Source organism: Crinia signifera, chromosome 3 (genome assembly GCF_055691185.1).
Source record: "Crinia signifera chromosome 3, ASM5569118v1, whole genome shotgun sequence".
Taxonomy (NCBI): domain Eukaryota; kingdom Metazoa; phylum Chordata; class Amphibia; order Anura; family Myobatrachidae; genus Crinia; species Crinia signifera.
The window spans coordinates 246,961,520-247,249,877 of record NC_139219.1 but is presented as its reverse complement, the minus strand read 5'-3'; the positions used below and the strand labels follow the sequence as shown (position 1 = coordinate 247,249,877).

The window sequence follows — 288,358 nt, the reverse complement described above, 5'->3', positions numbered from 1 at the left end:
TAAAGTAAAAGAGCAAGTAACCATGCACCTTGGTAATAAAGTGTTGTTTCACAGGTGGAGCAGATTTCAAATATGAATGGCCATACGCCTAAAGATTTATTGTCCAATCTGGCTGGTTGGAACAAAATCCGGTAACATGCAGTATGGGATCAAATGACAATTGAAAATTTTAACCCCAGCACTTAAAAACAGAAACAAAGGGGGAAATTTACCAATATGAAAAACCTAGTTTTTCGTATTGGTATTTCCCCTACGGCTGCATACGACTGTTTAAGTCGTATGCAAAGTCGTGTTCCGGAGGGGAAATTACAAAGCAGTCATGTACGACTGCTTTGTAACCCTCCGATGGTGTAACAATTCGTATTAGCGGCCATATATACGGCTGCTAATACGAATTATTTCTAGCAGTCTGCACGGATCAGTCAGATCCGTGCAGGCTGCAGAGTGTAAAAAAAAATAGAAAAAAAATATTTAAAAAAAAAACGGCGTGGGGTCCCCCCACAGCCGAAACCAGCACCAGGCTGACGGAGCCTGGAGCCGGTAATTAAAAATCAGGGAACCCGACAAATAGGGGTTCCCCGATTTTTAACAACCAGCCCCAGGCTCCAGGTCCGGGGCTGGTTCCCAAAATACGGGGGACAAAATGACTAGGGGTCCCCCGTATTTCAAGAACCAGTCCCAGGCACAACCAGCCAGCAGGGTAATGTCACAGCCGGGGGGAGACTTTTTATACAAGTCCCCCCGGCCAAAACATTAACCCCCTGACCGGTCAGCCAGTCCCAGCCTGCTGGGCATTAAAGGGCCCGCTGGCACTTGTAGTTCCACAGTTAAAAAAATAGTACACAAAACACACTGACACACTTTTAAAATAAAACTTTAATACATACATTACCCATATTTGTCGGGTTCCCTGATTTTTAATTACCGGCCCCGGCTCCTTCAGCCTGGTGCTGAATACAGCTGTGGGGGGACCCCATGCTGGTTTTTTTATTTATTTATTTAATTTTTCTATTTTTTTTACACTGAAGCCTGCACGGATCTGACTGATCCGTGCAGGCTAAAACGCAAATAGAACAGGAAAATGGTGTTCTATTTTCCTGTCGTATTTGCGTGGGTGTTTCACACCACTTAGCAGCCGTATTATCAGTATTAGTTCTTTTGAATGGTGATTTCTGTCGTATCCTATCGATGGTGTAGGACATTCGTATTTGTAAATACAAATACGAATGTTCCATCTTTAGGACTACGAATTGTTGTATTTTTAGGATTGTAAATCCCGAAAATACAAATTCGTTAAAAAAAGGTGTATTTCTCCCTACGAATACACCTTTTTTCTACGAATCCATTTTGGTAAATGTCCCCCAAATTGTCAGTCAGACAAATTGGTTAAATCCGTTTGATTTACCCAATTTATCCGAATTACCTATTTTGACAGTTTTTCGGCATTTCTGAGCAAATGGTCAACTGTCATTTGCTCCCATACATTACCAGATTTTTGTTACAACCAGCCAGATTGGACAATAAGAGGTACATTTACTAAGATGGGAGTTCTATTGAAGACGGGATGTTGCCCATAGCAACTAATCAGATTCTAGTTCTTAAGCTGTGTACGCATGGTGCGCTTTTGTCTTTGGATGATTTTTACTATGTAATTTCCCTTGAACTCATCAGAGCCCAGAACCATACAATCTTTATCTTCACTTGAGATTTTGACTATATGCTATTTGACCTATGGCCAAATACTGTCATGCCTGTGGTAAGATCCTGGCTAAGATCCTGGCTTGAGATAACCACAGGCTAGAACCAAGGAGCTTTAATGAGGGTATTGTGCATGCAGTGGTGGAACTACTGGCGGTGCAGTGCACTGTGGCCCAAACCAGTTCATGGGGCCCGCTGCCATCTGCACCGCACACTGCTGTTTCCATACTTTTTTTTTTTTAAACATAAAGTTTGGCGGCGGGGAAGGGGGGGACGCGGGTAGTGGGGATGTTGCTCGGCGGGGAGGTGATGGATGGAAACCGCAGCACTGCTCCTCCAGCTCAGTCACAGCCGCCGGCATTGCAGATTTAGTGCGGACTGTGACGGCTAACCTCTGAGCTATTTGATTGTGCAGTAGCACTACTAGTGGTACTTGTTTCCTAGCACGGCGCCCACGATATTAAGTTGTATGGCATCGCATTGCATGCCATATGCCCGCATGCCATATGCCCGCATGCTATGCGATTTTAAATTGTATAAACCCCTATACGATTTTTAATTGTATAAGCACCCTAATGGGTGCTTACAATGTTAAATGCACCCCCACGACACACCCACTATCAATGCCAACCTGAAGCGTGGCGAGCGCAGCGAGCCCGTGAGGGGTGGCGGTATGCGTCCTCCGACCTTTTCATACCCCCACTATCCACGTCGGCATGGAGTTGATCTTATATAGTGTGGCGAGCGCAGCGAGCCACCGAGCCCGAAGCGTGGCGAGGGGATGCGTATTACTTTACATGTATTCCGCGTCCCCATGCGGGGCTCGCTGCGCTCACCACGTTTCGGGCTCGGTGGCTCGCTGCGCTCGCCACACTATCTAAATTCAACTCCACGCCAACGTGGATAGTGGGGGTATGAAAAAGTCAGAGGACGCGTACCGCCGCCCCTTGTGGGCTCGCTGCGCTCGCCACGCTTCGGGTTGGCGTTGAAAGTGGGGTGGTGTGAGGGTGCTTTTAACATTGTAAGCACCCATTACGGTGCTTATACAATTAATTATCTTATAGGGGGCACATTTAACATTGAAAAACCCATTAGGGTGCTTATACCATTTTAAATCGTATACCATTGTATATGGCATACAATGGCATACAATGCGATGGTATACAATTTAAAATTGTATAACATCGGCTGCCATTGCGTAACATCGCATCGCATACCATCGTATGCCTTATGGTATGCGATGCGATGCGATGGGCGCCGTGCTAGGAAACAAGTACCGTACTAGTTCCCATCTGCCACACCTAGGACCCTGCAGCTGACTTCCCATTTGCCAAATCGACCCCGCCGCACACTGCCCATTCACCTAACAGACCCCACTGCCTCCCCAGCATGGACAACACTGCCTCCCCACCACTGCCCGGATCCCCGCACGCTGCCAAGTACAAGGGGAGGGGGGACGGGGAATGTGCTGCCTAGTACCAGGGGAGGGGGGAGTGGGGGATGCGCTGCCTAGTACCAGGGGATGGGGTAGCAGGGGTACCCTCTGCCTAATACTAGGGGAGGGGAGAGCAGGGGTACCCGCTGCCTAGTACCAGGGAGTGGGGGAGCGCGGGCAAGGGGGACACCGGTGTGGGATCCAATATACCGGTTCAGACCCGTTCACACTGCACAAATAACGGGTCTGCACCGTGTAGGATCCTTCTTTTTACCCATTTTGAATTACCGGTTTTCTTGAATCGGTTATTTAAAACTAGCGCTTTCACACTGCCGCTATAACCGTTTTGAAACGGTTAAAAATCAGCAAATTACTGGGTTATACAGTAGCTGCAGTGTGAAGGGGGTTTATTAGTTACCAACCTCTTAAATCTAGGTGGTGAGAATAACATTAGCCAGTACAGTATTCATGTCAGACAATACTCAAATGCCCAAACAAAGGGGCCAAATCAGCATCATTTGTAGTGATCCAAATTCGGTCCCATCCCCGATTGCCGAATTTGCGCATTTCTGTACATGTGCAAACCCCAGCAGCGAATGGCTTTGTTGAGTTACACAATCTTTGGGCCGTTTGCTACAGGAGGGAGGCTGGGCGCGGGCATGCAGGGGTCAATAACAAGGGAACACCCAGCATTTTATGGGTGTCCCCATAAAAATGCTAGACGTTCCACCTGGAAACACAGGTAGGTCGATGGCTGCAGTTTAGACTGACTTTTATTTCCGAAGGGGAGAAAAATCATTCACTTGTCGGCGGCCATCAAATGATTTCTCTCCCCTATGGCTGCATGTGAGGGGATGTGTTCACATACACATCCCCTCACATGTTACCTAGGGAATTCGGCACGCAGGGGGGGGGGCATTCGGTCGGGCAGCAGGCAGCGTTAAGTTGCTCGCTAAGCAGTGAATGACTGCTGCTTAGTGAGTGGTCCTGAATCAGCATCAAAGTCCTCTAGTTGGTGCTCTCCCCCCCAGGTCCTGCGTATGCAAGTTCAAATTACAACCAGGTCCATCATACACCGCCCCACTCATCAGAGTAGGCCGTCTGCAACGTTGCCCAGAAAGGATGTAGGGCCTCAAGAGGAGGGTCAGAAATTTGGACAGAGGGGGCATGGTTGAGCACCATGACTCTTACTTGTCATTTCAGGATCTTGCCCAGAGCTTCCCTAGCAATTGGGCAGCCTCTGACTCCCCTCCTTGCACTGATAGATGCTGTACATGTAGTCAGTGATCACGGACTGCATTACAGAGCAGCAGTGATCATTGGCTTCTCCTAACTGGACAACCCCACCACCACCCTGTCCATGGGACACTGTGACAGCAGGACAATGTAGCTGTAACTTGGACAGTTGGGAAGTATGCATAGAATGGATAAGAGATAATAGGGGCATACACACGGGGCGATTTTAGACCCTTTTCTAAGCGATCTGACTAGACCACTTAGAAATGGAGCACAGATAGCTCTGTGTGTTTGCCCTGCAGCAATGGCGATGCGCGGTCCTTGCATCGCTATAGCCCACAAGGAAAGCCAGTGCAAGCCTTTCCTAGATTGCTGGGCTTTGACTATTAAAAATAGGCATATCACAGCTCAGCATGATCGATCAGCACACAGCATTGCGTTGTGCATTGTGGGTTCACCGTGATATGTGTGCTGAGCGATTGCGCTGAAGAACGTCGCTCAGACAAAAAGTGTATACGAGGCTTATGTTGTATTTTTACCAGCATACAAATGTAACAGAAAGAGCTGGATTTGTTGAGTTGGTTTCATATAAATGTGTAATAATACTACAGTGCATCACATTGACAGGAGTCTTTTATCAATACCCTGTACAGTATGTTGCAGTTTGTGAAAACTGATCTTCATTAGCAACATCTGTATCCATGGAAACAAACTGTGTGTCACTGCCTATTTCATTGGTTCCTGTTGTTGCTAAGGAAAATCAGTTCTACCCAACCTGTCAAATGATAACAAGAGGCTTGTCTTCAACAGTCAATTTCAGGCAAATATTTATTTTTCAAGTTTTGAGAACAAATTTGTACTGCGATCAGATCTGAATAAGGGCCTTTGTTTCTGTGCAGGGAAAATTCTGACCTCTTTATTTCTATACTGCAATATAAATCTCACTTTGAAGTAAAGCCCCACCCAAATCTAATTATGTTTGCACAAGTTACATCTGCCCCACGTGCAGTGCACATGGTTTTGTCCATTTGAGAAGAAATTTGCCTTTGCGAGTGAACCAGAATAATGGCCACTTTTACTGTGTTACCGCCAGCACATGCACGTGCAGATAAGTCACTTATTTATTCAGCCTTAATATATCACGGGAGATACCTGGTGTGAATGCGCTGCCAGGTCCAAAAATGCGCAATGCGACTGATATATGACATATGACATTCGGGTAAAAAAAAAACCCATGTCAACCTTTTGACTGTCGACCTTCCCCTAATGCTTGTGTCGACCTAATGACCCTGTCTACCTAACCCATGTCGACCTTCAGTCATGTCAACTTTACTGCATGTTGACCTTCAGTCATGTCGACCTTCATGCATGTCCCCTTTCAGTGGTCGAACTAATGCTTGTAGACCTAATGCTGCCCATACACACTGCTATGCGTGCTGTTTCGATGTGTGCTTTGAGGTGCGCGCTCCCGCGGCACCTCATCGCACAATACAAAAAGTATGTGCTTGCACATACTTTTTGTACTTCGGTTTCATCACATTGCATCGCATTGCATGCACATCGTGTGCACAGGCAATGCAATGCTAGTACAGCACGGAAAGCACGCCCTCATAGCAGCATGTATGGGCTGCGTAATGTCTGTCTATCCTATGATCTATACCAGGGGTGGCCAACCGGTCAGAGGTAAAGAGCCGAAAAACATCAGTTGTCAAGCCAAAGAGCCAACGTCAAAAAGGGACGTGATCAGGGGAGTGGTCAGGGGCGTGGTCATATGACACAAGGAGAATGGCCACATGACAAAACTTTATGCCCCCAGTGCCAGATATGCCCACCACAGTGCCAAACATCATATGCCCCCCACAGTGCCAAACATCATATGCCCCCCACAGTGCCAAACATCACATGCCCCCCACAGTGCCAAACATCACATGCCCCTCAAAGTGCCAAACATCACATGCCCCTCAAAGTGCCAAACATCACATGCCCCCCCACAGTGCCAAACATCACATGCCCCTCAAAGTGCCAAACATATGCCCCCCCCACAGTGCCAAACATCATATGACCCCACAGTTAGGAAGCTGGGCCCTCCAGCACAGGTGTTGCCCACAGTGCAACACCTATGCTGGAGGGCCCAGCTTCCTAACTAAAGGGCCCACCTAGAGGGCCAGGAGGGCCCAACAAATAAATGAGCCACGGGCCAAGAGGGCCCGACTAATGCGCACACAGGCCAGAAGGGCCTGAATTTGCCCACGGGCATAGTGCCCGACACCCGGTGGTCTAGGGTGGATGGAGGGTAGGAGGCCAAAGGCCCCTACCTGGTGTTGAGAGAGGCCGCTGGGGGGAGCTTCGTCAGCTCTTTTGCTTCCCACCCCCGCTGGCCTCTCCGGGAGCCATCTTCTTTTTTCTTGCAGAAGGCGCCGGAGATCTTCTGTCTTGATCCCGGCGTCTTCTGGCCTCTTCAGCGGCGCCGGAACTCTTCTCCCCGCCGCCGTCTTCTGCGCCATCCTCCGGCGGCTTCTCGCGTCTTCAGGAGCACTCCTGCGCTCCGCCGGCGTGGAGAAGACTTTTCGCCCTCCCGCTGGCGTCTGATGTCAGACGCCGGGGGGCAGGGCGGAAACGGCGCGGCGAGCGCTGATGGCTCGCCGCGGTCGTTTCCTATTGGCCGCCGATGCGGCGTTTTGAATTTGCCAGCCGAATTGGCGCCAAATTCAAAACCCCGCTTTGCAGACGGGAGGCTGGAGCCGCAGTTTACAGCTCGGCGAGCCGCATGCGGCTCGCGAGCCGCGGGTTGGCCACCGCTGATCTATACCCTTCTCCTGTGATCTGCTGTGCTGAGAGGAGCTGCTTTGCATGTCTGCAGTAAAGTTGTATGAGGAGGACACATCTGTGTCTTCTACAAACGCACAAACGCTTTAGCATGTAGGGGAATGAACATTTGCATAGAAGCCCCCTCATGTTGTCAATAGCCGCTGAACTTCTGTATACTAAGAGAATGTTAAAAACTTCTAGTGTTGTGGTATAAAAAGATGTAGTTATGTGAGTTATTTGCAGGCAAATGACTAATAATACATCTACCCAACAGAGCAGAGGTCAGATGCACTATTTGTATTTACAAACAGTAGAACATGGATTCAGGGTGGGATGTAATAAAGCAGACAGGGGATTTTACCGCATTTCCAAATGTACTAATGCCCCAGTGCTCTGGCTTTGATGCGGAAGGTAACACAAGCTATAGCTATGACTTCTTTCTGCAATGTGCTGTGTAAGGAATCCTATCTTATCCCTCTCAGGATGCCCTCCAGACACCCGCATCACTGTGCTTATGTAGAGTGACTCCTGAGTCACATACCCAGAAAAACAGGGACTGGAGCACATTTATTATTTATTTATTACCAGTTTCTTATATAGCGCACACAGATTCCGCAGCGCTTGGGAGTCCTGTGGTACCACATACAGGCCGCATTGTCCTATGGGCTGGGGGAAGGTTGGAGTGACACTCTGAGTGGATGACATACAGAGGCGTAAGTCACCTGGAGGCAAGTTGGAGTCTGGTTCCCCTTAACCTGATGGGTCCTATATCACAGTGCACAGACAATGGCTGGTGCACTGTTGCTTGCAGCAGCACAGGCTGAGCGGTACAAGAAGGGAGCCCTCCTGTCCCCTATTCCATGTGTAAGCAGTGCTTCTGGGACAGAGCCAATTAACTCTACAGCAATAACAGGTACACCCCAGAGCTCCATTGGAAGAGCAGTGGCCACACTTGGATCCCATTGTGAACCACACAAGAGCTGCTATTTATTCAGGTGCTCCTTCAGTGCTTGGAGCCCGGAGGCAGGTGACTCCATTGCCTCTGGAAGTTATGTCCCTGGACATATGCATGCTCATTTCATCCATACACACTGTGCTAGTTATGGAAGAGTTTGGGAAATGGCCATCAGCCCAGGGGGCTCATGCCTGACATATCAGTGAGCGCCCAGAGAGAGTAGGTTGTGTAGGTACGGGCCCCACAGCACTGCTTTGCCAGGGCTGTTAAGATGGCCCTGCAGTACACTGCACAAGGCACACTAAACCTGTCAGCTGACCTCTTGTTTTATAGACAACAAATGCTGGTTATATTGAGCCAATTCTTGTCTTTCCCTGGTCTTTTTTTTTTTGCTATAACTATTGCCATAACCAGAGCAGAATGGAATCGCACCTAAAGTGCAGAGTTTGCCATATACAATAACCAAGTGTATCAGCACTTTTTTTTTTTTTAAATACAGAGAATTAAAGTACAATTGCACCAAACAGAATTAATTTATTTGTACGGCAAATATTTTCTATCACAATTATCAATAAAATCCCTAATCATGAGTACTTTTCCAATTTACAGAACATTATACACAAGAGACATATTTGTCAGTGCCTGTGCCAGCTACTGTAGCATTGCAATTTGTGAATAATATTTGCAACATGATGGATACTGGAGATGGCAGAAATTAGCGCCCAAGGCCATTATTAAGGAGTCGGGACAGTGAAGAAGTATCTGCATTTCCCCCTATACTTAGGAAAACTGGTTTGAGCCAATTGAAAATCAATAGATGGTTTCACTAAACTGACACATAATGGCTTCTAGGCATAGTACTCTGACAATATCATCTTAGTGGATGGGAATATAAGGAAAACGAAACTTAATTTGAACTGCACAATGCTTTTACAGGAACAGTGACGCATCATTGAGACACACTCAATATAAAAGCAACCATTTCATAATACAATATGTTAATGTGATTTAACCTTCCGCAGAGTATATATTGGATGGCAGAATGATCAGTTCTATTTCCTGAGAGGCGTGTGTCTGTTATGGGGTAAAAAAAAGCATTCATCTTGATATATGAATGAATTTGGCCTCAGGCAGCAGCTGCTTCGGATGAACTAAACAGTGCGAGTTACTAAATTTGGAAATGGAATACAAGTACCTCAATAAACAGAAAGACAAATAAAGGAAGCATAAACAACATATACATTTCCACAATTAAAATGATAGAATATAGAGAGGAATATACAGTAGACACAAAAAAGTTCTTAAACAGAAGCCGTATGAAATCACTTGCACTTTGCCAAGAATAGCAAGCTTTCATTTAGAAACTTCATTAAACTTGATGTATAAAATCATTCTAAGGGAAATTGAATGTGCATTGCAAAAGAAAGATAAGGTTAGTCCAAGTCTTTTCTCGTACAGTTTAATGTATTATGCTGTGAGATAGTCATCCTTCTCCACTTATATTTTACCTTTGTAATGAACTAAATTTGTATGTATTAGGAAGGCTGCAATAATGTATTTCCCTACCTACTGTGTCGCTATCCGCATTTAGAAAGAAAAAAATGTTCCTGAAGGTAAATTGCACAACACTCCAGTAAACTATTTTCAGCAGGATTGAAGAAATATATATTTACATTAAGTCATAGTATTTCCATTTCTGAAATGCATTTAATTCTTCATTGCATATCAATTGGCCAAGTGCTTATGTCTGTATTTTGGGGGGTATGGGTCATTAGGTTGCCCCATATTAGGCCCACATGCATTGGGTCGACTACTGAAGTCAACATGGCTTACGTCGAACCATGAAATATGCTGATATGGCGAAGGTCGACAGGGTTGGAAGGTAAACACAAGCATTAGGTCAACAATGGGAAGGTCGACAGTCAAAAGGTTGATGTGAGCGCTTCACCTTTTTTATGTCCCAAATGTCGACATAATCGACAAGGACACTGTCAAAGTGTACTGCGTCCCCTAGCATGGCTTGCGTGGCTTACCATGCTTTTGGCCCGGAGCCTCAATGCGCTCAGCACACTATTCTATTCTCCCTCCACACCCTAGTGGATGGTACGGCATGAGCTACCACCTGTCAGCACATGTCGGCACAAAAAAACTTGAAAAACTCATGTCAACCTTTTGACTTTCAACCTTCCCATTGTCGACCTAATGCTTGAGTCGACATTCCAGCCCTGTTGACCTTAGTCACGTTGACCTTCAGTGAACGACCCAATGCATGTCGACCTTAATACCATCTTGTGTCCTGGTTCAGAGCTGAGCGTTACTGTATGTCACTGCGCATGTTCTTCAATGGGGCCACAGTGACTAATTATTCTCAATGTGACTGACAGTAAGAGAGAGCTTGCGGGAAGTAACGGGGGAGTGGGGACTAAAAGCAGATGCATTGCAACCATTTCATAGGCATGTTGAGTTTGCAACTGCAATACTATACGCACTTACAATTGTTTGGCATCTTACTGCTACGTAACCCCAGGGTTGATGATTGCATTTTTGTATGCAACAGGAGGCTCAGAGACACCACCTGTCAACATGTCAATAAAAGTCCTGATGACTGCAACATTTACATATTTGCATAAAGCTGCTGTGTACACATCCGCAGCTGAAAAAGATTTGCCTACATCTCGGAATATCCTTAATTTTTTCGAAGCTTTGTAACAGAAAATGAAAGAAAAATTAAGAGTTGCCCCAAAGCAAACACCCAAATAAACACAGGGCCGGCTCTACCACTAGGCAGCTTTAGGCAGCTGCCTAGGGCGCCAGGATCTAGGGGGGCGCCACCAAGTCTGCCCATTAAAAAATAAAGGATGTCTGTGAGGATCCTTGTTGTACTTAATGCAGGCGGTTGCTGTGGAACCTCTACGACCTCACCCCCATACTTTCTCTTGAGGCATACTTCCCTATTTTGCTTCCCTCTCTTCCTGTACTCTGTTGTGGGTGGTAAAGGGGAGGATGCTGGGGGCCTCCAGAGAAAGCAGTCTTGCCCACCTACCTGGGGGGCTGGGAGGACCACTCAATTTTGGGAGGCTCCCTGCTATTCCAGAATGTTAATCAAGTATGCATTAATGGGTTGGAAAATGGTTATTGGTGGCAGTTGGGGGGGGGGGCAGTAGGCTGGAGTTTTGCCTAGGGTGCTGAGAAGCCTTACACCGGCCCTGAATAAACAGTGATGAATTGGGCACCAGTGAGGCCGATGCACCTGTAAGGCCAACTGTCAGCCAGTGACTTTTTGTTTTTTAAGCTGTGGTCCTGCCCAGAATAGTATAGTAGTGGCCCTGTCGCCATCCTATCTCCCACACAAACAACCTTTAGCAGTTCACAGAGCTTAATATCCTAATGCTGCAAATACTTTGGGTGCCCATCTGTATCCATTGTGACATCTGTTAAATGGACAGGAGTTGGTGTTATCTGGGGGGTGTAATCATTTCTAGGGTGTTTCTGGGCTCATCTAGAGGGCATTTGTGATATTCGGGTGATTATGATAATTTCTTATCAATTTATTATGCTGTTTGTGACCATAATAAATATTTTACCTCAGCAGTCATTTCGCTAATTTATCAGGACCCCTGGCATGGTACTGTGCATGTGTGGCCTGTAGACATTGCTTGGCAGGGTTTCTCTCTGCAAATCTTGCAACCTTATAATTAATATTGATAAAAAATAAATTAATATTGTCTGATATATACAGGCCCCTCTAGATTTATATCCATCTCCCACAAGCCTCTCTGCTCCCACTCTGGGCTCATTCCGGGGGTACTCCACTCTTTACAGCTGGCACAGGCTAATTCTAGCAGCTTCCCTGGCATAAAGATTGGTTGCTAGAAAGTTCTTTGCTCTTTTGCACATATCCTATGAATTTTCATTGATTTTATACTAATATAATTACTGCCTACCTGGGGTAAACCCATTCCTTCCTTTCTATTACAGTCGTACTATATATATATATATTATATATATATATATATAGTATACAGCAGGGTGACAGGCAGCGGCACTCATGGGATTTTTCAAAGTGCTTTTATTGTGTCTCCAATGTTTCGGGGTTCCTAGACCCCGTTTTCAAGGTAAAAAACAACAGTCAACAGTAAAAAACTGTTGTTTTTTACCTTGAAAACGGGGTCTAGGAACCCCGAAACGTTGGAGACACAATAAAAGCACTTTGAAAAATCCTGTGAGTGCCTCTGCCTGTCACCCTGCTGTATACTACAGATTTCCTCTGGAGGGCACCCGGGTTGCTGCTATTTTTCTATAAGTGAGTGCCGGGCTGAAGACACAAAGTATATATATATATATCCGGGACATGGGACGACACTCACAAATCATATCCAATATTGCTGGGGTGCACACTCATAATATCCTTTTGTTTAGAAGGGATATCCAATACAAGTGGGTACAGAAGGAGGTCACTCGCCAGACTGAAGATAAAGGTTTCAAAAAAGTGCTTTTTATTTGTTTACGCTGCCATGTGACTGGTCAACGTTTCGGCTCTAGTGTGAGCCTTTGTCAAGACTTGATGACAGCAACCAATGTTTACAACAAGTGTGAGGACACCTTACGGCGTCTAACTCCGCACTCCACCATATTGCACGTGCAATATGGTGGAGTGCGGAGTTAGACGCCGTAAGGTGTCCTCACACTTGTTGTAAACATTGGTTGCTGTCATCAAGTCTTGACAAAGGCTCACACTAGAGCCGAAACGTTGACCAGTCACATGGCAGCGTAAACAAATAAAAAGCACTTTTTTGAAACCTTTATCTTCAGTCTGGCGAGTGACCTCCTTCTGTACCCACTTATAATATATATATATATATATATATAATATATATATATATATATATATATATATATACCATCTGTAGCTCTGGCACTCAATCGACACCACTGTTACTTATTCTGTTGCCTTCCTCCGATACGGGACTCCATGTATAATGGCTCCCACACAAACCAGCTGATGGACGGCGGCACTCAGAAATAACGACACATACACATGCCAGTGTCACATACACTGGCATGTCTATGTGTCGTTATCTCTGAGCCGCTGTCCATTAGCTGGTATATATATATATATATATATATATATATATATATATATATATATATATATATATATATATAAATATATATATATATATATATATATTCATGTAGTATATAACAGAATTCACACTAAATGCTTATGACTCTTTGATATATTCACAAGTGGAGGAGGATAAAGCATCAGGGCCAGATGTATCAAGCTTCAAAAAGTGATAAACAACCAGCCAATCAGCTGTCACCTGTCATTTTTCAAACCCAGCCGGTAACGTGGCAGTTAGGAGCTGACTGGCTGGCTGTTTATCACTCTCCATTTTATCACTCTGAAGCTTGATACATCTGTGAGTTGGCAATTTCTTAAACACTAAAACCTATATCAGTTTGCATCAATAATTCACAAGGAGAGGCGACAGAAAGCCATGGGAGCATCTGCCTGATGACACGGAATTACTTAAACGTTTTATCTCCGTGTCATTCTGGTTCCTTTCATCACAAGCAGATTATCTCATCAAGAAGAGACATTTGAAAGTATATCTTGTATTTTCTGTACTAAATGATGTCATGATTGTGAAGAAACAATGAAAGGTTATATATACAGCACGTGGTAGTGGAAAGCTGTTATTACTGAGGGCATGGGAAATGGTGTCGTTTCCATTATAGAGACTGCATTATTATTATTACAGATATTGATAGTAATCTCCGGCATGGGTTTGCTTTCCTGCCAGTGACTCATGGTAATCTGACATTTGTGAACATATGATCAAACTATACAGTGTGGGAGATATAAATAGAAACAGGAAATCTAATTATCTCCTGCTTGGCTCGGCTTCTGATGTAATACCATGCATTCGGAATTTCATGGAAAACACAAAAATATTTGTTCCGCAAACAAGTCAATAACAATATTTGTGTATCAATGACAAAATGCCCCAACATAACCAGTGAATATTAATGTTAGCCGGCACTGAGCATGAATGCACGGGATAGATAAGAAAAGACCTACGATACAGTATACTGCAGTTTTACAATTTTCCATTGCAGCCGCAGTGCTTCTCCGTTCTAACTGCTCCCTATTGTAATATGAAGTAGAGAAGATAACAGAGTACTTTGCTTTGTTTCAGAAGAACCTAATAAAATTTATGTTCCTGACAGTTACAAATGAAATGACATATAGAGGGTAAAGAGAAAGAAAGAAGGGTCAAAGTACAATACAAAAAAGTTTAAGTAGAAGCTCCTTTAGTTGTTTTAAAGTTCTGAAAATGAATACGTTTCTATAATAGATGGAGAGTAGTAGAAATGCATGTCAGTGTCTGGACCTTGTTCGGCCTTAGTAATCAATTTTAGAAGCATTTGCCTAGTCTAAAATTAGACAATTGAGAAAGAATGGTCCATCGTATCAGCTCGGGGTTATTTTAATTCCATGTTATAAGAAAGGAATGGTCCTGTAAGATTAAAGCCGGGAACACACTGTCCAATACGCGGCACGGCAATTTTGGCGTTGCCACTGAAGAAATGATATAGCACTTAAAAACAAAATAATATAATTAACAATATTATTCATTAACATCGCCGGAATCCACACCGAACATGAGGATATAGTAAGATTTGACCACGTGTTTAGACGTCAGGGGGAAACAGTAACGATCCACGGGAGTGCCCATTGTTCAAAATGTATTGAATAAACAATATGCAAAAAATATTAATAATTCAGGACATCATTATTGGGCTTATCCTTGGCTAAAATCACATAGTGTGTACCCAGCTTAAAACTTGTGATCAACAATCTATTAGCTTTTTCCCAACATAGCAAATTATACTGCTTTTAGATAAAACAAAAAACTTTTCCCTACTTACACATCACAGCTCCTGAGTCCCAGAGCTCAATATAAAACAGAGTTTCCCATATGCACACAAGCAAATCATTGTATCTCTATTGTACACACCAATGCTCATTCTCTAGTACATGGGTGGTGTTGGGTAGAGAGGGTGAAGGCTTAATGGGTTAATTAATCTTAAACCTCTCCTAATTGTTTATTTTCCATTATCTGGTTAGCTTGCTGGGTACAAGATAATGAGTTCAATGTTATGTTTTCTGGGCAGTAAATGTGCTGTGTAATATAATACTTCCTGATCTTAGGTTTATCCAGAATAAATGTTTAAACGTTTTCTTTAAAATTGTGTCTGTTTTTAGTTTAGAAATATAAATCACAAGGGGCGAGATTCTCTAATATTCGCCGCTCAGCTCCGCCCCCCTTCGCCTCTCTTCGCATACATCCCAGCGGCTCCCCCTTCCCTCCCACACCCGGCGCTGCTGCGCCGGGCTCTCCTCCTCCCTGCATCCGGAAGAGGATGAGGATCAGTGCAGGGAGGAGGTCACAGGTCCGGGCAGCACAGCTCTGTGCTGCCCGGACACAGGTGAGAGGGGGGGGGGGCGATGCGGGGCGGCGGTGGGTTCGCGTTAGAAGCCCATTGGCTTCTATGGGGCATCGCCAGATTTTTAGGGTAACCGCCAGCGGGGGGATGCTTAGAGCATTCCGAAATGCGGTAAAAACCCTGATAACGGGGTTTTTACCGCATTTTTACCTTAGAGAATCTCCCCCAAGGAGAGGAAAGAGTTAGAAATAATTGTTAACAATTTGAAACTAGTCGTCCAGTGGAACCTTTCTGGAACCTTTCTTTGATAGACCTTTTGTTCATTAGGATATTATTCTTCAGAGGATTCATGCCAAAAAAAGCACGGGGGATAGCGGACAATCGGCCTGATTCAGACATGATCCTTAATCTAAGAATTCACAGTGTCCTGCCGCCCTGACAGAAAGAGAAGATGCCCCTTGCTAAATTGCAAGAGAATTGCAAATTGATGACTAAACGCTAACCACTTGCAAATAATGTTGCAATTGCTGGAACATCGAACAGTTTTTGCTGTCTGTGCAATTGTGAGTAAGTCTAACCCTGCCACAAATCTGTGACTGAGACAGGGTGTAAGTGGTCATCGCTGATGTCACAGACCCTCCTCAAAAACACCTGTGTTTTTTTACTCCACACCCCCCGGCTTCCTGTCAATCAAACTGCGACTATTGCGTTCAAACTGCAAATACATAGCAGTCAGGAATGTTGTCACTATTAATGCAGTTGTTCAATGATCGAATTGTAAATTTGCTGATTAGTGATCAACTCTGACAAGTGTAGTAATGTCAAGTTGGTAGTTGTTATCAAAAATAAAAGCAACGAGAACCAGAATGGGTTTCTTAAGGGAATAATAAACTCAACCCTTTGTGTCACAAATGTTGGTATGAGGTGCATACTTTGGTACTTGTTTCCTAGAACGGCCACAATCTTGTCCATCGTGTACCTTAAAGTTAAGGTACACGATGGACGCGATGGACCCGATTTCCTTTGAAATCAGGTCCATTTTGCCGGCAAAGGCAAAATCGGGAGCATTGCGTCGGTCGCGGGCATTAACATGGCCCGCAACGCGACCGACGCGATGGACGCGATTTTGCCATAGGCTTCAATGTTAAAATATTTTTAACATTGAAATCGGAAGCATCGCGTCGGTCTTGTGCCATTATAATGGCACAAGATGAGATGGACTTGATTAAGTCCATTTTACATAGCAAACAATGTGAAATGGGCCAATATGACCCATTTCACATTGTATATGGCCCCGTCATGGTTAAAAAGTTAACCAACCCCATTGGTAGCGTCACGCCACGATTGACGCCAACCCAAAGCGTGGTGAGCGCAGCAAGCCTGCGAGGGGCGGCGGTGCGCGTCCTCGGACCTTTTCATACCCCTACTATCCACGTCGCTGTGGAGTTGAGAAAATAAAGTGTGGCGAGCGCAGCGAGCCCGAAGCGTGGCGAGCGCAGTGAGCTCCGCAAGGGGACGCGTATACCTGTGAAGTTATACACGTCCCCTCGCGGGGCTCGCTGTGCTCCCCACGCTTCGGGCTCGGTGGCTCGCTACGCTCGCCACACTTTATATTCTCAACTCCATGCCGACGTGGATAGTAGGGGTATGAAAAGGTTGGAGGACGCGTACTGCCACCCCTCGCGGGCTCGCTGCGCTCGCCACGCTTCGGGTTGGCGTCAATCGTGGGGTGGCATTGAGGGGGTAAAATTGTGGGTCTGGGGACTACTTAACATTGAATCCAATGTAAAATAGGGTCCCAGGGGCCCTATTCACATTTGATTCAATGTAAAAATCGGGTTGATCGCGTAGATCGCATGCGATTTGGCCGCATGCGATGCGACCGACGCAATTTTTCTGACACAATCACCCCGATACAAATCGGTGTGGCCGTGCTAGGAAACAAGTACCCATACTTCAACTCACAATTTAAAGTGGCAATAGGAAGCACATCAAGGTATCTATACTGTGGCAATGAATCTATACTGTGGCAACTCACAGTAAAATGGTCTTAAACAAGCATCTCAAGGTATCTTTCAACATCACTCTTAAAGATGTGACAGTAAAGATGATAAAAATGGGGAGAGCGTACCCAAACCCACAATATAATAAATGGCAATTTAGGTATCTTTCAAATCCTTTAAAAGTAAAAGCAGAGTTGGTGTACCAGTATTTAAAAGCAGTGGTGATGGATCATGCATGTAACTGTTCTGTCTCCTAACTGTATGGAATACCTATTCTTACCCCCCAAAGGGGCCATACTTGATGCAAAATTGACCAGAATTTATCAACATATACGGCTATGATACACAATTGATAAAAGATAAATAATAAAAGGTATAAAAAGTGTGATGCTGGGAATAAGATCTGACTGGTCCCACCACAACTAAAATGCAAAATCTCATAATCCAGATAAAGTTAAAGTTATGTAAATGTGTGGAACTCACCCTTCTCCATGGATGGAATTTGGAAACACACTGCTATAGAGCCAACATGATTCGAATCCCCTAACATTACTTTAGGGCATGTATGCAATGTAAATATTGTGACTTTAAATAGGCTGAAATGTGTTTACAATATGTACCTTTTAAAGGCCTCTTAATTATAATGAATGGTTCCCACTTCATATTTTTAAGTTATGCAAATACCAAGCTAATGTTCACCATGGTGGGCACTAGCTGCTAGGAAATAAAGTACCAAAGTAGTTTCTTCAATACCCCAAAACTGTCAAACAATACAAGAACTGTAATTGGACAGTCCATTACCATCTGGTAATTATCCTCAGACCTTCCCTTTTGCACTCGCCACTTTAGATTGTTTTTTACTGTGTATGTGCTTTTTTGTGACAAAACCTTCATCCCATTTGGCAATCTTTTATATGTCTGTTTTAATGTCATATTTTTAACTTAAGTGAAAAGGAGAAATTATAAGAGGCTGCTATCCTTTGCTGGTATATTCCTTTCCAGTAGGCCTGATGACTGGAAGTCACAGAGCCTTCAATCAGAAGTGGTGAGGATGTCACGTTGCCGGGGTCATTGGGAATTTTAGCTTCTTTCACAGAAAGAAGGAAACAGTATTCCCAATTCGGGGCACTCACTGGACTAATATATTTATTCTTTCTCCTATATAGAGTATCCACCGACAAATATCATCCGTTTAAAATATAACTTTTATTATTATATTTAAAATGACTAAAAGCCAACGAAGTATGAATTAACAAATATGGTGCAGAAATATAGAAATAAGAGTAATTAAAATGAGATGCACTGTGTCTGTATTTGTATTTAGAATTGTAGCTCCTGCCAGAAGCCAGAAGTTGTAAGTCTACAGCCGGAATTCATCTCTTTGTTAGTTCCCAAACAGGATTTTGGGAACTGTAATTTTAATTGAGAGGGGAGAATTCTCTAACGTGTTGTTATTAGAAGGTTTTTAATTTTAGTTTGCAGTGGTTTGATGATGATGATGATGATGATGATGATGATGATGATGATGATGATGATAAAAAAAACAAAGACTTGAAAGAGGTTTTCATTACATTTCCATTGTCAAGTGTGTGCTAAAAAATAAAAACACATAATGAGTGTATTAATAAGGTTAGAAATATAAGAACATGTTAAGAAGGGAAACACAGTATAACAATACATGGAAAAAATATATAGAAATATAGATTTATAAATGTAATGAGGTGATAGACGAGTGCCAACCCAAGATTGGACATTTAACTCTCTAAGTACAAAGTAGCAAACTGATTTTTATATAAAAAGTTCAGACTGGGTTAGAGATATTGGATTCCTTCTGGTATATGAAAGTTGTGTTAAAGATCCATAGGAATGATTTGAAGGTTGATGTTACAGTATATACTAAAAAAAAACAAAAAAAAACATTTAAGTTTGAAGTACTGGTTAAAACTCTAGATGCTCAAGTCTGAGATTGTGAATACATTTAATTTCAGACATGGCAAGAATGCCTGTGACTCTTTATGTGTTGGACTGAACCATTATGATGTTTCTTGAAATTATTTGATTTGATTTGATGTAAAGTCAAGCCTTACTTCATGCAGTATTTCTAATCTATTTGGCTATACGAATTTTAAGGGTCTAGGTCAGGCATGTACAAACAATGGCCCTCCAGCTGTTGTGAAACTACAAGTCCCATCATGCCTTGCAACAGATTTGCTATAAGGGGATACTAAAACTATGGCAAGGCATGCTGGGATGTGTAGTTTTACAACAGCTGGAGGGCCACAGTTTGGACATGCCTGGTCTAGGCACACCACATGTGTAAAATATTTTAAATTTTTATAAGAACATTAGTTTGGCATAGTTAGATGTATTGCTATTGATCTGTCTACAGCCTATGCATGTACCACACCTACGGAACCTTAGTACGTATAGAATTACATCTCTTTTGTGGCAATGCACTCTGTACAGGATAGTGTACCTTTAAGATTTGGTGATTTCCAATAGTTGAAAATTCTTAATACATTAAAATATGCTTTCCTGAATGATTAGGTGTAGGGTACTAGAATGAACACTAAAGGGTACTAGAATGAACACTAATGTGTAGCATTATGTCTATAAAAACTCTGATAATGCGTAGCATAATGTCTTTAAGGGCCCTGATAATGTGTATCATGAGGTCTGTTTTAAAAAAATGGTTGCAATAACAGTTAAAGAAAAGTTAATCCAAGTACAAAAATGTTCTGAGTAAAATAAAGGTTTTTACTCCAGTGTAACAGGGAAAGGCTTAATCCAAAGAGCACAGCCGCATAATACAGCCTTGTGGCGAAAATTATTAAGACACAAAAATCCAGTAAGAGCTTGGGCCTTCAGAGACCTCTTTTGTCAACATTCACCATGCTGGATACAGGCCCACCCAAATGAATGCATTAATCTTTATTTCATACATTTTCTATTTATTTTTAACTAACATTTCTATCTACATAGTATTCTATAACTTTAAAATGAAACAATCTATCATAATATAAATCACTATACATTTATATAACTTACTAAGGATAAAATCATGTCAGCAGAAACACACATATGAACATATACAGTATATAAACATAACATACACTTAACCCCTCCCAATGTCTTCCGACCATCATGGACCGCCGGGTGCACTTCCGGGTTTGGCAGCCGCTACGGCTGAAGCCGGAAGTTCAGCCACTGACAACATCATGCTCTCATCATGCACATTGCCTTTGTTGTCCTTGACATCATTCCCAGATTCTTTCCACGGTTCCAGTCCCACTATTTTCTCACTCAGGATTTTACCAAAACCATTAATCTTTGTCTCATTATGTCACACAATGACTCCTACTCTTATCTGTCCTTTTTATCACCAATCTGTACCTGGGGCACAAATCTTTTATTCTCATCATTTCACATCTGCTACACTCCCCTGCAAATCTCTACACTGGCTCCTCATAACCTCCAGAATCCAATTTAATCTACTCACCCTCACTTTTATTTATTTATTTATTTATTATTTATTTACAGTTTCTTATATAGCGCAACAGATTCCGTTGCGCTTTACAATGGTAGACAGTGATAAAACAAACTTAGTTTTCTTGGCCTTTAATAGGATTAACTGAGAAAGACTAGTCACACTAATCCCTTTGCTGTACTAATCCCCTTGCTCTCTATTGTATTGTGGCTAAAAAAAACAATAGATGAAAGGAAGCATTTTCTGTGCCTAGGTGCAGAAACTTAGTCAGGAACCTGGTTCTATCTGTTGGTAGAAGGGGGTAAGAGGAACACAGGGTGAAAGGGGGTTAGCAGAGCATATGAAGATGGGGGTGTCAGGTGGAATATATGGGGAGGTACACATGGGGAAAGGCGTGCTTGAGGGATGTTAAAGTAGTGATCAGATCATGGAGGCAGTGTTCAGTGGGAAATTCGTAGGTACATATGGGAAGGAGAGATGATAGGTCCACATAGGTAGCAAGACTATGTGTTCATGGGGAAGGGGAATCATAGGGATGTTTGGTGATGCAGTGGTAAATATTTGTAGGGGAGATGATACAGTAGAGGCATGAGGAGAGGTAGGAATCAGAGGCACACTTGGGGAGGCAGGGGCCAGAGACACTTATGGAAAGACTTGCCAACAACAGATGACTGAGGAGCATTAAGGAGAGATGGGGCAGGGCATACTGTATGTGAAGGATGAGCTGTGATTATTTCTTGAAGCCTATTATGAGAGCACAGCTACTGCAGTACCACTCTTGGTCCCTGTGTGCATTGTAGAGCACTACCATTCTTCTCTTACTGAAATGGTCACTCCTCAGCTACCTTTTGTCTTAGATTAATATTTTACAACTAAACTTCAACAAATTGACAAATGCTCTAAAAAATTGTAAAAACCATATCAAAATCTATTCAGCAGTTTTTGAGACATGACTTAATGGACAGACAGACAGACAGATAAATGCTTACCGGAAATTATATTGTATATACTGTAGAGAGATACTGCTATTGCATGCATGATAATGCACCAGACAATAACAATGTACTGTTATGGTTGCCGCCTGGGCGCTGAGTGGAACTACAGGAGGCAGAGAATTGGAAGTCAGGCGTGAGCTCGTAGCTGAGAATGCTGGTTATGACGGCCATAGTGAACCCTACTCTGACTCTATTGAGTACCCCGGGCAGATGACAAACCCCTGCGGGAACTGGGCTTCACCTGTGGCCGCCGCGTTCGAAGGAGCAAGTTAGGCCTGCTCCAACCTCGATGCAACCAGGTCTTATGGATGGACAAAGGGTGAGCGATCGTCAGGGGTAACTCAAGAAGATGATCTTACTAACGGGCCTGACTGCAAGATACCCCTGTCTGCTGGCACCGGGCCAATGACGGGAATGCGACCCAGTCGCAGGCACAAGAGACAGAGTTTGGGGAATCTCCACACAACAAAATGACAAGGCTAGGAGGCAAATCCCCAAAACAAAACCACGACAGAAAGGGGAGGCCCTGCCTATTAACTGAAAGTATAAAGGTCAGGCAGAAAAAGGAAATAACGTGGATTACTGGCAAATACCAGAGATGGGAAAATGAGCTAAGCCCACGGCGGGGCGACGTCCTGAACCCCAGAAAGAACTAAACAACGGGCTGGACAGCCTAATAACAAAAAGAGCTAGGCAGCTCTCCAAAAGAACAAATGGAAGATAACCAGGCTCCACAGGAGCACTTACGTGACCCAAGATGGAATACACCAGTGGAACTGGGCTGGGGCACGGAAGCTGAACACTGCAAGCTGACTCCCACCAGGAGACGAGAACTGGATGCCAGAACCTGAGACAGGAAAAAAATCCGGGGGCTGGGTGCAGACGCTGAGCCAGGGACCGGGACTTAGCTGTAAGAAAGCTATAACCAGCGTCTGTGCCCAGCAGACGCCGGCTCTTTATTCAAAACCCCCGCCGCCTGGCTAATGTCAGTCAGTGACGCAGGGAGCCGCCGGGCGGAAGTTTGGGGACGTTGCCGGGCAACGCCCTGACGCCCGGCGTCAGAAAGAGGCTTGGCACGTTGCCCGGCAACGTCCCTCAAGCTCCGGCGCTGCGTGAAATCCGCCGACCGTTCGGGATACCCGGCACCCGGACGGTAGCGTGCAACATGTACTGCCTTCAAGCAATGGGTGCAAACAATTTGTGTCCCCTGTAGCCCTGTGTGTCAGTCCAACTCTGCACACAGATATTTTAGACCAGATGGCTGGACAAATTTGTTCTCAAAATGGCAAAAACCATGTGCACTGCAGGTAGAGCAAATGTAGCATGTGCAGAGAGTTAGTTTTGGGTGAGTTATTTGTTTCTGTGTAGGGTAAATACTGGCTGCTTTATTTTTATACTGCAATTTAGAGTTCATTTTGAATACACCCCACACAAATCTCACTCTCTCTGCACATGTTACATTTGCCCGACCTGCATTGCACATGGTTTTGTCCATTTTGAAAACAAATTTGACCTGCGATAAAGTCTGAATTAGGCCCATTGTTAGGTGACAGTATAGATCTAAAAAAGAGTGATGAACATGCAGCCAATGATTGTTGGATAGCAAGATAATTGTTGCCTTTGTGAAACGCAAAACCAGCCAGCAGTAGTAGGAGTCCTTAGGGTTAGCTTTCTGGCTGTAAGGGCACAGACAACTCACAGTTACATCCTGAGTACCAGTAAAAGTACATTTTTGCAGTGCCCTTCTAAATGCACTTTCACCCTTGACTCATTTAAATATGTAATGTCATCACCCGTGCAAGCCAAAGTCCTGATTAGAATTTCTCTTTATTGGGGAGGCATTTTTCTAAACTGAATGAGAAATAGAAAAATCAAATGTCAATGAATAATTATTTAAATCATTTTACTATATCATATACCCTTTGAGAACAGTTATTTCGAAAACAGACACTTCCCCATTAATTGCGGTTCTGGAAATCCAAATCCATTGTGTTGCATATAATGTCTCTTTAAATTAACTGTGCAATGTTCCAAGCAGCAGAAACAGATTGTTCTCTGTAAGTGACACGAACTGCTTAAAATCTACCCTGTGCAAAAAAAAAAAGGTTTACAATCAAAGTAGACCTCAGTCTTCAAAGATAAGTTCTATATTGAGGCAAACTATTCATTCTTAATATGCTCCTGTTGCCTCTCCACCCTCTGATCTTCTGTCGCATACTTCCAGCACATAGATCCCTGGTAGAAATCTAAAAATGTCACATCAATAACTCTTCACAAAAGCAAAAAAATTTCACTGGGCCTTCTTTCTAGAAGTGATCCTTTTATGTTTCTTTGCTTTATGTTACTCAGAGAAATGCCACTGTCCTGGGTCATTTTTATACTGTTGCTCTGATTTACTGACAAAATGTGTTAAGAAGTATTATTGTAAGCCACAAATATAATTGCAACCTTCCAGCCAAAAGTAAAGTGTATATCGTGCAGCATTCCAATATTCCAATATTGCAGATCACATGGCAAGCAAATTCACTAAATAATATTATATCATAATATATATATATATATATATATATATATATATATATATATATATGTTATCTTATTCTATTTGATTTTGTTGCTTCTAGTTTAATCAAGGGGTGAATATATATTGTAATAGATATGGGAATTGGTATTTGTTTCAGCCAGATGAGTTGACCCAACTGACATTCAAGTTGGTCTTGTGAGCCGCTTCAATTCACCTTCCAAAATCTGATCTGATATAAAACTGTTATTAAAAGTTCTACAGCTTAAAAGCAACTTCAGCCTGTGGAAATTTACATTTTTATAATTCTGACCTATACCATTGGGCCACTTTTGCAGGTTCTATGCCAATTTCGGTGGAAAAGCAAAGACCTACACTGCTTTAATAGATGCAGATTTATGTGGCCAGTCATTCTCAAGTAAAATTTAAAGGTCATGTTACAGAAATGAACCGGTATTCACCCCATGCTCCCTTTGTTACCTCTTCATTGTTTTGCAGGTTCATATATTAGTCACACGGTTCCAATTTTTCCCTTTTCTTGGCACTCCTGCCATTTATACTTGAGGATGTTTTGTGCATTTTGATAATTTATTTTTTGGCAATGTCCTATAATATTTCATAAAACGCCTTATAATAAAAAAAGTGTCATAAATTAAACCAGATGTAATTTGCTGATATAGGCTGTTACTATATAATATGTTGCTAAAGATAGTAAACTGGAAACAGTATATTGCATTAAACTTTAATTAATATTATGGTATTAAAATCCATAATTACATGCACAATGGCTGGTCAAAGGTAAATATAATTGGTTTGTATGGACTACGGCACAGCACCGTTTCTGCGCCATTTAGGCCCACGCAAAACAAAACCAGGAGATTAGTGAGTATCCTTTTGATGAATAGGAACTCAGCTCTGGAAACAGGATCACTGGAATATATCTATGCTTATACCCCTATCCTTAGATACAGGTCGAGTATCCCGTATCCGAATATCCGTTATCCGAATTATTCCGAAAACCAGACATTCCAGAAAGTGAAAAAAAAATATTTTTTTTGCTAAAAACTTACTGGGGACATTTGTAACAGCATCACTGGGGACATGATATGTAACTGGCACTATATATGTGCAAGACAAAACCTTGTTTTTTGAACAAATAAAATATATTTGTGTGTATTTTATGTGGTAATAAAATATATTTGTGTGTATTTTATGTGGTAATAAAATATATTTGTGTGTATATTATGTGTTTATACAGCATAAATGCAAGATACTTCAAAATACATCATTGAAATATTAAAATATTCCGAGATACGGAATAATCCGTTATCCAAAATTCTCCTGGTCCCGAGCATTTTGGATAAGGGATACTCAACCTGTATAGATATTCTGAAGCCAAATGGATTACGTAAGATGTCTATTTAACAAATATCAATTCACTAAAAAGAAACAGAAATAAAAACACTAGGCAGTATCTGCAAAACAGGGACTTAATTGACAACCATTTCCCAAATCTCCAGGAAATCACAGATTACCTGGATCCTCAAAATTCCCCGCCCCCAACTACTCTACAATTATTAATACTTGGGGCAACTATTACTGCATACCATAAGACAATGTTGTATTCGGGTATGACTCATAGGGTTGACAAGAGGAACGTTGCCATACATTGGGTCTACCACTGAAGGTCGACATGCATCAAGATCAACACATCTGAAGGTTGACATGGGGTTAGGTCGACATGTCGACATAGTCGAAAAAGAGACTAAAAAAGTGCACCGCACACTATTTTATTCTCCGACCACATGTCAGGCTTTTGACTGTCGACCTAGCCCACGTCGACCTAATGCATGTGTCGACCTAATGACCATGTCAACCTTACACCATATCGACCTTCAGGTGTGTTCACTTTGATGATTTTTGACCCCCCAAGTAATAAACTTAATAAACTCTAAATAATTCAAAATGTTCACAATAGATGACCATAGAGGGTCTCCTGACTGATGAGACTTTAAAAAATATGATGACCCCCTCAACAAGCAACAGGCAATAAATAATGGCTGTTAATGGCAGCAAATATTTCCGAATACCCTTCCCATTGAGAATATTGAGGGAACAGCAAACCAGTGACAGGAGTAGCGCAGTCCTCCAGGGTGGAAATACAAGTCTCAGTCACTGTAATTGTATGCTTGAATTGCTGCAGAACTTGATATATAAAGCAAAACTCAGCATGCAATCCACCGCTCAATCTACCAGTCAGTAATGGTTTGAAAAAAGTCATTTGATGGTACTCGCAGATAATACAGCCACAGCAGGAGGGAAAGGCCAAGCTAAGGTAAATATCATCCACTAAATATGTCTTGAGCAGGCGTAGGCAACCTGTGGCTCTCCATCTGTTGTGAAACTACAAGTCCCAGCATGCATTTCCACCGTTTTGCTATTAGGTAGTGCCTGTGACATGGAATACTGGAACTTGTAGTTTCACAACAGCTGAAGAGCCGCAGGTTGTCGAGTGTAATAGGAAGCTCCACAAGATATGTGACAGTAAATATAATGTAAGCCACCAAAATACAAATTCAGAGTGTAGCACTGAACAGAAACAGAGTACCAGGTAACCAACCTACAGGAGTTCTCCTTGGAGAAAAACAAAACAAGACCAGCAAATCACTGGTGCAATATTATAACAACATTCACAGATTCTCACAAACAAGGACAATTGGCAAAGAGATGAATGACAGGGTCCCTCCCCTGTAGATATTACAGCAGTAGCAAACACAGGGTTTTTAGAGGGGGGTTTCCAAATGTAATCCAAAATCTTCCACTCTGCAGTGCAATAGAGTAAGTACGGGAGTCTGGGGGAGTAGTAACAGCCATGAAAATTGGTCTTTTTATACACTGGATACTGCATGGTATACAGTAATAATATTAAACAGTAAAGATGGTCTATACTTAGTATAGGCTGTTTCAAACATTTAAAGTGGTCAGGATATGTTTACACATATAGAAAATAAATGCACTAACATAATAAAACCAGTACTGTACTTTCTAAGCTCACAATCTCCTACTTCATAGTAAGGCTCCTGTCTCTTCCTCCTGGCAGCTGCTCTCTGGTCCCTTGCGATGTTTGAGGGCTGAGATCCACATATACAGTAAATGTGGTAGAAGAAGCTGGTAAACTAGGCATGTGCAGCAGCTCTGCTCTGTCCTTTATACTGTAAACAAAGAATATTTGTACAATTGCGCAGAAAAAAGACAAGTTACACCACAACTTGAAAACATATAGACAAAGAAAAGATATCAGTGTCCTGGGCGCTATGGTTGGAGAGATGTAAGTTGGTAGCACTTACACTTTTTCGTGAATCATATAGAGAACAGAGTACCCTCTCTTGTTTTAGGAGATAATCTGTATCTCAATAGTCCAATAGTTTGTATGCTCCTGATGAAGGACCCAAAGGTCTGAAATGCATTGAGCAGCTGTACCCATGGCTGGAGGACAGTATCGTTTTATTTGGGAGGACCATCCATACCGCTATAATTATTGAATAAATTGTTCCCCCTGTTGCACTATTTCTTTTCTTTTTTAGAAAGTACCTAAAGAAAAGAGTGAATTATACAAACTATTGGACATGTGAAATTGAAGTGATAGTAAAAGGGATAGGGGAAATTATATGTGATAAGACTTACCTAGGTAAGAGGTAATAATAAATGTGGAGGGCGCTACATATATACTAAACAAACTACCTAGGTAAGAGGTAATAATAAATGTGGACCTAGGTAAGAGGCTAATAACCTCCAATGCAATATAGCAAAGATATTAAAAGGTCTAGCATTTATATTTAGTGTGCACCTGCAAACTCCTCCTCCTGCTTGCTGCACTACAGGTCTCAGCAGGTAGCACCTCATATGTCCAGGGTGTGCAGTTTAGGGCCCCTTCGCCCATGTACGGTATATTACTCCCATGTGTATTAACTTTACAAGATCCCTGCATCTGGACCAAAAATGCCAAAGGCCAATACTTGCCAACCAAGGTTGTGAGCCATTATTTTCGAAAAGCCTAGAACATTAGTCTCTCCCCTGCAATCTAAGTAGTCTGCACTGCTAGCTCCTCATTGCTTTTATCCAACTTTCCACCCAATTATAATCCCTTCCTCAAGACCAGATGACATATGTTCAGCCCTTGACCAGTTGTCCAAATTCCTTTTGGGCAATTGCAGCAATAATTTTCATGAAATTGTTTGGATAAAAAAAAAGATCTTTCAGGGAATTACACAGACATCAAACTTACAAACTAGATTCACAAACTGTTCCGCATACCCTGCCTTAATGGTTTGTTTTTTCTCTTTTCCCCTCTTTTATTGCAGACACCGAACCATTAAACTCCCGCAGCATGGAACACTTTAGTAATAACTCAGATGATATTAGAAGTGCCACAGTGTCATCATATAAAGTGTGAAAACTTTGACCATAAATTTAGAGATGAGCAGTAAAATCAGAAGCTTGAAAACAAATGTCCTTAAAATAATTTACCGTGGATTTACGATTCAAACAACAGAATATATTGTGCTTTCTGAAAAAGCAATACAGGATTTTAAATGTTATTGAATTCAGATTCTCAGGACCAGAAATAATCTTTGCACTCAGTCTCGTAAAGTTGATGTTATAGGAATAAAATGCTGCCTCTTGCTAATTGCTTGTGTTTTGGTCTCATTTGCTCGGAGGCAATAAACCAGAAGAGCAAAGAGATCATTTCTCACGAAAACAATGTGAAAAAATATCATGCACAATCACACTGTGTTAGGGGTACGAAACAGTTGCTATTTTTGCTTTATTTTATACTACTGTATAAGCAATTATAATGGAAATATATCCTAGTGAGACCACAAAGTATATGTAATCCGCATACATTCTAGCAATCAAATCTGTTTCTATTGATTCTCCCAGGTGTCTGAAATATTCTAATGTATTTCAATATGCTAACTTATTACATTTTCTTTGTTCATTCATAAGCAATGGCGAAGATTTATCCAGATGAAAATACTGTAGGTTTCTTGCATGCAGTTTACTGTTTTGGGAGGTTAGAGACTGAAACAACTGAAGTGACAGTGCAAGCAAATAAAGGGAACTATGTTGTAGGGATCCATGTACATAGATTTGGGGAAATGTAATAGGGTCTGAGTTTGCAGAGGTTCAGGATTTTGTCTGACAAAGCCCTTATTTTTAAAGCGGCAATCATCAACAAGGCTAAACCAGATTGATTTTTTGCCTTGCAAATGATTACCATTTTAAAAATGCAGGTATTCTTAGACAAAATCCCAGACCTCCTTAACCCCTTCCTGACAGAGCCAGTTTTTGCGTTCCTGACAAAGCCATTTTTTTCAAATCTGACATGTTTCACTTAAGTGGGGATAACTTTTTTTTGCTTTTACTTATCCCAGTGATTTTGAGATTGTTTACTCGTGACACATTGTACTTCAAGTTAGTGGTAAATTTGGGTCGATACAGTCTGTGTTTTTTTGTGAAAAATACCAAAATGTCGTGAAAAAATGGAAAATTTTGCAATTTGCAAAATGTCACATTTTCTGCTTGTGAGACAAATAAACATACCACTCAAAATAGTTAATAACTAACAAAGACCATATGTCTACTTTATGTTGCAATCATTATTTCAACCTCCTTTTCATTTTTTTGGACACTAGGAGGCTTCAAATATGAATAGCAAATTCTCAAATTTTCAAGAAAATTTCAAACTCTGATTTTTTTAGGGACCAGGTCAGTTATGATGTGACTTTGAGTGACTTGTATGTGAGACACCCCCATAAATGATGCCATTTCAAAAACTGCACCCCTCACAGTATTCAAAACAGCATTTTGGAAGTTTGTTAACCCTTTAGGTGTTTCACAGGAATTAAAAGAAAGTGTAGGTGAAATTTCAAAATTTCATTTTTTTTGCAGATTTGCAATTTTAATACATTTTTCTAAGGAACACAGTAGATTTTACTAGAGAAATGTGACTAAAAATTGATTCCCCCAATTCTTTGGTTTTCATAAATATCCTATATGTGGCCCTAGTGTGCACGGTGACCAAACCACAGGCTTCATAATAGAAGGAGCACCTACTTGATTTTGGAGCCTCCTTTTTATGAGATTATTTTTTAGGCACAATGTAGGTTTCTAGGCACCATAAGATGCTAAAAGTTAGGTACCCCCCCACAAGTGACCCCATTTTGCAAACTACACCCTTCAGGGAATTCATCTAGGGGTATAGTGTACATTTCAAACCCCCAGGGGTTTCACCAATTGTGGTACAACTGGGCAGTGAAAATGAAAAAAATTAATTTTTCATTTTCACAGCTCAGTTGTATCAAAATTGGTGAAACCCTGGGGGGTTTGAAATGTACACTATACCCCTTGATGAATTCCCTGAAGGGTGTAGTTTGCAAAATGGGGTCACTTGTGGGGGGGTTCCACTGGGGTCATTCAACCAGAATCTGTGCTGCAAAATCCAAAAATCACTCCTTCCCTTCTGAGTCCTGCCATGCACCCAACTGGTATTTTTTGGTCACACATGAGGCATTGCCGTACTCGGGAGAAATTGGGGCACAGATTTTGGGGTGCTTTGTCTCCTTCATTCCTTGTGAAAATGAAAAATTTTGAGCCAGATCTGCATTTTTGTGTAAAAAAATGTAATTTTTTACAGAAAAATGCAGTTCTGGCTCAAAATTTTTTATTTTCACAAGGAATGAAGGAGACAAAGCACCCCAAAATCTGTGCCCCAATTTCTCCCGAGTACGGCAATGCCTCACGTGTGACCAAAAAATACCATTTGGGTGCATGGCAGGACTCAGAAGGGAAGGAGTGATTTTTGGTGGTGGAATGAATGGTGGGTGCTATGTCGCATTAGCAAGACCCCCGAAGCACCAATACAGTGGAACCCCCCCACAAGTGACCCCATTTTAGTCACCAGCTTTGGGAGGGGGGCTGGCGCTGCGGCTGGCGGGGGGTGGGAGGGGTGCTGGCGCTGCGGCAGCCGGGTGGGTGGGAGGGAGGGGGGCTGCCGGGTGGGAGGGGGGGGGGCTGGCGATCGGTGGTAATCGGTGCGGTATATACACACACACACACACACACACATATATATATATGTGTGTATATATATATATATATATATATATATACATATATATACACACACATATATATATATATATATATATATATGTGTGTGTATATATATATATATATATATATATATATATAAATATATTTTTTCAGTGCATATATTTAATTTTTAACTTTTTCTGCAGCTTGATGCTGCTGCTGCTGCTGCGGGGGGGAGGGGGGAGGAGGGCAGCGCTGCGTGCGCTCCAGACGCTCCGGGGGAGCCGGGGGAGCTGCTGCTGCTGCCGGGTGAGTGCCCGGCGGGTTCGAGGGGGGGCTGCACATCGGTGGTGATCGGTGCTGTACTTGACAGCACCGATCACCACCGATCCCTGTGTTACCGAGCGGCTTAGCCGCCGGTAACACAGGAAACGCTGTGAATGGCTGTTCAGATTTGGGCGGCGAGGGGGGATGTCTGCTGTCAGGGACAGCAGACATCACCTAACTGTCACTGCGTCTCTAGACGCAGTGACAGTTAGAAGTCATGACGTACATGTACGTCAAATGTCGGGAAGAACTTCCCGACCATGACGTACATGTACGTCAAATGTCGGGAAGGGGTTAAAGTCGGACCCTATTACACTTCCTGATTCAGTAGCGCACGCAGGGGGGATTTCTGAGTACCCAGAAACCCCCCAAGGAATATAAGGGATCCAGTCTGAAAGCTGAGGGTCCCCTCTTTCCATGGGTACAAGAATTTTAAAAATCGGCCCTAGGGAACCGGAGATAACTAACTTAAAAGCAGTGGTCCCCATCCAAGACTGTTAATTACACTCCCAGTCAGATATTTCAGTTTCTGTCTGACTTAGAGTTTTTCTGAGGGTATATTCCAAAAGCTGTGACTCTCCCTCTTTGATGGACACTAGTAGCTTGTCTCTACTGTTCCCAGAACCAGAGATATCAGCCTTCCAGCAGCTGGTTACTGCTCCAGCTCCACACACCTGGTATGTAGTTTTATATACTGATTGGCAGATTGCTCTGCCTCCTGAACTCTGATCCCCTAGTCCCCAATTTGGTAAGTGGGATTCTCTAGTTTTTAATTCCATTAAAATCTAAGAAATCTATTTCCGGGAACTGGAGATATCTGCAGTCGAGCAAGCTGTCCTCCCACCAGAAAATTATGAATAATAAGCCCACTCCACTATACACCCCTCCTCTGCATATTAAACATCCTCTACCACCCTGGAAGTTATGTATCAGGGCCCCTTCATTCATCCCAATGCCCCCTTCTCCCACCATCTGTGCAGTAAAGGGGTAATTAGTGGAAATTACTGATCCAGGCCCTACATGCTGAGCGGTTGATATAATACTCCTTACCACCCGCAGGACATCAAAGCTTCCGCTCATAGCACCCCCCTCCCCTACCACTGGAGGATAGGTAGGTGCCCAATACAGTGCTATGCCCAGGGGTCTACTCTGCTGTTATGTATATATATTTATATAATTATTATTATTTATATACATTTGGTCTATCTATAATACTTTAACTGACCGGCATATACTGGGTCACCTAAGTGTCCATCTCCATGCTTTGCTCTACCCCTCTCTGGAAACCCCCTTCTGAAAATCCTGCATTTGCCCCTGCTGATTGTGTCTTACCACAGTATCACAATTCATTCTATGCAGCAAGAGCTTACTTTACTTACTTGATATGATAAGTCTATGGGCGGTATTCAATGTGAATACCGGCGATGTGCAGCGAATCCTGTTTAGGATTCGCTGCACATTTGCCACTGGTCGCCGCGTTCCGGAGCCTCGCCGGCTCCGGTATTCAACGAGTCAGGGGCTCGCTGCCCCTGACCGGCGAATCTGAGCACCTGCGGCGAAAGCCGCAGGGAGCCTGAAGACGGTGGCAGGCAGGGAGATGGAAGTCTCACTGCCTGCCCCAGAGCGTATGTGGGGGGGAGGTGGGCTCCCCGGGTGCCAGGCAGCACAGGCTGCCCCCCGGGGTGCCAGCAGGGGACCGGGTATATTCACTACACCCGATCATGCATATGTAACGATCGGGTGCAGTGAATATATGAATATCTAATGAGAGGCTCGGCTCCGGCGCCCCCTGCTGGCTGGTCAGTGTAAAAAAAAATATATATATATTTTTTTAAATTAAATATATATTCATGTGCTTACAGCACATGAATAAAAATAGCATGCCCCTCCTCAGAATAAAATTCCTGATTTTTTTACACCAAATGTAAAAAACAAAACACTTTATTTTAAAAGTTCACATTCCACTTCACCATAAAAAGATAGCGTTTGCTACTCGGTGAATCATGGCGAAAAAAACCTTGAAATGTATTCGCCATCTGGTCATTGAATAGGGTGATTCACCGTTTTTGTCAAAAATTCGCCTTACAGCACAAAATCGCCATAAAAACCTGGCGAATCAGCCTCATTGAATACCGCCCTATGATGTAACCTGTGATGTTCTTGTCCTCTAGTGTGTGCCATAGGCACAATGAGACCTTTATAGGGATCTGAGTGTTTAAAAGTAGGAATCATGTATTGGGGAGTGTCACATTTGGTCTATACACAGTGAATTGTTGCTCTTAATGTTGGGCTGTTAAAAAGAGAACAGTCGTTCAGATGCAATGTGTCTGCATCTTAGAGAATGGTTTTACGGAGGTCAAAATGGAGAGCTCTAGAGGGATAAGATGGAGTGTGAGGTCAGAGATGGATTTTGTAACATGGGGGGAAATTTAATAGGATGACATATAAAGAAAGTGAGATTTGGTAAGAAATCTCCAGTTTTTTTTAAAGCGGTAATCATTTACACTGCAAAACCAGTTTGATTTTGCCAAGTAAAAGCCCCTGATGGACACTCTAACAGCCTGGGCCCACAGTACACACTAACTGAAACAGCACTTAGATGTACACTACTACACACTGACTGACACAGCCCCTTAGATCTACACTATAGTACACAGTACACACTAACTGATACAGACCTTGGATTGATATACACACTGACTGACAGCCCCTGATAGACACTATGATAGCACGGGCCTTTTAAAGGACTCCTACTGACAGTGCAACACAGCGAGCACCACACACATCAGAAGCATGCTGTAAAATGTTGCAGAGTCCCAGCCGTGGCCCCTTATATGTAAACCTACTTTAGGTTATACATGTATAGATATGAAATTGTAGTGTTAATATATTTATTGAAGTGATGTATATGTATTTACGTATATAGAATATATTTAATGGTGTACATGTATTATATGTATGGTATACTGGCATGCTGGCTTAAAAACTTGTAGAGCAATGAGCACAGCACTGGAAATTTCCAGAGCCCCATGAGACTCTTTAGGCTGTCAATCAGTGAGAACAAGGACTGCCCTTGAGCCAGTCAGTTGATCAGGCAGTTGACCAGTCAGCTGACTCTGTAAAGGGCTGCCAGAAACGCTGCTGGTTTTAGACTGACAGTCTCCCTTATCCAGCGCTTACCTTCTCTGATGCTGCATAGCTGTAAACATTGAGAGCTGTAGATATTTAGGCGCTATACTATGTGGCTGGGGAAGTGAGCCAGGAAGGAGTTACTACTTAGCAGAGCACCCCGCTCCCTGTCCAACTAAAACGCAAGCTGAACCATCTATCATCCGGTGCAGGCAGGAGGACTGTGGCCTAGTGCTACGAGTTGGGGAAGACAGAGGACGCGGAGACGTGACTGACAGTATTGCTCTGCCAAAGCCCGGAGGGAGTATCAGGTCACCGAGCCTCTGCTGAGCCACTAATGCAGGAGGTACTCACATCATCACAGCAGCAGCACCGCCCAGCCAGCAAAGGAGGAGCCGCTGAGCCGCAAATATAAAACATCATCATATCCCACTCAAGTGCAGCAGAGAAAGAGTTAAGGAGCCAGCAGACATAGGGTGAGATAAGACTAATTCACACTTCACAAAAAAGACAGCTTGTCTTACCCTCACATTTCACTCAAAGTCTGGACAGACAGCCAGATTTAAGTAACTGGAAACATTGTATATAAAAGAACTCTCAGAGACAGAGAAAAGGTTTGATTAGATTGGATACATCCATTAGTATCCAATACTAATACTTTTCAACTACTACATTCAGATAAATACACTTTCATTAGTTCAAAGCAAGACTGAACTGTATGCTTACATTTGGGCCCCAACATGCGCATATAATATTCTTTTAATGCTGGCCAGCTAAGGTGTTTTTTGTAATGCATGCAAGTATTTCTGTATAGGATTTGGGAGGATTAGAGGGTACTGTATTGTAGTGTATTAAGAGCATGAAAATGTATTGTATGTTATTATTGATATGTTCCTGTATGCTTATGTATTGATAAATAGAAATTGTTTTAAACTTACGGGTTAGCCAAGTTCATTAGGGAGTAACATTATAGGATAGGCAGATACTTAATAAGATGAGTGTTTCCCAGACGACACTAACTAAATAAAGTTTGTGTGGAGGCACTTAGTTACTTAGTTGTACCCTTTACATAGTAAAAGATTAAAGGGGTTACATATATATATTCGCTAAGTCCCACAAGAATCTGACACATCACAATGACGTTCGGCAGAGCCTGGCAGCAACTTCTCAAGCCAGGCTCGGATGGGGCTCGGATATGGTATGTTCAGAGCCGTTCGGATTCCGGGAAATCCGGTCCTCTCATCAGTAATTAAAATCTTCTACCATTTACAATCTTTTGTGTACCTTAAGAGGCCATGTAGTATTTGATGATTGCCTGCTTGTTTGTGTAACATATGAAAGTCCATGTTCCAAACTTGTCCATCTTACTTTTGTGACTCCTTACAACCAGTGATGTGTAATGGAGGAGAGGGAAGTTTGTATCTGTTTGGGAGGGGGAGCAGGTGTTTTGTGACGCTAGTCAGCTAGTCAGCTGATGCAATGAGAAGCAACGATTAAGTAGCCACTTTTGATTTGTGAGGTCACCTCTTCAGCAGAATTCATTAGTGTGGCTTACAAGAAGAATTTTATTTACATTACAACACTGACAGATCTACAGCACTTGGACAGGAAATTATTTTTTTAAGGGAAATTAATGTTCGCATCCAAATAAAGTTGACCTGATTGATTAAAATCAATACATTTGATTCTTTGAAGTAACTTGTGTTTACATTTAATTCGGTACTTCTGTATTATCACGGCGCCCGTGAAATCAGCCGAAAATTGGCCGCAAATCGCATGCAAAAATCGGATGCGATTTAGCGGACAATTTTCTGCAGATTTTCTGCCGATTTGAATGCTATTCCATCCTTGCACACCCGCACTATCCAAGTCAGCCCAAAGCGTGGCAAGCGGACGCGGCACACGTCCTCCAGACCTATTCATACCCCTACTATCCACGTCGGCGTGGAGTTGATTTTATAAAGCATGGCGAGCCACCGAGCCCGTAGCGTGGCGAGTGCAGCGAGGGGACGCATAAAACGATCCCGAATAGTGGTGAGTGCAGCGAGCCCCGCGAGGGGACACGGATTACTTGACGTGTATTCTGCGTCCGCTCGCCATGCTTCGGGATCGTTTTTCGTGGCCGCTCGCCATGCTTCGGGCTCGGTGGCTCGCTGTGCTCGCCTTTATAAAATCAACTTTATAAAATCAACTCCACGCCGACTTGGATAGTGGGGGTATGAACAGGTCGGGAGGACGCGTCAGTGGCTTGCGTCCTCTCGCCACGCTTCGGCTCACTTGGATAGTGGGGGTGTGCAAGGATGGAATAGCATACAAATTGGCAGGAAATCGCTGAAGATCGTCCGAAAATCAGCCGCAAATTGGCCGTTAAATCGCATCGCGGATCAAATCAGCCGCAAATCGGCCGATTTAGATTAAATCGGGCGCCGTGATAATACGCAAGTACCTTTAATTCTATTTTATATCATAAATATGATATAAAACCTGACCTGACGTAAGCCTGGCACATAGTATAGGGGAAAATTTACTAAGATGGGTTTAAGTTCTACTAAGCTGAGATTTTTTCCCATAGCAACCAATTTCTTATTTATCTACTTCTTATTTATTTAGCACCTTCTAGACGATAATAGTTAGAATCTGATTGGTTGCTGTGGGCAACATCCCATCTTCAATAGAACTCCCACCTTAGTAAATTTACCCCTGTGAGATGTCTCTGAGAACATACTGTATGCACATAAATGTGCTTCCCTGATAATGTTCTGTACGTTAATGCTCCCAACTGTACAGAGGCCCCTAGTCTGTTATAACCTGATTTACTTTTGAAATATTCTACATTACTTTTATTTCCATAATGCATTTTCAGTCCCTTCTAGTTTTAACAATTTTAATGCAATCTCTTTTTTCCCATTATAACATCCAATTCTTTCTTATTTAACTAAACTGAATACACTTTTCTGGTCTACAAGATGCAGTGCTTTTCTGAGCCGATACATCTTTGCCTTTCTAAAATGTATATATTTTTTTCAGTTCCTGAAAATGTATTATTGAATCTGAAGTCATCTGTTATAATGTAGTGATCAGTAGTCCCTAAATAACCTCATTGCCTGTACATTATACAGTACATAATAATAGGGTTCATTTACAGTAGATAACTGATAAGCAACATGTTTGTACTGTTAGCTTCTTATGTAACCAGCTCAACAAATCTAGAACAAAGTTTATACCATGTTTGCATCAGGAGTAACTAGTGGGTATACTGGGGCAATATCATGAACATAGGAATGGCAATTTGGAATGGGGGGGGGGTGTCTGAGAGGGGGTGCTTACTAAAGACCTAGGACAGGTAGGAAGAGCCCAGATTAGCTGCCCCCCCCCCCTTTTGTGGTGCCGAGAAAACATTTCCATTTTATTTTTGAAGGGCATGTCCATGCTTCCCCTGATTTTGCCATTACCCCTCCTCCCTCATCAATATCTGAGACTGTAATAGCTCACGGCAGCCCTGGTTGGGAAGCCACCAGTTGAAAGCCTTTGAAAGAGCCAGAGTGCATTCAGTCTTAGGTCCTTTTTCTGGTTCACTCACAAAGGCAAATTCCTTCTCAAATGGGCAAAACCATGTGCACTGCAGGTGGGGCAGATGTAGCAAATGCAGAGAGAATTAGATTTGGGTGGGGTTTTACTTCAAAGTGAGATCTATATTGCAGTGTAAAAATAAAGCAGCCAGTATTTACCCTGCACCGAAACAAAATAACTCACCTAAATCTAATTCTCTCTGCACATGTTACATCTGCCCCCCCCCCCCCCCCTGTAGTGCACATGGTTTTGTCCATTTGAGAAGGAATTTGCTTTTGCGAGTGAACCAGAATAAGGACCTTATTTAGAAAAATTGTGCTGTTGGTCACTGAGAATTTTTCTAAACTTTTTGAGAGCATTATCATTTATTATTTGTATGGTTAAATCTGTTCCCCTACAATGTGGATTCTCTATGTAGTATTAAGGATCATTTAGAGGTGGAAATGTTCAAAAAAAAGTAATAGTTTAGATAAGCTAATGAATATATAGACAGATTGGTCTTAAAAGCAAAGATTAATATTATAATAACCAATACATAGCAATCTGTTGTCATTGACCATATGACTGATTCATTGCTCCCAAAGCAATGAGGAAAGTGATGCATCAGATGTATGGATCACATCTACTCTGAAAGGCAGCGCAGTAAAAGAAGCCACGCTGGGATTAAAATTGAAAATATGTCACATTAATTTCCAAATAAAAGATCATATCATATTTATTATTTAAATCAGATTATCCAAAACTCTCAACATATTGCTTTAGACATAGATCATACAAAAGATCTGTCTCTTATAAATTAATAAGAAATTACATATCAATCTGTATATCAAGGAACAGAGCTATCATATATTTTAATTGTATAATAAAATCCTAGTCATATAGACTGTGATAAATGACTGTATAATCAGAAGACTGGAAATAGACTCTGTCCCATCACATATGCTAAGGATATGTCACCATTTCAAAGGCTTTTCATCATAAAAGAGATGAGTCTCAGTGCAACCTAAAATGCCCTTGGAGTAACATTTCGGGTACAGGTTTCATTAAGGTTGCATTGAATATACATGGCATATTTTAGATCCGATGAATGGCTACTTAAGGAAGTTATTTATGAACATTGCCTGGTTTCAGCTACCATTTATAATTTTACATGCATGCATATTCAGCTGCTTATGCAGGAAATAACTTTTTTTTAGTACTAAGGAGATTATTTAATGTGCTTTTTCTGTTTTCACCAGTGGAGGTTTTTACCTATGGGCTGCCGTGCCCCCCCCCCTCCTTTCAACCTGTGTTTGCTGTGGCCTGCAGGTTGCATGTCCCCCATTGATGTAATGGGGGTCATTGGATGACCCGGTATACCCATTTACACCGCCCTCTACCCAGGTCCTAGCCGTGTTCTACCCAGGTCAGGATCTGGGTAGAAGTCCCATGTAAAGGGACATGGCGTGTCCCATTTACACCGCCGCTGACCCGGGTCTGACCCGCCGAAGACCCGGTTTTGCGGCGGTGTAAAAGGGGTATGAGTGATCCGTGCTTCATTTCTAAGCAATCTAGTCAGAAAGCTTAAGCTGTACACACGGTGCAATAAATTGCTCAGTGTCCCTTTTTCATCAGTGACCACAGATGGTCGTTGATGAAAAAGAGACTCTGCTGGGGGAACCGGAGGGGGAAATAGCTGGTCACAGGAGCATGCTCCTGCGACCACGACAATTAGGTACTGAACATGGGAGCGCACAGCTGGCGATTTATCGCCCACAGCACATACAAATCACTGGCAATATGGTCGCTCAGCAACCATATTGCCAGCGATACAGTATGTGCTACAATTGCACCGTGTCTTATAGCTTTAGAAATGGTGGATCACCTCTGTGATAACAGATTTCACAGTAATAAAGCAATAGATATGCTGCATACCTGCCAGTATGGCAAAGGAAAAAGGATGCCAGTCAACAAGGTCAGAGTAAGTATGCTAAAACCATGGATAGGGATGTAATGGATGAATAGGTTTTTGAATATGGTTTGCCTAGGAATAATTACTCTTTCAGAAATGTATACTCATCCTCAAAGAGGCCATGTTCTTTGCTACTGACCTAGGGCCTCAAAGAGCTGAATGGGTACTTTTCTGGGGGGTGAAACATCTAATCACAGGAGGCTTAGCTTTCCCTCCTGGATTTGCAAATCTAGAGGAAAGCGCACTGGCAGAGGAGACTGCTGCTGGTGGTAGCAGCTTCCCTGTCTCCACTGGAGCCTTGCACACAGGTGGGGAAAGAGGTTGATGACAGACAGGTAAGAGGGGGCAGTAGACCCAAGCCCGTCCAACAAGCCAAGTTCACGTAATTAGTCTCTGCCCAGCTCCCTTCCACTCTCAGTGGCCCTGGTTACAATTGCTTTTTTAAATTGTACATTAAAACATAATGCCAGCAGTCACTGTTTTGAAGTATTTTTTCCCGGTCAAGGTGCCCATATACCTAATGATTTATTGTCCAATCTGACTGGTTGGAACACAAATTTGGTAAGTTATGGGAGCAAATGACAGTTGACATTTACTTCGAAATCCTGGAAAACTGACAAAAAACACTCATTTAGAGATTACCAGATTTTTGGTCCAACCAGCCAGATTGGATAGAAATCTTTTGGTGTATGGCCATCTTAACTTTCAGAACAGCAATAGGCTTAGTTACAGTCCATTTTCCAAGTGAATGATTGGCTAGTTTGAGCCCTGCTTTATAACATATGCTAATGAAAGCCCAAAGTTTATGCGGAGCAATGAAAGGTACACACTAGGATGATGGATTGGCCTTCTGGGTGATCCGCCGGCCTATCTACCTGTCAGCTGTGACATCAGGCACCATACATCAGATTGATGATTTGTAAGTGAGTATGCATTTACCAATCATCGGTAAAATGTATTGCATCCGATGTCACAGCTGGGTAGGCATTTCTATGTACCCACCGAGTTGTAATGTCAGTCACCTCTGCAGCAAGTGTACAGGTGCTGGAATATTTGCAAATTGGTCAATGGCTGTGTTGCACAATCGTTGCAATATATCTGTGAATTACTTTATTCACAGAAATAGTAACATAGTAATATAATAACATATTAATTAAGGCTGAAAAAAGATGTTAGTCCATCAAGTTCAACCTATCTAACTTGTAACTACTGACTTCAGTAAGTCATATCTAAAGGATTCCCTTAGTGGTCAAAAATGCATCCAGTTTTGATTCAAATTCATTAACAGTATTTACTGTCACCACCCCCACTGGCAATGAGTTCTAGAATTTGACTGCTCTAATGGTGTTAGAATCTTCTTCTTAATTCAGAACGGAATTTATTTTCTTCAAGCCTCAGTACATGCCCATGTGTCCTAAGTATAGGCCTGTTAGTGAATACATCATCTCCCAGTTCCGTATGATTCCCAATCCTGTATTTAAACATACGGTACTTGTTTCCTAGCACGGCCACAATCGGGGGTAATCGTGTACCTTAACTTAAGGTACACGATTACCCCCGATGGACCCGATTTCCTTTGAAATCAGGTCCATTTAGCCGGCTAGGCACAATATCGGGGGCATCGCGTCGGTCGGGACCATTAACAATGGTTCCGACGCGACCGAAGCGATGCCCCCGATTTCCCCATAGGCTTCAATGTTAAAAAATATTTTAACATTGAAATCGTGTCGGGAAAGGTAAAATATCGGGGGCATCGCGTCGGTCGGGACCATTAACAATGGTCCCGACGCGATGCCCCCGATTTCCCCATAGGCTTCAATGTTAAAAAATATTTTAACATTGAAATCGTGTCGGGAAAGGTAAAATATCGGGGGCATCGCGTCGGTCGGGATGCGTATACCTGTGAAGTTATACGTGTCCCCTCGCGGGGCTCGCTGCGCTCGCCACGCTTCGGGCTCGGTGGCTCGCTGCGCTCGCCACACTATTCTATTCTCAACTCCACGCCGACGTGGATAGTAGGGGAATGAAAAGGTCGGAGGACGCGCACCGCCGCCCCTCGCGGGCTCGCTGCGCTCGCCACGCTTCGGGTTGGCGTCTATCGTGGGGTGGGGTGTACGCCGGGACATTTGGGGGGGTTGGGAATATTTTACATTGAATTCAATATAAAATCGGGTCCCAGGGACCCGATTTACATTTCATTAAAAAAAAAAATTGGGTCCAAAATCAGTCGGTCGCGTCGATCGCATCGCATGCGACCAAATCGCATGCGATGCGATCGACCCGATTTTTCCGACACGACCACCCCGATGTAAATCGGTGTGGCCGTGCTAGGAAACAAGTACCAAACATACTAATCATATCACCTCTCAACCTCCATTTCTCCAGTGAAAACATATTCAGCCTGGTTAGCCTAACTATGTATACTAGTGATTCAAGACATTTTACTAGCTTAGTCGCCTTTCTATCTACCTGTTCCAATATATATATACATATTGCTGAAAAACAACCACCGATGTGCCAACGATATATTGGCCCCAGTCACTTGAATGGCCAAAATATCAGTAATGTATGTTGTATCAGATTGTTGCCTATTAATAAACATGTATGATTTGTTATTAATCCACAGCCGTGCAAGGTTTTTCACAGATCCCTGCTATGCTGCAACATGGTAGCAAGGGTGTATGAGGAATACTGTTATAATGGACAGACATACATTTACCTTTGCTGTGCAGAGCCCCTCTGAGAGTGTCCAGTCAATTATCTCATGCACTGAGACTGTGCTACAATATGTGCTCCCTGGCTATAAAGAACAGAGTTATAGCAGTGTTGCATTGTCTGACAAACTTTGGCATTACTGCTGTAGGGATAGAAGTCACCATGTGGGAGTCAGCTTTGTGTGCTGTAGTAAAAACAGATGATTCAGCACACATCTGCATTGATTAGGTGCACTTGTATCAAGTTGTAGAACGAATAATAGCTGATACTCAAAATGCAAAGATATTTACCACTCTGAATGCTAAAAGTGGAGTTTGCTACTGTATGTCTCATTGGAGAAGGAGTCATCCATGCTGACCATGCTCATGACACCAGTGGACAAGTATGGCTTCCTTTGAATGTATTACAACATATGCACTGGCATAATTCCAACGCTGCATTGACGACAACCTTGTGAGATCATTGAGGATGACATTCTTCCTGTTTGGTGTTCTGGAAAAACACAACATACATCACTGCAAGGTTCTCCAAAGAATCTGAGAAATCAACAAGCAGTTATCCAGTGTCCAGAATCTTTCAGGTAGTGTTTAGCGTCAATGAGGTCCCATATGCTTCCCATCTTCTATTTTCAGAGGTTTGTTAAGATGGATCCTGCAAAAATACGGGCTATTCAATACATACCTACCGCCACAGATAAGTTGAGTTTACAGTACTGTTTGCTTATGACCAATTACTATTCAAAATGTCTGCCACATTACACTGAGGTTACCGCCCCACTCTATACGTTTTTGCACAACTACATTGAATGGTGTTGGTTGGGCACTCTTGATGCTATTACTTACCTCAATGCTATGCTCACTTCCAGCCTGCTGCTACAATTTCTTGATGTGCATGATCCTATTGTGATCTTTGCCAATTCCTGCTAGCATGGTCCTGGTGCTATCTGTAGTGTAACAAACCCTTTAGTTTTGATTCCGGAGCCATTACTGAGACTTAATTGCTTTACAATCTTAATTTTTTTTTCATCAAAAGTTTCATGAGTTCATCTGACAATACTTGCAGTTCATATGTTGTTAGATCCAGATGTTCACCAGTGAGTGGGACATCTCATACTGTATGTCACCAGCAGTCTTTACTATACACAGTCCAATGTACTACCTGAAAAGGCAGTACGTTCTGCAAACCATCTGTTCAACAGATGTTATAATGATGGTTCTGACATTTTATTACACTCCTCATTTTGACAACTACTCATAGAGATGGACTTCATTGTCCTGCTCAATGTCTTCTGTCCATGTACACCGGCACCATCATTACCACTACCAAAGTTTAAACTTAGACTACAAGTTTAGAGTAATGTACAAGATACTCTGCAGAACTCCAGGTTGTAGAATAAAGCCACTCACAGTAAAAATCCCATCGCTTAAGACTGTTGTACCCTAAGCAGATCATCTGCATCCAGATCCCTGTCAGGTATGACAAAGTCGTGTCTGTACCGAGATCTTCCAACAGGACCAACAACTATGTAGTACATTACTACATTCTGACTGTATTTTTTTTATATACATTTTGTTGGTAAGATGACAGGAACATAAACGAAACCATATAAAGACCTACGCAGGGGTCTCAGTATGCTGCACAGAAAACTTTTGGAACAAGAAAAATTCAGAACAACATTACAATGCATATGTAATTCATTTGTTCAGGAAAAAATAACATTAAAATAACTATTTGCATAAGAAAACTCCATTGTGTCATCTAATTTTATTTATTTTTTGTTAAAGGGAAAATAATAAATGTTTACAGGGCATAAAGCCACAAACTAAGGATAGCTAAGCTAAAACAAAGACTAAAAGAAGAAAGAGAAATAATTAGCAGGTAAAAAAGAAGATAGTAGGAGGAAGAAAAGAAAATTAGAAGTAATAGTAGGAGAAAGGGGGGGGGGGGGAGTAGACAGGTCAACCCAACTGGCCTGCCCAAAATGCAAAGATAGGAATTCAAGTTGGGCAAGACCACCATATATGTAAAATGTGTTATCCACATTTCTACATCTCCAACACAAGGGAGAGATCTCAGAATTAATTTTGTTAAGTCTAACTGGGACATAATACCACCTATAGAACAATTTAAAAGCATTTTCTTTCAGTCTAACAAGAATAGAATTAGAGGCACCTTCGAGTGTTTCCCCCGTCAGATTTCCATGACTTTTCATGAGAGTCTTCGGTTTCTGTGGAGTGAGAAAATAGCAATGCGTATAGAGTAGATATGAGCCCTTTAGTGGAAGCTTTACTAAAAAAACTCATTTTCTGCCGAAGAGAGGGGAGTGGGAGTGGGAAAAAGATCACATGGAAGTCAGTCTTTTACCCAGCTGTGGGGAGGAGTCTAGGCAGCTTTTGTGTCCATGACCAAACAAACTCAGTGATATTAAGCAAGGGGTCCACAAAGCCAGTATTGGTGGAAGCCGTCCCTCGCAGTGTGGGAATAAAGGGTACCTGGAAACTTTCCTTAATAGCTGGTCTGGAACTATGATGGAATTGTATCCTTGGTGTGCAGTATTAAAGGTCCAATCAGAATATAGGCTCAAGTTAAAAAACATTCTCAGGCAAGCTCCTGTGTGAGATCATTAAGCAAACTGATGCTGCCATTCTGCCAGCAATTAAAAGTAGTGGGAAAACACCCAGGTCGAAAGCGAGGGTTGTCGATTAGTGTAATCAGAGGGCTGGGATGTGGGGCTAATTTAGATTGCCTGTTGGCTGAGTCCCAGACATCCACACAGTTCGATAATTAGCAACCGAATTAGGGTGGGTAGATCTAGGTAACCACAGCAAAGAGGATAATCTAGGTAACAAGTGGATCTGACAGTATTTATTATGAGCGCAACACCCATGCTCATGAACAATAAGTCAACTGAAGTAGCAACTATTGGACTACTGTACAGTCCCATGCCCTTTCCTAATAGTGAAATTGTGAACCTATTCAAACACTGCACTCACCACTAGCCTTTCTTCTTTGTTACCAGCAGTGAGAGTATATCAAGCTCTTGAAAATTCCAGGCCTATGCTAGAATTTTTGTTGTAAAAAAAGAAAGACACTTCTATGCGGCGCTCGATAACACATACACAGTACAATTACTCCCAGGGATTATATGAGACAATAGCATAAAAATAATAGCATAAAAATAATATATTAACTTAAAACGCAAAGAAAGTGCACACTCAGTAGCTGCTTATGTAAAAATCTCACCGAGAGTAAAACTCCTCATACGCTCCCAAAGATTAGTTGAGCAGAAAATAATTTATAGGAGAACCATATAATTCATATGGGGTAATTTATATAAAGTGGAAGTTGCATTCACTGGGCTATTTTTAGCCAAGCACATTCGGCTGTCTCCAGACTCCCAGTGTCCCACTAATAATGTGCATTAAATGCCTCTGCCGCTGCATATGACCATAATTAGTGGAGCGGCTTTCCCGGCTTACTGGATAGTATGCTTGGTCGCACTAAGTCCCGTTGTGCAGGGGATATCTGGAGTTTCACCTTGGCTGGTCCATGCAGTGGACTCCCCCACTCATCTGCTATTTAGATCGTCCTCTGGCCAGTGCTGTGATAACTTTAGCACAGCTGTGTTCTCAGTCAGCGCACGGCCATAATGAGTGGTTAAGCTGGCGGGCATCAGTAAAAAGGCTCCACGATGTCTGATCTCACATCATCTGCAATTTAACGCATTTCACTGCTCACATGATGGCTTTTTTTTTTTTAAAAAGCAGAATATGCTAGAATTTGTGTTGTTGTGCATCAAATACTAGTCACACTGCCCAGAACCACACACCTGTTTATTGTGCTTTGTTAAAAAAGCCTTGTGGAGATTTACACACAGACCACTTTCCTTCATAAGTGCATCAGAAGAAAGGGGCACACAGTCTCTGCCTGTCTCCAAAGAAACACAGGGCACAGCCTACAATAACCAGACACACAAGGCTACCAGCTCTGAAATTCTGGAGGTTTCTACTCATTTTGCAACATCTAGCACCTATAGGTATACAGTTTTTTTTTGCCACTGGGAGTTAAACCACTGGGGGATGGGATGATTTGGGCTTTCTCTTTATTGGCCACATGTACAAAGCTTGAAAAGTGATAACATGGAAAGTGATAATGCACCAGCTACCTACATGTTATTTTTCAAACACAGCCTGTGACATGACAGTTAGGAGCTGATTGGCTGGTGGTTTATCATTCTACATTTTATCACTTTTCAAGGCTTAGTACATTGTCCCTCTCTGACAAAACACTATTGTCTGTCTCCCAAAATAAGCACAGTATTAAGTAAAATAGTATGGAAGCCTGTTCTTGTCCTTGAAGTATGATAGCTAGTGCAAACTTCTAAGCTAACATGATCCCTATTGGGGTCTTAAACAAAATATGACCATTTGGAGCTTTAATATGTTTTTGCTCCAGGCTTATAAGGTCTTTAATTCTGCAATAATAATGTTCTAACTTTTACATCATTTACTTTTACACCCGTGCAACTGTATTTTTTAATTATAATCTATTGTAGTAAAAACACAATGTACATAATTAAACTAAATTAAACCAATACAGAAACACTCATGTAGCGCATCTGCCAAGGAGAACAAGAGCTAATTATCAGTAAAACTCGATTTGTGACTTTCTTCTCAAACTCAGCTGAAGTGTAGCCCTAATAAAATATTAGGTCAGTCGTTAACTCTGTCTTCAGACATTATCGTTATGAGCATTAAAATGTTACATATCACAAACTACTTCCTGCATTCCCCTGGGTATAATACAGTGTAGACATTATTATGTATTGCATCTTAATTTCATTATCTTAATAAAACTGGTAATGCAATCACATCATCAACCTCGACTGAACATAGACATGTACTGTAAGCGATGAAAGATTTCTTCCTCCAGTCCTTTACAGCTCCCCACCTCTCCACATTGTCTTTGATTAAGCAGCATGGACAATTTATCATTATAAGAAAAGATTTTAAAAGGGAAATTTGAACTACAAGCCTTTTTCCTTGTATAATACATCTTTTAGAAGAATAAAGTAATAATATACTTAACCCAGTTATTGTGCTGTCAAAAATTTACAAAAAATTAGCTTAACCTTTTGCCTGGTGGTACGGTTTTGTCAAGAAATAAGTTGATATAAATTACATGCCTTAGAATATGGACAAAGCAAATAATTCAAGTCATTACAGTGTAGATATGCATTTGTTTGAAGCCAGAATGTACAGATGGAGCACCTCTCAGCCAGCGCTGGGGATCGCTAGAATGTCCCCGCTGGCGATCGCCGGCGGAGAGGCGCTCCATCTGATTGGGATGCATGAGCGTCTCACACGCACACGCGTCACAGTTTTCATGCAGTGGGGGACGCGAACCCTGCCCGTCTCCACTTCAGGTAGACGGGCAGGGGTAGGGGGGTGGGGGAGGCAGTGGGGACCGGCGAACAGCGACAGGGAGGCAGCGGATGGCAGCAGAGAGCTCCATTGGAATGGGGCAAGAGAGCATCTCGTGCGCGCGTGCCCCCTTCTGACAGATGGCTGTGCCTGGTGGCTGGCGATGGCTGGCAATTCTATTGTCAGCCCTTGCAACAGTGAAAGGGGCTCCATCTGTATATGGGATGCATTGTTTAGATATATGAGAACAACCAACTTACTGCAAGACAATAAGGTTACAAAAATTCACATTTACTTACGCATGTCGAAGGCTGCACTGGGCAGGCGGCTGATATCACATGATGTCAGCACCCTTCCCGATTTCGGCCATATCCAAGGCAAATATAAATCAGCCACGACTGTGTTTTATTTGCGAACGGGTAAACAAATTATTCAATAGCCGGTGATCATGAAATGATTTTTCATCCGTATGTCCGCATGCGAATGGGTGTCAGCATACGCATCAATTTGCATGCAAGAGCGGAAATTCTCTCAGCGGCAGGGGGTGGGCAATCACTTATCTGGTAGGTGGCATTTACCCACTCGCTAAGTAGCGAAAGAACGCTGTTTGGCAATATGTACAGGGATTTTCTTTGTCTTTTTCATTTTGCACCCTTATTTCCATGTGGCTGCTATGTTGACAGATGCAGTTCAGGAAAAAATCTTGCAGTCATGTAAGTTCATATATTGTCCAGCAGACAGGAGAATAGACAGAGATTTGTAGGCCTCATAGCAACATTTTGAAGGGGCCCCTGTCTCAGTGCTTCTAGAGAGACAGCTATGCCTCATAATACTACTCTTTCGAGGAGCACTAAGCTGAAGAGCAGCTGGACTATGACCATGATAATGACTGTGTGTTTCCAAGTTTTTTATTTTAATTTTTAGTGACACTGCAACTGGAAGCCTAAAATGCAGCTTCCTGTGCAGCGCTGATTATTCTCAAAATTTTAGTGCCCAGCTGCTGTCACAGCTTGCCGAAAGGGTTGAGGATGAAGTGCATTGAATGGACTGGATGACCAATGGGCAAGACCTCTAGTGGCCCATGGAGGAGCTTTAGGTAGCCATAAAGTGTGGGTTGGGTTTAAGTTAGCCAGTGGAGCATTTAGAGAATGGATGATGTTTCGGTAGCAAGAAGAAGAAGAGGGGAAAGGCCTCAGAATGCGGTTCATGGGTTCAGGTACAGTCACATTTGGGCCTATTTTCATGGGAGGCCTAGACCTGCAGCTCCATCCATTCCATTGTTAATACGGCCTTTCCAACTATAGGCTGAAAAATAGCATACTGTACAAAAACAAGTAAAAAATTTACCTTAGCGTGTAAGTGTGTGTGTGCGTGCATGTAAATATGTGTTTAGGGCTGAGTAGATGGGCCAAGCGGCTCTTGTCTGCCATTAACTGCTATGTTTCTATGTGACCATATAACATAGAATGTATTTAATCACAAATGGAAAAAAATACTACCCAGTCACTTGAAAAAGGTGGCAAAATGTTCTTTAGTTATTTGGGATATTAAAAAAAAACACAAGCAAAAGTAGATGGCTGAGAGCTAAAGAGAGATGTTGTGAGAAACAATGGCATGACCTTTCATCGGATCAGATTTCTCATGCTGATACATTGTAATTGGGAGATATCGGGCCAAAGTTGCATAGTGAATGGGGGCCTTAAGACATACAATTTTTTTTATTTTCGTATGTATATATATTTTGAGCAGCATGTTAATTTAGGTTTAAAACAAACTTTTTTTTACCAATTTTTTTACTGACAATCTGTCATTTTTTTTTTATTTTTTAAATTGGAGGATTGTTGGAGGCTTCTTTAGCATTCACCCAAGTCAACTCTTTGGTTTTATTTGAGTTGGTACAGGACACTATTTTATTCTTTGAATTATTAAACCAAGTATGTCTAGAAGTGAAATCAATTAACAAAGTGGCAGTTCATCGCGTGGTAAACATAAGAACAGAAGATGTGTGCCTTTTCTCCTCCCTGTTTTACCTGCTGACATTGTGTGTGTCATGTTGCCAACAACTTGGCTAAAGTTCTAACCCTTCACTGTGAGGATTACCGGACAACAATATTCACAGTTAATAACCAGTTAATGACTGTCTTCATTCTAAAAATTCCTCTGATCCTAAAGACTACCACTTCCAGTTCAAGCAGCTGCAGTTACAAGTGAACACTTGCAATGCTATGATCATTAACAAAGTCCATGGGCAGAGGTCGAAAGTGGCCTAACAAATTACTGCTTTTCCTATAGCCAGTTGAATGTTGCCTGTTTTAGAGTCAGCTCCTCTGAAAGCCACAGCCTGGCCATTCTTCAGCCTGAGACTTGGGGTTGGAGTCAGTCGCAAGATTACGTGTTATTAGAATCATATCATTTGTAGGAGGCCCCCTATTACTTCATAGTAACAGAAACACATTATTAAATATATTTAGGAATGTGCAACCACATATGAAAGAAATAGTTTGGCCTACATAATGGTACCACGCAGCATCCGGTAACCCATCTCCACAATTCTTGTGACGAGGACAGATGCGTGCTAGTCTGCTTCTATAATTGGGAGACCGATAGACTCACCCTGCACAGCCGCTAACATCACAGAGAGCAATGCGGTGCAGATAGAAAAATAATCAACTATTTAGCCATTGTTTGATTGCTTTCCTTATAAACATTGCTAAAATTAAGTCATATCATAAATCCACTACATAATATCTCTCCCGTCCTCACCATTGTTAGAAAGTAGAAATGGGGCTTTAAGTGAGTCACCTTATCTGAGACCAAGGGATACACCATATACGGCAAGTTAAAAAGACTGCCCATACTTAATTGGTATATTCCCAACAGAGGGATATACATATTATCTATCTAAAGATTCTGCTGTTAACAACAAGTAACTTTGTTGCACAACATGAGATACTGTATGACTGCATTTATGACACATAACTCTGTTCAGTGGCGTAGCTACATATGTGGCAGACCCAGTGAAGTAACTATAATTTATGCACCCCCGCCGAACATTTAGCAGCGCACCTCCCACCCCCAGTAAAGTTAGCAACTCTCCCCCTAGGCCACCCATGCCCCCTCATGCCTCCTTACCCCTCCACTCGGCAGGGACCCGCAGATCTTCTCTGCGGTGCGGTCCCAGCTCCCCTCCTGCTTCTGCTAAGAAAATGGTCTATCACCACTGTCTGCTGTTTGGGGGGCGGACATTTTATGATTGTCCATTTCCAAAGCAGCAGTAGCCAAGAGGGGAGCCAGGACCGCATGGCAGAGAAGATCTGCGGGTCCCTGCTGCTGAGTGGAGGGGTAAGGCACGGGGGCATTGGCGGCAGGGGGAGGGCGCTGCCAACGCTTTCAAAGCAGGTCCTGGCCACAGCACAGACGTCTGTGCAGCTGCAGCAGCATTACAATAGCCCTGCAGACCCCCGGCACCCACACTTAAACAGTGCCTCCCCACAACCGCTTGGGGGAACGGCGCCAGCTGGGTCTGTGGTGGGTGCCACTGGCTGAACTGATAGGTGACCCTGGCAGCAGTGTGCTGATCTGGTCCCGCCTTGTACATATCTAATAAGCGGGGATCCAGTGCAGTGCATATTGAATGAGTGGGTCCCCACCTATGCATATGTAAGAGTGGGTCCCGCTCGGGACCAGCTCAGTGCACTGCTGCCGGGGTCGCCTGTCAGCTAGGCCAGCGGCACCCATAGTCCATCAACTCGCCCCTTCTTGGGGGGGGAGGGGGGCGCTGACAATTTTTTTGCCAGGGGGAGAACATTTTCTGGCTTCGCCACTGACTGAAAAAACACAAACAACTATCCATTGCAATACATGTTTAATAAGGCCACGATCATTTCATGACTGAACCTTATCAATAAAAGGAGAATAATAAAACACACAATCGCCTCGCACGTGCTATGTTTTAACACACGTCGCTATCACACTGTTTGTCTCATTTATGTGGGTTTTTTTTATATTTCGCTTTTTTTAATAAACTTATTAAAGGTTATATTTTATTGTGACATAATATCTCTCTTTTTTCTCTTTGGTGCACCACGATCAGACAAATTCTTTCTGTCCACCCAAACCATTCTTCAGCCTAAAAGATCGACTAAAAAATTATTTAACCAGGAAGTCCTTCAAAATTAAAGTTACATGCATTTCTTAAAAATTCTGGGTATTTAGCTAATATATCTATTTATCTATCTATCTATCTATCTATCTATCTATCTATCTATCTATCTATCTATCTGTCTATATGCCAAATAGTGTCTGGTACTCGTAGCTAAATGATGATATCAATGAATGAAGAGACCCACAACAGCAGGTAATGCCAACATTTCAGGTTCTGGACCCTTTATCAAGACATGTCTTGATAAAGGGTCAGAACCCAAAATGTTGGCATTACCTGCTGTTGTGGGTCTCTTCATTCGTTGATATCATCATTCAGCTACGAGTCCCAGACACTATTTGGTATCTATTATTTCCCAGTGGGGAGCATGAGCACCGTACAAGTTGGTTTCTATAAGTTTAGAGCTTGGTATCTGTGCATCTATAGGTATATATATGGATATATATAGATATAAAAAACACATACACATTCTACAGAATTATGTATAGAAAAGTATTACTACTTTATAGAAAATGTGTAACAGATGTAGCCAAGTTCAGCTTTGCCACCTTGCAACATGCAGCAATATGTATGTTTACAGTATGCATTTACATGTCTTCAAAGATGAGTATGACTACACATGTACTTGTACTCTCAACATTCAAAAGAGATAAATTGATGATTAAATCTGGTAAACATCCAATAAAATTAAAAGTTTTACTTTTTGCAGAATCACTAGTCAAACTACTGACATTTGGAAATGTGACTAGTAAATACAGCTAGTGTCTCATGTTAAAAGAAGATGAATTAATTAAATCACCTAAAAAAAAGCAAATGCTCACCTTTAAAAATATAATTTCAACTATACATATTTGGTATTTCATCCGCACCTGTGGCGATGTGGTCATTCAAGATGATGTATCCACACCCCATTCAGCAAGTGATGAAAATTTAAAGAGGGCACCAGTAATTCCCTCTTATGTTGCCCACTGGTACCAGGACCCTATAGATCACCTGATGGCCATGAGTAGGATGATGCATTTACCATTCCACTTTACAGGCTTTTCAGTCAATTAACTTGATCACTTTCTTGTTGTTTTTTTTTCTTCACTAGCCAATATACAAGCCGAAGAATGATCTGTAATCAATGTACCATCCTTCATGCACAATTGCCTCCCATGGATGTTTAAGTTTAAGACCTCTTCTACCTCTTAATGCACATAAATCAATCCACAGTATGACACCCTTAACTAATTGCACAACTGCGTACCTTTAGCTTCCATTATAGTGATACCTGTAAATCTGGGATCACTGGTCAGTCGTAAGGTGCCATTGATAAGTGATTTCAAAATAGAATCTCTTCTCTACTTAGTTACACAAGGGTATAACTACCATAGGTGCAGGGGGTGCCGCTGCTATGGGGCCCAGAGTTGCTGTCTAAGTAATAAGTTTTACATACATTTATCACCATCAGTTGCTAAATAGAGGGCACTTACAAACTTTTGCTATGGAGCCCACTAAAATCTAGGTACGCCTCTGAAAGTACAGTTCTTATCTTCAGTGAAAAGATCTTCCTTCTGCAGGTAAACAAATGTGAAGTGGCGCTTAGAAAATTATCAATAAAAATTTTAATAAACATACCAAATAATTAATAATAATAAAAACAGGTGTATAATGTAAACAATGATGATAGACAAAAATATGGAGTTGGCCAGGACTAGTTTTACTATGCGATGAAAAAGTCCCGTTCCTATTTTGCCGCCTTAGGGAAACAACACAGTACCAGATATGTGTTTGGTACTCAAAAGAAAAAGGGGGGTAGCAGCGCTGGCTAAAATAAATATGATTAATTTAAAATAACATAAAAACAGTGAGGATTGGACTGATTGTACAGTTTAAAAGAAATACAATTTATTAAATGTTGAGACCAAAATAATGCTGGTAAAACACAAGGGGTAAATCCTGGGGAATAAATAGCAGTAAGGGACTGTCCGTTCCTATTATGCCTGGTACTGTATACTGGATTTCAAGAGGTAGGGGCAGATTTATTAAGCTTGGAGAAGAGATAAACTGGAGATAAAGCGGAGAAAAGGTAAAAGGAGATAAAGCACCAGCCAATCAGCTGTGTTTGAAAAAGACAGTTGGGAGTTGATTGGCTGGTGCTTTATCTCCTTTTACCTTTTCTCCGCTTTATCTCCAGTTTATCTCTTCTCCAAGCTTAATAAATCTGCCCCGGAGAGTGGTAATAGTTACCAAATGACCGCTGGAGGCTTGTATAGGATGGCATGTGCAGCAGATGTCCTCACTAGGTGCGGTATAGGAGCCAAGGCTAGGTTACAATTGTAATCCAAAGTTGGAGTGGATGAGGTTGGCTGGTTCGGGTAAAGCAACAGTCAATGTTGGGGATAATAGTGTCCTGTCCACTCTCTCCTGTCTGATGCATTTCGCTGTCTAGGGTACAGCTTTATCAAAGGTATAAAGGAGACTGTCCATGAGGGTTCTTTTATACCATATACCGATGACAGAATACTTGCACCTGTGCATTTTATCATTTCATTTTTGTTAATAAAGGCTAAAAACTAAATCAACAGAAGACAAAGACAATATATCATAAAGAAGTTCACATAGGCATAAGTAAATATCTAAAACAAAATAAATAACTTAAATAGTTTATTATAAAACATGATTGTGGTGTGGCTGTAGACCAATCAAATAAAAGTGGGTGGAATGGTAAGCAGAGGTTTTCCGCAAACATAATGTGAATTGCTATGGTAACAAACCCACACCCAATCGGTGTGAAGGAAATTCCCAATCATGTGTTAATCTCGTGATTGAGTGTTCGGTGTGCACTCTCTCTAACTTATATGATGCTTTTGCTGGACTCTGGTGATGCTGTCCACATGAGCACTGATGCCATGCACTTTACTCCTCCTGTCTAAATATACTTGGTATATACATAAATAGGTACTTATGTATTATCTGGACTCCCATGTTAAATGCATCCCATTTTTTCATACCCCTACTATCCAACTACGCATGGAGTTGACTCTATATAGTGTGGCGAGCGCAGCGAGCCACCGTGCCCGAAGCGTGGCGACCGCAGCGAGCCCCGTGAGGGGACACGGTCTCATAAGAAAACCGGGAGCCCAGATATTACATAAGTACCCATAAATATAATTGGTTATTAGATAACTGAATATTTTTTTATCTGGATGTTCACATCAGGAAGGAGAGATATTTGACTAATAGTATAGTATGTTTTAAGTCTTATAGCAGAATAAAGGGAAGAAACTATCCTTAATAGTCAATTGAATATATATTCCACAGTCCACAGAGGTAACACTGGGGACATATCACATGATAGAGATATACTAGCAGATATATTAGATAATACTATTAAGCACAGCGGCTTCAGTAAGACCCCTGGGAAACAAGGAGTCCATTTGGTACATCCAGTGCACCTCTTCTGCAGGCATTCTTGTTTCCCAAAAAAATATAGAGGGTCAGTAAGAAATTCACGGAGGAGCCGCTTCCATAAGACAGTTGCTTGGTTGAATAAGACAATTAATAGAAGAGAGTGTAGTACAGCGGGAATCTTTTTTGGGGATCCACCAAATGAGATTTTGAGGTCATCCCTCCATATATAAGTAAAATGGTGCATTTCACAATATCTGTAACATTTGCATGAAGTTCTTTAATACAGCAAATTCAATTTCAACAGTTAAATACAAATGATTGCCAAATCATTAACCTTATGACCTTATCCTGGAATACTTTGAATATTGCTTGTTTTATTCTAGCAGCTCCTTTTAAACTCAGGCAAAGTTATTAGGGCTGTTTTACACCATTTATTGTCTGCTGAAGCAGAAATTTAAAATCACTGAAGATAAAGTTGGTTTTCTTCAGACTCGGCCAACCAGAACTCTCAAATTCCTGATTAGGTTTTCATCATGCCGTCTAATAATAGAACTTTATTATCCTTCGTTATTGATACAAATTTTTTTTTTCAGGATGAAAGCCAACTCTTCTGTATGGTTTTGACTTCAAATGCCAAGCTTGAAATGCCAAGAGTAGGAAAAGGACTGACAGCATCTGTGCCAGTTTTAATGATGATCACACTGTGATCCCTTTCATTTTAAAACGTGTTGATAGCCTTTTTATGTATCTGCTCAGAGTAAAAGGGCAATAACCACCCAAAACTTTTATTGCCAACACTTATATTTCACAAAATGTACCAGACCTGGTGATAAAAATGCTGTCTTCATTGCAGATTATGCAAACACATTTTAGTGCATAATATGTATGATCAGGAATAACAGCCTCTCATAGTCAGGTTAATTCTCTAAGCAGATTAAATTATTACTGCAGAAACTGATTTTTTTTCCCTACTGCTAGTTTAATCGCGGTCTCTTATAAATGCAAACAAAATAAGACAAGTCGGCCTTTTATCAAAACTTTACCTAACATACATGTAAAGGACACAGAGGCAATTAGGAGTCTTGAAACTTCACTAATACCATGTTCTCATTGCCACCCCTGCAAAAACCCCAGTTTTTGATCCCGGGTTTTTGCCAGGGCACAGAAAATCTCAGCTCACAGATCCCCTTCACATTGCACTTTGGACCTGGGAAATTCCTGCGTCTGCCCAGTTTACACTGGTTCCTGGGTCTGCCCTGACAACAATTGTCAGGGCAGACTGTTGAAAGGCTGTTGAAAGGCTGTAGGCTATTGAAAGAGCCGCTTTGATTGAGTTTTCCTGTAAACTCAGTTCTCCAGCACTCCTAGCACCCACGAGAAATATATCTCCAAGAAAACGTTACCAATTTCGATTCTACTTAGTGCAACCATCTTGTCCCAGCGTCCAACTATTCATTGGATTTAATTATCCTGAAAAAATCAAACCAAAATATCATGTCTCAGTTTAGTCTCACTAGAGATCTGGCAGAGAGAAGAGACAAATTAAAAAATGACATTGATTCATTGTTTTCCAATAGAGAAGATATAACGGATACCGCCTCAGGAGGGTGGTTCGATGATCTGTTTGCCCTAAAAACAGCCCTCATGAGGCAAAGTAAGACCTCTTGGAATCGAAGTACTTTCGATAGTTATTTAAAAAACAATCTTATCCCCAGAGGTCTTAGACCCAAAGTGTTCCCCGCCTTTGAATTGGCGAATGGGGAATTGAAGAAGGAATGGGAGGCAGTACTATCCAACTGTTCAAAAAACCTGATACAAATCCTCATGAAACATGATGATATTGTTTTATCACAACTAAATCAGGAGATTACACAGTTGGGAGACAAGCTCAAAAACTTCGAAAGTAATGAAGCCTTCTTAAAGAGATACGAAAAGTATAGGAAGGAAATTGAGACTTTTGAACAGGAGATAATTGAAAGAAAACGGAGAAAATTCCAAAGGGATAAGACAGATTACTCCCTTAACCAGGTTTTTAGATGGAACACTAAACCTCGTCAATTCAGAAATAACACCAATATGCCTAACATCAGCAGCTCTGAAATAGAAACGTCAGATGGGGATTTGTCAGATAACCAATCTTCCCAATGGGATCACAGGAGGGTTTTTTTAGGGCAAAACCAGGCCAGACAAGAATTTGGAGAAAGATCAGGAGGGGGAAGAGGAGGTCGAAGACGAAAAAGAGACACTTTGGACTGGAAAGGGGATCCAAGGGAGAGGAGGAGATACCAGAATTAAACATAACAGCTGAAGTGGTAGGAGGAGAGGATGTAGACTCCCTACGAATTATTAACCTGACGGATAGAACACTAACTAAAGATCAGGAGAAAATTCTAAGTAAAGGCCTCTCCTTCTCCCCAGCTTCTGATTTCGACCGGTTCGAATGCGAAAAGGACCTCCAACTTTTTATGAGAAAAATCCTACTGAGGAAATTCTTTAGTAGAAAAACCTCATTTGAAAATAATGGCGAAAGAGAAGCAACAGGACAACCCCCATTCACGGAACAAGATCTTTTAGCCATTCAAATGTTGGAGGACCTTGAAAATGAGATCGAATCGGAGACTCCCCTCAACCCAACTCCAATCAATAACAAGATAAAAAAGAAATCCACTTTTTTTCCTGACAGTAAAATCTGTCCGGCTGTACAGGTTTACCAAGAAATGGTATCCCAGGACTTGGATGACCTCATGAAGAAAAAAAGAGGTTTAAGAGATAACATCAGTAAGCAAGAAAGATCTGCTCTGTCTGAAATAGCTAAATGGAGTGATGTAATTGTGAAAGCATCAGACAAGGGTGGTAATATAGTCCTCTGGCCAAGACCCATGTATTTAGAAGAACTGGACAAACACATAAAGGACACCACCTGCTACAAACGATTAATTTTTAATCCAAGTAATCTCTTTACCTCACAATATAATAAGATCATACAAACAGCCTACACTAATAACATCATTTCCAAAAACGACTTCGAATTCCTGAAAATGGAAAAACCTAAGACCCCCACCCTGTATTTGCTCCCCAAAATACATAAAAATGAAAAGAAACCTCCGGGAAGACCTATTCTGTCGGGTATGGGGAGCCTGACAGAAAAGGCCAGCATTTACGTGGACCAACATTTGAGGGAACACGTAACTGCACTACCGTCATATGTGAAAGACACTACAGACGTGTTAAATAGACTGCAGAACATCTCAGTCAATCCCGGAGTGTGGCTGGTGTCCTGTGATGTGGAAAGCCTGTACACCAGTATCAACCATGATCTGGGTGTACAGGCTGCCCGATATTTCCTAAATATGGGAACCCGCTCTGACTTCAACGAATTCATTCTTGAGCTGTTGGAATTTATACTTACCCGGAATTTTTTTGTATGCCAAGAATCCCACTACCTCCAGGTTAGGGGGACGGCAATGGGGACGGCGTGTGCCCCCACATATGCTAACCTCTACCTGGGGTGGTGGGAGAAGGAAATAGTATTTCATGAGGCTATGGAGGAATACACTGATAACATTCTCATGTACTTCAGGTACATCGATGATGTCCTCTTCCTCTGGGAAGGTGACTTGGGGCACCTAAAGGAATTCATAGCCACCCTCAACAACAATAATTTAAATTTGAAACTCACCTCTGAAATGAGCCAAAAGGAGATCAGTTTTTTGGATCTGAAAATCCGGATCAACGATGAAGGTATCATTTCGACCGATCTTTATCGCAAAAAAACTGCCACAAACAGTATTCTTCATTCCGAGAGCTCCCATTTGCCCGCTACCATTAGAGCCATCCCCAAAGGGGAACTGATGAGAATAAAGCGTAATGTCTCAGACCCAGAAGTCTTTCAAATACGGGAACGAGAGTTACAAGATCGCTTTAAAAGAAGAGGGTACAGTAACAGACTGGTGAAGAAGGCAACTAGGCAGGTTGAAGCCCTTCCCCGTGAAACCCTCTTGAAGCCGAGAAGAAAAGACAACACTGACTCGATTCGCTTTGTAGGCACCTTCAACGTGCATTGGAAAGAAATCAATTCCATTCTCCAGAAACACTGGGATATCTTAAAGGTAGATAAGGATCTTAATGCCATTCTACCTCCCAGAATACAAACGTGCTGGAGAAGATCACGTAACATCAAGGATCACTTGGTCCAGAGTCATCTATCTAAAATATGCGAACCAAGATCCAGCAGAAAAGGCTCTAAAAGTTGTGGCCACTGCAAAGCGTGTAAATTCATGGTCCCTAAAGAAGACTTCAGCGATAAAAACTCTAAAATTTGGAAAATACAGAGTTTAATAACCTGCACCACTGTGGGCACCGTATACCACCTGGAGTGCCCATGTGGAAAGGTATACGTGGGCAAAACATCGAGGCCTCTGAAAACGCGTATTCTGGAGCATGTAGGGAGTATAAGGAATGCTCGTGCAGACTCTCAGAAATTCAAAAACCTCACCTCCGTCGCCAGGCACTTCCTACGTGAACACAATGGAGATCCCAAGGGCCTTATGGCTTTCGGAATGAGGCACATTCAATTGGGCATACGAGGCGGTGACTTGGACAAACAGCTTCTACGTTTCGAGACCAAAATGATTTATCTTCTGGACAGTCTTTTTCCGAAGGGACTTAATGAGGCAAATAGTTATGTGCCCTTTCTCTGATGAGATGATCTGAGGCATGACAGATCATACCAACACTAATCTTCTACTCCCTGTAGATTATTTCTACAAAGGAAGTAATCGTATCCTAAACACCTTGAGGGTAACAAATACAAAGAATATAATAACACAAAAAAACTTTTTCCCTCTTTCCCCCTCCCCCCCTTTTCTCTTGTACGACCCCCACCATATCTGCATGAGCAAACAGCAAAAATTATCCCCATCTGAATAATTTATTATTATTTTTATGGTACATTACACATATGTACTGCACAAGAATCTCACATCACCAATAGAGCACATATTCATATATAAAGCCACTTCAGACCCACATCACAATATGCCAATTACCCTTCATTATTATTCTAATATGATTACTGTACCACTCAGGAGATACAATATACTCTCAATGTAGAGTTATGGATAAACAATAAAATCGACCACCTAATTAGTTATAAAACTCCTAAGGACCATAATGAAAAATCAATGTGCACATTGCTTGTGAGAATATGGAGAGAAGGGACCACTGTACCAACGGCGCTTATTAAAAAAGGAAGGTTTAATAACCTTATCCATACAGTAGGGCATACCCCATGCTGGTTCCAGGGCTGGGGCTATGAACAAAAATCTCAGCATCACTTCCGGGTACGGAACGATAACCCACATGATTGGTCAAACAAGACCACATGTGAGACCAAGTGAGGGCGCACATGACGCGGACGCCAGTAAGACGTCCGACCTCATAGATCACGTGCTACGGGACGCAGATCACCTGGTGCGGCGACGCCGACCAGGTGACACGTTCACCCGACCACGTGACCCAACAGGGAAGTGAGATTAAGATGTACGTCACCCGAGGGAGGCGGGTCAATGTCATAAGTACAGAGCGGCGGTTGGCTCACGCTTGCACGTGACACCAACGCAGACACCACATTGGGGGGAGAGATAAATAAATACCGATCAGCTGGGACAAACTGGTTGGCCTTGAGAAAGCTGAAACCAGCGAAACGCTTGCGTTGGCTAAACACCTACCATCTGATATGCTTGTTAGCCTAAAAATGTTAAATGTATGATGTTAATGTATTGGGGCGCCACTAGCTCACCCAGGTGTCAATAGATAACACCAGAGGTGAAGCAGGGTACAGACCACCTTACAGGTGTGTTTGGGCTATTGCCTGGAGCAAACAAGGGGTAATTCAAACCCCAGTTTATAATTTAATCTATCCATCTGGGCGCTCCTAAAATACACTGAGTAATCCCAAACATTACTGTTCTTACAAGATCTTTGAAATTGGTTCTGCTGCTATAAAAGGAGATACAATAGTAACATTTCTGTTTTGCAAAAATCCTCTTGTGACCCCCTATAAAAATCCTATTTATCTCTGTTCAAACTACCACTAGGTGGCACCAAAGGATAAATACTGAGAAGTTTACAGCTAAACACTACACTATCTGTCCTCCAATAAAGGTGCAAGACAGAATGCAAGGGTTGGTCGACAGGAGGGAGAGCATAAGAAACTCCCACATTTAAGAGCAGCTGAGACCCATTCAATAAGGGTATAAAACTCTCATGTGTAAAACATTACATCAGTGGCTACAATCCAACAAGTCATTATCAGATAGGATTCAAGTGTAATTTTAAAACACACATTTTCCTATCTTTGAGCACATAGTGTGTATATGTCTTGTATGTTTGATTTTAACCTCTATCTTTTCGCTGTATTCCCAAATAAATACATTGTGGTATTATTAATGTTTAAGAATTAAAAGCTACGTTTTATGATTCTATTTTTTCAGTGCGTTCCCCTTAAGAGCAGTCCTTTTTCCTCGTCCTGTTTAAAATCAGGGCAGACTGTTGAAAGGCTGTTGAAAGGCTGTAGGCTATTGAAAGAGCCGCTTTGATTGGCTGTTTAAAGAGCAGCTTTGATTATCCGTATGGGCACCACCACTCTTCCTCCGGTTGAGATCATGCACCTTGGAGAACTGCTAATGAAGTGCTTTAAGTTTGTTCACAACCTGTTGCTGGGTTTTATGGATGCCATGGGCAGACAGTATTTTCGGCATATTGTAGTAAACTGTAAAATCCTCGACAGTGCCAATCACTTGCTTCTTTATTTCCTCCTCTCCTCTTAAAGCCATCAGTTCCAGCACCTCCTCATCCCTCCACATGTCACAAGATCTCATTCCCCAGTCAGCTTGCTTTTTCACGTCCTGTGCGAAATATCCAGGTTGTGCCTGTTCACACTGGTGGACACCCATGTAATTCCCAGGAATAACCCTGTAAAAAAAACATGTGTTATTCCCAGGGCATTACACTCGGGAATTTCACTCACACCCATTCACACTGAGACATGACACAGGAAATTACCACTTGCCCTGGCAAAAACCTGGGTTTTTTGCGGAAATGAGAACGAAGACTAAGTAAAACATGGCTATTCACATTTCTGTGAGATGCTTCATTTAAATGTTGTTATTATTTGGAAAGACTGAAAAAGGATCCGCATAACACAAATTTATTTATTTATTTATTTATTGCATTATTTGTATTATTAGAGAAAGTTTCCTGTGCCATTTTTGGAGATATGTCCTCATTCATAATTAGTAGTCAACCAGTAAAGTTGTGATGCATGGAGAGTAATGCCACTTACATTTTTTGTATTGAAGGAAATACTGGCTGCTGTATAGAATACACATCAAGGAGGCTTTATTTTAACATGTGAATTAGAGATGAGCTAGTGTCTGGATGGACTTTCTTTTGGTGAATTTACTTAGATGGGAGTTCTATTGAAGATTTGATATTGCCCATAGCAATCAATCAGATTGTATTATTTTTAGGATATGCTAAATTAATAAGAAGTAGAATTTGATTGGTTACTGTGGGCAACATCCCATCTTCAATAGAAGCCCATCTTAGTAAATGTACCCCTCTGAGTTTGCCCCTACAGTGCAAAATGATATTGCCAAGGTTTAAAACTGTAGTTTCTAAGTGTATTTTAAATATAAACAAGACACGGACTTCCGCTTCACCGCTGCTCTGTGCCGTGACCGCTCATCTGCTTAGTGGAGATCGCTCAATGTCTCCCAACAGCGCTGACAACCGCCACTAGCACCACGCTACATATGGAGACGTTCTTCTCCCCCCCGGCACCGCATAGAAACAGCCTCCAGCATGAAACAAAATGTGCAGGGTGGATCCCAATATGATGCCCGATGCTGAATCTGATCCCCTATCCCCAGCATCAAAGAAGACCGCAGCAGCTCAAGGGGACAATGACATACCACAGGTGCACAGAGACCCTGATTCTCCAGTTACATATGTGGATATAGTGGACACCATTAAGGCCACTATGATGCCCTGTTGTCTAAAGCTGTGAATGAGATCTCTCAGCAGCTGCAGCAGCCCACTCCAATAGTTTCAGACAATAGGATAGAAAATAGGATAGGGGCGCTGTGTCATGATAGGCACCTTGCACAAACTGATGCTATTAAACTCCAAGAGGAGAATTATCAGCTATGGAATAGGCTGGATGACATGGAGAACCGCTCGAGATGGAATGATTTGAGAGTGGTCAGGCTCCCAGAATGCGTTAAAGGGCCAGCGTTACCTCCCCCCAAGGCAGTCCTCCCCAAACCGGGAAGAGATGTACAGTATCGTCCAATATCACTACTAAATTGTGACTATAAATTAATGACAAAAATATTAGCTGATATTACCCTTCCCCATGTAATCCATCAGGACCAGACCAGATTTATCACCTTAGACATTCTGGCCCTTATGCAGATGTGATTGCAGTATAAATTTGTTCTAAAAATGGGCAAAACAATGTGCACTGCAGGTGGGGCAGCTGTAACATGTGCAGAGAGAGTTAAATTTGGGTGGGGTGTGTTGAAACTGAAATTTAAACTGCAGTGTAAAAATAATGCAGCCCGTATTTACCCTGCACAGAAACAAAATAACTCACACAAATCTATCTCTCTCTATACATGTTACATCTGTCCCACATGCAGTGTACATGGTTTTGCCCTTTTTGAGAACAAATTTGTCTTGCGATCAGATCTGAATAAGGGCCTCTGTACGTAATGTCAGGAAAGTCTTAGCAATTACACAAGCTCTATTTTCCCAGGTAAACCCAAACACCCCAAATTTGATCTTGGCAATAGATGCAGAGAAAGCCTTTCATTTAGTACTCTAGCCCCATTATTCCATACTATAATATAGTCCTCACCCACCCCCCCAAATCGCATGTAATGGCTACCTATCCCCCCCATTAAAGAGGGACTTCACAGGGATGTCCTCTATCTCCTCTCCTGTTCGCTATAGCTATTGAACTCCTGACAATTGCATGAGCTACATCAGAATTCACAGGAATTATTATAAGAAACACAGAACTTAAAATAAATCTTTTCGTTAACGACATTATATTATTTGTCTCCAAATTCTTGTCGTTCATCCTAGTCATTATGGGTATAATCAATTAATTCTGACCCATCTCAGAATACAAGATAAATGTAAATAAAACAGAAGTCCTCCAGCTTAACCCACTATCATCACAGTATCGCTACACACCCCACCATATCCCAACTGACCATACAATCAACACATATCAAATATTTAGGAAGCTCCATAACTAAAAACCCACACAAAATATATAAAGCAAACTTTGCACCCATAATAAATAACCTTTCTTCACAGCTTGATAGCTGGAAGAAACTTTCCATATCTCTCTTAGGTAGGACCACCGTTCTGAAAAGTATAATATTCAAAACATTTTTATTGCCTACAAATGTTGCCCTGCATCCTCCTTAATATTGATATACTATGGCCCTTATTCTGGTTGACAAGTTTGGATGCGTATTCGGACGGACGGATGATGGTTTGCGTATACGCATGCGCAGAGTCTCTTCTGTGCATGTCTGTACGCAGAGACCATCCGAACTTGGCTAGAATTCTGCTCGGTAATTGCACGCTCATGGCCATCCAAGCAGGGGGTGGAGAGGGGCATGAAAGCCTATTTAGGCTCATTAACATATGCATACGCCCTGCGTTTAATGGGCGTTCCCATGAAAATGCTGGGCGTGTGTGAAAATGCAGTCGTGACGTGTGTGCTTGAGGCATACAGCTGACATTGCCGGATGTCAGCTGCCCTCTTATATCCTTGCTTGTACTCGGACACATGTATGAGTGGTTTAGAGCACTCATGCCTGAGTGAGCGCTTGGGCCATCACTCGATGGTCGCCGATCATCGGAGGATGGGGGTGGATCCCAGAGGCCAACAAGTGTATGTCCACATGAAACATCCATTCGCTGGCCATTCACTCTGCGCCCCAGCGTATTCGGTGAGCAAATGGGCAGTGCGAGTGATCCGTACGCTAGGCGGGGTTTGGAATGTTCACTGCCCATCCGAATATGCATCCAAACAAGTCAATCAGAATAAGACCCTTTATCTGAATATACTTATGTCCAAGTTTTTGTGGTGTGGCCAAAGACCAAGACTGTCACTTTTTAAACTTATGTGCCCAAAACTACAGGTGGATCTGAACATCCCTAACTTTCAATTATATGCTTGGTCTATTAATTTCCATTATATACATTATATATGTAGCTGACTGGCTGTATAATAAATCTACATACACTCAGTAACTATAGAGGGTTCAGGGGATGCAGTTGCTATGGGGCCCTGCAGGTTGGGGGACCCCAAGGCAATCCCCTGCACCGTCTACACTATAGTGAGAACAGCATGTCACTTACTGGATGAGAGGATGGAGGTGAAGCAGCTTCATGTACAGACTCTGGAACTACAGTAGCTGTGGCGCCGGCTGTGCACAGCTGACAGACGTGTGTGGAAGTGTTGGAACAGGCCGCTAGCCATGCACAGCCGGCACTGCAGCTATTGTAGTTCCGGAGTCTGCACATGAAGCTGCTTCACCTCCATCCTCTCACCCAGTAAGTTACATGCTCAATCATACTGAAAGCCAGGGCTCACAACCTGGATTTGGCAGAGGCAGCTACAATAAAAACTATGGGGAGGAAGGATCAGAAAGGTGGCGAAATATTGGAAAAACTGCGGAATTGGCATAATAAAGGATACAGTATACTGGGGAGGGGAAGAGGGTGGCACAACAATGGCTATGCACTGGAGGACAAGGGGAACAATTAGATCTATGCGGGGAGAGGGTGGCATAATAATGGATATACAGGGAAGCGGTGATGGGCCAAACTGGCCTGCGGTTAAAGATAAACAATAGAAAACAAACTTTGAAGGGTGCAGTTGGATTGCCTTGGGGCCACCACAAGTCATTGGGACCCATAAAAATTGCATCCCCTGCACTTTATGTAGATGGAGGGTCCAGCCTGCCTCTCCGGCTATGCCCCATCAATCCGTCCAGTAATGCCACCTCTCATTTGTCCGTCGATCTCTCCGACCATTCCCCCTCTTCCTCTGGCCAGGGTGGGGCTTTCAAGATGTTGTTATGGGGCCTGCAAAGTTCTAGTTATGCCCCTGCATACACTGACTTTGGACAAAACCTTATACTACCCCCATTCTCCAAGTCATTACTCTGCTCCCCAATGTCTCTTATCCCCCAGAACATCCTTAATCATATCCTCTTCAAAGGCACATATGTCACATGGGTTTAACTCAATAAAAACTACATAGAGCCCCTAAATGTACACCCTTTCTCCCCATTTGGGGAAACCCCCATTTCCCTCCCTCTCTACTCAACTCCACTTACACTGATTGGTGTCATAAGGGCTTAGAACTAGCCCATAAACTATTCAACCCAGGCAGCTTCATATTCCCTTTTACAACACTCCAAGCATAATATGAAATACCACATAACCAGTTTTTTATGTACAGTACCTCACAGTTTTTTATGCACTGTATAACCCCTCTAATCTCACTTACTCAACCGGACCCCCTAGCTTTACCATTCATGATCCTCTATCACCACAGATATAAAAAAAAAATTACATATATGACATTTAACTTACTTCAACAGATACTCCTCTCCATTCCCTGTGTCAATCCTGGTGAGTAGATATTCCTGATATCTCATCCACACAAATCTTATTCTCAAATTATATTAAAACTTTGAAAATACTACAATCCTCTTACTTACAAGAGGTACACTTTAAGACTATTCACTGTCTTTATATAGCACAGGCACAGAGTAAATATATGTCCCCTGAGGCTACCAGAGAATGTTGCGATCGTAAAATGATGAACAAAAAATTTCCACTGTTTTGCCTTTATCTATAGATACTATACCGACCAAATCTTATGGATATGTCTCATTGTAAGTGATAAAGTGTAAGTATGTTCATGAATAGTTCATCTTAGTAGTATTACTTATCTTCCTATATATTAACACCTAATTGTTGAGTAATTTAGTCTTTACAGAATACCTCATTAGGTTTACTATTAAAAATCCCTATATGATGCAGTGTATATTGTACAACCAATGCATAGACTGTCATAATAGAATGAATTGCATGTACTCTTAATACCCCTTTATAGGTGTTTTCCCCAGCTCCTCCTGTTTTATGTCACCCCCAGTCTGAATGTTTAATATATTTCTCACCTATTAGGCATTTTGCACTATATGTTTGTTTATTTGTGAAAATGTCTCTTCATATTGCATAATGTATTGTCTCCTACTATTATGTATCTATATACTTATATACAAAATGTTGATGTAAGACTACAGAGACCATCTGATACTATACTACCCTCACTCTTGCTTGTATTACTATTCCAACTGTAAAGTATACTTAAATAAATAAAAAATAATATAAACATTTTCAAATCAAATATAAACAAGACACATATTTTAAGGTCTGGAAAAATATAGAAAACGTTGGTACAGTATGCATGTTATTGATAACATTTGATATTTTTTTGGGGTTTTAATATTGGGAAAGACTTCCTGTTTTTATCACAAAATATTTATTGCTTGCCCAGCCTACTACAATAGAATTATGCAAAATATAAACATTTGTGGCCCCCACCATAAAGTGTAGGGAATTTCATATAAAAGACAACTATCTACTCATAGTATGGTACACAGGACCAGTATTATTAGATTGTAAGCTCCTCCGAGCAGGGCCTCTTCCCTCCTGTTGTCAAAGCCCACTTCTCTTCACATTTCACTCACAGCTCTCCTATGCTCAAACACTCAGTGACCATTTTCGTCCGCATTCTCATCTCCATCATTGGCCTCAAGCCTCTAGTTGTATGTTAATTGAGTCCTCACTACTTATATTTAAGCTATAATGTGTATTGAACTGTGGCGCTCTTTATTTGTACTCTATTTTTGTTATTTATTCAATGTAATGCCAAGTTATGTCTCCCTGTACTGTTCCTTTGTACAGCGCTGCGAAACACTTGTGGCGGCCTTATAAATAAAATGATAATAATGATAATAATTATTTATCGCTCTTCTAAATCTTATTACAAAATTTGGAGCACTTGGTTAGCCTATAAATATGCCTGTTCACCTTTTACCCTGCAATAAGCACTTTTATATAGTCATTTAAGTTCCTATTCCCAGGAACCACCCCAGCGGTTCCGTTCTTTCCTCTTTTCATATTTCCTTCTTTGCTTTTTCTTTCCCTTATTCAGTTTCTTTCTCTCCTATACAACCTCATATTTTTTCATATATATTCGAGCTTGCTTTACCTTGCATATAATAACAAAAATTGATTGCAAAAAAGGTCTGTTTTTATATATATACTCTTTGAAAAAGCCAACCTTGTTAGGGGTGAAACGCGTTAGTGAAAGCCCCAGCCAGTGACACCTTGCATCTCCATATCTTTCTGCAAAAATCCAACATCCAGGAAAAGTCGACACACCTGCGGCTGTCAATCCTTTTCCTCCAGTGCCAGTATCTCCAGCGGGACTTGAGAACTCCGATAACGTACGGGTGGCTTCAGCATCAGTGATATAGATGCCCCCAGCCCTTCTCACTCAGTGGTGCAAGCCAGGAGAATAGGAGTAAGGACCGGACACCCACACCACAGGTCCGCTTCTCCCGTGCACTTTCACTGAACTTTGCAGCCCTTGTGAGAGACACGCCGCTGCTCACCATCCCATAGTTAGATCTACGACCGACCCACCATCCATCAAGGTCAGCTCCCCCCCGCACACCCGTACCGGAGGGACACTCAACTCCACCAACACCACCCGGAACATCAGCGCACGGAGGCGCAGGTGAACAATGCTACCCTTTGGCGTCTATGACTCAAACAGATTGTGTATAGTCAACTAGCATTACAGCCGCTATATTGGCTGCAGAAAGAATATATGGTATAGTCAATAAAGACATTTAAATTGATCGACTGAAAACCAATTATCCAAGGTGCAGACTTATTATCTTAAAGTGAACCAGTTTTATGATATATTGTAAAAAATATTTTTCACTGTGTATAACACTGTTTTTCATATAGGTGGCCACCTAAATACATTTTAATATTTACTTTATTTAATAAAATTTGATGATATACAAAACCATCATTTAAAAACAACTTTGTGTGAAAGTGTATTCTTACATGGTGCCAGATTATTAGCGTAGTCCTTCCCATCCCTTTTTGTTCTGTTTTTATATATAGGCTTGATACTTATTTTGACTATGATTTGTTTTTTTCAAATGTCATGGTTTCTGATGTTTACTGTGATCAACTTAAAAAAATGTTTTAAGAAAGTTGCACACAGGCATCTCTAACAGGGGCTATTCTCCTTTATGGGGGTTCACGACCCCCATAGAGGGATAATAGAGGCTGTGGTAAATGCGGGGAGCCCACAAGGGGCTTTTTAACATTTCCTCCATCGTCATATGCACAGCAGTGATTCTAATGTCGGTATACGTACCGTCGGGATCCCAACCATCAACAAACCAGACTACAGTACTTGGTGGAATTTCAACCAAGCACAGAGAATATACAATCTACACACAGCTAGGAATTGAACCCAAGATCTTAATGATGTAAGACAGTGAAGCTAACCATTAAACCTTCTGTACTGTATCCTGTATTAATACATAGCATTAATACATGCTGCAAACACTACAACATTTTCAACATTTTCTACAATATTTAATATTATAGAAGCTTATTAAACGTAGTTTCCTAATTCATTTTAATTAGTTCTTCAAAATTCAATTTATAAATCCACTTGATTTAGTTTAGTGTGAGGCACTTATCAATGTCTTCAATAAGCACCTCTTACAATGCTAAACCAAATGAATAATGTTAATGTAATAATGGTGTCAGGAGTATTCTCGTAGCTTATTTGCGGACCCTTATTATTTTCATCTACAGACTTGCGCAGTGAGATAAATATATACAGTATACTGTCTTTATTTCAAAGTACCTCAGTCCAGGATTGTGGTCTTTGCTAGCTTTAAGCCTCAATATCTGCCTTTTGTATTTTATCACTCATTGTTGTAGCCACTGGGGAATTTTGCTAAGAAATATTTTATTACATGATTTTATTTATTTGTGCACTACAATTTCTATTTTTAAATCCCATGTGAATAATTAATACACTGTTAATAATGCAATCACATTCGCCTACATATATATTTTTATGCTCCGGTGCTATGTTTATACCTCACATTTTAATCTTAATTTTATTTTTTTATGTTTGTTTGCAGGCATTTTTTGAAAAAGAAAAATATTATTTCAGATTTATCTCACACAAAGGGAAATAAACATTTATTTTCAATGTATTCCTTAATATAAATAAACCATGCATTTAAAGTTTAAATTGAAGATTTCATACTGTTTTTGTTTTTTCTTACATTCGTGTTTCAAAGATGTTCCGGTAATTATCTGGAATGAGCATTTACAATGTAGAAAAACTTTCTGTTATCTGAATGTTTAAGGGTCAAGATTGGAAAAGTGTTGTGTAATTGTTCATGTCAATATTTCAAGTAATTTCCCTAACATTCAGTAATTACTGTATATTTCACAGTTTATGAGGAGTTACTGTCTACAATATTACATATTTATTAGTGATGTTCAAGCAAAACAAAATTATCTAAATAGAAGACAATTTACTGTGTGACACAGTCTGTTAATTAGCTTGGGTGATCTCTGCTTGAAAAGAAGTGTCCTTTTTCTACTTAATTTCCCCCTAGATGTGATGTTATTTCACTGTCACTAATGAAGAAAATTTTCGCTCCATCTATTCAATTTACATATTTTAAATTATATCTTCAACATTTAAGAAAATGTAGTTTCAATCACAAAAACAGTATTTCTCTAGTACCTTAGATGACTGATATATTAATCTTTACAAAACAAAGGTATTTTTATTGATAGCAGTTCAAACCCAATGAATATTAATAGGACAGAGAGTGAAGTAGACACTTTTTTATTTAATTTATTTTTTTATTTGAAAACGTAACTTCTCAATGTCATACTTCATCACAATGTCCTTATTTCGAATTTGAGTCTGTTTTGAACAATAACTTTCATCTAAGATAGAAATGTAAAATGTAATGTGTAATCCAATCTTTAGAAATAACTTGAAATTTACTTTATGAAACAAAAAAATATGTAGACACTCAATAAAATCGCTCCAAATCAAAATTCCGCTCCAGATAAATCCCCCAAACCTATAAAAATCTCCAAAAATCTTAAAATGAAATGATACAACAAAAAAGGTAAACCTTGAAAAACGAAAGGGCCCAGAAATTTGGGAATTTTAGGGGGGTATGCAATCTGCTGCCGCTATTTCCAACGTGGGAAATAGCGGCAACTCCCTATTCAATGCTGTCATTAATGACAGCATTGATGAGGGATAACGGCAGAATGAGCTTGACTTCAGAAGCTGTCAGGCCCATTCTGCTGATAATGGCCGTGGATTGTCGTTATCCAAGCCGCAGATCGACAATCCATGGCCATTTTGGGAGGCGGGACATTCGATCTGACCGCAAACGGGCCTGGATCATGGCTTTCGGCGGGGATCGACAGCCGTGATCCCACATTGCATACCCCCCCATAAGGGTAAAATTATATCATCAACCACTTTTAATATAATTTAAGAATAATTAATAAGTTCTCCAAAGTAGTTTTCCAAAAAACAATATCCAAATCAATGTCTCTTCAATCCTTAGTCATGATGGTTAACAGCTATATATACACAAAAACATTGAAGTCAAAGTTCTTGAATGTGTTTGCATGTGTTGGTAACATGAGATGTACTGTAATTTACAGTATGTTTGTTTTTTTCAAACAATTTTGGTTGGAAATGAACCAAATATACCTTAAAAAAACCATTGAGTACCTGTAAAGTACCGATAATTTTGGCACCTGTTGTTGCTCCCCCAATGTTAAGCGGTAGCTGCTATCTTCCCAAACTGTCCTCTTTTAATGGGACAGAAACTAAAAAAAGTTAAAAGTGGGTATCAGGAAGGAAATACCTATTTGGACTTAATAGATCCTACGGGATATAGTATACTGATATATATATATATATATATATATATATATATATATATATATATATATATATATATATGGTTGCGACTTGCAAAGAAGTAATGCTTGGTGCCTTCCGTAAGTAACCTGCTGCAAAGGCAGGCTGTTTACATGGGTTGGTGGATAACGGCGGCACTCTCAGTCTCCATACAATAAAAAACAGATGCCAAGAATTTTGCTTTCAACGTTTCAGTGCCCGTGCACTTTTATCAAGAACGGCAGAAAATTTCACGGGCACTGAAACGTTGAAAGCAAAATTGTTGGCATCTGTTGTTTATTGTATGGAGACTGAGAGTGCCGCCGTTATCCACCAACCTCTATATATATATATATGTACACACTACCTAAAACAGATAGAGGGGGCGCTTCATGGTGTATTAACGTTTATTAAAAACGTGGAAATCACTTTTAAAATCTCTCCCACGGAGAAAGTAATGCCCGTACCGAAATAATAAAATATGCCCATTGATGGAGCGAGGAGCCAAAATCTTTTATAATTCGGAGAAAACTGAACATCATAATATTAAAAGTTTGATTAATTGCAATGCTTCGTTTGTTGAATATATGTTGGAATGTCCGTGTGGACTCCAGTATGTCGGAAAAACTAAAAGAACCTTAAAAATCCGAATACTGGAGCACACACGGAACATAAAAAATAAAGTCCAAAATCACAGCATCCCGTGGCATTTTGCCCAGTGCCACAATGGAGATGCTTCACTTTTGAAGTTCAGGGCTATTGAACATATCCAGATTGACAAAAGGGGAGGGGACAGAGAAAATAGGTTTTCCAGGATGGAAACCTACTGGATAATAACTCTCAATACAGTTATGCCCCGAGGTCTCAATGAGAACTATGAGATAACACCCTTTATACAATAATAATGATCACTTGAGAGTACCTTTGTTGAAACGTTCTTGTTCTCTTGCATCCTCCGTAATTGACTGAGATCTGGTAAATGTGTTTCCTATGCTTTTCTTTATTTATGTTTTGAGGTCATATACCCTCTGACTGTCTTTCTCAAATAACTACATTGGGGGCATGTTGCCAAAATCCCAATTGCCGTTTATGTGAAGAGGTTGTTGTGTCCCTTCTGAATTGCTGTGGTCAAATATCCTTTAATTGTCCTGTTCAAATAAGTATACCTATTGGTATGTTACCAAACACAGAAAAGTTCTAATCGATTGGTTTGTGAAGAGGCTTAAAACATTTGCAAAGGACAACAGAATAACTGCCAACTTTCATATTTTATGAATATAGCATAAGTATTAAGTCATTATGTCCTTTTAATGATATGTGGACTGTCTATGTATGGTTTTATGTGTAAAGAGAATCCCAGTTTCTTAAAATACGGGAGATAATTGTGAAGGTAAAGTCCCTTTAAGAAAATTCATTATTATTCATCGGAAGAAATTTTGAGACCAATTATGTCCATCTAATAAGTATTTAAAAATATTTAAAAAAAATTCTCTAGATAAATTTTAAAATAATGTTTTTTATATATGTCTATAACTGTTTAGGAATATTCCACAAAGAATTATAGTTAAAAGACCTCTAATAATATATGAACTGTCTATTACACAGTTTGCTACAATGTATGTTGGATGGCCAATTTTTATATAAATAAAAAACCCCTCCCCCCCCCTCCCTTCCCCCTTTTTCCCTTTTTTTTAAGGTATCTAGCGTTTACTTACTCACTCACTCCGTTCACTATAAATAAATTACAATATTTAATATATTATTTTTTAAAGAACATGTTTTTCTATTAAAATACCGCTGGTGGCCACTGCGATTGCCGATCAGAGTAATAGAATAAGAATCGCAAATATATGCCCCATATATGAGAAACAGGGAAGCTCTAATGATGAACACCTGTATAACAGTATAAATACGTGATGCGGCGTCACACAGACCACCCCACTGACGAAGTCCATTGACGAAACACGTAGGGGCGTGGTCTGTGTGACGCATCTCTGAAGCCGCTGGTCTCGAGCCTGTGTGGAAACCCGTTGTATAGACGCTGAGGCGCTGCTGGTTGTGGAACGATCGTGCCTGCTGGATTTCTCCTACCGGTATCGTGAGTTACACACCGCATCTTCTGGGCATGCAGTTGTTGAGCCAGTGGATTATATAACAAATCTTGTGGTATTTAAGCCCACACCGGATGATTATTTCGGTACGGGCATTACTTTCTCCGTGGGAGAGATTTTAAAAGTGATTTCCACGTTTTTAATAAACGTTAATACACCATGAAGCGCCCCCTCTATCTGTTTTAGGTGGTGTGTACATTCAAGGTCCCGTGGGAATCGGGTCATTTGGAGGGGAGCTGCACCTACTAACAGCATTTGGATTGGTGTGGAGTTTCAAAGGACTTTTTGTTCCTTGAAGGGAACGGACTTTAAGTAGTGTCAGCGCACCTATATATTTGCATTGCATATATATATATATACATATATATATATATATATATATATATATATATATATATACACAGACCGAAAAGACGGCGGCACATGCAGACTTGTGTACAAGAAAATCCGGTACTTCTTGACTTTCACGGCGCCACTCTAGATAGGACAGATAGGATACTAGATAGGATACGATTTGTATGCGATTTGACATAAGATATCGCATAAGATATAGGATAGGACAGATAGGATACTAGATAGGATACGATTTGTATGCGATTTGACATAAGATATCGCATAAGATATAGGATAAGATTTACTATCCATTTCATTACCCCACTATCCACTAGGGCGTGGAGTTGATTATATATAGTGTGGCGAGCGCAGCGAGCCACCGAGCCCGAAGCGTGGCGAGCGCAGCGAGCCCCGCGAGGGGACACGGATGTTGTTTCAAAGCAAGTCCCCAATATCGCATGCCATTTGCATGCAATTCCATAAAATACATTCCGTGTCCCCTCGCGGGGCTCGCTGCGCTTGCCACGCTTCGGGCTCGGTGGCTCGCTGCGCTCGCCACACTATATATAATCAACTCCACGCCCTAGTGGATAGTGGGGTAATGAAATGGATAGTAAATCTTATCCTATATCTTATGCGATATCTTATGTCAAATCGCATACAAATCGTATCCTATCCTATCTGTCCTATCTGTCCTATCTGTCCTATCTAGTGGCGCCGTGAAAGTAAAGAAGTACCGAAAATCCTTTTTCTCTTTCAATGGTCCTGGTGACACAGCTCAACACTGGGATGTAGGAGGGTCCGAAGGAGCCAGGCACCTATCCTAAAGCTTTTAGAGGGTAGGCTCCTCCCCTACTGCATCCCGGACTCTTCAGTTCATGTTAGGTGCCCACTGGAGTGGGTGCTATTCTAAAGGGCTGCAGGAGCAGCCGAAGAATTAGAGTAGTTAGGGAATTTTTATTATTTTATTAACTTTCACCCTAGCTAGGTAGGCACAGAGTGAGGATTCTCATTAGTGAATCCTCACTCTGCTAGCGCAGCAGGAGCTGACAGAAGCGTGTCCTGTCAGCTCACTGTGCACAGGGGAGACGCTGTCTGGCCTCCCTGTGCAGCGCTTACAGCTTCTTTTAAGAAGCTGCCTGGGCTCCGGAGCGCTCTGAAACTGGCTTCACGCAGGTGGGGATCATGGGGGACAGGCGCTCTGTGATGGCGGCGGCCATTTTCTGCGGAGGTTACACACTGAGCTCCTGTTATGAGAGGACAGCAGTGTGTTACAGGCATGTTCCAAGTGGTACCCAGTCGAGGGGGAGATACTGGAACTAGGAGATCCTACTAAGGGAGCGGCTGACTGGGGGTGGTTGGCGCCAAAAAGTCACGGACCCCGCAGCAGCAGGGACTTGGTCTCTTCCCTCACTCTGTTTTGGCGCCTTTCAGAACGCTTGCAGCGGAGCTGAGCTGGCTTACAGATCCTGACAGAGTGTTTGGATTTCCTGGGCATCGTTTCCCCGCATCTGAAACCGACAGACAGATAAGTGGCTGGGTGCATTGACTCTGTATATGCGCTGTTGTACATTGTATGCACTGTGTGGTTACTTTACATCATGTCTGAGCAACAAGCTGTAGTTTTGGGGGAGGGAGCCCTTAATACTATGAGCGCTTGTAATGTGTGCACACAAAAATTTGTACCTGAGCAGATGGCCAAGGGGGGTTTGTGTATTGCTTGCGCTGCTGTGAGACCCATGGGGAGTGAACCCCAGAGGGCAGAGCAAATTGAACCCGCGTGGGCTAGTGCCCTGGGCAGGTCTGTTAACGCTTTAGTGCAATTGCTGGACAGACAGAGTGATGCCTTGGTAGAATCTCAGAGACCTATGTCATCATCTCAGCAGTCCTCTGGCTCCTTGCCTCTTATCCAGGCAGATCCTGCCTTCATACAGGTGATGCAGGATACTGCAATGGGGATCAACAGGTTTAGTGATTTACTAGACAAAATTGATGTTGATGCTGTAGGGACCCCTAAAAGGTCTTACTCAGTGCCTTTATTGGTAGATGAAGAGGAGGGAGCATATGCAGACATTCCCTGGGAGCAGGGTGATGATTCTGAAGATTCCTCAGCCGCAGGGGTGGAGGATTTGATTATAGCTGTTAAACAGGTTTTAAAACTTTCAGTGGAGGATAAAACTCCTGCTAAAGGTGTATTTAAGCGGCAGCGTAAGGAAGCTATTACATTTCCTTCAGATGAAGGTTTACAAGAATTGTTGAATGGAGCTTGGAAAACTCCTGATAAAAGGCTGCAGATGCCAAAGAGATTCTTAAGTTTGTACCCCATGCCGGAGTCTCATGCGGAGCTCTGGGAAAAAGTGCCAGTAGTTGATGCTTCTGTGGCACGTCTGTCAAAAGCTACTGTATTACCAGTGCAAGGGGGCGCAGCTTTTAAGGATCCTGTGGACAAAAAGCTGGAGGGTAATCTCAAAGCTATATTTGAAGGGGTGGGATTCACCCTACGTCCCCTTATTGCTTCAGCCTGGGTCTCTAAGGCCATGATTGAGTGGGCCAATGATTTATGCACCATTTTACATGCTGATCCTGGTGTGTTGTTGCTAGCGGAGAAGCTTAAGGCAGCTGCAGAATATGTGTTGGAAGCCGAAGAGGAAGCTCTCAAAATGGCGACCAGAGTTTCCACAGTGTCTATCAATGCCAGGAGAGTACTCTGGCTTAAGGCCTGGGAGGCAGATAATGAGTCTAAGAAGGCCTTAGAAACATTAGCTTTCAAAGGAAAGTTATTATTTGGATCTGAATTAGAAGAGATTATTAAGCAGGCCACGGGTGGCAAGAGTACCTTCCTGCCTGCCCCCGCAGCAAAGCAGACATCAAGATTTTCTGCTTTTAGGCCGTCCTTTCGGCCCTCCCCTAGAGGTGGTGCGTCCTTTCGAGGACAGTCATTTAGGGGAAAGTTTCAGTCCTCCAGGGGTAAGGCCCCAAAGTCAAAATTTGGTTCTTTCCACAAGAAACCTGTCACCAAAGGAGAGGAAAAACCCTCCGCATGACTGTCAGGGGATTTGCCCGGCAGTGGTAAAGGTGGGGGGTCGTCTATCACTGTTCAAGGATGCCTGGGCATTACTAGACCAGGATTCCTGGGTGTTTAACATTATAGCCCAGGGATACAGAATTCCCTTCAAAGGTCTTCCTCCGAGAAGATTCATTCCCACAGTTTTACCAAAGGAAGCTCGGCTCCGTACAGCTCTCTTAAGAGCAGCTCACTCTCTGTTAGAGAAGGAGGTGGTAATTCCGGTTCCCAGGGCAGAATGGAAGAAAGGCGTTTTTTTCCACTCTGTTTCTGGTACCCAAACCAGACAGGTCTTTCAGACCAATACTGAATTTAAAGTCACTAAATGTCCATTTGTGGGTAGACCATTTCAAAATGGAGTCTCTACGGTCAGTGCTGCTAAGCCTGGACCAGGGAGAATTTTTGGCGTCCATGGATGTCCAGGACGCGTATCTTCATGTCCCCATACACCCAGAACATCAGGCCCTGTTGAGGTTTGCGATAGGAGACCTGCACTTACAGTTCCAGGCGTTGCCCTTTGGTCTGGCCACAGCACCAAGGGTTTTCACCAAAATAATGTCTGTAATGGCGGCTGTGCTCCGACTGAGGGGAATCACAGTGATACCTTATTTGGACGACCTGCTGTTCAAAGCAGAGTCAGCAGACAGGTTGCAGAGTCATTTGGCAGAAGCCATCAGTTTTTTGCAGGCTCACGGCTGGCTATTAAACTTGCAAAAGTCTCAGTTGGTGCCGTCACAGAGACTCCAATTCTTGGGGGTCATTCTGGATACCCATCTACATCGGGTATTTTTACCGGAGGCAAAGGCCAGGGATCTGGTTGCCTTAGTCCAGGAGATTCTCAGCTCTCGGAGCACATCAGTGTGGAGGTGCCTCAAGCTGCTGGGGAAGATGGTGGCGTCTTTCGAGACGCTGCAATTTGCCAGGTTCCACTCTCGGGGGTTCCAGTGGAACATTTTGACAGCTTGGTCAGGAAACACACAGACCATGAAGTCAGAACAGATTGTGCTGTCTTCGGAAACTCGAGCCTCCCTGAAATGGTGGACAGATGTGGATTCCCTTCAGTGGGGTCGGTCACTGCAGTCCTGGAGCTGGCTGGTAGTCACTACAGACGCCAGTCTCAGGGGCTGGGGGGCAGTAGTCTTGGACCTGCGTCTGCAGGGCTTTTGGACTCCAGAGGAATCTGCCTCACCGATCAACATCTTGGAACTGAGAGCTGTGTGGAAAGTGATTTCTCTGGCGGGAGACAGGTTACAGAGGCTGCCATGACTATCCCCTGGGAGGGGAATCTTCTTTATGTTTTTCCGCCAGTCCCAATGCTGGCGAGAGTGTTGAAGAGAATACAGGCCCAAGAAATCCTAGTGATTTTAGTGGCCCCGGATTGGCCAAGGAGGTCCTGGTACTCGAGGCTTCAGAAATTGTCTGTGGACTCGTGGCGTCTACGTCTGAGGTCAGATCTTCTAAGACAAGGGCCGTTCAATCATCTGGATTCAGCTCGATTAATTTTGACAGCCTGGCTGTTGAAACCGCCATTTTAAGGAATAAGGGATTCTCAGAGGCAGTGGTTAACACCATGATAAAAGCCAGAAAGTCAGTGTCTTCGGCAAATTATTATAGGGTCTGGAAGACCTAAATTCGTTGGTGTGAGAGACAGAAGTCTCATACATCACGCTTTAAATTGACGAAAATGTTGGAATTCTTGCAGGATGGTTTTTCCTCTGGGTTAAGCCTTCAGTCTCTAAAGGTGCAGATCTCGGCCTTGTCCATTTACTTCCAGAAAAGGATTGCATTATTGCCGGAAGTACAGACCTTCCTACAGGGGGTGTCTCGGTTGAAACCTCCCTACAAACAACCAGTAGCACCATGGGACTTATCGCTGGTTTTGGAGTGCCTTCAGAAGGCACCTTTTGAACCATTAAGGTCGGCTGACCTTAAATTCCTTACATGGAAGCTGGTATTTTTGTTGGCAGTGGCGTCAGCAAAAAGAGTATCAGAGTTGGGAGCTTTGTCCTGCAAGTCTCCCTTCCTGATATTTCATGATGATAGGGCTGTTCTTCGGACAGTACCCCAATTTTTACCGAAAGTAGTCTCTGCATTTCATATAAATCAGGAGATAGTTCTGCCTGTGTTTCAACCCCCAGAGGGTTCACGGAAAAGGGAAAAATTTAGGAGTTTGGATGTTGTGCGTGCCTTATGCATTTATGTGGACAGAGTTAAGAGTGTCAGAAAGACTGATACCTTGTTAGTGTTGTATGACATACACAAAATTGGATGGCCTGCTTCTAAGCAGACCATTGCTAGGTGGTTGCGCTCTGTTATAGAGTTTGCATATACAAAAGTTGGTAGGCCTGTTCCGGCCAGGATTAATGCGCATACCACCAGGTCGGTTGCCACCTCTTGGGCGGTTCGACATGGGGCAACAGCTGAGCAGGTTTGCAGGGCTGCCACTTGGTCATCTGTTCATACATTTGCCAAATTCTATAGGTTCCATGAGTTCGCGTCGGAGGACGCATCATTCGGGCATGCAGTAATGAGAACTGCAGACCTGAGCGTACCCACCCAAAGGACCGGCTCTGGAACGTCCCAGTGTTGAGCTGTGTCACCAGGACCATTGAAAGAGAAAAAGGGATTTTTGTAAGAACTTACCGTTCGAATCCCTTTCTCTGATATGGTCCTGGTGACACAGCGATCCCTCCCTTACGCTCAGTAAGTATGCCAGGTTCATGATGTTTCATGTTATTTGGTTAAAAGTTATTGTTGAAAAATGTGCATATAATATGTGCAGGCGTTTGTACTGAGTTAATGTATTCCAGTGGCTTTGAAAGATTGAACTGAAGAGTCCGGGATGCAGTAGGGGAGGAGCCTACCCTCTAAAAGTTAAGCTGACCTATCAGTTTAAAGGGGGCACCGGAGCAACTACACCCTGAGTGAAGTGAGTGCCAGGAATATATATATATAAAATGGAAGAGCGCAAGTCCTTTCGAAAGTCCAATAAAAGGTACAGTATAATAAAATCCCAAGTTCTTTATAACCAGCACTGAAGTCTGTTGATTTAGACCGGCCGCTCCCTCTTAATGCACCTGGATTCACAGGTAAAAGTTCTCTAGAAAAAGAAAAAGGGGTGCTCCATTGTGCATTATCAAAAGTATAACAATTTTATTCAAGGATATTTTCCAGCAATAAAAGCAATGGGTCACGTACCCTTAAAAGCGGTTAACACAACCGCAATGTATGTCAGCATAAAATACTGTAGACCTCATCGGTAATGGAGCTGTAATTGCTCCTTCAGGCCCTGTGGCCTAACGTGGGCATTGCTGAAGGAGCATTTACTAGGAGGAGCAAAAAGGAACATGATTACCTCAACCCCACAAACCCCGTAATCCCGGTATTTTATCAATTGCCCAAAATTCATAAAGACACATGCAACCCACCAGGGAGACCCATAATATCGGGCATAGATTCCATTTCATCTAATCTCTCCCGATACATTGATCATTTCCTACAGAAACACGTGAGCGCCCAAAAATCATTCCTCAAAGACACCACCGACACACTAAGAACACTGTCAGGCATCCAATGGAGGGAGGGCATGTGGCTAGTCACCAGCGACGTGACCTCCCTCTACACAGTCATAGATCACAAACAAGGGATAGATGCAGCCAAACACTTTCTTGAATCAGACCCCAGCATACCACAGACCCAGACCAACTTCATCATAGACTCCATCAAGTACATACTGGAACACAATTATACCTGGTTCAACAATCAATACTACTTACAGACCACGGGAACTGCTATGGGGACGAGTTTTGCCCCGAGTTATGCTAACCTGTTCATGAGCAAGTGGGAGGAAGAGAGCATATGGCAGGGGCATGACTTCGGAGCAAACCTCGTCCTCTGGCGCAGATATATAGATGACGTCCTGATAATATGGGATGGACCAGAAACCACACTGCAAGACTTCACCAAACACATAAACAGAAACATATACAACCTGAACTTCACAACACAATACAGCCAGTCAAAAGTAGAATTCCTAGATTTAGAGATCTATATAGAAAATGGACACATAGCAACCAGAACATTTCACAAACCAGTCGACGTTAACAGCTACATTTTATCCATAAGCACTCATCACCCAAATTGGCTTAACAGTATCCCCACAGGACAATTCACTAGAATAAGACGCAACTGCTCCACCATGGAAGAATATCACAACCAAGGGAAAGAACTCAAACAAAAACTGAAAGAGAAAAATTATAACACCAAAACAATAGATGAGGCATATGAAAAACTACGATCAACAGATAGAAACACACTCCTAACCAATAAACCATCAAACACTAACACAAAAAACACAGACAAGGGCCCTTACTTCATCACCCAATACAACGACTCCGCTACTCAGATGAAGAACATTATCAAAAGGCACTGGCACATCCTACTACAAGACGAAACACTAGGTGAAGTCCTGACAGACAAACCCCAAATAATATACAGGAAGGCCCCTGACCTTAGGACCCAACTGGTACGCAACCACATACCACCATCCAACACCATACAGACCAAACTAGACGGAACCACAAAAACTCCAGGCTTTCATTACTGCGGCACACGTGTGGGCTGCAAAACCACAAATAGACAAGGAAAGAAGAAAATCACAGAAATAACATCACACATGACTGGGCACACTTACAAAATCAAAGAAGAAATCACATGTCACACTAAAGGGGTAGTCTATGTCATATCATGCCCATGTGGAAAACAGTACGTGGGGAGAACCACCAGGCCAGTTAAGATCAGAATGTATGAACACATACGCAACATTAGGATAGGACTAGAAATACACAGCCTATCCAAACATTTCAAAGAATCACACGGGAGCAACCCGGCACTCATGTCATTTACAGCTATCACCCAAGTTCAGCCCAATTGGAGAGGGGGGGACTACAACAAAAAAATAAACAAGGAAGAGCTGAAATGGATACATTCCCCATGTAAAAGAACACTTATGCTGACAGCCCCACAGATGTCATAAGGTACTGAGGGGGACCATCCCCATACTGTTACAGGCATCTCCACGGACTTATAGAGTCAAGAATGCTTACACCAGTGCATGGTCGACACAACAGAGTGTCAACACTCACAGCATACATTCACTATGAGGTGCCAATGTAAACTGATCACACATGATACTGTTACAAGCATCTCCACTGACTTAAGGAGCCAAAAACACCTATACGAGGACATGGTCGACACAACAGTGTGTCAACAACCACAGCGTATATCACTATGAGGTGCCATAGAAGATCCTATCAGACTCACTACACAGCTGAGCCGGACGATCACATGCCCCAAATCATCCATATCAGGACAACCAATACGGTAGCACTGCTACAAAGACCACTCCCCCGATGACGTCACCTAACCAATACAAGGCGGCCATAAAAGGAGGCCTGCACATACAGATATGCAAATCCTTGAGAAAGGCACGTGGTGCCGAAACGCGTAGGTCTTCAGGACGCCAGTCCTGCACCCACCCAGCACTACACAAGTCTCCTCCAGGAAGAGTCGAGCGCACGCCGCTCCAGCTGCCCTAACACCCCGGGTGACGCAAGCCAGCCGAACCCGGAAATGGAAGGAATGACTGTAGCAGCGGTGTGGACATGCTGCCGGCAGCACCGTGGGAAGTGCGGACGCCGGTGAAGACTGAAGAGGACGCGAGGCAGAGATCACCTTCGCCGCAGCAACTGCCGGGTATCGGGGAGGTGTCCAGGTGCACCACCGGAGGGTTAGGGACGCCAGCCCCCGGTACCACCCAGCACTTTCCTTGACCACCAGGAACTTGTACACCTGCACGGACTGAGACTCAAGCCGGTGAACCCCCAGTTCAAGCGCCCCACCCCACACCCACAAGTGTTCATCACAGACTTACCCCTACCCCCCACCAGCAGGACCCTGGTGCCCACACCCGCACGGAGTCCCCACTGGTCCCCCAGCCCACCCAGGTCGACACAGGAAGGCCGACACACATACCAGAGCCTGTGGAAGACACAACAGTGAGATCCACAGTGCACCTCTGGCCCCAGTGACGCCCACCCCCAGGTTGACCACCCCCATTTCACCCTTCATTGAGAGACATTTTATCATAAATGTACCAGTGATAATAAAGAATATTTGTTTCACTACATCAGTCTCACAGTACATTTATACTCTTTTACAAACGATAACCACACACATCAGAAGCCACAGAGTGCGCATTTCTACCCCCAATACAATATCCATGTTACCAGGTCTTTGGACAAGACCCAGATTTGCTGCACCAATACACAACCCCTAGGGTAGAGCGCAATACTAAAACCAAAACTACCAGATTACGGCACACATGGCGGCAGGCATGGAATTATACGGCAGACAGGGTGACACTCTATAAATCTATAGACAGAATCAGAGGGGTTTTAGCAGGATAGCAAAAGAAAGAAAGAAACTTTTTTGTGTGTGGGGGGGGGAGGGGGTGCCCTCTTATTTAAACATTGAACAATTTAAAATTGAAAAATGTACTTTTACTATAACATATATAGTATTTAAGCAACAAACAAACATGCACTCACTCTGGTATTTATGTAATATACAGTAAATAGAGAGATAAAACAAAACATACAGTAAATTAAATAGCAATAAATCCAAACTTTAAGGTTAGGTGGTACCACAGCTGTACACTGGTATGGACAAAGAAAGAAATAGCGTGCAGAGCCTCATACCCGCGGGTTCTGCCATAACATTGGGTGCGGTTGCAGTGAACAGTGCTACACGGGAAAGGAGTAGAGTTAGGGAGGCAGAACCGAGCCTGCATTCTATATTGCTTTAATTAGTGGCACAGAGACCTGCCACTAGACTCAGAGACCTGCCACTGCTTTCTTGCTGCCATATTTTTTATGTATGGTATAACAAATGTTAATTTTTATATAAACAATTTATCCATTAATTCATGTTTATGTAAGAGTGCATCCCATAGGATTATCTTCTTTCATTTACTGTCTTGCAAAAACATCTCTGATTCTTTTGAAGACATGCTCATGATTCTCAACATAATGTGGTGTTCACTGTCATGCTCACTACCACATTGTCACACACATATGAACATACTTCCTACATCAGCTCTCATCCTTTTACCCTCTTGTGCTATTTGTGCTCACAGCATGCCTGCATTAATGATGTCATCATGGGGGCATTGTTTAGATATCCATTCACTCCTGGAATGTTTTTAAACTCTTTCTTAATTGAGACTGCTAAGGTCACAAATTGTGGCAATAGTTTCCTAGATGTGTGAGGTAAATTTTGCCGACATACTTTGATGTCAGCATTTATGGGTCAACTGTAATGTCAACATTGATCATGTTGGATTCATCATAAATTGTTGGCAAAATGTCCTTGATAGCCTACTGGTGACTTACATGGTAAAGAGGTCTCTGGGCTCCAGTGGTGTCTTACTAGTCCTGATGGCAGGTCTGACGGCTCCAGGTGGTAACGTCCTGATAACTTAGAGGGGATATTAGAGAACTGACAGATGTGAGTCATATTTCTAACCCCTATCTCTACTCCCTAACGCTAATCTTTCCCCAAGTGCCTAACCCCAACCTTCCCCTCCAATCTTGGATGGAATAAGGTCTGTGGGGGCCCTGGGTGACAAAATTGTGGGGGCCCCACAGACACCCCCCCCCCCGGTGAGGCTGGTACCTGGGCAGCGCAGGTGGACAGGGGGTCCCTGCAGTGGTGCCAGGGTCCATGCAGCATATGAGAAGTCAGCGGCGTGGTCTCTGCAGCAGATGGGAACTAGTAGAGGTATTGGCTGCTAGTTCCCATCCGCCGCAGGGACCGCGCCACTGATTTCCCATTCGCGGCAGGGACCCGGCACTGACTGCCCAGCCTGCTGCAGGGACCACCTGCCCACCTGCTCTGCGCCACCCGCCTGCACTGCCCGACCCGGCTGCCCGAGTATGGGGCAACAGTGCTTATGTGTGGGGCCCCGGGGCGACCACCCCTGTCGCCCCATGCTTAATCCGCCTCTGCCTCCAATAACAAACCTAACTCTCTGCGGCCAAAGCCTAATCCTAACCCTCTGCTCCCTGCAGAATTTTGACATTTCATGTCAACATAGTGAACATGAGACTTCGTGATGCCATCCTTCTTACAGAGATCTTTTAATAAAAATATGGAAGCTTTCACTCACCAATAATAATGTTACTTAGAAGTATCAAACATTCCCAATCTAGAGCAGAAAGTTTATACACCGAAGCTATGCTCTCATTCCTTAAATCTAAAATAAAATGTACTTTTTGAGCTACAGTTTTTTTTACCAAGTACATAGAGCTACAGTTGAACACAATATTTTAATAAATAAATATATACTTTTTAAAGCACATCACATTTCAATTATAGATATAGTTAAGAAGATGTGAAGCACTCCAGCAAAATAAGATTTTTTGTCTTCCAAAATACTAAACCTATATTCAAATATGAAATATTGACCACTCATATTGTTAATAACTAAGATGCCAAATTAATTTTCTAAGCAGAAAGTAAAAGGTCATACTTAATATTTTATCATTTCTATAATTAAGAAAGAGCTATGAATAATTAAAATCTGCTTTGGAGCTTTTCTTTTAGAATTCAGCAGGAAACCTTTGCTCTAACCTTAAAGTATGTCATTTGATTTGTAAATGTCATTTTAGTCACAAAATAATAATAATACAAACAATAATGCCAGGAAATAGCGTAAAACTCTGTTTTAATCTCTGAAGTCATTTAGATTTTCTTGTTATTCATCAACAGCAGGCAAATGATTTCACATAAATTATCACAGAGTGGATTGATCCACTGGTACTTTGCATACGGGAGAATAGAGTCTGACTGGTGTGACACAGCGTGCAATGATTAGAGCACTCTAAGGCCTAAATTACATTTTGGAATGATGTATAACTTCTGTTACGGCAAGATCATAGTTCTTTACAAAAACTGAGAATGGAATAGGGTCGTAATCATTTGTAGCAGCTAAAAGTCTAATTTAAGGCTGGATAAATCCCAGTCGCCAGATAGTCTTATCAGCTACATATATATTGGCAGTTAACTTTATGGAGTACTTTCTATAGAATTCCCTTGGTGTCCTGGTTCCTTATAAATAAAAAACGACCCCTTAGATTTCTTTAAAAGCCGGTAGCTCCTCTTTGATTTTATTGACTCCTAACTGTCTAATGACCATGCATCATTATTGCACTTATTCTTTTAACTTGCGGACAATAGATTTGCATTATTGTACCTGTATTTCATTTTCCTAAATAATGTTTCTTTAAATCTCAGTGCCCGCAGTAGAAATTGTAATTTGTAACTCTTTCAGCTGCAGCAGTTTAAATTACATAGTATTTGCGAAGTTAGCCCATGTTATGACTGACAGAAAGTATTTCGCAGCTATAATTCTTTTCACTTCTCTCAAGTGATTTGCATTTTCCCAGCAAGAACAATGCTTAAAAGCCTTTGGGCAAAACATTGTTATAGATTCAATCAAGCAAAACTGTTCCATACCGGAGTTATTTTCTGTTGTTTTTTGTTTTGTTCTGTTTTTTTTTTTTTTTTTGTAACATTTTTAGCATTTCAATATTTGACTTTTAAAACAGGAAATTTGATAAAAACCATTATTTATTTTAGTTTTGTAATACTTATTAAAATATAGACTGAGTCCTGGATGATCACGTACTGCCGTGTTATACTGTATGCTGACGTTTACTGTTATTGCTAGGTCATTAACCTTTTCCGTTCAGGTGCAGGTGTTCATTTGGCTACAAAAAACAAACATTCGCAGGTTTTAATCATTCTTTATGTGTTTTACATTTCTCAGCTCTCCATGTCACAGCAGTATTGTAACTCAGCAGGGCAAACATAATCTTGTGCTCATTGGGGCTTTTTAAAAACACTGTATCTTGGCAAACATGTCAGCTTTGGGCATATGTTGTGGATCTGCTAACCTATAATAAAGTCTCTTGATAAGAAGCTTCATGATAATGTTACTTTCTAAGATAATTCATCACGGACACCTACTAAACTGCATCCTGTGGAGTGAATACATACAGCTGGGGATGCCAGCGGTTCAGATATGGAGGGAATGGATGGAATCCGGGGTCTGGAAAGTATACATACTGCAGCCTAACCATCACCCCCCCCACACACACACACACACACACACACACACACACACACACACACCTGCAGCCTAACCCTCACCCCCAACCACACCTGCAACCTAACCCTCACCCCCCCACCCCCACACCTGCAACCTAACCCTCCCCCCCCACACCTGCAGCCGAACCCTCCCCCACCCCACTGGTGTCTAACCCTAACCTTCCTACACGGCAGCCTAAACCTAACCCATTCACCCCACAGCCTAACCCTAACCCCTCTTCTTATTGTCTAACCCTTCCTCCACGCAGCTTAAACCTAACCTCCCCTCACACAGCCTAAACCTAAGGGACCCATTTATTAACATTATTTTTATGAATATAATGTGAAAAGGAGTGTTTTCACACCCGTTTCACATTATTTTAGGTTTAAGTGAATGTATTAACGGATTTTTGGAGCAGATTTCATTAAAAAAAAAACAGCTCCAAACCCTTTAATTTGCATTTTTTCAGTAAGCAGAATCACAATGCACCCTGTGATAATAAGACCAGCTTCAGCTGGAGAATCACAGGGCTCAGATGCAAATCAAGGCTTCTGCACAGCTTTCTCATATTCACCATCCCTAGGGGCCAGGGGCGGATCCAGGATAAAATGACAGGGGGAGCACCATGATAATAGAGGGTTTAGGTGGGGGAGGGGCGGTGTTAGTAATGCCAGTGTACATGCTAAGAGAGCGGCAGAGAGAGGGTGGGAATGGGATTAAAAATAGGCCCTGGCATTTAAAGTACGCAGGCTCACCATGGCGACAAAAGTGAAGGATGCAGTTGTGCACACGCCGAAGGCGCGCTCTGGAAAATGGGGTGTGGCCACTCAACAAGGGGCATGTCCTTGAGTGAAGTGTACAAAACCATATACAACTTCTACACATTATGCAACAAAATACTAGACCCCATTATACTTGCCCCTTACACATGATGCCAAATGGAATGAGACAAAATTCACATAATGCTACATGGGTTTTGTCAAAATTCACATAATGCCACATGGATTGAGCCAAAATTCACATAATGCCAAATGAATTGATCCAAAATTCACATAATGCTACATGGATTGTGTCAAAATTCACATAATGCCACACGGATTGAGCCAAATTCATATAATGCCACATGGATTGAGCCAAAATTCACATAATGCCATATGGATTGAGCCAAAATTCACATAATGCCACACAGATTGAGACAAAATTCACATAATGCCACACGGATTGGGCTAAAATTCACATGATGCCACATGGATTGAGCCAAAATTCACATAATGCAACACGGATTGAGCCAGAATTCACATAATGCCACATGGATTGTGCCAAAATTCACAATACGCTTCATAAACAGGGACATTGTCCACCAAAGGTGCGCATTAAACATTTACACCGTAATGTCCATTACACGTTAAGTTACACGCCATTATGTCCATTGTGTATTATGCCAAACACCATAATGCCTATTAAAAATTATGCTAAATAAGTGCTGCTTATCTACATGCTCATTGCCAAGGGTTCCATGTTCATTGCCAGAGGTTCCATGCTCGTTGCCATGTGGGATTAAATGCTCATTGCCAAGGGGGAATACATGCTCGCGGTAAATGGGGGACAGCCGCTGCCAGGCAGAAGTGATAGCCACTGACAGTGGCAGAGCCTGGCTGTATTCAGAGCACTGCAGGTCCAGGCTATTTGAAATAATACTCCTTTCACACCAGAAAATGCATTCCCAGGTTGGCCCCTTTTACACCAACCTAGTTCTGGTGTGAGGGGGAGAGAAGACCACCCCTCCCCCTCTTTAACCAGTTATCTCATTTAACCGGCTATATCTTCGGAACCAACTGACCCATTTACATGAGACAAGTATCACATTGAAGAACTTTTGAGAGGGCTTTGAATGATTTTGGTCCAGTGAAACTGGAACGTTTGGTTCCAGAGTAATCTGCCCTCAAAGAACATGAACAGCCATGAAATTACATTTCAAAAATAAAAAAATTGGTTTACACGCAATATCTCTGGAACCGATTGCCCTATATGGACCAGCCTGGTATCATATTGAAGGCCCAGCGATTTGGAATTGAATGAGATCAACAAGCTTCTGTGATGCCAGGGAGGGAACTGGTAGCCGTCAGAACCGGGTGGGGGTCGGAATTGCCGGGTCCCATATTATCCTATGGGGAAAAAATGTTACAGCTTTGCCAGGCGATATCTCCGGTTCCCGGGGGGGGGGGGGGGCTAGAGACACGGGGCTGGGCTCGTTGGAAAGCCCTGGTCCTCAGCTACAAAATGAAATGACAGGGGGGGCACGTGCCCAGGTGCCCCCCCCCCCCTGAATCCGCCACTGCTAGGGGCCAGCGATTGCTGCTTCCGTTATGGTGTGTACACACGGTGACATTCCCTTGCTATTCGACATAAGATTCGATTGCTATGCAATCTTTGCTAACTCTGTACTATTTACATACAATTCATGCAATCTACATTCAATTTGCACTATATAGTCATTGCTGCCCTGTCTATCTGGGTTTTGATTTTTGCTGTCACGGGAGCGCGCATCGGGATCGCAAGGTAAAAAACCTGTGCGATCTGCATGTGCTTTTGACTATATAGTCAAAATCTAATGTCAAATCTCATCGTGTGTACACAGCATTAGGGATGCTGGTCTCCGATGCAGTAAAGTAATGCTGCAAAGCAGCAGATCACTTTACAGCACCCGGGTTCACATGAGAGAGAGGCCTCGAAGACCGGCAGAGCTGCAGGAGCCGATCTCTGGGGGTTGGTGAGTATAAATCAGCAGAGGGTGGGTCATGGCTTGTGGGGGGAAGTCACAACAAGGAAGGGTGTGCCAACAGCAGCACATGTGCAGTACATAATTGGAGTATTTTTTGTGAAAAATATTCTGATGCTGCTGCGGAGACCCATCACAGGGACAGTGCTATAAGGCAAGCTCTGTCCCTACATGTGATGATTGAAACATCTGTGCGATGTACGCAATTCTCGCATTGCAAGTTTGGCCGATATTATCGCAATGGGCCCCTAAGTCCCTCACTAGTACTGCTTAAATGAGTAATTTGGGAAATATACACCAAAATGTCTTTCTGCATTAATTTTTTAATGAATATTAGCTTTAACCCACATGTGCAGCAAGCAAATAATGTAGGCACAGTACAAATGTCGCACATCTTGGCTAAGGCGTTAGTCCTGATCACCGATTCGCAGCATGCCTGGGTTCAAGATGGCGCATCAAGTTGTTGAGAGCTTAGCATGGAAAATGGCGTTACCTGTGAGTGAAACACCAGCGATCAACCAGCTGTTTAAAATCACAATTGCGCATGTGTGAATTCTCCATTGAAATACACTATAGAGCAAGAACTACTTTACTGCATGTTAAACAGACATTTTTGGCAGAAGATACTATTCCATAGGTTTATGTATGTACTGTACTGTCTATGGGCACTTCTGTATGTGCATCTCATTACACTAATTAAAGCAGGGTCTAAGGGGATAAGCAAGCATACATTATGGCAATGTGTATAGCAGGCCAGACTCCAGCACTGAGTGGGTTAACAAAATGGCTACTGAGTGTGCACCAGGGCATCTTGGAAGTCCACATGTATAGAGCGAGTGACGGCATAGGTTTTACATGTCTAAAGGCAATGCTGCCCATGCATCTCATTACGTTAGTTAGAACTTGGGCAATTGAGATAAGCGAGTTAAACTATGAGCAATGTATGTAGCAGGCCAGACTCAAGCACTGAGGTGTTTCACAAAATGGTTGCCGCTTATGAACCAGCATCGTGTGGAAGTCTATATATGGAGCGAGCAACGACATAGGTTTAAAATGTCTAAGGGCAATGCTGTACCTGCGTCTCATTATGCTAGTTAAAACGCACAGAGACTATGGGGATAAACGATCTACAGTATAAGCAATGTACGTAGCAGGTCAGACTTGAGCATCGAGCAGGTTCACAAAATGGTTGCTGTGCATGAACCAGGGCTACGTGGAAGCCTACATTGATGGAGCAAAGGACAGCATAGGTTTTTCCTGTATCAGAGCAATCTGTACGTGCGTCTCATTACACTAGTTCGGGCATCAGAATCAGCTTTATTGGCCAGGTATACTTGCGTATACTTGGATTTTTTTGCGGTAACAGTGCAGCATCAAGCAGGGAACACATGGGGGGGGGGCATAACATCGGAGAGATAGGAGGGGCATAACATACATTTCTCGTAAATAGAAATAGCAACTCAGGTGGTTCAGCACCATACGTTCAAAAACTTTCATGGCCACTGATGTTAGTGCAATTGGCCTGTAGTCATTGAGGTCTTTCGTGGTTGAGCTCCTGGAGACCGGGACGATGATTGAGTTTTTGAAGTAGGAGGGTACCTTGCACATTTCTAGTGAGGTGTTGAAAATCCTGGTAAAGATAGGGGCAAGCTGTGATCTTAAGAGCAGATGGAGACACTCCATCTTGGCCTACGGCTTTCCTGGGATTGACCCTCTTGAACATACCTTCTACCTCTGTTTGGTCCACACAGAGAGTCTGGGGGTGGCCCTCCAGCTGTTGTGAAACCACACATCCCAGCATGCTTTGCCATAGTTTCAGCATTCCTTTATAGCAAAACTGTGACAAGACATGATGGGACTTGTAGTTTCACAACAGCTGGAGGGCCATAGTTTGAACATGCCTGCACTAGTTATTGCTTCTTTAACTAAGCATATGGATCTCCTAATTGATGCTATGAATGTTCAAACTTCTTTTATGAATATGTCAGTCTGTGTATGACACAAAGCATCCCTCTTGTGAGAGAATAAACACACAATTGATTGCCCTTATCAATTGGTTTGCTGCCATACTTGCATAATGCTGCTAATTATAGTGGTCCTATATGATTATAAGGGGTGCAGTGCCCAATAAGAACAGACCTCCAATACATTCTGAACCTACAATATATCTGCATCTCTGTAGCAGTGAAAACAGCTAGCAACCAGTTAAATCATAGGGCTCTGTCATGTATCAAAGGCTCAATCAGGTGCATCCTTAGTGTTCTCAGCTACAGTAGCTAGCAGCTAATTCTCTTAGTTAATGCTGCTAATCTACACGATCGTGCAACATACTGTATGAACATAATTGGAAGTACACTGAACTGTGGTTTCAGCTCATAATGTTGCCACAGTCCCTTTGTGATAGGTACTGCGGCAGCCAATGCGCATTTCGCTTAATGCGTCATCAGGACATAGCTGCATGGAATAATCTTCATGCTTAAAATAATGCAGCTATCCCCTATGTTTTAGTGATACCACATTTTGCTTATTGATTGATAGAATATTGAGAACTTATCAATTAGCAAGAAATTATTACTGAATTTCCCCAGTTATATTTCTGAATGGATAATTACATCACATGAATACTGTCAGTACTGATAAATCCAAGCAGATGTTAGCCCTGTGGCCTGAAAAATAGCAGCAGTGGGTGATTAAATAGGACATATGTATCCCACTGATAATGTGTCCAAACGTTTTCTACATCATATCAATATTATGTATGATCATGACATTGCAAGCAGTGAACTACGGTAGGTCTCACAAAAACCCTTATTGTCTATTAAGCTAACACTGGGAGAGAGAACTCCTACAGTATTGCAACAGTATCAATTTGTTTCTTTTGCAAAGTCAACATCATATAGACATTGATACAGTACATTTTGACACTAAAGGCCCATACACACCGGTCCAAGAGTCCAGGCCTGGTTTCAGAAATACGGGGGACACCTACGCTTTTTGTCCCCCATATTTTTGGAACCAGGTCCGGCTCCATGAGCCAGGGGATGGTTGTGCTCAGGAGGGGGATCCCACGCCATTTTTTTTTTATTTGAACTTTTACACATTTTTAAAGACAGAACCATGCACAGATCTCAATGATCTGTGCATGGTTCTGTCAAATTCGCCTGTCAGAACCTGGTCTAATTTTTTTGCGCTTTTTGGTAACGTTTACCAAACATCGCACCCTATTACATGTGCGATTTGTATACTTTATAATGGGAAAACATCTGGATGCGAATTGAAATGTGACTAAAAAACATGCATTTTTGCAATTTTTTAACGCGAATCGCACCCTATTACATGTGCGATTTTTGGAAAACGTGTGATTTCGGACATTTTTGTCCAAAAATCGCACATGTATAAAAAAATCAACCTCTATTACATTTCGCCCATGGTTTCTATTAGTGCTGTGTGTGCTCAGCCCGCAGTGTGCAAGTTCAGCAGTCTTCCCATGCCCCATTACCCGCGGCTGTACTCCGCTCCCTGCCTATCATCCCTGATGTTCAGCTACAGCCTTCTGTGGCTTCAATGTCGCCGCCATTACTGTAGGCCTCAGACCATGTGCCAAACACACAGGCTTACTGCATTCCCAGACATGGGTGCAGCCCAGTTCCCTGTAACATGTCTATTTCCAGCCTATCCTGGGAGTTCCCCAGTCTGGCTAATTACTCAGCCAATCCGCTTCCACTCCTCACTATATCTATGCTGGGTAAGTAAGGCCAGTTGCCAGTGCTACTGATCTCATCCTGAGTGTATTATCTGCATGGTGTCCTAATCTGCTTTCCAGGTTTCCTGTTCTTGAGGATTCCGCTCCTTCCAGGTCCTGTGTAATCTCCAGCAAGAAACTGCCATAGATACTACTCCATCGGTGCTCCGCCATCAATACTACTCCATTGGTGCTACGCCATCGTTACAACTCCATAGGTGCTCTGCCATCGGTACTACTCATCATCGGTGTTCTGCCATTGATATTTCAACTCCATCAGTGTGCCTTTCATCAACTGTCATCACTTCATCGATATCCACCACCATCGTTATCTCGTCTCTCCATCGCTACTAATCACCAAAGGTGCATTCTTCATCGATACTTACCGCAATCGGTGTTCTCCATCTATACTCTTCATTCTCGTTGAAGCATCCTCTTCATTGGTGATTCTCTGGTCAATTTTTCTCATCATCGGTGCTCCAATATTGTGACCCAGCCTCTGCAGCATTCTGCAGGTCCACAGCAGTCAGTATTTCATTGCTGACAATCCATCTGCATTATTGTGTTTATTCTGTTACTACACTGCCCCGGTTACCCTTCAGTGTTATATATGCTCTGGACTTCATCAGTGTTACTACACTGCACCAGCTTTCCTTTACCATCTATGCTATATATATTATTGGACTTCTTCAATGTTCCTACACTGCAGCTATTACAATCTTGCTATTACCAATAATGCATAACTTTTATTTCTTGGCTTGACACCAACATTTGAAAGGCTGAAGTCTGGGCCTGCCACGCCGAAGACATTGCCATCCCCTAAAAGTGCCAGAGCTACAGGGATGGTGGGTGTGGCTTCGGGTAGAGGGGCATGGCCTAGCGCCAAGACCCCCTTTTTTCGTGGGACGTGCCCAGCGCTCCCCTATACACTCACTCTATACTCCCTGCACTGAAGAGATGCCGTGCACCTACGCACTGCATCTCAGCGCTGATCTTCCACTCCCCCACCCATGGGACAGTCACAGAAGGGACAGCAGAACAGTCTCCAAGGTACTTGTGTACTAGCACGGCGCCCATCAAATCGCAGACCATATCGCATGCGATGCGATGCGACACGATATCGGCTGATGTTCTACAATGGCATACAATTTTAAAATTGTATGGCATTGTATATGGCATACAATGTCATACAATGCGATGGGATGCGATTGTAAATTGTATAAGCACCTTTACAATGCTTAAATGCACCCCCACGCCACCCCCCAAGTATAAACATGAACCCGAAGCGTGGCGAGCTCAGCGAGCCCGCGAGGGGCGGCGGTACGCGTCCTATGACCTTTTCATACCCCCACTATCCAGGTCGGCGTGGAGCTTATTTTATAAAGTGTGGCGAGCGCAGCGAGCCACCGAGCCCGAAGTGTGGCGAGCGCAGCGAGCCCCGTGTGGGGACGCGGATACCTTCACAGGTATCCGCGTCTCCTCCCGGGCTTCACAGGTATCCGCGTCCGCTTGCCACACTTCGGGCTCGGTGGCTCGCTGCGCTCGTCGCACTTTATAAAATCAACTCAGCGCAGATGTGGATAGTGGGGGTATGAAAAGGTCGTAGGACTCGTACCGCCGCCCCTCGCAGGCTCGCTGCGCTCGCCACGCTTCGGGTTCACGTTTATACTTGGGGGGGTGGCATGGGGGTGCATTAAAGCATTGCAAGCACCCATTAGGGTGCTTAAAAGAACCCATTAGGGTGCTTATACAATTTAATATCGTATATGGGTCAAAATCGCATCGCATGCCATCGGGTGTATGGCATGCGATGCGATAAAAAATCGGGCGACTAATTATCATGGGCGCCGTGCTAGTACACAAGTACCGTTTCCAAATAGTGCTACTGTCAGGCTGTAATTGGGACAGTTGGGAGGTATGGTTTTAGTAATTGTAACACTGGCTAAAAAACTTAAATTATATTTCAGATTAAAAGGCACTCAAATTAGAGGTACATATTATAAACTCTGTTTACAAAGACATTCTGCTTTTATGACGAGTCTTGAGACCTCATTACCAGATCTCTATATTGCAAGATTATGCTGCAGCCTCATTTTATAAAATAACTACAGTATTACCAAATCAGAAGCATGACCTTTTAAAATCGCACCAGGGACACATAAGAAAGTAAATATAAAACAAAATCCCTGAACTATCTTGGAATCCATATACCTGCAAAAATCAAAGGCCCTAAGTTAGAGGTGTATGAAAACCTGATGGTTACCGTACATCTCAGAATGTGAGATATGCACATGTACAGTTCTCATTCTGCAATAATGCACAAGGGAGTTCATTCCCAGCTCATTGTGTAATCCCAAAATTCTCATTCCTGTGAGTCTCAGGATCCAAGGAGTGAATAGTACTTACAAGTCACAGAGAGGAAGAGTATAGGGAGCAGTGTTGGTGTAGAGAGCAGGGAGAGTCGGTGTGGAGAGCAGTAAGGAAGGGTGTAGGGAGCAGTGAGAAAGGGTGGGTGTAAGGAACAGTGAGGAAGGGTGGGTGTAGGTTAGGGTTACCAACTCATCCCTTTAATCCGGGACACATATTAATTACGCAGGGTCTGTGGCTGATTAAAACCAGGTGAAATGGAGGGTCTGTGGCTGATTAAAACCATGTAAAATGGAGTCTTGAAGTCAGCCAGCCGCAGTGTGGCCTGTGTAATTAATATGTGTCCCGAATTAAAGGGATGAGTTGGTAACCCTAGTGTAGGTAGTAGTGGGGAGCGTGGGTGTAGGTAGTAGTGGGGGAGGTGGTTGTAGGTAGTAGTGGGGGAGGTGGTGTAGGGAACAGTGAAGGAGGGTGAGTGAAGGTAGTAATGAGGTAGGGTGGGTGTAGGTAGTAGTGAGGTAGGGTTGGTGTAGGTCAGGCATGTCCAAACTATGGCCCTCCAGCTGTTGTGAAACTACAAGTCCCATCATGCCTTGCCAAAACGATGGGAATGCATGCTGGGATGTGTCGTTTCACAACAGCTGGAGGGCCACAGTTTGGACATGCCTGGTGTAATTAGTAGTGAGGTAGGGTTGGTGTAGATAGTAGTGAGGTAGTGTTGGTGTAAGGAAGGGTGGATGTAAGGAGCAGTAGGAGTACCACAGTCGGTGCTGACTTAGAGCTCAGTAAAACTCTAAGGAACATATCGTACATTTTGTGTGCTTCATAAAGTATGTGTTTATTATGATAACATGTAAAGTCATGATAACACCATGACTATGGTCAGGCCCGGCAAAAGGGGGGTCCAAGGGGATATCTGTACTGGGCCCCATAGATCTGAGGGGCCCCGGGATCTAGGGCAGAACATATGGCTCTGCAGTAACCTATTCCGGCAAGCCTGAGACAAGGGTCACATTCAGCCCAGAGAGTGTAACAGAGTGTGCGGCCCACTCTGACCTCTTGAACTGCTCCTGAAACCCACCTGTAAGTCCTTGGCTACCCTTTTCTTACTATCGTCAGCATGCACAGCTCCTACTGCCTGACTGAATCATTCCTGGAGTCTACTGCCTCAGCCTGTAGCCCCTCCGCTGTGTGCTGCTGTGGTGATGATGAGTTTCTGGGGTACCCTCCCTCACCACTAATCACTATGTGGGGTCCGCAGGTATATATGTGTGTGGAAAACAATCTGTTTTAATGTATGTGTGTACTATGTATATATGAGTATATATAAATAAATATATATACAACGGGCATCAGGTCGGCACTCCATACATATCAAATTCCGGTGCCAGGTCCATAAAGGGAACGTATACAGCACTTACCCCCCACACACAAGGTGAAGAAGAGTCCAGACCGGCACTCAGCGTAGATGAAGAAAGAGGAAAGTTTATTCCATAACGTGCAGTAAATACATACAGCAGCTGCACCCGACAGCCGTTTCAATTGGACTCAGGGGTGACAACACACAGCAAAGCCAGCACTATTTAAGTGCATAAATTGCGCCAACACAATTCAAAATCCGACCAGCTGACAGCGGTCTCCTTCCGGCCATCTGACAGGTGGGCGGGTGTTCGGCGCGTCACGGGGATTCCCGGGGTGGGTCTGAGCGCGTCATGCGGAGAAGCCGCCGGCTTCCCGATAGCGCTGCGTACCTCCGTGGCTGTGTGACAGAGCAAGCTGTACTGTAGACAGCTAGAGGGGAGCAACCTCAATGTGGGCGGTGATAGTGACAAGGGGTGAAACTCCGTGTTGCTGTAGAGCTACGTAAGTTGCTGCCGCATATGGAGATCCTGTACGGTATCCACATGTGGCTGATCTTACATTAGCCAGAGCGGGGAATGTCATGTATAAGCCAGAAGGATTACTGATCAGTTGTCCAGAACAAATAGAACTAATAAGTATATAGTAATGTCCTGGCACACGGCGGTGCCAAGGGATAACATAGTATCACTTAATGTGAGCGGGTCATGAAACACAGCATACAGTTCAAGACAGTCGACACTCGGCGGTGTCAACTCTTTCCGGACAATTAGCTGAAACGATGCACACGGCGCTGCCCTTATATATCCAACAGGGTGTACATGCAAAGCACATACTATGGCAATAAACAGAGACATATGCATGCTCGGCGGCGTAATAAACTGGTATACACAGTAATCAGTGGATGTCAAATCCGATACTGAGTGTAGACCAGTAAAGTGCAACATTTAAACGTCCAAAGCAGCAACGACAAGGGGACAATTCAAGTCAAATGGGAGTGAAATAATGGGTATGCTATAAGAAGCAGCTCATTTTAAAATCTTCGTTTAAACCTCCAGGTGCCAGTGTGTTTAGTCGGTAGATCCACTGAAGCTCTCTCTGCAGGAGCATCTTATCCCTGTCTCCCCCTCTTTTGAGGGGTGGGATATGGTCCACAATGGCACATCTGAGTTGGTTCACTGTATGTGAGTTATCACGAAAGTGTTTAGCCACAGGTAGGTTCTTCAGTTCACTGTCAGTGCTAAGACATGAATTGCCTTTTTTGATGGATGACCTGTGCTGGCTTAATCTCTCTTTTAGCATTCTTGCTGTTTTGCCTACATATAGCAAATTACATGGACATTGTAGAACGTAGACAACAAACTTGCTGTTACAGTCAAGGTGGAATCTGTTGGTATATTTGATGCCACTTCTTGGGTCAGTGAAGATGGAGCCTGTCATTAAAAATGGGCAATTGGAGCATCCTCCACACTTGTGGGTACCTTTCTTGCGGTGAAGCCAGCTGGTTACTCCTGTTTTCTTTTGTGTGGATCCCGTATCAACCAGTAGGTCCTTAAGATTGGGGCCACGTCTATATGCGAACCTCGGGGGATGTTTTATTTCAGCCGAAAGAGTTGGGTCAGTCGCAAGTAGATGCCAGTGCTCTTTGACTTTCTGTCTAATGTGATTAAAGGCAACAGTATAGGTACTGCATAGATTGAGCCTGGTGTTCTCAGTGTCAACTGGCCTAATGCGGGACTGTAGTAATGTACTGTGGTCGAGGGCAGACACCCTCTGCAGTACTGTCTTTACATCCCTCTTGTCATAGCCTCTCTCAAGGAATTTTTTCTGCATGTTCTCAAGTGCCGCTGGTCTCTCATCTGGATTGGATGTGGTACGTACCACTCTCAGCAGTTGAGAATAGGGTAGGCCCTTCTTGAGGGGCTCTGGATGATAGCTCTCTGCATGTAACAATGTGTTTTTATCTAAATCCTTGGTGTATATCTTGGTGGAAAGTTCAGTTCCATTGAGGGTGAGGGTTGTGTCCAGGAAGTTAATTGTATTGTTGCTGAACGTGATCGTGAACCGGATGGTTCCTGGGAGCTTATTTAGATGGTCTACAAAGTCCAGAAGTCTCTTCTCACCCCCTGACCAGAGGAAGAACAGGTCATCTATATATCGGACGTACATCTCTATATATTGACCAAAAATTTTGTTCCCTGTGATGTGCTTGTACTCGTAGTCGGCCATAAAGATGTTGGCGTAGGATGGGGCCATATTGGACCCCATCGCCGTCCCCTGTTTCTGTAAGTAAAATCTATTTTCAAACAGAAAGTAGTTTTTTGTCAGGATTGTCTCCATCAACAGTAGGAGGTATTCAATTGGTGGGCCCGAGTAGTCATCACTGCAGGACAATTTCTCCCGACAGGCCTGGATCCCTTGTGCATGCGGTATATTTGTATACAAGCTTGAGACATCTAATGTAACCATCAGTGTCCCAGGTTGTATGTGTCCAATTCCCTTAATTTTTCTTAGAAAATCTGGGGTATCCGCGATGAAGCTAGCCAGTTTCTTGACCACCGGCTGTAGGTGTAGATCCACATACTGCGAGAGGGGCTGGCATAGCGATCCTCTTGCCGATATGATCGGTCTTCCCGGTGGGGCAATCAGGGATTTGTGGATCTTAGGGAGTGTGTACAGTATTGGGATCTTTGGGTGATGCTGGATGAGAAATTCTGCTGTCTCTTTGAGTATGTAGTTGTTGTTCCGACCCAATATAATGATTTGGTCAATGGCTTTCTTGTATTGCCAGGTTGGATCAAAGTCCAATTTTTCATAGCAGGCAGTGTTGGAGAGTTGTTATAGTGCTTCGGAGGTATAGTATTCACGATCTAGGAGTACAATGCCACCTCCCTTGTCCGCTGCTCTGATGATTAATTCACTGTCATTGACCAGGCTTTTGATTGCCTCTTTCTCTTCCCTGGAGATGTTGTGATGGGAGATCTTCTGGTCCTGGACAAACGGGTTTGTGTCCCTTTTGAGTACCCTCAGGAATGTATTTATAGAAGGATTCAGTGTGGGGGGATCGAAAGTGCTTTTACGTTTGAGTGCTTTTGCTTGTCCATTTATGACAGACATCGTCGCTGGTGGTTGTGGGTTTTTAATGAAGTAATCTCTCAGGCGTAGCTGGCGTCCTAGTCTGAACATGTCCACTTGCCACTTAAAAGGGTCTTGCTTCAGGGTGGGGACAAAAGACAACCCTCGGTTGAGGAGAGAACTTTCAGCCAACGTTAGGGGATGCTTTGAAAGGTTGAACACAACTGACCCTATGTGGGTTTTTGTGCCTTTCTTTTTGTTTTTTCTCCCACCTCTGCGGGTGGGTATAAGGGTTTTTTTGGCGGTTTTCTATTACGGTCTGACCGTGCCAAATAGCCTGTTTCACCCGTGCTTGTTGTTGGGGCGTCAGAGTCGCTTGCCGAGGTATGACTGTCGAGGTCTGTGAACTGTGCAGGTTGTCGTCTCCCTGGACCACGGCGGAATTGTGGTCGTGCTCTTCTGGTCTCTATTCTTGAGAACCAGGGATAGACACGGTTGTCTTTGTAGTCGAGGCGTACCTGTTTGTACTTGTTCTTTTTGAATTTGAGAAGATTCTCTTTGAACTTCTCTATTTCTTTGTTCAATTTGGCTAGCTGGCCCTTAGAGGGATCCTCGATTTCCTTATATGGTTCAGTCTCCTCAAGGTCTGCAATCTCTGCCTTAATGATTTCCAAGTCGGCACCTGTCTGCTCAACAACCAGCAGCATCAAGTCCTGAGAGCATTTATTCAGAATACTGATATATCGGACGATCGGTCCGAAATCGGACAATCGGACAAAAAATCGTTCTAGTGTGTGGGGGCCTTATGACCCAGGTTGACCCTTTCATACAGAAAAAGGACACATGCTCTTCAGCAAATTACCGGTTAGAGCTGCTTCACCCAGTAATTTGGTTTTCTGTGTGAAAGGGGTATGAGTAATTAGTGCAGGGGACCACAACCTGAATACCGAGCACATCAAAATACAAACATTATTCCAGGGGGTCTTTGGGAAAACCCGCTGCGCTATCAGGAAATTCATACAATGCAGTTGAATTATCACAACAGAATATTTATATAACTAGCAGATTCAATAGTTCACATAGGAGGCAGCTGTGTGTGTGATAGACTTTAAGGCCCCCATACACCAGGGCAATTCGCATGCAATTTGGGCTCTTTTCATGCGATTGCGGCGTTCATCTGCATGAGGCATCCAAATTGCATGTGATTGATAGTAGGTGCAATGCACAGCCCCAAGCTGGGCAGGGTTGGCTGGGATCGCATGCGATATTGTTGCATGCTAAAGGACCACATGTGATACATAATGCATACAATCCTGCCACCCGGGAAGGTCCCTGAGGAAGGTTCCAAGAGGAAAAGTCGCCCTAGTATATGCCCACCTGTAGTCTGCACAGTAGATAACTTTACCAAGTGTTTACAAGGATGATGCAGGAGGTGTGTAAAACAGGTTCTTATTGCTGTGTAAAGGGGCCAATGTGGGATTGCTCGAAGCGATCCAGATTCGGCCCCAAATTTAAATTATGACTTTTAATTTAAGTGAAAACACTACAAGCCTTATGTTACAGAAAAAATAGGTTACAAGATATATTGTTAAAAGTCACACGTAAAGACAATTTCACCACCATTCATTCGGATACGGTCATTGGGTCACCAGAATTTAGGTCGACAAGCATTTAGGTCGACATGACTTAAGGTCAACATGCAGAAAGGTCGACATGACTTAAAGTTGACATGGGTAATTAGGTTGACATGGGTAAAGTCGACAGGGTCATTAGTTCGACATGGTTTTTTTTATTGTTTTTTGAGCCAAAATGTGCCAACAGGCGGTATTTCATGCCCTACCATCCACTAGGGAATAATGGGAGAATGAAATAGTGTGCTGTGCGTAGCGAGGCACCGTGGCCGAAACATGGCGAGCGCAGGGAGCCATGCGTGAGGACGCGGTGCTCCATTTTGGTGTCCATGTCGGCACAACATGTGCCGACAGGCGGTATTTCATGCCCTACCATCCACTCGGTCGTGGTGGGAGAATAAAATAGTGTGCCGAGAGTAGCAAGGCACCGTGCCTGAAGCATGGAGAGCATAACGAGCCATGCGAGGGGACAAGGTTCTACGTTTTAGTGTTTATGGTGACTGTTTTGACATTCCGGTTAAAAAAAAGTAAAAAAAAAAAAAACATGTAGACTTTTTCAATGTCGACATTACCCAAGTCGACCTAATGACCATGTTGACCATACCCATGTCAACCTAATGACCCTGTCGGCCTAAAGTCACGTCGACCTTCCTTCATGTCTACCTTAACTCATGTCGACCTAAATGCATGTCAACCTAATGGTGTCGATCTAAGGCTTGTCGACCATAATGCTGGTGACCTAATGATCCATAACCCATTCATTATGTTTTCTACTATGGAACTTGTGGTTCCTCATTCACTAATTTACTTCTTCATGTAATACAGTAAATACAAGACTCCATCTTTATACCATTGCTCTATATTCTGTAAATCATTATGGGTCATTTGCGACTTCTGGGAATACCTTAGAGCCAGGAAACCATCAATAAAACAGCAGATGATGTTAATGACTCTTCCTCTTCTGCTTTTATATAGAAAGCTCCTATACTGTATACTTTATGACAGTGTGGACAAACTCTGCTTACTGTATTATAGCAGAGACCTATTGATTTGCAGGCGCATTGATTGGTAAAGCAAAAACTGCTTTCAAGAAATCAACGGTGGACTTTCAAAGTTATATTAAAAATGTCATTAGTGAATATCATGCAGAAGTGTATAAATAATACCAATACTTCTACTGTCTAATAATAATAATAATAATAATAACAATAATAATAATCAATAATAACAACACATCAAATATTTTAAGTTGCATTTCAAAACTATATACAAAAAGGTCTACAGTGTCTAGGTAAACAGTCAATAGTTCAAAACCAAACAGTTGACGACATGCAATAGGTAGACAGACAAAATGTTGACACGTCATATGTCAACATTGACCAAATGTTGACACAGGAAAAATGGTGACATGCGATTGATCAACACATGAAGAGGTCGACATGCATTTTTCAAAATGTATTTTTACATGTTTGGCCTTTTTTATACTTTACCATGCACATGGACTACAATCAGAGGCGTAGGGAGTGCGGAGCCACCGGAGCTCATGCTCCGGGCACCGATTGGTCGGATGGCGCCGCCGGCCCGCCCCCCCTTCGCAAAAATCATCCCTGCACGAGAAAGATCATCTGTACTAACGGGCAGCGTGCGACGGCGGCTGCCCTGCCCGGCACCTGCCTCCTGCCACCTGCCCGGTCCGTGACGCTTGGGCGGCTGACTCACTCCAATGTAAATTGGTGCTGCTGCTCGGACCGGCTTCCGGGCAGCGCAGCGCAGCAGCACTCAGACTCCCAGAGTCGCCTGCCTCTCACTACCTCCTCCGTCATCAGCCACAGCCATCCCAAGCGCTGGTGAGGAGAGTTTCTGCTGCCACCCGTGCCGCCCTGCTATCATTATTCAAGGTGGATTTCTTTTCTTTTTTTTTACAGCTATTTAATGATGTAATAAGCATAATAATAAACTTGGGGTTTGGGGGATTCGTGGGTCCTGGGGGAGGGGAGGAGGAGGGGAGGGGGGGGGAGTGAATCTCTCTGGCATCTGCTGCTGCCCTGCTGTGCTGTATATATATTTATTTATTTACAGCTGTCAGCATGTATATATATATATTATATAGTGCAGCAGATTCCGTTACAGCGTCTTATATAGCGCAGCAGATTCCGTTACACTGTCTTTTATAGCGCAGCAGATTCTGTTACAGTGTCTTATATAGCGCAGCAGATTCCGTTACAGTGTCTTATATAGCGCAGCAGATTTTGTTACGGCACCTTATATAGCGCAGCAGATTCCGTTACAGCGTCTTATATAGCGCAGCAGATACCGTTACAGCGTCTTATATAGTTCAGCAGATTCCGTTAAAGCGTCTTATATAGCGCAGCAGATTCCCTTACAGTTTCTTATACAGGGCAGCAGATTCCATTACAGCATCTTATATAGCGCAGCAGATTCCGTTACAGCAAAACTACACATCCCAGCATGCCTTGCTATAGTTTTAGCATTCTCTAATAGCAAAACGGTGGCAAGGCATGATGGGACTTGTAGTTTCACAACAGCTGGAGAGCCATAGTTTGGACTTGCCTGCTGTAGACCTTTCAATCCACACTCAGGTGTAGAAAATTTCCAATAAACAGGGCCGGTGCAAGCTCCCCGTCCGCCCCAGGCAAAACCCCCCGCGCCGCCCGCCGGGGGGATGGTGCGGACGATACTGCGGAGCGGGGGTGCGATACTGCGATGCGGCACGAGGGGGTGTGTTCGGGCGATACTGCCGCACTGAAATCCCCCCAGCGGGCGGCGGGCGGCGCGCGGGGGTGGGGGGGGTGGGCAGCGTTAATTAACGGGTGGGATGGGGGGAGGGGAGAGGGAGGAGGATTACAAACTCACCTGCTCCCCGCTCCCTGCTTTCTGGTACCTCGGCAGCTCAGTACCGCCCTCCAGTGGCCGGCGCCCAAGGCAAATGCCTAGTCCTGCCTAGTGGTGGCGCCGGCCCTGCCAATAAACCTGTACATTATAAAGACTGCATTAAGAGGGTGATTCCGGTTGGTTTGCAAAAGCATACTCCTTTAGTGGACAAATCCATGTGCACTGCAGGTGGGGCAGATGTAAGATGTGCAGAGAGAGTTACATTTGGGTGGGGTGTGTTCAAAATTAAACCTAAAATACAGTGTAAGAATAAAGCAGCCAGTATTACCCTGCACAGAAACAAAATAGCTCACACAAATGTAACTCCTGCAGTGAACATGGTTTTGTCCATTAAAGGAGTTTGCTTTCGCAAACCAACCAGAATCACCCCAAAATATAAAGCTTTAATGTCAGTAGACAGCTGTTTCATGTTGCTTTGCCCAATATTCACTCTTAAAGGAAGTGAAAATAGTTTATTTTATGATATCAAACTAGCTGACACTAGCCACTGTCAGACGTGACATACAATCACAGGATTGCTGTATACTTTTTTGAATTTGTTGACTTAAAGTCAAAATGTAATTTGCAGTTTGATTCAAATAAAAAGAATCACAGGATATGAAGTACAATAGCAAAGTGGTTTTATCTATGCAACTATAATTTCAGCTGAATGGAAGTTTTCATTTTCAGTTTAACATGTTACAAAAGGAATCACTGACCTCATAGATCAACCCAACCATTTACACATGCTGTATCACAGTGACTGCCAGTGAGACTTTATGCAATAAGTACATCTAACATTTTAAATTGCATTCATCTGTATTATGCTATCATAATCTTAATAAGGATATAATGACATAGGTCCAGCAAGTTCACATATTCATAAATTCAAGTCCAAATATTCATAATTCAGGGGAGGGCAAAACAAATGTTCTGGCCTGATAGTTGCCAATTTATTGGCTTAGGGCAGGGGTTCTCAAACTCAGTCCTTGGGACCCCACACAGTTCATATTTTCCAGGTCACCCGGCCGGTGCACAGGTGCATTCATTACTCATTGACACGTTTTAAGATCCACAAAAGCTAATTAATTCACTTGTGATTCTGTGAGGAGAACTGCAAAACATGTATTATGTGGGGTCCTAAGACAGAGTATGCTTTGCAGCACACATGCGGAAACCAATACAATGTTGCCTACCCTCCCGCATTTAGCGGGAGGCTCCCGGTTTTTCACTCATCCTCCCGCTCCCCCGCAAGCCCCTCGGTTCCTCCCGGTTTTCTGTCCCCTTATTTAAAAAAAGAAACCTGACTGCGCATGCGTGAACCCAAAGTCCGGGGGCGGGGCCTGCATGCGCGACATCATGGTGTCAGTCAGGATATTTCATTGCCGGCCACTGCGGGGCTGTATGGGTAGCGCTGGCCGCAAAGAGGGAGTGCTGGACTTTCGACAGCAGGAGCGACAGCAGCAGCGGCTGCATGAGCGCCAGTAGTAGGATAGGCAGCGGTGGGCCGTAGACACAACAGGAGAACAGGTGCGGCAGCGGGATCATCGGCAGCAGAAATGAGAGCGGGACCAGAGTCAGGCAGCACGAGCATCACCAGAATAAAGAGCGCAGTAAGTTAAAAAAAAAGTGACTGCGCAAGCGCCCCGGGGCAGACGCCACAGCTGTCCGGCTGCCGGATGGTGATCTGTTGGCAGTGGCTACAGTGGCAGCGCAGCAGGCAGCCATGAGTGTGGGAACAGCAGAGGGAGTGGCACAAGCAGCAGAAGGCAGCGCCGCAGATGAGATGGTAAGATAGCGGCTATCTGCTTTGTGCTTCCCTCCTGCTTCTCTCCCTCTGCTCCCCACTATTTTTTCTTTAATATGGTTCCTTCGTTCCTTTAGTGCACCGGTACTCTCTCAAAATATCATTCGGATAGCTCCGCCCATGACCACGCCCCATTTGTGTGCCGTAATCCAAATCAAATTCCTAGTATATGCAAGTATACCTGGCCAATAAAGCTGATTCTGATTTATAAAGTATTCTTTAAAATATTTTAAAATGCCAACGTTGTTAAAGGGTAACACAATAATATGCAATCAGTGAACTTATCTTTCATTATACAATTTCCTTCATACAGTAATTCATTGTTTTTTTCAGTGAAAAAAAGTCACAAAGTTGTATTCTATGTACAGTAGCTAGAACTATTTTTGGCACTCTGAATCACAACATCCAACAAAGGATGACAGCAAGCTACCGACACATTTAATAAAGTCCATAGGGGACTGTCATTTCTGCTGAAGCCCTGTAATGATGTTAGGATACGTACAACTTTTGTTTTTAAATGAGGTGTCAGAGAAGTAACTACAATAATGGTGCCAACATACTATGCAATCCAATTGTTTGGCCGGGCCACTGAATGATCGCATCTGAGAGGAAATATGTACCACATGGCATGAAAGGGCCAAATAGCACAAATCTAGTTGTCTAACAGCAAACTGATCATCCAGAAGGCATCTAGTGTGTGGTCAGTATGTCAGCCCGAACCCTGTGTGTCTAGACTCATAATGAGTTTCCTTAGCTTCCTACACCATTAACACCCTGCACTATTTTATCAGTTTAAAAGGAAATAATCAGACATATATTTAACCCTTTGAGTGCCAACATCTCTGTGAGATGTTGGGGGAAAAAAATACTTCCTATATAAGGTAACATTACAGGTCAAAATGATGAATAAAACTGTTTGATTGGCAATTTTCAGACCTATATTCACAAATTCACTTGGCACTCAAAGGGTTAAATAAGAAGACATAAAATAGAATAATGTTATCAAATCCTTTTTTATAATAATTGATCATAAAACACATTATTAGAACTATATACTGACTGGTGAATTCCTGGTTAGGAGATCCCTGGCCTTGCTTTTAATGTACTTCCTAACTTTGGGCCTTATTTTGGTTCACTCTTTCTGACAAAATCCTTCTTAGATGGACAAAACCATGTGCACTGCAGGTGGGGCAGATGTTACTTGTGCAGAGAGAATTAGATTTGGGTGGGGTTTTACTTCAAAGTGAGATATATATTGCAGTGTAAAAATAAAGCAGTCAGTATTTACCCTGCAAGGAAACAAAATAACTCACCCAAATCTAATTCTCTCTGCACATTTTCCATCTGCCCCCCTGCAGTGCACATGGTTTTGTCCATCTAAGAAGGATTTTGTCAGAAAGAGTAAACCAAAATAAGGCCCTTTATTGGGCCTGAGATCGGGACCTGGTGCGAACACCCCAAAAAGGGTTTGAGGCTAACAGTGATGTGGGTGTGGCCTTAGTTTGGGGGATGGGCTAACGCAGCGACCCCTGTTTTTGTCATTTTAGGGGGGAGTACCCAGCACTCCCCGAGCAGCCTCCGGCTCTCCTCCCAGCACTGAATAGAAGCTGTGTGCAAAGGCGAATCTAGGGGGTGGTCTGGGGGTGCAACGGACCACCCATTAGACTGCCTGTCTGATCAAGTCCAATGCTAGAACCCGTGGCACTGCTCTCCCAGTGGCAGCGTCACAGCCACTGGCACTGATGAGCCGTGCAGGGCTGTGATGGTTGACTCCTATACTGAAGCTGCACCAGCCTGCGCGGGAGTGGCTGGTGCACAGGCTGTATTGACAAGAGACAGGGATGCAGCCCAGCCGTGGCTGCAGTGCGGGACTTCACCACCCTTATCTGCTGTATGCTGCCTGCCACCAGCCCAACCCATCATCCGTCCGCCTGTTGCCTGCTGCCCTCCCCTTCGCCAGGCCGCCTGCTGCTCTCCCCATCGCCAGGCCTCCTGCTACCTGCCGTCCTCCCCCCATCACCAGGGTGCCTGCTACCTGTCACCCTCCTGAACCTCCCCGTCGCCCACCTGTCAGGTAAAGTGGCACAAATTTTGTGCAGTATTTTTTTAAGTTTTATATGTGGACATACTGTAGGTAAATGGATACAGGGAGACGGAGAGGTGCAGGGGAGATGGGTTAACAGAGAGGTGAAAGGGGGAAGGAAAGGTGCATGGGGGACAGATGTTCAGGGGGGACAGACTGATGGAGAATTGCAAGAGGGATGGAAAGGTGCAGGGGAGACAGGCGTAATGAAGATGGGGCATACACATATATAACAATTAATCTGGGGACATATAGAGCAGCTCACAGAACCCTGGGCATGCCCTCACAGCATGTTACTCCGCTAAGCCACGCCTCTTCACATGAGCCCACGCCCCTTTTCTTGGGGCATACTGTGTTTCAATCAGGGACCACCCATTACCATTTTTCTAGATTCGCCTATGGCTGTGTGCATATGCAGAGCAGAGCAGCAGGGATCTCTGGCTCCCACAACTGTCCTTGTGGGACACTGTGACCCACGGAGAGGGCAGGGGACAGTCTCCAATTAGCAGGACTGCCCCCCCCCCCAGTAATTGGGACAGTTGGGAGGTATGTTATAGTGATTGGTGGCTTAATTATTTTGTGGAAAACAACAGCAACAATGGCTGTCTCAAGGTGCTCTACCTGCCAAAACATAGGGTTAGGCTGATTTTACCTTAATGGGGTCTGCTACACCTTTAATCTCAGTGGTCCTTTTTGAGTGTCATTGGCAAGGGAGTTTTCATACCTTCAGTAGATTGCGATGAGTTCTAGACTTGTTGGTCTTAAATCCTTGGTGATGGGCTGGCAGCTGCCAACCATCTAATCACAGAGTTGTTGGGAATGGGATGGTGGTTAATCACATCTAAAGATATCTTAGCAGTAATGTAAGCCCAGAGAAAATCACAGGCTTGCAGGGCAGTAGAGATTGTGTGTGACTCACAATCAGAACTGCATTATCTACCTGTCTCCCAAGAAGCTCCAGAGGCAGAAGTCCTGCTCAAAGGCCAGTAGACTTGCGGGACCCAGTGTGCCAATATTTTAAGATGGCCCTGACTGGATTATTTTAAGGCCCCCTTACACTTGTCCAAGTTATTGTCCAACAAGTTGGACCTCTTTGACTCGAGATTTATCCTATGTGCAGAAGGATCAATCTCTTGGTTATACCCAATGGCACGGGATTGTGCATTGGGTCCTACACATCAGGCACATAATATTTTTTCAGACAGGCATATCAGATTTTGTCAGATAAATTGACCCAATCCACCTGAATTGGGTCAAATCTGACAAAATCGCAGTGTGAAGAGGCCCTTTAGACTGAGCTCCATATCACACAGGGAACACATACCCAGTAGCAGTACCTTAAGCAGTGTACTGAGGGGGAGACAGATGGATCATGAGACTAACCACCTCAGACCGCATGAGAGCCAGGAATGGTTGTCCAAGCATCATACATTTTGCTGTCCTATTAGATGTTCTGTACCATAAATGGGCTAGTCTATCACACACACACACACATTCCATGTCAGCCAATCAGTTAAATTCCTGGGTGAAAAAAAAAGATAATTTATATATATATATTTCTTTTTTATTTAAACGTGCTCATTTTCTTTAAACAGGTTAGAAAATGCATGGATTTGTTGGGGATTGTTGGTGCCAATTACAGTACAGAGGGATAATTTATACTGCTTGGGATAAAAGCCAAGAAAAGTACAACATTAAGGATTTGAAGATAGCTTGACAGACTGCATGGGCTTTAAATAATCAAATGTTCCCTTTCTGTTACAGCTGTAAGATAATTTGCTCACTCATAGTGATTTGCGATATTGCAGTGACCTAAAAAGCTTTTTTGTAGTTATACACTTTAAAGAGCTTCCTGTTAACTAAGCTACCTGTACTGATCTACTGTACCACTAATCTGAATGTACAGTATTTTCAATATTAAATGCCCACTAAAACACAATGAATTCTTCTAGGCATGGGTTCTGCTAACTGTGTCTGCGTTGTGGACAATAGTATCCCAGATTATTATTATTATTATTATAATTTTATTTATAAGGCGCCACAAGTGTTTCGCAGCGCCGTACAAAGGAACAATACAGGGAGACAAAAACTTGGCATAACATTGAATAAATAACAAAAATACAGTACAAATAAAGAGCACCACAGTTCAATACACATTACAGCTTAAATGTAAGTAGTGAGGACCCAATCAACATACAACTAGAGGCTTGAGGCCAATGATGGAGATGAGTATGAAGATGGTCACTGAGTGTTGGAGTAAAGGAGAGCTGTGAGTGAAATGTGAAGAGAAGTGGGCTTTGACAACAGGAGGGAAGAGGGCCCTACTCGGAGGAGCTTACAATCTAGTAGGAAGGGGAGACAGACAGATTACAAGAGGTGCAAGCGAGGGGGTGGTGGTTAGATAGCAGGATGTAAACAGGAAACAGGCAAGGGGTCGGAGAACCAGCTGGTTTATGCAGTGGAAGGGTACGCTTTGATGAATAGGTGAGTTTTCAGTGCCCGTTTGAAGCTTTGCAAGGTCGGGGAGAGTCTAATGGAGCGAGGGAGTGCGTTCCACTGAAGGGGTGCAGCACGGGCAAAGTCCTGTACTCTAGCAGGAAGCAGTGATCAGGGTGGAGGAGAGACGACAGTCGTCAGCTGACCGTAGGGTGTATGAATGGAGATGAGGTTAGAGATATATGGAGCAATGGAATTAGAGATGGCCCTGTATGTGAGTGTGAGGTGTTTGAAGAGGATTCTGTAGGGGAATGGAAGCCAGTGCAGATTTTGTTGAAGGGGAGTAGCAGAGTTAGAGCGGCGGGAGAGGAAGATAAGCCTGGCTGCAGCATTGAGGACAGATTGGAGAGGAGCTAGTTGGGATTGAGCGAGGCCAGTGAGAAGAGCATTACAGTAGTCAAGCCGTGAGATGACTAATGAGTGGATGATCAGCTTAGTTGCACTCTGTGAGAGAAAGGGCCTGATGCGAGCAATGTTGCGTAACTGGAACCGGCAAGAATGGGCCAGGGCTTGGATGTGGGGTGCAAAGGAGAGGGAGGAGTCAAGTGTGACACCCAGGCAGCGGAGTTGGGGAACAGGGGAGATGATGGTGTTGTTAACAGTGATAGAGATATTAGTAGGGGGCATAGCTCTGGGTGGGGGAAAGATAATAAGTTCGGTTTTGTCCATATTCAGCTTCAGATGTGATGAACTGCATCACAACTTCAGATGTGATGAACTGCATCTCCATAAAGGTGCCTCCATCAGCCTAAAGAGTAGCGACAATGAATGATCCATCCATGCAGTTTTCTCCATGGTGTAATTAAATATGTGACACCTACTGTATGAAATGGAGCATTGTCCTGCTGCAAGTTTTCCATCTCGGTTGGTAAACATCATCAACATCAGTGGGTGTACTTGGTTGAGTCCGGAGGACTGACTTTGAAAACCAGTGCTTTAGGGCATAGTGTTATCATGCACAATAGTGACCTTTAAAAAATAAGGTGTCAAATGCTAAAAAAAAGGTGGTTAAATAAATTCCATCATAAAATAATATTTATTAAACATTCCCAAAAATGACAAATAAATACAGAGTAACTGACATACAATATAGGGCGCAACCATATCACTATAATCAGTGCTATTTTTCAGAAGGAACCAGCAGGAACTCAGTTTCTGAACCTCTAATTAAATATGACATCATTAGGAACTGAAAATGTACTTTTTATAAGATAAGTTTTAGTTTAAAGTCACCTGTGAGTGCCTTTGTTTCCAAATACAATATATACATCTATCTTTCCTTCCCTCTCTCTATTATATATATTTTTTTATTATTTAATTGATCCACCCCCAGACCTGGAGTTCCTAAACCTATTCTTGAAAAATAGTACTGAATATAATACAAACAGCACAATACAATACAATGTACAATACAAACAGCATTCTACTGACTGCCATACAATACACAGAGGATCCGAATAACTAATACAGCTTTCTAATGACTGGCATACAATACCATCCAAATTATGGAAACAGTAATTAGTATACAAAATAAGGACTATCGCAACCCCTTTAGTCTATATTTGGTGTCAAACTATTTATTACTTTTATCCTGCAGTTTATAGGCTTTTCACTTTATTTTACACTTTTCACATATTAATAGATACTTAAAAAGCTCATTAAGCACAATTACCATGCAACATGACCTATTTCTCATGTGTTTAACAAATGGCTGGATTGAATGCATGAAAAGCACTACAATGTGTAGTGGTTTTCATGTACTTTTACCAATGTTACATCCTAATACCTGTATATATTTAATTGTGACAATGATGTTTATTGAGACTATGTTTGCATTTGTCACTAGTGTGTATAATTGTATTACACTCAAGCTGTTATTAAAAATATAGATGACCCCTGGATTATGGCACTGTGAACCAGAGCTTGTATGGCACCTATAAATTTGTCCTAGCACTAGAATCTCATTTACAATATAAAATAGATATATTGATTATATATATAGAAAGAGAGAGTGAGAGAGAGAGAGAGAGAGAGAGAGAGAGAGAGAGAGAGGTAAAAATCCAGTAAAAATTTACCTTAATGAGGAACCCGTTCAAAGGGAGCCATAAATTTTATATTGTATTTATTTCAGTTTGTATGCATCCCTATCAGCCTTGCATATGGAAAAGGTATTTGATTAGTGTTGTAATGGCTTTTTTACCACCTAGAATATACCCCTAATGAAGTCGCCAAGACAAAAAGGCTTAAGGTTTTTGAGACTCGTCATGGTTGAAAAGATGGTACTGTTCAAGCGTGCTCTATTATTGCCATTTCCATTTCTTTCTGTTATCCTCCACTAACAGGGAGGATCTATAGAGATGCGGCAAAAAATCTGTAGCGTATTCTAGGGTCGTCTTTTCTCTCTCTCTCTCTCTCTCTCTCTCTCTCTCTCTCTCCCTCCCTCTCTCTCCCTCCCTCTCTCCCTCTCTCTCTCTCTCTCTCTCTCTCTCCCTCTCTTTCTATATATATATATATATATATATATATATATATATATATATATATATAAACTTTGTTGCAGCCCGGCACTCCAACTTGCTTAGTCCAGCCACCTCGGTGCCATCCGGGTTTGAAAGGTAGGTAATAAAGGACAGACTGCGGCACTCATAGGTTTTTTCAAAAGTATATTCAAACGTGACCAAACCAACATTTCGGGGACTAGCCCCTTTGTCAAAGTGTAGGTAAACAGTGCATAAGAAACACAAACAAACTTATATAGGTGAAATAGATTAGTCCTACCGTTTCACGCTGCCCTGAGACGCCGGGAGTCCGCAGCCGGAAGTGCTTTGGCCGGAAGTGACGTTTTTTCATATGTACAGCAGGGGCGTAGGGAGGGTGGTTCCAGTGGAGCTTATGCTCCAGGCGCCGGAAAGTTGAAGTGGCGCTGTACCGCCCTGTGCCCTGTCTCCTCCTTGCTGCTGCGGCTGATGTGAGCTGTAGATACAGCCGCTGGCAGGCAGGGGGAGCACCTCTCAGGCTGATATTGAAAGTGAAACTTACAGCCTGAGAGGGGAGAGAGAGAGAGACCGAGGAGCAGTGCCGTCACCGTGGCCAGCCTTTATAAAGTGAGTGGGGGCTGAGGGGACAGCAGATCTAGGTGTTTGAATTACATGTACATGTGACATGTCTGCTTATGAAGGGGGGGCTGTGCTGGAGGGGGGGGTGACTCAGATCCCCCTCCCCCCCTCAGCCCCCTCCCCCCCATAGACAGACATGTCACATAGTCACACACACACACACCCCTTTATATGCAGAATATCAGACATATTCAGGTTCTGAATATGTCTAACATGTCTGCCTATGCAGAGGGGAGGGGGGTGCTGCTGAAGGGAGGGCAAATATTGGACACAGCATTATATATTTAATATATATATTCCAAAGGCAATGTATATATAATAATCATCCTATAGGCAGGGGGGTAATGAGGGTGAAGCCGGGCGCCAGAGGATAACAGGGTGCCGGAGCCGTGCCCGCACCGCCAGCTCCCACGCCCACAGCTCCCCTGCCTGCTCCCGGTTGCACGCTGTGTCCGGGAGACGTGCTGCTATTTTCAATGCACGTCTCCCGTTGGGGGGCGCGAAACATGCCCTATCTCCGGGTGCCGTGGCACCTAGCTACACCACTGATGTACAGGCTTATCCTGTTACAGCCACGCTGGAGCGCAAGCCGTTTGTGCGTTGTTATGGCAACACTTCTCTAATACGTCTCTCCGGGCAGCCCCAGGGCGCCTGCTCCACGGGAACTAAATACGTGCAATCAGAAGGAACAAGGATAAAACATGGATAAAAACTTCATAATGTTACACAATGCCAAATGTAATGCAAGTGATTTTTAGTGTTGTATATGAGGACGCAGCGTGATCCGCTGTGACCAAGATCAATGTAAATAGTACTGTGCCTGAGTGTGTGCATTGTGTGAGCATTCTTACTAAGAGAAATATACGAAAGTGCTCTTGTCTATGTGTGATTTTTTTTTTTTTAAATCGAAGACTGAGTTATCTGCTGGTCTGTAATGTACATGCGATGTGTCTGTTTATAAATGATATCCTCTCACTTTGTTATCCTACGTCTGACTATTAGAAGGTATATGTGTACTGTTAGACGGTATCTATGTACTGTTTATCCTCATTAACTCAATCTACACTGTGTGCAGCTGACAGGTCTCATTTGAAATATATCGTATATCGTGGTATCCTCACTCTACTTGGAATAAGCATATGCAGCAATCAGTATATGCTTGTCTGTGCAGTGTTCATGGTCATGAGGACTGTATTGGTTCTTTATGCTGTGTTGTCTAGTTAAGCAATTCAAAGATATACACAATTTGCACAATTACATTGGAAGAACAATGACAGAATAGAAAGATAGCACACCACGTTCAGCCTATATGGGCTTGTCCAATCAATATTGGAAACACAGAACAATCTCAATCACATCGGAAGAATAATAAAAGGATAGAAAGATAAGATGAAGAGGAAATCAAAGCACACTCCGATCGGCCTATTAAAGCCTGTATTCACATGTCGGTTTGTACGACTCGTCTGTCTCCTAATTATACAGTTCACCTTTATACATAATCACTGTAGAAAGATAATAAAAGGATAGAGAGATAAGACGAAGAAGAAACTATAGCACACCACGATCGGCCTACTTGGGCCCTTAGATTGGAAGCATAGAAATCACACGTTGAAAGAAAATATAAAGGATAGAAAGATAAGATGGAGAGGAAACTATAGCACACCACGATCAGCCTATTTAAGCCTGTTCTAGATGCAGGGGGGGTTCTGGCCGTCCAGCCCATGTTAGACACACAGAAACAATCTCAATCACATCGGAAAAATAATAAAAAGATAGAAAGATAAGATGAAGAGGAAACTATAGCACACCACGATCGGCCTGTTGAAGCCTGTATTCACATATCAGTTTGTAACGACTCATCAGTCTCCTATTTGGACAGTTCATACATGATCACAATACAAGAGTAGAGAGATAACACGGAGAAGAAGCTATAGCAAACCACGATCAGCCTATTGGGTCCAATTGGAAGCATAGAAATCACACTCTGGAAGAAAATTGAAAGGATAGAAAGATTAGATGGAGAAGAAACTATAGTACACCACGATCAGCCTATTTAGGCCTGTTTTAGATGTTAAGGGGGTGGTAAGGAAAGATTGGCAGTCCACTGTATCTCTGTTTTATAGAAAGATACTGAGGGACAGCTTGTCATTGAGTCCATGCGGTTTGATGCTGTTCAATTGATGTATCCATCTTGTTTCTCTTCTTAAAAGGTTGCCATCCCTGTCCCCTCTCCTCAGGGTTTCTGGTTTCTCCTCCATCTTATCTTTCTATCCTGCCCCCCCCCCCTCCCTGTCATTTCAGGGCTTTCCAACAAGCCAAGCCCTGTGTCTCTAGCCCTCGGGAACCGGAGATATCACCTGGCAAAGCTGTAACGTTTTTTCTCCATAGGATAACATGGGACCCTTCAATTCCGACCCCCCCACCCGGTTCCGACGGCTGCCAGTTCCACCCCTGGCATTACAGAAGCTTGTGGTTGATCTCATTTCCAAATCGCTGGGCCTTCAATATGATACCAGGCTGGTCCATATCGATCAATCGGTTCCAGAGATATTGCGTGTAAACCGATTTTTTTATTTTTGAAATGTAATTTCATGGCTGTTCATGTTCTTTGAGGGCAGATTACTCTGGAACCAAACGTTCCAGTTTCACTGGACCAAAATCATTGAAAGCCCACTGAAAAGTTCTTCAATATGATACTTGTCTCATGTAAATGGGTCAGTTGCTTCCAAAGATATAGCCGGTTAAATGAGATAACTGGTTAAAGGGGGAGGGTGGTTTTCTCTCCCCCTCACACCATAAAATGCAGGGACTAGGCTGGTGTAAAAGGGGCCAACCTGGGAATGCATTTTCTGGTGTGAAAGGGGTATTAATTTAAATAGCCGGGACTTGCAGTGCTCTGAATACAGCCAGGCTCTGCCACTGTCAGTGGCAGAGCCTGCCTGGCAGTGGCTGTCCCCCATTTACCGTGAGCATGTATTCCCCCTTGGCAATGAGCATGTAATCCCACATGGCAACTAGCATGGAACCTCTGGCAATGAGCATGGAACCCTTGGCAATGAGCATGTAGATAAGCAGCACTTATGTAGCATCATTTTTAATAGGCATTATGGTGTTTGGCATAATACATAATGGACATAATGGCGTGTAACTTAACTTGTAATGGACATTATGGTGTAAATGTTTAATGCGCGCCTTTGGTGGACAATGTCCCTGTTTATGAAGCGTATTGTGAATTTTGGCTTAATCTGTGTGGCATTATGTGAATTCTGGCTCAATCCGTGTGGCATTATGTGAATTTTGGCTCAATCCATTTGGCATCACGTGTAATGGGCAAGTATAATGGGGTTTAGTATTTTGTTGCATAATGTGTAGAAGTTGTATATGGTGTGGTACACTACACTCAAGGACACGCCCCCCCCCCCCCTTGAGTGGCCACACTCCCTTTTCCGGCGCGCGCACAAGTACATCCTTCACATTTGTCGCCATGGTGGGCCTGCATACTTTAAATGCCAGAGCCTATTTTTAATCCCATTCCCACCCTCTCTCTGCCGCTCTCTTAGCATGTACACTGGCACCACTAACACCGCCCCTTCCCACCCAAACCCTCTTTTATCATTATGCCCCCCTGTCATTTTATCCTGGATCCGCCCCTGATTTGGGTTTAGGTCAAGTGAGTCAACCTCTGGATTAAACACATTAGCAGAGACCATTGTAATTTCACTGCCAGATCTCCCGGCCTTCCAGCTGTACCATTATACCAGTGGTTCACAAACTGTGCGCCTAGGCTCCCTGGGGTGCCTCGGAGCTCTTGCACGGGTGCCTCAGGTTGGTGGTCCAGAACCAATTCAAATTATTTATGGCCAATGAAACAGGCAAAATCAATGCTTGCAATTATAAAATATGTGGGGAAACAGAAGTGAATTAACTTCCTGGACCTAAGGATGACATTTAAGCACAACTTATTTCATTTAATTTTTTTTATTTTTTATTCTTGGTAACAAACTTTGGCCTAGGGGTGCCCTGAAAAATATTCTGATACTCTAGGGTGCCGTGATTCAAAAAAGTTTGGGAACCTTTGCATTATACAGAACAGTGTGGTCTTTGCTGTGGATATGTTTCCAGCAGCCGTGCTAACCAATGGCTGATTTCCCCATGCTGCAAACCACTGCATATGACTGGGATCGCTACAGTCAAAACTCACAGTTGGAGGCGGGGCCTTTGTCTTAGCAATGGGGACCTGTGTACTAGGTTTAAGTACTTGCACAAAACCTACCACCCATGACAGCAGTGAAAAGTCACCTGTTCCTCCACTCCGATTGTATCACTGCTGGGCACACAGCTGCACAGGATCACTCATCCTGCCTACATCGCATCCACCAGCTTTGTGTGGTCCCTCTCACCCATAACATCTATTGCTGCCACACTGGCACAATACACAATTTAATTCAAAATAATATGAGACTGAGATTAATACTATTTTCCTATAGATTGTAAGGTTGCGAGCAGGGCCCTCCTACCTCTATGTAGGTTTGTTTCTACACAGTTTGTTTGGTACTTGTTTCCTAGCACGGAGCCCCCGATTTTCTGTTGTATGGCTTCGTATGAATTGTATCGCATCGCATGCCATATAGCCGCATGCGATGCGATTTAAACACCCTATTCGATTTTTTTATTGTATAAGCACCCTAATGGGTGCTTTCAATGTTAAATGCACCCCCATGCCACCCCCACTATGAACGCCAACCCGAAGCATGGCGAGCACAGCGAGCCCGCGAGGGGCGGCGGTACGCGTCCTCCGACCTTTTCATACCCCAACTATCCATGTCGGCGTGGAGTTGATTTTATATAGTGTGTCTTCCATGTATTACTTTACATGTCTCGCTGCGCTCGCCACACTATCTAAAATCAACTCCACACCGACGTGGATAGTGGGGGTATGAAAAGGTCAGAGGACGCATACCGCCGCCCCTCACAGGCTCACTGCGCTCGCCACGCTTCGGGTTGGCGTTGGTAGTGGGGGTGGCGTGGGGTTGCTTTTAACATTGTAAGCACCCCTTACGGTGCTTATACAATTAATAATCTTATAGGGGGCCCATTTAACATTGAAAACACCCATTAGGGTGTTTATACAATTTTAAATCGTATACCATTGTATATGGCATACAATAGCATACAATGCGATGGTATACGATTTTAAAGTTGTATAACATCGGCTGCCATCGCGTAACATCGCATCGCATACCATTGTATGGCTTATGGTATACGATGTGAAGGGCGTTTGTTTTATCAGTGTTGTTTCCAATTGTAAAGTGCAACAAAATATGCAGCGCTATATAAGAAAATGTAAATAAATAAATAAATGTTGTGTACAAAACTGACCAGTAAAAGCTCATAGTAAATTAGAGATTTATTGGATATATGTTTTTATATGTGATTTTATTCTTTATTGATTATTGAATCTATAGGTGGCCAACTAAGCATTTGCTTTTATTGTGCGTTCAGTCCATGGTGCATTTAGTTTAATTAGTGCAGTTTTTTTCTAAAACACAAATAAGTCCAGGCTCTCCTTCTCCTGTCTGTTCCCGTACGAGGTTCCCGGCACGCTGTGTAACCCCTGGAGGGGAGAGCGGCGTGGGCTGTGAGTTCCTGTCGGTGCCCCGGACTAAGGTTGGAGCTTTGCCTGGCTTGGTAAAAATATTGAACCTTGTGGTATCCAGCCCACACTGATGAAACCCTTGGTACGAGCAATTACTGGCTTGTTATCTTTTATGCTGTGTGCTTTTATGTGAATAAACAGTTTTATGCACTATGGAGCGCCCCTCTGTTCTTCTATTTTCAACAGACATATATATATATATATATATATATATATATATATATATATATATATATATATATATATATATATTATATATATATATAAAGTGATATATAGTGTGGTTTGGTTATGTGTGTCCAGGTCTGCCTCAGCCCGAAAGGTTAACTGTGCCCAATGCAATACATGAAGCTTTACACTCAGAAGCAGGTTCATTGAGATTGACCACAGGCCTGGGTGCCGGGGGAGTTGTCCAAATCCTTGGAGGCATCTTCGCACCCTCTCAAAAACAAATATGTAAGTAGTCATTGCTGTTAATAGCTAAGTGGGGTTGAGAATAAATAGATAAGGCTAAGCTATATTTTAGAGACATTTTAAATAATGTAAGAGTGTATAGTGGTTGGGGTTGAAGGACTAATGAAGCCACTTTGGCACAGTGCGACTATACAAATCTTTCTGCCACCTGGCAAACACGAGACACGTCACTTGGGAATGGAAAGTTTAATATGAGTGAACCTTGATGTGTGTTATGCGGAACATACAGGCAACTATGCAAAACCAAGGCATTTTACACTGCATATGCAGTATGCTTAGTATATGAAATTCTCTAAGTGTAAGAAAAGCCCACACTGTTTGATCTATGGCAGGGGCATTTTATGAGATGAGGATGGCTCAGAGGCAGACTCTGTGTGGGCCCCCTCATCTCCGCAGAACCATAGAGTCTGCATTCACTGTGTTCCCAAAGATTCATTTCTAGTGCGCATGTGTCTCGAAAAGTTTTGGGATAACCTCCACGAAAGATACCCTGATGAGATTTAACCCACCGAGTAACCAGTGAGTGGGGGTACGCTTATCTATCCTTTCCGTCAGAAAATTGTGTTTGAAAAAGATACCTTTATGGGATTATAATATATAACATTTAAGTGAGTAGAGGTACGCCCCTGAAGTAAACTTCGTGACGAAATATAGAAGTCGGGAGAAAACCAATTCCTTTGCCAATATCTTGAACTTTATGATTTATCTGTATTGAATTTCATTTGTTCACACAATGTACATTTTCTTCATTTCATGCCCTTTTTGAGAAAAATACGAAAACACACGGATCTCACACTTTAAAAGAATTCCTTCAAGGGACCGATCCTCTTACCTCCCTCCCATTGAAACATATGAAAGGGAAGTACTCTTGATCTTATACTTGTGCACATTGATTTTGTTCACTTTATTTTTCACGATATTTTTGTATTTAGTTTGTTAGCGCTGTGTACTGTTTCTGGATCTTAAAACCAATTTTCCATTTGTTCAACTCCAAGGACCTTTTTGGTGTAGGTCCTATTAGGTTCCAGAGACCATTCATAGCTGCTTTTAGCGCAAAACTTCAGTCACGCACAAAATCTGTTTTGTAATGTGTCTCGAAAAGATGGCGTTCACATGTTCCCCGAGACAAAACTGTAGTATGCATTCATGAACCACTGGGAAAATGGCCACCTTGCCATTTTTCAAGTGATTTATCCAGCAACAGCAGTGCCGATTGGTGATTAAACATAGGTGTAGGGTGTGCTGTGTGTACCGCACACCCATTATAGAAATGCCTATGTTTTTAAGGCTAACCATAAGATTTATTCTGTAATGACTGTTTAAGTAGTTCAAGAGTGGAGGTTATAGATCTTTAATAATGTCCAGAAATGGCATTCTGTCTCATACAGCAGGTTTGCTTATGTAGGGATCATTAGTTCTTAAGACTTTAATAATTATATTTATTCAACTAGAAAGTCATTAATTGAAGTCATTGAAATATACCTTTAATTTGTATGTAATGTAGAACTGTTTTAAGCCGCCAGTGCTACTGTATAATTATGAGTGTCTAATGCATTTTGATGATAAAGTAATAGAATGATATTTAACTGCTGAGTATATTCCAGTTTTGGGAGACAGCATGGTGCAAATCTTATTATCTGGTTTAATTCTGCAACATTGCAAAAACATTCATTGGGTTTTGTTGAAGTGGGATCATCTTTGCTGAGCCAAGACACCTAGAACGGATCAAAGGAATTTAATCCAGTGCTCATTGCATCTGACAATGAATCAAATCCCTATTTCTATTTCTCTCACTGCAAATACAAAAGTTTCTGGTTTACCAAACTTTGTGATTGCCATTGTAAATCTTATGAAATGAAAATTACCATTAACTGACTGTTCGTGAAATGACAAAAAAAAAAGTTTGGAGTACTCAAGACAGTAATTTATCATTGCCCTGCAGCTGGCTATGAAGGTCAGACAGATGAACAGATTTATGGGTTACTAATATATAATTTGAAATTCAGTCAGGTTCCTGAATATATTTATATGCATACATCTTTTGAATCAAGAACACTGCCATTTCACTTTGCTGTAGGAAGCAAACACAAGTATTTTCAATTAGGGACATCAGGACATTCAATTATAGGATATACTAAGCATTTACATACACTTTTAGATTAATGTTTGATGTTGGTTTTTCTTTCTTGATCACTAAAATGCATTTATAATATCAGATTATATGATGCTTATTAGTAATTAAAAATGATTTTAAAAAACCAAGACACCTAAAAGAATAATCAGGAAACCAAATGAATGAGCCTACTTGGAAGACAGCAGAATGAAGCCTCGTAAAGAGTGGATGTTTTATGTATTAAATACAGTTGGATGCTATAAGATTAAAGAACATGTTCTAGCTTTTATTATTTCTATATGCCACTGAGGAGAAATGGAAACGATGCTGCACATTAAAGCCTATTTTTCTGTTGACTTTAAGGCAATGTTGGCTTCCAATAGTGATTTGGTGGCTGAGAAGCTAAGCTACTGGATATGTGCGTTGGGTTCCAGTGAGTTAATATAATAACTCTTTCACATGAAGCACTGTGTTATGCTAGGTGCTATGCTACGTGATTTTTGCTAATAATTTAATTGTATAATGTATATAAAATAAGCTACAGTACAACGTGGTCAGATACATGTTTTAAGACATTCCTAACCACCCAATAGTGCCCGACCTATTGAGCAATGCTCCTACCCTCTGCTTGCTTTCATCAGTTCCAGATTCCAACTGCTACCCCCCACCCCCCAATGTTCCTTCTCCAACACCCCTGAGGTTGAAGTCCATACCCTTTTATAAAAATTTCCTACTACCCCATTTATTTTTAACCCCTTATGTCCCTGTTTGTTAAGGTCTGTTCACATGTAACAAACCTCTTCAACCTGTCATGTCCTCCAGTACACTCCCCTCCTCCCTTAGGTATTCCCTCATCTCTTTAACTTTACATTTCTTCTTTACTTGATCCACAATCTCAGTCTATCTATTGTATTGTATCTCTATTCCTCAAGATACTTGAATGGCTTGTCTATCTTAGCGCCACCACTTTTTCCTTTCTTCAAATCCTACTTAAGCAGTAGTAGTAAGTATATTTATAAGGCACCACAGTGTCCGCAGCGCCGTACATAGCAAGCAAAAAACAAATTACAAGGTAACTGTAAGGATAAATGTGTAGCCCCTCGACCTGGTGGCCCCTTAGGTACCAGTGAGAATGCTTCCTTAAAACTACACACCAAACACACGGTGGCGAGTTAAGAAAACACTCTGGTTTATTAAGAGTTTAACAGTAGGTTAAAAAGACATGATACATGGGTGTATACAAGTGCATATTACATTCTGATTGGTCTGTTAGGTTGCAGGGCAAATTCAACAGGGGGGGGGCATACAAAATATCATACACAAAGAAAATGAGTAACAAGGGGGGTTTTTGATTATAGAGGAGTTTAGACATGAACACACTGCATAGCAATTCCAAGAGGGGGAGGGTTGGGAGAAACTTAGATAAGACACGCTCAGGCTTACAGTATGGCCTTGTAGCGTAACCATAGTGAGGGCAGTTTTACGTGCAAATTCTCATATGCTACATGGGTTCTAAATTTAACCCTTCAGTAACATACAGGGCGTGTTGACAAAATACAGCATAAATAGGGGTATAGCTGGTAGAACTTAAATCAGCAACAGTTCTGAAGTAGGTGTGGAATTTGTCGAGGAGACTGAAGATGAAGTAGAGGAAGAGAAGAACCGGGCAGGAGCACTGGTGAGGTAAAGAGGTAGGGTGAGTACGTGAGGAAGGAAGGCCCTACTCATAAGAGTTAACAGGCTAAAAGGAGGTGGGTGGATGAATAAAAAACAATAGGATAAGTAGGAATGGATGGAGGGGTAGGATAGGCAGGATAGGAGGAGCAAAATAGGTTAGGAGGAGGAGGGATAGGCTAATCGGAAGAAGTGGGTTTTGAGGGAGCGCTTGAAGGAGGTAAGGGAATCAGAAAGCCTGATGGGTGGCGGGAGGTTGTTCCAGTGCAGGGGACAGTGCAAGAGAAGTCTTGGACACGGGAGTGGGAGGAGGTGATTAGGTGAGAGGTCACTCGGCGGTCAGCGGCGGAGCGAAGAGGATGGGAGGGAGTGTGGATAGAGATCAGTCAAGAGAGGTAAGGAGCGGTGGAGGAGGAGAGAGCCTTGTAGGTGGTGGTGAGGAGTTTAAAGAGAACCCGGAAATTAATGGGGAGCCAGTGAAGAGATAGACAGAGGGAGGAGGCAGAGGTAGAGCGGCAGGAGAGGAAGATGAGCCTAGCAGCAGCGTTAAGAATGGATTGGAGAGGTGCGAGGCGGGTGAGAGGTAGCCCAGAGAGAAGGATTTTGCAGTAGTCAAGGCGGGAGATGACAAGAGAGTGAATCAGAATTTTGGTCACGTCAGTGGAGAGGAATGGTCTGATGCGCGAGATGTTGCGGAGGTGAAAGCGGCAAGACCGTGAGAGAACACGAATGTGGGGGGTGAAAGAGAGGGAGGAGTCAATGATGACACCGAGGCAGCATGTTTGGTCGGTCGAGGTGATCTTGGTTTCACCAATGCTGATGGAGATAGTGGGAGAAGAGGGGATGTTCGGGGGATGGAAGATTAGAAGTTCAGTTTTAGCCATGTTTAGTTTCAGGAAGCGTTGGGTCATCCAGGCTGAGATGGCCGTGAGGCATTCGGAGACCTTGGACAGGAGTGATGGGGATAGGTCAGGGGAGGAGAGATAGATTAGGGTATCATCAGCATAAAGGTGGTAATGGAAGCCATAGGAGCTGATGAGGGTGCCCAGAGAGGTGGTGTAGAGGGAGAAGAGGAGAGGGCCAAGGACTGACCCTTGGGGAACACCGACTGGCTGCGGGGTAGTAGGAGAGGAGGAGCTCGGAGTGGAGACGGAGAAGGAGCGATCGGAGAGGTATGAAGTGAACCAGGAGAAGACCGTGCCAGTGATGCCAAAGGAGCGGAGGGTGTTGAGCAGGAGAGGGTGGTCAACAGTGTCAAAGGCAGCCAACAGATCAAGCTTGATGACGAAAGAGAAGAGGCCTTTGGATTTAGCCTATAGTAGATCATTAGTGACTTTGGTCAGGGCAGTTTCAGTGGAATGTAAATGGCGGAACCCGGATTGGAGGGGTCTAGAATGAAGTTATCAGTAAGGTGGCTTAGGAGACGATTACAGGCCAGACGTTCTAGGAACTTGGAGGCAAAAGGGAGGAGGGAGATGGGCCTGTAGTTGGACGGAGAGTTGGGGTCCAGATTTGATTTTATGAGAATTGGGGAGACAAGAGAGTGTTTGAAGGAGGAGGGGAAGATCCCAGAGGATAGGGAAAGATTAAAGAGGTGAGCCAGGTGAGAGCAGACCGACTGACTGAGACGACGGATAATATTGGAGGGGATAGGATCGAGCGTGCAGGTGGATGGAGAAGCGGATTGAAGGATAGAATGGACTTCAGCGGCAGTGGTGGGGTAAAATGAAGATAGGGGTGGGAAGGAGGGGAGTAGAGATGTAGGAGGGGAGGAGGGAGAGGGTGAATAGGGTTTTCACTCCATCTTCTTCTTATTGACAATAAATAGGGTCCTTTCACCCTCAGTGACCTGTATGCTATCTGGGATACAGTTTACCAACCACATCCTCCACTCTTTTGATCTCTATGACTTTGTCCTCTCATGTTAAATCACTTACTATTCTTAACTCTTTTTTTGTCTGTCTCTTCTTCTGACTCTGCATCCTTAACTTGTCATGTCAGTGTAACCAAAGGGTATGTTCTTGGCCTCCTACTCTCTGTCATTGCTTAAAGACCTAACTAGTTATTTTGGTCTCCTATTCTCTGTCCTCCATAATGAGCTCACTAGTTCCTTCAGCCACTGATATAACATCTATTCCAATTACAAATAAATGTATGTCTTTTTCCCCTGCCCTCTTTTACTGTCTTCTTTCATATATCTGTCTCTTTGCCACCTCCTCCTGGACTTCCAAGCACTTTCTGTTTTACCACCATACAAGACCTCCACCCACTTCCCTCTCTGTCAGTTGACAATAACATTATCTCCTCTGCCCTCCAAGTCTGCTCTTTGAGCATCATTATCAAATGCTACAGTACTTCTTATTCACTCCCGACATGCAGTTTCTAGAATCATAGAAACATAGAATTTGACGGCAGATAAGAGCCACTTAAACCATCTAGTCTGCCCCTTTTTAAACATGTTACAGTACCTCAAACAATATTTGATCATTATTTTTTTGTAAGGATATCAATTTGCCTATGCCAAGCATGTTTAAATTGCTCTACTGTATATGCCTGTACCACCTCTGATGGGAGGCTATTCCACTTATCTACTACTCTTTCTGTGAAGTAATTCTTCCTCAAATTTTCCTTGAATCTTCCTCCCTCTAGTGTCAGTGCATGTCCTCCTGTTCTGTTGCTCCTCTTCCTATTAAGAATGTCTCCCACCTGTACCTTGTTAAACCCTTGATGTGTTTTAAAGTTTCTATCATGTCCCCCCTTTCCCTTCTCTGCTCTAAACTATACATGTTAAGATCTTTTGGTACTCTTTACCTAGAACGGCGCCCGCGATTGAAATCGCGGGCGTCGGGGGTAAAAATCGCGGTGATCGCGGTCATCGCGTGCATCGCGGGTAAATCGGGATGGCCGCGATGCCCGCGATGACCGCGATCACCGCGATTTTCCCATAGGGAACAATGTTAAAACGGCAGATTGACCGCGATTTCACTGTTAAATGCGTCAATGGACCCGATTTGGGGCCAAATAGGCCAAATTAACCCTTAAATGTCCCCCCCAATTTTTAACGCCACCACACGATCCACGCGAACCCGAAGCGTGGCGAGCGCAGCGAGCCCGCGAGGGGCGGCGGTACGCGTCCTCCGACCTTTTCATGCCCTACTATCCACTAGGGCGTGGTGTGAGAATATAATAGTGTGGCAAGCGCAGCGAGCCACCGAGCCCGAAGCGTGGCGAGCGCAGCGAGCCCCGCGAGGGGACGCGGATACCTTCACAGGTAGACGCGTCCCCTCGCGGGCTTCACAGGTGTCCGCGTCGCCACGGACACCTGTGAAGCCCGCGAGGGGACGCGCATAACTGTGAAGGTATCCGCGTCCCCTCGCGGGGCTCGCTGCGCTCGCCACGCTTCGGGCTCGGTGGCTCGCTGCGCTCGCCACACTATTATATTCTCACACCACGCCCTAGTGGATAGTAGGGCATGAAAAGGTCGGAGGACGCGTACCGCCGCCCCTCGCGGGCTCGCTGCGCTCGCCACGCTTCGGGTTGGCGTGGATCGTGGGGTGGCGTTAAAAATTTGGGGGGACATTTAAGGGTTAATGGGCTCTGTGGCCCATTTAACATTGATTCCTATGGCCAAATCGGGTGGATTGAGCCATTTAACAGTAAAATCGGGTCCATCGCGCCTTTTAACATTGATTCCTATGGGAAATCGGGAGCATCGCGTCGCGGGCATCGCGGGTACATTTATGGCCGGCCGCGACGCGACCGACACGATTTCCATGTTTAACATTGGTTTCAATGGGAAATCGCGGGCATCGCGTCGGTCGCGTCGCGGCCACACATAAATGTACCCGCGATGCCCGCGACGGGCGCCGTTCTAGGTAAAGAGTACCGATCTTTTAGTCTTTCCTGGTACGTTTTGTGATGTAGGCCATGCACCATTTTAGTTGCCCTTCTTTGTACATTTCTCTAATGTATTTATATCCTTCTGGAAATATGGCCTCCAGAACTGAACACAGTACTCTAGATGAGGTCGTACCAATGACCTATACAGTGGCATTATTACTTCTTTCTTTCTTTCTACTGCTGATACCTCTCCCTATGCAACCAAGCATCTGACTTGCCTTCTTCATTGTTTTGTTACATTGCTTATCTGCTTTTAAGTCCCCTAAAAAAGCGAGACCTAGATCCCTCTCTTCCTCAGTAGTTTCCATTATAGTGCCATATATACTATATTTAGTCTTTATATTTTTGAGACCCAAGTGCATGATTTTGCATTTTTTGGCATTAAACTGTAGTTGCCATTTCTCTCACAATTCTGCTGCTTCCACTTTCATATTACAGTATATCCCAAATCAGACTAATTTATTTACTACTGCAACCTAATCCTATCTAGCTTTCCTACCCCAAGCCTCTCCCAACTTCAGAATACCTGCTGTCAATCTCATTTACCTTTCTTACTGCACAGTATCATTCTCACCTCTATGCCACTGGGTCCACAACCACCACAGAATAGCTTAGACTTCTTATCATGACTAAAACATCTGGAATTGTTCCACTCTTTCCTACATTACCAATTTATCCTCTCCACAATCCCATCGTCTGTTCCTCCACAACCGGTGAACTCACCTCTTCTCTGAGATTTCTTCTGTTCCACTGCGCTGGAACTATAAGACTGTCTGCCACCATCCACATCTTCAAACAAGCCCTTTATAAATGCCTCCTCACAGCTCAGTACTCAGACACTATGACCTCTTATCTAAGGTACTTTCATTCCCAACCCTCAGATTGTATGGACAGGACCCAATTTTCTTGTTCTCTCACCTTAGCACTAAGCCTGACACCAGTACATTTTGCTACCAGTATCCCACCAATGACTATGAGATGTAAGCCTGTGATACACAAATAGGGTCATTTGTGATACTAAAATTTTCTGTACATATTCAGTGAAAAAAAGGATATTTTATATTTTTTTAAATGAGCCATGCATAAGACTTAAAATGAGATCCATATTGTCTAACTGCAACCTCGATGTTATTTACTGTATGAATGCAAGCAGCAGCGCTGTTACAAATTTTTGTCTTCTCAAGGGTATGTCAGCCAAGTAAGGGTTTTGTTCTATCTTGCGGCTGAAGAACTGACGGAAGAAAATGTGTTCAGATAAAATGATGTGATATGATAATGACTTTCAGCCAGTACCTACTCAAATCAGAAAGGATAAAACATTCAGATATAAAGGTTAAATATGGCAACAAAAATCCCTTCAGCAAGTCATTTCACTAAATCCAACACATCAGATGTTAGTAAAACTTGTCAGATTTAGCTGCCAGTACTGGCAGCTACAATATCCACGGGGGTTTGTTTTTAAATACACAGAAAAGATTTAATACATTTCAAATAACAAAAGTTATTTAGGGAAACGCCAACAACTAATTATCGATACCAAGAAACAGTAACCAAAATATAACAAGCTTCCACATGCGCCAGGATCCCCTTGCTTGTCAATATGCATGTGGGAGAATTGCAATCAGAGAGATTACAGAGGTTTCTTATTACTCATTATGAAATTGCATGTTTCCATATTTCAATTAAAACCCATAAATAGAGTGTATTTGTTTAAAGGGAAATGCATGTATTCATTATAGAATGATGTAAATGTGCTTGATTATCCTTTGAGCTGTGTCACCCTGAAATCTTAGCTTATGTTTATGCATAGATGTGTATTCACTTGAGTGTATAAACTGTATCCAAACATGACCCTCATATACCAAACACTTACTCACCAGGTCACATTTTAACTCTTTATGAGGTCAGGTTTCGCCTATCTATATTTCCTAATTTCAAGATAATGATGACACTATCGATTGAGATCCAGCACTGGAAACTCGCTTGTGCAGTAGGTACAACATAAAATATAATAAACTGGGATAGCACATTTAAGCCCTGAATCAATAATGGGGTTAATAATGATCATTTGTGCAGAAAGAGGAGAGATCAGATTCTGACATCAGATTCTAGTGTAGTTTAGAAAGCACAAAATAACGTCTGAATAGAGCTACTTTATATGTAATAATCACATTTTTTCATATGCACCGGTTTTGGTTTATATTTTATTTTAGGGGAGTAAGCAGGGCCCAATTATATCTGCATTACTATAACCTAAGACATTAAGGGCTAAATGGAATAGCCTTGGAATTTTGGGGGGTGAAGGACTCTTATGTGAGTCTGGCCATTTTTTAAAGCAGCAATCATTTGTTCAAAAGCCCTCTACCTCCAGAACTTGGAGGCTATTACATTTATCTCTAAATATCTTAAAACTTCAGGCAGACTTGCAGACATTTCTGAAAAGCCAGTACTGTACCCCTGTGCTTCTCCTTAATTGAGTATTCCTACTTTTCAAAGTGCATGATCCTCCGTTGGCTTAAGAGAGGGTTGAATCATCCTTTAGATGATGTAGTCAGCCGCCTGGTCACTTCTGTTCCCAAGGGGACCATCTGCCACTCACTACCGGCATGTCTTTCAAACCATTCACGCCTTTCAAATGTGAAATTTCAAATGTATACTAGGTGGGGGTTGCAGCTCTGATGGGTTGGCTTGTTCTTCCCGTAGCTTCCTTCTTCTTCCAAGACTCCATCATTTTGTTTTTTTATCCTACAGTAACTATGTGATGTCACCAAAGAGCATTTGTGCTATGAGTTTGGTCTTTCGTATGTGGAAAACTAGCCTCAAAGATTATGCAACCCCATTGTGTTCAATTTAACAGTGACAGACAGTATATGTGAAGATCCAGGTGCCTTTAATTAAATTTTATATATTTCCCCTGAAAAGGGGATCTAGAACCCTGACTTTTAAACCAATACAAAATCACAGAGGCATGTGTATAATGTGTATGTCAGTAGTTCTTAATTCACTGACTGTACTGTATTGTCAAAGTAGTTTTAGCTCCATAACGTTTAATCCTTTAACAGCTTACTTATTATTCAGGTGATATTTCCCTTAAAAAAAAAATCATACGTATTAAGACATCACATTTTGAGATGTCATGAGTGCTGTCCGCATTGCTATATGAAACCCCGCCCGAGCAGAAATGAGGAGAATAAGGAGCACAGCGACTATGGCCCTTATTCTGATCGGTGCGGCCGGATCCGATTATGCGGGCAGGACCGTGCGTGCGAAACCCCGCCTTCCATACGGATCGCCAACTCCGTCCGTACGCGGTAAGAAGCTGGCCGAACGGACCGCACGTGTATTTTTCACGGAATACGCCTCCTCCATCTCAGGGACCCTCCCCCATCATTCGATGGTCGCAGACCATCGAATGCAGGACCGAGTGCTCCACCAGCTCCCGCAACCACAGACCACACAGACATTTTTCCGTGCAAAAGCAGGGATCTGGGCAGGCAGCTGACATCCGGCGATGTCATATGTCCGCCCCCTACACGTGCGTCACGGCCGCATTACCATACGTACGCCCAGCATTTGCATGGGAACGCCCATGAAACGCGTGGCGTATGCATAATGAGCCCAAATAGCCCTTCACGCCCTTCTCCACCCCCTGTTCGGAGTGTTCACATTTCATGCGGGATTTGGCCGTACGCCCCGCTCGCACATGCGCAGAGACGCCTCTGCACATGCGCAGACACAAAACATCAGCGGCACGAACGCACGCGGATATTACCGCACCGATCAGAATAAGGGCCTATGTGTGTGCGGAACTTATACTGGGAGTATTCTAACAACCTTTGACAAATAACATAATTTTATATTTGTTTTGTAGCCAGATAGATCCAGGCAGATTACCCAAGATTCTGTGCATAGATACCACCTATTCCTGGGACAAATACATTTTGAAGTTTGTCCCAGCAATATTCCTGACCCTTGTGTGTTAGTGAGTCATTGTGGCTGTGGTTGGGCACCACGGGGATCAGGGCTGACACAATGATTCTCCACACCCTAGGCAAAACTTCAGCCTCCTGTCCGTCCTCCCCCCAACAACACACCAGTACTCACTATATTTCCCCACAAGGGAAGGGTGTGGAGATATCATCTTAGAAGTTCAACAGCCACAGTCTGCATTATGTTAAACAAAGATGCATCACCCAGAGTTCACCATTATTTTGTGGACACACCCAGGAGAACCCCCGAATGCTGCCTAGGGGGTTTCTTAAATCTGACGGTACAGCTGGTCCTGCCAGGGATTTGTATTTGACTCGTTATTAAAATATAATAATTAGGGAAGCTTGTTTGATACAGTAAGTGAAAACTGTCAGTATTCAGCAAAATGGAAGTCAGTTGGCACAGCAGTAAGCACAGTTGGTTTTAATTGCTGTACATTCCGTGTCTGCATAAACTAATAGTTTGTTCTCCCCATGCTAGTATGGAATTCCTCTGTCTGACTGCTACAGTATACTCCTTCAGTCCAAATGCATACGTATGAGATAATTGGCTCTTAACTGAAATTCTTGGGGCAGATTTATTAAACTAATTTAGCAGGAAAACTGCAAAGTCTGTGGCGCGCTCAGGACCAGATTAACAATAGGGCAGATGAAACTCCAAGTTTCCACATAAAAATAGGCCCAGACAGGCACCAGTTGGACAGAAATCTTATAGTGTATGGATTCTACCTTCCTAAATACCATTGGACTCACCTCCTCCACTTTTCATTATAGGCCCTTGAACATTTTCAGCTCCAGGCTGACGTTAACACATAAAAATGACACAAAATAAAGACAATCCTGATGTTCCCTTACTGTCATGATTTATTGAAGTCATCTGAATATAATTTTAGGAGAAAAACAGAAATGTTTATTTAATAAAATGGATGGTTCTTCATAAATGAAGATCGTTGTATCTCATTTTACGTCTTGATGTTTTCCACCTTTTGAATGGCATCCTTCTAAAAATATAATAAACGTATAATTGTTCTTTCACTAAGAAAACACTTAAAATGTAAATGTATAATCCATTAGTAATGTCTACACAGCAGAAAAGTAGGTAAACTATTAATAAACATGCTCAGAGATGCCCAGTTATACCCAATGATATGGACAGCATGTGTCAATCTTCCTGCACTGCGGTGCCGAGCGCTATTGAAGTAACAATACATTAAGCCTGTCCTGTAGGGTGTCTTCTTCCTCTGACTCACTTTCTCCAGCACAGCTTTGCAGCGTATGCACCAGTGATCTGAAAAGATACAATCGAAAAACATGAAATAAAACTATATTACACATAATAAGAGCCCTACTGTTCCCATGAAATCTGCTGCGGAAACCAACTGTGTATAAACAGTAACTAACACGCTGCATTTCTTCATGTGTATTGAATTGTTCTCTGACATTTGTGGACGTGTACACCAGAGAGCTGAACTAATCCTAGTGTTCACGGAATACATTGATCTGGTCATAATCCATAACACTAAAGCTGGCCACAAATGCTACAATCTAGTTGTTAAATCTGAGTTTCTCATTGAATTCTAAAAGAATCGATGTCCGTGAGTGACAATCTGTTCAGTACTATTAAATGTAAATGGACAACTCGTTCCATAATTGGAGTAGGTTTTGGTCTACAGCATGGGTTTGAATAAAGCGTATATAATATAATTGTTTGAATGAAGTTTTTCTTGATCCTATCACATTCCTGCATGCACTGATAGTGCCCTCCCGCCGCATCACATCAAATCTGTAATGTGTGATGAGCAATTATTCCATTTTCATTTGTGATCTGATTAAAAAAGAATTTCAATTGATTTGACTGTAACCTATATCAATGTGAATATATAGAAATGCAATTGTTCTTTCATAAATAAAGAAATAAGAAAATCAATGTGTGTATTGCTTAAATCATAGACATCGATAAGACTTCAAAATAGCAGATTGCAGCTCTTGTGAAGGTCATCACATTCACAGCCTCCCCTAACATACATACTAATAGACTAAATATACCACTGTTACCAATAAAAATGTATATACTGTACTACTGTATTCTATTACCAGGCAATCTGTTTAAGAAAATAAATAAATATTTTTTTTCAGGGAGTTCAAGGCTCAAAAAGTTACGTGTGGATCACTAAGTCAATAAGAATAAGGTCGACAGTCAACAGGCAGAAGGCCGACACATGAAAAACGGACAACATGCATTAATGGTCAACATGGTTAAGAGGTCAACAAATGCAAAAGTTCGACATGAAAAAGAATTAACATGGAAAAAGGTCAACATAAGTTTTTCAGGATTTCATTGTGTCTTCTCGCCATGCTTCGTGCATAGTACCTCGCCATGCTTCGTGCAAAGTACCTCACCGTGCTTCGTGCACAGTACCTCGCCTTGATTTGTGCATAGTACCTCGCCATGCTTCGTGCACAGTACCTCGTCATGCTTCGTGCACAGTACCTCGCCATGCTTCGTGCAAAGTACCTCACCATGCTTCGTGCAAAGTACCTCACCATGCTTCGTGCATAGTACCTCGCCTTGATTTGTGCACAGTACCTCGCCATGCTTCGTGCCCAGTACCTCGCCATGCTTCGTGCACAGTACCTCGCCATGCTTCGTGCACAGTACCTCGCCATGCTTCGTGCAAAGTACCTCGCCATGCTTCGTGCACAGTACCTCGCCATGCTTTGTGCACAGTACCTCCCCAAGCTTCCTGCAAAGTACCTCGCTATGCTTCGTGCACAGTACCTCACCATGCTTCCTGCACAGTACCTCGCCATGCTTTGTGCATAGTACCTCGCTATGCTTCGTGCACAGTACCTCACCATGCTTCCTGCACAGTACCTAGCCATGCTTCCTGCACAGTACCTCGCCATGCTTCGTGCACATTACCTAGCCATGCTTCCTGCACAGTACCTCGCCATGCTTCGTGCACAGTACCTCGCCATGCTTCGTGCAAAGTACCTCGCCATGCTTCGTGCACAGTACCTCGCCATGCTTCGTGCACAGTACCTCCCCAAGCTTCCTGCACAGTACCTCGCCATGCTTCGTGCACAGTACCTCCCCAAGCTTCCTGCAAAGTACCTTGCTATGCTTCGTGCACAGTACCTCACCATGCTTCCTGCACAGTACCTCGCCATGCTTGGCACACTATTATAGTCTCCCTCTATGCCCACTGGGATGGTAAAGTATGAAAAAGTCAGTTGAATAAAAAAAATTGAAAAACTCATGTCAACTTTTTCCAATATTGAACTTTTTCATGTTGACTTTTTGCTTGTGTCAACATTTCTTTTAGCGTGTGACCACAGAGCAATCTATGTTCATGAGGTGTAATCATTAATAAAGAAATATAATCAGTGGGGTGGCTTTCTCCCATCCTGATGACAAGGGCATTTGATGTGCACAAATACACATACAATAAAAATGCTCAAACATTCAAAAGTGACACACAAATCACAAAGCCAATTCAGTCTATAAATAATAATAATAATAATAATAATAATAATTGTTGCCATGCAACACTGTGGGACACCAGAACATGCTTATAGAAACACATAAATAAGTGTTATTGTGTAAATACATTTCTGGTGTATTTTGATTAATAATTTGATTACTGTACTTGCCTATTTATAGATGCGTGTTCTTCAGATACTGTTAATCTTTTGGCAAGCCTTTCCAGCAGTAAAGATCCATCAGTCGTTATTGGCATTTGTAGTTTCTTATCACCTGTAATAGGACCAGATTTTAGTTTAACCCTTTGATGCATACTGTTCCAAATTTGCTACATACCCAAACATCTCACTATAAAACACTTGAAACTCAGACAGTCAACCGTTTCATGTTGTGAACTATTTGTTACAGAGCGTTTTTTCTAAAGAATAACGAGTTAAAACTAAACAGAATTTTCTTCTAATATTTTTAAATGACATGGGCTACTCAGTTCAGTTACAACCAACAATATTTTTTATATAACTATGTTTTAGCGATGTATGTACAGTGCACCTGGAAAGTATACACAATGCTTCACTTTTCACATTTTTGTTATGTTACAGCCTTATTCCAAAATGGAATAAATTAATTAATTTTTCCCTCAAAATTCTGCACACAATGGGGCAGATGTATTAAGCCTTGTGAAGAGATAAAGTGGAGATAAAGTAGAAGGTGATAAAACACCAGCCAATCAGCTGTGTTTGAAAAATGACAGTTAGAAGTTGATTGGCTTGTGCGTTATCAACTTCCACTTTATATCTTCCCCAGGCTTAATACATCTGCCCCAATACCCCATAATGACAATGTGAAAAAGTTTTTTGGAGACTTTTTCAAATTTATTAAAAATAAAAAAACGAAGAAATCACATGTACATAAATATTCACAGCTACAGCCTCAAGTCTTGTTGAATATGAAGCCACAAGCTTGGTACACCTATCCTTGGGCAGTTTTGCTCATTCCTTTTTGAAGCACCTCTCAAGCTCCATCAGGTTGGATAGGAAGCGTCGACGCACAGCTATTTTCAGATCTTTCCAGATGTTTATTTGGATTCAAGTCTGGGCTCTGGCTGGACCACTCAAGGACATTCACAGAGTTGTCCTGAAGCTACTCTTTTGACATCTTGACAGTGTGCTTAGGGTCGTTATCCAGTCTGAGATCAACAGCACTCTACAGCAGGTTTTCATCAAGGATGTCTCTGTACATTGCTGTATTTATCTTTCCCTCTATCCTAAGTCTCCCAGTTTCTGTCCCTGAAAAACATCTCCAAACCATGATGTTGCCACCACCATGCTTAATTGTTTGGATAGCATCCTCCAAACATGACATCTAGCATTCACGCCACAGAGTTCAGTCATTGTCTCAACAGACCAGACAATTCCAGACAATTTTGTTTCTCATGGCCTGAGAGCAGAGAAAAAAAGTCTCTGGCTCCCCCCCAACATTAATGATAAAACATTTTACCTACATGCTTGTTCCCAGGGGTTACATGCTCGTTGCCAAGAGTTTCTTTCTCATTTCCAGGAGTTACATGTGGTTACATGCTCATTGCCAGGGGCTACATGTGGTTACATGCACATTGCCAGTAGTTAAATGCTTGTTGCCTATTGGCTGCTGTGTATAGCTTTAACCAATGGGAGTGCTACCATGCTGCATGAGTCACATGACAGATGGCACCCGCCCATGGGCCAGGGGTGTAAGTTCATATCAGACGCCTGGAGGCAAAACAGACACATATACACACCCAGACCACCCCCACCCCCCGAATTATTAAAAATAATTAAAATATAAAATAAAATAAATGTAAAATAATAAATAAAGATAAAACAATAAAATAAAAATAGATAAGTAATACAATTGTATGGGCAAAATGCAGAATAAACTTGGAGGGTCCATATTACACACATTCATAGCACATCACACACATACAACTCACCAGTCACACATACATAGTACAGTATATCACACACATAATTAACCTACCACACAGACTTCTTTCATTGAAAAAAAATGAATGTACGCAAACACAGCCCCTGCACTTATGTCCTGCCTTCACCCTGAGACACCCGGAAGCACCTGTCACTCAATGTTCCTTCTCGGCTCCGTGGATGTGGCTCCAGCTCCCCCCAACAATCACTATGCTTTCAGGAGCCAGGCTTTGAGGAAGCAGGTGCTCTGCCTCACACTCCCGACAGACCCCTGTTACTCATCAATACACTGGTGTTTTCAGTTTGCCTCACAGACCCCACTGGCGATGGCTCCCCCAAGCCACTGTGGGGTCTGCAATACGATTGGTCCACCACTGCCTAAGAGTCCTTCAGGTTCAGTTTGACAAACTCCAGGCAGGCTGCCATGTGCTTTTTACTAAGGGGTGGCTTCCATCTGGCCACCATACAGGTCCATTTGGTGGATTTCTACATAGATGGTTATCATTCTGGAAGGTTCTCCTCTCTCCACAGAGGAATGATGTAGCTTTGAGAGAGTGACCATCAGGTTCTTGGTCACCTCCCTGATTAGGGCCCTTCTCCCCAATCACTCAGCTTAGATGGCCGGCCAGCCCTAGAAAGATTCCCGGTGGTTCAAAACTTCTTCCAGTTACGGATGATGGAGGCCACTGTGCTCATTGTGATCTTCATCTAGGTACTGGAATATCGGGCTGGTTACCGATGGTATGGGAATATCGGGCTAGTTACCTGGACCAGGTACAGAGGCTTGCAGATGCAAAGCATAGATAGTAAATCTATTAAATTTCGCGGCAGGAAAATATCCAGGAGATAAGCAGCAGCAGAATGCAAATAACAGGTACACTGGAAAGAGCCTGGAGCCTTGGGAGAACTACACTGGAACAAACACAGGATTATGACAATTGTTCAAGGCGCTGGAGGATTGTGGGAGGCCTGTCAATTGGCTGCTGGCTACAGCAAATTGCACAGAACCAGGAAGTAACCTTACTTAGTGTCAGTTGTTCCTTTATCTTAGTCTGGTTAGTCTTGGGTCTGTCCTGTCATTCACTGCAGTGCGGGTAGTGTGTGCCTCGGCTACTACTGCTCATGCATGTTGGAGACGGTACAGTCCATAAATTTATTACAGTATACAGGCTAGTATTTTAGACAAGTCATTTGTATTAATAGAACAGGAACATCCAGGAAAACAGTATGCAGGGTAACACAGGGTTAATGTGGGTAGGTGTGGCATGTGATTGTGGCATCTCAAAGCAACGTTCCCTTTTCTTTGCGACAAAGGTGCAAACAGGAGTCCCATCTTGACTCTAAACCATATTGGGAGGTATATTCCCTCACTCTGATTTCTTGCTCTTTCTTCCCACATTCTCCCATTTTGTCTCTCTACACTCATTCTCCCATTCTTGCTCTCTCTTGTTCCATGCACGAGGCCATCCAGCATATTTTCTAATTGCAAGCCATTCCTATTTTGATTGACAGGATGCCAGCATTTGTAAGTGTCACCTGGCTTTTTACTGGGAGTGTCAGGAAAAAACAGGCATGCCCAAGCGTTTTCAGGGATGGTGTGTGACGTCAGCTCCGGCCCCGATCAGCCTGTTTCTATCACACTGGCCGAATAGGTCCTGAGTTACCCACAGATTGCACACAGTGGAAAAATAATAAGATGGTGAGTGTGTTACGATTGGATTTGCAGCCAATTGCCATTCTGCAATATTTTTGCAAGTCTTTTGCAGCCTTGCACAGGGCGGGATTTAACTCAGGTGGGGTGGCGCTTATATGATCGCAGGGCTCTGCAATTTCGCAAAGTAGCAATGAGGTCTGAATAATCCCCTTATATTGGAATCTGTGGATTTTCTTTTTCACGCATATTTTTCAACAGTGGATAACATTAATAAAATACTAAAACGGAATCTAATTTTTATACTTTACACTTCCACCAACATTAAATTTGAGAAAACGACTCATTTGAATTTGACTTTTTTTTTAAAGTGCCATGGTTTAATTATTATTGTGAAGTTTTATATACTGTATGCCTAATAGCAGGAAATCACACTGCGCACAAGGAATCTGGTTGTATAGTAATGGTTCTGCTCATTCTTTCCATGAAATGTGACTATATATTAATTATGCCCATTTTAAGTACTCTCAATCCAAGGTTTATTAAAAATAATATTGTTCAATAAATCTGGTGCGTTTTTAGAATAATCTGAAATCATGTAAAATCATCTTCTGAAAACCTCACATAAACAATTCCTTAAAGTGTACCAATTTCCTTTACATCAAGGAGCAGGCAATTTATGGGCCGGACAAGTTGCGGTTTCTAATTACCCCCTGGGAGGAACAGCCAGAGCTACAGCAGCCCCTCAGCTGAGCAGCCGTCTGGCCACCACCCCTCCAAAACAATGGAGGGGCGAACAGGGACAAAGCTAGCAGGTTGTTAGGGGGTGCAAGATGTGATACACATATGTGAATGCATATGGTGCAGGGAGACGGAGCAGAGCCAAATTACGGCCTTGCCCCGGGTGCCGAAAATCCTAGTTTCAGCCCTAGCGTGAGGGGGCACCTACTGTATACAGCAGCAGCCCCTAGAAGCTGAATAAGACTGCTGTAATAACGGATGCACCCTCTCTGTTAATGGCAGCACAGACTAGCAGTCCCAAGGGGGGACCTCCGGAATCCTCACCCCTAACTACATCTTATGTTTATACCTCCCTACACTTAATTAGGCACGAGTCCTCTCTTTAAAATGATGCGACCTACTAGTAGCAATTGTCTGGTGATCAGAATAGCTATCCTGGCACCATCTTACTGAAGACCAGGATCACTCAGATTGCAGCACCAGCAGAATAAATAGGTGAACACGCTGCAGGCACAATGTGTGCTCTATTCTCAGTTTAGTTTGTGTGGTGTGGGAACCATTGAACTCAGGGGCCGGGGTGCACCACATACCCTGCACTCATTATAGATACCTTACTATATCCCACATACCAGCCCAAAAAACACACGTGTAACACTTGTTTGAAATAGAGTATTCCCGTATTTTAAACAATAAGCCGTAGTCATTGTGATCACCAGACAATGACTAAATCAGTATACAAACAAATAACATTTTAACACCATGTGGGGGAACCTAATGCTCAATAGTGTGTCAAATACAACAATGAATACACAAAAAAGTGGAAAATAAGCTTAGCATCCAAATGAGAAAACCCTCAGAAGGGAAGGGGTTACAGCAGATAATTTTCTTTAAATACAACATTTTCCATTTAAACTGATTTAAAAAGGTGTACTATAATATCACAAATTATAATTAAGCAGTAGAATGTTAGAAATATCTATCTGATGAGGCTGAGTATAATATGCCCTTCTGTAGAGGATCATTATGACCAAATAGAATGTGGGTCACTGTGAACTGCTTCATCTAGAACAAAGTGACGATCCTTAGTGACAAAAGAAAAGATTCAGATGGACACAAAAACTTACTTATTGTCTGTCACAAAAAAACACCTTACAATGAGAAGACAGGTTGAGATCAAGTACCTGAGTATAAAGCAATGAATTCTTTTTCCAAGACAGCCAGTGTTTCTTTATCATTTTCATCCTCTAAGAGGAGGTCAACTTTGTCCTTTGAGTCGATTAGCTCTATTTCTGAGATCTCTGAGGCTGCTCTAGACATTGGCCGTGCTGCTGCTGCTGCAGTGCTAGGTCTTGAAGTGCTGACAGACCGAGATATTTGGTGCATGCAAACTGCAGAATAAGGTCTCCCAGAGCCACTACCTAAAAGTATCAAACCAAATAGAATTAAAATAATTAATTTGACTAGTCTATTATATTTGGCTAAATAATTAAAAATACTGTAGCATTGAAAATGTCAATGATTGTATTTTTACTGTTTGTATGGTTCTGTCACTTACTAGGTATGATTCATAAACATTACATTCTCCAATAATATTCCATGTTTTAAATAACATTAAAAGATATAGATGGTTATTCAAATGTGGTAGAGTTGCTATAGCTGTTGCTCACATAGCGTAATATGGTACTGTAACCGGAGGCATCACACCTCCTGCTGCACTACCGGTCCAAACTGCATCCGAGGATCATCTCCAATGCCATCAGGGTCACACAGCTGGCTGCCGCAACTGCTACCTAGAGGCCATCTTCCAATGCGTTAGCATGTAGTAGCCTATGGAATACTGGGGGTGTCACCTGATACCATCCCCTATTGGCAAGCACTGACCCATGCACAGGTATGTAATGGGCAGTACGCCTGAAGTGAAGGTGGCTTCTAACTATTCACCATAAAATGGCTTTTTTGGAAGTTGTGTACTGGTACTACAACATTGTTAAATGCAGTTTGTGGTAAATATGCAGAAAAAACTGTCAAGATGATCTGGGAGACACATGATCTAGAAGAAATGAATAGAGTGACTCATTACCACTCCACCTCCCTTGTTTTTTTGTTTCTTATATATTTGGGTTTGACACCCCCTAGTGGGAGCTGCTTGACATCACACCCATACAGGCGCCTGTTTTGTTTGACCCTTGGGGTCTCCAACATATCCTTTCCTACAACACAAATTAATAGATTTTATATATCCTTTATACAACATGTAATATGAATGACATAATAGAAGTTTCGATGACATAAATGACTTAGGATAACATTTTGGGACCCTGATTCCTTTAATGCACAACTCTTACAGCTCTAATAGTATTTCATATTGCATTTAGTAATTCGTTTGGCAGCAATATCTATAAATAAGGCTTGTTGATGTAACTGATCCAAGAATAGGGAGAGACATCACATTAATGGTGGCCCCTCTGGTTTAGCACAATAAATTGGAAGAAAGAGATGTGGCCACGCCTCACTGCAATTAGGCCACACCCTCGAAAAATGACCTATCCCACCACAGCTCTCTGCACACAAAGCCATAATCTTAATGGATCCCTCTGGGTACACATTCCAATAGGTAGTAATAACCACCAGGGTCTAACACCATCTGTATACTGTATGGCATCAGCTCCTGCAAGCAAACACTAAAAACTTTCAGTGAAACAGGTGCTAACAGGTAATGACTATTTCAGGCAAGTTTCCAAAAACATTATGGAGCTGATGTAGAGATGAAAGCATATTATGCAGTTTGCAGAGGTCGACAAATCTCAAGATGCCTCCAACTCTTGCAAGGTAGAAGTAGTGCCACTTTTACACTAGAATGAGATCAGCAGTAGTAAATATGCCTGCGGGAGGGGGGGGTGGCATGTGGAGGCTGGACAAGACCACTCCTCAATCTTGTTCTGCCCCCCAGGCCACGGGTATCCATCTAAAATATGCGAGTGACCAAAATGCCTGTGTGAAACTACTATTTTGCTACAAATGCAGGCTGTATCCTTGTAATGACAACATTACATGGTTAGATTTGGTGATCTGTGCTGTGATTCTGAAACAGAATAATTCCTGTGTATCCAACATAATTAACATTTTGCAGAATGATACAGAACCAACTGCTAGGTCTACAAAGCAAACAACATCCACTGCCTGTGGGACAAGTACCGAGGGGACCAAGGATTGTATACTGTATCTCTCAGTATGTGGAAAGCAAGATGCATTTTTACAAGAATAAAACAATAGATACGGAGAGAAAGATCATACAATTTGAAACATCTAGCACAGAAACAAAGTAGCCAATACTCTGAGGACTTGAAATCAGTGGCTGATATGTGGAATAAAAAAATAGATCTGAATTATATTAACTCTATATTGTAGAAAGTGATATATGGTACGTTAGATAGAAGCATGGCAGTACGGCAGTAAATTCAGAATTCGGTAGTCAAAGTTGACGTCTCTAGGTAAAGCAATAGGAAGGAACTTGAGAAAGATTGTAAACCTTGTTTAAGATGATATGGACCAGTTGGACTATAATGAGTAGTTACTAGGCATTTGTATTTATACTTACATTACAAAGTTGAACAAAGAAAAACTGCTCTTTGTTGCACAAGTCACTAGTATTTTAAGCAATGCATACTAATGCTTCGTACACATGGTGTGATTTGCACAACTGATTTTAACTATATAGTAAAAATCGCATAGCACATAGTGCAAATTGCACAGCGCTATGAAGTACCCGAAATCAAATGAAGATATAGACTGTGCAGAAGTTTATTTCTACACTTTTGGAACGAGGGCCATGCTGCTCAATGCAGCATGGCCCCCGCTCCCCTCTCCATACAGTCCCTCCTTCCCTGCCAGCAGCCAATGTCGAATATCGGTGACCGCCGGATCGGCACATGTGGACATATCTAATTTGTTTCCTCTGTCAATGGACCAAATTACTCCTTAACAGAAAGCAAAAGGATATTCTTCAAACTTGCTGGATATGGAGAAAGGGAGCTGTAAAGAGAGAGCAGACAGGGACTAAGCAATCATTTTGACAGGCTTTTAACTAGTCACCAAATAAATAAATATATTCAGAAGACTCTGTGAACAACCTAACCAAAGCCAGACCATCTATAAGCCATACGCTATACGTGGAAAAAAACAGAAAAGGTGGAGCGCATTAATTGAATCAATTAGGTATTACAATAAAATATAGTGTTTATTAATATTATTAATATTCATAAGATCAATTATTAAAAATATGTTGCAATTAATAGCAGCAAGTGTATAGCAATTTTGGCTGTAAGATTTAAAATAATGGTATACTTATACACTGGAAAGTCCCATGGGTCCTTATAGTGTTCTGGGAATTCGTTCAATCCCCTGGTTGTGTCCGTACTTGGTTAGGTAAGATTTGAGGGAGTCCATATACTTTGCAGGATCAAACATATCACTGGAGGGTATTAGCAGTCCTCCGATTAGGAGGTATCCCCTCGATTGTGCCTCCTTCTCTGAATGAACGCCTAGGCGAGTGCGAAACTCACTGAAGGCATTCTCACAGGCGGGGTTTGCACATTTGCACAAATGTAAATTCGAACAAATTTGTCCCACTACAAGTGGGTCTGAACCACCCCCTAAGCCTCCTTTTCTCATTTTCAGTAACAATAACTAAATATTAGCGCGCACAGCTTTATTTGTCAATGTCATCTTTGTTACTAATGACTTGTCATCTTGGATTTCCCCTCTGTGTTCTTTCTTTCTAACATAATTATTACAGTTTGTTTATGGTTTTGTAAGCCACATACACGCCCCTGTAAAATGAGCACTATACTGTAATTAGTTTGAAAGATCAGTGCGGAAAGGTCAAGTACCTAGAAATCACTATGCTTATCATTACAGACTTATATAAGAACCAAGAATAGGGAAACCTTGGAATTATTATTTCTGTAACAGAAAACAAATCGTATTAACTCTCAGGCATTATAAATTACTGTCACAAATGGCACTTGACCAACGCTAGGTATGGCAAAGCTCTGTAATATTCAGGTGAAACGCTGAATCTTGTGGAAAGACAACAATGAAAACACTAATTTTCCTGGCTTGATGTCACATTAAGTATACAGAGAACACAAAGCCGCCAGAAGAGATATGAAGGTTCTAAATATAAGACGGTCCTTGCTGAGCGCAGCCTGCTGACACATAAAACGCAGTGGCTGCTGTTCTCCAGGAACAATTGATGAAGGGCTTCAACCTTTGTGAATAAATTCTGGGAAATATATGTGTTTTCTTTGGCTTATTTTAATTGTCATCCATGTTGGAAACGAGCCATGAGATTTCCTTAAATACAGTAAAGAACCTTTGAGACATGTTTCTACAGTAATGAAAGAAATTGGATACATTTTTTTTCCATCTAGCCTAAGGACTTTTCATTGCTCCACGTAAAATAAATGCATACAAATGATTAGCTTATGCTGCAGGTCTACATACACATGAACATGTTCTATTGCCATGCTTTGTATACAGCTAGGAACGGTAAAAAATGATTACACCTTCAGTATTTACAAAGGTCAGCCTGGAAATAGAACTTATTGAGTCTATAAACCATAGTGAGGACTGTCTGAAAACTCATCACGGTTCCTTATAAATATTTACGCTAACTTGGTTTAAGTTTTATAGTGATATGTAATGTAATTAGTTGTGCAATAACAGCCACAGGTATGTAACAGCTAGTCTACAAAGAAAAACAGTTTTATATTAGAAGGTTTGGATTTAGCAATAAAATGTCTGCAGTAAACCAAATCATTTGAATATTCCGAAAACAAAAAGTAAAATCCGTAGACTGAAACTCATTTAAAGTAGCAATCACATATAAATATGAGGTGTGTATTGTAACATAAATCACTGTGGCAAGCTGTTGAATATGTTAATATTATACTTTTGCCTTGTTTTGTTTCTTCAGGCTGATATTAATGGTGTGTAATTCTGCTTTATATCACATGATGTGGTAAGCAGAGGCTTTGTTCCAGGCAACAGTTATTGTTTGTTATAATGTAATTATAATCTACTATAGCCATAAATATTGTTGTTCTCTACTTTTAGAATTATTATTACAGAATTATATAACTGACTTCTCAATACATCCATTCTGTTTGACAATCTACACATTATTCAAATATCCCAGTGCAGTGGGTAAAATATACATTTTCAGTATGGAAGGTCAAGATATTTAATGGGGGGTCATGTACTCACCAGTTGTTCTTTGTTTGAAATATCTGGGACTGAGGTCGTATTCTGTGAAATGGCTGCTTCTTTTAGCCTGTGCTACAATATCTTCAACAACAGCGTTCTCAGCACGTTCAGTTAAACTGCTGTCTGGATTCCAGTAGTTATGCCCTAAATTGGAAATTAAACAGGAATAAAATAATGCAGTTCAAGAAACCGATCTCCATATACTATACTGTACAACAGCTGCTCCTACTTCCATTTGGAAGGTGAATGAATCCAAGAGGTGCTGAGAGTGGCACATGCATGGTCACCATGGTGTGACTGCACATGTGTAAACTCTCAATTTCTTCGGATTGCACCGAATGCAGCCAATAGAAGACAGATTTGCTGCGTGATAAGTCAGGGAGTGACTTCTAACAGGAAGCCAGCTCTCTTCTTGTCAGACAGGTGGTCCTGGAGGGAGGAAACACATCCCAATTGGACGGCCTTGTATGTCTGTGGCTGACAGGTAGGACTTCAAATAGGAAGTCAACGCTAATCCCAATTAAGATAGTGCAGTCACGGACAGCATCTAGCTTCACTGACACTGAGCTGGGTGGCAGATTTTACCTAAGGGGGTTGCGGGGATGCAGTCCTGCTGCTCATAGGCAAATCATTCCTGAAATTTAGAGTGAGTCCTTTAGCGCAACACAGGCTGAATGACTACAAAGAAGACACCTTATGTGACCGTGGAGGTGTGGCTTTGTTTCCTTAACTGACGAAGACCTCATCAGGCAGAGGCACTTTGAACCCATACTCCCTGGCTATTGAATTGTGAAGGCTCCCATGGGGAGCAGGAGCTTCAGGTACTGTAATGTTGTGATGTGCAATATGAGCAATATGAGCGTCCGAGTACCCTAGCTGAATAAACACACTGTACGCAGGTGGGACGCTGCTTAAATGCGCCTGTATCAAACTGAACCACCAGCTAGGGATGTAGGCTAGTGGTGAAGGCTACCTTGCAGAGTGCCAGAGTGTATATTTTTCTTTCTTACTGTATGCAGAGCTCGTCGCCTGTCCCTATCAACCTTGTGTGCGCGCGTGCGTGTATTAAAGTATTTTGGGTATTTAGAAGCTTGTTCAGCATTGCAAAGCAGCTTGTCAAACCCATGCCAGTGCTCGCCATATATCTGTAGCTGAGTGCTGCCACAAGCCGAGGGTCCAGGGGCAAAGGACTTACAGTAACTTCAGATGCGATCGAGTCGTAGGTGTATCGTAGTACTGTACGCCGAGCTCGTCATCTGTCCTTATCAACCTTGTGTGCACGCATGTGTATTAATGTACAGTATGAAGGGTATTCAGACACTCGTTCAGCATTGAATGCCATGCCAGCGCGAGACCAAACACATGTGCAGTGGTGATTTTGAAAAGCAACATCTGGTGGTTGATCACAGGTATTACACTTATCACTGTGTCTAGGTGCGCCTAAGCACGCCTCAATGCGCCCAGGCATGGTGCATATGCCTGTGTATGCCTGATCGGGCTTAATGCCTCAGCAGCCCAAGATAACGGAGACTCCAACGGTATGTTGAACACAAAAAGAAGCAACGTGGATCCAGATTTGCTGTGTTTTGGAAATATCTTGTAAAGATTAATGGGTCAATTGAGGAACAATCACATGTTGTGCCCTTAAGCTACCATCATTGTCTCTAGGAGAACCACTCTTTTGACACATATCCTAGCATATCCTATTAAGAATTAGTGGAGTTGGAGGGATCTGAAAAAGAAAATCAGAGCTTGATAGATCAGAAATGCCGTTCTCAAACATGAATATAGGAAGTCGAGGCAGTCCACAATTGGGGGTACACAATAGACAATACAGACAATAACTCTTCCTGATTAGCGTCAGAACGATATATTGAACAATATATCATGTAATGTGTTCACAGCCACACACGGTTTGCAGTATCTGTGATCTTTACCAAAACAACCATAAATGAATCATACTGTATACTGTAATTACATCTTCTTTTACTGTGCCAACAATCTCAACATAATACCAGCAATATACCAAGAATTATGCATGTAAAACACATACTCTGCTATAAATTATCAGTGACTTTGCTTGTATAGCTTTACTAAACCAGTTCCTGAGCACCCTAAAGATTTGTTCAGTTATATTAATGCTATAATTTGACTCTGACACCTCCTTTGAATAAGAGAACAGGAGTCCTGAAATACAGTACAGCTGGGTCAGTAAAACAGGACAGGGCTTATGCATAATATGTACATTAATGGTCACACTCACATCTTACATTCCATCTGATGTAGAAGCATCAGATTTATAATTTAGACTTCTACAGTTGCTTTCTGCTCATATCAAAAGTATATACAATGTTAACAGATGATTAAATAATACATCTCACAAGCTTATTCCCTTCAGAGTCATACTATTTGACCTTATTTTGTCACTCTACAAGGCTGTTATGTAGAACCTTTCCAAGCAGGTCATCGATTTCATGCCGACTATATGTTTGCAATAGACATGTTTCAAAACTGCCAAACACACACAGATAAGAGAGATGTGTGTGTCTTGGGAACAATCTAGCAACAAAAAAAGTATGGTTGTATGGCTTGGATGAAGCATGTTATTGGGACTCATGCAGTATCCAACATACATAATTACCAGTGTGTTCTACAGAGAGTAACAGTTTACAGATGGCCTCACCCCTCCTTTTCCTCAATTAACCCACCCATTTCGTATCTATGCCTTTTGTGACTTTCCCATAAATCGCTCTTTAAACAAATGAAAAAGACACTTTTGCTGTAGCAGTGGGTTAATGTGTTTCCCGATGGTGTGGCATTTTCCCCGGTTGTGCCTGTGTAGTGCACCTTCGTTTCTTTATTCCTGGAAAGTTGTTTTACATGGTCAGATGCATGCTGGTTTCCGCCAGATCAGCGCAAAGATCTGTTACCCAATTTGGCCCTTGATGCTTAGCGTCCCGTCCCTTAGCACCATGCGATACAATGCTCTCCATACAACAGCTTTATCCTACGATACATTTCTGAAGCAAGCTTGCCTTCTGCGCAAAAAATAACCGCTCTTTGCAATTACATCAATAAAATGTCAGGGTCCCAGCTTCCTTCCTGCCCCAGTATCTGGAGGAATCCATCATTCATCCGTCCATGCAAAATAACTTTCCAGGAATGAAGAAACTGAGGCAAAGCCGTTCACTATACTTGTGCAACTGGGAAAAACACCATGACATCTATCGGCAAACACATCAACCCTCTGCGATTAGATGCAAAGCTGCTATAGCAAAAGTCTCTGTTTCATTTGGGCGCGCCTTATATAATTTAAATGAAAGGTGTTCCGAATTGGGAATCCACCCTTGACTGAGGGTGTATTATATAAGTCCAATGGTCATGATGTTGACCATTTCTGTAATGTTGACACTGAACATGGAAGTTTGTTTGTAATGCAGACATTCAGCATGTTATGTAGACCTTGTTAGCATACTGACATTGTAGCCTTCTAATAGTGGGGCAAATGAGGTACATATGGATAACAGGAAATTGTACAATCATTTCTCTCCATGACACTAATTTAAAATACTGAAAAATAGAGAGAACATACACACCCTATACAAATAACATGCCTATAACCATACATTTCTCCCTATCACTCCCTGTCTAAAGTAGTGTACACACAGTGCAATTTAATTTCTATTCAATCCCACACGGCGCAATGTACACATTCGATTTAGGGGTATATACAATTTCTGTTTGAAATTTTCCGACTTGAATAGGTTGGAAGGGGTTCCGACCTATTCAATAAGGGTTGTTTTCTTCCAACAGGTCGGAATGCTCTGACCTGTCCAGAAACCAAGTGGATTGGCTGAATAGCCGTCAATCTACCTGCGTTTGTCAGTTTTGACCCCTGGAATCCGACTTTAAAAAGAGTTGGAGTGAGGCAGGGAGGGCGGCGCAGAGTGAGCAGCAGCAGCTCATCCCAAACCGCCTTCCCGTCTGTTGTCCTCCCGCCCGCCTCCCACCGGGTCCCGCATCGCTCACCTGTTCCGCCGCTGGGTGAGCAGCAGCTGCAGCTCATCCGACGAAGAGGGTGCCGTTCCGCTTCCATCCGTGAGCAGCAGCAGCCAAATCTGAAAGTCCGATTTGGCTGCATTAAATAGGGCATGTCGGATCCATTCCAACAAATGAATGTCAGAATGGATCTGTCATTAATTGAATATACCCCTTAGACTAGATAGTACATATCTGTACTATCTAGTCTTGCCTGCACAGTCAATTTTTCTATTCATTTTGATGTCGCAGAGCCACGCATCACAATCAAATCGAAAGCGTTCAATTTTGATTAGATTTCGATTCGATTTTGCTTATATAAGCAAAATCAAATAGAAAAATAGGCTACAACGAACCGAGAGTACACCTTATAAAGCTATTTTTGCTATCTTGTTGACTGATAAAGAACTAAAAGTGGTTTGTTTTATAAACAGAAAATGAAAAAAAAAACACCTAAAATGAAAATGAAGAAAGTATAAATGTAGTGAAATGAAATCTCCTACTCAACATACAAATATTTGATTTAGAAACTAGAAGCTGGATCCTCAGTAAGATTAATAAACTACATTTTAAAGTTACATTACAATTAAAATTGTATGAGGCAGTACTTCCAGTTGTATGCTCAGATAATAAGTGAAGTAAAAGTCTGGCATTCAAGGAACAGTAGAACAAGCTGGGTAATTGGTATAGCAGTGCCCATAAAGCACTCATTATCATATATTACTGTATCAGAAAGGAGACTTCCCGGGTTTATTTTTCTTGCAGGAATGAAAGGTTTTCTGTTTGTTATTTTAAAGGAGTTATATCCCACATTGCTTGTTTGAGACCTAATTACCACATATTTTAGCCAAAGAAAGAAACACAAGAGAATCATTCATTTATACGATTATTGCTGTTTCCTTATCATTTATTTAGTATGGATGTACTTTCATATTTCCTATTTTTTTTTTTAGTTTTTGGGTTATTTTTCAAATCCACAAAGAGGATTGATTGCTCATTTCTTATATCATCCTTGTAAAAAAAAAAAAAAAAAGGAAGAGACGATAAATGAATTATTCTAACTGTAGAAGAGGGGAAGCATAAAAATCAAGAAGACATCATCGTACTGTGTATTTTCTTGTTCTTAAAATGGGGATAAAACATACTGCTAAGTGGTTTTGGTTACTAAACAATTTATGAAGCAGAAAGATATACAAATAAAATAAAAATGAAAATAGTTTGGGAAATCCTTATCTTGCCACCTACTAGATACTGTACGTTTGGTCTAATTTGCTGAGGTTTTGCTTTGTCTGTGCTCAGCATGTACTTTCAAAACTGTGTGGAAATGAATGGCATAAAGCTGTTCTAGGAAATGCAGCCAGGTAATCACACAGAATTTGTGTTCTCCCCATATGACTCATCTAACATAAAGCCAGTGTTATGCCGCAACTGTGACAGAGCCTGCCAGGAGTTGTAGTATAACAATACTTGGTGGCATGGGATTCTGACACTGCTAACACAGCTACTTATATTTAATGGTGTGTGTCAATATTTATCTGATGTGCTACAGCACTCATAATTTCCTCTACCATCTCCTAAAATGTATTTTCCATTAGCTGAACCTATTTATAAATAATATATGTACATGCAGTTTTCATATATTGGTAATGTATAAACATAGTTTACATAAGGTCTAGGAATGCCCTGTGATTGAAAGGAAGTGGCACTGATTTTATACAATAACATAAGAGAAACTAAGATGCTGATTCAGAATCGCTTGCAGCGATCTGAATTTGTCCTCAGCCCCGATGGTTGGGGTCACTGCCATCCCTATGAAACACGGCACTGCGTATTTGTGACTTCTGGTGGAGGGAGCCAACTGGAGCAGAAGTATCTAAAAGGTTCCCTCGTTGTAACCTGGACCTGTGGCAAAGACCGTGGTCCAAGAATCAGTGTCATCTGAAAATGCCAAAGGTTCCCATTGGCAACTCTGAAAGTTTACAACTTTTGGAGTTTAATGAAATTAGGTATATGGGACAGCGGGTTAATTTAGGACTGAAAGGTAAGAAAAATATATCTGTAATATCTCCTGCAGTACCTTTATACTACAGTAGGCGAACATTTAAATTTTCACCTCCTTTTTTATTCATTAAGGGACAATGAATAGATGCTATTGTGGTATACAGTATACTGTAGGAGAGCTCCGTACCTGACACATTTTAAACTGTTGAGGATTTTCATACTCTTTTACCTTAGAACAATATTGTTGACCTGTAGAAATTCAATTTTCCATTCACTACATCTATGGACCAATGTAGTAATTTAGAAGTCAGGCACTGGTATAAATATATATGTAGGTGTATTAAAGTTTGAGCAACAGGTCTATTTAAATGAGATACAATATGTAAAAGCTGCCTGTCCAGAAATAGGATAGGCTGTCTGTTCCCCTCTCAACTCGAAGCACGGAAAACCATTATACTAATAAATGATACAATTATATAATTAGCACCAGTTTTTGATTTAAACCTAGCAAATTACATTTAGACCTTTTCTAAGTTGTTATATGCTTCTATGCTTAACATCTCGAACCTAGGGGTAAATGTCCGTCCTCTTTAGATCTGAGAAGCTAGTGTCTGATGGATGGATGGCTGCCCTTATACAGTATCTCATATATTGCAGGCTTCAAATGAGAGATTCATCCAAACACATGAATTTGTGAAAGGTGTCATATATAATGTTGTCAGTTCTACATACTGTATATACTGGCATCAGAAGGCGGTGCTGCCTTGTCGATCTTTCTCTAAAGTTGTTTTTTTTTTTGAGTGCCAAATAAATTTAATAATTACTTAAACCCTAAGAGTTTGTGTAACACCAGAATAAAACAATGTATTTACAGTAAGTAATGTAATTTAGTAAAAGCTAGCGAGACAATAAAGACATTATTTAGTAAGAGTGTGCAAATCACCATCAATATATATTCTTGAAAATAATTACGTGTTGTTCCACTTTTGAACCTGAGGCTTACAAATTACTGTTTATATATGTATCATACTGTATATGATGAAATATCACATTTCATTAATATCTGCTTCCTTTCCAGGGATGTATCGAGGGAGGTAAGGCCAGGCTGAAGGTGTGGCACAAATACTGCCCTACTGGCCCCCTTTTCAAGCTTGCGGGGTGCTTTAATAGAAGCTCTGCCCAGTCTCAGGGTGAACCGAGCTTAATTTCCTTTTCTGTGACATCTTGATGTATTATGCACTGGCGTAACGGGAGTAATCATAGGGTGAAGAAATGCAAGTACTGCCCCATTGATCCCTATTAATAGAACAAGATGTGCCTGGAAAACCAATGCAGTTCAAAACATACTCACAAACTGACAATTATACCCCTTTTACACCGTGTCCATTTTCCTGGGAATCCTACCCAGGTCCTGACCTGGGTGGAACACGGGGAGGACTCAGGTAGTGGGGCAGTGTAAACGGGTAACCCGAGTCAATACGACCCAGGATCCTTTCACTGCAATGGAAAAGCCACGCTGGGAGATGCTCTCATCACCCAGACCCGACTCGGAACCCGCCCCCCTGTGGCGGAACCCCACCTCCAGCATTATGCTTGATCGGGGGGCAGATGTAAAAGCGGTCACAAGCTGAGTCTAAAATCCCATGTGGGACCTGGCTTATCTGTATAAAAGGAGTATCATAGAGGCTCCACTGAAGTATGAATCCACAGGATGCCAATCATGCATACATGCATGTGATTTTACCTGTATAGGTGATCTCCTCGTCTTGTGCACTGGGATCGTGACTACTTTGTGGGCATTGGTCAGTTTTCACCTCAGCGTGGTCAGTTTCCAAAATAAAAAATCCTTTTAATCCTTGGTATTCTGATACCCTGTTCCTTTCTTGGAGGACAGTGTTTTGAAATTGCTAAGGTAAAAAGAAAGTGACACTTAATATTGTTCTGCTTTAATGAATATTTTAAGAAATATTTATCTCAGTCATGTTAAAATCAATGACACCAGAGTATAAAATACATAAATTTTACTTCCTTTGCTGGATAGTTACTGTCACAGACATTTATGCTTTAGAAATTATTTATCCAACCATCACATTCAGCTGCCAGCTTAATAGTGTTTTTTATAAGGCGACAAGATAAAGTGATATACGTTTTTGATAAAGTATTCCAGATAACACATTCTCACAATCCCCTGCAGCATTTAACCAGCTGAGTATTTTAATGTTTCTCAGCTCTATCCAAACCTGTGGGTCTCCTGGCGCAGGAATAATATGTAATAGAGGTCATACCAAGCAATGCTTACCACTCTTTGACAAAACACTTACATGATAATGGCACTCACTGTCTACATGCAATCTCCTGCAAGTGGGACGTAATGAAAACTGGAGCACTCAGACTAAGAAATTAAGGTCACCATTTTATTCCCAGCACGTGCTGTGGACTGTCATCCCTACACTCCTATAAGTATATAAGAGGATGTAGGATTCTAGCAATACTTGGCATGATATTATATGAATGTATTTTGTCACGCACACTATCTATATTGCCACAGCTGATTTCCTTGTCACAGGCTGCCATATGCACTCAAGTCAATATTTAAAGAGATGATAACGTCAGTTGTTAAACATAAAGCCATAGCAATAAAAAACATAACAAAGTTTCAAAATGTAACCGATGTCATTTTATTTTATGTCCTGATATGTCTGTAGCCATATAGCCAATAAAATGGAATATGAAGATCTTTAATGTGCTGCTTGCTTCAGATCAGATAATTCTCCACTAATATACATTGATTAATGGATCCGCACTGTAGATAAATCTATCAGGTGCTCAATGCTGTTGCATCATCTACAGCAGTGGTTCCCAACCCAGGTCCTCAAGTACCCCCAACAGTGCACATTTTTCAGGTCTCCACACAGAATCATGGGTGACATAATTAGCTCCACCTGTGGATCTTTTAAAATGTGTCTGAATAATGAGTGCACCTGCCGGGTGACCTGAAAAACGTGCACTGTTGGGGGAACTTGAGGACCAGGGTTGGGAACCACTGATCTACAGTACAAGAAAACAACCTGCCTTATGCTCAGCATCACATTCTGCTTAACGCCCTGTTGTGTATGGTTTTAGAGTTCAAAGACGAGGACAGTATTATAGAAGTGTTTGTTTTTCTATGGAAGCAGTTGCAAAAAGATCAGATATTATTAAAAAACCAGGTGCCCTTGCCAACCAGATAAAGGACCCCATACTATGTTGTCTCATATATATCTATATTTAAAAAAATGTAAAATGTACATGTTACATTGACAGGGAAGGTGGGCCCCTCTCAGCTTTGGTCCCCATAGCAGCTGCACTCCCTGCACCTATGGTAGTTACGCCCTTGTCTCCAGACCACACAAGATTCCCAAACCACCAAAGACAGAGTTACCAGAATCATTTTTATTTAACTGTATCAAACAGTACCACTACTTGTATCTCCACACTATAGCTGTTGTATAAATAAATGTCACAATCCTATATAATGAAATGTACCTTTCAGCCAACTCATGCAGTTGTACTGTGATAAGATAAATAATTTATACATTGTCATCATTCATAATTAAGGATCATGTCTTTGATAAAGTCATGTGCCAATGACATACTGCATGTTTTAGTCCGAACCATTTTAGCCACTGATCACACAGAATTGTGGATCCATGAGGAGGGGGCGGGGACAATAGTGGAGCCATAAGACGTTAGCTGTAACTCTCTTCTGATATTATCATGAAGGGGAGCACAAGTCATGGCCATGTATTCACATTATTATTTTGATACATATGGTCTACTGCAAAAAAAATATTAGGGTGTTGACAAAAAATGTGGAGATGGTTGTGCGTAATTACATTTTATATGGAAAAAGTTACTTTCACATTTATTAAATGCAGTGGTGAAACACTATCACTTCCTTTGTAACAATACTTCCTTACATAATATACAGTGAACAAACAGTAAAATGAATACTGGCATCAACCAGCAGATTTTCACTACTGTTACACATACAGTATGTTTATACGTTAGCATGCCGTGGAGTGCAAACACTCCAACTCTAAATTAAAAAATATCAAAATGACAGATATTTTTAAGGGAAATGTTGCAATTTTAAATCTAGTTATGTACAGATACATCTTCATAGTGTACATCAAGCCTTAACACACCACCCAGCAAGAGATGTCTGCCACAAGTGATTCCCCAGGACCCACACTACTCTGCTAGCATTGGGAGTCTTTGGTTGCCTAAATTTGGTCTTACTCAGAACATGATGCAACAAGAACACACAAGAAGAACTGTTTAACATGATTGCAGCAATAAAGCATAAGGACACATCTGTAGTTCAAAGCAGGCAAAGCATTCTTGCACACACGTGTGAAATGAAATAGCATCCGAGATTGCCGGAGATGTGGTATACAGGCTGTTCGCTGATGTTTTTTTAAAGCGGCAATCATTAACAATGCATGGTTTTGCCTTAAATATCCAAGAACAGCCAGCATCTAGCCCATTTCTCTGATAGTATTTAACTAGTGTTTAAACCAGAAATATACAAAAGTTAACATAATCTTTATATATATATATATATATATATATATATAAATATATATATATATATATATATATATATATATATATATAAAACAGCTGAATCAGCAACTGTGTCCCAATCAAAACTATAGCTGTCTATTTAAGCAGTTACATGTTCAGTTCAGTTTCCACCCACATCTAAATTAGAAGTGGAAAAAAAATATTAGCCTCTGTCACAGCAGTGAATCATTGCAATTGTTTAATATTTATTTGGGTTGCTTTCTGACCTTGGTGTGCTAGGAAGACAAATTCTCCATTGATTTAAAAATGGGGAATCTAAAATAAGTTATTGACCGAGATCATCCTAACATTATCTGTTAAAAATAAAACACATTATTAATGTTTTCCTAATAGGGGCAATCCTTATACCTAAATGCTCCTAAAATTATAAACACACAATTGTGCAAAGCAGCCCTCAAATATATTATATCTAAATTTAAAAAAGTAAGTTGGATTGTCTGGATTAAAAATTCATACATTTAGTAAATGCATAAGATAAATTAAAATGAATCATTAACAAATTTATTAATCCTTATGGCACATATATTGGTCTAGAGTACTGTTAGCCTTGTTCATATTTATATAGCTGGATCTGATCTTATTCACTGTTTGCAGATCGCTAAAGGTGCCCATACACTGTACAATTATTGTATGCAATATGGACTAGATCGCACAGCATCGCATACGTTTTGCAATGTGCTGCGATGCAATCTAGTCCAAATTGCATACAATAATTGTACCATGTATGGGCACCTTAACTCCTTAGCAAAGGTATAAACAAAGCTCCTTAGCAACAAACAGTTTGTGAAAAATGGTAAGTACCACAACTTTCACCATTGGAAGAAGTCCAAAGAGTCCTTTAGAAGGCAACTTCCTTTGGTTAGTCTTCACTAGTCACTAGGTTCACATTGAGAGTGGAGGAGCTGAAGGAGTTGACCCAGGAGTAATATGTGTGTTCTCATAATTCCTAGGTGCACCAGTCAGAGTCCAGATATTGTTCCAAGTACAAAAAGACCGTGAAGCCAGTGAGTAGTTGGACAGCTGATGAATTTCTCTGCAGCCTGCATCTCATTCAAAGTCAATTCTGTGTGTACAGTGGGCTGGTTTCTATATCCTGCTTGACAATCATAGGCACCTGTCACAGACAACTCCAAATAATGAATAAGATCAGGTCAAGCTATATCAACAGGAGCAAGCCTATCCGTACTGTATTGCACATTAGCATGTATTACCAGTTTACCATTTGCACATACAATGCATACCGCTCTTGTAGTACTTATTTCTGCTGAAACTGTTCTGTTAGCAACCTGTGACCACAGAACTATGAAAACAAGAACATTCCTAATTCTTTAACAATACATTGTACTACAAGCCAGTATGTATAACAAATATTAGATGAAACAGAATGAAAAGATGTCCTGTAATTTTACCTGGGGCACGTTTACCATTAAAGCTGTATCCAAGCTCTGTCTGTCCTTAACGCTTTTGTACTGTATTGATTTGCTGTCTTCCGAATGTGATGCTGTAAGAAGATGATCTGTATTGAATGTATTAAAAGAGTATACATAGCTGTCAGCTGCTTAATTGTCCTGTCACACTCGTGTTGACTTCAGATAACAGCACAGTCTATCATGAGCTACGTGGCTGATGAGAATCATGTAGCATATTTTGCAGATTGGTAAAACAATTAACATGGAAAAATGTTCACACCTTAAATAGAAATGTAACAACTTCTACTTTTTTACTACAGGCCATTAGCAGTGTTTTGCAACACTTACTGTCAAATGCAGTGAAGACAAAGGAGCAGTTTGCATCAATGCACAAGTAATTGCCCTAATTATAGAATTAAAAGAGAATGTGTCTGCAAATGTTAAACTGACTCGCTTTCCCAAAGTTAATATTTATTTCCCATGGTTTATTTCATGCCCAGCTATCACTGCCACAACAAACCACTAAAAAAAGTGAAATGGTTTCATGACAAAAACATAGTTGTGCTGTATTGGCGAATGTAACATCTAATTTATAAGTAAAATTAAATCCATATTAACACTAAACACTGGATGATGTTGCACATCTCATGGCTGGGTACAATTGCGGCTCTGAAGATGATGATATTACCTAAGATCCTATACCCTTTCTAATCCCCACGTCTTTGTTAAATAAATTCCAATCAGCCTTTACTAAATACATATGGAGGGGGTCTAAACTTAGATTGGCCCGGAGAACTCTGTCACTCTCAAAACGGAAGGGGGGTGGCGTACCCTGACCTGCACAATTACCAAATCGCTAGCATACTCTCCCAAATTGGGGCTTGGTTTGTGATGACCCTAAAGTGTGGGTGACCATGGAATGTAATTTAATGTCCTCCTGCCCACTTACAGACTGTCTGTGGTTCCCCATTTCAGTTGATATTCGCCCTCTGGCACCAGTTTCCTCTATCATACACACCCGTAAGGCATGGCTGGAAGCGGTAAAATTAGCATCAGGCATATCATTACCTTGTACTCAGCTATCACTCCAGGCCATTGCTTCCCTAATACCCAAATCTCTCTTTTACCTCATGGGTCTCGCGGGGGGTTTCATCACTCGCTGAGGCTACATCCTCTTATTAATGTTCTCACAACTTCAATCCCTATTCTCCCTCCCTCATAGGGACTTCTTCAAGTTCCTTCAGCTCCGACATTGGCTATCCACTGTAACCCCAACTCCCCATGTTGTGCCCACACTCCCTTGATACATACATCTATATAATAAGTTGAAGAATCTGTGTGCGTGTGTGTGTGTGTGTGTGTGTGCGTGTCCGGCGCATTGCGGACACACCGTGGCACTCAGAGACACCAAATTCAGCAACAAGATACCTCTGGACCCGGTGGTGTGCACCTCGAAGCCGTTTTTGGGAAATTTCACTTAGAAATTTAAAAAAACACCAAGTTGTAATTTACCTTCATTGATGTTCTGGGGAAAAGATCGATGATCTGGGAAACCGTTTGCAAAGGAACAACTCCACACCTGATTTCATTGCTGTCATTGAGTATGAATGACACATTCTAACATTATGGTGAAGGCTTTTAACAATTAGGAAATAATTGAGGATATACATAGACCACACAACACACACACATACACATTGTACACGCACACACACACACACACACACACACACACACACACACAGTACACCACATACGCACACATAGCACACAACACACACATTTATAAGTAGAGCACCTCACACACTTACACATTGGACAGATACACAACACACCACATGCAGTACAATACAAATCCATACACACTACAACACACACCCAAAAACAGTACAACACAAACACACAGAACACACACACTTAAACATTGCCAGGATACGCAAAGCACACTACACACACATATATACGTAGCACAGATCACAAACTTACATATTCGGCAGATACACACAACACTCACAGTACAACACACACCCACATTCACTACAACACACACCCAAAAACAGGACAATACACAAAACACACACTTAAACATTGCACAGATACACACAGCACACTACACACACACAGATTTATACATAGCACACCTTACGCACTTACACATAGGGCAGATATACACAACACACACACACATAACATACCTCTAACAGCACAACACACACACACATTCACCACACACACCCAAAAAAACAGTACGACACACACTTATACATTGCACAGATACACAAAGACACAACAAACACATACTGTATACACGTAGCACACCTCACACACTTACGCATTGGACATATACATACAATACAACACACACAACCACATACACTACAACACACACACAAAAACAGTACAACACACACAAGCACACAGAACACATAAAAAATAATTTGCCGTTTATTTAACCGTCTGTACCGGCAAATAAAAACTGTACCTAATGTACCGTTTCTACTTTGTTCCCCATATCCGTCTCTCCAGTCCTCCAGCCTGTCACTGCGCTCCCCGGCCAGTTGCACTGAGAAATCTTTGTCCTGGCCAATGCACCCATTGATCAATACAAAGTGGGTACACTGCACTCACCCTGTTAGTCAGTTGGATATCAGGCACAGCTCTGCCTTAAGGGTTTCTCAGACTCTTTTGGTTCATAGATAATGTTTGGTCGATGGGCATGCATTTGTTTGAATGTTATGAGTGTAAGAAGTTGAAGAATAAGACTGAGATGAAGATTTGTCACGTTATAGTGTACAATTTACTCAATAAATCGTGAAAAAAATATGTGTACATAGAAGTACAGTACAATCAAGAAATGAAAGTAGGATTAAAAAATTAATTCTGATTCAAACTGATAATTATTTGGATGGTAGTGGGTTGCGAAACAAATCTATAGGTGGAGGGGGTATGGAGATTGTGGGCATAATTGGTGTTTGGTACACCTACAGGGGGTCCCCAGTTGATGAGAAATTCTCACTACAGTGTCACCGTAGGGGGATTTCCAATTGGGGTTCAGGTGGTCTTTTAGGGACCCCTTTACAATCCCGTTGGTCTCTTCTCCTGGAGCCTACAGTCTCCCTCAGTGATTGACTATCATTAAGGGAGACTGTAAGCTCAAGGAGAAAAGACCTACAGGATTGTAAAGGGTCCCAAAAGACCACCTGGACCCCAATTGGGAATCCCCCTATGGTGACACTGTGACCGTGACACTGTAGTGAAAATCCCATCAATTGAGGGCCCCCTGTAGGTGTAACAAACACCAATTATGCCCACAATATCCATACCCTCACCTATAGATTTGTTTCACAACCCAACCCATCCAAACAATTATCAGTTTGAATCAGAACTTATTTTTTAATCCTACTTTCATTTCATGATTGTACTTCTATGTACACTTACATTTTTTTCACGATTTATTGAGTAAATTGTACACTTTGTAACATGGCAATTCTTTTTCTCAGTCTTATTCTTCAACTTCTTAAACTCCTAACCTTATCAATGCATCCATTGATGATTGTGATGGCTGGATCAGTGGATTGGCCCGGTGGGTGTAGGGAAGAATTTTGCCCATTGCACCCATTCCCAGTGGTGCATTACAGTGGTGCGGATAGTGTGCATCGCGTCATGACATCATTTGGCCAGGCCCACGGACCTGCTCCCACACTCAGGGGCTGCCCCACTGTTTGGTAGAGATGCCCGGTGCATGTGCTTTACAGATCCCCAGACCTCAGAGACTGCTGCAGGCAGGTTCGGTGAGTGGCAGGGAGCAGTGAATTTTTAATTCATTATGGCGCGGTAAGTAATGCCCACCCCGGACCCCACGCACTCAGCGCCTGTAATTACACACCCTAGAAACTGTACCATTGAAAGTATAGAAATTGAGGTGTGGACATGTCCCTTTCTGATTTTGTACCGATTTCTGACCCTCAGAAGGTAGGTGCTAAATCTCAGGAGTGGATGTGGATGTGGGTGCTAAATCTCAGGAGTGGATGTGGAATTCATCAACACATACAAGTTTTCAACTCAGGAGCGTTGTGTTTCAAACAACACCACCACACCTGAATTCATTGCCATCATTGAGTATCAATGCAAACACATTCTAACATTATGGTGGAATCTATAACAAATTACAATCTTAGGTCTTTGTCACAGCATACTGTAAAATGACATTTTTCAGTAATTTTGGAAATAAAGAAACCCCAAGGTTTTCCCGGGCAACGCCGGGCGGGTCAGCTAGTTCAGAATAAATTGACATGCACGGGTAGTAGAGGAGGTATCTCCTGGTGGCATAATTTATTAATGGAACCATCGAGCTTCACAAAATTTCCCTCCTTACTGAAATGGGAACAAGACTTGAATGAAGAGTGGCATCACATCTTTCAAATTGGTTTCAAAGTGTCTAAATGTATCTCCCATACAGAACAATACTATAAACTACTGCACCGCCTGTATATGACTCCGGTATTACTGCATAAATTCAGTCCAGCTAACCCCAATCTTTGTTGGTGAAACTGTGGATGTGTGGGCTCCCTATTCCACATATTCTGGGAATGTCCATATATTTCCAGGTTCTGGACTGCGGTCTTTGTACTTATCTCAACAGTATTGAAAGTTCCCATTTCTCCGACCCCAAAAGTGGCGATTTTCCACTTGATTTCCGGAGGTCTCTCCAGTAATGACAGATATATTATGGGTCATATTCTGATCACAACAAAAACTCTGATTGCTCAGTGTTGGCGCTCCACCCGAATCCCAACTATCCCCTAAATAGAACAAGCGGTTCAACATTACTGTGAATATGAGACCGAAGGAGTGCATTACTCTTCCTCGACCTCCAACCCATTAATAACGTGGTTTAGCTGGACTGAATATTGGACCTCTAGAACAGGCGGGCCACTGTAGAGTTTAGATTTTAGTTCCTTGTCTATGTTTATATCTGATTATTATGGAATGGGCTTTTGACCTTTCTCTATAGTTTAGTCTATATATGCCAATTACTGTATTTGAATGATACATTTAATAATAGAATTATTGATGTGTAAATGAAAACTTGATTCACTGTGTGCTCCCCCTTTCCCTTCCCCTAATTTTTTTTTTTTCATTTTTACTCTTCTATAAATTCAATTTTGTCCATTACTATGTAAAACTAATAAAAAACTAATGTTTTTTTTTTTTTTTTAAACAGCTAAAAATGTGCTATTGGACTTTTACTATATAACTAAATACAAATGTTTAGTTGATGCATTTTAGTACATGGTGTTTTAAATAAGCTGCTCTATATATATGGTGAAGAACTCATATCGATCATATACTGTGTTGACCATTACCACAATGAACTTTTGACAATGTAGACATTTTAAACATGTCAGCCTAATTTATGTTCACAAATAGTGGCCAACCTATTGACTATCAACCTTATTTCTGTTGTCCTAAAGTCTGATACCCCTCTAGCTATATCATCTAGGACACTGGTACTAAGCAAGAAGCTCTTAGACTAATTAACCATCACTATGTTATTGGGGAATGGATGAACTTTCACTACTTAACCCTCACTAAGCTTTTAGGGGACTGGATATGAATATCCTTACAAAGAAATAAGGATTAAAAAGGGTTGAGTTTACCTGAAGGGTAAAAAAGGGGCAGACTAGATGGGCCAAATGGTTCTTATCTGCCGTCAAATTCTATGTTTCTATGTTTCTATGGATCGTAGATGAGGTTCTAAGGCGCATCATGCTTTGTGTATGGATGATCCAACAATACACCCACTGCACAAGTCAGCGTCAATTGACAGTTCTTTTAGTGCTTAACCCTTTGAGTGCCAACAGTGCTGTGAGAGATCCTCAAAATATTGGTTAAAAATGCCAGCGCCGCTCACAGCGACTGTTCTTTTAGCATAAATAACTACAAATACAACCAAGTCAATTAATTGGTCTAGTTAAATATTGCACCCACAAAAAGAACAGTCACTGTAAGCGGCGCTGGCATTTTTAATGGATATTTTGAGGATCTCTCACAGCAAAGTTGACACTCAAAGGGTTAACATATTCATATATTAATAAAACTAAAATAGAATTTCTAAATTGGCTATCAACATTCTGTAAAACATATAACATTTGAAATGATGATACATATTACCTTTCACGTATATATCATTGTTATCTTGAGATGACTTTACAGCACCTTCTTTGACAAGACCATTGGCTGATCGTAAGGGAACATCATAGTCCTTCCCCAATGCTCGCACTGGTGGTTTAGAGACTTCAGCAGAAACCATGTAATGTTTCTTGGGTTCTGAAAGACTTAAGAGATAAATATATGCACATGTAATTAAATACATTGATTAGATACATCCAGTATCAAGTGCAAGCTGCTAAGGAATTTCTATAGTTATTTAAATTAGCACTGTCCCTGCCCCTACTCTCTACAGAGTCTCCTGAATGGTAACCAGAGAGAAACATATCATTTTTAACATCTGTATCTCTTATCAGTATAGAAAATAACCTCCAAACGTTAATCTTAGCAAATGTACCAACATGAGGCACATATCGCATGAACACTATAGAAAAACAAATTTTCTCATTTCATGTTGGGTACTCATTATATTTAGTATAATTAAGTACTTACTCATACTACTACACTACAAAAAACTATAATAAATGGAAAAAATATTATAACATAGTACAAAGGTATTAATTGTTATTAAAATAAACAAGAAGCATTTATAATTATTAAGGTACTTGTTTCCTAGCACGGCGCCCAAGATATTTAGTCATATGGCATTGTATTCAATTTAAAATTGTATACCATTGTATATGGCATACAATGGCATATAATGCAATGCGATGCGATTTTAAATTGTATAAGCACCCTAATGGGTTTTTTCAATGTTAAATGGTCCCCCTATACGATTTTTAATTGTATAAGCACCTTAATAGGTGCTTACAATGTTAAATGCACCCCCACGCCACCGCCACTATCAACGCCAACCCAAAGCGCACCGTGCCTGTGAGGGGTGGCGGTACGCGTCCTCTGACCTTTTCATACCCCCACTATCCACGTCGGCATGGAGTTGATTCTATATAGTGTGGCGAGCGCAGCGAGCCACCGAGCCCGAAGCAGTGCGAGCGGACGCGCACTACTTCACATGTATTCCGCGTCCCCTCGCAGGGCTCGCTACGCTTCAGGCTCGGTGGCTCGCTGCGCTCGCCATCAGTGTCCTCTACCACTTCTATGTTATGCAACTTTGCCATATCTTGCTTCCCTGACCCACTCTGAGTCTGTATCGTGGCCGAACCTCTTTTTGGCCCCTGGCACCCCAACGGGGGTGCTAGGGTTGTATTACCCCCACAGTATTTTTTTTACATATTGTAAATCATATGTGTACCAATATTGATGTAAATTGCTCCAGGCATTCCAGAGTTATGCTGCAGCATACATACGCACATACATCCACTTTTATAAATATAGATAGATGATGGTTATTATAAACTGCGTACAGTTCTGACTAAATGGCATGTAATTCAGAATTGAAATAACATCACACATAGCCAGTCAATTGCATTTAAACCCTCCCAAAGGTTACATAAATAATCAGATTATTTGGGAAAATCTGGCAGTCATATACGTCAGTTTCACGCCTACCCAAATAACAAATAATAAATTCAACCCTTTGTGTAATAAAACAGCAATTTACTACTATATTTTTTTAGGTACCAGAATCCTATAGATAATATAAATAATTTAGATTTACCTTGTGGCTTTCATCATACCTGATGTCAGGAAAGCATAACTGCCAAAGCAAATCTCTATTCGCACTGAATTAAATTCCCCAACTACCATTGTTCATTCCTAACTAATATTAGATTAAGAATATTGATCATACAATAATAACACTAAAATAACATGCCGTTAAACAGATGGTGAAAGGACCCTGCTCACTAGAGACTCCAATATAAAGGAAATAGAGATGTGAAGATATACAAGGTATAAATGAGACATGACCTTTCTGGAGCAAAAAACGAACTGCATTTATTAAAGGCTTGGGGACCTGTGTTTTACCCTCCATATGTTACTACAGGTCGAGTATCCCGTATCCGAGTATCCGTTATCCGAATTATTCCGAAATACGGACATTCCAGAAAGTGAAAAAAATTTTTTTTTTTGCTAAAAACTCACTGGGGACATTTGTAACAGCATCACTGGGGACATGATATGTAACTGGCACTATATATGTGCAAGACAATGATTGCTTGGCATTCAAATTCAGTGCTGAGATAGTACACACATTTTGTTTCACGTTTTGAAACCTTGTTTTTTGAACAATTAAAATATATTTGTGTGTATTTTATGTGGTAATAAAATATATTTGTGTGTATATTATGTGTTTATACAGCATACATGCAAGATACTTCAAAATATATCATTGAAATATTAAAATATTCCGAAATACGGAATAATCCGTTATCCAAAATTCTCCTGGTCCCGAGCATTTTGGATACGGGATACTCAACCTGTATTGCCACAGCTAGTGAGTGGGCACAGAACGGTGACAGAAAACACATAAAGCAGCACTCAATATAACATATCTGCCTATATATATAACCAGAGTAAAGGTCACTAAGCTTCAGCTTTGGAAAACCACAACTAGATCTCCCACAATGCACTTCCTGGGGACCCTACCTGTAGTGTATGATGGGTTTCTAAATACATATTAACCTTTCTTAAAAAATGCTCCTTTTATAACTGTACTGTACGCTGAAAATATATATGCATTATTATTTATGCTTTTCAGTACAGAAGGGCAAACACAGTATGATCATTAAATCACTATTTGAGAAATGTTAATATACAAATATTGATTGCAGCGCCACAAAGCAGTAACTAACTCAAATAAATCAATAAAGTAACATCATATGACATATAGAATTGTATGATAATTCTTGATAATAATTGACAGGCTCTCCTTAACCCTTTGAGTGCCAAGTGAATATCAATATCAAAGTAGGTATGAAAATTGCCAATTGCCAAGCGAACATTTTTACTCATCATAATGTTTAACTTATATAGCAAATATAATGTTTGAATTTGATTGTATATAACAAATGTGAGCGACACTGGCATTTTAGTGGATATTTTGAACAACTCTCAAAGAGATATTGGCACTCAAAGGGTTAAGTAATAGAACTACGATGATTATTAGATAATGTGACAGAGCTATAGCAAAATTAGAAGTTGAGGATGATAAGTTCTGGATAGTGCTGCATCTGTAACATGACACTTTCCTTAATAACTTGAAGGGGCATACAGGTGGAGCGGGTCTTGCTGTTGCAGGGGATGGTGGAAGATTCGCCTTCCGCCATCCCCCCCGCCGGCCGCCGTAAGGGTACGTGCGCGCAGGAGATGCTCGCACGTCGCCTTACAACGGGGCTCCCCCCGGGTCCCCGCCGCCTCACCGAGGGTCGCCCCGGGTCCCCGCCGCCTCACCGCCCCCCCCCCCCCCTAACCCTGTCCGTCTCCCTGAAGCGGAGACGGACAGGGTTCCCATTCCCCCACCGATGGGAAACTGAGACGCGCGTGCGTGTGAGACGCACGTGCGTCTCAGTCAGATGGGGCACCTCTCCGCCAGATTCTGGTGCTGGCGCAGCGCCAGCAAATATAAGAGGCGCTCCATCTGTATTTATTCATTATTGGCCCAAATTATTATTAAACACACGGGGGGGTAAGGGGCTCTGATATCTGCTGCAGTCCCCCTCTAGATACATTCAGTGGGTACTGTAAATTAGTGGGTACCCTCCAAAAAGGTGCTTTTGGAGAACTTGCCGAAGATTTACTGTAGTTTACTAAATAGGCCTCTTATTCTTGCCTAATGTGACACCTATTTAGTACTTCAATTCCCTGCTAAGCATTTGTTTTATCCGTCATCTACTTTTATACTGCTTCTCCTACTCTCCTATATTTAATCTGATTCCTTTACTTCTGACTCTATTAATGATACATACTGCTGTATAAATAAGCATGCATTTGTACTGAAGAGATATTTTTCCTCCTGAGATGCATTACATTTCCTATATACATACTGATGGTTTCATCAGTGCTGATTCTATTCCATTTCTCCTAAAAATTCTATCTTGCTGAGAAAGCTGCCAGGTTAGCAGGCCAACTTCTCCACAGAGCTTCCCTGATTTATTATAATGTACTATATATGCTAGCACATTACGGTGGAATCACCTTCTGTAATGTGTTATCAGCCTGCTTGATGAGAGCGTTGTTCAGAGTATGATATCAGGGTCATTGCTTTGGTACTGTCAGCAAACATACAAAAAAGCAGTATTTTGTTATCTGCAAAGAGCTTGGTCATGGGTTCCATTCTGACCAGGGCACTATGAGTATGGAGTTTACATGCCCACTTGTGTCTGCATGGGTTTCCGACAGAGGCTCAGATTTCCTACAACACTGATAAAATCAACATTCGGTAGGGTATATAAATGGTACAGGTTGAGTATCCCTTATTCAAATTGCTCGGGGCCAAAAGCATTTTGGATAACAGATTATTTTGTACCTAGGAATATTTTTATATTTCAATGAGGTATCTTGAGGATGGGACCCATGTGTGAACAAAAAAAATGCATTTTTGTTGTATAAACACATCACATGGAATACACACACAAATATATTTTAATTGTGCATGAAAGTTTGAGTACTATATCAGGCACTGAATTTGAATGCTAAGCAATCTTTTACTTGCACATATTTAGTGCCAGCTACATTTCATGCCCTCAGTAGTGCCAGTTACAGATGTACCCAGTAGTGCCAGTTACATATTATGTCCCTAGTAGTGCCAGTTACGGATGTCCCAAGTAGTGCCAGTTACATATTATGTCCCCAGTAGTGCCAGTTACAGATGTCCCCAGTAGCGCCAGTTACAGATGTCCCCAGTAGTGCCAGTTACATATCATGTACCTAGTAGTGCCAATTACATATCATGTCCCCAGTAGTGCCAGTTACATTTCATGTCCAAAGTAGTGCCAATTATATATCATGTCCCCAGTAGTGCCAATTACATATCATGTACCCAGTAGTGCCTGTTACGGGATGCAGTTAAGATCCCGGCGGTCGGGATCCCGGCGTTCAGAATCCCGACGCCGGAATCCCGACTGCCGAAATGCCGACACTTTCTCCCTCCTGGGGTGTCCACGACACCCCTGGAGGGAGAATAAATTAGTGTGCCGAGCGTAGCGAGGCACCGGGCCCGCTGCGTGGCGAGCGCAGCGAGCCCGCAAGGGGGGGCGATCCACGTCCCCCCCTTGTCGGCATTTCGGCTGTCGGGATTCCGGCGTCGGGATTCTGAACGCCGGGATCCCGACTGCCGAGATTCAATACTGAATCCCCTGTTACAGATTATGTCCCCAGTAGTGCCAGTTACAGATGTCCCAAGTACTGCCAGGTACATATCATGTCCCCAGTACTGCCAGATACAGATGTCCCCAGTAGAATTTTTAGCAAACAAAAGAAAAAGTACATTCCAGAAAGTATGGTTATCGGAATGATTTGTATAACAGATATCCAGATAAGGGATACTCAACCTGTACTGTTAATTAAGACAGGCACTGATTTTTCAAGCCTCTGTACATGGATCAGCAGCACTGATTGCATAATGGTTACAATTGCTGCCTCACAGCCTTGAGGTCTAAAATTTGATTCCTATTATGGTCCTGTGTTAAGCTTGTATGTCCCCAAGCTTGTGTGGGTTTCCTCCAAGTATTCTGATTTCCTCCCAAACTCAAAGCACATTCTGGTAGGTTAATTGGCTCTTAACAAAAACTAACTCTAGTGTTGGGTATACTTGGTAGGGAATATACAATGTCAGTTTCACTGGGGTAGTGAATGGACAAATATTCTCTGTAAAGCACTGCTTAAAATGTGTGTGCTATAAAAATGTTCATAAATTGTTATATTAAAGTTTTGCATAATGCAAATTAATAAATAATCGTATAAAAATATTTAAATATACTTTTTTTTAAATTGTTGTTACTAAAATTTAATTAGGAACCCACAAGATGAAACAGGATGGGATAGGTGGCAAAGAAGGAGGACATTAAAAGGAAGCGTAAACAATTAAAAGTGCTCCATACAATTTATTACACAACATACAGTCCCATTTGAAGTTGAATGCAAAAATGAGCATGAGCAAAACTGCACAATTCCATATCTGCACTTTGAACTATTGGCATGGGACAGGTACAATGGCAATAATCAGACAATTGGTATAACTAAGGATCCCAACCCGTATGGAGACGTCACTGCTTTGTACTCCATTGAAAAACACTGCTGATGTTTGTGGCAGATTAGAGTTTGCAGCAATCGGGTTTATTTCAATTTGACACATTTTACACATTCCAATTACACTTCCATGGGAAAATATATCTAACTACAATAAGTGTAATATAAGAATAACGTAATGTCTGCAATAGGCATGGAGTGGGTTAAACATCCAAGACTGTTGTGTGACCTAGGGAAGCATGTGACTCGGTGGTCCAATAAGGACTTAGGGAAGGGCAGTGTTAGCTGGGATATCAGGGCAGGAAAGGGAGGAGTATTTCTCTCTTTCCTGAAAGTTTTCCCGCCCTCCCTCCCTTGTGTTATTATGGTTGGGTGGGTGTTAATCGCGTTGGCTGATAGGCGGGAAAGAACGGCAGGTGAATAGAATTAGTTCTTATTCAAATGATGATGCTACGTATTTGTTTGCTTTTCGGTGCGCTCGCCTCTCATTGGCTTAGGCCTTCGCTCGATCTCCCGCTCGGGGGGCAGCGAACCCATCAGATGGGTGGGTAGTCAATGCAGTAGGTCGAGCGGATACCGCTTGTTAGGGTAGGCTTGATTACGTATGCAGATTGTGTGGGTGGAGCTTAGTTAATTAGCCGTTCTTTCTGGGCCACCATTAATTAATTATTAATAAATTAATCTAGCTTAAAAGTGCTAAAATAAATCAGCTAACAATTTCTGCCAAACCTAAGTCTCCGAGTCTTTATTTCAGGTTTAGTTTGTAAGTTTTGAAATGTGATGTATATACATGCTAGAGGTCACACACATCAGATGCTAGGATGTTTAAACAAAGTATAAACCACAAAACTAGCACATTTAATAAAGACAGACAGGAGTCCTCTCATTATAATGACTGATTTGGGCTTTAGCTGAGGCTAAATTGGGCAGGGAAAATCAGAATAGGTTAATGCCTGCTACAGCACTAAATTGATAAGAGATTACACTTTTGCAAAGGAGGCCTTGTCAGATTTGCCCACCTTCCCCCTAAACCAAGGAGAATTTTTTTTACAGAGGAATTTTCCGAGAGCAGGGAAGACCATCTAGACTCATTAAAGAATTTAATGGAACATATATATACTTCATAAATGAGGTCCACTGCATTTTATCATCCTCACATATTATAAAATATACATCCCTTAATTGCACACTGTGCATTGCTAATCCCAGTGCATTCCTTCCTAAAGAGGCTTTCCTACAGACAGAGCCTCAATTAATATTAATCTATATTTGGAAAATACAGTCACTCTCGAGATAGAGGAATAAGAATGAAAAAAAACATAAATCAAAGACTGCAATTTTTGACAAGAAATTCAATTGACTAGACCGAGGCTCGAACAGCTCTTTCAGTATGCACGACTTATTAGAAAATGCCCTCAACTAACTGTTCAAGCAATGTATTTATTCAGAAATCAACAAGAATCCCGAGGCTAAATTAGCACATATGAATGGATAGATGTAGTGTTTTGGCAACACACTTGAAACAAATGTACTATTTAAAAAAAGGAAAATAACCACATAAAAATGTTTTAGAGTTTCACTTTAATCACTGCACCTCACAGCCAAATGCTAATTCTGGCCAACAGGTATGCGAGTTCTCTCATCCAATTACAGTCAAAATGTTAGATGTAAGACCAAAATATTTCTGATCGTCCCTACTTACTATTTGGCATTGAACCTTTTTAAACACTAGAAAGTCGCTAAAAGCATTAAAATATATGGCATACACAATATCTTTTGAGTCACACAGAGTTCACCTGAGGATTATCTGCCTTGCTCAGATGCTACAATCCGTTTTGCATCGGATGTGCTTAACTATTTCATTGGGGGCTGTGGGGAAGTTTGCTACAGAGGCTATTTACTTACATACTGTAGCTCAGTATAGAATTAATAATAAAATTAGTAATTACTAATCAGTGTTTCAGGGCTATAATTTATCGCAACACCAAGAACGTATAAGTAAGAGAAAGAGGGCGAGATGTACTAAGCCTTCATCACTCTCCATTTTATAACTTTTCAAGCTTAGTACATCCGGTCCGGAATCTCTTGAGAAATTGATAGATAAGTTATATAAAAATGATAATTAAATTCTAATTGAAAAATCTTTAATTTAGTGATTTTTGTTTGATTTAATAAAGTAACTAAAAACTGATGTTTGAAAAATTGAATCAGGCAGCAAAAGTGTCAGCATTGGAAATCCTGGGGACCAACAGCCAGATAGTACTGTAGTGTACCCCCTAATTTTAAATGATTTTCTCCTATTGATATTTGTAACTGAGTTTTTTATAGCTGCATCAGACATTATTTCAGCGTTTAAACATACAGTAGGTACGTCACGAGTGGTAGTGAGTCGTGACTTTTTTCTTGAGATCACATCTGTTAGGTACATATAGGATTATTTTACAATTCAATGCTCTATTGAGCTTAGACTGTAAATGACAAGGTTGAGAAACAAATGTCAGAGTACAGGTGAAATGTACAGTATAGCAAGACATATTTGCTAACATAATCTAGAGCTACAACACCAGTCTAAGATGGATAACCAATCATGACAGAGCAACATTATATTCTATATAAAGAGATGTAAGAAAAAAAATGTTTGAGATGCATGGTGACCTTGCCTAAGGAAAAACTGGTGCTGATGCAGCAGGCACTGTTCTATTTTTTCTCAATTGTGCTTACAAAAGGTTATACTTCTAATACTAGGTTAAAGCTATGGAAATGAGGGCATAAATTGAATAACACTGTATTTATTCTATGTAAGTTTTTGTCTTATTAACTTTCAAAAACTTTATAGATTATTTACAAAATGAAAAACAGAAGAGTACATAAGATAGCTGTACTGGGGTTGTGCAATTGGTGCAGCCATTCAGGAAGCAAATGCAAGGGGATGGCTTTAGTTGTTGCACTCTCATGCTCATGGAGTGGCTGAAGGGACATCCTGCTATTTAAAGAGGCTTCCTGTTCTCAGCCGAAACAAGAAAAAAGAGTGAAAAAGTCCCAAGGCGCAGCCAATCCTTGCAGCCACAAGTTTGGAAGAGGGACCACAAACGACGTCCCTGCTGGTTAGACTTGGCAGAAGAAGAATACACTTGTTGGCGCTGAATTTGTTGTCACAGATTTATTTGACAGTCGTCTCCGTCAAAGTTTGTGTATATGCAAAAATAAATAGAAATGCAATGGGTCAGAGAAAATAATTCACTAAGGGAATATCTCAGTGACTTTCGGGAAGGGGTCCGTACCCAACTCACAGAAGGGAAAAGAGTAATACACCTATAAAGGTATCTTTTCACTGGTTTTAGCCCTTAAAGTCACCCCGTGTTGTTTAGAATCCTGACAATGATGGATGTGGATAAGGAAGGGTGCGTACCGTACTCACTCTCAGTAGAATTAAGCGCGTAACGGTTTCTTTGCTTAAAGGGGTCACCACTCAGTGAAGTACAATTCTCATCATACCAAATACGGGGTGTCACTTATTTAGATGCGTACCGGCCTTCAGTGCACAAGCCTTGAGAAAGACAGCAGCAGCCATTGAAACATGTTGGCCAGGAGTGACTGAGGACTCTGTTGTGAGCTATCTTCCTGCATACACGGTCATTGGCCAATGTGACCTTTGTTTCAGGTGATTGTTTTACTTCATGTTTTTATTTTTTGACTGTATGGTTTATTAAACCTTTTGTTGAACTACGTATGAGACCCCTGTTTTTTCCTTCCTCCCTCAATATATACCACCGTCTGTGGATATTGAGACGAGGTGTGAAGGGGACTGGAGGTCTCTTCAGACAAAAGATACCTTTATGTGCTTCTAGCACCACTTTGTTTTAGTGAGTATGGTATGCATCTAAATAAGCGACACCCCGTATTTGGTATGATGAGAATTGTACTTCACTGAGTGGTGACCCCTTTAAGCAAAGAAACCATTACGCGCTTGATTCTACTGCTCCTGAGAATGAGTATGGTACGCACCCTTCCTTATCCACATCCATCATTGTCAGGATTCTAAACAACACGTGGTGACTTCAAGGGCTAAAACCAGTGAAAAGATACCTTTATAGGTGTATTACTCTTTTCCCTTCTGTGAGTTGGGTATGGACCCCTTCCCGAAAGTCACTGAGATATTCCCTTAGTGAATTATTTTCTCTGACCCATTGCATTTCTATTTATTTTTGCATATACACCGAACTTCCTGTTCTCAGCCGCCTCTTCAACATCACACACATCACACACATCTGGATGCAGATGAGTCAAAGGTGCCGAAGCCCAGGGCGCAGATGCACATGGGTATTTCAATAGAAAACAAATAAACAAACAAACAAATCAAAGTTATCAATTAAAAAATAACAAAGCAACAAGTTACAGAAAAAGCAGATGTCAGCATATATACAAGGCAATGTAATGATGTTAACTTAAACCACATTTTTGTCTATCTAATAAAATAGGGAGCTAGGGAATGTGAAGTAATTAGCTTTTCCAGCTATATGAAGAGTCCTTCTGTAGAGGGGTTAGGGAACAGGTTCCACCTACTGGAGTAGTAGTGTATAGCAGCCCAAAGATCTCACAAGTCCAAGGATTCTGGTGCAACTCGCTTCAGCCAGTTTGATAAAAACAGAAAAATAAAGTAGAGCATCAAAATAAACAACTTGCTTCTGAACTGGGCCTAATGGACGAAACCTACCCTCACTTTCCATTCATAATCCCAAGAAGCACCACTAAAACATTTTCCTGTGGTTTTTAAATATTTAAGTACGAAACCTGGGACAAATATAGCTGTCCACAAACACTATTCCGGTGGTCTTATCTAGAGATAAGCAGGCTCTGATTTACTCTGATTTACTCTGATTTCAAAGCAGGATCTTATTGGCTATCCCAAATCACATGACAGTTGTTGACAGTTGATAGCCAATAAGATCCTGCTTTGAAATCAGAGTAAATCAGAGCCTGCACATCTCTAGTATTATCACACTACTATAAAACTTTCTGCATGTCATTTTTTCCATGCTTTTTTCTTTTTTGATCTGTCTTTGCTGTATCTATGAACCTTTAGTGAGCTCTTTTGTTTTCTGTTTTTATATCTGAAATGGCATCTTTTCTTTGAATGAGATGTTCTGCTTTCACCTTTTTCAAGTCTATTATTTCAACCTTTGAATCTACTGATTAATTATTCCAATAACTTAGTGGTTCTCAGAGTCGGTGATCAGGACCCCACGCAGTTCATGTTTTCCAGGTCACCGGCAGTTGAACAGGTGCACTCATTACTCACTAACACATTTTAAAAGATTCACAGATAGAGCTAATTTTTTCACTTGATTCTGTGAGTAGCCCTGCAAAACATGCACTGTGTGGGGTCCGGAGGACCGACTTTGAAAACCTGTGCAATAACGTTTGCCCACCAAACTCAATACAAGCACACGCAACAATTCAATTACATAACTTTGTGAATTACAGTAAAACATATTTCCTTACACTATTACAAAACCAAGCAGCCAACACAAAATAAAATACCTGTCAGTCAAATGAAGACTGTGGAAAGCTGTAATAGCCTTAACACGTCAGCAGTGTAAATCATTCATCAGTTAGAGAATTCGAAGCTCAATTTACACAGCTAAAGAAAAAATATTTTTGGTTCATTTAACTTGTGTTTGGATAATTTGTGTTTCCAATAATTTGAATTCCACTGTTTATGCTGTTTACATTTTATAGACCTTGCTTTTGTTTAGCTACCAGTAATACCCAGGGGGGATTTAGGGTTTAGGGAACTCCTAGGCACAACAGTATGGGCCACCCCCACCATAAAATGTTGATATTTTCATTGATTGATTATATGCATTCATTTTGGCGATTAGATAGATTAGTATAATATAACATAATAATATAACAAACCATGCATTGGTAGAGTACTTCAGTAGTCATTGCATATGGCTGTGGCCGGATAGGCTGTGGCCAGAGTTTATCTGTGGGCCTAGATTGAAGTGGGCCGTTATTAAAGTGGGAAAACTGATTCATAACTACAGCGTTATACCAGATTCATTTTGATTCATCTGACTCATCATCTCTTGTCTCCAACAGGTAACACACTGAACATCTCCTCTGTACTGCAGAGCATTACATCTATTGTGTGGGATTGATTTGTATATCTAGGTAACACACTGAACATCTCCTCTGTACTGCAGAGCATTACATCTATTGTGTGGTATTGATTTGTATATCTAGGTAACACACTGAACATCTCCTCTGTACTGCAGAGCATTACATCTATTGTGTGGGATTGATTTGTATATCTAGGTAACACACTGAACATCTCCTCTGTACTGCAGAGCATTACATCTATTGTGTGGGATTGATTTGTATATCTAAGTAACACACTGAACATCTCCTCTGTGTAATTTACAACAGTACCTAGCCTGTGTGTAGGGATGAATTTATTTTTATTCTAAGTGATATATAGTATCCTGGAATGCTAGTTTTGTTTTTCTAAGCCACTTTTATTGCTATGTGTTGTAGGGGGTGGGGACTGAGTGAGTGGATTCCAATTATTGGGAATTGGGAACTCATGCATTGGTAGAGTACTTCAGTAGTCATTGCATACGGCTGTGGCAGGATAGGCTGTGGCCAGAGTTTATCTGTGGGCCTAGATTGAAGTGGGCCGTTATTAAAGTGGGAAAACTGATTCATAACTACAGCGTTATACCACCGTTACACCGAAGTGAAACTGAAGGACAAAACAACAACTGAGAAAACCAAAGTCTGCTTTGAGTGAGTTAAATTCATCCACACAACATACTACTCCTGGCTGCTTAATCTGGCAATTCAACCATAATATCATCATTTTCCATCTGCAAACAACTTTTACTATCACTGTTAAAGCTTAATCTTGCACTGTCTGTTTTGAAAATGACCAGCTGTACCTCTAATGACCTCACCTCTCCTGCTCTTCCATGTGTCCCCCGACATTTTATTCTTGGCCCTCTTCTTCTTTTTCTCTATACGTCCTCTCTGGGTGAGCTTATGTGCTCACTCGACCTCCACTATCACATCTATGCTGATAACACTGAAATCTACCTCTCCTCTCCTGATCTCTCTCCCTCTATCCTCACTCATATCTCCAACTGTCTCTCTGCTGTCTACTCTTGGATGACCCAGCGCTTTTTTAAACTTAAAATATCAAAGACTAAGCTGACCCCTTCCCACCCTCCTGCATAAAACCTGACCATCTCCTATCCTAACCTACTGTTTATGCCCACTTCATTCCCTTCTGTGTCACCCTTGTCAGTCTAACCCTCCCCTTTAGAATGTGAGCTCTCACAAGCAGGGCCCTCTCTTCAGGACTGAAATCCCAGCGTTTTTGGTGCCAAATCCTGGGATCCTGCTGATCCGATCCTGGGATTGGCCTCCTTAGTGACACCCCTAGGCACATGCCTTACCTGCCTAATGGGAAATTCACCACTGGAGATGCATTGTTTTTTTGGCCATCTTATGAACTGTCTCTGTCTCTTGAGCTGCCTACTTCCGATGAAGTGCCTATTCTATTGCCCACCTTCCTTTCATGGGACTGTCTCCTCCTAGTCTAACTCCTGCTGGACAAACTATAGTGCTGTGTAACAGTCCTGTGTAAAATAACATTTGCAAATAGAAACTACTACAATTATTTAATATTAAATATTTAAAGATATTTGGTACATTAAGAGATATTAACAATATATTCATTAATTATATGCTTCTGATATATGGACACAAATATGCATATTACACAATTAAATATGCTTTGATGGTTGTAATACTATATGCCTGTAAATAGGATTTTTTTTTTTGACATCCTGGTGGCAGAGGACTTGTGGAGGCGGCTGCACACTCAGTGGGTTACCTGCTGATGATCCTGAGGAGCTGTGCCGACGGCACACGCTGAACTCCTGTCTGCCGCTGCTGCTAAGAGGGACGGGGGAACCGCTGGCCTGTTGATCCGGTTGTCTGCGGTGGACCTGACACATTGCGGCAGCCCGATCCTGTCTTCGGTGTGTAGGTGTGCTGGTGATCTCTCCGGATGTATAGCGGGGAGAGCGGGAAGCGGTCTCAGTAGGGGCTCACTGCAGCGGTCCACATGGGGGGAGCCGGCGCCATCTTACTCTACACACACTCTCGCTGGACTGTGGTGTTTGCTGTGGGCTGCATTGACTCCTGGAGCTGTCGGTTGGTATCAGGGTGATTTGGTGGTCCCTATTAATTTCTACACTACTTCACATCGTGGCTGTTGGACGGTCCTGCAATGTGCCTTCAGTGAATATTCAGTGCTGCCTTGCTCCGGCGGTGCGGGTGCGGCCATTTTGTAATCCTCGAGTTTTAACTGTGCCTCAGCAACTGCAATATCTCTTGACCTGTCTGCTATATATCGCTGTGTGGAGAAGCTGCAGAGTGACTAGCAGCTACCTGTCTACCCTGTACAACTGGTGACATGCTAGCTTCTATTGACAGCTTCTATTGACAGTGACACTCATCTTTGACAGTGGGATCACTCCTGCACCTTTGTCCCTACTGCCAGGTGAGTGTGAATTACATCAAATCTTGCAGGCTGTTAATGCCTCAATAGACAGGATTGTCAGCAAGTTCATAGATGTACCGAGAGAGATTTTCTCTCCACCCTGCACCAGTGTGAGCTATGTTGAGGTGTCTGAAGTGACTGAGGACTGTATACCTGAGGGCTGTGCTGTTGCAGGCCCTATGGCTCTTACACCTTTAAATATCCTGGATCTGTACTCTCAGGGAAATATATCTATATTTATATTTGAGATGCCTTGGTATATCCTACTTAATTGCTCTGCAACTGGTGAAGCTCGCCCGAGATCGCTTTGCTTCCATCTAATGACAACTGCACAACTATGGGACCTTTTGTCTAAGTGTTTTGGTCATTATCCTTATTATTCGCAAGATGTTGGAGAAGAGTTTGTTGCCACTTCTCCTTTATTTCATGGACTTGAGGACTGGCCAGATTGATGATTTACACTTTACTGCTTTTTGAGATGTCCCTTCCACTTTTCATATCCCCTTTTCTTTGCATTATTATTATTTTTACTTTATTGATGTTGCTTTATCTACATATATCCTGTTTGTACTTTTGTTGTATATATTTTAATTTCTAATATGCAATCCTGTATTATATATTATATATGACAAGCGCACTGTCATTGAGTATGATGGTGGGAGAGCTGGATTTCGATAAGCCTACGCTTAGGGTCTGAGTCCATTGCCCCTGACATATCCTTGTTACAATATCCTGGAACTGGGGGGGGGGGGGGGGGGAGTTTTTTAGATTAGTATAGATTAGAAAGGTTATGGGGGTAGTTCAGTTAAGGGATCCAAGTACGCCTTTGCTGGGGGTGGGTTATACAGGGTGGGGGGTTCTGTGGGAGGTTTGCTTTGAGCCTTTTGGATTGTTTTCTTTATTAACGTTAATGGGTATTTCTGGGTTTTCTCTTTTTGAGATTTAAGTAGGTCTAGATTTTGTTGGCTGTATAGTGGGTTATTTTATTTTTGACAGTAGTGTTTTCGACTGATGACTGTTTTGCAATGTAATTTGATGGTGCTTAATGTTTATCTATTAGATATTTTTTTATAAATGTGGAGCAACGGTACCAATATAGAAAGGAGCGGACCTGCCACAGTGACCCTGGGCCAAAAAAAGTCTACTAAAATGCTATGTTCGGTTCAGACTCTTGGTGCTCTACAACCTCTACCATGACATATTTACTGAACTTTATATGTAATTTATTCATATTGCATTCCGGCATAATAATGGATGGTAAGATACAAATGAAATATGTAGAATGACACTGAAAACTGTATGTTTGTCAATACTGAACAATAAGGACATTTCCACGAGAATATTATAGAAACTTTGGACATCTCCAAAGTATTATTTTGAAATTCTATGTTCACAATTTAACATTCCCAATTCCATTACTCAGCTGAACATTGTTAGGTGATAATTCTGTACATACTTATATCTGATGTTGTTTATATTTTGATTTACTTTTGGACAAAAATAAACCAAAGAATCAAATACAAATAATGCTACTAGAAAAGTTCGCTGCTAAGATCACATAAGGTGAGTTTAGTCATTGTAACATGTTTTAAGCTGCCAAAGGTTTAAACAACCCGAAGACATAATGTTAACATTACAGTAATGTATTTGTTTTGCTGGTAGAGAATTTTGCATATTTAAATTAGGCTGCTGGCGCTGTGGGAATGATAGGCTTCATTTTGTATGACCTTAGACGGGAACTCAACTCATCTAATGCATTCCAATTAGTTTGACAGACAATTTATATAACAGAAAAGAATGAAATTTAGTACAGTGGAGAATCCTTAGCCCTCGAACATGAGGCATGCTATCATTGAATATAGCTGAGATTAAGAAAGAATCTGCAACCTACAAGATTCCTTCTATTCACTACAACAAATAATAATAAAAAAACAAAAAAACAAAAGAGAGACAGAGAGAAGGATATGGAATATTGATAACTTAATGTTAGAACCAGGGGTTTAGCGAGTGTGGTTCTAGTGGACTGCGAGCTACAGGCACTGAAAGCATCAGATGGCACCATGGCAGAACTCTTACCAATGGATAGAGATAAGCAGTTCTGTTACCATGGAAATTGGGTCTCCATGCTGAGATCGGGTATGTTTTTTTAACCCGAATGTTGAAACAGTCGACATGGGCACAGGATTAGGTGCACCGCGTCCCCTTGCATGGCTCGCTGCACTCGGCACACTATTTTATTCTCCCAACATGCTCTAGTGGATGGTAGGGCATGAAATACCACCATGTTGACCTTTTGACTGTCGACCTAGACCATGTCAACCTAATGATTGTGTCGACCTAATGACCTGTCAACCTTGTCCCATGTCGACCTTGCAATATGTCGACCTAGTGGTGTCAACCTAATGACTGTCGACCATCTTTAGGTCGACCAACCAACCGTATCCCCTGGGATCAGATCAGAAAATGAGGCCAACACTGAGATTCCAACATCAAATCTCAGTGTTTTGGTCCGGAAACTGTCGGTTCCAATTAGCAGCTGCTACTATGAAAACAGGCAGCTTGTTGGCTAAGAATTGCTGTCTCTCAGCCAACCAGCGAACTGTAAGCATGAAAGCGGTCACTGATTTGGATCCGAGAGGCAGAAAGGCCTCACTATTCTATGGGGGACATTGTGTGTGTTTTTCCCCTGTGGGGGGATATTGTATGTTTTTTCCCCAATAGAGATTATTGCTTTTTTCCTTGTCAGGACAATACGTGTGTGTATGGGGGGTGCAGTTATATGGCTTGCTCTGGGTGCCATGACACTACACCACTGGTTAGAACATACATAAAAAGCAACATTTTGGTTAATCAGTTTATACCGTATTTCAGAAACATTTGGGCTCTGGTAGGCAAACCTGATTACTCTGGTCTCGATGGGCAAAACACTAGGGAGAAGAATAAGAAGTAGGATTGGCCATCAAAGAGGTTGCCATATGTGCTTTGCATGCTGTAGATGGCATGAAACCATGAACAGGAAACCAGTGATTGCTTCACCAATCAATGGGCAGCAGGACTGAACAGGTGAAAGCCAAACAAAGAAGTTCCCCAAATTGAGTGAGCTGCTGTGAGTGGTGCTAAGCTTTATCCGCCTGTGCCACATGGGAGGATAAAAAAAATCCCTCCTTCTCTGCCATTGGTGGCAATCTATCAATGATCAGTGGCCGTCCACAATAAGAATGTGTGTTACAGTTGTTAAGGGAATGATATTTTCCAAGGTTGCTTTATCCTCTTCAAACCCTTTCTTTGTAATCGCCTCCATGGATATCTTGTAAATAAATACAGTAGGCTCCACAAAGCCCATGGCGGTAATCATTTTCCAAATGTGGTGTGGTACCATCAGGGAGCCTTTCTTAGACATCTTAGTGACTAGATTTACAATGCCCATGCTGACTTGAGCACAATTTTTTGGCAGATACTCACCTTTTAGCATTGTGTACATTTGCATGATGCAGAACTTACACTTAGAGGTAAATTTACTAAAGCTTTGAAAAGTGTAAAGTAGCGTTTTTGCCATAGGGATAAGGCAGGGATACAAACAGTAGATCATCTCTTTTACAGATCCACTGGAAAACATCTTTCCTTTGTGAGAGCTAGTTTGTTGTTTGTTAATCATCGCCAGCATACAATGGCTTTTCGTCAGGCCCAGCATTATTCTAACTCTACTGATCATCAGTTACCACCCATGGATGTGTCCATATATCTAGAACACATTTTACAGTTTCTGCTTCCATCGGGAAAGACCATTTCAATACATTATAGTTTACTACTATCTCTGTTGAACTTTAAAAAACTTTGTACCAGTATTTTGACATGTCAAAAAAACTTTCCTCATTTAACAAATTAAGTTATTTTACAGTTCATACAGCAGCTCCTTTATTTCTTCCGGCCATGTTACATAAAAATGTTTTAGAATTTATATCATAAGGCTTATTTATCTCCAAAGAGACACTTCCAAATTGGTTTAACAGATGTAAATCCAGGCCCAAAATGTTAGGCTCATTTATTCCCCTTCCTCAGATATTGTATGGCCCATTTCAATAGGGTTTCCATATGCTCCTTTTTAGAAATAAATTATATTACATTGTAAAAAACAAACAAAAAACTGTTGATACATGGGGAAGCTTTTTTGATATATTGTTACCTTATATCAAAGCTCAAATGCATTTTGAAACTAGTTTTCTACCCCAAAAATTACCCAATGGGTGAGATTTAATGTTGCCCGAGTTCAGCGGTGTGAGATGTCTGACAAAATCGGCCTTTTTGTAAAAGGGGAATTAACTTACAAGGCATGATTTTAAGTTAATTAATTATTCCCCTTTAAAAAAAAACATCTGAGTTTGGCGGACATCTCGCACTGATGCTGAGCTCGGGCGGCATTAAATCTTGTCCACTATCTTTTCTTGACGCCTACAGCATCTGCTCTTTTTATTTTCTGATTGTTCCTGATAATTGTACTAATATGTTGTATCTGCCCCACCTGCAGTGCATAAGGTTTTGCCCATTTTGAGAACAAATTTGTACTGCGAATAGATCTGAATAAGGGCCATTGTGTCAACCATTTGTGGAGTCAACAATTGTCCTATTGACCTATTATACCTAAACTACTGGTGATCTTTTTGTCTGTTAATCTTTTCTACCTGTCAACTATATGTTGTCGACCCAGTGAATGTCTAGCTAGACATTGTAGATATATTTATTCCACACCACCTCCTATTACAACACAATGACTGCACTGGTGTTCCTAACTGTTTTTTGTTTGTTTGTTTTTTAATTGCAAACTACACGACTATTATCTTTATTTATGTTGATTTTCTGGTTCTAATAAAAACGTTTAAAAAAAATTGGTTAAAGCTTTCCAGTACACTCATGGCTACATGATTTTATGCCCAAGGATATGTAATATAGTTACGTATGTGTAACTACCCTGTAGTGGGCATATAGCTAGAGGGGTCATTTACATTATTATACATTCTTAGAAAATAATAGGTTGGTTCTGCCTTGTAAATGATTGCTTTAAAATAAAACGAGCAGACCTTCACACAATCCTGCACCTTTGGCAACTCAGAGGCTATTAAATTTAGCCCATGTGCCTGATGTGGGCATCAGGCACTGGGATTAGGTGTTGGCTTCCAGCGCTAGTCAAATGGCAGATGTAGTGAATGTTTACATTTGGTGCCACTCGGGAGCCAATCAATAGTTATGTAATTGGTACTGGTCACAACCCAAAGTTATGTTGTGATATGGCAGCCAATCAGAAGTTATTGTGGTGAGTTGTAAATGGGTTTATAGTGAGAGCACTCTCAGTAAACCAGTGGGCTGTTTCCATGGCAGCGAGCACTTACTGGCCAGTCACACTGGCACTTGTGATCTCCAAGTGCCACCATGCAGGGCAGGCTTGCAGACCTGCAGTCCCATGGTAACAGAAATATATCTTCCACATTTGACTGCATTCAACTCTGCACCCACCACCCAGGTGCAGGGGATTGAGGATTGAGGTATTCCTGTGAAGCCTGGGATGACTAGTTGGTGGAAGAAAATATTTTAAATTTGAAGGATGTGCCCCAACTTTGGCATATAACTGCAACCCCCCCCCCCCCTCCCTCCTCTTCCCATCCATTCCATTGAGCACAAAAATAACCGAATGTATTCAATACCAAAATTACTCAAATCCAAACAAACATATTAATAAAATCCCAAGTAACTAACCAGGAGGCAATAATAACCAGCCCCCCCCCCCCCCCCTTATCTGTGCTGCTTTAATTTAATCCCATAACCAGGGTACTTGTAATTCATTCAACAGTTACTAAAATGTTAATAAAATTGTGTTCTGTTTGAAGCTTTAATAACAAAATTATTTTACACACCCCTGCTGTCAAAGTCATTTAAGATTAGTTCATTGGTAGTTAAACTTCATTGAGAAGATTAATAACCCAAATTATTGCACATTAAACATTTCAGTCAGGCTGAAGTGGTGCCCTTTACAATCTGTCAAGACTGTGAGTAAGTGTCCTGCCTGCTGCTTGTGGCCATCACCAGTATGTATATACTCAGGACCTGATTCAGAGATGTACATTCAGAGATGTACACTAGTGCTGCCACAGCTGCGAATGTGAACACGGATAAAGTGCAAAAATATACAATTGCTGCAGCCGTCTGGGATTGTGTTGACTTTGCGAGTCCCAGCAGCTACATGCAAAGATGAAGTCTTTGTCACAGTTCAGTGACGCACAGCATGGTTGCAGGAAGGTAGACCCTGAGTCTTTGCAGCTGGAACACGGTCACAGGCTGAGATACGACAAGCCTACGTATTGCTGCCACTCATTGTAACCGCCGAAAAACAATACCTGACAGCTACTTCGTACATAAATCCTTACTACGACCCCAGTTGCAAGACCATCACAGTACATACACAGCTTGCTCAGTCAAACAATAATTACTCAACTGGGTAAATATTGGGTTAGTGTCCATCTCTGAAATGAGTGATAAGTGATATGCCAATATTTTGGGACTGATTCGGAGGTGCCGCAAATACTAATTTATGATAATGCTGCTTCTGATAGGCTGTCTATCGAGAAGTCCACCAGCTACAGCTCTAATCTGCCATGGTATAAACAAAGGGGCACTGTCGAGTGGACATAGGCCACACCATTGAACATCTAAATATACATAAGGTAATTGGGCATTCCCTCAAAATCCCCACTAACTTGAGCTACCCACCACCGTGTATCACCGCCCAAGAACGCTTATCGGAACTGCATTGAGCTACATGCTCTTCCAAATTGTGATTGCCGGCGTTGACCCCTGGGTCATTTTATTTCCATCCAATGACAAATCAGACCAATTGTGAGGAAAGTGTGACACTCTGAAGGTGGAATGAAGGTACTTTAATATCTAAATAGGTTAGAATATACGTCATTGATGGCAAATGTCATGTTTTTATCATATTAATTACAAATAATTTAAGATAAATTTGGTAGATGATAACAAAGTCTGCCAACCATTGCATAGAGGGGATAATTTAGATTGTAATTGGTTAGTTATTGCATCTGCAGCAAAGTACCGATTATCGGTACTGCATATGTGAAAAGGGTCCTGTGATGACAGATGCAGTATAGCATCAGGCTGTTAGTGATCCAAATGGCATGTCACTACCATTGCAAAGGAAGAGGCCAGGATCTCCATCAGAGGAATGAAGATTTCCTGGCCTCCATGTAGCTGCTGCAACAGCCTGCTTGCGCAACACCATGGATCGTTGATAGTGTTGGAGATGATCCAATACTGTGTCATAGAATTCAGCTTGGATGAGTAATGCAGCAGGAAGGAGGCACAATCTGCTGGATTACCATAGATTGTAATCTCTTTTGAGCATGGCTCTCTTCCCTTCTGTTCTTACAGCCCTCTTCTCTCACACTTCAATTACAGCTTTCTAATACTCTGCACCTGTCTATACCTGCATCTCATCTCGCTCGTAACTGTTCATCTCTTCCAATGGCAAACTGCCATTAGTAGTACATGAACAACTCCTTTGCTTCCATCCAGCTCAGCTGTATTGTTTGTGTACTGAGAATTGTGGTGCTAATTATTACCTGGGCTCTGATTTAATTTTCCAGTTACTGCAATGTTAAGTTCTGTGTACCCTGTATTGTTGTAATGTGTGCCATATGTATGGAGCTGTGAACCACTTGTGGAGCCTTATAACTAAAATGTAAAATAAAATAATAAGAGGATATTAGTTTTACCGCTGCTGCTTCAATGCAAGCAGCAGTAATAGCAACTCCAACCCCAGAAAGTGTCCACTTTCATACCATCAAAATGTAAACATTCTAATTCTGATCTGATTGGTTTTAAACTGGCATGATGAGAAAAAAAAGTGACTGGCAACACCATGTGGCTTGCAAGTTCACTGAGCGGAGGTTATTGAAGCTGGCTCTGACACTGCTATAATAACCTGGGTTATTGTTGGGTTAACCCTGGTCCTGGCTTGGTGTGAAAGTGTCTTTGAAAAATAATCCATTGACCTGGGAATCCAACCGAGCTAGCAGACAGGGTTGGTCCCAGGAAGGACATGGGTTAAAAGCCATTATGAATCAGTCCTGCTAACACCCAATGAAGAGCTGGCTCACTGGCACTCGGAAATATGTCATATCCAAGCGTTGGCAGAGGAGAAGCCCGGGCAATAAGCCAGGTCCAGCCGGAGGTGGTTTCTAACCGTGGGCTCAGTGACCCGGGCTGGAAATGTCTCCTCCAACAAAGAAATGCTTCCAAGGGAGTGGGCCTTTCCCATGATCTAGTCACTTTATTACATTGGGGTCTGATCTTGTGAAACAATGGCCCTGACTCTAATTTGATCACCCCCCCCCCCGTGCAAACACGTGGGGGTCCGATGTTGAAGTATTGCGCATGCGCATAAAGGGTTATGCGCATGTGCAGGGCTTCTGTGCGGCCACCTTCGCCGACTTACACAGTCAGTCTCCACTGACTTATATTTGCATGCCCAGCAGAAATCATTTGAGGGTCGCTGACCAACTAATGATTACTCGTGCCCGGTCACATGCGAGGGAATGTATTTTTATAACATGGTTGCGAGGGAATACACCGGCGGGAGGGGCATTTTTTTTTAGGCAGGGCGGGCACACTGGGACTCAGTAAAACCAGAATCAGGCCCAATATCTCTACAATTACAGATTTCGGAGAAATAACAAACTAAGCAGATGAAATAAAGAGGAACATTTCTGATAACACTTACCTTTGTTGACTTTTCATTTCATTGGACTCCACCTCTGTCACCAAAAAATGTCTAGATTCTTCAAGATCTTCTTCTGTAGCCTATTTAAACATACACATACTACTAAATGAATACCAAAACACACGAGTTATAGCAAATAAAATAAACTTGTTGGGTTAAAAATGTAACCTAGATGCCACTGGTATGCTTATGTATTTAAGTAAATAATAAATTATTATCGCCAAAATGTAAAATCCCCTAATGCATCTGTGAAGGGTATGGGTCACATGGTCAACCGCTGAAGGTTAACAGGAGTTAGGGTGACACCTGAAATAGTTTGACATGGCTAAGGTCGACACACGAGATTGGATGGTCGAAATAAGCATTAGGTCGAAAATGGCAAGGAAGACATGAGTTTCTCTCGAGATTTTGTCTTGAATGTTGACACAGTCGACATGGACACCGTCAAAGTATACCGCTGCTCTCCCTGCTTTGGGCACTATTTTATTCTCCAACCACGCCATAGTGGAGGGTAGGGCATGAAATACTGCATTGTGTGACTTACCAGCACCAGTCACAATAACATGCACAGATTTGGAACTTGCATTTCTCCTCGTCCATAACCCAACAGTATCAGCTACATCATTCACAACTTATTTTATTTGCCATGGAAATGTGCTTGAGTGGTGTTAACAAGATCTGGAGAATACTGGCATTATCCAGTTTGACATTTTCTTTGACATATACACATTTCATGTCTGAACAGTGCTGATATTAACCAGTACACTAGCGCAAGGTTACATCATGCGGCTCATTAATGGAGAAAGCAAAACAGAACACTGAGGAGCTGTGAGGATGGGTGAGCTTCATCTTATGAATGTATGAATGCCAACTTGTGAGCACCCACATCAGTAAAAAAAAAAAAAAGTGCTATGTACCAGTCAATGATAAAACAGTACTTCAAAAGTACCAAACACATTATGCTGAGACACTGTAAAGACATCTTACATTCCCTGCATAAACAAATTGCACTAATACAGTATAGTAAATAAACAATGATGATGGTCCTGTATGTATATTTTTCATGCAATGCAGCAGGAGCCAATGCCAGTATAATAGGCTTATTACTGTATAGTTTTAAGAAAGTTTTATTTTCATGTTCTGTAATATACTTTTCATATTTTACTACATTAGACACATGTGATATATGTGATATTGTATAAAATATCGTAACAAGCACTCAGGGGTAACCATAGGAAGCTTGGAGAAGTGGTATTTATTCCCCAAAAGAAAGTTACAGTATGTGCAAAGTGATAATGGACCAGCCAATCAGCTCGGATATGTAAATTGACAGTTAGGAGCTGATTGGGTGGAGCATTATCACCTTGCACACAACGGGGTATATGCACACAACGGGGTATATTTATTAAGCTCTGTGAAGTGATAAAGTGCCTGGTTTTTATCACAGGCCAATCAGCTCCTAACTGTCATTTTTCAAACCAAGCCTGTAACTTCACAGTTAGTAGCTGATTGGCTGGTGATAAAAACCAGACACTTTATCACTTCACCGAGCTTAATAAATCTGCCCCAACATTCTTTATGAGGATAGATACTGCTTCTCCATGCTTCATACATTTACTCAGAAACATAAAACCTGGTCCATAGCAGCCCTTGGAACCAAGCCTCATTCTGGACTATGGCACCATCACATCCGCATTTCCGTTAGCTTCATACTTCGTCAGTGGTATGTAGATATGGGATTGGGATCTGCTCATTAGCCCTTAATTTCTACAAAAGCGTGTGAACATGAAAATGTTCACCTACTTTTAAAGAAATTGACATTCATTACAAAGGTAACGCGGGAGATACCGTAGATATCTCTAAAAGGTCTGTACGCACGCATCCATTTACATTCGATTCAATTTGCTTTTGATTTCCCCAAGTCCACCCAATTTGGCCTTTGCTTTCCATTCGATATGGATTTCCATGACGATTTCAATGTGCATTTAAGGCACAGTGCACACATTCAATTTACTGGACCGAATTCGATATTTCCTTGCCTGCCTATTTTTCTTTTCGATATAGAGAAAACGGGAGCGCACATCGAAACAAATGCTTCTATCAGCAAAATGGAATTGAAAACCTGTCGAAATCGAAGCATGTGAACACCCCTTTAGTAACCTTTCAGTCCTGATCTGTCTCTATCTACAGCATATATACACGCACACAGATCGCTAATGTATGTGTATTGTACCAGCACACATTTTCACATTGTTATCAGCGGTCATTGAAGCAAGTACAAAATAATGTGGATTCAACAAAGAATATAATAAATTGTAAATTAATTAATAGTAACGGATGAAATGCTGCCTAGCAACAGCAGTGACTTACAGAAAGTACATTTAAGAATGATGCTTGCTCGGTCGTGCGTTTATACTCTTGGTCCCTGACCCATTTAAAGTAAAATTGTACTCATGTAATACAAAAAGATCTAGGCACATTTTAACCAAATTAGCAGGGAACCATAATAAATGTCACAAATGTAAGTAGCAGCACTAGCTTAGTGGTGACTCTTGTATTAATGCAATTTCCTTCAGTGCAATGCCACTATGCCTGTACAACTTTATAATGAGCAGAGAATATACAGCGATACTTAACTTTGATGTTGGCTTATACCAACTGCTAAGCTAAAGGCTAAAAGATAAGGTAGTGTAACTGTATAGATAGGTCTTTTTATCGTTTAAAACCACACGTTAATTTCTCAAAGATGCAGGTTAATGTCAGGTACTTTGTTCTGCTAGTTAACAAGCATGTTGCCAATATAGATACAATACAGTGAATAGCTGACACTAATTGGAACTTGTGAGGCTATGTACTCTAATGCACACCCCTCGCATCTCAGTGTTATAAGGATGAAAAATATGTACTGTAGGAACATACCGTCTTTCCCTATAAGTTATGGGCTATATCAAATACAGAGAAAGCCTCACTGAAGGCTGCTACCATGGAATTATACAGGTAATTGGGAACATGCTTGTAACATAAGCTCTCTTGTTACATCACTGAGATGAAAGACAACTAGATTGGCATTATAGAGTGTGTCATTATAAAAAGAGAGATATTAAATGGAATTGAGAATGCAAAAAGCACATTTATTAAGATATAATAACATTAGACGCTGTACTACAAGTAAGCACTGATTTGTACAGTAGCTATGTGTGCATGGGAGAATTAATCTAATGAGTTGGATCAGTAATTATCGCAGCTGTTTCGACAGACAGAACTGCTGAAAAAAAACGTGCACTCTGGGTCTGATTTAGGTTTGCTTGCCTCCCGGCCGAATGCCTGGGATCCGGACAACGGGTCTACAGCAAAAAGGTAGACAACCATTAGGTTGACACCATTTGGTCGACAATCAAGAAGGTTGACAAGCAAAAAGGTTGACATACAAAAATGTTGACATGCAAAAAGGTCGACATGCAAAAAGGCAGACACAAGCATTAGGTCGACAGTGTCTAGATCGACAGTCAAAAGGACGACATGGGGTATGTATTTCATGCCCTTCCGTCCACTAGGGCGTGGTGGGAGAATAAAATAGTGTGCCGAGCATAGCGAGGCACTGCACCCAAAGCATTGCGAGCGCAGCGTGCGATGAGAGGCGGTGCACTTCAAACTGTGTCCATGTCGACATTCGTGTAAATAAAAACCAGTGAAAAACCCCATGTCGACATTTTGACTGTCGACCTAGACAGAATGATTTAACACTATCAGGCCTGCGTCCAATGGCCAGGGATGCCAGTGACAGCCCTGGACGGGTGAAGCCTGGGAAGGGGGGATCCCCACTCCCCCAGGTACCCAACCCAAGGCTGACCAGCCATGGTGCTTATCGTATGGCCGGGGGGGGCCCGGTGCTGGTTTCAGAAATACGGGGGACCCCTACGCTTTTTGTCCCCCATATTTTTGGAATCAGGTCCGGCTCAATGAGCCGGGGGCTGGTTATGCTCAGGAGGGGGGACCTCACAACATTTTTCCCCTTTTTTTTAACACAAAATCGCACATTTCCTCAAAATCACACATTTTCATGACTAAAAATTGCACGTTATTGCACCTTATCACAACTTTTTGCCCGGATTTCACATTCCATTAAATATGCGTATTCCGGAAAAAATGCGATTTTGAAAAGTGCAATAAGGTGCGATTTTGGAAAGTGACCAAAATTTGCATCCTATTAAATGTCACCCTATATATAATTCTTTGTTTCCCCACAATTTGCAATTTTGTGCATGAAAGTCTTTTCGCAAATGTACATCTTTTGCCCAGGTGACATGATCACCACATTAACAGGCGCAAGAAAAGTCCTGCTACTTATCATAGATGTATTACTTTCAGAGCTGTTCTATTTATGTTTATGAAAAATAAAGGTATGTGTCAGGAAATGCAGCACTTGCACGCACGTCATACCCACGCGTTGGTCAGTACTCTGACGCAGGTCTGGTGCTGACACCGCTGGAGGTGCTGCAGGCTAGCATTATGTCCAAGTGGTGTGAGGCTGCATGGGGGCTGCCATGACACTAAGGGTCAGCTGACCCATGCACTCCAATCTCCAAAGCCAGCATGTGTCATGTGACTCAAGTACATTGTGACCTGTGTGAACATTGAAATCCTATCCCGCACCATTCTGCAGTCACATGACACCTTACCAATCAGCTACCCCTGAACCATCGGTTCCTAGACTGACCCCTGAACCATCGGTTCCCAGACCGACCCCTGAACCATCGGTTCCCAGACCGAACCCTGAACCATCGGTTTCCAGACCAACACCTGTACCATTACCTGCACCATTGGTTCTCAGACCAACACTAGAATCATTGGTTTCTTACAGAAGCCAGGGACTATTGATTTTTTGTGCAACCATCAATACCTCATCAAGATCCACAGAGCAGTCCCAGGACCAGCTAGGTACAGAGTGACTCTGACAGAGGACCGCGACCTGCCCATTGGTTGCAACAAAACCCTTAACCCCTGTGGGGTTCCCTGGAAAAGACCACCGGTGGGTTTAGACTCCGTGCCTCTGTACAGAGTCTCCGCCAACACTCTTCCTTGCTGTGCCCTCAGTGTTCCAGTATTCCTAGTACATGCACCATCACTACATCAAACCTCCTAGTTTCAAGTTCCCAGTATCCTCCAATGGCCCACTGCTGCCACAGTCGGAAACACCACATACCCGAGTCCTGACAGTGTGATTCTTGAGTACTAGAGCTTTGTTCTAAACATGAAATACTAATCATTTTAATTAGAAAATTAGAAGTAAATAATTTGAGTCTTTACACAACGAGGGATTCAATATAAGGTCCCAAACACTACTCACATTCTTAACTGGCGTCTGAAATTGATATTATAACTTTGTTTTCAGCATACCATGATTGATGAATACATACTAAATGAATAAAACAGATTACACAAAATGAGGCTAAGGAAATAAACTAGAAGCTAATTCTTTCACTTTCTGAAATTCATTTTAAATGGATCAGCACATGAAATTATTCACAACACCATTTTTGTGTATACAAGAATAATAAAAATGAATGTGAAATACTGTGAAGTCATCATAAGATCAACCAAAAGCAGTGACAAGCTTAACGTGGTATCACTATTTTACAAGGATGTCCAAATTTTAGCCGAAAGACAGATAAGACAATCCATATACTGCAAATGCTCAAATAAAATATATGGTTTACAATAAAAAAAAAGGGCCAGGGATTTTGTAAGTGACAACTAAAGTAGGAGCCGACTTTCCCTTAATAAAGCTGTGTAATTACCGGTTAGTACAATTGTAGCATGAAATGTATTTGTGCCTAGAGCTTGTTGTCCGGTGCTATTTTAATTTTAACTGGACATTTGGGAGGACAAATTATATAGTCAAGCCATTTGGTGTTCAGGCCAAGCGCCCAGACCACAAAAGATATGGATGATGGCAATTACAGAGGTGTCCTTATTGTTTCTGCAGTCACGGCAAACAGATATTCTCTGCATGCCAGACCAGAACCACTTTAGGAGACAACACGGATTAATGTGATATGACGCATTTCAATATTATTGTGCGACTTCGTCTGAATCTGTATAGAAAGTGCTATTTTGCAGCAGGCAGTGGCAGATTTAGGGGGAGAGGGGCACATGGCCATGTAATTTCTGCCATGTGCCCCTTCCCCCCTGTAATTTCTGTCAAGTTTTCCCTTTCAAACACTGTGTACTAAAGCCCGTTGCGGATCCTCCTCACCCTCTCTTTAATGCTGCTGCCAGGGCCTGAAGTCACCAGCATGAGAAATGGAAGAAAGGAAGAGCTGGCGCTGCTGCCTGGTGCTTCCACCTTGTTACACGCTGCTTTGTGGTGCTCCCGCCTTGTGATGTTCTGCTGCCCGGTGCTCCCTCCACGGGCTCGGCCACCACAGCCTTCAAGGGTCCTGCCCCTGCAATCTCCAAGGAACCCACAGCCGCACCCCCTGCAAAACCCACCGATGATGCCTACACTGTCCTCCCTCCATGTGATGCACTTCTTCCTGCGGCAGCCTCCACAGGACCTATTGATGCTGACTCCATGGAACCCGACACTACAGTCTCCACAGTACACTGCTTGTCTTGTATAATGAAAGTGATTTGTTACAACACGTGTGGGTGGAAAGACACGAACCTGTCTGAACCCTCTCCTTCATTTCATCTCCCCCACTTTTCTCTTTTGTCTCCCTCTCTGCTCTCCTACTCTCTCTCTTCACCTTCTACTCTATATTTGCATCCTTCTCTCCCATCTCCTTCTCTCTCCCTGCTCTCCCTGTCTCCGCTCTCCCCGCTGTCCTTCTCTTCGCTCTCCACACTGTGCTTTTGTCTGATCCCCCTTGCTGTCCTTCTCCACTGTCCTCTCTCTCTCTCTCTCTCTCTCTCTCCACAGTCCTTCTCTTCGCTCTCTCCGATGTCCCTCTCTCTGCTGTCCCTCTCTCAGCTGTCCTTCTCTCTCCCTCTCTCTCTCTGCTGTCCTCTCTCTCTGTTGCCCTTCTCTCTATCTCTCTCTGATGTCCTTCTCTCTATATCTCTCTGCTGTCCTCTCTGTCTCTCTCTCTCTCTCTCTCTCTCTCTGTTGTCCTCTCTCTCTCTCTGCTGTCCTCTGTTTCTCTCTCTGCTGTTCTTCTCACTCTCTCTCTTCTGTCCTTCTCTCTCTCTCTCTGCTGTCATCTCTATCTCTCCCTTTGATGTCCTTCTCTTTCTGCTGGCCTTCTTTCTCTTTCTCTCTCCACTGTACTTCTCTCTCTCCCTGCTGTCCTTCTCACTCTATGCTGTCACCTTTCTCTCCACTTCGCTCTGCTCTCCTCTCTCACTGCTGTCCCTCTCTCCACTCTCCTCTCTCTCTCTTCCGTTCCCTCTCTCTCCACTCTCCTTCTCTCTCTTCACTCTCTTAGAGAGTGTGCACCCTGGCACCACTACCCCCCTCAAAACTTATTATCCCTTTTCATGGTGCCCCCTGATATTTTGTTCTGGATCTGCCCCTGGCAGCAGGCACAGCTTTTTTCAAGCCAAGTTCTGTAGTGCTTTGTATATAGATTCAGATTCAGGTACACAGAGATATACGTGTCATATACTGTATCAAATAAATCAGTGCAGCCTTTTAAAGTGAATTTTTGTCTAAGATACAAAATATGGCCCAAAAATTATGTTACACCACTAAGTCCACTGTTATGATACAGGGTGTGAACCGGCAGCCGGGACCGCTGTTTAGAACGGGCACAGTGAAACTCTACTCTATCTCTATTGCGACTCCCTAGGGGCAACCAGATCCTGCAGTGCTAGGCTTCACCTATAATAGCCACGTTTGATGGGGCGAATTAGGTCTGCCCCAACTCCGGAGTCGCCAGGTCTTACATGGTACAAGGATCTGGAATTCCTCGCAAGAGAACTAACTAAAATGGGTTTCCTACATACAGAGGGAAACTAACCATAAAGCGACCTTGTCGCAAAACAGAATATACTGTGACCTAGTTGCTAACAGAATATATTGCGGCCTCGTCGCAAACCGAATATAACGCAACCTTGTCGCAAACCGAATATATTGCAACCCTGTCGCAAACAGAATATACCACGACCTCATCGCAAACACAAGAATGTGCTCCACACAATTTCAGGTGATATACCCCACAGTACACAAGTAATAAACACCACACCAAAATTACTTCAATGCCACACAATACAATAATAACACCACACAATGAAAATGGCGACTGCCCGTAAAATACAGCGAAATTACAGAAAAGGTGATTAACCCTGGTGTAGGTGTGAAGATCATAAATGACTGGAATCTGCAGAGACAGCTGACAAGCAGCTGTGGGCTGAAGCAGATGCTATCACTGGCGTCTGCTATCAGGCCTGACTTTCTTAAAAGTCTCTGGCCAATGAGAAGGGGCCCCAGCGGACCAGCCTCCACAGCCCTAATTGTCCACCAGTTGCTGGGTGCGCTAGTCACGGCATCCTGGCTGCTTAGTAACAGCCAGGACGCTGGCTGGGTCGTCCGGCATCTTCCGGGTGCTAGGCAACCGCCTGGGAGGAAGACAGGCAGCGGAAGTGACGCGCCGCGCTGGATGCCTAGTAACCGGAACCCTGCTCATCCCACCGCCAGCCACAGTGACCGCCTGCTACCTCCCAGGGACCCACCACTGACCGCAGGTACGGGTCCCCAGATCCTAGCACACACTCTTCACATAGCATGTTAACTCTAGGGGATAGATTGATTAGAGCTTCCAATACTGATAAGTGGTGGTGTTAGCCATAGAAACCAATCAGATACTCTTTATCATTGTCTAGAATACAAAAAGAGAAATCATAGGTATTAGTAGTTAATTTACAAAAGTGTGAGTTTTTAGAAGTGAGATATGTTGCCCATTGCAGATTCTAGCTATTATACACTAGGACAGGGGTGGCCAAACCTGTCCTCAAGATCTACCAACAGGTCGTGTTTTTCAGGCAACCTGTGTATCTATAGTAGGAATGAATGTTTGAAAATGTTTGTTTGAAAATGTGACAGTTAGTAATGACTACAGCTGTGCACCAGCTAGGTACCCTGGAAAATGTGGACTGTTGGTAGATTTCGAGGACTGGTTTAGCCACCCCTGCACTAGGAGGTTCTAAATAAATGATAAGTAGAATTTGACTGGTTGCTATAAGCAACATCACTCACTTCTAAAAACTCACACTTTTGTAAATGTACCCTCTAAAATCTAATTAGTTTGCTATGTGAAATACCGCCATTTGTATCAGGAGCTTTAGTAAAACTGCTATTAGAAATCTACTTCCGTTTAACTTTAACGAAGATATGAATGGTCTCACAGTACCTTATCCACTTCCACAATTTGAAAAGCAGGTCCATGCCTCATGTCACTCGTGACCTGTTCCTCTGCACTGAATAAAGCCACATAATGTTCGTGAGCTTCCATTTCTTCGGCTTAAAAAAGGAACAATCAGGTAAGAATTAGTGCAACATCAATGACATTAAAGTTTCATTCAGTTGCTTTAGAAAAGTCAATATTAATGCAGCAGAGACATACTAACCTGTCAAATGATTGCACTCATCCGTTTCAGTCTCTGATATGGTGGGAGAATATCTTACTTTATCTTGGTGTATACTAGGGACTAGATTAACAGGAGTCCTGAAAAAGAAACCAGAAAGCAAGAAGATATAGTTGTTGATATAAAGATTTTATTTAATAAAGAAATTTGTTTGGTATCTGCCATCCGTGACTCTTCTAATCTGTGTACACTAGGAAGGAAATTTAAAGTACAATATTATTAAATACATTCCTAAATGTCAGCGATTCTTCAATACAGAGAGCAAAAACTCATTTTTTTCACTAAGATTCTATAAGCATTTAAGCCCTAAGTAAACTGGAACTGGTTTCCTTCATGTTTTATAAAAGCTATAGGGACAAATAAAGCTGATGTATGAAATACTGCCGTCTGCAATGACATAACACTTTGTAATTAGGAGACAACCAACTGTCACATAAGACTTACTTAGTGTATGCTTATTTTATTTGAAGCGCGTTCATTGCATAGCATCCATGTTTCTGGCTGTAAAAGCACATCCATTTATCTTTACATTACACACAAACATTGTTTTGAACCTGAATTTCATGCTTAATGCTTACAGGAACTATTATTTGCCTGGTTGGTCTTTACGATCAACATTAGTCATAGGCGAATACAAAAAGGCTCTTCGAGAAGGGGGACATCAAAACACACAAGACCTGTGTAAAAAGCATATGGTCAGCTTATAAATTTGAATTAAGAGTTTGAGCGTTTGTATTTTTAGTACATTGGTTTAGGCACTTTAGGGAGGGTTAGGGGCAGGGATTAAAGTAAGGATAGGGGAGAAGTATTTATTTATTAACAGTTTCTTATATAGCGTAGCAAATTCCGCTGTGCTTTACAATTGTGCACACAGATAAAACAAATCTGGGTAATAATAAACAGTAATAGAGGTAGGAAGGCCCTGCTCACACGCTTACAATCTATAGGGAAATAGGCATTGATACATTAGGGTAGGTGCTATCTATTGCAAAGTTGACAATGCAAGAGTTCTAGGTGGACTGCTTGTTAAGTGAAGAAAGAGAATATATAGGTTCTATTATAGAAGATATAGGTTCTATTATAGGTTTGGGGATATGTGTGGCCTGTACAGTGGGGATATAATATGATAGGAAAGCTTATAATGGTTCAGTGAGCAGGTTCTGGAATGTGATAAGCTAGCCTGAAGAGGCAATTTTACAGGGAGCACTTTAAGGTTTGGAGACAAGGGGACAGATGCACTAAGCTTCAAAAGTGATAAACAACCAACCAATCAGCTCCTGCATGACAGTTTTCAAACACAGCCTGTAACATGGTAGTTAGGAGCTGATTGGCTGGCTGTTTATCACTCTCCATTTTATCATTTTTGAAGTTTAGTGCATCTGGCCCTAGGGGAGAGTCTTATTGCGCATGGCAAGGCATTCCACAGTATGGGTGCAGCCTGAAGAAAGTCTCACAGCACTGGGAGTGAGCAATGAGTGTGAATGAGAGACGTAAATCTTGAGAAGAACTGAGGGGTCAGATTGGGAGATATTTTGAAATAAGCACAGAGATGTACATTGGTGTAGTTTAGTAGATGCCATATGTGTGAATATACGGTAGAATGCAGGTATCCAATGGAGGGACTGACAGAGTGGATCTGCAGCTTATGTACATCTAGCAAGGAAGATTAGCCTAGCAGCTGCATTCAGAATGGATTGTAGTGGTGAGAGTCTTTTCTTACGACCAGTAGGAAGACTATTGCAATAATCAATGCGGGAGATAATGAGAGCATGGTTCAGAGTTTTTGCAGTATCTTGGGTAAGGTATGGTCATATTTTGAATATATGTTTTTTAGATGCACATAACATGATTTTGAGACCGATTGAATGTGTGGAGCAAAGGACACTTCTTAGTCAAGTATAACACCTAGATAGCAAGCTTGTGGGTAGGATTAATTGTTGAGTTCTCAACAGTGATAGAGATATCAGTTTGATAACTCTATTGGTCAGAGGAAATATAATTAACTCTGTTTTGGAAATGTTAAGTTTGAGTTGGCGAGATAACATCCAAGATGAGACGGCAGAAAGGCAACTAGTGACACTGACCAATACAGAATGAGGTAGACCTGAACGGAGAGACAGATACAACTGTCAGAAACATTATCAAGTACGAATGTCTGAGAGCTGGTGAAAGGACAAAGATGGCAGTGAATTCCCTCTGAAATGAATAGTGATGTCTTAATGGCTTGTGTCTAAATTTATAATGAAATATTTACAACTGTCATTTTACACAAAAAGACGAAGCAGGACACAGGTACCAGGTTGTTAGCCTAACACCATAGCACAGAATTGTGCTCGCAGCATGTATAAGTAGGCTGGCTCATATTTAATTGGTACTTCTGAATTCACTGTCACCGGCATTTCACCTGCTTGTCTTTACCTATAAATATAACATTTGCCATAGGTGACCCAGGTTTTCCCAAAGTTAAGCAAAGACACATTGAAAATACAAATCAGCTGTTTAAATTAAAAAAAGTCGCCGAACTGAACATATTTGTAGGCGCTCCTTTGCTGTATAGTCCAAATCTAGTTCTGACATGCAAAATAAAGAGAAGGAAAATAATAATGTAAAAATAAAAAATAATGAAAAACAAATGTGTCTAAAGATGTACACAAAAAAAGCTATTAACGTACAGTATTTGTTGTGTTATATACGTAAAATATACATGAACTATTGTTTTGTTCAATTCATGGGATTCGATGGTACTCTGAGATTTTGTATGTATATAATGTACAGCACATACTATCTCAGGAATAGGTTCTTACAGTATTTCCTCTCGCATGCTCTGCCTGTTAGCTACCTCATTAGCATGCTGACAATCCATAGAGTGCCTATAGTGGCATATCTATATCAGGACTGTCAGTCATGCTCTTGTGACACAGTAACCCCCCTGCTCCATTAAATCAAAGGGAATCTCTCCAACCATCACAAGCTTGCCGTCTTCATTCTAAGCCTGACAGTACTGTGTAGTAAGCTTAGGTAGCGAAGAGTGTGCTAGGAATGGGTGGAAGGATTGCCTCTGCATCTGTTAAATCACAGCATTAGTGACAGCACTGACACAGACCCTCCTCAGCAGGCTGCTTTATGGACAGTCAGTACAATAATTAGGTTTCTACTAGGCAGAGTCTGAATGAGGCTCAAAAAGTAGTAACACCCCTTTCCCAAGAATTTTTCCAGGTTGCGATTCATGTCAAAGGATCCCCACAAGCATCAACAGTTTTTAGACCAGCATCACCTTCCAGGAGGAACATATTCACAGTCTCTGTTTATTCCTTCATATTTGCGAGGATGCCTTGCTAACACGGACACATTCAGACGGACCCATCTACATCAGGTAATATTCACCTCCCACTAAGAATTATACTTGAACTAGTATTGTTGAACCAGTGAAACCCAGCACTGTTCCATATGGGGCATACAGACATATCTGCCAATGTGAGCGATATGTCAATCTGATCCGCAAAATCACTGCTGCTCTGTGACAGGAGGTCTCACAACTGCCCCTCCACAGCGGGGTACTGGTGTCCGCAGGTGGGAGAGCAAGAAATTCTCAGAAAAAAATGTGACTGTCCCGCAAAAATCGTGACAGTTTGGAGGTGTATTAACTATCACTTCAGCTAGGTAGTTTAACACATCCTACTGTGCACATTACAGTAGGATATATATATATATATATATATATATATATAATTAGGCAAGCAGGCGGCACTCAAGGTCTTTTCAAAAGCATTAAGTGAGGCAAGCTCAAGTTAATTTCAACTTTTCGGTTTTATTCTTTATCTTGATGAAGGTTTTTAAATAAAACCGAAACATTGAAATCAACTTGAGCTTGCCTCACTTTATGAAGACCTTGAGTGCCGCCCATGGGAAATAAAAAAATGGCGCAGTAGAATACTTAATGCTTTTGTCCTTTTTTGTGTTACAGGCTTCTCCTAAGATGGGATGGAGCCGTTCTCACGTAGGTGCAGACAACCGGATCGAAAAGTGTTCAGTGAAAAAAACATAAACAATGAACAATTAAAGACTTATTTTTGAAACTGTGTGTGTGTCATTTAATATGAATCAATAGTTTGGTAATGTTGTAAATGAACTCTAGGTTCCACTGGCGTACCAAGACTCACGTTGTTATATGGGGATGTCCCTCTCATAAAGGTATCTTTGGTACGTCCGCGTTTCGTCACGAGGACTTCGTCAGAGGGGCTCTGACGAAGTCCTCGTGACGAAACGCGTAGGGAGTGGCTCAGCGTCGATCAGACCAGCGAGAGTCTGGAGGAGTGTAACCTCTCCCTGCATCAGACGCCGGGGCGTCTGAGTGTTCATGCTTTTACAGTGCGGCATTTGGAGCCGCCAACTTTGGTAACGTCATTCATTTTTATCTATGTGTTCGACTGAATAAATACAAACTTTTAAAGATATCTGCACTATGAAGCGCCCGTTTAGACCTTTTTATATGTTTTTTTTTTTTTTTCATTCTACCCTGGTTTGTCTATATATCTTAAATCCATTCTCTTAGAACTCATAACAACTGTCAGTCCCTTGGAGAACAATTATCAGCTTTCTATTATTTTTGTTTTAATAATATATCTAGAACCTAGTTCTGGGACAAAACAATGCAATGTTTTAGTATATTTCTGTTCCTGTCACTGATTCACATAAATTATTTCTCATTTGACTAAAGTCAGCTTGCCAGAAAATTAAAACATTTATTTTGTTATACTGCTTTCTGCTCCTTATATATTAAACCAAACTAACCATTGGTCAGTAGCCCCCATGAACTCTCCTACAGGCACATTTGATACTATGAGCAACATTTTCTTGTAGAGGTCTTGACTGATGGATTTCCTAGGGCTGTTTATTCATTTAGGGAGGACCCCTGGGGCAAATGCAGGATTAATCTGGGGGTGGGGGGTCCAAACATGCAAACAATGATGATATTACTAAGCTCCACCCTCTCGAAGCAAAATGCCCAATTCGTGGTTCTAGAGGGAGTGCGAGACAAGAATGATAAGATGCTAATTGAATCTTATCATAATGGCCCAGCACCCTCCATATTGACTCACAAATTTTGGCGATTGCAGTGAGTGTCTTTGTAATACCATGCTTTCTTTCTATATTGTGTCGGGGGTGGGGTTCTGGGTACTCAGCCCCCCCCCCCCCATGGACCCCACACATTTATTTTGATATATCTCTTTCCTTTTTCAAATAACAAAATCTGCAGTGATCTGTGCTTGTCTGTGGCTTAGCTTCTATTCCACAGTGGGTTCCCAGAAGAATATACAGCTTATCATTTACAAACAATCAAGGATGGTATCTGGATTGTAGGTCGACAATGTATAGGTCCACAGTCAATAGGTTAACACAAAAAGGTCAACATGCACAAGGTCAAAATTGATAAAAGGTCAAAGTGCACCATTTTTTTTGGGGGGGGGGACAACTTTTTTTTATACGTTAAAATACACAGACTCCAATTAGAAGTGGTAAAGTGTGCTGAGTGCAGTGATGGGGGTGCAAAGCTCCTAGCCCAAAGCATGGCGGGCGAATGCAAGAGTACATATAATGGAAACTACTGAGGAAGAGAGGGATCTAGGTGTCACTATTTCAGGGGACTTAAAAGCAGGTAGGCAATGTAACAAAGCAATGAAGAAGGCAAGTCAGATGCTTGGTTGCATAGGGAGAGGTATCAACAGTAGAAAGAAAGAAGTAATAATGCCACTGTATAGGACATTGGTATGACCTCACCTAGAGTGTTGTGTTCAGTTCTGGAGGCCATATCTCCAGAAGGATATAAATACATTAGAGACTGTACAAAGAAGGGCAACTAAAATGGTGCATGGCCTACATCACAAAACGTACCAGGAAAGACTAAAAGATCTTAATATGTATACTTTAGAGCAGAAAAGGGAAAGGGGGGACATGAGAGAAACTTTCAAATATATCAAGGGTTTTAACAAGGTACAGGTGGGAGACATTCTTCACAGGAAGAGGAGCAACAGAACACGAGGACATGCACTGAAACTAGAGGGAGGAAGATTCAGGGGAAATGTGAGGAATAACTACTTCACAGAAAGAGTAGTAGATGGTAAGTGGAATAGCCTACCATCAGAGGTGGTAGACGTAAATACAGTAGTACAATTTAAACATGCTTGGTATAAGAATATTGATATCCTTACAAAAAAATAAGGATCAAATATGGTTTGAGGTAACATGTTTAAAAAAGGGGCAGACTAGATGGGCCAAGTGGTTCTTATCTGCCGTCAAATTCTATGTTGCTATGTTTCTTACATAATACACTATTTGAGGATCCACTCACACAGGTGTTGAAATTGGCACCTAATACATTTGAAAATCCCCATGGACCTTTTCCGTGTGTAAACCTTTTGTTAACGTCAAACTTGTACATGTCGACCTTTTGGTATTGACCTAGAAACTGTCTATCCTTTGATCCAAAACTCTCAGGGAGAGTTTAGACACCAAACTGCTGCTTTATAAATACTTTCAATTATATACAGAAACCGCCATCAGTCTCTGAGATGTTCCACATACGTAATCCAGTATATTACTACTCCTTGCTGATTTAGCAATAGGCCTTTTCTGGCCCATATCAGGTACACTGTACTGACATGTTGTATGAGTATCACCCCCCTTTTTACTGACTTCATATGTAAAATAACTCATCCTGCAATAACCAAAAATTGTACTCTATTGAAATAAACTTTGGTACTTGTGTACTAGCACGGTGCCCATCGCAGACCATATCGCATGCGATGCGACGCAATATCGGCCGATGTTGTACAATGGCATACAGTTTTAAAATTGTATGCCATTGTATATGGCATACAATGCCATACAATGCGATGCGATGCGATTATAAATTGTATAAGCACCCTAATGGGTGCTTCCAATGGTTAAATGCACCCCCACACCACCCTCAAGTATAAACGTGAACCTGAAGCGTGGCGAGTGCAGCAAGCCCACGAGGGGCGGCGGTACGCCTCCTACGACCTTTTCATACCCCCACTATCCAAGACGGCGGGGAGTTGAGAATAGAAAGTGTGGCGAGCGCAAAAAAGCCACTGAGCCCGAAGCGTGGCGAGCGCAGCAAGCCCCGCGAGGGGATGCGGATATCTTCACAGCTATACGCGTCCCCTCGCGGGCTTCACAGGTATCCGCGTCCCCTCGCGGGGCTCCCTGCGCTCGCCACGCTTCGCGCTCGCCACACTTTCTATTCTCAACTCCACGCTGACGTGGATAGTGGGGGTATGAAAAGGTCATAGGACGCGTACCGCTGCGCTCGCCACGCTTCGGGTTCACGTTTATACTTGGGGGGTGGCGTGGGGGCACATTTAAGCATTGTAAGAACCCCTTAGGGTACTTAAAAGCACCTATTAGGGAGCTTATACAATTTAATATCGAATATGAGTTAAAATCGCGTTGCATCGCATGCCATCGGGTGTATGGCATGTGATGCGATTCGATAAAAAAATTGGGCGACTAATAATCGGGGCGCCGTGCTAGTACACAAGTACCTAAACTTTCTCAGTTTCTAATTTCCAAAAATATTTTCTCCCTAAACCACAGTGCCTTTTATTAACCACTTACCTGGTGTGGTCGCAAGTCAGAAATGCCCACTTGGCAGCTGCCAGGAGAAAATAATCCTTCCATCAGGCACCAATCTCCTAGCCCCAAGCTCTGGCCCTAATTTGTTCCGATAACTGTATGCCACAATGATCAGGCAGCCAGCAGTACCCCCATCCTGCTCTTTAAAAGTGAAAGTATGTATATTTGTTCTCCACAGGCTTCTAATTGGCATGACAGACTTGGTACACATACCCTTCATGAGACAAACTAAAATACTGGGGTTATACTATAATAAAAAAGAGCCAATGCCATATAATTAAAGAGGTACTTGTTTCCTAGCACGGCGCCCAGATTTCCTACGTAAGGCACCGTAGGGAAATCGCATCGCATGAGCCATTATAACGGCATGCGATGGTATGCGATTTTTTATGTAATTTTTTCTATGCTCATTGCACCCCACTATATCGCATCGCATTGCAATGCACCGAGCCCGAAGCGAAGCGAGCGCAGGGCTCGGTGGCTCGCTGCACTCACCACACTATATAAAATCAACTCCACGCCGACGTGAATAGTGGGGTAATGAAAAAATCGGAGGACGTGTTCCGCCACCGCTCGCCACGCGGTGGCGTGGATAGTGGGCCCCCCCCCACTATCCACACCACCACTTTTAAATTTATTCTCTGCTCTCTCTTCCCCGGGCCATCGCATCTGCCGCAAAATCACATGCAATCGCATGCGATTTTATATGGTGTGCGAAGCCATGATATTATGTGATATGATTGTATGTCCCCAAAATAGGTTTAACGCACCCCCCGTGCGTTAAACCTATTTTGGGGACATACAATCATATCACATAATGTCATGGCTTCGCACACCATATAAAATCGCATGCGATTGCATGCAATTTTGCGTCAGATGCGATGCGATGGCCCGGGGAAGAGAGAGCAGAGAATAAATTACATAGGAAAATCGCATTTCAACGCACATCGCATGGCCCTAAAATGGCCCATGCGATCCAATGCAATTTTCCTATGCAGAATAGCCCACTAAGCAAATTGCTTAGTGGGCGCCGTTCTAGAAAACAAGTACCATTAAAGAAAATAAATATCATTGGTATGTTTGTTAGTTTGTTTGTCTGTCCGGTTATGCATTCAGACACCCCTGCATCAATTGGGATGAATCCAAAGTGAGGTGGTCAAGTTGGATCCTGTCCAGGTTTAAGCGGGTTTAGGGTCCCGGACAGACCTCATGGTGGAATATGCAGGGAAGATTTGTGACGCAGGGATCCTGTTCTAGGTCTTCCACTGGATGGAATTGAAAGACAACTGCACAGAGTGGAAACTTTGCATCTCAGAAGACAAACTAGGAGGTTGTGGTCAGTCAGACCTCACAACAGAATGCACCAGCAAGAACTGTGACCTGGAGAGCCGGTTCTGGGCCTTCTACTGGATGGATTTGGAAGACAACTGCACAGTGGAAACATTGCATCTCAGAAGACATACTAGGGGGTTGGGGTTAGTCGGAAGTCACAGCAGAATGCGCCAAAAAGAACTGTGACTCAGGGAGCCTGTTCTGGGATTTGGAAAAGTGGTTCCATTGGTTCCTCAAAGACATACTAGGGATATGGGGTCCCATGTGGACCTCCCATTGATGTACACTGGCCAGAACTTTGACACAGGGAACCCGTTTTGGGCCTTCCACTGGATGGATTTGGAAAAAATGTAATGATAACTGACAGAAATAATAAATAAATAGTCAATGACTTTAAATAACTGACTGAAATAACCATCAATCAATTAACTAAAATAACTGACAGAAATGGGAAGAGATGGGAAGACAAAATAGAGTATGCCCACAAATCTTGTAATAGTAACATCAACAGAAGGAAAACTTTAAACCCAATCTCGCAATGGAAAAGTGATTGCAAAACTTAACAGAGAGAAAAGCTGTAGATCTGGGCTACTGGAAACAACCCAAAAACTTTAAACATAACTTTTAATCAAGTTGCTAAATGGCTTTAAATTATATAACATTTATTTCTCAATTTCTTACAAAGTGAAACTTTAAGACCCAGCATACCAAGTCAGCTTCTTTTCCATCAGCAGTAAAGTCACATAAATGACAAAACAATCTACAAGTATCTACCTACCTCTGGAGTAAAAGGTGCATTTAAAATAAAGGTACTCACCACCTTCACTCGGTTTCTAAAATATACCATGGCCTTTATTCAGATCTGACCGCAGTACAAGTTTGTTTGGAAAATGGGCAAATCTATGTGCACAGCAGGTGGGGCAAATGTAACATGTGCAGAGAGAGTTACATTTGGGTGGGGTGTGTTGAAACTGAAATCTAAATTGCAGTGTAAAAATAATGCAGCCAGTATTTACCCTGCACAGAAACAAAATAACTCACTCAAATCTAACTCTCTCTGCACATGTTACATCTGCCCCACCTGCAGTGCACATGGTTTTGCCCATTTTCCAAACAAATTTGTACCGCAATCAGATCAGTATAAGGGCGCATGTGTGGATGTCAGACTCCTACTTTGAGGGTGTCGTAAACTCTGTTTGTCTAACATGCATCGCAGCATGCATCAGCAATAGGGATTGCGGAGGTTGGTGAGTATGGTGGGTTCTATCCCAGAGCTTACCTTCCCTGTACAATGGCACCAGCCACACCACACTGCAATCGGCCCTGTCAAACTTCAAAAGTAATATGGGTTATAGATTACTTCAATCTACACCTACTGCAGTTCAGTAACCATTGGGCAGATTTATTAAGCTCAGTGAAGTGATAAATTGTCTGGTTTTTAACACCGGGCAATCAGCTCCTACCTGTAAATTTTCAAAACAAGCCTGTAACTTCACAGTTAGGAGTTGATTGGCCAGTGATAAAAAAAAACAGACACTTTATCACTTCACGAGCTTAATAAATCTACCCCCATGTTTCTAACATGTATGTCATTTGGCGGGTATATGTGACAACTGTACTGTCCCTGCCTATATGGTACCTACTGTACCTGTTTACTTTGGCAAAACATGTCACAGTGCAGGTACAGTAGGGCAGATTTAAAATGTGAAGAGCGAGATATATTTTTGTGGAGATGGGCGTATCCAATATTTATGGGCTGCATGCAAACGCAGACAGTATTTACCATGCACGTAAAGAATAAATGTATTTCCACTCTGCATTGTGACATGGTTTGTCCAGGTTCAAGGTTACTTGTTGTTTTTGCTTTATTCCCCCCTCATAATTAGGAACATAATTATAAATTAGCATGCTGTACTATTATAAGGAAGGTCTTTAGTACAGTTTTGATAGTGGAAAATTCCTTTAATTTGTAAATTCATATTCAAACTTAAAGTTGCAAATAATAATGAGTTATCTTTTATTTTAAATATACTGTACCGTCTGTATTTTTTTAAGATCAGCTTGTCCATGTAGCTTAAGCCGTTCTCTTTAAATTCAATGTCACAAGGTTTTGACAGCACAGTCAGGACAGTCTGAGCCTCCGAATTACCAGTACTATCTAGGAAACACAATACAGAAGTTCTGTATGAGAATAATTGCAATGGAAATTGCAGTCAAATGTATTATCTTATTAGGGCGTTGAGCTACGTCAATATATATGTTTGGGATGATAGTCTAAGTGAAGTAAGTGTGTAGCCAAGAACAGCAGGAACCTTTCAATTAAGTTCCTCCAAACAGGGGACTGGGTGGTTTCCCTGATCAGTTAAAATGGTTAAAATGAGAATGACCATTAAATACAATATAAATCTACATATTTCACAGAACATTCATCCGCTTCCTCAGACTGGTAGATGAAGACTGACAAGAAATGGCTATAAGTAGGAAGAGTGAACTCATCGTGAATTTATTTTCCTTAAGTGATAATTCTTTTAGTATTTTTTTAAACCAAAACAAATTTGAAATAAAAATGTTTTGCTGTTTATTTTTTTTTTTACTTTGAAAGCACCATTTATGCACTAGTAGTAGTAGTACATCTTTTTCCAATATCACCTTCTTGGACCTATTTTTGGTATTAATAAACGAAGGACATCTTGAATTTAAAATAAATGTCCAAATAGCTTTATCGGTACTTCTTTACTTTCACGGCGCCAGCATGGCGCCGCGTGTACTTCCGGGTTACGCTCGCCACTAATTAAGTTAAATAAACGGAGTTAACGCCATGCCAACATGGATAGTTCATACCTTCACTATCCATGTTGGCATGGAGTTGATTTTAATTAGCGTGGCGAGCGTAGCGAGCCACCGAGCCCGCAGCGTGGGCGAGCGAAGCGAGCCCCGCAAGGGGACTCTGACGCGCGGCGCCATGCTGGTGCCGTGAAAGTAAAGAAGTACCGCTTTATCAATACAAAAAGGGTGAGTATAACCATTCAACTGTATTTTCCAATAGCATCTATACATTTTACCTGGCTTTCTGCAGTAGCTGAAGGAAGTTCCCAAATGGAAAAGCCAAATAATGGGCATATACTAAATACAGCTCGGAGTATCACAATCTGTTGCTTATGTAACCGCTGAAGGACATCATTGTGAGAAGTGTCACACAACTATATAATCATTCATTTTTTGTTTACTAATGCCATATTATGTTTCAGTGTTTACTATATAAATGGTGGACCAAAACTGCAGAAACAACCTTGGTCCATAAGTGCAGAAACACCCTTATAAAAAGGAAATAATTATTGAAATATGAATCCGGTGTCTACACATACAATATGGCAGTGGTGGTGGTGCGGGAACAATTAAGAGTTTGTCACCAGTATGGCGGCCATCTTAGATGGTGACTATTTTTCAATAGGGAGGGTGGTCACATGACATATCAAAGGATGCAGAATTTCATAAGAAATTGTAACATATCTTTATTCATTCCGGATTTCAAACATTAAGTAAATGGAAAAGAAAACTTAGTTAAAACTATCTTTCATAGTTCAATCTATAGTAATCATTAGAGACAGGATTATATGCAACATAAAAAGCTTGAAATATGCATGCAAATATGCATGAAAAATACTTAAAATATGCATGAAAAGTGTTAAAATATGCTACATTGAATAATTTTAAAAAAGTAATTTTTGTACTTATTTATTTAAAAATCAGCATACAATTAGTTGCAAATAAACCTCAAAAATGGGCCCACAGCATCTGCAGATGTCTAGTGCTGTACACAGGATATTTTTTCTTCCTGGCTGCTTCAGCAGACTGCAGCGTCCAAAGTTCTTCTTGCATCAACTACACGGACCCTCATCTCCAGCACCGATGGAACAAATGTCAGCATAGCGTTTGAGGGCGGCGCAGTGGAAGGTTTCCTCCCTGCGCCGCATACTCACTGTGACATGGCATTTCCTCCGTGCTGCGTGATGTCACAACACTTCTGCCCGCCTCCTCTGCTGCAGAAGTATGTCTCTTGGTGTAAAGTCCCAGGCCAGGGGCAGGTAAAGGAGCTTCGTAATGGCATCCACCCTGACTGACTTTTATCAACATGGATTGGCAGCCTAGAGCAGTGTCAGACATAGCGTACATCCAAGGTTCCCCACACTGCGCACATATTGCCCCAGCCTGCACACTTTACCACTACCTGGCCAGCAGCAGCAGGGCAAACCAGTGCTGTGACTCGTGGGTGGAAAGGGGGCAGGGCCTAAAATATGCACCATCACTAGATTTTAGGTGAAATATGCAATAACCAGTGAGAATGGGCAAAATATGCAAATGCATATGCAAATATGCAAATGCATATAATCCTGTCTCTAGTAATCATCTTTAGATTTATCTTCAGCATACTGCGCTGAGGAAACTCAGCACAAAAACAGCAGCTGACATTTTCTTTGTCTTTCAACTGACATGTTACAGCAATTAAAGGTATGCTTTCATTTAATGTAGACATAGTTATTATTGTCATTGTCTATGCAAAAAATGGTGGGTGGACCAATCACAGCTATGTAACCATTTACATAGCTGTTAATGTGATAATGTTATCTCCTCTAATGAATTTACATCATGTTTACATTTCAAGTTTACTTCCCAGAAAAAAGCTGTTAATGCTAAATATCCCCTTCTCACACTACACAGAGACCTGTCTACACTCCACTATCTGCAAACCAGACGGTTCGTCATCCATGAATATCTAACTGGAAGACCTCAGCTCAGAAAATGTTACTAGCACTTATGATTATAATATTATTTTAGTATTATTGAAACTTGCATTTTGCAAATGTCTGGATATACCGCTTGCCAGGGCTTAAAGTCGTCATGCAGAGGTGGGGGAACTCATTTCTCTATGCCACCTAATTACTCTCCTTCCCCTCCCCCCATTAGGCAGAGACAGGGCCAGTGGTAGGGTTTATGGCATCCCTCTGCAAACTAGAATGCTTTTCTGTGAGAATTACTGGTCAGGGCCAGTGTGGAGGTTAAAATGTTACACCTCACCATTAGAGGTGGTGGAACTCAGTTCCACCCCATTCCCCCTCCCTTTAACCCCTGCCATTTTGCTCACTGTGACCCAACACTTCCAATTAACACCGAGTGGCTGTCAAGCACCCCATATACCGGAGCCAAAATAGATGACTGCATCCAGCTTCTGACCCTGAAGACATAGTGCTAGCTGCATTTATGGGATGAGGGAGAGCTCCGTAAATCTCCGACCCCTCTCCCTGTCCCGTGCTTTCCCACTACCAGTAAACAGCAGTGCACCCAGCAACTCAACATTTGTATACAAATTACAGAGTAATAAGCAACTAACAATAAAAAGAGGCCACTATGAAATATACTTTGTCACATTTCAGTTCAGATTGATTTTATAGATCAGTATTTTAGCCCCAATGTGTTACATATTCAATTATATTTCTTGGCTGCATAGCCCCCTGCCAATTTTATTACAATTAATGAGTCATTTTCATTTTGCTGATTGATGTAATCAACTGAAGAACACCACAGGTTATATATCATATGCATAGGGCCATTGTTATCTCACCTTGTAACTGGCTAAAGTTTAATTAGGTGATGTCATGAGCCGCCTAAACCAATTATAACCTTCGTAGAACAGCAATATAGTTTCTCGGGGAACAGACGTAACCAAGGTCCTTGCACAGATGTGTCCTTTTGTAACTGTTGCTTTAGTAATGACAAATAGCCTGTCTAGCCTGAATCTGTATATTGGGTTCTGAAGCAATCAATCAGTGGCTCCTATAGGAGCAAGCGCTGCAGTCAAGGCACTCTCCAGGGACAATCTGGGACCCCTCCTGTGATGAAAACGGGAGTTCAGGGAACAAGGGTACCAACCTGCAAGGCCAAACATCTAACCCATCTCACCAGTTTATGGCGAGCAGCTTTGCCATGCAGACTAAAGGTGCCCACACACTATAATGATTTTCATGCCGATTGACCGATTTCCGACTGATCAGATAATGGGATGAAAATCGGCCGATATCGGTCAGATGCGCGCTCCCGCAGTTCTTTTGATAAATCTTCTGATTTTACATGCTGCATGAAAGATCAGAAGATTTAGCAAAAGATTCATAAGAACGCACATGGGATCTTAAGAGAGATCTTTGGTAAAGATGTGCGCTTGCCTGAAATCTTTTGTTCAGGATGGACAAAAGATTTCAAGGCTAATTTATGAGCAGATCTTACGATCGCCGAACTTTCTAGTGTGTGGGCACCTTAACTAATCTGCTGTACTGGGTGTGCAGACTGGTAGGGATGCCATTGCAAGAAACCACTGTTTTTCCTCATGCAATGTTCTGTTATATTTCATCTACGACTTTGCATATACAGGTTGAGTATCCCGTATCCAAAATGCTCGGGACCAGGAGAATTTTGGATAACGGATTATTCCGTATTTCTGAATATTTTAATATTTCAATGATGTATTTTGAAGTATCTTGCATTTATGCTGTATAAACACATAATATACACACAAATATATTTTATTACCACATAAAATACACACAAACATATTTTAATTGTTCAAAAAACAAGGTTTCAAAACGTGAAACAAAATGTGTACTATCTCAGCACTGAATTTGAATGCCAAGCAATCATTGTCTTGCACATATATAGTGCCAGTTACATATCATGTCCCCAGTGATGCTGTTACATATGTCCCCAGTGAGTTTTTAGCAAAAAAAAAAATATTTTTTCACTTTCTGGAATGTCCGTATTTCGGAATAATTCGGATAACGGATATTCGGATACGGGATACTCGACCTGTATATAAAACCTATTCACGTGCTATTAGAGTTGCAGCCTAGTGTCTCTAGTGCACTGCGAGTGGTCTCTATGATGTGGTTTATCTCTGTGACGTGACTGCAATACTACTCTACTCAAAGCAACTCAGTTGTGTCAGGTGCCTTGTGCCATATCTTGTGAAGATAGCCAGTAAGTGAGGACATATCTGTAGCAGAAGAGATTCATCTACATAGAGCACCAATGTGGCCACATACAGCTATCCTCTGTGCTCTCAAAGTCCTGTTCCACATAACTGTGAGTTCCATGAGACTAAGTAGAGCTGAGTATCTTTGAGTGTAACTGTTTCCGATACAATGTGTCTTATTCACAAAATGACTAGGGCACACAAGCAGCTTCTACTGATTTTGTCATGCCAATATTCTTTGTGTAACTGCGACTGTGTAGGCATACAAAATTATAAGTTAAAGTGTTTTACTGGAAATCACTGTAACACAGCATTTCATATGTAGATGCAGCTGTTAAAGTCGCACACAAAGACACTCAGCGCTACCGAGTCACAACAGGTGTGTTCAAAGAGGCAAGATTTATGCAGAAACATCCCTAATTCAGGGAGATCTTAGAAATTCAGAAGACATTTGATTTGTTGCATTACAGCTCTGGCTATTATATCCAACAGTCTCTTATTTTCAAATCAGAATAAGGCCCATTGTGTTATAATTTATAACACTTTCACACCGCAATATGAGGTTCGGCCCGGGACAATAAAGATGAGTTTCAAATGGTGTCACAGCGGCTTTAAACCCTTGCACATTGCAGACTGGATCTGGGTTATTGCCAGGGCTTCTCCTCTGCCAGCGCTTGGAGATAACAGGCTACATGATAACATCATATCCAAGCGCTGGTGAGCTGGCTCTCTAAAAGGTTTGAACGAGCCCCAGGACGAAAGACATGGGTTACCTGTTCACACTGCCCTATTACCCGCGTAACTTCCAGACTAACCCATGTAGCTGCACAGGTTAGATTCCCAGGTAACTGGACCCAGGTTATTTTTTTTTAGATCCATGAGCAGCGACCTGGGTTAACCTGGCAATAACACATCCTGGCAATAACCCAAGCTAAAGCTATAACCTTTCTGCAAAGTTAATCGATGATATGCTTATTTACAAAATCATGCCATAGTTAGATGGAGGTAACTGCTGCTACATCCACATTAGCTGTAATGAGAGCTTGCACAGCCTTACTGTAAAACAGTGTCTGCCAAATATTGCATGTATATCCCTAATAAGCAATCGTTGTTACGTTACAGTTTTAATATCCTAATATAGTTAAAACACAAAGCACCAACAGAGTCTGTTTGCTGGCAAGTGAGACTTCAGATGCTAAATATGTAATTAGCGAGAAAATAAATGCAAAATGCTAATGTACAAACCTTTGATGATGAAGAATGATCTGAATTGCAAAGAAATGTTAGATGTTTTATGGTGTATGGATTAAATAGAATAAAAATGTGTTTGCATTTCCTCAGTGGGCTAAAAGAATGAGAAGTCAAGTCTCATAAGTTGTGATCTAAAGAGAGAGTCATGTGTATTCCAAATGGGTCTGTTGTACACCAGGATGAGGAATACAAAGAGACTTATTGGGGGAGTCCTTCAAACATAGGCTTAGCACTAGGACATCCATTAATAAGTTAATGAAAACTAATCTTTATTTACTGGGACAGTATATCCATATACTATTCTGCACAGGGAAACCTCATTTTCTACATATGATATATGTGAGAACCAATTAATACCCCTTTTTACACCAAAATGCTGGCTGCAACCCGGGTGCGCCCCGGTGTTTGACCCCCTTTACACTGGCATCCCCACCCGGCACAGTGCCGAGTGGGTGACATCGGCAGAGGCGGGTCCTGAGCAGGCGTTTGGAGATGACAATATGGCATTATTCAAAAGATAGGCCGGCCATTGATTGGCTGAGAGAGAGAGAGAGAGAGAGAGAAAGCACACTCAGCCAATCAATGACCGACCTATCTTTTGAATTTCCAAATTCTGCCTCCGCTGTCTGCAGTGTCCGCTAACTCAGCGCTTTCCAGACACTTCCCGCTCCGGACTTCCCGCTCCACCGCTGCACCCACAGCCCCTGGGCACTTCCCGCCGCCCGGACCCCACGCTGCCCAGGTATTTTTTTTCTCCTGCCCCTGCAGCTCCCCTGAAATTGTACATGGGATAAATCGAATGGCCCATTCGCAGGAAAATTTGGGTGATATGAGCGAGATTTCACATAAAAAATTTCACCAGGATATTAAAACAATGGAATATCGCTACCAGGGAAGATGTGATATACATATGATGGCAGATTAAAGCTGAAATTTACAAAGAGACTGTCCAAACAAAGTCCATTCAAGAATGTCCCACAAAAGAAGCTTCCTAAACTAATGTTTTAATTTATGGTTTCATTTTATTATTTGAAGAAAAATTGTTATTTGAGTCACTATACTGTTACAGTAATGTTAGTATGTTGTATTCATGTCACTAAAATATTCTACAAAAAATGTTTAGGCTACAGTATATTTTCTTACGTTTTGTGTTTAATTATGTGAATCATAGGCCTAATATGAAATTGGGTAACACAAATCAGACAATGTTTATATCTCAAAAGTTAAAGCTGATAGGCGAAAATGAATGTTATATTTGAAATCAGCACACCAAATACACATAAAAACAGCTAAAAACTCCTCTGCACCAAAACACATGTTGGTCTGTGTTATGTATTTCCCATGAAATCCCCATAAAGAACAAGAAAAACAGCACTTGCAAATATCTAGAGGTATACAAAGTTAAAGATCAAAAACTGGAAAGATTAAAAAAAAAAAAAAAAAAACCTGTAGATAAAGCATCAGCAATAAACTGTGTGAGACCCTTTTCACACAGAAAACCAAATTACCGGCTGAAGTACTTCTACCCAGTAATGGGCTGAACATCCTGGGTCATTTTTCTGTGTAAAAGGGGTCTACCTGGGTCATAAATCTGGGTTGTGGATCCAGGATTTACAACCCAGGTTGACCCTTTCACATAGAAGAAATACCTGTGTTATTCAGTAAATTACCGGGTTGAAATTTTTAACCCGCTAATTTGCTGTTCAGTGTGAAAGGGGATCAGGCTGCTCCCGGCAAAATGACCTGGCACTCTAAATGCCAGGTTGTATGTCTGAAATGGGAATTACCTGCATCTGCCTCCAGACGGTGCTGTGGTTTATGACTGATTTCATTTCTCCATTCCAATAAAGCATCATTAAAATATTTAGCAGATTCCTCTTCATTAAAGGTTCCATGCAGGAGTGAGTTAGTAGTTTCAGACACATGTGATTTTCTTGGCACTGTGATAAAAGCCTGTTAAAGAGTTTGCAGATGCTTAGTAAACTGAAGTATATAATGGTCATTTTCCAGAAACCAAAAGGGGCCAATAAACATTTGGGCACTTTAATTTAACCAACTTTCTGTGAGTTTTCAATTAAGCTACAAGCACCATCAGATTTCTGATATTAAAAAAATTAAACTTCATATATATGGACATGTGATGTATGAGTACATTCCATTCCCACCTCTGCTGCGCTAGTGGCCAAATTGTTTTTTTTTTAACTAAACGAATGTCATTTAGTGGTGACAAAATGGGCAAACCATATGCACTGCAGTTGGGGCAATGCAACATGCACAGAGTTTTGGGTGAGATATTTTGTTTCTGTGCACAGTAAATACTGGCTGCTTTATTCTTACACTGTAATTTAGATTTCAGTTTGAACACACACCTGCAGTGCACATGGTTTTGCCCATTTTGAGAACACATTTGTCCTGGAATCAAGTCTGAATTAGTTATTTTTGCATTAGAAACAGACTACTAAATAAAAGGCAAAACATTATTCATCCACTGTCCAATGTTACATGATAAATAATAAGCAGGATATATACAGTGCTGGATTAAGCCTTCGGAGGGCCCGGGACACTTGTCATTACTGGCTGCAAACTGCATGGGAGAATATTACAATGTAAAAACACAGAGTAAAGGCAGTAAAACATGGTCAATAGATAACTGCAGGGGGGGGGGGGGTATATATTAATATGTCCCTCTGTACCTTACTCAGTAGGACACCTCACAGGCTCAGTGCTGCCTCTGATTAAAAACCCTCCCATGATGAGGCTGTTGCTGCTGCTGTCCTCCATGGGCCTGAGAAGCATGTGGTGATCCCCACCAAGCAGAGCTCCTAGTTTCATGGGACTTAGTCAACGCACAGTAATGCACTGCATTTTGCATGCACTGCACTGTTCCTTGGCTCCCGATGCTCAGCACCATTAATAATTGTTACATTGGCAGATAGGTGAAGCTGCCGCACTACCCCACTCCCATGTACAAAACTTTTAGCTAAAAAACAAACAAAAACAAAAAACATTTTATTTCAAAAATACATGCCTATCACAGGGGGGCCCTAGATAGAGGGGGGGCCAGGGGTACTCACCCCCTGTCATTAGTGGTAAACTAAGGTGGGATGTGGATCCTCAGTTTGTAGCTCATGGGGAAAGATCAATCACACTGTTCTTTCAGGAGCTTTAGTTTAAAAGCAGCATAAGAAACAAGTGGATGTATTTTACAGTTGGGTATGGGCTTAAGGTTATAATATAGTATTTGTTTGGCATAAAACAGTGTGTATTTTGTAGTCGGTTAGTCTGCGACAAGATGAGTAAATACTAACCTCTCCACTGGTGCTAAGCTTCTCATTAAACAAGGAAACACCAGTTGAGGCCCTGTTGTCAGTAATCTCTTTGCCTTTATCAAGTTTTCCACTTGACTCATCAGCATTCGCTTCTTTTCTGAAAGCATGGGAAACCTCTAATTTTCCATCTTGAGATTTTCCCTGCAAACATGAAATATTAGAAGTAAACTGAATTACTAAACAATTTCACCGCTGACATAAATTCATGAAATTAGCAACCCACTGACTCCCAGTATGTTGTACAGCTATTTCCAATGGACATTTCACTTTTGCTTTACTTTCCATGCTTTTTAAACGTCTTCTTGAATTGTCTGTACTTAGCTCGTTATTTAAAAAATATGCAAATTGTCAGTGAAGGAGTGTACTTAAGGAAACTACTAAAGACGGGCAGAATTGTTTCTTTTCTTCAGCAATATTCTCTTCTACAGCTTGAAGTACATTTATCTTTTGAAACCACAGAGTAAAAGACTGTTAAGTCCATGTCATGCTTAAATTGGAATGCAATGCATGACTACTTTGGATTTTTGACATATTTTATTCTTATGGCAGTAAGCTTTGTATGTGTTGGCGGTTGTAGTTCAATTAAGTTTAAAAAGCAAAGCATGAGCTTCTTCATTTAAAATGCTCTTTTATACGGTACGCAGGTGTGACTTAAGAGGCAGTTACTTATGTAAGACTGCACATTTAAGACGTTCATTTCCATGCTAAACAAGACAAATCTCTCTGCTTAATATCAAAATAACTCTAAGTTAAAGAGACAAGAAAAACAGCAAAAATGATTATCATATACTGTAGGAAACAAGTGCATACAGACAGGACAAAGCTTTGATTATGATACCAATTTTGTTTTTATTATTCTCAGATGTCAAAGAAGAAATTAATTATCAAATCTAAAGGCGGAATGTCCCGACAGTTGGAATCCCGGGATGTTTTCGTTCAGCTCGACAGCTATTCGACAGGCGGAATACAACGTTCTGTCTGTAGACTGTCAAAAAGGGGGCGTCTCTGTTGAAACGGCCGTGGATTGACAAAAACCGGTTGTGAATTCGACAATCTACGTTAGTTTCACACAAAAAAAAAAATCTGACTGGTTTAAAAGTCGGATCTGTTTTGTTGAATTCCGCCTTCAATGCTGTCGGAAATGGCAGCATTGGAGAGGTGGCGGGCGCTATTTCCCCTGTTGGAAATAGCGCCCGGGATTCAATACCCTCCTAAGGGCTACAATTAAATAAGGTTCTAAAAGCATAGAGTGATGATGTTGCCCATAGCAACCAATCTGTCTATCATATTCTAGGATGCAATAGAGAAATTATAGACATAATCACATTGGTTGCTATGGGCAACATCAGCTCTTTTCAGTTTTAGAAGGTTTAACAAATCTACCCCTGTCTCTAAAAGTGTAGATTGCATATGTTTTCTGAGAATGAATCCATTAGGTATACATGACAATAATACCCCTTTCACATCGCACTTTTAAAACGGTATATTGCCGTTTTTTTTCCATTTTAAAACGTTTAAGGCTGCAATGTGAAAGTGCCAGAGTTGATTTACCGGTTAAAGTTAACCGGTATTTCAACACGGTTAAAAAGCAGAGTCCTACACGTTTTAAAGCCGTTTTTTTGGCAGTTTGAACAGCTCTATTTCAATGGCTTTAAACGTGTCCCTTGGGGGTTAAACGGGTTGAATGTTTGAATGGTATTAAATGATTTTTAAAACGGTTTTCACCTGCAATGTGAAAGGTCTCAAGGCTCTGACCCGTTGTAAAGTCCCATTTAAAAATACTGTGTCATTACCCATTTCTGCAATGTGAAGGCAGTATAAGTTAGCATGGCTATTCTTTTGTGTTTGTCAGCCTGAAGAGTGACCAGATATTTGAGGATATTCAAAGTGCAAAATCCTATATACCATGGGAGTTTACATCATTTGAACCCAGATTAAGGTCTTGTTATTTCTGATCTTTGACAACAGTTACAAAATCCATGAAAGTTTAGTCATGTTTAGCTACTGTTGATGCAGCGTTAAACCAACCAGAAAATTTCTGAATCTCGTCATGTTCTATTTTCCTAACCAGCTTATTCATAGTAGCTTCAGAGGGGCAGCATGAGGCTTGTTCTGCTTGAACAGATTTACAGTGAGCAGCTGATCAGGCGTGGACATATGAAGAATCAATTTTATTGGTGAGCAACCCTAGCAATAAAGAGCTATCATTATTTGCAAGATGATTCTTATCATAATGAGTGATGGCACAGAGGACTGCTCTTAAGCTGTGTACACACGGTGCAATATATTGCTCAGCAGAATATTGCTCAGTGTCCCATTTTCATCAGCAACCAGAGATTGTCGCCGATGAAAGGAAAACACTGCCGGGGGAAACAGCTGATCTCTGTGGGGAAGCCACTGGCTCCTGCGACCAGCGTCCATTAGGGACTGAACACGGGAGCGCGCACCCGGCGATTTATCGCCCACAGCACATACAAATCACTGACAATATGGTTGTCCCTTGTGTACACAGCTTTAAAAGAACTTTCTGTTGGGTTATAAAATTCATCAGTTTGACTGTGCTGCTTGCTAACCAAATTATATCTTTCTAGCAGTACAGAAATGGTTATTGAATTGTAATGATTCAATGAAAATAAAATGCACTTGTGTTATAGGAGAAAAGAAACGTATTAATCTATTTAAATTATTTGCAATTATGTCATCATTGCACCATACTATCCATAGGAATTGCTGCAACTACATAATGTCAAAAAGCCCAAAAGACAAGTTTAAATATAAGGCTTGTCCAAACAGCTTCCCAGAAACTTTTTGTCTACAGCTACCACAATGCTCAGTCCTTGTCCTGTCACCACCCCCTATCCCTTAGATTGTGGTGGCATTTTTCGCAATGTTACCGTAGTTGAAGTCCTGGCATGGGACTGGCATGGGACAGTTAATCTGTGATTTTTGCAGATTAACAACTGAAGAGGAATAAGGGCCTTGATGCAGAATTGTAGGGAGGGGAGGATAAGCTTTTCCACTGCTCCGATTCATGAATAAGGTAACCATATATTTGTAACTTTACACCAAAACTAGCTCAGTAAAAAGTAGATCAATTGAAAGGATCATATTAAAGTACAATACCAAAATCTTTAACTCATTAATCCAAAATATAGTCTATTTATTTCAGTGTTGATGAGCCTGACCTGCATTAAAAGTAGGGATGTGCACCGGCCACTTTTCGCGTTTTGGGTTCTGATTACTTTCAGGTTTTGGGTTCTAATGGGTTTTTGCCAAAACACCCCTAAACGTTTAGGGGTGTTTTGGGGGTTCTGATTTTATTTTTTTAAATGTAAAAACTACTAAAATCTCAGAATTTTTAGGTTTTTTTTTGCTCCTACGCTATTATTAACCTCAATAACATTAATTTTCACTCATTTCCAGTCTATTCTGAACACCTCAAACCTCACAATATTGTTTTTAGGGCAAAAGATTGCACCGAGGTAGCTGGATAACTATGATAAGCCACACAAGTGTGCGGCACAAACACTGGACTGATACAGCACACTTAGCATCACCCCTGGAATGATACTGAACACTTAGGATCACCCCTGGACTGATACTGAACACAGCTTCACCCCTGGACTAATACAGCACACAGCACACTTGGCAGCACCCCATGAATTATACGGCACATATGCGGGCACCTTTGAACAGATACGGGACACATGGGGGCACCCATGGAATTACACCGCACACATGCAGGCACCCCTGGACTGATACAGGACACTGGGCAGCACAGCTGGATTGATATGGCACACAACACTCTTTGCAGGTTAAAAAAAAACACCTTTTTTTATTTCAATTAAAAAATGGGGGTAGCTCCCCTGGACTGATACAGGACACTGGGCACCCCTGGAATTATATGGCACACACAAGGGCACCCCTGGACTGATACGAGACACTGGGCAGCCATGGAATTATACGGCACACATGCGGGCACCCCTCGACTTATACAGGACACTGGGCACCCTGGAATTATAAAGGACACATGCGGGTACCCCTGGACTGATACGGGACACTGGGCAGCACAGCTAGACTGATAGGGGACACTGGGCAGCCCTGCAGTAAAAATAAAAATCTTGAGAGCTACTTTTCCCCCACAGTAGTCCCATATAGCAGTCCCCCTAGTAGTGCACCAAATAGAATCCTTTGTTTCCCCCTTTGTTTTTTCCACAGTAGTTCTCCCAGAGTAGTTGTTCCCTGGCTGCTCAGTATTTCCCCCTTAGTAGGTGTACCTTGCCGCTCAGTAGATCCCCTTTAGTGATTTGACCCTGGCCGTTCAGTAGTTCCCCCTTTACTTTGTCTCCCCTCCAGCAGCCCCTTTAGCCCCCCCTTTAGTGTGTCCCCCCCCTTTTATGGAGATCCGAATCCGATGCAGGATGATGACGTTTCAGCCTCATTTTGGACGCCGGAAGATGGCGGGACCCGGCGAACTCCTCGGATCCGGCCTCGGATAAGGTAAGTTCAGGGGAGGTTCGGATCTCTACGATCCGAACCCACTCATCTCTAATTAAAAGCAGTACACAGAACCAATATTTTATGGTACTTGTTTTCTAAATATGCCCATATTTACAAAAAAAAGAAATATCCTTATGTAGTGATGACTTAACCCCTTCAGTGGCAATCCCGGAAAATTCTCGGGATTGCCACCGTTTACAGCCGGGCAGCGCTGCTGAGTTCAGGCTCCCTCCCCTCTGCGGCGCCGCCTCCTCCCTCCTTCTCCCCCCTCCCCTCCGGGTTTCTTATTGAAGTCCCCGGCGCCGGCTTATGACAAGCCGGCTGCCGGGGACAAGTACACAGTGCGGGGGTGCAGGTCCGGGCAGCCGCTGATTGACAGTGCAGCGGCACTGCCCAGACCCAGGGAGGTAGTGGTGTTTTTTTTTTAAGGGAGCGCTCCCCATAAAAAACTCGCCCAGTGGGGAGCACTCCCCCAAAAAAAACCCACCACTGAAGGGGTTAAAATACAAATAAACCAGTGCTGTACTTACGTCTTTATATTACGTCTTTATATTTGACTCCAGGAAATAAAGTACGACTTTCCTGACACAATGATGTTTTACCCAATGCCATACTTGAATATTCTTATGTAACAAGCTTACAGTAAGGATCTGCAGCTTTGCACGATGGACTCTGCTTATAATGCAATGCACATGCTGATCCTAGGAACTCATTAACACACTTCTCTACAGAATATGTTTTGCATGTGATTCAAAGCAAATAAAGATGTTTCATGCTGACAACTCCAAAGGAAGATATACAGCTTGAAAAAAAAATAGGAATATTCTTTATTGATGAAATACTCATCTCCATAGAACATTAAAATTAAAAATTCGATCACTTAAACAGACACTTTAAGATGTATTGCACTATGGCAAGCGCCTTTCTGTAAGGTTCCGATTAGGTATTTGGATAGCAATAGCAAGCAATTTATTTTCTATTAGGAAAATAAGTTTTCCGTAAGTGTTGGCACAGACAATCTTCTTCAACTGGGTCACACACACATGCAAAAAGAACAGAAATGAAAACCCTGCAAGAGTATATTAACATCATACCAGAATCAGTTTAGGATTTAGCTAAATCTAAGAATTATAACAGCATATTAACTGTAAAGCTTCTTTAAGACTCACTTTGGATTAAGTTTTCTTAGTTTAATTAGAACAATTTTAAAAGAATGCAATTGACTCTAAATGTTATTTTTAATCTATTCATTAGAATAAGAAACACTTTTCTTTGAATATATGACTTGCTTTATTTTGTGGCTTTTTGGATGTCAATGCTTTAAGTAATGGATTGGTATTCTTTATATACGAATATAATTGGTTGATGACAAGAATGTGTTTAGAATTATTCAGATATTATAATTTTGCAGCTCCCATGCATTATGATATCCCAAGCATTATTAAAGAGAGAGAGAGAGAGAGATGCTGAGTACAAAATGAGCAGTATTCAATGCACCTCGCCGCTCACCCAATTCTACGTTCCGGGGGAATCCACGCTATCTCCCAAACAACGAGGCTCGGGGCTAATGCAGGGAGCCCGCTGCATTTAGCCACGAGCCTCGAAGTTTCCTCGGCCGCACACACCATTTCCCCTTCGCTACAAAAAACTAGCGAGGGGAAACGGTGTGTGCAGGGGGTCAGATGTATAATGACCCTGTGAGCTGTGACAGCTAGCAGTCAGCACTGCTCGCTGTCACAGCTCGCAAAAATCATTGAAAAAACCCCAGACATAATTCACTTTTTTGTCACCTATTTAAAAGTGTCAGCTGCATGTACAAGTTTCCAGCTGCAGCTCCATCCCCTAGGCTGTGGTTCTCTACCCTGGGGGGGTATTCTGATTTAATCGGTCCCCCGCGTGTTTGCATGGGGACCAATTTTTTGCATCTGCGCATGCGCAGTTATGACCATGTGCAGACTCTTGGTGAGAGCGGGCATGGAGAACTGCATGTTCACCATCCTGCTTGCACCTAGCAGTGTGGGGGGGGGGAGCGTGGGACGGCATCTGGGTGCCTCGCAATGCTGCGAATTTCGCAACCTTGCAAGTCAACCGGAATAAGGTCCTTGATGTTGGGTCGGATGCAGCTGGAGTGTACCCGGAGGAGTGGTTTAACTCTGTATTTTATAATTGCTGCACAAACTGAACAAGTTACAGCAAATGGGCATAGGGCATATAATAAATACCTAACTGGCTTGGAGCAAGTGAAATGCAAATGAGATGCAAATAGTGCATTTATTTTATTAATGACACAACTAAAATGTATAGGCTTCACCTTGCACAACTGAAACATGCTGACATTTTACTTGTGTCAATGTTTTGTCCCTGAAGACCTTGTGTATGTCAACCTTTTGGTTTCAACCTAGACATTGTTGCTTTAATGAACCACAGCACTTTTGCTTGACATATATTTTGCCTCCTGACCACAAAATGGCTGCTTACACTGTGGTGTGATGATGGCTTAAAATGTATTATATCACCATACTTAGGCAGTATTCAATGCGGTCAGGGAGAGGGTTAAATGGCGGGGATGGCAGAAAACAATCAATCCTCGCTGTTTAACCCCCGTGTCAGCCGCTCACTCTATTCTACGTTCCGGGGGAATCCTCACTGTCAGAGGACGGCGAGGATTCCCACAAACAGCGAGGCTTGTGGCTAATGCAGGGCCAAATACGCCAATTCCCCCTCGCTCCAAAAACGTCAGAGGACGGCAAGGATTGTTTTCTCTCGATTCCCCCTCGCTCCAAAAAGAAAACTAGGGGGGTCAGTTGAATACTGACAGGGCAAGCTGTGACAGCGAGCAGGCAGCACTGCTTGCTGTCACAGGTCACACCCACCCGGCATTGAATACACCCCTTATTCTTAATGAGTATGTTTAATGAGAAGTCACAGGAATATACTGTATGTCATTGCTGACTAAAAAATGGTGAAATCAAAGTTTGCACAGGCATTATTACAGCAAATACAACACAGTAGAAGGAGCTGTACTTGCTACACATTATAATAAATATGGGCTCCGACAATAATTCACTGCTAGCCAAGCGCTACCAATGCATAATGATATGAGGTCCCTTTGACTGTAGAGCAGATGCAATGTAACAGGTCCCAATAGAGGAGATGAAGTTAATCGAAGATGAAGTTTTGTGTAATTAATAATTTTAATTGCAATATAAACATAAATATTTAGATAAATGGTACTGCTTCCAATAACGGTGTATGGGCTGATGCATTAATGGTGTTGATGGCATCTACTTTATTTAAGGGTGACAGCTTGTATGTCACCTAATTATTAATTCACAAACACATACCAGAGGCATTATATTGAATTACCTACCGTGACTTTTACATTAAGTTACAATACAAGCTCCTCAGGTAATCTTACCACACGCATAAGATTTATTGCATGTATCAGTAACTCGTGTAAAAATGCAAAAATAATCAAGTCACAAGAACATTTCTAAATATTGCAAAATTACTATTGCAGAAAAAAAACGACACTAATGTTTTAATACAAATAACTAAATAAAATACAGCAGAACAACTACATTTACATAATCCAATCTTCATATTTATAAAAAAAAAATCATAGAAAAGGCATTTTAAACAGAAAAGGTAATGGTAAAAAGTGTTTATTTAGTCAGTACCTGTATAGGCAAAGTTCTGTGTAGCTTCAATGCCCCCTTCTGGTGAATTCTAGCAAAACATGCAGCACAGTAATTCTCTCCACACTCCAAACACATCTTCAGTGAAAAGCATTGAATAGAACAAAAACAAATTACTGTATTGACCAAAGCTTCCAGGAATTCTACACGTGCGTTTAATTATACAATGAGCTAAAGTGAATCAGCTAAACCGTCTAGCATATATGCTTCTGAAAATTAGAACCATTATTAAAAAAGAACAGCATTTATAATGTGGAGACACGTCTGAGTGCAGGGAAGGCACAGGTATTCTCATATTAAATAACGACATTACAGACTTTATTAAAGCTCCTAAAAATGAAATGTACTACCTACATATTTTGAAGGTAGTACAAGTTAGGCCAAATCTATCCTGAGGGATATTTTTACTAAAGCTTCTAAAAATAAAAAAAAGGTGATGTTGTCCATACCAACCAATCAGATTCGGGCTCTCGTTTCTCTATATTGCATCCTAGAAAATGATAGACAGAAGCTGATTGGTTGGTATAGGAAACATCACCTTTTTTATTTTTAGAAGCTTAAGTACAGTACATTTACCACGTAGGGTAGATTTGTTTTTGTATTATTTTTCATTTACTTTTTTTTTTATGGGGGAAGAGTGGAAAGAGAGAAGAAGTTAGACTGGTATAATCACACTAACGGTCGGTGCCCCCACAGGGTGCGATGAACTCCGTGCTTGTAGTACTAGATTGCATAGAATCTAGTACAAAAAGCATACAATGTGCTACAGCACCGTGCTTTTTTGTACTAGATATGATGCAATCTGGTACTAAAAGCACAGGCTGCGCAGACTTTCTGTGCTGTGTGCGGGAGCGCGCATCTCACCCGAAAAATGCACCATGTATGGGCACCTTTAGAACTAATATGTTTTTATTTTATAGATTACCTGACAACATTAGATATTATCGTTAAATTAAAAACATAAATACATCATAAAAAATCTGATTTCATTGCAATCAGTGCCAATGATTTACCCTAAAAATGTAATAGTTCTCCCAAGCTTATGGGTTCCAATTAAACTTTATGGAGACAAATGCCCGGTGAGGAGACACTGCGGAGCACTTCAGGAGGCAGGAACGAACAGTCTTTTAATTAGGCCCCACCCCCAACATAGGGAAACACCAGTGACTCATGGGTCTATGGTGAGGAGCGACGCTAAATGACACAATCCAGTAATTTAGCCCCACCCCCTTCCTGCAGCTCCCGCGACTGCCGGGGAACCACTTATAATCTGCCTGCGGTGAACTACCCCAAAAATCATGAGCCTCCCTCAGCTTCCAGGAGGGTAGGCAAGTATAAAGCATACCTTTTTGTTTTGACAAGACTCTAATAAAGCGAGTTACAATTGTAGACAGGAAATACCTCTAAACTGAATGTACATACCAGTAAAGCACTTTTACTTTCACACTGCCCACATGCTTTGCCTCTTAATTTTGGTTTCTCTGTGGCAGTGATATCAGTAGTCCTTGAAAGTGTCTTCTGTTTCACAGGCTCTAGAGAAAGCGCAGTACACTTGCAGTCATGTAAACGGAACAGCACAGAAGACTGAGGAAAACATCAATCACCTGTTATATATTAAGTGTGCTATTTTCTGGCAGAAACACGTCACTTACTGGCAATTCACAGCCACAAATTATTCTTCAATGTGCAGTCTCCAATAACGGAAGCTTGAGTATTCAATATGTGTCCCTTCACAACTCACTAGTCAACATATGCAGTCATGCATTAGTTTAATTTAACAGGTTTGGTTATTGACAAGAGGCCAACATAGAAATGGAATAAATCACAGTGCATCTGACTAATGAAAGCAAGAAGTCATATCTGCAAGTGAAATATGGCACCAATTTACTAAGAAGACAGAATTAGTTAAAACCTCCAGTGAGGCTGATAAATGACTGTAATGTGACTGCATACATTCACTAATTGTTCAGTGATTAAAGGGGACATATCCTTTTGCTTTGATTAACAAAGACATCTTGGTAAACAAGTGCTAGCAGTACAGCAAAGCACTGATGGTTGATAGTGGAAAATGTATGCCGGTGACTTTGTGCAATGTATCGCATTATTGTTCATTAAAAAATGTCTTCTCTGACATTTGAGTAATATCCAGTGAAGATGCCTATGTACACTGTAGGGCTAAAAGGTAACCCAATAGGGGATGGGCTGTCACCTGCACTAAGCTATTGAAAATATGGTTTTGCGATTAGAGCACCTTGTTCTACTTCTTACTGAATTGAGCATGCATGTTGAACATTTATGTACAGGTTAGTAGACATTACAATATTTAAGCCTATTGAACATTTTTTTGTGTGCTCTAGTGCCACCTTTTGGCGAATTTATGAAATAAACATTGTTATTTAACATATGACTAGCGCATCATTTAAATTACCTGTCATTTAAATTTAGTTTCATTTGGAGCAGTAGAACGCACTCCAGAGCCCTCTATAGTGGGTAAATTATTTTTCGCTGACCCTGTAGTTTATACATACAGTATCACATCTTTCCCAAGAGGTAGGATAGATATTAAAAAGCTCCTCCTTGGGGCACACTTGTAGGAATCAGCTCGATTTACCTCCATCATTAAATCAGCTTCATAGTGACACAGGGCCAGATGCACTAAGCTTCAAAGGTGATAAAATGGAGTGATAAACAGCCAGCCAATCAGCTCCAGATGCACTAAGCTTCAAAGGTGATAAAATGGAGTGATAAACAGCCAGCCAATCAGCTCCTGCCTGCTGTGTCACAGACTGTGTTTGAAAAATGTCAGGCAGGAGCTGATTGGTTGGTTGTTTATCACTCTCCATCACTTTTGATGCTTAGTGCATCTGGCCCACAGTGTATTTAAAAGGAATTTCTGTTTGGCTATCAGACTAGAACAATGTGACTGTACGCCCATTTTCATCATACTATAGTAAACCTACATGACCAAGATATTACAATTTACCTGGATCTAGAGTTTTCAAGACCTTCAGCTTTATTTTTCCAGATGAGACCTAAAATAATTAAAACAAAGTGGCCTTTCAGAAAGGTATGGACCTGTGGTCTGTGACTGCAATGGACTGTATTGCCTTCACAAGAAAAAATAGTTATCTGAAAGCATGATTAATGTTTTGGAAACTTTAGCTATGTTTAACTGGAGACAAAGGCCATCCAACCATTATTTTGTTTATACAGGTGCTATGTATCACATATGTGCTAGCGTCATATAATTGATCACTGTCACAATACAACTTCATACACTGCATCTCCACAGGGAACATGCTGGAAAACAATGTGAATACTCAGCTGGCTATACAGTCAGATGTGAGTACTCTGTTGGCTGTGCTGTTAGATAAGACTACTCTGCTGGCTATGCTGTCTGACAACAGTATACACAACTGACTGTGATGTCAGATGAAAGTATTCAGCTATCTGTTCTGTCAGATGAGAGTACATGACTGGCGGTACTGTTAGATAAGAGTACTCAGCTTACTATGGGCGGTATTCAATGCGGCCAGAGAGGAGGTTTGTACGGCGACGATGACCAGTGGCGTAGCTAAGTTTTGGGCGGCCCCCGCCCTGCCAGGCACACCCACCCCCGCCCCACCAGGCACCCCGCCCCGCCGCCCATGCAAACCCCCCCCCCCCCCAATCCCCCGCAGCCTTACCTATCGCGCTGGTCCCGGCGGCTCCGTTCTTCTGCTGAGGACCACCACAAAATGGCCGCCCCCATACAGCAGACAGTTTCAGAGAACAGTGTGCTATATGGGGGTGGCCATTTTGTGGTGGTCCTCAGCAGAAGAACGGAGCCGCCGGGACCAGCAAGATAGGTAAGTCTGCGGGGGATTGAAGGGGGGGGGGGGGTGTAACTATAACACCGCAGCCCCCGGCGCCCTCACATGCACAGTGCCCCCCGCGGTGGCCGGGGCTGCAGTGCTATAGTTACGCCGCTGTCGATGACTCTTCTTTGCCGAAAACAAGTCATTCTCACCGTCTAATCCCCTCGCCACCCCTCTCGCCGTATTCCATGTAAGAGGTAAATGCTCACTGTGATAGGATAGTGAAGTGCTTCACTGGCTCTTTTAAAACTATAATATTTTGTAGTTCTGATTATATTGCAGATGTTATACACAGTTATAGTCACTTTCTTTATTAAATTCATTTATTTCCTATTGCCATTTTTGACAATTGACATTGTAAAAGCTGCATTTTGTGATTTGTCACCACCAACTGGTAGGTAATGGCTATTGTATAGTTTAAAAAACACATACCACCGATCCATGGATCCACTGACCAAGTGGGCAAATGGTAAAGCAATACACAGTCACCAATGTGCTGCTCAGTATTTGTGGCCAGAAATCACACAACGAGCGGGCATTTGCCTGACCAGTTGTGATGTCATTTTCAGCGGTTCTTGCAAGCAGCCAATTAACGGGCCATGTACATTCTCTACAACCCATCCCCATGACTAATTGCACACACAGCACTAATCATTCTCCTCTTTACCTACACTCAGGCCCTTATTCTGGTTGACTCGCTCGGTCGTGAATTCGCACGGGGAATCAATGTTTTGCGTATGCGCATGTGCAGCAGCATTTCTGCACATGTGTATATGCTAGGTGCATGCAAATTCACCAAAAAGCCTGTTCGCCAGGTGCACGCACCCAGGCTTGCGAGCGGGGGAGTGAAGAGGGACGGGGGGTGCCGACCTGGGCCATTAGCATTTGTGAACACCCAGCATTTCATGGGGGTTCCCATGAAAATGCTGGGCGTACACATGCTAATGTGTCCGTGACGCACGTGCGGGGGGCAGACAGCTGACATAACCGGATGATAGCTGCCCGCAATTCCTTGCAATTCTACACACATAGGTAAGGGTGGTCTGGACCACCCTTACCTATGCGTGCGCCTCCACCATCATTAGATGGTCGGCGACCATCGAAAGATGGGGGAGGTTCTCACTGTCCTCTAATCATGTTCATGTAAAACATCCATTCGCAAGCCTTGCGAACGCATCCCGCGTGCGAATGGGTGGTGCCGGCTAACCATTCGCAAGGCGGGGTTAGAGTGACTCGCAAGGATGCGAATTCGCATCTGAATGAGTCAGCCAGAATAAGGGCCTTAGTTCCTTGTTCATGTACCTATTCCTACTTTTCCCTCACTACTTTTTTTTAATGTTCCAATACGAAGAGACAAACTAATCCCAAAGCTTCCAAGCTGCATAATACATGTAATGACTGCAAATGCCTTCCCTATTTATGTGCAAACTTAGCTAAATGTAAACTTGGGAGGTAATTTATTTAATCAACAGATAGCTCATTTAAATGTCATTTGTGAGCCTTTCAGCTAAATACAAATGTTGCTATATTCATTATTACCACACTGAGGATTAGATAACTATACCTTGCCAGCATTCTCTTTATCCTGTATTTGACCTTGATTTCCAACCTGCCCAGACTTCCAGTGATATGCATTTGATCGTCTGCAAAACAAGATTTGTATAACCAGCTATTAACTAGTTCTTTGAGCTTTCCTTACATTGCCAACTAACAAAAGGTGCATGTTGCATGGGAGAGCAATCACTGCACAGATATTGCTGGAGAATACTGGATTTCTTTATTCACTATGAGGTTTATATAGGTTATATAGAGTAAACACCTTTCTAATGCATCTGTAACAATAATGATTACGGGCTACATACTTTTTAATCTATATTTTTTTCTGAAATGCAAGGCATCTATATATATTCATCAAAAATGGTTTGCATGGAGACTGGCATGCAGATTCATAGTGGGAGCTAATGGCTCACACTGCAGGGAAGAGGAGAAGGGAGAGGGAGTCAGCCAGGGTAAGTGTAGCAGTGAGGGATGGAGCGGAGAGGAGAAAACCTACACCCAGCATATGTTGGAGGCAATATACTAGTAATATATGTCATACAACATTTTAGTTGAGGACATTGGGACTCTCCCGCAGTTCTGTCGCGCAAGGGTCCGAAAAGAAGCCGCCGCCTCAGCTGAAGGAGGCCTCAGTCATGGGTATGTCATGGCCACGATCTCTTGTCCCAATTTCCTGTCACAAAGGGGGCATGGCCAGTACTCTCTGAGCTGCTGGCCATGCCCCTGCTCCTCTGTATCGCTGAATACACCACGGAACACTGTTGTCCGCGGGTGGGAAAGTACAAAAAAACTGGACTGTTCTACTAAAATTGGGACACTTGGGAGGTATGTAAAACTTATGTTCACAACTCATCAACACAGTTTATTAAATCCTACTTGATCAGCCATGTACTATACAATTAAATATTGCATATGCTCCATCTACTATGTACAGTGCTTTGGAGCCTTTGTGACATCTTATAAATAAAATCACACAGACGTTTGAGATACCAAAACATAAACTAGAATAGTTACATTGTAAATTTTTCCTGGAACAATTTTAGAGTTAAAGCCATTCCACTGGTTAGGGAATGATGTTGGTTTGCCACAATGGCAAATGTAATTAGATGCCTACACCTCTGGCTATGTAAATAAAGCTGGCCATACACTACTGCAATGTATCACAGCAATGTATGGCCACCCGATCCCCTGCCAGCTTCCTGGGCAGCAGGATCGCATGCGATACATTTCATGCAGTCCTTTCACATGTGATGTATCGCATGTAGAGGCAGAACTACCATTGGTCCAGCAGGTGCAGTGCGACGGGGCCTCTGAGGACTAAGGGGCCCACTGCTGCCACCCACTGCTGAGTGGCATAATATTAACTTGGGTTGGAGTGGAGGAGGGGGGCCCAATTATATTTTTGCACCTGGGCCAACTACTCACAAGTTCCACCACTGATCGCATGCGACCCCTGTTCCCTGCCGCCGGGAGGGGGGTCAGAGTATGAGGTTGGACCTGCATGCAGGTCTGACCTCCGTCTCAGGTCAGATGCGCACGGGACCACATATCAGCCTCGATGGGACATCAAAGCCAACAAATTTGGGAGAAATTCTCAACCAAACCCGTCGACAACGGGTGAAATCGGCCCAAATTACTGTAGTGTATGGGGTCTCTATAAAAGCTATAAAGGTATCGTTTACATACTCTCTTTCCTCTTTTTCTCTGCTCATACTCAGACGCAACTGGTTCAACCTCTGCTCCATTTCCTGGTTTTGTCTGTCAAGTTGTATCGTTTCCATACGAAGCTCTTTGATATTCCTAAGTAAATATTGCATTGAATCAATAAGATGTTATATAACAGAAACATATATAGCAAAACAGTATGGAATACATATAGATGGATGACCGGCGGTGGGGATGCCACCGCCGGTCTATACCTTCTCTTTGGCACCCTAACCTTTACCCAACCTCCCCACAGCCTAACCCCCCCCCCCCACCACCACCACCACCACCACCAACACAGCCTAAACCTAAGCCACCCCATTAGTGCCTAACTCTAACCTTCCTACTCTGCAGCATAGAGCCATCTTGCCCCACAGCATAAACTTTAACTCTCTTCCTCCTCCTGCAGCCTAACCCTGTCTCCTGTAGTGCTTAACCCAAACCCCCACATGCGTTTAATTATTCTAAAGAGAGAACTGTAATCAGATACAGAGGGTACAAGGGTAACATTCCTGGGACATTGTTGCCACGTGGAAGGGCGCTCAACTATTTCGGCTAAACCAAATGAGCTGACAGAGATTGTTTTTCATCCTGTACAAAATCAAACCTATTTTGAGACTCTATGTTATATTTAAGAAGGAGTTATGTGCAAAATGCGTTACGTGCACAGAGCACACTACTGAGGCACTCCAGTACCACACCCAGTCGATTGTTGGGCACTTCATATATCACCGCCTACAGGTTTTAAGGATTTTATATCTAAAATTTTACAACTGTAATATTTAACTCCTATTTCATTAAAATCCACATGAGCTGCAGTATATCACACGGTTATTGTACTCACTTTGCTTTCAGTCTGACAGAGTTCCCACTCTTTCCAGGAGGAAGTATAACAAAATTGCTGCTCATGGTTGCTGAGTGCAGTAGGAACGTCTCTTCCAGCCTTAAAGGGAATCTGAGAAAACGGAAACACGAATAATGATTGTAAATTGGTGGATTCTAAATAATAACAAAAAAATAAATTTAAATATATTTCTACATGAATGATTTCTTGCTAGAGAAAAAAAAATAACTGCTTAGGCAGAACATGTAGGACAAGGAAACAATATCTACCTCTGGCACCATTACTACAGTGAAGGATAATAATTGTGCCAGTATTACCTGTATTAGCAAAGGATCTACCATAGGTTATGCTGTTACTTTACAGCTTTGCCTGCAAGGGAGGGATAAAGAGCAAAACATCAAGGCCACTATATGACTTTAAGGTGCCCCAGGAAAGTGGGTTCTCCAGGACACTCATTTAAAAAGGGTTTATTTCCATATTTTTACTTTGGCCTTTATTTAGATCTGATCGCAGTACAAATTTGTTTGGAAAATGGGCAAAACCATGTGCACTGCAGGTGGGGCAGCACTTAGCCCACATTACACTGTTACATTTTTGGGGAAAAAAGGAATGAGAGATATATATACATTTACATTGAATCATCAGCACCATTTCCCAGCACTTTACCAAGTATAGTATCTCTTACTAACAGCTTTGGGGCTCATCTACATTTGGATTTAAGTAATATTCAAATATGTAGCAGAACACACCCACGCTTCTAGGTGCCACATTCACAATCTCTTTTCACAATATTACCATATATGGAACTAGACACGCCCTTTGGGTGGAGCATGACACGCCCCCTCAATGAGGCGCTTTGCAAAATTCAATTACTAACTATAATCTCCCTCAAACTAGTTTTCAAAAGTAGGCAAGTATGAGTAAAAATACTGTATATCTTTTACAATTCAGATTTTCAGATTCAAGACACTATTTAGAATTGAGTTCATGATTGAAATAAAAAAGGCTAGGTCATACAGTACACAGTATACAGCCTTCTGTATTAGTTGTTTTGACAGTTGTTTTGACAGTACTAACACCAAAAAAACAAAAGGCGCTGCACATCACTTTATAATTAGGTTCACTTCATTAATGTCAGCTAAGCAGAGATTGGTTGGTATTAGTTAATGCGCGAAGTATGAGGAGACATGACAATCATTCACAACAAAGGGTTACAAGACATATTTCTTCATGAACTAAAGCAGTAGACATAAAGCGCTAGAAAATCATTTATGCATACGAATCGCACAGCTGCTGTGTCCTCAATTGAAAGGTGACCTGAAAATAGCTTCTATCGTACTGTATAATAAAACCCTGCGTGCAGTTCTGCAGACTGACAGTTGTCTCCTAATGCCACAGTATTTCCACACAATACTCCGAGGATACTGTGACATACCTGCAGACGATTTTACCAGCATGCCTTACAAATAGCTTTCACGACAAACACACAGTTTAAATTCAAATCACATAAATGTATAGTGTAAATTTACATAAGAATGTATTGAAAGCATTATATCAATCAGCAGCATGCTTGAAATACCATTCACCACTTGATGGAACAATAAAAACGAACCTCTAAGAAATATAAAAAAAACAATATTGTTGGACTGGTAGCACATAACAGAAATCTACAGCATAGTATCCCCTTGTCATTATGGAACTAGCCCTAGTCTGATTAGTATTCCATATGTACACATTCACTTTACCTTAAGTAACACTTATTTATTGCAAGCATCTGCCTTTATTACAAGAATGACCTCTCCTGAATAAAATAGCCAAGTAAAGATAGCAGGTGAACAAGGATACCTGAATAATGCCTACAGGATTAGAGCACAAATAGATGGGTGATTGTCCCAGTGATGCTAATCCCTCAAAGCAGGGCTAATATAACCATGTAAAAGTCTCTATTCAAATACCAGCATATACGGTAACATGGGAACAGTGACATACAGTAAAGGTATCTTTCATTGCGGGATTTCCTTGTTGCAGAATAAGTGAATCAGCTTGTAGGGCAGGATTTAGTTATTTCAATGCAGTTATTGTGTGATTTTTAAAAATATACATACAGCATATATATATATATATATATATATATATATATATATATATTATTGCAAAAATATCTTTGATGTAGAACAGAAAGCACACACTGCTGCAGAACACTTTGTTCAAATGCTATTGATACAAAAAGATATAAAAAGCACTAGATACAGATGATTATATGTTTTTTTTTAAAAGCTATAAACTGTTATTATAGCTGTCCATTATTATCAATAATGTGTCAAGCAATAAGGCAAGGTACAGGTATTATACAGGTACATGATAAAATGTAATATGGGTTTACCAACTATTCAAAGAAAGCGAAAGTACATGTTATTTTTGAAACAAGCTATCTGCTTTTCGGAGAGTTGAGTGCAATGTGAATGCAGATGCTCCAACATCACCTGCACAGAAAAAAAAATGTGTACAGTATGTTCCATCAGATGCATCTTTTCCAACGGACCACCCCAATCCATGGGTTTCATTTGGTACTAGTCACCATCTGTAGGGGGAACTTGCATCACCTTATATAAGGAGCAAACTATCTGGGTAATAAACAAAGAGTCTATACACTTCTATTAAGGGGTTGTTTAAGAAAGGAGGGGGCTTGTGTTGTATACTCCATACAGACTCCCTTCTCTCCGTGGAACAGCAGACTCTGTGCTTGTGTACAGTAGGTCTCTCAAAACACGGTGCCCACCATATTCCTAGTGATTAATCGGTATAGTACATGTGCAGGTCTCGTGAGACATGGTGTCTTCCATGTTCCCAGTGACTAATCTGTATCGTACATGTGCAAGTCTCCTGAGACATAGGGCCCACCATGTTCTCAGTAACTAATCTGCATCATACATGTGCAGGTCTCGTGAGATATGGTGCCCGTCATGTTCCCAGTGACTTATCTGTATAGTACATGTGCAAGTCTCCTGAAACATGGTGTCTGCCATGTTCCCAATGACTAATCTGTATAGTACATGTGCAGGTCTCTGAAAACATGGTGCCCAAAATGTTCCTAGTGACTTATCTGTATCGTACATGTGTAGGTCTCCTGAAATATGACTCCCACCATGTTTCCAGCTACAAATTTGTAGAGCGCATCCCAAATTACTTCTGTTGCAGTAGTAGCAGTGACGTGGGACTCCACAGAGATAAGATTAAAAATGGGTTCAGGGTGTGCATTATAAATACACCTTTGCTTCCAGTCAACTGTGCATAGCCCGCAGTTCTGGAACTATGCCCTCTCTGAAACTTTCCTAGATGAGACCACATCAGGTATGCCCCTTCAGTCCCAAGTGGAGAGGAGACACTTGCATACACTTAGGTCAATATCCAATTAGCCAAAGTAAATTCCCACAGCTAATGGGTTCAACAGGGGCCATCCAATTAGCCCTGATAGTATGCCACTTGCAGTTCAGACTTTTCTGTCTGAGCCATCAAAAGCATAATCCCCGTTAAGCAGTCCATGGATCTTTGATAACACATGGGTCCAGGAAGTTATCTCAGATCCCATGTGATAATTTATCACCCCAAAATGGGACCATTTTTGACTAAAAAAAAATTTGCCACCATTGGATATATCTCATCCCATTTAGTTTTTGGCGAACACATCGTATACCTCCCGACTGGTTACGTGCACAGTGACAAAATACACTCTGCAAACAGGCATTGGTTCAAATCTGCTTCAGCCCCAAAATGTTTACTTTATTTAAAAAATCTTTTTTAAAGCCAATTCTATGTCAATGATAAATTATTCTTGGCTTTTTAACCCTTTGTGAGCGATGCTGGCATTTTTAGGGGATAGTTGGACGATCTCTCACGGCAACGTCGGCAATCAAAGGGTTAAAACAAACTTGATCTTTTTCATTCTCAAAGTATAACATGTTAAATACCGAGCTTCGACGCTTGTGATTGCTGCAGGCTCTGTTGACCTTTGACACATGGCAAATGCTTGTCAGGAGGTGTTGGCGATTGTGTTTGCGCACAGGTCCATTCACTTACGTTTAAGGACCGTTAGCAATCATAAGCGTTTAACAGGTTTTAGGAAAGCATGTTGGCACCTTATTTAATGTCCAAAAGAACAAGAACTTAAATCCTCTGCATACTGATATTGTATATACTTCGCAGGTGTAGCAAGAATCATTAAGCTGAGACAGACAATGCGTTCATGTGTTGTTAAAAATAGTTCTGAAATGCCAATGTATTTGTTGCTAAAGAAAGTATACATATTATATGAATGTCAGCTATAGTCCGTTTTTGAAGATCTTGGCACCAACCCAATCCCTGAAGGTCACTGGTCTTGAGGAGTTGCTTAAAAGTCAGAAATTATATCAAGATGACTTTATGTTTTTAAATCATATATTGAAAATGGACAAAAGATTTATGTCTAAGTAAGCACAAAGTGGAATCGAGTTAGCTTATCTCAAATTGTTGTGATTGTTCTGAGATATGGCAGATCATTTGTCTTCTAGCTTTAACCAGTTTAATTAGATGTATATGTGAGGACATCTCAGGGTTATGCCCCTATATTTTTTTTTTTTAAATATACTGATTGAAAATAACTAGAATTTACAGCACTATGATTTCAATCAGTTATATTTATGTCTTGTTCACAGGGTCGGTGCCACCACTAAGCAGCTTGGGAGCAGGTCAGCGGCGTGGAGCAAGGTGAGTGGCGCCAGCAATCCCCCCCCCCCCTGCGCATAAAGCTAGTTGAGCCCCAAAGGCACCGCTCACCCGCACCACCGCTGACTTGCTGTGGCGCCTGCAAACCCACCCCCCCCCCCCCATGGACCGTGGGACGGAGACCAGCGTGGACCAGCTTGTTCACTACACATGAAAACAAAGGAATGTCCTAGATGCATTATAGTGACATGTTTTTAATGGGTCTTCCGTGCACTGCTCATGGACACAGGGCCGGATTAAGGCTTGAGGGGTCCCAGGTAAAGGTCCAAGGGGGTGTATATTACATTGTGCATTTTTCCTAACATGACCCATTCCAGGAGGTACAAAATGCTCTCTACCTTGACTTCATCTGTGTTGAACTATTTAATTTATAATAAAAGGAATTTCAACACAGGTGACGGCAATCATAGCAGAAGCAAGTCCAAGTTGAGAGGATTTGGTCCTTCCTGGAATCTGTCATGTTTGCAGGTATGAATTGTGAACAGTACCTGTATATTAAATTTGGTTTGATGATGCCTGAGTACTGTTTATATTTGGACCACCAACCCAGGGCACCCCTTCCTGTGTCCCGAGGCACCGCAGGGAGCAACGGCACAAAGTTTGGGAACCACTGTTATATACATATACAAATATAACATCTACTGTATCATCTATCTTGTCACATGCAAGAATAGCAGCAGCCTCTTACACAGGAATCAGAAGAGCTATTGATGTCACTGTTCTCTGGCTGGGAGGCCCGGGGTACAGTAAACCTTGTGTCCCCCCTTAATCTGGCTAGTACACTGTAAAGCATGATAAAAAGCTAGCCGCAAACACCTAAATATAATGTCAAATATCGTGCCAAAAAATACACTGAAGCACAAATGTTTAAATGATCATTAATCAATTTCTATTATTTTACTTTTACTCAAAATGAAAGCCACCCAGCATTCAGTAATTGCTAAAACAAATTAGTTTAGTACGTTCATGTATACCAATGAAACCGGTAAGTTTTCTAAAGATAATAGTATTAAACATATAATCATACATACTGTGTCCTCATACATCTTGCATCAATACGCCACGCAGTAAGCCGCCAGAGCCCGTGAAACAAGAATAAGAGACTGTGCTGATTAATTTGGTATGTGTCAATAATCAGTGGCGGCTACAGAGAAAGGGCAACAGCACAGTTCAAAATTCAAGTAGGGGAGCCACAACAACTGCCAGTGGGTCAGTTTGGAATGGCAGTTGTTGTTGCTCACCTGTTTGAATTTTGAACTTTGCTGCAGCTCTGCCTCTTGAGCCACCACCGGTCATAATTCAATGTCCTTACTGACTTGTTTCTCAGCCAAATTACAAAGCCCCAGAATGCCCTGGGTAAATTTGACCATTTTAGAGCCCTAGCTTTTGTGTTTGGGGATACTTAATACTTGAGGGTAGTCTACAAATTTCCATTGATAAATATGACCCTTTGTATGTTCTCATGAGCAGTGACATGCTCCTTCTTGTTTGCTCAAAGTACAGTCCACGTCCCGAGTGTGCTTCTTTGTCTTTGATTCTTAGGGGGAAGTTTACTAAGATGCGAGTTATATTTCACATGGGATGTTGCTATCTCTGTCTAATCTCTTCCTTTATACTTTTTGCATTTTTTTATACTGAAATGGTTGCGCTTTCCGTATCTAAAACTTAATTGTATGTCTGTACATCGCTACAAAAACTTGGTGGCATCATGTACAGGAGAATAAAAATAACATGATAAGGTAAGTAAAGGTGCCCATACACGGAGCAATTGGCTCAATGATCGCATCGCATCTAAACACATTCAATGTGCTAAAGCAGCTTTGAATTAGATGTGATCTTGTTGAAAAAGTATGTGCAGCACATTATGTGCTACGCGATGCACAGGAGTGCCCATGGCCTCACAAAGCAGGATCGCTCCCCGTGTATGGGCACCTTCAGAGAATGAGGGCATGTCATATTTTAAAAGCAAACGTGATCATTTCATCTTCAAGATTAACTGGTCTTTTTTCAATAGGCACCTTGCACCCATAAAAAGGGGACAAGATATTGTCCTTCTGCCTTTTTTATCAAAGGTCCTTTCAGGAATGACTCTTGCCAGTGGAAGACTTCACTGGGGGCTTCTACAATGCGTTGCCATGCAAGTTGGTGCAAGTACCAGTTACTAAGGCCAAACCAGAAAGGTGTCAGGTGGAGAGCCCAATGAAGGAAATGCTTTATTTGTCAAAATCAAAGCATTTTTCCAATTTGTTTTATATATTTTTTTCTATACAAACCTAAAGTCCAGGCTATCAGCATGCTTTCAGGACTGATACACTTATGCCAAAGATTGGCCTTACCAGCAGGTAATCAACTGCTGCCAGTCTGTGTCACCAGGGACCTGAGCATAAGAACTGTTTTTCTTATAAATTGTTGTAACCTAGATTTTATAATTGCAGCAATGAGCAACCACTGAAAGTCTTCACATAAGAATAGTCCTGATGAATATACTCATTAGAGATCCCTCAATGCTGCTGCTGTACCTCCCAACAGTCCCGCTTTCCGGGGGACCATTCAGGTTTTTGGGGACGTTCCCGTGTCCCGCCCCGGGTCAGCAGTGTCCGGCGGCGGGGGGAGAGGGGGGGGGAGCAGTGTTTTCCCACAGCAGAGAGGCTGGGGGCTAGCAGCAGCTTACAGAGCTGCTAGCCATGCCCCCACATCGACGAAAACGTGGTGTGGCCTTGCAGGAATGACATGATTTGCCACAAGCAAAAGGTCGACATAAAAATGGTTGACATGGGAAAAGTAAACATGCGTTTTTTCACTTTTTTGGTGTCTATGTTGACATAGATCGACAAGGATACTGTAAAAGTGTACCGCATCCTCTCGCATGGCTCTCTTTGGGCACGGTGCCTCGCTGACCTAGGAACAGTATTATATTCTCCCTTTATGCCCACTGGGATGGTAAAGTATAAACAAGTCGGCTTAAAAAAAAATCATGGAAAACTAAGGTCGATGTTTTTCCACTAGGACCTTTTTCATGTAGACCTTTTTACTTGTCAAGCTTTTCATGTGTCAACCTTAGAACTGGTGACCTAATGACCAAGATGTCTGTGTTCCAGAATTGGAGTTTATTATCATTTATTTATAGAGTGCCGCAATAATCTGTAGCACTGTGAAGATGGAATGAAGCATTAGAATAAAATATAATATTAAGTAAGATACTAAACTAGCTAAATAGTTACTGGCCAAAAATGTAGCACAATGCAGAACATAAAAGAAGCAAAAACAAATATGTACATCATACTTGCCAACTTTTGAAAACTAGTTTCAGGGAGATTATGGTTGGTAGCAGAATTTTGCATCACGCTCCACCCAAAGGGTATGGCTACTTCCAAATATGGAGAATTTGTGGAAAAAGATTATGAACGTGGCACCTAGAAGCGTGGGTGTGTAATTTAAAATGACTTATATCCAAATGTAGATGAGCCCCAAAGCATTTAGTAAGAGATACTATACTTGGTAAAGTGCTGGGACATTGTGCTTATGATTCAATGTAAATGTATCTCTCTCTTATTCCTTTTTTACCCAAAAATGGAACAGTGTAATGTGGGCTAGGTGAAATGAGGGAGATTGCTAGACTAATGAGGGAGAGAGGGAGATTGCTGTTATTTCAGGGAGTCTCCTGCAGAATGCAGGAGGGTAGGCAGCTATGTTGTACATATTAGTGAGGTGGTAGCAGTCAAGAAGACAAGGGAAAAGAGTGTGCCAAGTCCACTAGTGGGTGGGGTATCGGGCAAAGATAGGGGTGCAGCCTATAGACTGAAAAGAGATGTACTCCAGGGGCAAGGGGGAGGCACAGGGCACACTGTGGAGTGGAGAGAGCTGTAAGAGACACAGCGATCCCAGCTTTTCCTGTTCCATGCCCGGGTGGTATCATACTATTAGTTTATATATAATATGTACCATTATTTAAAATTTATTATATACAATCCCATACCCTCCAACATGGCCTATTCCATTAGGTACAACATGTACTGTTTCTGGACTTCCCTCTTAATTGAAAATTGCAGTCACCTGTGTTGAACTAGTTCAGCGATGATAACGGTGTTCCAGCAAAGGTGAAGGAAATCCTAAATTAAGGAAGAAGTCCTGAAGCAGAGCATTTTGTACCTAATGGAATGGGTCATGTTGGAGGGTATGCAATCCATATATCCCAACATAAGCTACTCCAGGAGGGACACAATGCTCTCTACCTGGACTTACTGCATTCACATGTGTTGAAACACCTTTTTAATCAATTAAATTGTTCAACACAGGTGACACCCATCTCATATATTAAGAGGGAATCTAGGTAGAGAGCATTTGTCCCTCCTGGAATGGAGGGAGATAGGTATAATCGGTACTTAAGGGCCCCATACATCAGCAATTATTTGTGACAATTTTCAGATATGGAGATGATTGCCACAATTAATTTTAGATGTGTGGGCTCCCCCTTTTGGCAATCCCAATCAAAATCGCCAATCGATTGCTTAATCAGGATCAGTGGCGTAACTAGAAATTTTGCTCCCCCCTGCCAAAAACATTTTGGCGCCCCCCCCGGCCCCATTTTGATTGTAAAATAAATAATTTGCATGTACCTCTATGGCGCCCATTTCAAAAAGAGTGTGTGGTAATGCTCATTCTACAATATGCCACACACTGTAATGCCCCTTACACATTATACCCCACAGCATAATGCTCATTACACATTATGCCACACACCAAGAGAGTCTAGTTTGAAAATCCCCCACCAGTATGGAAGAAAAAAACTCAGGCCCGGCACTTCAGCAAATTTCAAATGTATTAAAGTAAGTACAACGTTTGGGGGTCAGATATGCCCCGTCATCAGGATAGTACTTTGCTATAAAGATGTTGAGGTATGTCTGACCCAGAAATGTTTCTGCTAAGGCACACAGCCTTTTACTTCATCAAAGGGAGTACCGATCTATACACACACACACACACAGTGCTCAAAGTGGAAATTTTTAAGTGAAGTGTGTCTAGGGGGTGTGGTCACTCAAAAGGGGGTGTAGTGTACTGCCCCATATACCCCTTATACACATTATGCACAATAGTATGACCCCTTATACTATCTAGTACTAATGCCCCTTACACATGCCACACAGAATGAGCCAAAAATCACATTATGCCACATGGAGTGAGCCAAAATTCCCACAGAACAAAACAAAATTTGCATTATGCCGCACAAAGTATGAGCCAAAAATCACATTATACCACACAGTGTGAGCCAAAAATCTCACTATGCCACATGGCATGAGCCAAAATTCACATAATGCCACACGGAATGAGACAAAATTTCCACGTGGCATGAGCCAAAAATCACATTATGCCACAGTATGAACCAAAATACAGAGACAGAGAGGGACAGAGAGAGGGATGGTAGGGACATAGGGACAAAGTGAGTGATAATAGGAACAAAGAGAGTGAAAGCATGGACATAGAGACAGTAGGTATAGAGACTGTAACAGCAGGAAGAGAAATAAGATTACCTAAGGAGGAGGCGGCTCTGGACGGTGGCAGCTGCTGTGCGAAGTAGTCTCTGGGCGTCAGCGGCAACAGCGGTGGTTCTGTACGGCGGTAGAGAGGAGGAGGCTCTGGCTGTGAGGCCCTCTGTGTACAGTCCACCTATGGCCACCATCATTTCTAATCTGCCAGCAGACCGGCAGCCAATCAGAAGCTGCTGCATGGTTATTCCCACTTCGAGCACTGATTGTAATTTAATCTTCACAATTAAAGAAGGACATTTAAACAATTGCATAATGTAAAAGCAGCAGGGTGCCAGACTGGTGGGGGAGGGGTGATGAGGACAGGATGCTGCAGGAATCAGCAGGATCTGGGTGTCTGAAGGGGAAGGGGGGGGGGGGTGGCAGAGAGGAGACACACATCAGCTGCTGGATGCTTGATGAGGGGGGGAGGCACAGCAAAAGTCTGACTAGTCAGGGTGTGGAGATTAACACTGCATCTGGGTGCCTAAGTGGGTATGGGGAGGGTGCTTGAGCGGGTATGTGATGGGGGTACACAGTCGCCGGGTCAGGGTGCCAAAAGGGAGGGGGGAGGTGCGGAGCGCAGCGCAGGTAACTTGTCTTTTGTGTGCCTGGGCATAGCAGACGCCGGGTGCCTGAGCGGGGCGAGGGGGATCATGCCTCGAAAGTAGGAGAGCTGGGGAGGAGGAGGCCTGCTGCTGGCTGCTGGGTGACTAAGAAGGGGGCTAGTTCCCATTGTCTTCCGGGTTCCTGATGGAGGGAACTAGCTGCTACTACCCTGCCATGCCTGACTGCAGGGCACAGCGGCCGGGTGCCTCAGCGCGGAAGGGGAGGACTAATATAGCCGGCGGGTCCAGATGTCTGTAGGGTGGGTGGGGGTGTGCAGAGAGAACTTGCCTGCTGTGTGACTGAGCACGGCAGTCGCAGGGGGAGAGCACATCAGCACTCCTCTCCAGCCTCCGGTCTCACACGCTGCACTCGGGAGGGAAATAGGCGCACGGCTGATGAGCCAGTCTGGGTTTAAGTCTGGGTTTCTGCTGCCCCTGCTTGCCGGTGCAGCATGCATTCCGCCGGGTCCAACGCTAGTTCCTCCACTCCTCCTCCTGTTACGCCACTGTGCCAACACCCGGCGCCCACGCAGCCCCCGCTCCCCCAAGCAGCAGCGGGGGCTGCCTTACACAATCTACGCCACTGATCAGGATTTTAAACATGTTTAATAATCTGGTATTATCTGCAGATCTTTTTTATATGTGTGGGCATTCCCAATTCGTCTTCTTCATCTATTTACATTATGAACAGCTGAAATGACAATCGATTGGGCAATTTCCAGATATGAAGATGCAATCTTTAGATGGAAAAATCTGCCGATCACTGAAATAAATCTGTAATGTGTGGGCAAAGTCAGATAGATTGTAAAATCCATTTATCTGGGCAAAAAATCCCTTTATCTGGAAATCCATAAATTGTGATTGCTGATGTATGGGGCCCATTATGAAATTTCTGGGCTCCCGTTTTTCTTATGAGACCGAGTCCCCTCGCGGGGCACGCTGCGCTCGCCACGCTTCGGGCACGGTGGCTCGCTGCGCTCTCCACACTATATAAAATCAACTCCATGCGTAGTTGGATAGTAGGGGTATGAAAAAATGGGGTGCATTTAACATGGGAGCCCAGATAATACATAAGTACCGCATAATCTAATAAAAACACCCCCACTTTCCACCTCGCCCCCCTGTCTTAAGTGCCCCGGCATCCGCAAGGCATACTAATACCCCAAGCCTTTTGTCACTAGTATGGTGGTGGAGGTGAAAGCATGTATATCTTTTTAAGTCTCCTTCCATGTGCACAGTGCTGTCTGCAGATTATCCCAGCAGAAAAGGAGAGAACTTGGAGAGTAATAATTTTAGCATGGGGGGTGGCAGCAATGTGTAAGTGGGGATGAATGCCTCTGGCCACATATACTGTTCTATTAGTTCCAGACTGTGGACAGGAGATCCAAGGAGGAAGACAAAATATTTGGGCCTCTTTGGGGGCCCGGGCTAGCCACGCAGGTGTTGCATCTCCCCAGGGCCGGCGCTACCCACTCAGCAGCTCCTGCAAAGCAGGGAGGCGCCATGCTGAAAAGGCGCTGTCTCCCTCCCTGCTCTGCTAAAGCTGCCTCAGCCCTCACTGTCACTGCCTCGTGTACGCCACCCGCAGCGCCTGTCTGACAGCGGGCGGTAGTATGGCGAGGCTGAGCAGCTCCCTGCACCGCGCACACACTGTCCTCCTCCTGCGACCTGCCCCCTCTTCCTGACGCCACGGACACTTGCACTGAGGCATGTAGCGCTGTCTGTGAATGCCTGGATTGCTCCCTGCGCCTGTCAACTGTCAATCAAATGACGAACTGGCAGCAGCGACGCCTACCCTTCCTTACCTCTTCTCAGTGTGCTGTGCCAGTGCCGATGCCAGTCCTCAACACTCCACCCCCTCTATCTCCTCCCCTCTTCTTCCATCTCCTCCTTCGCTCACCTCCTTTCCCCCTCAGTCCCGAGTGCTGCACATACTTTTTGTACTGCTTTCGCATCGCACACACATTGCATGCATGCCGTGCAATGTGATCTAGCCTATAACGTATGCCATTCTTGCAGCGTGTATGGGCACCTTTAGTGCCTGCAACATTTGGTGTATGCATACATGTACATGCACCCGAGATCCTCCATAGGATCGCATGTTGCATACACTCCCACAATCGGGCTGCAGCTTGTTGTAAGGGCAATGTGAAAGGGCGCAAAATGTGAGGTTTGCAGGAGGGCGCCGGACACTCTAGCACCGGCCCTGCATCTCCCCTGAATTGGCACACCCACACCACCTCCAATCCTCTCCCCTTTACAAGAGCTGTATGATTAAATTATTTATTTAACATGGAGAAACAAAAATAGTTAAAGCATTTTATCAGGCACAGATCAGTTGTAGGGCTTGGGTCTTGTCTCATACCTGTTGCGAGTAACTAAAAGATAATAATTTATATTGGGGCTAATTAGATCTATAATAATCCAATTATCCCCGATTAGCAGGTGCTGAGCCTCCGGCAGGTGTAATCAAATCCCAGAATGCAGCCAAAAACACATAGGATTCAATGAACCAGTGTGTTCTCTGAAGATTTTTTCTTTTTTTGGAGGATTCGCACCCAGCCCTCCCTCTCCCCCTATTCAACGTGTCAGGGGCTCGCTGCCCCTGATGGCGGATTTTGATGCTGTGTACACACGGGGGAGATATATTGCTCAGCCATATATGGCTGAGCAATATATGGCTGAGCAATATATTGCTCAGTTTCTACTTTACATCAGCGACCAGAGATGGTCGCTGATGAAAAAGAAACTGCCGGGGGGAGCCCGGCAGTGGTAATTAGCTGGTCGCAGGAGCATGTTCCTGCGACCAGCGACCACCACAGGGGCAAAAACGGGAGCGCGCACCCGGCGATATATCGCCGGTGCACACTCCCATTGCGGGCAATATGGTCGCTCAGCAACCATATTTCCTGCGATTTTGCACAAAATCGCCCCTGTGTGTACACACCTTAACAATATAATCAATATATATATTCATGTGCTGCAAGTACATGAATCCAAATAGCAAGCCCTTTAACATAATAAAATTACAGATGTTTTGACACCAAAAAGAACACATTCCAGTTCACCTGAAAAAGATGGCGAAAATCATGGTGAAAGCAGTTCTCCACCCTAGCATTGAATACACTCTCGGCGAATCAGTGAAAACCCCATTGAAATACACCATCAATTTGCAGTGAGCATGAAATGGAGAACTGGCCGACATTCACTGTTCCCTTTCAGCGAACAGCGAACAGTGACCGTTAAATAGTGTGAATCAGATTTTCAGAGAAAAGATTCACCACAGAGCATGAAAAAACCCGATTCGCCAGAAAAAAAGCAGTTAATCGAGAGCATTGAATACTGCCCTATGGGTACTCCGCTTCTAAAATGATTTCTTCATTTCTTGTTATATAAATTCAAATAAAAAATGTTGTGTATAAAAAGATTCTATTTCCTATATATGGTAAACATTACAGGTCATTATGATGAATAAAAAGGTTTGCTTGGCAATTTTCACACCTATTTTGAAAAATTCACTTGCCACTCAAATAATTAACCAGTGTTTCATGTACACCATGCACAAGCACATTATTTTACATAATATATATTTTTTCTAAAAGATACTTGAGCCAATAAAAAGTATGATTTTCTTAGCCGAGTATGTAAGATGTTCTAGCACTGCAATCTGTTTCTCTGCCAAAAAACTGCATCAGAGCTGTGTGGGCTGATGCATTGTCCAAAAGGAGGATGAAACCATATTCTCATAACTCTGGCCTCTGTCTTCTGATTCTTTCCCACAAAGTTTCTAGAACATTTCTGTAGTATTGTTGATTCACTGTTGTCCCCAGTCTGCCAAAAAAACACCCTTGATATAAAAGAAAACAATTAACATGGCTTTAAATTTGGATTTGCTTTGATATGCTTTCTTCATTCTCGATGATGATGGTGTTTTCCAGTATATAGACAGGTGTTTTTTCTCATACTGGTCATGGTTCGTCAGCTGTGTGAACTCTATATAGTCAATATAATGCTATTCCCAGCACTATATCACGCCAACAAAAAAAACAGCAGTGTTTAATATCAATGGCAATAGCCTGATCCACTCCTCAATCACTGAGGGGGATGTACATTTTACCCGCTTTCTTAAAGTGGCAGATCTATGTTCTCATTTGCATTTGTCACTCACAATGACAAGAATTGGTGATTTTAATAAATTTACATTAATCATAAATAGATATTTTCTTTTACTGAAAGACAGTACCATATCTGTGAGAAATTATCCCCCCCCCCCCCCCCCCCCAGGCCTCATCTAAAGGATGGTACTCATCAAAGTACTGTTCCAAAGCTATGACAATATAAGCCGACAGATCAATGCAAATATCCCATTACTTTCATCTGGTAAAGTCAGGTGCAAGAGTGGATTAAATTTATCCGTGCAACCAAAGAAGAATAACATTTTAATGAATCCCCCTCAGAGATTGCAGAGCAATCACAGCAAAATACAGCTTAAGACCCATACATAACTTCAGGCCCAGTTTCACTGGAGGGTTTATTGCACTAAAATTTATGTTAGTCACCAAGGAACAGTTAACATTGCTAGTAGACATATTGTTATTGGAAAAAAGCCAGCTCAGCTCACTCTTTTAGAACATGTAAAGGGTATTATTTTAAGCTATATTTGTCATTAAAAGTACTGTAATAAGGAGGATTTGATGTATTTTGCATGTGGTTAGCTGTAACAACATTAGCTTATATACAACCTGCATACTAAAGTGTGTACATTGCAGAAAATGCAAAAATGAATGCATAAAAGTGTGTCAGGTCATCTGCACTGAGTACATTGGTTTGCAGGAGGTCATTATAACTGCTTAGGGCTGAAACATTTTCCTTTGAAAGTGCCATAGCAGGGGACAGAGGTGCACTGAGGTACCATCAGGACCCTTCCTTACATATCGGATCCTCTTATTATTGACTCTGCTTGAAGATATTCTTATTACAGGACTGCCTGATGGTGCCCATACACGGTGTGTTTTGGCCTGCGGATGGGATGCGCGCTCCCGCACACATCACATCTTGAACAAGAAGATTGCATCGTATCAAGTTCAAATCGCATGCTGCTTTAACAAATCTGATACGCATTGGCCCATACCTCCCAACTGTCCCGATTACCGCGGGAAAGTCCCGATATTCGGGGACGTTCCCGCGTCCCGCCCGGGGCCGCCATTGTCCCGCGGTGGGGGGACAGTTGGGAGCCCCCCCAGCTTGCCGAGAATAGACGCTGTGCGCATGCGCACAGCGTCTATTCAGCGACGACGAGCGGCGAAAACGGGGGCGTGGCCGGATTTTGCGTCGCCCGTGAGGCCACGCCCCCTTTCCTCTTCAAAAGTTGGGAGGTATGGCATTGCACCGTGTATGGGAGACATTAAGGCAGCATCACATGCAATCCCAGCAAGTGCTGCCAGGGGCTGTCATATACAACAGATCCTACATGCAGAAATTGCGATCTAGGGCCTCCGATCCGATGCGCATGAGACCTCATATTGGATCGGATCTAAAACTTATTAGATGCAGTGTCCAGCATACCGCTAATGCTATACTGCTCCAATAAGCCATCTATAACAGTCAGATCTGCCCAAAAAAATGTCTGGCCAACATGCAACTGATGTTTTGCACAAACTCATCAATCATTCATATATATATATATATATATATATATATATATATATATATATATATATATATATATATAACAAATACTAAATAGAAAACTGTTCAAAGATCAGTATGCTACCTGCATATAGTATTTATCAAAACATGGAGATGTATAAAGCACTAACCAATTAGCTTCTAAACTCTCCTTGTGCAGGCTGTGTTTGAAAAATGACAGTGAACAGCTGATATACTGTATATGCTTAGACTGGAATACATATGGATGACTGTGGGGACGCTTGCAGTCAGAATACTGAAGCCAGCATGCCGATAGAGGTAATTCTGACAGGTCCAGTTAATGTATACTTACAGTAGGGACCCCCAATACTCAGAGAAGCCTTGATGAATGGCTTGGGGGCTTACCCATGTATTCGCAAATATATGTAAGAAAGAACTCTAAATTCTATATTAGAGAGGTGGAACGCCACCTCTCTAATATTGCCGAACCAGGACCCCACATCCTATACCATCTTTTGGGAAACTCCGTTTCAAAACCATCACGGAGCCAATACAGTGTAATATCAATCCGATCCCACCACCAACCCAACAGTAAGGTACCATTTCCTTTTGGGCCCAAAAGAGGACAAGACACAACTGAATTAAGGTGACTTTTTTTGGGACTTCCTCCCCATTTACAAAATACAGCAGCACCAATCTCTTGTAGTTTTTACATGTTATTAGTATGCAATCATACTTTTTAATTACTATTTTTAAGCCGTAGGCATAATAAGTGTGTACTAACAAAATCTTGTGTAAACTGTATACTTTTCAATGATATTTTATTTTATTTTTCTATTTTTATTGTAATAAATAACCATGTTTTAAACCATGTATTATTGAACTTAACTGCTTAGCGCAACCACCCCACATTTCTCTTTAATTCTGGAAACTTGGCAACTTTATGTATAGGGAGACGGGCCCCAGATACAGCCCCCCTAAGGCTCTGTGCCCCATAGAAAGGGCACCTTTGCACTCACAAGTTGTCAAAAAATATACAAAACAAAATAACATTAAAAATTGACAGGAATAGTAACACATCTACTGCACATGTGTATTTTGTGTAGGGACCTGCAAATAAACACTTTATTTTACATTGTTATAATAAATAAATAGGGAAATTGGTTTACTTCATAGAGTATTTACCAAAAAAAATCTATATGTATGAATTATCCTGACAAGCCGCCAATGGGGAGGGATACGCTTTCTGCGGGTTTCCTGCAGGTGCACGTCTGACAACAGCCAGGATCTAGGATCATAGAGCATTCCCACTGACCATGACGTATCACAGACAGACCTCAGCACAAATGCAATACTCACATGTTAGGATGTTAGGCACACTCACTGTGACCTAACCAACAGCTCAGCACCTGGCTGCACGTCACACACAGCTTGTATATAACTAGCTGCCTTTTTATATTCAGTTATGAACGTATACGGTGTTATTTACTAACAAGCAAAGGTAACTGTCTGCTCATTCTGGGACTTGCAGTTCCACAATATCTACAGAGCCATTATACTGTCTACTAAACGTTTCCCAATACACCCCCAGACCCGGTCACACAACGTATTATTACTGCCTGAGTATAGAGAATGCAGCATCACATTGCATACTGCTATACTATACTCTCTATTATTACTCCCCTGGCTTTACCCATCTCTCGGGTACTCACCACAGCTACCGACCGAGTTACTTTATGCGGGGTCGACGGAGAGACCAGAAGCGCAGCGCAGGCCACAGCGACGCCAGGAGTCACTTGTTGCCTAGCAACCATCTCCAGCAGCAACATCAGACCTGACCCCGCCCCCGGTACAGCAGCAGCTTGCTGTAATGTATAGGTTACCGTAATGTACTGCTGGGTGTAACCGGCTCCACGGCACAGTGCTGTGTATGTGCACAGCCCGATTCACTTCATACTGAGCCTATAATACTGTACAGCACGTGAAATGCAGCTGCAGGAGTATATTTGAAAAAAAAAAAAATCTTTGATATTTTTTATTTTAGTTCATGGACCGGTAAATAGTTAATTTCCTTTATACATAGTTCACCACAGTTCTGAATAAATACAGAAAATAATAATAATAATAATAATAATAATAATAATAATAATAATAATAATAAACAATCCTATAGATTGTAAGCTTGCAGCAGGGCCCTCTAACCTCTGTCTTTCTGTTGTTACCCAGTTTGTTTTATCACTGTCTACTATTGTAAAGTGCAACGGAATCTGCTGCGCTATATAAGAAACTGTACATAAATAAATAAGAAAGGTGCTAGGTACACTCCCTCTTCAGAATGAAATAGGGATGGCCATCGACTATCGATGTTCCCAAAACATCGATGGTTGGGACCTAGTGATCGATGTTTTGGGCATCGATAGTGGATGGTCGAATAGTTATATGCCATCGATGGATGGCTTCCGATGGTAAAAGTTTGGGGCGCATGCTCACTGCGTGCGCAGCGTCATTGCGTCCAGCGGCGTCGCTGCGGGCGGCCCACCCCGCCGGGAGGTACGCGCATTCGCAAAAGAAACTTAAACTGGATTGATGGCTAAAGTTTCTTCTACGCATGCGCACGGATCCCGGCCGGGCAGGCTGCCCACAGCGACCCGTCCCGTTGCTCTGCACATGTGCGGCTAAGCGATGGCAGGAACCATCGATGGTGTGAGGTAGAATGGTTTATAGCCATCGATGGTTCCTGCCCTAGAAGCCATCAATGGCAACCATCGATGGTGGATGTGCCGATGGCATCAAAATCTGCAGTCCGGAGCTTGTAGTATCCGGTTCCGGGGGTGTCCCGTTCGGGGGGGTGTCTTATCCGGGGGGTCCCTGTGATAGCTATCATCAGGGACATGGGGAAGGGGAGATTACAACTTCCTTGTGCGGTCCGGTCTGTCCGTTTTTTGCTACATGCCCGGACCCTGGTGGCACAGGTAGTCGCCCCCCCCCCCCCCCCCCTCTCCCGGACAGGACACTCCCCGGACCGGACGCTACAAGCTCCGGACTGCAGATTTTGATGTCTGGTTTGGCGGTCCGGGGGTCTTGTCCTGGTCCGGTTTTTACCCATACCCAGAAATCTCATATACGGTCTCAGCAGAGTTTATGTGGCCCATTTATTATTACATAGTTGTGGGTATTCTCCAAAAACACCAGTTTTCGTGGGCTAGTGGCAAATAATAAGTATCCCCTGTACATATGAAGGAGAGACAGTAGCTGGTAGCTCCGATATCTGCTGCAATCACTCCATTCCCAAACAGGCCTGCGTACCCCATAGGTTTCTATGAGAGGTGCAAATTCAGGGCTTAAAGTGGTCATGCAGAGGTGGGGGGACTCATTTCTCTATGCCACCTAATTAGCCCCCTACCCCACACTAGAGCAGTTACTCTGGTACTTATGTAATATCTGGGCTCCCGTGTTTCTTATGAGACCGCGTCCCCTCGCGGGGCTCGCTGCGCTCACCACACTTCGGGCACGGTGGCTCGCTGCGCTCGCCACACTATATAAAATCAACTCCATGCGTAGTTGGATAGTAGGGATATGAAAAAATGGGGTGCATTTAACATGGGAGCCCAGATAATACATAAGTACCGTTACTCTTTATTTATCATTTGGTTTCTTTTCACACTGTGTTATAATGTATATATTTTTATTTAAATATTTTCAGAGGTTATTTGAAGTACCCCCTTCACTGCTACATCAAATTTCAAGGAGGTATCGCAGGCTGTACCTCGCATTCCATACCCGGCCATCTCTTTGGTTCTTTTGCATACATTGTATTGTATGCAATCTTTTACCTTGCTGCGGGATCCAATGGATTCTTGGGCCATCAGTGACAATATCTGGCTCTGGCATCGGAGGTTACACTCATCACATTTGGGCCCTTTTCATCCGATTCCTCGGCCTGATGCCTCGGATTCGGATGAAAAGGGCCCAATTTGCACTAGTGGATTGGGGTCTTTACTTCCCCAGCACCACTAGGTATTTATTATGAGGACATTACAAAAGCCGGTACTTGTATATTATCACGGCGCCCGTCGCGTCGCATCGCATACCACTAATTAAGCGTGGTGAGCGTAGCGAGCCAGCGAGGGGCGGCGGTACGCGTCCTCCGACATTTTCATACCCCCACTATCCACGTCGGCGTGGAGTTGATTTTATATAGTGTGGCGAGCGCAGCGAGCCACCGAGCCCGAAGTGTCCCCTCGCAGCAAGCGTCCCCTCGCAGCGAGGCACCGACCCCTGCGCGTCCCCTCGCCACGCTTCGGGTAGGGTGGCTCACTGCGCTCGCCACGCTATATAAAGTCAACTCGACGCCGACGTGGATAGTGGGGGTATGAAAAGGTCGGAGGACGCGTACCGCCGCCCCTCGCGGCCTCGCTGAGCTCGCCACGCTTCGGGTTGGCGTTGATAGTGGGGTGGCGTTAACAATGAGGGGGCATTTTACATTGTCATTACCCATCAGGGTGGGTGTACAATGTAAAATCGGGTCTGGGTGCCTGTACAATTAAAAATCGGGTATAATCGCGTCTCATCGCATCGCATGCGATCATATGGCATGGCATGCGCTGCGACGCAATTTTGTGGTTGTACAATGACCTGCGATGAAACTCGGGGGCGCCGTGATAATACACAAGTACCCAAAAGCCTGTTATACGGATAAACACTTGCAATAGTTTCTGTGACTTATTAGTAATGGTAAGTTATAATACTCTTCACTGTGCAAATTGCAGGCTATCATTTATGTCAAAAGTGGATTAATGACAAGTAAATAGTTGCCATATTTCAGTTCACTGGAGACTGACAACAAATCTAAGAATGTGAATGTTTATTTTATTTATAATGATTCCACATCTCGTCCTCTTGCATCACTCAGATCTGGATTTTTCACCTTTCCCATAAACAAAATCGATCCTAGGAGAGTAAACAATGCATTAGAGAACAATGATATTTGACAGGATGGTCATAAAACTAATGCAATCAATAAACTATCTTGTTTTTCCCTATTACAGATAATCATTGCACAGAAATATGTTGGTACAGATTATTGTAATAGATTGAGGTTCTTTTGCAGACACTGTAAAGAATATATATTTGCTTTTTGCCAGGGGTTCTTTTATCAAGGACGTTGAGTCCTTGAGGTTGTATTATGTTGCATATTAGGGCCGATTCAGACCTTCTCGTTCAGGTCCGAATTCGTCCCTGTCTCCTAAGGTGGCGACCTGCACATGTGCATAGGCGGTATTGCGCATGTGCAGAACCCCGCAGCCAGCAGCGTTCGCATAGTGATTGGCAGCCAGGGGGTGTAGCATAAAAATGGTGGGCACACCCATAGAAATGCTGGGCGGGCCCTAGGAAACACAGGCGTTCCCTGTCCCATTCAGGGCGGGCTGATGATGTCACATGACGTCAGCGCCCACCCCCCATTCAGAGAAAACTGTGCAGCAGAAAAGTAATTCCTGGCCTACTTTTCTGCTGCAAACAGAGGAGAAGTCATACTTGGGCAGTATGGATGGTGTAATGGTTAGCATTACTGTCTCACAGCACTGAGATCATGGCTCTAACTGTGCAGAGTTTGTATATTCTGGTACTCTTTACCTAGCACGGCGCCCATCGCGGGCATCGCGGGTACATTTATGGCTGGCCGCGACGTGACCGACGCGATGCCCATGATTTCCCATTGAAACCCATGTTAAACATGGAAATCGCGTCGGTCGCGTCGCGGCCGGCCATAAATGTGCACGCGATGCCCCCGATTTGCCATAGGAATCTATGTTAAAAGGGCCGATGGATACGATTTTTATGTCAAATGCCTCAATGCCCGCGATTTCCACATAGGAATCAATGTTAAATGGGCCTTAGAGCCCAAATAGGCACAATTAACCCTTAAATGTCCCCCCCAATTTTGTAACGCCACCCCACGATCCACGCCAACCCGAAGCGTGGCGAGCGCAGCGAGCCCGCGAGGGGCGGCGGTACGCGTCCTCCGACCTTTTCACGCCCTACTATCCACGTCGGCGTGGAGTTGAGAATAGAATAGTGTGGCGAGCGCAGCGAGCCACCGAGCCCGAAGCGTGGCGAGCGCAGCGAGCCCCGCGAGGGGACGCGGATACCTTCACAGTTATACGCGTCCCCTCGCGGGCTTCACAGGTGTCCGTGGCGACGCGGACACCTGTGAAGTCCGCGAGGGGACGCGTATAACTGTGAAGGTATCCGCGTCCCCTCGCGGGGCTCGCTGCGCTCGCCACGCTTCGGGCTCGGTGGCTCGCTGCGCTCGCCACACTATTCTTTTCTCAACTCCACGCCGACGTGGATAGTAGGGCATGAAAAGGTCGGAGGACGCGTACCGCCGCCCCTCGCGGGCTCGCTGCGCTCGCCGCGCTTCGGGTTGGCGTGGATCGTGGGGTGGCGTTAAAAAATTTGGGGGGACATTTAAGGGTTAATTGTGCCTATTTGGGCTCTAAGGCCCATTTAACATTGTTTCCTATGGTAAAATCGGGTCCATTGAGCCATTTAACATGAAAATCGTGTCCATCGGGCCTTTTAACATTGATTCCTATGGCAAATCGTGGGCATCGCGTCGTGGCCATCGTGTGCACATTTATGGCCGGCCGCGACGCGACCGACATGATTTCCATGTTTAACATGGTTTTCAATAGGAAATCGTGAGCATCGCGTCGCGTCCGGGCACCTTTAGCCCGCACACGACGCGACCGACGCGATTTTTTACCTCACGATGCCCACGATCAAGATCGTGGGCGCCGTGCTAGGTAAAGAGTACCTATATTCTCCCCGTGCTTGTGTGGGTTTCCTCCAGGTACTGTGGTTTCCTCCCACAATCCAAAAATATACTGTACTGGTAGGCTAATTGGCTCCCAACAAATGAATCCTAGAATGTCTGTGTGCGCGTGTACATGTAGTAGGGAATATAGATTGTAAGCTCCACTGAATGGGACTGAATGTTCAAATATGCTCTGTAAAGCTCTGCTGAACATGTATGCGCTATTTAAGAAACTATTAGTAAATTAATAAAGAAATACCGTGTAAGTGTTCAGATACAGTCACAGTGCAGCAAGGGGATTCGGACGGCGGGGGACCTGGTGCCACGGCACAAAGTTTGGGAACCACTGCACTAGCCTATTCTTTCTGTCTTCAGTTTTTTTTCAACATAAAGTGTGAGACAATAAATCAGCTGCTGTGGTCTACTTTGGCAATGAAAGTAGATAATAAATATTGTCAATTGAGAAATTCATGAGCATGTCACAAGCTATCGGCAATGAATACCTGCCTATAACTACACAGAGTAGTTACAAAAACAATAACAATTCTTAAAAGAAAATAAAACAAAAATGACATTTGTAATTGTTTTGTACTTAATCAGGGCACATTGGATCATTTACGAATAAATAACTTGCATGGTAGACTGCACTAAAATACAAAATCACTGCTTTTTTATCTATGTGATTAATGTGTGCAGGGTTACAAAGGTGAACATTTACAGGGATTAGGAATCCTGCTCACCACCCTCTGGCCATCCTGCCCACCGCTCCAAGCCCTGAAAGGCACCTGCATAGTTATTTGTCTCTATTCCAGGAGCCCTGCAAACTCCTGCCATAGATGACTGGGCATCTCCTGTCTGGCACCACTCAACCTGTGCTGCAGGAAGAGATGTTGTGCCCGACACAGTTGCAATGTGAGATGGTATCCACTGGTGAACACTGATTCTGAATGCTCGTGAGTGTGATCCTTCCCCACCGCCCATTCCTACAGAGTGTACCTGGAGCCTTGTTAATTCTCTGTTGGCTCTGACACACACACACACACACACACACACAAAATATTTGTTTTCCCTTTTTTTAAGGAGGGGGGTCAACAAACTCTAACTTGGCTCCTGGCGATTGGGAAGAACTTACGCCACTGCCATGAGTTCAATTCCAACTATCTTTGCAGCATTCCCATGTCCTCTCCGTGGGGCAGCACGGATGGTGTAATTTATTATTTATTTATTTCCAGATTCTTATATAGCGCAGCAAATTCTGTTGCGCTTTACAATAGTGTAATGGTTAGCATTACTGCCTCACAGCGCTGAGGTCATGGGTTCAATCCCCACCATGGCTCTAATTGTGCGGAGTTTGTATATTCTCCCCGTGCTTGCGTGGGTTTACTCCGGGTACTCCGGTTTCCTTCCACAAATCCAAAAATATACAGATAGGTTAATTGGCTTCCAACAAAAATTAACCCTAGAATGTCTGCGTGTGCATGTACATGTGGTTGGGAATATAGATTGTAAGCTCCAATGGGGCAGGGACTGATGTGAGTGTTCAAGTATTCTCTGTAAAGTGCTGCAGAATATGTGTGCGCTATATAAGAAACTGTTAATAAATAAATGTTTGGGTGTATTTTTGTACTTTTAGCGCTATCCTTTATTGTAGATTACATTCTAAGCAGCAGCAGTGGAATTGAGGGATCCCCCATTGACGCTGTTTAGATTCTAAGCAGTATCAGTCAGAGACATCCTTCATTGTTATTCTAAGCTAGAATACCAATAAAGTATGTCTCTGAAATCCTTATCATACATACTGCTGTGGATCTCATAAACTGCAGCCACCACTGCTCCAAGTGTTCTTTCTTTTTACCATCATTAGCCTACTCCTCTGGTTTTCAGTGTTATCATGCATGTGTGTGTTATCAGCAGCACAGACTACCAACCACTAGCCTCTCTTCTCCTTCCCTCTAACACAGCCAACAATTATGCAAGTCTCCTATGCTCAATGAGCAGTAGCCTGGCAGGCAAGAGAACTTTTTTCATTGCTTCTTGGGTTTTTTTTTTTTTTGCAAAATGCTGTTTTTTAGAAGTAAAGATTTTATCCATAGCAACTCACAAGATTCCAGTTATCATTTATCTAGCACCTTCTAAAAGATAATATCTGGAATTTTATTGGCTGCTTTAGTCAACTTTAGTAACTATACCTCTGGGTGTGTGGTTGTGTTAAAGGTTGCTGGAGGGGAGGGATGCTATGTGCTTCATAAACCCCCACGCACAAGGTTTCCTGATATTTTGGTCTATTACATTGCCATTCACCAGACTGATGCCCAGTTTGCAAGGGCACATGATCTGGGATGCATAATGTTAGAATTATCCTCTTCTACTGTCATCTCCGTCTGTTCAGTTGTGTTACCCAGGTATAGTCCAGAACACTTTGCATTATCTGTTTAGCTGATGTCTGTAATATTAACTGAAAAGGCCTACAACACTCTCATTAAAAGGTCTGTGAAAAAAAAGATATATGGATGGAGTTCAGATAATTTAACAAATATGGGCCCTATGCATCAATATGTATATATGCTAGTGATGGCTGTAGCTTCACTCTATCTACAGGTTGAGTATCCTTTATCCAAATAATTCCGAAAACCATACATTCCAGAAAGTGAAAAAAAATATTTTGCTAAAAGCACTACTGGGGACATCTGTAACAGAACTACTGAGGACATCTGTAGCTGGGTTGTAGCTGGGTCAATGTGCAGTGTGAAAGCACCAAACCTAATTACCCAGGTCGACAAACCCGGCAATTCAACCCATGTTAAAATAAGGGTTAAACCTGGGTTGCCCTGTGTAGAATGGGTGACCGGGCTTAGTGTGAAAGTGCTGGGACCGGGAACAACATCCCGGGTCTGACGCGGCTTAGCCATGTGAAAGCAGTATAAAAGAACTGCTTGTGTACCAGAAAAAACTGTTTTGTCTAGGAAAACTACAGATATATATACAGCCGTTCAATAATGAGTATATGAAATATACAGAAAAGAAAACTGTGTGAATCCCACAAGTGTTTATGGAAAGGGACTACAGATATTACTTCAGCTTGCGTGTTTTGCTTCATGGAAATGCTTAGTATCACGGGACATATCTGAAGGCATGGCACACTTTTTGTTTGGAGATAATGTCATGCACTAGGCTTGATTTGGTTGATCTGTATTTTATTTATTTTAAACCTTGCAACTTAAGGCCTCCATTTAGTAGCAACAAATAGCCACAATATCCTTATCCCATGACGTCTGGGTTGGGGAATCGGGAATATTAGAAAAATGTAAAAATCTTGATTCCCTGATCTCAAATGAAAACGGTTGAGATCTGCAAATCAGGGATTTTTATCATAAAGAATTTCTCGGTTTCCTTGACTGATTGCCCATCATCAATGGCAGTTCCAATTGATGGTTCCAGTCGTGTCGGAGAAACGACACTTAGATGCATGTAGACCTTGAGGTATGTAAATCTCTTTAGTGCCCAGAGTCTTCAATATAAAAAAATAAGAAGGTAAAGACTCCTCTTCTGTCTTTACTCTTTTCTAAATGTCTAAGGATGAGTTTAAATTCAGGCAGAAGTAAAATTATTATGGCAGATTCCTTTTAATCTAAGTAAATGCATATGAATATTTTACTTTAACAACACTGAGGCCAGAGCAGGTTCTCTTATTTTTCATACACAGAACTGTGCCTTAGATGATAATAAAATGTGATATGTGACTTTGAATGACATGAGAGTGCTATGGACTGTCAACCTTTGAGTAAACCATTTTATTTGCCTTTGTCATCAACTAAGCCATTAACAAAATCCCTGTCACAGTAGCACACTACGTAAGTATGTATGTATGTAGTGAATAAACAAGTCTTGGTTTAGTTTATTCAGTAAATGTGCCATACACATCAATTTAGCTCATCTTGAATAGGCAAAATATAGAATATTTACTAAAACAGAGGGAATCTGTTTATAAATAGCAACTTACCTGACAGGTTGTGTCTGATGAAGAACAAGAAAGGTCGATCTGCAATAAATCTGTGATTGGCCAAGTTCATTGTAGCTACCTGCATTCCTGCAACATAATACATAAAACATTTTTTTTTTTGCTTTTAGGCAAATTTTATTACTCTTTTAGTTTTCGTTTTTAATAGCTATGTATAAACAAATTTTAATAAGACAAGCCTAAAAGAGTTAAGAATTCAAATATTTTCAGGGCCATAAAGGAAATAGTTACAGTGAAGCAGCATAAAGGGAAGAAATATATATGTTGAGCATCTTTGTTTGAGAGTATGTAATTGGTAATTACAGTATGTTCTTAATTATCTTATTAGTTAATATGGGTAGATTACTCTCTATAATCGTTTGGTGTAGCAGCCACTCTTGCGGGAGAAAATGTCAGTTAAGTAGACATTAGTAGGGATGGCCATCAGTGGGTTACGATGGATGAATAACCTCGATGATATAAAACCATCTCTAAGGGAACTCTTACCACCACCAATGGTCACCACTGCTTTGGTGATCAAGAGTTGCTGCTCAATTAGAGCCTGGGGTGGGGCTTTGCAAGTATTATAAATATATATAGGCGGGATGCGGTCAATGTGCCGGCGGTCGGAATCCCAGCGGTCAAAATACAGATGCCGGAATTCCGATCTCCGCAATGCCGGCACTTTGTCCCTCTATGGGTGTCCATGACACCCATAGAGGGAGAATAAAATAGTGTGCCGAGCGTAGCGAGGCACCGGGCCCGCTGCGTGGCGAGTGCAGCGAGCCTGCAAGGCGGGGCAATCCATGGCCCCCCCCTTGTCGGCATTGCGGCAATCGGAATTCCGGCATCGGTATTTCGACCGCAGGGATTCCAACCGCCGGCATATCATACCGGACCTATATAGGCTTATGAGATATGTGGCTACAGGCACCAATTGCTGGGGTGGCACAGCAGGCTGCCCATCCACCCTTCGCAACAGAGCTATACAGTATATGAAAAAATATAAATAGTATACAAATTATTGCTATCAGAAGATATTGCATACAAATGTAATTTTAATCACAGATAAAATACATATAAAATGTCTAATATATAAAATATATAATAACAGACCCCTTTCAATGAGAATATACACGTTTTCCATATAATTAATAGACTGTAATATATGCAGCAACAGCAATGAAGTGATGAAGAGGAGGGGGGGGGGGTTTAATCATGGGCAGGACATGATAATTACTGTATAGAGAGCCCTCTGTCACTGCTGCTGAGTGGCTCTGCAGCTATGTTTAACTATCTTAAGGAGGCTAAGGGCAGTTGTGAATGTGGGGAAGGTTGGTAAATAATACTGTAACTAGGGGTCGTCTGATCCTTAAATTTGACTCTGAATGTCAGACTGTTGCTTATGGGTATTTCTCTATTTTGGGGTCAGTGGCATCTTCACACTAGCTAGAATGAGGATTGTCCTTTCAATAGTCTCATTAATTGCAGGAACATTTCCTGCCCATCATGTAATTAAATCTAGGGGCTTCCAATTAACCACCCATAAGTTTAAGTGTAGGGCACAACAGTTTCCAGGGACACCTTGTGGCTGACTGCTTTTATTACTTTGTATCTATGCCTATGTCGCGTGTAACGGGCACCCAAGCTGCATGGGCCAGACTGTTTGGCTTCCAAATTTAGCTCCCAGTTTTGCAGACTGCTATTCTTACAGTGTATTAGTTTTTGGTCATCTCCCCTCCTCCTCAACACCTATTTCCCAGGGCTTAGTGGACAGGTGTGTACTGTGGTAAAAAGTTTTAAAAAAGGTAAATTCAGTAGGGCAGCATATTCCCAGCTCCTTAAATATTGGGCAACAATCTTGTTTCAATTGGTAAATCATGGTCACGCCTCTAAGATGGAATCCTGTAAGCTGCGGTATTATATGGTGGGGCGGGCTCCTGACAAGTAGGGTGGCCAATCCCAGGCCAGGATTTGACAGTTTCCAATCCCTCGATTAGACTGTGCATTCACAGTAATAATGCCGGGCAGCATCTGAGCACCTGCTCAGATGCTGCTTGGTTGCTCGGTTCTGTGCAGCAGCGTGATGTGGTCAGAAGTCATGCTATGCAGCCCGCTGGTGCACCGCTGCACCTCTGCTCTCTTTGCTGCTCTCGGGTGCACCTCTCCCGCTCCTGGCCGTATCGCCCACCCATGTGAGCAAATGTGCGTGGCAGACTTTTTTTCTATTAGGGAAGCCCTGGGATTTGCATCACTAGTGACAAGGTACTAAAAGCTAGTACGTATGCCTTAATTGTTTTACATTATGCCCTGTAATAAAAGCTTGCTCCAGAATGCTAGATTGAAAATGCGGATGGAAGGATAACCAACCATCAAATATTATAGGTATAAAGAGTATACAATATAATGTACACAAACACAGACATTTATGCAAATGAGCAGGCTGATACAGAAGAAAATTAGCTAGCAGTATGTGAAATACTAACTAACAGGGTTTTTCTAAACTTGTTATGTCTTTGAAAAGTAAACCATGAAATGTGCCTTTCTGTATTTTATCTGTACAGAAATATCTTCTTATCTAATAAAAATAAACATGAAAAAATAATTCACTTACCAGTTGAGGCGGTGGCTTCACTCCCTGCTTCATGTACTTCAATCGAAACTTTCTGAACAACCTTTGAAATGTATATGTTTGATGTATCTATAAATAATCCCAAATAATTAACATTGTCTTCTGTCTACTTATAAAATAACAGTTCTTTAATTAAACACTGTGATGTATGAATGATGAGCTTCCCACATCCCTTCAGTGTTATCAATCAGCCTATAAAAATCCAGATAGAGTGGGTGGCCAGTAGGGTACCAGACACATCATCAATATACCCACTGAATAGAAACAATATATAAGATACAACCTACAGTATATTAATATATATATATTTTTATCAAAATGAAATTGCCTCTGCCATGTACATGCTGTAGAACCTCCATCCAGTTTTGCTTTATTTCCTGCTCTAAGTGGGCCCAAAACATTGTTTTCTCCAGTCAGTGTTCCATCACCAGTCCAAAACTTTCGGTAGTGGTCTTGTGGTGTTATAGGGCAGTATAGGCAACAACCTATGCTAATGTATATCTGCCTCTACTACTTCATTGCATTAACTGGCAATGCTGATCAGTAGGTCATCATGAGGAAACATTAATAACCCAAAAAGTATTTCAAACATAGGGTCCAGTTTAGCAATACGGCTCAATACCAATAATGTTGTAAAACAACTTCTAGTGGTAACAGAAAATCTTTTAGTAATATTTTATAGATAAAAATGTGTTGGGGTAGCTGAGAAAAGCTTAGCTTCCTGGTATAGGCACTGATTTCGTTTGTGCTCCCGGACCCGAGCACCCACAGAAAATGATGAGCACTCACGGTCAGTCCCGGCCCTTCCCCCATGACATTCCCAGTGATGCATTGCTGGTCTGACATGCATCGCGTGATGATGTGACGTGGTGCCACAGACCCGGCAGGTTTATTAAGCTCGGTGAAGTGATAAAGTGTCTGGTTTTTATCACCGACCAATCAGCTGCTAACTGTGAAGTTACAGGCTTGGTTTGAAAAATTAAAGGTAGGAGCTGATTAGCTAGTGATAAAAACAAGGCAGTTTATCACTTCAACGAGCTTCATAAATCTACCCCTCAGAGAACTGCCCGTGCAGACATCACAGGTAGGGAGGGACCACCGGAGCCACACCAGCCAGCTCCAGCAGCCCAGGGACCGCTGGCAGATACAGGTAGGTGGCAGCCCTCTTTCCCCTAACAACCAGGGACCCTGACTGCACCCTTCTCCGGCACCCACCAGCAAATACATAAAAGCGGCACCTCTGTTCCCTAGGAATGCTGTCTGTCAGTGGTAAAGAGTGGTAAACCGTAAAGAGAGACTTATGCTAAGTAATCCCCAAGCAATTGTCGGGCCAATCACACGATATTGACTGATCAGCCCAAATGACTGCATACAGTAGGTGTGTATACAGGAGCATTAGCTGCTAAACAGCTTCTAAGCACAGTAACATTGGATGGCATTTCTGATGCACTGCATGCCTCCCATTTCTTCTCAATGCCACGCACACCATGGCAGGACACCTCCCCAACTACTAGGCTGAATAGAAAGGAAAAACAGAGACCTCAAACCAGTTCTGTCCCACCAAAATTGGGACAGGTGGCAGCAATGAGCAGAAAAATATATTGAGGTAGTAGCATATATACTGCTATATTATAGTGCCATGCAAATAAGCAGGGTTTTTTTTTTGCACACCCAATGTGTTTTGCTGAAGAATAGGGTGTGCTCCAAAAATAGGCACTGTCAAGATCTGGTGTCTAATAAACACTTTCTTACCTTCTAAGTGTTTCTATAGGCTTGCTCTGAAGTGCTATAGAAGATCATGGTGCAGTAAACAAACTTCCAAAGCCCTGGTGCCCAGCTGGCATCTCTCGCAGACATCTGGCAGCGCTGACCATATCACACTGGCACATACCACTATGCCGCATCCCGCTATCTCCGGCAGTGCTAATTTGCACTCCACTACCTCTGACAGTATTCTGCAGTCTCCATCTCCAAATCACAGGCCACAGTCATGCGTCCTGCATGCAGAGTTTCCCTTCAATTCCAAAACATGGGCACTGCCATTTTGCCTGCAGTCGCATAAGGTTCAGTAGCCAACTGGGGGGCTTTTTGCTGTCATCACTTCTATCCACCCAATCAACAACACCTTATCCCTTATTACCATTGGTTCACCATCGAGTCACCTCTGCTTCGAGCCTTCACTGCTCACTACCTGCTGCTCATACCCAAGTTCCACCTGCTCCTACTAATCACCATTCAGAGTACTCCATCAATATAAGTCACCATCGGTGCACAAAACATCGATAAACGGGACTCACTTGAGCTTCCATACCTGCTATATTCGTCATCATATCAGACATACTATCAATATTCAGTATCAGAGACTCCTAGAACTGCATATTAAATTCCTATGCTCATAGTTTTTCTCTTGTACCAGCTGAATGTAGTACGTCCATTGGTTCCAGCCAACTCCTACCTGCATCCAGTTTGAGTCCGGTCCAGTGTTCGCGATCCATTGCCATAGACTCTTACCATTGCACCCAAGCACTACTCATCTTCCCCTAGCCATGCCTCTACCTCATTGTCTGAGGTCCTCCCATTCATGGGGTTTACAAGTTTGCTCCTGCGGTTGACTCTCTGACAACACACGTTCAACCCTCAGGCGTGACAGGCACCATGTCACCTTTATAGGTGGTAAATGGTCCCATCTGTGTACGTCTAATGGCGGTACCTCTTTCTCATTTAACATAACCGGGTAAATTCTGTCAGCATTACTGGAAGTTTGCTGATGTTGGATTCATTGTGCGGATCTGTGATTATGTACTGTAGTAGATATAGGATAAACTAACTAAATTGATTATTATAAATTACAGATAGCACCTGTTATTCCTGAAAGGTTGCAGTTTTGATTGAAGACATCTGTTACATTCAGCTGTAGTAGGGAGCGCTTTAAGTCAACTTTATGTTCTATTTTAAACCTGCATTGAATAGAAAATGTACTATATTTTCACACAATATCATCATGTAGCCTGTCATTTTCCAGTCTTTCCCCTGTAGTGGCACGCTCATTGTAGTCCTAATGAAAGAGTTTTAGCACCAGCTGGGGATCAAACTGAAAACAAAACACAAACTAAAAGTCACATACAATAAAAGTGTAAGTGTAAGAGGTAGACTCCCAGGAGTGAGTCTGGCACAGTATAAAGCTGTGAACTGCTTGGGAGTCAAACCAATCAGCTATAGAGAGAACTACTGTACAGTATATTGCAGGTTATTATTACCACCTACAAGTTACAAGTAGAAGGGCTGATTCAGAATTGCATATACAGTACAGTCAAATCCATCTCTGCAATCACTCACCTATTCATAGCTCATACTTCTGTCTAGATCCACAACATACTTTCAAGGACATAACTACCCAGTGCATTTTGCGAAGGATAGAAATTGTCCACACTTCCAAGTTAAAGTCGTTAAAATATATAAAATATACACATGGCAAACTGGGTCCTGGCTTGGTTTAAAAGGGTCTACTTGGGTTGTGTTACCTGGGAATCTGACCCTGGTCACTCCCAGTGTATAATCTCGGAGATAACCGGGTAGCAAACCCTGGTTATCTGACCCAGCTAACACTAGAAGGATCAGAGAGTTGGATCACCGGCACTTGGAGATGATGTCATCTCCAAGCGTAGGCAGATCAGCAAGACTGCATATGGGTGCAGTTTGAAAGGGGTCTAACTGGCATGATCCAGAGTCCAGCCTGCAGTATGAGCGTGGTTTTCAACCGCTGTAATACGACTTGAAACCACATTCAATAACCCAGACTGGATGCGGGATTTTGGAGTGCTGTACTAGAAGTAGTAATATATCTTTTTTGGAAAATATTTTTGCACAGTTGCTGCGACTTGCATTTTTGATTTTATATGTGCTTATCATTTCAAATAATCAGCGACATTAAAATGAAACCCACCTTGGTAAACTAATTTCAACCAATTCCTCTGTCATATTGCTCTCCCAGCTTTTTAGTATGGGTGCTGTAAGGGTTTTTTCAAGGTCTTCTATTTCCATGTTTTCTACAGGAAGAGCTAACACTAAACTGAGTTTGTCCCCTTTATAGGGGAGTTCCAAAACTTTATATTTCAGATTATTCTTTCCAAAATATCCTGAAACGAAAATAAGGAAATAAGTGAGACATCAAAAATGAGAATTGAGACATTGCCCCAATCACCCACAGTGGAGAACAAACATATTCCTTATGGGTCTATTCACCATCACTTAGGGCAGTATTCTATTATGCCTGAAAATTCTACACTTGTGATAAAAGGGTGGATGGGATATATTTTCATAGCTATCCTATTGTTACTCAAATGCGAAATACACAGGGTCGGTGAAAAGTCACAAACCTATGTATTTTTGATGTGCCAATCACTGAAAAAAGCCAGCTTTTCATTGAATTGTCTTCACCCACTTAAAGCAGGTGAAACCAATAAGCCCTGACACCTAGGATTATAGGATGGCCCCCACTACTGTAATTAGCAGCAGTGATTTACTCCTTCTAATTGGCTACAAGCCATAATTTATACAAAAGCATTCCCCACATGTATATGATGCAGCAAATAGTCAGAACTTGTCAGATTGAGCTGCACGTACAGATGACAGGAGGGGTCAAAAACATCCCACCGGAGCGCACATCAGTCATCATTTGGAGCATACACACCGGGCAATATTTTGAACACTGCTCAGAAGGCCCAAAATGTGCGTTATTGTTCAAAATATCGTCCAGTGTGTACGCACATTTAGACTAGCCTTATGTACAAACATAATGTACACCCAGAAGCGAGTCCAAGAGTCCAACATATACCCGGATCATGTCCTTTAACCCCCTCCACCCTGTCTGTGGAAAAAAAAAAGAAAAGGTAAAATCTATCAAGCCGCTGCTCCACCATCGTCTAGTGCTCGTCAATAGAGACTTTGGCAACTCGCATTTCATACCACATTTCAAATACTTTTACATAAATTAAGTGTCAGGGCCATTCGTTCCTGTAATGTAGGAGATATCTCTTGGTTACAATCTGCCGTGATCATTTCCACAGTCCACATACTTTAGAATTGTTTTCGGCAATGTCAACAGTCACTGGATTGACCACTTATGGCTGACGGTGACTAGGTGGACACCTAAGAATGGTCGACAGCTGCAGGGACAACAGTGACACCCCAAGCGGACAGAGAGAGAGAGAGATGGGAAACTGGTCTGTGTGGCTGCAGCATCTCACTAAGGAAAGGCAGCGGGTCACTAGCGGGAGGGGGGGGCAGGGGTCTCACAGCTGCAGCATCTCCCAGATGGGGAAGGTGTTTGGGGTCAGCACTGTACAATGTATATTAATGCACTACCCAAAACATGTCTCTACAAAAAGACCAGCTTTGCATAAGTGATAATTCAGTAAAGAAGGTATGACTCGCAGTTAAAAACATAATTATCTCTAGTAATTCTGTAATAATGTCATGATGAATAGGCTTCTTAAAGAGGTATAGACATCGGTTAGCACCTGCCATCTGAAAATGGTGTATTTTGCATTGTTCAGGTACCATCCTATAGGTCTGCTAAGCCTTAAGGGTCCCATACACTTATACAAGGTATCCCACAATGCCTTGCATGCAAAACCTCTGCTACTGCCCGACGGTGAGCCGGTGACTGGACCGCGGATCAGAATCAGAGGCTAGGCACATACAATTTGGGCACTTTTCACCCAATTTCTCGACCCGATCCATTGGAATCGGGAGAGAAGGGCTCAGATTGTTTAAGTGTATGGGCAACTTTACACTTCATTGCAAAATGACATGCATTCATAGCATATAACTATAGTAAACATACATTTAGCATTTTTCAAAATATGTCTTTCTTATCCTTTCATACCTTCATGACTCTACTTACCCAACCAGAGACTAGGATGTGACCTTGTAGTTGTTACAGTATATATCACTGATACACAATTGAAAGTGGTATACTTACTGCACAAAGCTGAACAGATTGGTCTCTACAGGAAGCATGGCTTTTGGGTATTTCAGCGTCAGATTGGTTTATACAGAAAGTAATGCTTTAGGGTATTTCTGCATCATTACTTTCCCATCTGTTGAGCTACCTAGATGCACTTACTATATTGAACATGTTTTTTTTCCTACAGGTGAATTACCAAGCTTTGTTGCTAAATGAAGATGCATCATGGGTATCTTGGTAGTAATGCCCCGTTTTACTGTGAAGTCTTGTGAGTAAGTCGCCTCTGAGCTAAACTTGTGTTTCCATTCTCCTTTGAAATAAATAGCATTGACCAAAACAAGTCGCGTGAGCGGTCCAAAGTCTCCGCTTGTAAAAATGTTTCTGATTTTGCCTGTACAAGAAAGGTAAAAAATAGTTCTATTTAGAGGAGAAATGTGGTCTTGCTGTAATCCTTTTTCTAAAAGACGCTCCGTTATTGAAGTTTTCTGTGAACAGTGTATGACAAGCATTTATAAGCTTGTGGCTTTTTATGGGGAAAAGGAATTACATGGTTTGGATGTATATGTCTTGTATTTCTTTTTGCTGACATTTCTGTCAATAGGTTTTACAAGCAACCAGTTAGGAAATTGAATCAATTTATAGCGATAAACAATAATACCCAGAATCCCAGGCACCTGAAAAAGCCCCACAGAACATAAAGTGGCTCATATTTAACCTATTCATTTTAATATTAAGATTTTTACTTAGTTAAATCATTTGTTTACTTGACTCTATCTAATTTAACAATACATGTATATTGTTTAATGTTTATAGTTTTCAGTTCATTGAATGATGGACGTTGTATTACAATTGCTCAGATTTGTCACAGCATTACCCTGGTACAGACCTGCTTATCTGGTATAACACCTAAATTATACAGCTATATTATTTTACTGGACTCTGGCCCTTGTATACAGATGTATAATATTTAGAAAATAGCGCCCTGGACTTAGCTCATGATGGAAGATGACATTGCTACATTCTGTGGACACTGTGGCTTAAGTCTGTGCCAGGGGTTCCCAAACTTGGTACTCACGGTACACTAGGCGATATCGTCTACGCCTTTCCTTTGTACTCCTGGGCGAATGATATAGTGCATACACACTGAACGATATCGTTAATGACATTGTTCAGGCGACCCAGGCAGCAGTGAGCGCTGAGCATATGCACGGGGCAGGGACCCGCTCATTAAATATACACTGTGCTGGGTCCCCGCTCATTAGATATGCATGGAGCGGGACCAGCTCAGCACTCACTGCTGCCTCAGTCATCATTCAGTTCAGCCAGCGGCGCCCACCACAAACCCCACTGGCGCCGCTCCCCCAAGCCACTGCAGAGTCTTCCACATATGTAGCTACGCCACAGGGGGCATCACAGCAAGGCCAACCTGCATGCCGGGTCCCTCCCCACGATGCTTTTGCAAAATTTTTGTATCACATCACTACTATGGGAGCACTGTGCTATATAGAAAAGCGTCACATGTTAAGGGTACCCCCTATGTGTACAGCCTAGATGTGAAGGTAGTTGCGTATCGCTATGTTTTGAGTCACGCAGCCGCCTTGACATGCCTTTCCAACGGTCCAGACATGCCTGTGTTGTCCAGATTGTGCAACCGCAATGCCATGTTGATGCTTCTGCAATGTGTAGTCGCCAAACCGTCAGCAAACCCACCAGCCCTTAGATTGCATTCGCATTTTTCTAAATGCAGCCGCAGTTTCTGGGAGTTTTTGGTACGTGAATAAATACCATACCTCCATCATGACCCATTTCACCAGGTACAAAACGCTCTGTTCCTGGACTTCCCTGCCAGTCTCAGCTAGAGAGGTGGGGTACCTGGTGATAAGGGTCATGTTGGAGGAAATGCCATACACTGGGGTGTATTAAATGCTGTGGGCGAGCGGCGACAGCGAGCAGGGCTTCCTGCTCGCTGTCACCACTCACCCTGTCAATATTCAGCGCAGCCCCCTCATACGCCAATTTCCCCTTGCTCCGTTTTTTGAGCAAGGGGGAACTGGCGTATGCGGCTCCAGAACCAGCGAGACTTGCGGCTAAATACAGCGAGTTTTCTGCATTAGCCGCGGGTCTCGCTGTTTTGGGGAATTCTCGCCGTCCTGTGAGGTTGAATAGGGTGAGTGGCTGGTGAAGGGGGTTAAACAGCAAGGATCGCTGGTTTTCCGCAATCCTCGCTGTTTAACCCCCTCGCCGGACGCATTGAATACCTGACTATTAATTAAAAAAGACCCATTGAAACATTACTCGTCATTATTTTTTTTAAACATACAGTTTACGACATTACTATTACTGTATGTACTGAATTTATACTGAATATCGGTACTGAATATTTTATATTATGGCTAAATTATCAAAGAAGAGAAATCTACTGGATAATGATGTCAAGAGATGGACTGGCGGGACCAATAACCTGAATATAGATGGAAACTAAAAAGCTTTATAAAATGTTCTTCCTCTTAATAATATCACTTTTTTCCTGTCCTGGTGTAACTAGGGAGATGGCTGAAACTATGAATAATGCTATATATTAGAACATAACAGACCTTTCTTTATCACGGTTCACATAATGCACACACTGTTTGACAGATAAAGCATTTGAGAGATACCTGAGTCTATTTTCCAAATAGTAACGTATACTCTTGCAGTATTAGTTACTGTTTGACAAGTCACAGTTGTGAGAAGGGACCATGTGGGCTCTATTTATCTTACTGACCAGTGATACACCGAGAGAGTCACTTAGTTACCAGGATATTTTCCTATATCTTAATGTGAGAGAAAAACAAATGAACAGATGTGACCAGTGATATTACTGCACACGAGGTCTGACTGTAGCCTTGATACTTTTATGCACAATGTGTTTTGCTTAAAGGAGAACTTCACAGATTGTTGTGAATTTAAATGCCAATTTCTAACCAATCAATAACCAAATCACTGTCATTGGGCGGTATTCAATGAGGCTGATTCGCCAGGTTTTTATGGCGATTTTGTGCTGTAAGGCGAATTTTTGACAAAAACGGTGAATCACCCTATTCAATGACCAGATGGCGAATACATTTCAAGGTTTTTTTCGCCATGATTCACCAAGTAGCAATCGCTATCTTTTTATGGTGAAGTGGAATGTGAACTTTTAAAATAGTGGGCGGTATTCAATGAGGCTGATTCGTCAGGTTTTTATGGCGATTTTGTGGTGTAAGGCGAATTTTTGACAAAAACGGTGAATCACCCTATTCAATGACCAGATGGCGAATACATTTCAAGGTTTTTTTCGCCATGATTCACCAAGTAGCAATCGCTATCTTTTTATGGTGAAGTGGAATGTGAACTTTTAAAATAGTGGGCGGTATTCAATGAGGCTGATTCGTCAGGTTTTTATGGCGATTTTGTGCTGTAAGGCGAATTTCTGACTAAAACGGTGAATCACCCTATTCAATGACCAGATGGCGAATACATTTCAAGGTTTTTTTCGCCATGATTCACCGAGTAGCAATCGCTATCTTTTTATGGTGAAGTGGAAGGTGAACTTTTAAATTAAAGTGTTTTGTTTTTTACAATTGGTGTCAAAAAATCTGGAATTTTATTCTGAGGAGGGGCATGCTATTTTTATTCATGTGCTGTAAGCACATGAATATATATTTAATTTTAAATATATATATTTTTTTTTTACACAGACCAGCCAGCAGGGGGCCGGAGCCGAGCCGCTCATTAGATATTCATATATTCACTTCACCCGATCATTACATATTCATGATCGGGTGTAGTGAATATACCCGGTCCCCTGCTGGCACCCCCGGGGGGGCAGCCTGTGCTGCCTGGCACCCAGGGAGCCCCCCCCCACAAACGTTCTGGGGCAGGCAGGGAGACTTCCATCTCCCTGCCTGCCACCGTCCTCAGGCTCCCTGCGGCGTCCGCCGCAGGAGCTCAAATTCGCCGGTCAGGGGCAGCGAGCCCCTGACTCGTTGAATACCGGAGCCGGCGAGGCTCCGGAACGCAGCGAGCATTGGCGAATGTGCAGCGAATCCTAAACAGGATTCGCTGCACGTCGCCGGTATTCACATTGAATACCGCCCAAAGTGTTTTGTTTTTTACATTTGGTGTAAAAAAATCAGGAATTTTATTCTGAGGAGGGGCATGCTATTTTTATTCATGTGCTGTAAGCACATGAATATATATTTAATTAAAAAAAATATATATATATATTTTTTTTACACTGACCAGCCAGCAGGGGGCGCCGGAGCTGAGCCGCTCATTAGATATTCATATATTCACTGCACCCGATCGTTATATATGCATGATCGGGTGTAGTGAATATACCCGGTCCCCTGCTGGCACCCCCGGGGGGCAGCGTGTGCTGCCTGGCACCCGGGGAGCCCACCTCCCCCCCACATACGCTCTGGGGCAGGCAGAGAGACTTCCATCTCCCTGCCTGCCACCGTCCTCAGGCTCCCTGCGGCGTTCGCCGCAGGAGCTCATATTCGCCGGTCAGGGGCAGCGAGCCCCTGACTCGTTGAATACCGGAGCCGGCGAGGCTCCGGAACGCGGCGACCAGTGGCGAATGTGCAGCGAATCCTAAACAGGATTCGCTGCACGTCGCCGGTATTCACATTGAATACCGCCCATTGTGTAGCCCTATGATTGAATTAGTACTTACAGTAGCAATTTAATACACCTGCTTGTATAGGGCAAAATGTAGTGAACAAGTGAATCTATTAAGACATCAGGAAATTCCTGTTATCTTTAGATAAGAACTCTGGCCCCCAGCACTGGAGGACTTGGTGCATTCATAATGTTTTAATAGCATTATACGGAAGCTCTTTTATGGGTCACTTGTAATGATTTGTAGGTCTCACTTGCAGGTAACAGTAGGGAGACCTCTGTATTCTCTATGCGTACGGGGAACACCTTTATGTTGCTATGGTGATACGTTTGAATGCTGTAACTTAATCGTAAGACAGCGCAGGAAAAATAAATATAACAATATTATATTTGTAGATTCGGCTAGTTTCAGGGAATTATTCTATACAACTAAAGGAAGAAGAAAGAGTGGATAAAGTGTTATTAAAATTGCGGTACTCATACAACAAATCACTAATATTTACAATCACTTTGTGCATCTGAGCTAGAGCTAAAAGGGGTGATATTTCTATTTAACATGAAGTTTATTTATGACCATATTAAGGAGGAGATACATCAAGCCTTCTAAAGAGGACATGTGGAAAAGATGGCAATAGCAACCATTTAGCTTCTGTCTGTTATCAAGTAGATGCTATGAAATCATAGTTTTAAGGTAATTGGTTGCTATGAGCAACTTCTGCCCCTGTTCTCTTTAAAAGATTTGAAACATCTCCCCCATAAGATCACTAAGAGAGTGCTCTGATTCCCCAAACTGCAGTACCTGGGTACCTGGGTGTAGTTGGGCAGGTATGCTCATGGTGTGGTCTGAGTGGGGTTCAGTATAGTCAGATTGTGAGGGGAGCTTGTTTTGGTTCAGTTTTCCTTTTTAAAATGTTGGGCAGTATTTTTGAAGATTACTACTAAATAGTGGTGTCACGGGGGTGGGTGACACACAGTACACCAAAAAGACCCTGTGCGTATGGGCAAAAAGGGTATGTAGCCTTTTGTGGAGGCTTTTATGGGCAACATCACCTCTTTTCATTTTGAGAAGCTTTACTAAATGTACCCCCTAGTGTGACACATGCACTGCAGTCCCCTCCTCAGAGACCAGGACTCAGGCGTTACACACTAATGGCACAGTGTAGTTCCAAGTTCCTGTTCAATGAGGAGAAGCTGATATTTTGGTGTCACGCTCTCTGATGGTAACACCCAGTGTGGTCCGTACCCCCCCCCCCCCTAGTGATGCTTCTGCTACTCAATGTGGCAGACAATTATCAAAATTACCATATAAAATAGGAGCACTCAATACTTGATTAATAGCCCACTCTCATTTAAACCATAAGTTTTTCTTGGTACTTATGTAGTATCTGGGCTGCCGATTTTTTGATTGTATGCCTTAAGTTAAGGCATACAATCAGATGCGATGCGATGCGATATCGCATCGCATCGCATCCGATATCGGATGCGATATCGGATGCGATGACCCGATTTTTCCATAGGAATCAATGTTAAAATGATTCCTATGGAAAAATGGGTCCTTTTCATACCCCTACTATCCAAGTGGGCATGGAGTTGGATATAAACCTGTGGCGAGCGTAGCGAGCCACCGAGCCCGAAGCGTGGCGAGCGAAGCGAGCCCCGCGAGGGGACGGTATTCGTCCCCTCGCGGGGCTCGCTTCGCTCGCCACGCTTCGGGCTCGGTGGCTCGCTACGCTCGCCACAGGTTTATATCCAACTCCATGCCCACTTGGATAGTAGGGGTATGAAAAGGACCCATTTTTCCCATTGAATTCCATGTTAAAATGGACTCAGTCCATTTTAACATTGATTCCTATGGAAAAATCGGGTCATCGCATCGCATCGCATCGCATCGAATCGCATGGTCGCATGCGATGCGATGCGATCTCCCGATCCGACCCGATTTAGAAATCGGCAGCCCAGATACTACATAAGTACCTTTTTCTTATCCCCATCAACTACAGTATTCCATTCACATCACATTCACTTTAATTTGCCATTTACTTTCATCCTACAGTTGATGTTGTCTTAGGCTGGGTACACACTAGAACCATCTGAAGTTGTGGTAAGGTTCAAGGTGATTTCTCTTAACCTTGCATCATGCCAGATTGCCATTACAAGATATAATCAATGGTTCCGTCCTTCATTACACTGCACCGGGTACACACATACAATCCCAGTTGGCTGTGCAGCATGGCCAGCAGGAAATAGTTGCATGTGACCTGCAGGAGCGAGCAATCATGGCTACTCAGATGATTAGTAATATTTGTCGTTCCAAAACACAACAAATTGTGCAGATATCGTTTAAGGGGGCAATTAAGACACACTCACTTCAGGCCAAATTCGCTCCCCTGTCCGATGGTTGGGGTTTGCGCATGCACAAATATGCGCATGTGCAAACCCCAGGTGCAAATGGCTTTGGCGAGTTTGATACTTGCCAAACCATTCGCTCAATGGTGGGTGGGAAGGGGGTGGGCATGTATTAGAAGCAGTGGAATGCCCAGTGTTTTATGAGTGTGCCCATAAAAACGCTGGGTATACCCCTGCAGACACAGACATGTCCATGCCTGCTTGGGGCGGGCAACTGACCACATCACATGACATCTGCACCGCCTCCTTTTCACCCATCTCCTCCAGAATAAAAGTAAGTATAGACTTAGTGTTATTCACGAATGTAGGGAAAAAATAATTCGATGGTGAGCAACCATTGAATGAATTCTCCATGCGGCAGCATACGAATGGGGACATGTAAGCGTATACATCCACTTGCATGCTAGGGAGCACATTCGGGCACTGGGGGGGTGCACTTTTGGCAGGGTGGTGGGTGGCGAATCACCCCCTAAGTGTGTACCCCACCTAAGTTTCCTGCTATTACCAATGCTTGCCCAAGGTATCATAAGACGGAGAAAAGGTTTCTAATCCTGTGACACAAGTTTATATTATACTGCACATGAGATTTGTTTCTATAGATTAACATGGTTCGTGTTTCTAACATACAATATGGTATGATGCATTAATGCATATATAAAACATACACAACTGCTATATGTTATATTGCAATAAGTTTGATCAAGAGAGAGGGTCATTAATAATCTCAAGCAGAAAACAAACCTGGGAAATAGGGAAGAAAATACGGTACTTGTGTATTATCACGGCGCCCCGATTTGAGCCTTTCCCTGGGCGTGAGTATACAATTTTAATATCGCGATGCAACGCGATCATGCCTGATTTGGGCTTATTCCCATATTAAATGCCCCCCAGACCCGATTTTGAATTGTATACCCACCCTGATGGGTAATGACTATGTTAAATGCCCCCCCCCCCCCCCCCCATTGTTAACGCAACCCACTATCAACGCCAACCCAAAGCGTGGTGAGTGCAGTTAGCCCGTGAGGAGCGGCAGTACGCGTCCTCCGACCTTTTCATACCCCCACTATCCACGTCGGCGTGGAGTTGACTTTTATATAGTGTGGCGAGCGCACACTGAGCCCGAAGCATGGCGAGCGCACGCGGAATATATGTGGTCATCCGCGTCCCCCCGCGGGGCTTGCTGCGCTCGCCGCGCTTCGGGCTCGGTGGCTCGCTGCGCTCGACACACTATATAAAATCAACTCGACGCCGACGTGGATAGTGGGGGTATAAGCGCCAACCCGAAGCATGGCGAGCAGCGGCTGTACGCATCTTCCGAATTTTTCATACCCCCACTATCCACGTCGGCGTGGAGTTGTCTCTATATAGTGTGGCGAGCGCAGCGAGCCACCGTGCCTGAAGCATGGCGAGCGGATGCGTATTACTTACATGTATTCCTTGCTTATTAGTTACATGTATTCCGCGTACGCTCGACACTCTTTGGGCTCGGTGGCTCGCTGCATTCGCCACACTATCTAAAATCAAATCCACACCAACGTGGATGCTGCGCTCGCCACGCTTCAGGCTGGCATTGATAGTGGGGGTGTCGTGGGGGTGCTTTTAACATTGTAAGCACCCATTACGGTGCTTATACAATTAATAATCTTATAGGGGGGCCATTTAACATTGAAAGCACCCATTAGGGTGGTTATACAATTTAAAATCGTATACAATCGCATTGTATGCCATATACAATGGTGTACAATTTTAAATTGTATAACATCGGGTGCCATTGCGTCGCATCGCATACCATTGTAAGGCATATGGTATACGATGTGATGGGCGCCGTTCTAGGAAACAAGTACCATATATTCTAGTTAAAAGATGATTCTTTTGCTAGTAACTCAAGCCATATATCTTCTAAAGCCAACTTTTTATTAATATGCTAAAATCTACTTTCCTCCTGTAAGCCCAGTGTGCTTTGCAATCCTAACCTATTTCATAGAGTGCAATATTTCCAACAAGAACAAAAAAAAAGTGCTAAACATTTTTTTTTATCTCCACAAAATGTATAGATTACCATTTGTTTGCGTTTCTACCCATGCACTTATTATTTCGGCAGAAGCTTTCAAATCTTGGAAATTCACATGCTTTATTTCACTCTTGAAAAAATCTCTGTTGCTATGGAGATACTGTTCCTTCACGTGGAAGCCTTCTTGAAGGTAGAGGGCATTTGCGAGATTAAATGTAAATTCTTTATTTTCTTCTGAAATGACTGCAAGCAGCTTTTGGAGTCCGCCAAACGCTTCTCCTACAGAACACAATTTGGGTATTAGTGGATTTTAATGATCATAATATAAATTTAAAAAATGTCTATAAGGCTGTTCTAGACTAAAATGTGTTTTTAAGAATGTCTTTTCTCCCTCTTACCAGACTTTACCAAATGGTGCTCAAGTTATACTGCACCACGTCAGAACAGCCACTGTTAGTTCAATGGTTAGGTTATTGGCTTAGTAAGAAGTATGGTGGGACAACATAATGTTTTATTGGATCAGAAATATAATTGTTCTGTTGCCAGAGTAGCTGTACAGCATATCACAAGGTATTTTATTCCACCTAAGACGTGAAGAACTTGATTTACTAATCCATGGGAAAACTCATCCAAGCCTGTGTTCTGTCCATCAGGAGAACTCGCTGTAGACACATAATTGTATAACTTGCAATACATATTGATTTGAACTTCTGAAGGCTATGTGCTTGATCTATGGTACATCAGTGTAAGGCGAGCAGGATGTCTTTGGATTTGTTTCAACTTAATGTGTTTGCGCTGAACTCAAAGGAAGCAAGAAGACATTAAGTTAATGACCTCAATTTTACCAGACATGTGGAGCATAGATATAGATAGATAAAGAGAGAGAGAGAGAGAGAGAGAGAGAGAGAAGGATAGATACTGGCCCTTATTCAGATCTGACTGCAGTACAAATTTGGTTGGAAAATGGGCAAATCCATGTGCACTGCAGGTGGGGCAGATGTAAAATGTGCAGAGAGAGTTAAATTTGGGTGGGGTGTGTTGAAACTGAAATCTAAATTGCAGTGTAAAAATAATGGGTACTTGTTTCCTAGAACGGAGCCCAGATTTCCTACGTACGCTAACGTAGGCAAATCGCATTGTATCGCATGGGCCATTATAGCGGCATGCGATGCAATGCGATTTTTTTTAATGTAATTTTTTCAATACTCTCTGTACCCCACTGTATCGCATCTCATTGCATCGCATCTCCCGCAAAAACGCATGCGATCGCATGCGATTTTATAGGGTGTGCAATGCCATTATATTAGGTATACAATAATATTATTGTATAGGTCCTAAAAGAGGATTTACGCACCCCCCACTATCCACGCCACCCGGAAGCATGGCGAGCAGCGGCGGAACGCGTCCTCCGACATTTTCATTCCCCCACTATCCACGTCGGTGTGGAGTTGATTTTATATAGTGTGGCGAGCGCAGCGAGCCACCGAGTCCGAAGCGTGGAGAGCGCAGCTTCGGAATATGGAAAAGTCGGAGGACGCATTCCGCCGTCCCCTTTTTTTGGACCTATACAATCATATTATTGTATACCTAATGTAATGGCATCGCATACCCTATAAAATCGCATGCGATCACATGCGATTTTGCGGGAGGTGCAATGCGATGCCCTGGGGCACACAGAGCAGTGAATAAATTACATGAAAAAATCGCATCGCATCGCACATCGCATGGCACTAAAATGGCCCATGCGATGCGCTGCGATTTCACTATGCAGAATAGCCCACTAAGCAAATAGCTTAGAGGGCGCCGTTCTAGGAAACAAGTACCAAATAATGCAGACCATATTTACCCTGCACAGAAACAAAATAACACACCCAAATCTAACTCTCTCTGCACATGTTACATCTGCCCCACCTGCAGTGCACATGGTTTTGCCCATTTTCCAAACAAATTTGTACTGCGATCAGATCTGAATAAAGGCCACTGTCTCTTTCTCTAAATACACACACACACACACACACACACACACACAATGATGTATAGTTCAGCAATTTTTTATTGCATGTAGCATGTTACTGTGAAGCATGGAAGCCATATGGAGATGTGTGACTGCTGACCCTTGAAATTGCTGCTATATCAGCTGGAGGCCAGGGACTGGGCTGTCCTTGGTACACGCTAACATGTTGGCCATCATTACAATTGCAGTCACTTAGGTATAATTAATATGTTTCAAATCTGGAGTGTGAGTACATGGGGTGAGCAAGGGTTCATTTTATTACATGCTTGAAATAATTGCACTCATTCTGATGAGTAACCAGCCTAGCAGTATATTTATATACTTTTAGTTACTTACATATCCCAAACATATTTTACAGACAATATTCTCTGTCACATGCACTCACACACACACACACACTCGGGTTATTTATTTAATCAGAAGACAAATCACCTACCAGTATGTTTTTTGACTATGGGAGGACACCGGAGTACAGGTGTATATACACTGTGTGATTTTTTTTGACCAACATCATTAACACTATTTTGTGCTTATACTCTGGTGCACATGCATTATATTATAAATGATACAAGCTCCTGCGGGTCATTGACGCCGTCCTCCATTGTCTGTGACCTAGGATATTGCTAGCGAGAGCCATTGTGCAGAATAGCAATATGAGCAAGGTAACCCACAGCGTTATATTGACAGTTACCCACAGAGACATTGGACTTAACTAAGGGGCCAAGTCAGACCTGTTCGTATGGGTCCGAAGTTGGCCCCTTTATCGATGGTGGAGGGTCTTCACATGTGCGTATATGAGCATGTGCAGACCCCCTGTGCAAATGCCTTCAGAAAGTATTACGCGCGGTGTTCGTACGGGCATGGGAGGGAGGGGACGGGCAGGGGGTGGCATCAGGAAACACCCAATGTTTTATGGGCATCCTTATGAAAACACTGGGCTTTCTCCTGGGAACGCAGGCGGGTAGATGGTTGCATGGGGTGGGTGGCTGACATCACATGATCTCAGCGCCCGCCCCATCTTCTGCGATCAGCTGCGTAAATAAAAGTCACTTTCGATGGACTTTTATTTCCAAAGGGGAGAAAAATCACTAGATAGTCATTAACCATCTAATGATTTCACTCCTGTCAACCTCATGCGAGGGAATGTGTTCTGGTACTCATCCCCTTGCATGCTAGCAAGGGGATGTGAGCGGTGCTGGTGGCGGGGGAGACAGCTCATATATGCCACAGCCTCATATAATATGTAGATAGCATATAATTATTGTGTGACTTTAATTTCTAGAGTCCTATCGACAACACGTCTTTTGCTGAGTACAGAAGCCCCTTTGCATCTCATCTCTGGCTTGTGCATATCTTTGTGGTTCCTGTGATAGAGCTAATCAAATATGTTCAACTTCTGATGTAAAACTATTTCCTGCTGCAATATGTTACCAAAGAAAAAAATGATTTGTTGACAGATAGTTAGCCAGCCTGCCTCCATACAACAGACAATGTGCTATGAATTGATAGTCCTGTCAGTCCCAAAAAGACCATTACTCCATCCAATTTTTGGATGTATTCACCTATGATTGATATCCTGTCCAAAGATGATTGCAAAACAAATAGGTTACAGTTACGGACCAGACTTTTTCATCTCTCCTGAGCTCTGTGCTCTAAAACAGCCCACTGATACATTAACATTATTGGCCTTAGAGGAGGAAGACCCCCCTTTGCTGACAATATAAGGAATCATTGATTAGCCTTCTTGTATCTACAAAAAAAAATGTAGAAACTATGAGTTGGGGAATAATAAAATGTAGACTCACTTTCTTGATTTCCCTGCAGTTTTAGAACATCCTTTATTTGATGTGCTGTTGTTCCTTCTGCTCCCAGTTTTATCATTCCGAGAATCAAGGTAACACCAAGAGGGGAAAAAATAATGTTTTCTTCTGTATCAAATGAACGTATTGCCCGATGCAGATCCACAGCAAATTCAGTAATGGCATCTCCCAAGAGCCTTGGAGCTGTGCTAGTTATACTAACTCCAGCCAGACACAAAACAAAGAGCAATATGAAGGGTCTTCTCATTGTAATACAATAGCCAAGTACTCTTCTGGGTCCTGAAATGGAAAATACATAATACAAAAACAAAGGACATTACACGATTGCCATGTTCTCGTCCTGTCTCTAAACGATTTGTTGAATTGAAATTCAGATACTTTTGATCCAGAAGTCAAAATGCACTGTTCTATTCCATTACTATTTTGACAATTTACGGTATTTAAATTAATACTTTTTTTTAAACTTTACAAAAATGTATTCCTATTTATATATTAATAGGAAATGATGCATTACTTTTAAGTCATTTTAACCCCATTATCTAATTTTTGCTAGGGAATAGTTACATGGGAATAGTGAGGACTTGAGTGCTTTCAACGAGGATTTTTACCCATAAGTTTCATTACTTTTTGTCTAATTTTTTTTCTACTTACGTATAAAACAGCTCAGCATTTCCCCTGATGAGAAAGGTAAATGTCTCTGAAGTGCAGTGGGAACAGGCATAACATGTTTGCCAGGCCAATGATTAATTTCCTAAATGTCACAGTATATTTGTGGACATTGCTATCTTGAAACTTTTAAGCTGAACTTAACTCTTGCTTCATAGCATAAGTGTACTTCTTTTATTTCATTGTTTGAAAATGCGTGTTAAACCTCCTAAAATTTGTTTAGCATTAGATCCATTTAGATAAGTGTTATAAAGTATTATTAACTTCTGAAAACTATTCATGTAGGATACTTATGAGCATCGGAGGCTCCACGGGGGAGGGGAGACACAGCAACAGCCACCAACTGCCATTCCAAACTGACTCACTGGCAGTTGGTGTTTCTCCCCTTTTTGAATTTTGGACTGTGCTGCAGCCACACATTTGGAGCCACCACTGTCACCCTTGGGTGACAATAGAAATGGAGTAGAATAACATTATTTGCACTGGGGGGACCTATAGACCTCCTGGCCATGGGTGGAACTGGATAGGTACCTAATCCAGAACATCACTACAATGGATTTAAAAAGCAGAAATAATAATCTTTAAGAAACTTAAATACACTTGATGGGACTTTTGTAAGTTCCACTCAAAGTGGCCATTTTCTAAATTCCTTGCAATTGCTAGGGAAGCTCACTTGCAAAGATGCTATTTTAGATTTCATGCAAATGGTGACAGATTATCAGGTGTAAAGGTGGGAGAGAACCTTGGATCATGAATGGGTATGGGATGTATAAAACATATTTGCCTACTCTACACCTGTGTCACGCCTGTGGTCAAATCCAAACTGGAAACAACCACAGGCGTAGGGGTTGACTGGTACACAAACTGAGGTGCCTTGAATAGGCTACTGCGCTTTACCAGGAGGCACCCAGGAAGTTAGCTTAGAAGCAGGACCACAATGTAAAAGCACAAGTCTTTATTAATACCACAGATGGTACAGGTAATGAATGATTAAACTTGAAGAGTATATGAATGGCATTAATAACAAATAAGATTCAGTGGCATAGAAATAATATAAGTAATAAGCAAAAGGTGCAGTCTATGAGAGCTTGGAGTACTTAGTGGCAAGTGTAGCAGTGTTTGCACACTGATGGAGTCCAGATAATGCTTAGCAAGGGCGAAGAACTGGTAAGTGGTGCAGCGTAGAAACACTGATGGTGTCCAAGCAATAATACAATTGTAATTACAATGGTATAATGGTCCAGTGTGTGAACACTGATGAAGTCCAAATAATAACAACTGCAATTGCAATTGCAATGAGGTAATGGTGCAGTTTAGGAATACTGATGAAGTCCAGATAATAATACAGATACAGGGAAATGCAATATCAGGAGAATGACAAGGTGGTACTGACCCTTGAAGATTTGAAAGATGCTGTGAGAATTGGGTCCAGATGAGGAAGCTGGAATACGATGGGAATCTTTGATGGTGACTCTCTATGGTGGAACATCGATAGAGCTGGATGATCACCGATTGTGGGTATTGATGATGCTTGAGATTGATGGTGGAACACGGATGGTGTGGAGCTATCGATGATGGAACACCGAGGATGATTGAGGTCGATGGTGGAACACTAATGATGCTTGGTATCAATGGTGGAACACCAGTGATGCTTGAGATCAATGATGGAACATCGATGATGCTTGAGAGTCACCGATGGTGAGTACTGATGACTGCCTGCTGGAATGCTCAGGTCCTGGAACAGGATGGGAAGCCCTGGAATGGCACCTGGAAGCAGGGTCGGACTGGGACCAGAAATCAGCCCTGGCATTTTGAGCACACAGGCCCACCCGTAGCAGGTGGGACCCTTGCGCGGCTAAGCCACATGTCAAAAGGTGTGTGGCCTCATGGAAAGGAGGTGTGGCATCACAAAAAGAAGGCATTACACTGCCCATTACACATTATGGAACACACCGTAATGCCCATTACACAAAATGCTGCACAACATAATGCCCATTACACAAAATGCTGAACACCGTGATGCCCATTACACTTTATTTGACACACCGTGATGCCCATTACACATTATTTGACACACCGTGATGCACATTACACATTATTTGACATATGTGATACCCATTACACATTGTGCCACACACCGTAATGACTATTACACATTATGCCATTCCTTCACCCTGTGAGAGCTATGTTCCCGTCCCCCTCTGTCAGCCCTGTCCCCATTTTCCTATGTCAGAGTGAGAAAGGAGGAGAGAAAGATAGA

The 288,358-nt window shown here is 42.2% G+C and overlaps 2 protein-coding genes across 7 annotated transcripts; both read right to left on the bottom strand.

Moving 5' to 3' along the window:
* Positions 1–135,236: 135,236 nt before the first annotated feature.
* ZBBX (zinc finger B-box domain containing) lies at positions 135,237–255,068 on the bottom strand. Of its 6 annotated transcripts, XR_014471800.1 has the most exons (21): positions 254,836–254,961; positions 236,584–236,694; positions 235,722–235,835; positions 234,043–234,121; positions 231,605–231,653; positions 230,044–230,153; positions 228,604–228,699; positions 220,403–220,564; positions 218,882–219,047; positions 210,860–210,980; positions 199,817–199,914; positions 199,600–199,709; positions 190,250–190,329; positions 166,746–166,909; positions 160,572–160,678; positions 156,278–156,440; positions 148,495–148,638; positions 143,409–143,645; positions 138,045–138,147; positions 135,531–135,678; positions 135,237–135,391 (listed from the first exon to the last, which is right to left on the bottom strand). XR_014471800.1 is itself a non-coding variant. In XM_083177827.1 (20 exons), the coding sequence occupies exons 2-20, from the start codon at positions 236,646–236,648 to the stop codon at positions 135,582–135,584; spliced, it is 2,265 nt and encodes a 754-aa protein (XP_083033953.1). In that variant the 5' UTR covers positions 236,649–236,694; positions 255,007–255,068; the 3' UTR covers positions 135,237–135,581. The 6 variants fall into 6 exon arrangements, 5 of the variants coding, with proteins under 5 accessions (XP_083033953.1, XP_083033952.1, XP_083033955.1 ...); XM_083177827.1 differs by lacking the exon at positions 254,836–254,961 and adding an exon at positions 255,007–255,068 and having other exon boundaries at positions 135,237–135,678; XM_083177826.1 differs by having other exon boundaries at positions 135,237–135,678.
* Positions 255,069–257,996: 2,928 nt separating this feature from the next.
* Positions 257,997–285,712, bottom strand: SERPINI2 (serpin family I member 2). The gene is made up of 8 exons (XM_083174753.1): positions 285,418–285,712; positions 281,647–281,877; positions 272,734–272,928; positions 270,513–270,705; positions 269,429–269,526; positions 266,552–266,638; positions 263,941–264,027; positions 257,997–258,073 (listed from the first exon to the last, which is right to left on the bottom strand). Exons 1-8 carry the CDS (start codon positions 285,677–285,679, stop codon positions 257,997–257,999), a joined length of 1,230 nt encoding a protein of 409 aa, XP_083030879.1. The 5' UTR covers positions 285,680–285,712.
* Between the last annotated feature and the right edge of the window lie 2,646 nt (positions 285,713–288,358).

Bases quoted from the DNA above. Each gene is read 5' to 3' on its own strand.
- ZBBX (XM_083177827.1), bottom strand. From the start codon at position 236,648: ATGAGCAGCAATTTTGTTATACTTCCTCCTGGAAAGAGTGGGAACTCT. The intron at 199,710-199,816 runs GTTAGTATGTCT...TCCTTTTTTAAG, and splicing joins TGAGTGCAATCATTTGACAG to CCGAAGAAATGGAAGCTCAC. The intron at 190,330-199,599 runs GTACTGTGAGAC...ATGTTTAAATAG, and splicing joins AAATTGTGGAAGTGGATAAG to GCTACAGAAGAAGATCTTGA.
- SERPINI2 (XM_083174753.1), bottom strand. From the start codon at position 285,679: ATGAGAAGACCCTTCATATTGCTCTTTGTTTTGTGTCTGGCTGGAGTT. The intron at 272,929-281,646 runs GTAATCTATACA...TTTCTTGTACAG, and splicing joins GGTAGAAACGCAAACAAATG to GCAAAATCAGAAACATTTTT. The intron at 270,706-272,733 runs GTAATTCACCTG...TTTTCGTTTCAG, and splicing joins TCATTTAGCAACAAAGCTTG to GATATTTTGGAAAGAATAAT.